The sequence below is a fragment of the Hemicordylus capensis genome, chromosome 1, assembly GCF_027244095.1.
Source record: "Hemicordylus capensis ecotype Gifberg chromosome 1, rHemCap1.1.pri, whole genome shotgun sequence".
NCBI lineage: Eukaryota > Metazoa > Chordata > Lepidosauria > Squamata > Cordylidae > Hemicordylus > Hemicordylus capensis.
In genome coordinates, this window is record NC_069657.1 from 32884332 (window position 1) to 33153319 (window position 268988).

The 268988-nt window shown below is 44.9% G+C and overlaps 1 protein-coding gene, 1 long non-coding RNA gene and 1 other non-coding gene across 9 annotated transcripts; 2 read left to right on the forward strand and 1 right to left on the reverse strand.

Annotated features, from left to right (window-relative positions):
* Nucleotides 1-6660: 6660 nt before the first annotated feature.
* Nucleotides 6661-210732, reverse strand: UNC79 (unc-79 homolog, NALCN channel complex subunit). Of its 7 annotated transcripts, none has more exons than XM_053245847.1 (52): nucleotides 210394-210732; nucleotides 196050-196170; nucleotides 186268-186413; nucleotides 182238-182408; nucleotides 173476-173568; nucleotides 171783-171838; nucleotides 167321-167450; nucleotides 164897-164961; nucleotides 162614-162702; nucleotides 160130-160170; nucleotides 156943-156971; nucleotides 153903-154132; nucleotides 151886-152057; nucleotides 142707-142937; nucleotides 142262-142452; nucleotides 140148-140271; nucleotides 138591-138731; nucleotides 135582-135839; nucleotides 134859-135086; nucleotides 130415-130556; nucleotides 129372-129454; nucleotides 128844-128992; nucleotides 126701-126858; nucleotides 124771-124952; nucleotides 122692-122893; nucleotides 121710-121889; nucleotides 119292-119354; nucleotides 110371-110657; nucleotides 97601-97783; nucleotides 97271-97433; nucleotides 90509-90661; nucleotides 85788-87035; nucleotides 82620-82727; nucleotides 77733-77849; nucleotides 73509-73592; nucleotides 71615-71717; nucleotides 66928-67068; nucleotides 64257-64295; nucleotides 61184-61296; nucleotides 61006-61091; nucleotides 58590-58763; nucleotides 53813-53881; nucleotides 52113-52223; nucleotides 44682-44786; nucleotides 34081-34158; nucleotides 29029-29118; nucleotides 27407-27582; nucleotides 24245-24431; nucleotides 21713-21910; nucleotides 18760-18837; nucleotides 14653-14694; nucleotides 6661-8517 (listed from the first exon to the last, which is right to left on the reverse strand). In XM_053245847.1, exons 1-52 carry the CDS (start codon nucleotides 210413-210415, stop codon nucleotides 8317-8319), a joined length of 8031 nt encoding a protein of 2676 aa, XP_053101822.1. In that variant the 5' UTR covers nucleotides 210416-210732; the 3' UTR covers nucleotides 6661-8316. The 7 variants fall into 7 exon arrangements, with proteins under 7 accessions (XP_053101822.1, XP_053101796.1, XP_053101807.1 ...); XM_053245821.1 differs by having other exon boundaries at nucleotides 90509-90658; nucleotides 186268-186572; XM_053245832.1 differs by having other exon boundaries at nucleotides 21716-21910; nucleotides 186268-186572.
* On the forward strand, nucleotides 8513-19395 carry LOC128323141 (uncharacterized). The gene is made up of 2 exons (XR_008306178.1): nucleotides 8513-9497; nucleotides 17643-19395. It is a non-coding gene; the product is annotated as an uncharacterized LOC128323141 (long non-coding RNA).
* A 56681-nt stretch (nucleotides 210733-267413) lies between the features above and the next one.
* Nucleotides 267414-267481, forward strand: TRNAA-AGC (transfer RNA alanine (anticodon AGC)). Its single transcript has one exon. It is a non-coding gene; the product is annotated as a tRNA-Ala (tRNA).
* The last annotated feature ends 1507 nt before the right edge of the window (nucleotides 267482-268988 follow it).

Genomic DNA, 268988 nt, shown 5'->3' on the forward strand with positions numbered 1-268988 from the left:
CAGAATGGAGCCCTGAGGGACTCCATATAACAGCTCCTGTTTTGAGGAGCAGCTGTCACCAAGCTCCACCATCTGGAATCTACCGGAGAGATAGGAGCGGAACCACTGCAAAGCAGTGCCCCCTATCCTCAACTCCCCCAGGCTATCCAGAAGGATACCATGGTCAATGGTATTGAATGCCACCTAGAGATCTAAAAGAAACAACAGAGTCACACTCCCTCTGTCGATTCCCCGGTAAAGGTCATCCATCAGGCTGACCGAGGCCATCTCAACCCCATAGCCCGCTCTAAAGCCAGTTTGAAATGGGTCTAGATAATCAGTTTTCTCCAAAACACTTTTAATAGACACTTCGGGGGGTGGGGAAGAGAACACACTTACACTTTCCCATCAGCCTTTTCTGTCAGATGGCATACTTATGACTCCTCCCGTCTCCTGATCTCAGCTGGTGGTCACCTGGCTTCATGAACACAAACTCACAACAGTAATAAACAACCATGAAAAATGTAGGTAAAGGGGTTTTTCAGGGGCATTCAGGTTCACCAAAATCACTACTTTCAAAGATTCACTACTGAAATGTGAATCTGGAGAAGAACTGGCTCAGTCTTATTTTGGAATCAGCTACTTTGGGAGGTCTTCCAAATAGAATATAGGTGCCGAGTGAAAATATTATATGCTCCCATGCTTTTCAAGCTGTAAAATTGTTGACCAACATCCAGACTAAGCCTGAGTCAATGTGCCAGGGCTTTTGGGGTGGGGGGACTTGTGTCAATCCCCCCTTACCTTCGTTGCCACTTGTGCTACCCAGAATCATTGTTCCTGTAGGTCCTCCAGTCCTCAGGGACATAGTTTTGTAAGATACAGATGGCTGTAGAGGGAAGAAGAGATCACCAAATATTGCAGTTCCCCCACCGAAAAAAACCTGGCACAATGGAAAATCCTGGCATACTGTATCAGAGCAGGGATTGTCTGGATGTTGGCTGTCATCTTTTATACTGTTGTATTAGTTCAATACTTTGAATGGTGTTTAACTGTTATATGAATTGTATATCACTTTAGGAATTCTCTTTTAGAAAGACAATTGATACATCGTATAGACAGAATGAATGAAATCATTGTTACTTAAGCTTCTAGAGCCCTAACGCTCTACTACGCGGCCAACATGGAATAACATTTCAGCCAGAAATTCTACTTAACCAGCTCCCCATCAAAGCTGACAAACCATGATGGCAAGTTTGATAGATGTAATGGAATGCTAGGTCAATTCTTTCCATGTATAATTCAGCAGCTGGGCAAACAAAACAGTTATGGCTTTTTAATATTTCACTAGCTTCCAAAGAGATACAACAGAACATCTACAATGTTGTTGAGGGTTTTTGTTGTTGTTGTTGTTTTTAACAAACTCCATAAAAATTTCATAGGTCATCTTGTGCTTTTGGCAGGGTTGCTTTTCTGTCAGCTGCCCAGATTTCTTGCAGGAAACCTGAAGAGGTAGGGCAGAGGGCTTGATCCAGCTGATCCCTTGTATGTGTGGTGAGGCATTTGCAGATCTGTGAGGGCAGTTCTAGACTTGCAGGAGGGTTGCTGACAAGTATTGTCCCCAGAGTGTAGAATCCAAGGGAAAGAGTTGTGGTATGCAAGGACAAGGCAGTGGAGTGGAATCAGGAATATTAAGAGTTTAATGACTTTGATAGTATGTACAGAGAGGCAAGTGCAGACTGCTTTTCAGTGCTCTTGCTGCTGGCTGTTTGTTAGCCCCTGCCTCTACTCCAGGACTGGGATACAAGTAACTAAAGCCCCATTCAAAAGCTTGCTTGGATCAAGGAGTGGATTAACAAGGAAGACCACAATGTACAGAGCAAGAATGCAGTGAGGGAGGGAGCCGTCTAACAGAACTTCCTAACTGTACCAGGACACTGTGGAAGTGGCAATGTTTGATGCCCTCCCCTTCCTTCTGTGTCACCCCAAAATATGTCTTAGAGGGTTGTGCTGCAGCAGTGCATCCTTGCGCGGTATTTCAGCCAAGGGGAGAGGATTAGCAAGAAGAAGTTCCCATGTGCATAGAGGAATATATAGAGGAAGGGTGGGGAGGATGCAAAGGGAGGATCATGCCTGTATCATTCATTCCAATAGCAAAGTTAGTGAAGGCATACATAGGAACATAGGAAACTGCCATATACAGAGTCAGACCATTGGTCTATCTAGCTCAGTATTGTCTTCACAGACTGGCAGCAGCTTCTCCAAGGTTGCAGGCAAGAGTCTCTCTCAGCCCTATCTTGGAGAAGCCAGGGAGGGAACTTGGAACCTTCTGCGTTTCCCAGAGCAGCTCCATCCCCTTAAGGGGAATATCTCTCAGTGCTCACACATCAAGTCTCCCATTCATATGCAACCAGGGCAGACCCCAGGGCTATGGGGACAAGTCATGCTTGCTACCACAAGACCAGCTCTCCTCTCCTGCATGCACACCATCATATGAAGCTGCCTTCTGCTAAGTCAGAGCACTGGTCTGTCTAGCTGAGTATTGTCAACACAGACTGGCAGCAACTCTCCAGAGATTCAGGCAGCGGGTCCTTCCCATGCCAGGGATTGAAACTGTATTGAAAAATAGATGCTCTGTCACTGAATTATGCTTCCTTTCTACAGTTGTCCTGCTCTGAACATAAAGTGGCTGCTGCCATCTGTTCAGTTTGCCATTTGTTGGGTTCTGCTCCCTCCTGTCATTGAGTGGGCAACTTGAGGAAAAACTATAGGGTTGTGCGAGCTGTGTGGGTGAGCGAGAATCATGGCCAAGGGACAAGAGAACCGTTGAATGGCGATTGGCAAACTGAGATTACTCTGTGGGAAAGGGGGTGGCGGGCATCTCTGCAACAGTTCAAGCACTAGATGGGAGCTATTTGTTCCACCATCAAGGGAGATTCCTCCGCTCCAGGGCTGGCGGCACTGTTGGTGGGCTAAGCTGGAAATGTGCCCAAGGACCCATACCCATTCAAGGGCCCACCCCCAGAATTGGCCAACACCTATGCAGTGGAGGAACTTCCATTTGAGTTGCATTTGTAGAGATAAGAAAGTTTGGGGTCACATATAAGTATGAAATTGCAGCTGGTGGCTAGTCTCAGACAGACATGCAAACAAGATTGCCACTACTAGAAAGTGAACAGGGTTTGCAACTACATTGATTTTGTTGTGAAGGCCCGCAGCAGCATGGGTGGTGCAGAAACCACCTGCAGGACGCTGCATGGTATGTGGGCCACTGCATACAGCGAGTTATTCAGTCTTCTTGCATAATGACCATTTGGTTCCTCCCTAGCTCCCAGAGCAGCTCTCCATTAGCATGCAGGCAAGGTATTTCACCTGTAGTAGAGGAAGAGCGAGGCCAATTCCATTGCATCTGCTTGGACCCTTGGTCTTTTGGCACCTCCCCTCCCAGAACTGTCTCTATCAGCTACATCCCCACCTAGCTGCATCAAAGGGAGAGGTGGTAACAGAAAGTCCCTCCACTGGCCTGGCTGGGAACTGCCATTTGTTTCCATCCGCAGCCATGCTACCTGCTCAGTATGGTGATGATCTAACATTATGAGGCTCTCCACATGAGCAGTGTGGAGAGCTGGATGGGGTTTAGCGGGGAGAGTGGGCTTGGCCTGCTCTCCCTGCAGATGATCATGGCACTAGCCCTGGGCGGCTGGATCGGCTGCCCACACAATAACTGGTTCCGTCACGGAGCCAGTTGGGACAGCGGGCAGCAGGGGCCACTCAGCCCCCAGAAGTCCCAGAATGCCTCAGATGAGTGTGCGAGACATTTTGGGGAGATCCCCATACTGGGAGGCTTGTTGGAACCTCTCAGTCGGGGGTTTCCTAGTGAGTCACCATGGTGCGGAGCCACGCAGTAGCGACTCACGAGTAGGGAAACAGGGTTAGCTCGCTCCACTAACCTTGTTTAGCAGGGGGGTATTTAGAAGGGTTTGCTGCCGGGAGCTGCGCAGCTCCTGTTGTAGCACACAACTGCTGGAAGGTGGGCTGGGCTCCCTTAGCCCGCATTCCAGTGATTGAGAAAATAGCCTCTATGTGTGTGCTTATTTTCCTCTTTCCTCCCTGTTCCTTTTTTCATTTGATACTAGCCCTATTGATACATTGTTGTATGAGTGTACAGATGTCTGTTCACAGAGACATGTTTCTGTGTGAATGACTGTACCTGCATTCAACTTCGATTGATACAACATCTGCATCCGTTCCTTGAAGATAATGATCTCAGAACTGTGGTGCACTCTCTAGTAACCTCTAAGCTTGATTACTGCAATGCGTTCTACCTTGGACTGCCTTTGTATGCAGTTTGGAAACTTCCGTTGGTCCAAAATGCAGCAGCTAGATTGGTCTCTGGGGTTTCTCGGAGAGACCAAGTTATACATATTTTAAAAGAATTGCATTGGCTACCAATAGGTTTCTAAGCAAAATACAGTGCTGGTAATTACCTTTAAAGCCCTTAACGGCTTAGGACCAGGCTACCTGGGAGAGCGCCTTCTTCTGCATGATCCCCACCGCACATTAAGGTCATCAAGAGAGATCCGGATCCAGATGCCTCCAGCTCATCTGGTGATGACTCAGGAGTGGACCTTCTCTGTAGTTGCTCCTGAGCTGTGGAATGTGCTCCCTATAGATATCTGTGGCCTAACATATTTGTCAGCTTTTAAAAGACGCATTTTTTTAAGCCTGGCTTTTAGTAACCTCTGAATATTTTAATTCTTTTAACTCGTTGTTTTAATAGTTTGTTTAATTGTGTGTTTATTGTATTTATGGTTGTGAGCCACCCAGAGCCTTCAGAGTCAGGTAGTGTGTGAATTAAATTAATAATAATAACTAGTGGGCCTGGGCACAGAGCATCTGCGCCTCTAGTTGGACCCAGCTGTCTCCGCCACTACGCTGGCAAGCCTGGCATTCTGGCTGGCTGGCTGGCCAGCCGACTGGCCATTTCCCCCACCCCCGCCGCCATCCCCCTGGGCCACGCTGTCCCACCGCCACTTCCTCCATGTGGCTGGGCGAGGGCCCACCGTCACCGCTGCTGTCTCACCCCGGCAAGCCAGGGCCAGGCTGTCCCGCCGCTGCCGCATTCTCCTCCCAGCCGGCAGGGCTTCGCCCACAGGCCACCCGCCTCCTCAGGCCAGCGGGGCTTCACCCACTGGCCACCCACCTCCGCCTCCTCGCCATCACCATTATTTCTCTCCGCTTCAGTGCTGGAACTCTTGTGCGCTCTCTGTCAGCCAATCGCCTCCTCCCCCTCTGTCAGCCAATCGCCTCCTTTCTGCCACATGCCCACGCATCCCATCTTGGAGAATTAATTATATAGATTTTAAAAGTGAACCTGGGTGAAGTTTTCTCAAATGCATGGTACATATAGGAAGCATACTACTGTACTTGTGTTCAGTGTAACGTGTGAATAACTGTACCTGTGAACAGTTCTAAACCTGTGTACATTGTACACTAGTTGTATGAGTGCTGAATATGACATGTGAGTAGGGCTACTGTGTCTATTAGACTGTATGCCATTATTTTAAAATGTAAACCAGCTTGAGTGACATCCAAACCTTTGGCTCAGTGGTGTGCCAACATCAGGACCATGAATGAAAGGACTGTTGCATTCATACAAGCATCTTTCTCTCAGTGGAAGGACTGCTTGTGTGAGTACAGCTCTCCTTTAATTTGTAGAAGGAACTTTCAGGATGCCTCCCCTGGAGTGCACTGGCAGAAAGGCAGTATAGAAATGCACTGAGACAGACAGAGATACCAGTCAACTGACATGTGCCTCCAATCACAGGAACATAGGAAGCTGCCTTATACTGAGTCAGGCCATTGGTCCATCTAGCTCAGTGTTGTCTACACTGAATGGCAGTGGTTCTCCAAGGTTACAGGCAGGAGGCTCTCTCAGCTCTACCTGGAGATGCCAGGGAGTGAACCTGGGAACTTCTGCAAGCATAGTGAAGCTCTTTCACCAAGCTATGGCCTTACCCTCAAGGAGAGGAGAACTGGTCTTGTGGTAGCAAGCATGACTTGTCCCCTTAGCTAAGCAGGGTCTGCCCTGGTTGCATATGAATGGGGGACTTGATGTGTGAGCACTGCAAGATATTTCCCTTAGGGGACAGAGCTGCTCTGGGAAGAGCAGAAGGTTCCAAGTTCTCTGCCTGGCATCTCCAAGATAGGGCTGAGAGAGATTCCTGCCTGCAACCTTGGAGAAGCTACTGCCAGTCTGTGTAGACAATACTGAGTGAGATGGACCTATGGTCTGACTCAGTATATGGCAACTTCCTATGTACCCCCTAAGAGAAATATCGTACAGCACTCATATGTGGTCTCCCATCCAAATGCAAGCCAAAGTGGACCCTGCTTAGCAAAAGGGACAATTCATGCTCGCTACCACAAGACCAGCTCTCCTCCTACTGAGCCGCTTTATGTTTCCATTTAATCCACAGACCGACACCCCTACAAGTGGGGAACTCTACAATAGTCCCCTTGTGATCTCCATCCCAGGCAAAAAAATTTACCATGACATCTATCGCTGTTGCAATAAACTGCAATAAACGCTGTTGCAATAAACATAGAAGCAACTATGACAAATCCAATGTGGTATGCCAGCGAGCTTATGTGAAAGAATATAACAACAAATAGTATTAAGAGTGGTATTAAAGAGTTATGCATTTTATAGCATTTTAATATAAAGCTGAAATTTTTACTATATGAGTCAGCATATTACAGCAATAAATACAGATTAATACAGTATATCTCAGTTATGTATACACAAAAAAGCTAAATTTTAATTACAAGTTCTGCTGTCCTTAGGCCCTGATCCAAAGCCCATTGCAAAGCAATGAGGAACTTTTCTGTACATCCCAGTGGATCAGGTCCTTCTCAATGCTATTAAAATTCACTTTTAAAAAATATTTAACATTGCTGTCTATGCCACATTCCTAGAATTTCTATGTATTATATGCAAATCTACAAGCCCAAACCTTTCCCCAGGGAAGCTTCACGTGCACATTCTCCCTAGCCGTAACAGGAATGGGACTCCTTTTAAATCTCACTGTGTACAAGTGTTTAAGAAGGAATAAAATAAAGGCCATTATACATATCATCTAGAGAGGGATACTTCATAGCGTGAGGATTGCAGGAGAATATGCAGCAGTGAAACAGAAGTTAAAGCACTTTATACAACAGTTCCTAAACTGAAAAGACAAGCGAACTGGCACAGTTTATCCATCTAATTTCTAAGTGCACTTTGTAAGGATGCTCCTCGCAAGCAGGGCTGGCTTCAGGTTTCTGCACACCCTCCCCAAGCAAAATAATACCTGCATTGTTCATGCAACTGCAGTCTTTTGGCTGCCTTCTCCCTAGTTCCCCTTGTCCCACCTTGCAAGGGGCACCTGTTAGCTGAGAGGTACATGCCTGGGAGGGGAAAGGAGATGGGAAAAGAGAGGAGTGTCTCTCTCCTTCCTGGTGCTCACTAGGTGGGCCCTCCTAGATCTGTGGGCCCAGGACTAACATACAACCGGCCCACCCACTGGCACAAGCCCATGCTTGAAAGTCGTTGCTATCATTTGGAGCAGAAAAAAAAAGCACCTGCAAGAGTCCTCATTATAGGGTCACTATTTTAGAGTGACAAGATTTATTGCATTGCCAAGTGTGATCTTTAAGACAAAAGGAAATCAAGAGGAAGGCTCCTAAACACCCCCCACTGATTCTGATTTAAAAATAGCAGCATAGGATGCTCACAAGTACACACCACAGGTACGCACAGAACTGTGGCATTTAAAAATATTTTTCAAAAAAACAATAATGGGGGGGGGAAGAGTAATAGTCTTAAAAAATACAGAAACATTTTTGGAAATGAAAATATGTTAACATCTTTCTATGCATGTAGCATAGTAGCTCAGGCCTGACTTGGCAAACTCTTGCTTCAGTTCCATAGATCAGGGGTTCTCAAATTTGAGTCCCCAGATGCTGTTGGATTATAGCTCCCATCATCCCCTGCCAATGGCCATCTGTTGATTCAGGGGGTGATGGGCACTGTAGTTCAACAACATCTGGGGACCTAAGTTTGAGAACTTTTGCTATAGTTTTTAAAGGCCACACCTCACATAAGCAAAACTGTACTTGTGGTTATGAGTGGGCACAATCAGACCACTAGCTTTAGCCTTTTCACCTGTTTCTATTCATCTATGAGACTAAAACATGTAGCTACAGTACTATTTTATGATTTTTAATGGCCTTTTGTCTTATAGCTTTAGCCCTATTATTGCTAGATTAAACTGAAGCTTTTGGAACATCCCACCTCATTCATAAAGGATAAAACTGAGATGCCGCTTCGGATGACTGGATTTCCACTTGAGCCATTTTAAACTGCGTACACTGCAGCCACTTGCGAAGGGCGGAGGAGCTGGTGCTCATCTGAGCCGAGCCCTGCAACATCCTAAGGCTATGGTGGTTCACGTTGGTCTGAATAGCTTGCAGGCGAAGCTGGAGCCCAGCAGATAAATGCTGTTGAAACACGGAAATGTGAACTGTCAAAACTTTTATTTTAGTTACATTTCCCCCTCTCTTTCCATTCTAGTCCTCAAAGCAACTTAGCAACAATTATTTAAAATAAATGTTGTCCTTAAATGACAATATTAAAACCCAGCATAAAAGGCATAACATTCACATACAAAACAACAGGCTAGTTCACACGATCAGTAATTGGGTTGGACAATTGTCCTACCCAAATCTGGGAGCCGTGCACACCCCTGTTTTGCCTGTGTGTTCTCATAAAAATCAAGGTAGGAGGTCAGGGAAGTGATCGTGCGGGAGGCTCCCATGGAGGAGGATAGCTCTGTCCTACACAGTAGCTGTGCCTGGGGCTTTTATACACAGCAGGCAAAGCTCTGGACTAAATGTTGAGAGAAGCCACTTTGAATTACACTCGTGGCATGAAGGAAGCAGCCCCTCCCCTCTGCTCTCAGCTTTTCTTTTGGTGCAGGTTCACATTGCATGCCCCCATGTTTTCCTTCTAGCCAAGGGGGACTCCTTGGGAACACAATGTTGCCTTCAAAACCTCGTGTCCTAGACTGGGAGCATTTGTCTACACTAACAGATTTCTTCCCTTTTTTTCCAACACATGCCTGGTGTTTTAACCAGGAAAAACCTTAAGCAAGCAGACTAATATTGTCCAAAAACTTGAGCAAACACAGAGGTTTTACTTTTGTAACTAGAGCTTAAAAGAGTTTGCTTTCTGCAGCTAGGCAAGCCTGCTCGATTTGCATTTCTAAAGAGATATATCTGCATTCCTAAAGAGTGTTTCCCTCTTATCATTATAATGCTTCTACTTCAGTGCCTCACCCTATTTGCTCTGACTTTTTCAGAAAAACTCACTTAAAACCAGCATCGTAAAACCCGGAAATACATTGAGATAAGCTAGAATTCGGAAGACAAAGCCCGATTTGTGTGTGGAGTGCTTCCAAGAATCTCGAATGGACTTCAGGGTAAGTTTGGCCAGTGTGTGAACTCACACACTCTCTTCCAAAGGAGATTTGCGGTAGCAGCCCTGTGTGGAAACGCTCATCAGGCACAAGGAAAAGCTTCTTACTCAGCAGGAGCCTTGTACACAATCACTTCACCTTGCTTTTTACTTGCAGGGGAGTGCAAAGAGCTCCCAAACCTGGGTAGGATGCTTATCCTACCCAGTTAACGATTGCGTGAACTAGCCTTGTAACTACTGTACGGGGAAACAGTGGCTGACATTCAAATGAACACTATGCTTGCACAAACATGTTGCGCTACTGCAAGGACATTTTAAGCTTGTGTTGGGAGCTTGGATTCCAGACTAGTCCTGAGCTAATGCAACAGGGTGTGCTTATGCAATAAGGTGCACAACCTATGGCATGTCTCCTGCTGTGAAACACCCACATCCTGTTCCACTACCCTTGTCCCACAAGTGCAGTGAGAGTGCAAATTCATTGAGAGCGCAAGAGACTGAGCAACTTCAAGCATTCCCCATGGCTTCACACAGGTATGTGGCTTTCTTGCACAGCTGCAGATTTGTTTGTTGTGCTAGCACAGCGTTACTCTGGAGGTCAGCCAGTAGCAGTAGAAGCAGCAAATTCAGTTCATAAAATAATACTAAATGCCAAGAGATAAATACTGTATAGTCATTTTCGCCTGGTACTCAATAGCCATCAGAGAGAGAATGAGGTGGACAGATCAGCAGAGGAAATTCCACAAATGAGGTGCCACTGCAGAAAAGGTTCTGTCCCTAGAAACCACCCACCTTAGAAGCTGGGGGCATTCAACACCTACATGAGATCAGAATTAATAATCATGGCTGACATGATGGGCGGGGTTATGGAGCCATAATGCTTCAGCTCAGGGCTGCTGCAGCTTTCTAAGCAAGCCCTGATGCTGTTCCAAAGCAGAAGATGCGGAAGCAGCATTTTCACACGTTCCCCCATTCAAGACCTGGGGAGACCTGCAGAAATGCTGCTTCCGCATTTGCTGCTTCTGAACAGCATCAGGGCTTGCTTAGAAGTCCGCAGCAGTTTGGGGGTACAGTGTTATGGCTCCGTAACCCTGAGCATCATGTCTGCCAATAATAATAGTAATATTACACACCCATTAATAGACATGCACCTGGTTGCCAGGGGTGAGTATAAATTTCCCCCAGACAATCAAATAGTGATCTGGAGGCCCTTCTTTGCAGTTCATCTCCAGCATGAATGCTACCCTCTAAAAAGAAAAGATATTAAGGTCGTTCTCACAGCCTTTGAGTGGGGTGGTGAGGGAGTGCCGGGAAAAGCAGGATCAATCTTACCTTCCCCTTGACGTCCTTAGCTCTTCAGTGGGCTGCTTGTGGCTTCCAGCAGCATGGTCTTCTGGAGGCGGGGCAATGCAGTCAAGCCTCCAGATATCCCTTAATGCACCGCGTGAGGAGCGTGGTGCATTGGGGCACTACCCCACAAGCCAGGGGCTTTAGGCACCTGGTTCTGTGTCTGCTCAGGCTGCAGGCAGCCTGAATAGACACACGGCCGGGATCCTAGGTAAAAGGGTGCACTTGTGTCCTTCTACCTAGGTAATAACCCGGGGGGAAACCCTTGGGCTAGCCAGTGACGCAGCACCCAAATGGCCCTGATCCTGGCGCTCCACACGAGCAGCCCTGCCTAGGTACGGTAACTGCAGGGACTCAATGCTTATTCACCCGATGAAGCACAGAATCATCCAGCCCAATTGTGTGATTGTTACTGATGAGCAGAGGTGCAACTAGGTAATTTGGGCGCCGGGACCGCCCAGCCACAAGCCCCTCCTCCCATGCGCAAGCCCAACCCCACCCCAACCCCCGTGCAGTGCGCCATGGTTTTTTTATTAGCCTTTGCACGCCCCGCCAAACCTCTGTGGTTTTAAAAATATATATTATTACCACGGCCGAGGGGTGGCTGCGGGGGGGGGGAGCGGAGCACTCCTTCTCCCCTCCCCCAGCGACAGCAGGGGCCAGAGTGATGCTGGGCCTGTCCGTTTGGGCCAGCGTCCTTTGCCGACTGCGAGGTGTGCCTGCACAGTTGAGATCGTTGCAAGCCCGTGACGTCACAAGCTTGCGATGATCTCTCAACTGCGCAAGCATGCCTCGCAGTTGGCAGAAGACACTGGCCAGAATGGATGGGCCCAGCGTTGCTCCAGCCCATGTTGCCGGGGGAGAGGGGAGAAGGACTGCTCCACTCCCCCCGCAACAGCAGCCACCCCTTGGCCATGGTAGTAGTAGTAGTAGTAGTAGTAGTAGTAGTAGTAGTAGTAGTAATAATAATAATAAAAAAAGCAAGGATGTTTGGCAGAACGGGCACAGGGTGACTGCCAGAGGCCCCCGGCCCCGGCCATTTGGAGGCCCCCCCCCCGGACCTCGAAGGACCGGACCGAGTCCCCAAGGTCCAGGGGTTAGAGCGCCTCTGCTGATGAGTGGAACTTCTTTCTCTAACCAGCCACAAACCTGGGTAGGGCTGCTGGTGTGAACAGCTTCATTGATTGCACATGCTCTGTCCAGCCAGGCATTGTAAACGTTCAGTATGAATGACTGAATCTATCGTTTCAGTTTCTGCCTCTGAAATCTCCTGTTGTTTTACAAACAGCATGGCTACCAAGGCTGCCTTTTCACACCTAATTGAGACGCTACAGAACAGAGAATTAACCGAGTCAGCTGGATTAGCTGTGCTAGTTCAGTTCTGTGAGCTTCTGTTTTCCTTCCCCGGCATGCCCTCAGGCTGAGTCATCTGAAATATCAGTTATTTCTTTGATTCTGATGAAGAAGCTGCAGCTATCTCTCTCTCAGAAGAAAAGGGTGGGCAAAAGGGCTATTTTCTGGAAGCAATTTTATTCTCTGGCTTAGGTGTGTGTGGGCTGAAAATAGTTAGGCTCAGCCCTGAAATGGCTTATGGGGCTGAGCTTTGCCAGCCAGGCCAAATAGAGGAAAGAGGGAGGAGGAGGAAGAGATCCAGCCTTCAACTGCACCGTTTTGGTGTGAACATTTCTTTGAAATAAAGTTGCAATTTAAATTGCAGTTTGATCCTAAGTATGTTTACTTGGAACTAAATCTCACTAAGTTCAGTGGGACTTATTTACAAGCGCACGATTGTAGTCCATGATCTTACACATGTTTACTCTGAAATATGCCTCACTGTGGTGTTTCTGTCACTAAACCTGAAGCTGCAATCCTATGTGCAATTACAGTACTTGGAGGTAAGCCTCACTGGACATACTTCCAAGTAAGCATACCTAAAAATCAGGCTGCAGGAATAAAGTTGGGGAGAAAAAATGATTTCTTAATGTATTTATTTATTTGTCTTTGGCCTTTTGGGGAAGATAATTGCTTCTTTGAAGTTACTTCAAGAACAAAATGCTCAACATGTTTTCTTCTCTAACCCCCTATCAGCTGTGTGGTGTGTCCCCCCCCATAATTTTTAAGGGCATAAACTACTTGATTGCTTTCGGCAAATTTTTTAAACTGCATATACATGGACTGCCTGGATAAAAATAAACAAATAAAAAGTGGGTGGATAGGTTTTGTGGACTGATTTGCAAGAAAAATCTCTGTTCATAGAATCACAGCGTTGGAAGGCCATTGAGTCTAACCTCCTACTGTGAAACGGGACTACCTCATTGCTAATCCACCACTGCCACAAACCAACCCACACAATCAAGGCCACAGGGTGGCATGAGCAGAGAGCAGGTGTGATAGAGAAAGGCACTTGCACAGCCAGAAGAGTTGTACAGGCCGCATCCTAAAGGTAAAGTGTGCCGTCAAGTCGTTATCGACTCCTGGTGCCCACGTGTGATGCCTTTCAGCATCTTCCTATATCGCTGCTGCCCGATACAGGTGTTTCCCATAGTCTGGGAAACATACCAGCAGGGATTCGAACCGGCAACCTTCTGCTTCTTAGTCAAGCATTCCCCTGCTGCGCCACTTAAGGTGACACTGGGCAGCATCCTGCTCACCCCCAAATCAACTGGGATTATCATCATGATTATTAAGAATATTTATATGCCATTTTTCAACCAAAAAACGGTTCTCCAAATGGTTTTCATAAAAATTGATTAAGATTATTCCCCTGGTATCCCAAAAGCACTTGCAGTCTAATAACAAGACAAGCTAGCAGCCACAGAGATGCTGTGCTCATGCTGGATAGGAACAGTTGCTCTCCCTGCCAAAAACAAAACAGCCTCCATTTTACAAAGTGCCTCTTTGCCCAATGAGTAGGGGTTATTGAGCATTCCGGTTGAATGCTGGAAAAAAACCAGAAGGGTTTGGGGCCCCTCCTGTGATGGAGGCATCCCTCTGCTGCCTGTTACACCCTCCCTCTCCCCCAAAGTAAGGCTTTTATTTCTTGGGGCAGGTGGATGGGACGGGGCGGGTGGGGAAGATAGGGAAGGATGGAGCCAAGTTGGGATGCAAGCCCTATTTTGAGTTCAGTCTCACTTAAAGGAGGTTGGACTCAACCTGAAATGGGGTCCAATTTTTCAAACCAGGGAAATTCACATTTTAAACTCCCCCTTTTCTAAGTCTTGCCCCAGCCCTACCAGCCAGCAGCTTCAAATAATTCCTGTGAGCAAACCAAGCTGAGCTGAAAGGAAAAGGCAAAACACTGTGCTCTTTCCCTTCCTCTCAGTCTAAAGTCTGTTTCTGTTAGCTTGTTCACACATGCATGTGCTTCACTTGATGACTACAGTTTTACAATACAGCTACAATATGGCTTGCTTTCATGAATGTACCATAACAGATATAGCACCTCAGTTAGAACCTTTAAAGTCATATTGCATCATCTCAAACAGAATGCTTTTCAATGGAGTGAGTTCACACACTCAATTGCAAGTTGTCCACCAACTGATGCAACTGCATGTGAGAACAAGGCCTAGGATATCTTGGGTGACCAGATTCAAAAAGGAAGATAAAACTGCATCCCATCCTCTAACACACCTACCACCTTGCATATTCCATTTAACATCACAAAAATTAAATCATTTCCATTTAAATTAAAAAAAATCATTTGATGGACTTATGTGGATATGGACAAAAATCTAGTGTGCTTAATTTCCCTAGTGAACATAAAAAAGCAAGAAGTTCAGGGGTGTATCGAGGGGCAGGTAAGAACAAGAACCTACCTTTAGATTTGACTGAATCATTGGCAGCCACATCGGTATCAACTATAAGAAAAAATAAACTCTGTATTATTCTGCTAGGCATGATAATAAAGACTGTATTACAATTGCAATCTTGTTGTTGTTATACTCTCTCAGAAAAGGTATGACTAATGTTCTTAGCCTGAAGAAGGAGCCATGGGATCATGTGGGAGACAGAAGTTGGGTAGGACGTGTGTTCGACCACTCTCGATAATATGTGGGGACATAATGTCCTACCCAGTTCCCAGTGTCCACACAATCACTCTTCCCTCCTCCTACCTTGATCTTTGCATTTACATGATGGCAGATCATGCGTGTGTACAGCTCTCCTCCCTGGCTGGGTGCTCCTCCTACCCTGTTTCGGGTTGTATGAATTGCCCCCTTGAGTATGGTGCTTAACCAAACTTCCACAGTGCATGTTCAGAATATGTCACAATTCGTATTCCTACTCCGATTCCTCATTCCTCCAACAACTCTTGCCTGAAGGTACACTGCCACACATCTGCTAACTGTGGCTCTTTCTGGCATTTGCTAGCTCTAATTCTTTTCATTCATACTGTAGAAGAGCCAAAGAGGTCTGGGAAAGCCAGGTTTTATTTGCAAGCCAGGAGATTCACTTCACAAAGCTGGAGCCCGAAGACATTTTCAATATGTTTGCTGTGCTCTCCAACATTATTGAAATGTATTGTTCTAAATTGTTCCTCCAAATGGCATCAAGATATGCAATCTTCCAATTAAGCTTCTGTGAGCTACCCGCAAAATCTAATCAGTATTGACAGCATTAGATAAAGCACTGTTCAGAGAATGCTAGGTTATTAGCCAGAGCGGATGACATAGCATTTGGCTGTGTTCAGTGGTGGGTCAGCTGCAAAATGCATCTTGTGGACCCTAATTACTGACAGCACTGTTTGGGGAACCCTGGCGCAGTGGGGGAAGTAACTTGCTTAGGGAGCAAGAGTTTGCTGGTTCGAATTCCCGCTGGTATGTTCCCCAGACTATGGGAAACACCTATATTGGGCAGCAGCGATATAGAAAGATGCTCAAAGTCATCATCTCATACTGCACAGGAGATGGCAATGGTAAACCCCTCCTGGATTCTACCAAAGAAAACCACACAGCTCTGTGGGCGCCAGGAGTCGACACTGACTCGATGGCACTTTACCAGTGAAGTACACTGTGGGTGGCTTCACACAGAGTGCAGAACCTACTTCATCCTCGGTTAATCCATGTCCATGATTGTATGAACCCTCCTTGAGGAGGAACCACATGTTCCCTCAGGGAAGGAAACCTAGATGTGTAACAAAGAACTGAAGCTGGCTTGTCACCTCTAGTAATGCTCCACCTTAGGTTTGTGCTACATCTGAATCCATGCTCTTCATGAATCCCTGGTTTTTTGCAAGTGAGCCAACCCCCTTTGCAATTTGGGCCAATGATTGCGAGGCAGATAACATAAGGAAGTCTTGCCAGTCGAAGGGCAAGGCAGTCTGGGATAACATCCTGGGCTTTGCTGAGAGGTGCAGACAGGGGCATACTTCTCACTCAACTTGGCTAATACTGGTGGGTTCTCAGGGAATGCTCCTCAGTCTGAGGATGAAGCCAAAACTGTGTCCTTGGGTCATGGTAGAGGTTGGCTCGGGTTCCTCTAGTTCTCCTGTTAGGGAGGTCCCAGCAGCACATGGTCACTGGGGTCTGGGTCACAGGTTCTTCCCACCCTATTTCATCCCCTGAATGGTCTGCCTTGAGCTCTAACTGGAGCATCCTGGATCTGAGGTCATGCCACCTAATAGCCATGATAGCTAAACGGAACCTTCACATACAGAGGCAGTGTACCTTGCAATCTCAGATGCCGAGAACAAACAACAGAGGAAGGAAATCACTCTTGTGAGCACCCGAAGGCAGTCACAGCCGGACAAAAAAAATACCGGACCAGATGGACCTTGAACTAATCCATCAAGGCTATTCTTATGCCCACAAATTATCTTTGTGAGCATCATCTCTGGCCTGCTTCTGATAATGTAGCACTTAGAGCATATATATAGTCTTCTGAAAGCCATCACATGAGTGTTTTCATGTGGAAATGTTATATAAAGGTTAGTCATCCATGCGACTTCTCCGGAGCTGAGTCTGTGAACAGAACCCAACAGAGATCTAGGAGATGGTTTATAGATACTTCTGTGAAATGTGCCCATTTAACATTTTCATATGGATCATTTGCTCATGTGATTACTTCAAAACGTATATCCAGTCCTTGGATGTTAGGGCACAAATAGGTCTCTTGTTGATTAGTGCCGTGACATAGGCATGCCTGCAGTCACCAGATCTCATGCAATTCTTTTGCCGCTTGTCCTCTCTGAGTGCTGGCATGCATTTCTTCCAAGCAAGACATTTTTGACAAGCATGCTCCTGTACTTGCAGTTTGGCATTATGGTGCCAAAAGGAAGCAAAAAGACATTCTTTTCTGGACATGCCCTAGCTCCATCCCTCATATTTGTATTGGAAAGTGGCCTTGTATTGGAAAGTGGGACATAGCCTTTGGAAATCTTCTTCTTCCCTAAGGGAGAAGAAGTCAGAAGATCCAATTTGGAAGGTTGTAGAAACTAAATAACTTTGCTCTTGTTGCAAGTCTGTTTTCATGTGCTCTGTTGACTGAACTTTCTGCCTGTGTTGTGAAGGCTTTTCCTATGTCATCCAGCAAGAAACTTTGCATCAATCACCTGCAAATGGTTCATCCTTTGTTTACAGAAATGATACAGGATCCTCTTGGGGGAGGGGGGAATGGCTCAAAGGACCTACACCAAAATATTTCTTTATGTTTTCCTCTTGATCCTTTGCCCTTGCCAATAATACTAATAACTACATCCTTTTTGGAAAGGGATATTGCCAAGTTATATAAATGCTTCACTGCATGCTGTTTACCAGCTGCAATCCATTACCAGCACTATTTTTCCTTTTCCTTTTTTTTTGGCTTGAAGGTTATGAGTAAAGAAGAAATTTCAGTCTCGTGTGCTAACTTAAGAACAGGAAAAATTCCATTCCAATCGACCAAAGGCACTTCTGTCTGAACTCCACTTCACTGCATTCAATGGTACACCATTAAATGGTACTCCTGCAAGGCTTGTGGCCAGGGAACCTGTCCGACTGCATTTCCCCATAGTAATCTGCCATGGCCCATAGTCCGGCATCTCAGGCCATGCTAGGGCCCCACCACTAACTGGGATTGGACTGGCAGAGACTTGGAGGCATGGCCTTTTCCATTGTGGCCCCTCAGCTATGGAATGCCATCCCAGAGGAACTTTGCCATGCTTCCTTTCACAGGATCTTCAAAAAGCATTTGAAGACTTACCTTTTTAGAAAGGTGTGTGTGTGTGTGTGTTTTCAATTGCAGCTGGTGACTCCTGTTCCGGGTGGGAGCGGGTAGTAATGATGATGCAATATAACTAAAAAAACAAACTTTTTGCCATGCTGACCATTCAAATGGCCACCACGCATGCACAGAGACCAGCTGAGTAGTGGGGGCAGGGCATCCTCTGCAGGATGCTGGGTCGGCTGCCGCTGGTTCCCTAAGGATACCAGGTGCTGGCAGCAGGTAAGTTCAGTTGTTTTTAAAGTCAGATCTCACCACCTTCACTGCCCTCTCCGCCCACCAAGCAGGCTTCACCGCCACTACTGGTATTTTTGTCTGCTAAACTTTAAAACTTGGTCTTAACTGGGTCCTGTTTTTAGCTAACTTTTAAAACTATATAGGCACTCCCCGACTTACAAACACCTGTCATCCCTCATAGGAACCATATGTGTTTCCGAGTTATGAACTTACAAATGAACTTTTGGAATGCAACCCATTTGTAAGTTGGAGACCCTGTATATGGTTTTATTATTATTGTAAGCCACCCCAAGCAGTATTGTACTGGAGGGGATGGGATATTTTAAATAAATATTCCAGAGTATATTCCCATCCATGGGAGCTGCTTTTCAAGGGGCAATGGACAGCTAAGAGCTGAAAGGTCCAAGGAAATACATGGAACAACACACATAGCCTTTCGGATCCCAGTCATCTTTTAATATACATTTCTCAATATAGGGAAGGCCCACCTTGACAAAAATAGTGGAATTACATTCCTGCAAAGCTTCCATTAAGCTGATCACATGGAGACACACCATCTCTACCATCTGTGTGGGAATGAAAAGAGTTCAAATAAGATACATACCCTGTGCCACACTGTCATTAAAACAACAATCAATGGATGACAGGATTAAGATCAGATTAAATTTTTCAACAAAGAAATGGTCAATATTTACCAGGTTTCCCTTGATATAGCTGTAAGTTACATCCACAAGTTACAACCATGTTCAATGCATTTTACTGGGTCTTTCTAAGTCTTTCTCTACATCCCATCCTGGCCAACTACCATTAATCATGGTGCTGGTTTTTCCCCCTTTTCTTTGTAATTTACTGGATTTGGTCTGAAAATTAATTTGCTACAAAGATAGTATTAATTTCTTACCAAGATTTATTGTTTTGAATCAGCAGTGAGCCATGAATATAAAAATTCTTCACTGTATCTTCAATGAGCTATGGCATGCAAAAGGTTTCTCCAGCCTTTGAGTTGTAAATACAAACCAAGGCAAATATATGGAGAGAGAAAGAACATTTACGGTGCTTTCCTGAGCTGTGCATGGATTTACTGTGATATTACCAATAAAATCCTCTTCCATTTTTCTATCGTATGCTTCATCTTTACTTTGCAAGGACCAGTTAATTAAATTTCAAAACATCCTGGTGAGATGGGATGGTATTGCTATGAATTTTATAGAAGTTACTGCCAATGCAGAGAGCTTAATGGCTCATGCTCAGGGCCATATAAAGATTCATTGCCAAAACTAAGATTAAAGCTCAGACATTCCTCATCCAGTGCTTTGCTGAAGTTGTGATTGAGTTTTCAGGATGAATGGGACTCTTACATACAGAAGTGCTCTTAAATGGGGACGGAAGAGACATACCACCACTTAAAGCAGCTGCATGCTTGCATGCAGAAGGTTCCAAGTTCCCTTCCTGGCATCTCCAGATAGGGCTAAGAGAGACTCCTACCTGTAACCTTGAAGGAGCTGCTGCCAGTCTATATAGACAACACTGAGCTAGATGGACCAATGGTCTGACTCGGTATATGGCAGCTTCCTATGTTCCTATGTAACTTAATGAAACTGGGACTGCCTACTCCCACATGTCCACCACTCCCTGACTCTGTTTCCTGACTTGCAAACCCCAACCTACACTCATGTTTGCATCCATCTGCAAGTCACTATTGAGCCACCTAACCTACCTTACATTGTAATAAGAATGTTCACTGTAGGCACGTACGCCTTATTTTTAAAATATGTAAACCACCTTTCACTTGTAGGTCCCAAGGCAGTTTACAATAAGTGAAAAATATAAAATATACAAATACAAATAGTCCAATATAAAATATCACAGTTAAAAGCAAAACAACACATTTGTTTTGGCCTATTTGGACTGTTTGGCTTATGGCTGCAATAAAAGTAAACAAACAAACAATAGCAACAGGATTAGATCATTACTAAAACATCAGGAAGCAATGAACCTCTGCTATTACTACCCCCAAGGCACTGATTGGGCTTTTGTGCACACATAATCAGTACAAGAGTATAAAAGTACAGAGACCCAGATAAGAATCTGTAGTGAGTGGGAAAGGTGAGGCAGAAGGAGAGAGAGAAGCTTATCTCCCCCTCCTTTGCTTTCTCCACCCCCCACCTCATCTCCCTTAGTAGATCTGTCTGAGAACTGGATCCACAGAGCTGGCTTATGGTGGGATCCAGAGAGGTTGCTCCTCCCACAGCAGCCCACCAGCTGAGCTAGCCCTGTGATCTGCGGAGGCCAAGCAGGTGTGGGGTCACAGAAGGAATGGGCCCCTCTGTTAACTAGCTCCGTGGAGACCTCTTTTGATATGGCTAATGGATCATCTCCTCCACTGCTCAGCCTGTCATGCCTGACCTGGGGAGACATCATGTGCCATATGAGAATGTAGCAGCAGCAGGTTTTTCTGTGGGGATCAGCTTTCACAAGCCTCTTACTTAACCTTTCCTGCAATAAGGCTCCTGGCACATGCTCACTCAGCTCTCCTGCCAGGAAGATTCTGGTGGCTCAGGATATCACAAGTGCTAGCTTGGGGCAGGGACGGCTGGAGATTACCTCCAATATAACTTTTGGTATGCTTTTTGCTCAAAAGAGACTCTAGATAATAAAATTTTAGAGTTGGAAGGTACCTTGGAGATCTTCTAGTCCAATCCCCTACTCATTACAGGAACCAGCCTTGGCATCCCTGAGAGGCTTTAATTATTATTTATTTATTTACATGTATATCCCGCTCTTCCTCCAAGGAGCCCAGAGCAGTGCACTACATACTTGGTTTTCTATACATTTCTGCCAAAAATTTCTTTTCAGGGGCTGACTGACATTTACCGGCCTACTTGATATTTTGCTCTGTGTTTTCCCTGCCTCATTCCATCTACTATTATTTTTTATTATTATTATTTTATTTTTACATTTATATCCCGCTCTTCCTCCAAGGAGCCCAGAGCAGTGTACTACATACTTGAGTTTCTCCTCACAACAACCCTGTGAAGAAGGTGAGGCTGAGAGAGAAGTGAATGGCCCAGAGTCACCCAGCAAGTATCATGGCTGAACGGGGATTTGAACTCGGGTCTCCCTGGTTCTAGTCCAGCACTCTAACCACTACACCAGAGATGGCCATCCAGTCTGTCTGAAAACCTCCAGTGGAGGAAGCCCACAAATGAAAGATGTAAACCCTTCCACTGTCAAACAACTCTTACAGTTATAAAATTCCTCCTAAAGTCCAGCCTAAATCTGCTTCCAGAGAGCTTGGAGAAACGCATAGATGCTTGAAAGTATCTGCCTGCTGCAGATATGTGTTAATAAAGTTCCAGTTTTCCATATTTAAATGGTTCTGCCTATCACTTTGGGCTCAATCTCAATGGCTACTAGCTCTGATCACTGCATCTGACTCACCACCTTGTTATGTGCCATTAGCTGGAGGATACTTGGCGTCACTCGGCTCCAAAACTCCAGAGCTGTAAGAATTGCTGTGAAGCTGAATTCATTCTGGTTTTGGACAGTGGGAGCAACAGCTGCTTGTTCACAATACACCGTCCATAGCTGGGCAAATATAAAGGCATGGAAGAGGGAACACATGTGCAAAACCGAGGTCTGTACAAAGAGAAATGAGAATAAAAAGGTTTCTTTGAAACAGCCTATTATGAGATGCATTCATTCTCCTTCAGAGTACTAGAGCATAAAAATTCCTATTCCAATAACACGCACACCCATCAAAGTAATCCTAATCAAATACGGACCTGTCAAAAATTTCCCTCTGATTTTCTTTCCTGTTAGCATACAGTGAGTGATAGGACAACACATTCGTATTGTAATAGCTCATTTATATTCACAGACTAAAAGGAGGCAGGACTGACAAGTTGAAACCCATGAAAAAATTACAGTGTTGTTTGGAGCAGGGAGAGAAAAATGAAAGGATCGAACTCCTCTGAACAGCGGGCCAGTGCAGCCTCTCTTACTATCACCAGAATCTAAATAGGACTTATAATATCTTTGGGTTAGGGAAACTCCCATAGGGATCCCTAAGATGCCTGGTCTGAACCATGTGTGCATAAGAACCTAAGAAAAGCCCTGCTGGATCAGAGCAAAGGCCCATCCGGTGTGGCATCCTGCCTCGTGCAGTACAAACAAGAGGCATCTGGAAAACCCACAAATGGGGAAAAGAGGGCAACTGCCCCCTCCCTTTGGTGCCCCCTAGTGCCCAGTGTAATTCTTTGGTCAAGTTTGTGATAGATTTCTCCAATTTGGATAAATCTGCAGAATTTTTCGATGGTGTCATACTTTGAGAGGTGGTAGTGATTGTGTAGAGGGGAACTTCCTGAATTATCAATCCTCAGGTCTAGATCTTCCCCAGTTATAGTGATGATTCCAGGTATGCCACCCAACAGGTGATGGACAACAGGACTGGAAAAGGAATGACCGGGAAGGAGCCATGGCTGTCTTATCTTTTACATTAGCAGGAGTTATAATGGGCTATCAGGTGTCTAGGTAATGAGGCAATAACTCTGGGTATCATTTGAAAGTCCTTCTTAGCACATAATGGTGCCAAACATGACAAATCTAGAATGATTATGTAGATGCATACTGAAGAAAATGTTCAAAGATCTAGGCCAGCTACAAGACCAGGAAAATGAAAATCATCCAGAATGAAAAATGAAAATCTTGCCAGCCACTGGCAAGAGAACCAGCAACTGTTGGAAACCTGTTTCTTCCTTCCTTCCTTCCACAACAAAAAAACAAAAAAACTTTGAAGCCATAGCACAACTGACCATTGCTATGTAGTAGAAGTGAAGGACAATCTCTTCTCAGTTACTGGCCAGTCACACCCAAACAAGATCCCAGTGACATATAGTGGGCCACTGTGTGAAACAGGATGCTGGACTAGATGGGCCTTGGGCCTGACCCAGCAGGGCTGTTCTTATGTTCCTAACCTGAACTACAACTACAAGATGTCAGAATCACTGCCAGCAGGCAAAAGGTAATTTAGAGGTGTTCATGGAATATTTAGGACCATTCTGTTTCTTTGGTTTTTTGCCTTTTAAAAATATTGTTCCAAACACAGAGTTTTTGCAACAGGATTAATCAAAAATTGAATGAATAAGTTCAGTGGTATTTGGCTGGCCATTGTACAAAGCTGGATGCTGGACTAGATGAACCTTATATATAGAGCTCTTATATTCTCAAATGAATAACATTTGCATGTATGCCATAAAATATTGATTTTTACTAATTCTATAGAATTCAGCTTGAACTTACACAGCTGAAATTCTGGTCAACGTCTTACACCCATAAAAGCAAAAAAGGCACACCTGCAATGCCAGCAACCCCATTTTTGATGTGCAGGTGCTCACATACATGGGGGGCAAGGATTTTCTCCCTCTCCCTGCAGAAGTGGTACGTGCCACCAAAAAGTAGGTCTCTGAGGGTCATGCAGCCCTCAGGGACCTACTTCCAGGTCACACAGAATGCTTCCAGGGGAGAGGAGGGATTGGCAAAAATCACCCCCTATGTGAGCACCCAAGAAGTAGGGATGGTCACGCTGCATGTACCTTTTTGCATTGGTACAGCATTAGTCAGTACATTGCTAATTAGGCTCAGTCTATATAGCATACTTAGCTGAATATCATACAGTCATAATAATAATAGAGAATACTCTTAATCGCCTGCCAACTGAGCAAAGAGGCACCTTTTAAAAGTGGCGATTCTCTTTATTTAGCAGGGGGAGAGCAATTGGCCCTATCCGTCTCCAGCACAGCATCCCTCCAGTGGCTGTTGCTGGAGTCTATTTTATGGTTCTTTTTTAGATTGTGAGCCCTTTGGGGACAGGGAGCCATTTGTTTGTTTGTTTGTTTGTTTGTTTCTATGTAAACCACTTTGGGAACTTTTGTTGAAAAGCAGTATATACATACATATTTGTTGTATTCTTACCTTGGACTGCTCTGGGAACCCAATCAGGATCACAATAAGGTGATCAGCAACGTGAGAACCTGCATCCAGTGGTATGGGCATGCAAGCCGAAGGAGAATTAGGACAGACAACATTATGTGTCAGTGACCCCAGAAGGAGCCAGGAGAGCAATCGGATATGAGATACACATTCAATGAATTCTTTGGGCCTGTTGGAAAAGACACATAATATATTTGGTTTGTTATTATCTCAAAGGCTTACACAATAGGTTTGCAAAAATGTTGTCTGCTACCTGTAACACATACTGTTTGCACAGGTCAACAAAAGACCAAGTGTTAAGTTCTTAAAGCTAACTAGTGGCTGGAACCTGGCCAGATTCCCATGGGTGGAGACAGAAAATTGTTTTTGGCTTATGCTCTAGCATAAGGCGGAAGACAGATAATTGTTTTTGAGAAATCTGAGAGTGGTTTGAGAAGGTTGTAGCTTCATGTGGTGTACGCAAACGTTTTTTATTGCATTGCCACCTCTAGACAAACAGGTATTGTAGGTTTTTGAAGCAACAGAAAAATCTTTTATTTGAGTCAAAAGTTAGAGACATGTACTGCAAGCCACAACACCATTTTCAAACTGCTTTCAACAATCTGAATAAAAACATTGTCTATCTCCAGCCTAAGAAGGCACATTAATGTGGCTGACATCCAGACTAAGGAAACATTGGTGCAGTATTACTGCTAAAGCACTTCAGAGGGGAGGGGCAATTTTTGCTAATCTTCCCTTCACCCTGAAGCTGATTGTAACCCCAAAAATATGTCCCTGATGGTTGCACAGCCTTAAGGGACATATTTTCAGGAGTCACACTCAACATCAGAGGGAAGGCGCCCCACCCATGGAGCATGTGCTGCATGTTAGCTGCATGAGTGCTTCCTTAGTCTTCATGGTGGCCATTATCTCTGCTTAGCTTGATTTCAGAATTCATTATCAAAAATGGAACTTGTGGGTTCACTGACATTGTTTTGGAGACTCATGGGACCTCTGTTTAAAACTAAGGTCCCCTGTGAGGCCTTCAAGACAATCACTCATATCTGTTGGTCCACTGTATCATATTCAATCATATTTATTCAATCATATATGGCTTTGAACACTTGAAATATGCTGTAGAAATATATAGCCAGGCTCCGAGTAGGAGCGGATCCCAGCCCAAGGGCCGCAAAACCTGCAAGGGCTGTTCCTCAGCTTGCCTACTCTCCTTAAATGGTCAACTTAGAAAACCTACTCCAACCTGCACTCAGCTGCAAAGTGACCAAACATGCAACAATGACAACCTAACAATTAGAGTCAGTGAAAATTGGGGGGGGGGGGGAGGCCACACCAGAACCAATAAGGTGTGACCCAAAAAATTTCTACTTTGCCCCCAAAGGCAATTTCTACTTTGCCCCAAAAGGCAACTGGGTAACCCTCACTGAACAAGGATGGGAGGGTGCTTTCCCCCCAGAGCAACTGAGAATGAACAGAAGGGAGCTGGCTGCTTAAGCAGCTGCTCCTGAGCTCCCATTGGCTGGCACGAGTCAAGTGCCGAGGGAGCCAAAATGGCAGCCTACGTGCCCGTCTCAAGGGCTGGGCGCACGACTCCGTCCCTCGCACTAGCTGCATGCTAGTCCCTGATTTTGAAAACTAATTTTGAAAACTGCGGGGAGCAGTTTTCTAATTAATAATGATAATAATAGTAATAATAATGATGATGCAAGACATGTGCTGGCACAATAAAGGAAAAAAATGATCATTGTTCAGCCAATCGATACATAATCCTCTCTAATAAAACGCTTGGTGTCCGTCTGTGGACGGACACCAAGCGTGTGTCCGTGCCTCCCTGCCTTGTTCTGTGCCTGCGCGAAGCGCAGGCCCAGAACAGGGGAAGGGAGACAAGCTCGCCGGCACCCGGCAGCCATCTTGGGCGGCCAGAAGCGGCCGCCCTGAAGAAGCCGGAGAGGAGGCGGCGGGAAAGTGACCGAGGCGGTGGCTCCGCCGCCGCCTCGGCCAAAATAGATGGAGGCCAGGGGCGGAGCGGAGGCCATGTAACCTTAAAAAAAAATTTACTCCCGCGGCCGACGCCGCCGACCGCCCACCCTCCCTCCCAGCTGCCGAGTCCCCCTTACCCTGGCCGACTGCTGTCGGCCGTACACAGCCCTTAATTTAAGAGGCAGAGAGGAGCTCGCAAGCAGAGCTCCTCTCTGTGCAAAGCCTCTTGCCGAACTGCTGCTTTGGGCGCTTGCGTCCCTTGCGCCCAAAGCGGCAGTTCGGCAAGAGGCTTTGCACAGAGAGGAGCTCTGCTTGCAAGCTCCTCTCTGCCTCTTAAATTGAGGGCTGTGTACGGCCGACAGCAGTCGGCCAGGGTAAGGGGGACTCGGCAGCTGGGAGGGAGGGTGGGCGGTCGGCGGCGTCGGCCGCGGGAGTAAAATTTTTTTTTAAAGTTACATGGCCTCCGCTCCGCCCCCGGTCTCCGTCTCCCCGGCCTGGCGGGGGCAAGTGCCTGGGCCGATTTGGCCCTTAAAGGTGGGGGGGGGGGAACGGCAGAGGGAGGGGGAATGGCGGCGGGGGGCCAGGAGCGCCGTTACTAGCGCCCATTATTCAACGGGCCAAAATTCACTTCTTGTTAATAATTTGTTGCAGGAGATTTAAATGTCTTTCCACAAGGTATCATTTTTGCTCTTATTTCAGGAATATCATAGGTTGTATCAAATGAAAGTTAGTTATGACAGACCCCTTGAAATTAGTGAGACTTAAGTTAGTCACTATTTATTTTACTACATTTCTATACTGCCCTATCCAAAGGCTCTGGGCGGTATAGAAATTTGTCTCATTGACTTCAACAGGGCTCAGTTCTTATTAACTTTCTTTGGTTACAACCCCATATTTTCCTAGCACACAAACCACAACATTTTGTCACAGTAAATATGAAATTTGGCCCCTATACAACCTCCACGGCTAGTGTGTTGATTCTGAGTGTGTGCCCTACTAGGGATGTAATTGGGTGTATATGTTAGGAACATCGATTAGATAGAACTGGTGAACTTATTAGTGATGAACACTATAACTCACTCCCCTCTCCCACACATCTGGCACCTTAAAAGTGGGATACCATTTTAAAATAAAAATCATATTAACTGGTGACCAATAACTTCTTACCCTTGTTGCATTGCAGATGGAGGGTGGTACAGCCAAGGTAAGTAACGCACCACAGCCTTGTTATCTCTGTGATTGCCACGTGAGATTTCCATGGCAGCAATCTGAGCTAAACCAACTTTGAGATGCCCACCAAAAGTGTCCTCATGCAGCGGCTGGGAACACGTTTTCATGTGACTCTGTGGTACAAGGACATTTAGCATACTGAAAAAATTAAAAGGAATGCATCTTAAAGCTATCTGAAATGGGAAAGAATGTGATTGAGTCCAACAGAAGATGCTGCATTCATTCATATTAAAGACTGGTGTCTAGTCTCCTCCACAACAAAGTAGTTGCTCCTGGACTGTGGAATGCACTCTCAGTAGAAATCCGTAACCAGAATTCATTGCTGGTCTTCAGGAGAGCCCTTAAAAGCTATCTGTTTGGCCTGGCCTTCCAGGATTTTTAGTTTGTTATAAATTGTTTTTAATTGCTATAAATGTTCAGCCTGGTTCTCCGGAGATTTTAACTGTTTAAATGTTTTAATTGTTAATTAATTTTAATTGCTTTATTTTGATGTAAACCGCCCTGAGCCATTTTTGGAAGGGCGGTATATCAATCAATCAATCAATCAAATAAATAAAAGGAATTGAATAGTTGGCAGCTACCCCTGAACAAGAGGGGGTTCCCATGCCTTTCCCAGTGGGTGTGATGTGGTGGTAGCAGAGTTAGGGAATGACAGGATCACAACCATGCAGGAGTATGGCTTATGATTGGACAAAAGCACTCAGCACAGACTGATGATGTCTGCAATGCATGTGGGTGTTGCTGACCCCATCTTTCATTGTCTCTGCTGCCTACACACAACATTAACTGGCAAGGGCCTGTTCCCCCCACCCCCATCACTCACTCTTGAGGAGGCACGGAAAGGAGCTCCTAGTTAGCAATCCCACGAACTGCTGACTGGTGAAGCTCTGCAGGGGCTGACAGCCCTGTCTTCAGCATTGCCCCCCACTGCACCTGATGTCAGATGCAGGGGGTAGGGCTAATGCCCAGGAGAGGGTGCGTCTGGACCCTCTCCCATCCTCCCCAGTCAATGTTTCATGGAAATGCTGGCTAAGTGGGCTTCCCCCCGCCTCCAGCACAGCCAGCGTTTCAAGGAAACACTGGCTGGAAAGAAGAGGGGTTCACCTTGAGCTCTCAGCCAGCGAGTGCTTTGTTTGCCATCTGGGTGTGGGAGGGGAAAGGGGGCACCCTGGCCAAAGGTGAGGGGTACCTTAGTGTCCCCCACCCAGACCCTTGGGGCTGGGGGATGGCTGTCCTCCCCTTGCTCCATTGTCTCTATGACCCTGAGAGGGTCTCTCAAAAACAATTTGTGATATAGAACCTGCTGTTCACAGAAAAAAGTCCACACACACAAAAATCTACTGGGCTAGTGCAAGAACTTTACATGATCCAGTTCTTTACTATTCATAATATAACTTTTGCTATCATCCTTATTGTAGGGAGTTACTTTTTTGCCTTCTGATAAAAGAAACTAACTTTTAAAAACAAATCTGTCCTAGAGGTTCTCTCAGTTATACTGATTGCCAGAACTCCATAATGATGCAATAAAATGAGCTGAGGTATCTGAAAGCTATACTCACCTTTAATTTTGTCAAGGTATGCATATCAGCAATAAAATCCAACACTTCCCCAATATATTGCCTCATGCATTCCATTGCTGCTGTTCCACACTAAAACATGGAAGAATGACAGTCAACTTTAATTACTCCCCATCTCACAATGATGAAATGCCAGTTTCCTTCCTCCCCTCATCCTCCACCCCATAATGGCTGTACCCGCTGAATTTGAGTGTTGTTAAGGAACTGAAGTCACATCTTTTTAGAGAGGCTTTTTAATATCTTATCCTCTGCTTTTATCTGGTGGGTTGTTTTTTTTAAGTGTTTAGCTTTTTACTGGTAACTTTTAATTTTAGTTTTAAAACTTGTTATTTTAATTGTGGTTTTAGCCTGGTCTTTTAACATTATTAAGTTTTTATCCTGTATCTATTTTATTAATGCTGTAAGCCACTTCGAGCAGCAGTGAACTGAAGGGACAGGGTATAAATATTTTAAATAAACAAATAATAAATAAAAAACCCTACTCCCTGAAGTCTGCCAGCCCCACAAAGGTCTTACAACCATCCATCTCTCACTGTCAGGCCTAGCAGCATCAGGAGAGTGCTCTTGAATAGAGACTGCAACAGGATAAAGGGGAGAAGAAGACCATCTGAAGTGTGTTGGGCCAGAGTCCTCAAACCTATATTTACACTATACATGTAAACCGGTTTAAAAGTCACTCTCATACCCAGGGAATGTTGCTAGTTTATTTAGGGCCTAAAGTAAAGTTGTGCCATCAAGTCAGCATCAGCTCCTGGCAACCATAGAGCCCTGTGGTTTTCTTTGGTAGAATACAGGAGGGGTTTACCATTGCCATCTCCCACACAGCGTGAGATGATGCCTTTCAGCATCTTCCTACATCACTGCTGCCTGATATACAGTAGGTGTTTCCCATAGTCTGGGACACATACCAGCGGGGATTCGAACCGGCAACTTCTTGCTCCCTAGGCAAGTTACTTCCCCACTGCGCCATTAGGTGGACTAGGGATCCCTAAAAGAATTCTCAACAGCCTCCTCCATCTACACTGCTAAGGATTATTTGGTGAACACCATGACAAACAGATATAAAATTAAAACAGGTTTTTAGTTTCCCTACCTCTGAAAAGCAAGCTTAATTCTACAGGCACAGAATCACTTGCTCCTAAATGCGTTGGCTTACATGACAGGCACTAATCCATCAGTGAGATCTGAACTGCACTGAGGCAAGAAGCCTTCAGAATGGTTGCCTTGCAGGCTTGATACACAGGACAGAGCACAGGGAGGGAGATAGGGAAGTAATTTTTGCTTCTCTCCCCTCCACACGGAAGCGGTGTTCTCTGCTAGAAATATGTCTGTGACAGCGGACAGCACTGCGTAGCTCTCACAGACGTATTTACGAGGCAAGATGGGAGTTTTAGTCCAACAAGATCTGGGGATCAAGTTTCAGAATCCTGATTTTAAGGGAAAGCTACAACATGAGAATGTGCTTGGTCAATTTTGCAGCTTTGACTCTTTTTTTTTGGCTCAGTCATCCAGTTTATCAGCTCTGCAGCCTGATAAAAATTACCCCAATTTGACAAGGGATTGTCCACAAACTCAGGCGGTCTGAACTGAGTTTTACTTGCTGAAATTTGAAGGGCAGGGAGCAGGGGAAAGCTGCTCAAATTTTGTATTTTAGCAGCTGACCCAAGTGTTTCTCATTTCTCTGTGTTAATATAAAATCTACGTGGAGGTGAACTACACCACCTTCTGTCTTCTTCAGTGCTATGCCTGTCAGTTTACTTGACAGGACAACAAACAGTAAAAATAAGGTCGCAGACAGCCCTGTCAGAATGTCCTCCATCTTTCAATGTGTTTGGAGGAAGGATTCCATACACTGCTTCTTTCAAGCTCAGTGATGGATTGATAAATTGTGTGCCACTCTCTTGAATAGTAATGGTTTGATCAGAAGCCGGAAGATTCTTAATTTTTTTAAAAAAATTGCTTCTGTCCATAGCACTAAATATGTTGGTTGCAAACAGAAAAATCTCTTCATTAGGGATGTGCACGGAGCTATTTATTGCAGTTCGGTTCAAATTCAAGCCGAATTCAAACCGAACCACTGGTTCGAGAACCGGTCTGGTCAGACCGACCTCCGGCTCAGTTCAATTGGTCAAACCGAGTCAAACCAGTTCGAGGGCTATGCTTGTAAAAGGGAATCTGGTGAAGATTCCCCTTTACAAGCAAAGGGGTGGGAGAATCCTTTAAAAGGCTTCTAAAGAGCCTCAGTCATCTGACGGTGGCCGGAACACCACTACTAGAAAGCCCCCTGGTGCTCCTCAGCAGCCTGCCTGCACGGCACAGCTCCAACACTGACTGGCCTCTGTGCATGTGCAGTTGATTCCATGTTATATCAACTTAACGCAAGCATATTTCAGCTGAAGAACGGTGCTGATTCTTAGTATCATTTAGACTTAAAGTGTTTAGGATTTCTTTTTCTCTGGAAGATAGAAACCACATACTAGAGTTCTGGGAGGAACTGCAGTCCCCAGGCTGTTTCCCAGCTGCCCTGCATTCATTTCCAGCTTCCCTAGGGTCACTCCCCACCCTTCACACAGATGCTACTGCCATTCCCTGCAGCCACCCAGCCTTCCCTGAACCACTGCTGGGTCAGCATTTAAAGAATCCCCACCCCACCACCACTAAACTCCCCTAGGTAACTGCCCCACAATCAGCTGCCTCCCTGTGGTGCAGGGGAGGGAGTGGCCATGTTTGACCTTCTGATCTGTCCTACACACCCCTACCACATACTATTTGGCATGAAAAAGAGCTACAGAGATAGATGAGGTTTCCACATAGACTAATAAAGAGTCATGAGTAGCATCCACAGGGATGCTTGCAGAGGGATTCTCTGCTGTTGCAGTGCTCTGCAATGTTGTGCTACCACTTGCAGAGGAGGAAACTTCTCAGGGATATACACGAGCCTGTACAAGAGGCTCCAATTATGACTAGTTGTGAGCTAATGCACCATGTTATGCTACTGCTAGCACATCTTCCATAAGCACAAGAACTAGTCTGGAACAGAGGTTACTTTTCTTCAAACAACCTTACACAACATCCATATGACATTAATATCTTATGCAACAGCATAAGACTGGTCTGAATGTCACCGCATGTGATTCTGCAGTGATTAGAGCAGACTGGTGGTGGTGGTGATGCTCTGGCCTCATTCTTCACTGAAAAGAAGTCCATAATACCTTAAAAACTGAAAGGTATAAGCTTTCGTGGACTAGAGCAAATCATCAGATGAAGACTGATGCCCACTGCCTAATCTTTAACTTTATCTAGTTGGTCATCTCTTTGTTTTAAAATTTATATCAAGTGCTCTGACATGATAGACCAGTCTTTTCCAAGGCACTTAGATTCCTATGTTAGAAACTTATTTTCCTTTGCATGCCTTTTATCAGGCCAAAATTAGAGGTAATAATCAGCATCCTCTCCACTTCTGTTCCCCCGTAACTCACTACCAGAGTTCTCTGAGGCTGGGACTCTGCTTACTACTGCCACTTATGATGACTTGCTGCACTGCAGCCGCCTTTGAGTCTCCAGGCCCTACGCGGGCCCACCATGTAAGGTCTGTTATTGGCTTTCCTGTAGACAGGAAGAGTATAGACAGGCAAGGTTCTGTCTGAAACAGCTCTTGCCTCCATTTCAAGGTCTCCTTGCACCTGGTGTGGTTTTTCTTCCTTGCCTGGTCTACTTGGTTGGACCTCTGGTGTGTTCCTGGCTCCTGACTGTGACCCCTAGGGTACCCCTGGCTCTTGGTTCCTGGTCTGGCTTTTGGTCCCCTTATGTCTGCTGTTGCCTGACTCTCCAGTCCTGAGCCCTAGTATCTGCTGCTGGCTTAGCCCTGACACAGCCATGCAAAATGTGTAGCATGGTGCCATCCTACTGAGACTTCCTTAGCCCTGCAAGCAGCAGCCAACAAAGGGGAGTGGGGAAATTCACAATATGATGATGTGATGTCAGGTGTGTTGTGTTACTAATCATTAGAGGGTGGAGATGTAGCTCAGTGGTAGAGCATCGGCTTTGCAGAAGGTCCCAGGTTCAATATCTGGCATCTCCAGGTAGGGGTGGGGAAACCTTCTGTCTTAAATCCTGGAGTGCTGCTGCCAATCAATATAGACAATACTGAGGTAAATGGACCATTAGTCTGTCTCAGTATAAGACAGTATCTTATGTTCCTATGTCCTAAGGAGAGAAGGAGAGAAAATGTAGGGTTGTTGGTTTTGTGAAGGCCATGTTGCAGCTGCAATTTATAGTTCCAGCTGCAGTGGGGATCGTAAACCTATTTTATATGGGTTCTGCATAATATGAATAGAACTGGAAGCAAAAGAATGTCTCATTTTAAAATGCTTAGTTTCTGTATGCAAATTTTGCAACTACTTCAGAGAATGGCTGAGGTGAAAACTGAAGTAAGTAACATTTATTGCTTCAGAAGGGCTTAGGGCTTGTCCAAGCTATTGGTCAAAATGTGTCCCCAAAACCATTTTAGAATTGTGATTTGGAACTGTGATGAAAGGGGCATGATAGTTGAGGGAGGGGTACACAGGGAGTTGCCTTCTGTCAAGTCAGACCATAGGTCCATCTCGCTCAGTATTGTCTACACAGACTGGCAGTGGCTTCTCCAAGGTTGCAGGCAGGAATCTCTCTCAGCCCTATCTTGGAGATGCCAGGGAACGAACATGGAACCTAAATGCTCTTCCCAGAGCGGATCCATCCCCCGAGGGGAATATCTTACAGTGCTCACACTTCTAGTCTCCCTTTCATATGCAACCAGGGCAGACCCTGCTTAGCTAAGGGGACAAGTCATGCTTGCTCCCACAAGACCTGCTCTCTTCCCGTAGCTTTGTTGCAGAAGAAAATAAGAGCATGAAGAATATAGGGATTGCAAAGAACAGCATCCACAAAATGGGGGTGGGATGCTTCATGGTAATATTCACAACTGCTGAGAAGGAGAGGGAGAAAGAGAGAGAAAAATCTGGAGAGCCAAGTAGGTACATTTATTGTGATACTTACTCCCGGCATTGAAGCAATCATCTGCTTCTGCAAGATTGTTGATTCAGCTAGTTTTGTTCCAGCATCTGCACAAACAAACTAATGAGAAATAAAAGATTAACCAATTTTGTGGGGGACCAGAATGCAATAAGCTGGAATTTATTTTATTAAATCAAACTTCTCCTTCTGTAATAATTTTTTTGGACACAAAACTGGGTAAGTTATATTGCAAACAACCAGTATTATCCACCATTACCAATAAGTCAACTAAGCAGATTCTTTAAATAAAAATAAAAAATTACTATATAAGGAATAAGATGTATGTTCACATTTCTGCAGCTGCAGCAAATGTAAAGTAAAAGAATATATTTAATCAAAGTTCATTACATAGGATGAAGTCCTGGTGCCATTATGTCAATTACAGATCTCCAATTGACTTAATGCATACTTTCAATCAAGAGCAAAACATTTACCACCCCCCACCCCTTGTGCATTTCTCTTCTTTTCCATTGAGTCTGCACTATATACAGACAGGTATCTAGAAGCACCACGAAGATGAAAATAGACATTGAGCGCTGGCTCAAGCGATTGTGCTGTTTGAGGCAATGCAAGATGTCACGGGTCATGCCCTTCCTGCTGGCTATGCCCATGCCACCATGGTTAGCATCAGGGTCAGGGGGGCCAGCCTTGCCTTTGTCACCTGCACAACCCTTCCCCATCTTGCAGCTGCCTGGGAGGTCAAGCAGCCTGCATTTTAAAGTTCAAGTCTGCTAGAGGCGGTGGCAGCTAGAAGGAGCTCGTAGCACAGAGAAACTGCCACTTCACTACACTTGTCTTCTCTGTCTCACTCATCTCTGCCCCACACCTTCCACCAAGAGGCTTGAGCCTCTTGGTGGAAGGTGTGGGTGGATGGAGAGAGAAAGCAATCATTGGGCTACTGGAAGTTCCTTCAATACATGGGCTGCTTTACCTTCCGGGCAGCCGGGAGATGAGGAAGGGTGATGCAGGCTAGGAAGACAGGACTGGTCCCAACCCTGATGACAGTGGCAACATCAGGAGTTGTGGCCAGGTCACAAGGTGAGGGGAGTGAAAGAAAGGGTGGCAAGGAGCTGGAAAGTGTCAGCACTGGGTGAGACAATGCCTGTGGGGCTGGGCAGAATGCTCACACTCACTGTCCCAGGGGGCAGGTTCCACCCAAGACCTCGTCTTATGGGTGAGCCACCCCCGATTGCCTGCACCACTGCAGGCATCTAAAACGATAACCAGAACAGAACAAGACTGGTGTCCTGTGGTGTTGCAGAAAAGGACTGGTGCATTACTAGCTAAAACTAGTCAACTGCAATTGTGTGATCCATTGAAAATAATGGGCATAGCACTGCATAACTGTGATTTTGCAATTTTAAATAGTTATGTACCAGCCCTGTTCTCTAACACCACAGGCGTCATTTTAGACACTCGCAGCAACACACATGGTTCAGAAGCACCTACATCAGCCTGTACTGAATGCCAGCCATTATGTCATTTGCCTCAATCCAGAAGACAGGTCTTCTTGTGAATCTGCCATACAGATGATCTACAGACTGCAGTAATACATCTTGTGTCCAAATGCCTATCAGATTATCAGAGTTCTCAGCTCTGACAGCACCGATTGCCTGCGAGGCAGAGAAGGAAAAAGATGCCAGACTCCCTTTCAACAACCCCTCCCTTTCCCCCTTGACAGTCCGGAATAGGTATAAGCATAATCAAAGCTAATACTGCTGATCTGGAAAGGGCGGGTGGGAAGGGGTTACATGAGTGTGCCACATGGATCCTATAACACGGAGAACCATAACAGTAATCACAATTTTCTCTTAACACATCCCTGCCACTGGAAAACGGAGAGTAATAAAAGTGGTTTGATTCTGAAGTTATGATGCTTCCGAGTAGGGATGTGCGAACCAGCTCAATTTCGAGCCACTTCGATATCGAACTGGTCCAGCTCAAGGGCTCACCCTCGAGTTGGACCCAGCCCAGTTCAGACTGAGGTCAAGCCAAACCCACCCAGGCCAGCATGAGGCCAGTTCGGGGGCTCTAGAGATTAAACACTCACCTTTTCCGGGGGGTGCTGCCGCAGCTGCAGAAGGGTGTCTGTCTGGCGGTTCCCCCTTCTCCCGCCAGCCTCCCCTGGTCTCTCCTGGAGTGTTTCAGCCCACTTTGGGGACAGAAGCCCTTGCTGAGGTGGCAGCAGCCATTTTGGAGGCCGCCATGCATGTGCCCTGGCCATTTCCATGGCCAGGTCATGGCCTGGCTATGCAAATGGCCAGCGCGCATGCACAGCGGCCTCCAAAATGGCCACCGTCACCTCAGCAAGGGCCAGAATGGCCTCAAAATGGCCCGGGAGAGACCGAGGGAGGAGGGGGAACTATCAAAGACCCACCCCACAGCCATGGCAGCACCCCCCCGGAGGCGGTGAGCATTAAAAAAACTTTTAGAAAACAACTCTAGGAACCCCAAATCGGCTCAAATTTGAGTCAAGCCGGGAGGCGTTGTTCGGGGTGCCAAAACCAAACAGGCCTTGTTTTGTTCGAGTCCAGTTCAGATTCGAACCAAACCGGGCAATCTGGTTTTGTGCACACCACTTCTCCCAGGCAGTAGGCACTATTGTTTCATGAGTCATGGAAAAATGACTCTCAAGTCTTGTCATTTGAAACTAACACTGCATCCACCATGTAGGAACCAATCTAAGTTCTGACTTTTACTTCAGTTATAGGAATAGATGAGTTACAGGCTAAGTCAGTAGAGAAACTAGTCAGTGGACAAACATCTATTGTCATTAAATATTTTAATTGGTGTGTGTGGGTGTGTGCAGATGCACACATGCTCCTTTTTTGCATCCTTCTAATCCACCACATGCAAGTTATTCAGCTGAATGTGTCTGAAGCCATTTAAGTGTCACAATAAAAGTCATATATCTGTGAAGAGCAGTGACCTCTTCTTTCATCTCATTCTGCCAATACTATCTATGTCCCCTCAGGAACTGGAGTGGGCTCTTGCCACACTTATCACACACAAAAAGACTGAGCAAACTAAACACAGGCGGCACACTCATTGCCAGTGTGGCTCCTATCGCCCCTATCAACCCTCTTGCAAGACACCAAGATGTCACTGACATCAGATTTATTAGCATTTGTATAAAGGAAAGCCACAGAACGAGTAGAGGATCATATGTTTGCTGTGCCTCTTTCTAGCACAGTCTGCTTGCCTGCGATAAAGTGCATGCAAAGGTTTCAGGGGTCGGTGGGTGGGCAGAGGTCCAGGGGGCCAACCTGTGCAGATTTGGGAATGGAGAGAAAGGGTTCTGGCAGGGAGGTTGTAGTCAGGAGATAAAGGCCTAAGCAAAAGGGGGAGGCATAGGAAGGCCTTGATCAGGATTTCCGCCTGAATGATTTATGACCACATGGCATTCTGCCTTCTGCCACCTTAGCATTACTAAACCCTGCTGACAGGAGCATGGGTAGGGAGGCATTATATGGCCTTGATGGGGAAAACTGCCCTAGCATTCATGAGGCGGAGGGTTCCCCCAGAGCAACTATTCCAAATGTCCTTCTTTGACAGGGGGTGTAACCAGAGGGGGTTGACCTCAGGGAAAGAACATATACTTTGCATTCAGAAGGGCCCAGGCTCCATCCCTACAATCCCCATGTCAAAAGATCTTAGAGAACAGGGCTGGGAAAGACCCCCTGGCCACTGCCTGAGATCTTATAGAGGAGCTGCCAACTGTAAGACACAGCGTTGGGCTAAATATGTCCACATGAATAGCCTTCTGGGAGAAACACCTTGCCCCAGTCCTGACCCTATGTATATATGGTGGACTTTTAAAAAAATTACAATTATTCAATGCAATTCAAAGTGGGCAGCTTTAGAACTAAATTTGCTTCTAAAGGACACGCTGTTCACCAAGAGAAAGAATGAGGCCTACAGGAGATCCCTTCACTGTAAGTCAATGACAGAGAAGAATACAAGCACTCCTTAAGTCTCATACAGGTTATAGAGAGATTTTCTTCTTCTGGTCTGGTAAAATCTGATGTTACCAGGCATTTCTTTTGGTGTTTGTGTCACTATCAATCCTGATGGAGATGAGTAATGTGAAAATAATGTGGGTATCAAATGTAATACCTTTGTTATATTCAGCCCCACGTTGCATCTCTCATCAAAACAAAACATTCTTAGCCCCCATATGGCTATCTTTGTCATCTCAAGTGAGAAGTATCTGATCATGAAAGTGATATTTCCACATCCCACTTTGCTCCACTCTCTCCTCACTATGGTGGGCCACTTCCTGTCCTTATATTTACTTCCACTTCCTGCCTCTATATGAACCTCTTGTCCTGCCTAGCAGACTGTCTATTGTAAGGATGGCCAACCTGAGGTTCCACAGCCGTTGGTAGACTACAACCCCCATCATCCTCACCCACAATGTATTACATCTGGGGATGATGGGAGCTGTAGTCCAGCAACAGCTAGGGAACCTCAGGTACTTCAGATACTTCTCCCTGGACTAACGGCATGCAGCTCATGGGCGATGATCCTTGGTTTTCTCCTCCCTGTCCCTATTTTGTTTTCTAGTCTCCCTGGTTCCTCAATCTCCACCGGTCCTCCTACTGTATCTGCTTCTCTTTTTATCCAGGTCTTTTCTACCTGGACTGTCTTTTGAAATTAACCTCAGCCATGCCTCTCCAACCTACAGTCTCACCTTGCTCCTCACTCAGAGCTCCTCACTCAAATAAGCCCAACTCTGCAAATATCCAAATCCCTCTCTGCTCTCTAAGAGGATCTAACCTAACAAGCAGGTGGGTGCAGTGCCCCTCCAGTGCATGGCAGCAGCCATTAGCAATTCCCTTTTCCCATTCCAGCTAGTAGTATCCAAGGAGGTGCTATCACCAAATGCTTCCAAGGTACAGGTCAGGCAGCAATGGTCAGGAGTCAGGACTGTGGGGCTGGATTCAAGATCAGGCCAGATACCAGAGTCGTTGACAAGCAGGATGCTTGAAGGGGTAGCTCTAACACTGGTCTGGAGCAAACTGAGGGTTTAAAAAGTCATGTAGTGTGAGTTGCATGTGAAGCCCCCACTTCCTTGGGAAGCAGGTTGCTTCCAAGGTCATGCTTTATTATGCAGGGGTGCACTCCTGTGACCCCTGGGTTTGGTGTGGCGAGGGAGTGCAGTCCCCTAGGGCAGGGGTTCCCAACCTGTGGTATTCCAAATGTCACTGAACTACAACTCCCATAATCCCCAGTCACAATAAACTGTAGCTAGGGGTGATGGGAGTTGTTGTTCAGCAACATCTGGAGTACCACAGGTTGGGAACTCCAGCTCTAGAGTTTGGGGAAGAGACATCAGAGTCAGAGGATGGAGGCAGCCTCATAAACAGAAGATGGAGGCAGGGTCATCCTTGGGGATCAGCATAATCAGGCAGTTGCCAAGAGCCCGGGGCTCTCAGAAGCCCATGGCCTAGGTGCAGCAGTAGCAGAGTAATTCTTTCACCCGAGAGACATCATCCCCTCTCCCGTCCCATCCCATTCACCAAAGCAAGCCCCACTACTAATCTTAGGGAGAGGCACCCAGATTGAAGAAGGCCCATGGAGGACAGGTTGCTGAGGGCCCCCTGAAAACTGGCCTTGGATGAAGGCCTCATGACCCCTGGGGCTCCTCTTCCCCTGGGGCACCTCTGTGGTAGAAAGCATGACATGTCCCCTTAGCTAAGCAGAGTCTGCCCTGGTTGCATATGAATGGGAGACTAGAAGTGTGAGCACTGTAAGATATTCCCCTCAGGGGATGGAGCCGCTCTGGGAAGGGCAGAAGGTTCCAAGTTCCCTCCCTGGCATCTCCAAGACAGGGCTGGGAGAGAGTCCTGCCTGCAACCTTGGAGAAGCCGCTGCCAGTCTGTGAAGACAATACTGAGCGAGATGGACCTATGATCTGACTCAGTATATGGCAGCTTCCTATGTTCTTGCGGCTGCTTTGCTGTTTGCCTCCTGTGGTGGCTAACCCTCTAAGATTTCAGATCCCTCCTGAAATGGGAGGTGGGGGAGTTGGAGGTCTTGGGCCATTCCAACACCCTCTCATTTTGTATCAGTTTGCCATTCTGGCTTACTGCATCTGAAGCAGAAAACCCCACCCCCTCCTTTGAAAAAATATATAATGTTTTCATTTTAATTAATGAGGATGGATCGGAATCAAATGTACTTGTCAACATCACCTCTTTTCTTAACCCAGTACCTGGCTTCACCGTCACCTGCCGCACCCCACTTCTCCCCTAACGCTGATATAATAATCGTTTTGAGGCAAACCCTGAGCCCTGTGTAATTTAAAACGTCAGCACTACTTTATGCTCTTCTGGCAACTGCTTATTTTCTCTGACTAATGTGCCAGTGCTTATGAGAAACAGCGGCGCCCAGAAACATATGCCTGCACATCGCACCAGGTCCATCAGAGGAAAGAGAGGCTGTCAATCATGTGGAACTGTGCGTGACCCGGGGAGCAAGTCTGCGGAGCGCTGCGTCTCGCCTTGGGCCATCCCGGCCACTTCCATTTCAGCGGCTTGTCATGTCAAAGTGATTAAATGCCAGCGACTGCCAGCCCAGTCACTCTTCAGGGGAAGACAGTGACTGCCAGGCGGCTGTATTCAGAAGCGTGTGTCTCCAGTGTGCGACATCATCTGCTGTGAGCTTCCATTCGCGTTTGGTGCAGCGTGAATCCCTTGAGCCCAATTCAGGGGTTGGTTATGATCAGGGCCAGATTTTTTAAAAAACAAAACAACGAAGAACTTTCACTGGATCAACTTGGGGAGGTCTCTTGGGGATTTTCATACTCTCCTTCTGGGAAGTCTTTCCACGTGGATTTGTCTGCTGAGGAAGACCTGTGTGTTTGCTAGGGAACCCCCAGCTCATTGAAGAAGATGGCAGAGAGCCAGTGTGGTGTAGTGGTTAGAGTGCTGAACTAGGACCGGGGAGACCCGAGTTCAAATCCCCATTCAGCCATGAGACTTGCTGGGTGACTCTGGGCCATTCACTTCTCTCTCAGCCTAACCTACTTCACAGGGTCATTGTGAGGAGAAACTTAAGTATGTAGTACACCGCTCTGGGAGCCTTGGAGGAAGAGTGGGATATAAATGTTTGGGTTTTTTTAAAAAAAGATTCTGGGGTATGTTCTAACATTGAGATAATTTATATGACAGCTAAATTTTGTGTAACTGTCTGTTTGGTCAGACAGTAAGGCTATTCACATGACCAAGAGGTGGGGAGGGTGGGCAGGCGGGGGGGGGGGGCTGCACAGAACTTACCTTCCCCCCAGATGATCTGGGAAATGGTGCTGGGAGCACAGCTAGCGCTCCCAGACAATCCACGCTGCTGTACACAGCACGGATCTCTGGAAGCTGGGATGATGAGTCTCCATATATCTCACAATGCACCGTGCAACGAGCCCAGTGCATTGGGGGATACCCCTGTGCAACAGGCACTCTAGGCACCCATCTCTGTGTCCACTCGGACTGCAAGCAGCCTGAGCACACACGTGACCCTGGCCTCGGCTAAGGGCTGGGGTAAAAAGCTGGTTCAGGTGGGAGGACAGAGCCGGGATCCGCATGGATCCTGGTGCTTCACACACACAGCCTAACCCAGGCTGGGCTGCCCTAGCCTGGGTTGGGCTGCATGTGTGAATACTCTTAGTCTCTATTAACATATGAGTTATAAATAGGAAGGATTTGAGGGCTGATTAGACTAGTGTGGATTAATGTATATATCTAATGAGATGTTATCAACTATATTGATACAGATTGTTTTCTGTTTGGTTAATTATTCTGTATTACTGTTGTGATTACTGGTCATAGACCAAAATAAACTGCATTCACTTGTTTGGTTCAAGTATTCATGATCAGTGGGTGGGTTAGGAAATTATAGGCAACCATGGCTTATTTCATCTAACTATGGTCAGTTTGTATGTCTGAACCCACGCCAGTAAATAAATCGTGGTTTATTTTGGACAGTCACACAGCAATCTGAACTCAAGATTTGAAGTTGATTTGTTTGTCCCAACCATGGTCTCTTACAAGAGTATTCTCAGTTCATATAGAGCTTTCAAACAGCTTATGGGGGTAAATGGCTTGGAATTTGAGGGGTAAGGGCAGAGAGAAAAAGGTAAAGATATAGTGTGCCGTTGAGTCGGTGTCAACTCCTGGCAACCACAGAGCCCTGTGGTTGTCTTTGGTAGAATACAGGAGGAGTTTACCATTGCCATCTCCTGCACAGTATGAGATGATGCCTTTCAGCATCTTCCTATATCACTGCTGCCCGAAATAGGTGTTTCCCATAGTCTGGGAAACATACCAGCGGGGATTCGAACTGGCAACCCCTGGCTTGGTAGTCAAGTCATTTCCCTGCGGCGCCATTATGTGAGCAGAGAAGAAGTTTCCTTCACTTTCCCTTCACTGGCTCACTTTTTTTCCACCATTGTCTGTTTCATGGCAGTTTCTGGCAGCTGCTGTATCCCAAACTCTCCTCACTGCAGCACTAGGTGATGATATAGGATCAGGGTGAGAGGACTTCTGAGCGTGAAAAAATATTGCAGTCTCCAGCAGCTGCTGAGGGGAGTGCTGTTGATGGTAAGCTTGCTCAGCTTCCTCCCTCCCCCCTCAAAAATCACCACAATGACCTCCAGTTTTGGCTCACTTGTTTCATACATCCCCTCTCATGCACAATTGTGTTAGCAATGTTAACAGCTGATCACAGTTCAGTTATAAAAGACATGAAGATGAAGCAAAGGAGATGAAGATGGAGATGGAGATGAAGAAGATGGAGATGACGATGAAGAAGGAGATGAAGATGAAGCAAAGGACATGAAGATGAAGCAAAGTCATGCCCTCAACTCCTGTCTGTGGCTTCCAGCGGCATCTGGTGGGCCACTGTGCAAAACAGGATGCTGGACTAGATGGGCCTTGGGCCTGATCCAGCAGGGCTGTTCTTATGTTCTTATGAAGCATTTAGCAGGAACATTTGGGCCAACATAGATTTTACAATCATATTGCAAACCAATGGTAACAATCCCTTTAAAGCATCATGTCTGAAAATGCCCTTAGTGATGATACATGAATGGAATCTCCTTGTTCAGAGACAGTATACCTTGAAACAGGTATACTGAGGATAATCAACAGAAGATAGTCATCTCCTTCATACCCTACTTGTATGTTCCCAAAGACATCTGGCTGACCCTTTGCAGAAATAGCATTCTGGACTAGATTAACCTTGTTCAGATCTAGTTAAAACAATACATTTTTATTTAATATTGTTCTCTGGCCATGGGAAATTCCGGCTACACACATTACAGGCTCAGTTTTCTTGAGGGAAGAATGTACTGGAAACTGCAATGTGATCGTTTATTTATTTGCATGTGCCCTTAGGTAGTTGGGAAAGGATCACGTTTTTAAAAGCTGGGAAAGCTGTTATCATTTGAACAAACTGGTCTCCTTTTAAAACAGTATTTCCACATACGATCATGGAGGTCTGTGTCTCATTCATTATCATCTAACTTCCACTTCCCAAACTGGAATATGATATGTTTATGAATTACAGATCTGTTGTAATTTGGATAGGGTTACAAGTGGAGTTTTAGTCATATTGTTTTGTCTTTGAGCTGTAATATAATTTGTAAACTCTTTATTCTTGTTTAAAACTGAAAATATAATAAGAAATTAAGAGACAAAAAACTGCAGAGGTAGAGCAGATGCTATGGGGGCATAGGTTTGAATGTGATAGTTCTGCTTTTTAAACTATGCCAACTGGGCGTCTAATGGCGCAGCAGGGAAGTAACTTGCCTAGGAAGCAAGAGGTTGCTGGTTCGAATCCCTGCTGGTATGTTTCCCAGACTATAGGAAACACCTAGATTGGGCAGCAGTGATATAGGAAGATGCTGAAAGGCATCATCTCATACTGTGCAGGAGATGGCAATGGTAAACCCCTCCTGTATTCTACCAAAGACAAGCACAGGGCTCTGTGGTCGCCAGGAGTCGACACTGACTCAACAGTATAACTTTACTTTAACTGGGCAAACAAGCACTTTTTAATGTGTTGGTTCTCAGGAGAGAGCAAATGTTCCTATCCAGTCCCAGAGCAGCATTCCTCCAGTAGCTGCTGCTGCTGTCTACCCTGTGTTTTGGGAACCATAACTTTGCTATGAAAACTGTTTTGAGAACATTTTGTTGAATAGCAAAATTAATAATAATTTTGTCAGCACCAGCATCATTTTATTTATTTATTACATTTATATCCCGCTCTTCCTCTGAGGAGCTTGGAGCAGTGTACATGCTTATTTTTATCCTCACAACAACCCTGTGAGGTAGGTTAGGCTGAGAGATACATGACTGGCCCAGAGTCACCCAGTGAGTTTCATGGTTGCATGGGGATTCAAACTTGGGTATTCCAGGTTCTAGAGCAACACTGCAACCATTACGCTATGCTGGCTCATCATCATCAATGCAAAATACGCTGTGGTGCTTGATAGCACAGGGACCTTTTAAACACTGAGGAATATAAGTTCTAAAACATTCACTGTTATACCTTATCATTATTTTTGAAATGAATGTATACTGTACCTGGACCAAGAGCAGCAGGTTTGTGTCTGGCAAGGGCGATTTTAACTTCAGAGCCTGCAGCAACTCTAAGATTACGCTGCGGGATAAGTAGAACTTATCCCTTTCCTAAAACAAATGTAAACAGATGCGTGTTAGCAGCGCTTCTAATAAATCACCAATACCAACCCTTGCAAACATTTTTTTTTAAAAAATGTTGGATTCGACTGAGAAAATCAACTCAAAACAGAGGTGAAACTAAAAACCTAGCGGTATGTATTTGCCTCACAGAGCACATAAATTCTAGTTCCCTCTGGGTATCCATGAGCTACAACCAGTGGCTTACCCCCTTCTGCATATGTGTATTCGTCTGTCCAAATTCCACAGCTTCTGTCCCCTGTGACAGAGGATTTCTATTGCACATGGGAAGGGGATGAATTATAACATATAGGTTTGTAGCAACGACATCTGCTGCTCCATTCCACTGAGCATTCCGTTCTGATGCAGAGACAAATGGAGGAATGGGAGGGGGCATCCCCCCACTCCCCCCCCCCCCCAATGCTCCATATGTCCCTACAGTTTATTGTTCTGGATTCCTTTTCTTTAAGATGAGAGATAATTCCTCTCATTTCCTGGGAGGGTGGGCAATTGTATGCATGTTCAGTGTAGTTATCAAAAATAGGAATATAGCAAAGACAACCAAAACACAAACCATAAAAAGAAAACCTCTGAAAACAAAGAAGATCTAGAAAAGGCACACACCACTCACATCCATGAAATATTCCATTTATTGTTACAATGAACCAAGCGGTGGGAGGGATGTGGGGCAGGATCAAATTATGCAACTAGAATGAATGGAGATGGAGAGTCAGATATATTTGCACAAATCTATTTGGTTACCACAGTATAATATATTCTGTTCCCAAGAGTCAGCTTTTCTAAAGTTTTTGAGCAATGAATGGGTGAATGCCACAAAGATTTGGGTTTAGATAGCTGTTATGGTCACAGAGCCAGCAAACGTCAACTGTAAGAGAAGCCTAAAGGGCTGAACAGAGTACTAGTAACCAATTTCACTGATTATTCTAACTAAATCCTTCCTACTATTCTCATTTCTGAACTAACACCAGGTTTCACTTATGTTTTTCTTGTCAATCAATGAGATCTAGAAATCTCACTTTCTAGACGTGATGAAAATGAAAGCTGATTTTCTAGATACACTTAATACTATGTAGAATAATATAACCCCATCTACACTGCACACAAATCTTACTATTATCATTCTCTCATTATAGACAAAAGAACACGGATGAAAAAGTAAAAAGCTGATCACATTTTAATTCAAAAGAGCAAAATTTATTTATTTATTTATTTATTTATTTATTTATTTATTTGACATTTTTATACCGCCCAAAACTTACATCTCTGGGTGGTTTACAACAAAATAAAAACAGAAAAAATAAACATTAGTTAAAACAAAAACAAAATTTGATTGATTGATTGATTGATTGTTAAATTTATATACCGCCTTTCATTAAAAACAATCCCAAGGCAGTTTACAAAAGTTAAAGAACATATAATAAAAATGACAGTTAAAAGTATTAAGTTTTAAGTTTAAAACATTACAACAATTAAAAAATTTTAAAACAATATTTTAAAACAGCATTAGTCACATACTCTAAGGTCCTCACAATCACTGGAAAGTGGGCTGGGCTCACAATTAGAGTTAGTCTCATACTGTAAGCCAAGGATCTAACACTCAGTCATATTGAGTAATTTTTTATTTTTTTTGTAAACTCAAATTTTGGATTAGGTCATGCATGAATTTGCTGTTTCCCCACAGAATAAAACTGCCTCCATTAAACCAGCTCAGGGAAATGGACATTCACCCAGGCACGTAGCACTTTCTCACTCCCACAAGTTAAAAAGAAAAAGGGTTTTCGTTTTAGTTGTAGAAAAAGGGTTTTAGCCATATTAAACAAAGTATAAGAAGGAAAATTATGATAAAAAGATTAGGGCCTGGACGCAAAGAACAGGAACACTTGGAGACTAAATATGTGATGAAACCAAAAATATGAGAACAAGTTGCTGAAAATTTCCAATATTTGCACACAGTAGGAGCTACATATGAGGGAGAAAAGCAGAGGACACAATTCTCCCAAATGGAACACTTCTGGGTTTTTTTACTATTTATTTCAGATATGTATACTTGCCTTTCCCCCCACAATGGGCACATAAGACACCTTTCAACAATAAACATCAAAAACATTTCAGTATTAAGGGCAACACATCTGTGAAACAATCCATAGAACAAGCTAAAAATTCAAGTTGTTAAAATCATGGAGAGAACAAACAATAGAGAGAAAACCCTTTACTTGCTTTTGAATGGTTGGCAAGTTTGGCTTTTTTTAAGCCAAACTTTGGCTTATGGCCCATTTGACCCACAAGTATACCCCTTAGGTTCTGGCAACCTAATTTTATTCTTCCTGTGGGCTGGTAGGGAGAGTATTAGTTAGATGGGATGGCATTAGCCTAAACACCTTACTCATAGAAGATGCCGGGCTCACCGCAGCACCTGGAGCAGGGCTGTTGTGAAGATCCTCTCTTTTAAGGACAAAACTAGATGTTACCTTAATAGAGTGCTTGGGATTCCCCACATATTTATCTTTACAAAAAGCAGTGGTGGGATAACCCCAGTCAGGACTGCAGTGTAGGGTTGAACCACTTCCCCCTGTGCTGTCCTCCTATTGATTATCACCCCTTGATGCTGCCACTTGCCCCTCGGCAGGTAGCAGCTTGGGGAGGGCATGATTTTTGAGAAGAACAATGGTGCAGGAGGATCTGCATTGAGGGACCCCATGGTTGCCTTCTGTAAAGAAAAAGTCATGGGTAATCCCAAGTACATGATTAAGCACATCAGGTAACATCTAGTTTGTGTGTGCATACAGGTGTCTGTATACATGTCGATGCTAGTGTGTGAATGACTTTACATGCATTCATTTTAAAACTGGACCTGGGTATGGGCCCCCTCAAATGCAGGGTACACATAGGAAACCTACTACTGTATGTCTGTTTAACATAAGGAGGCTCTCCACATGAGCAGTGTGGAGAGCTGAGGAGGGTCTGGTGGGGAGAGCGGGCACATGAGCACTCTGCCTTCCCTGGGCAGCCAGATTGGCCACCCACACAGTTACCGTCTCCGACACGGAGCTGATTGGGGCAGTGGGGATCGGGCACCGCCTGGCCCCCGGAGGTCCCAGGATGCCCCACATGAGTGCGCAGGGCATTCTAGGGGGACTCCCAACACCAAGAGGCGTGTTGTTGCATCCCAGCTGGGGGTCTCCTTGTGAGTCACTGCAGCGTGGAGCTGTGCCGTGGCAACTCACGATCAGGGAAACGGGGTTAACGGAGTGCTCGCCCTGCTAACCTCGTTTTAGAGAAGGGGGAATTGAGCAGGCTAGTCATCGGGCTCGCCCTCAAGCCCAGTGGTTCTCACAACCGCTGGACAGCGGGCTGAGCTCCCTTAACCCTCTTTCCAGCAGTCGTGAGAATTGCCTCAAAGTGTGCATCACTGTACATGCATACAGATTTAGGGGAAGGACCATAACTCAGTGGAAGAGCATCTGCTTTGTATTCAGGAGCCTCCAGGTTCAATCTCTGGCATCTCCAGGCAGAGCTAAGTAAAATATTTCTCTGCCTGAGACCCTGGGGAGCTGCTCCCGGTCCATGTAGACAGTACTGAGGTAGACAGGCCAATGGTCTGACTCAGGCCACTTCCTGTGTGTGTACACTGTGCAAAGATGGCACATGTGTTGAACATAACGTGTGGATAGGGCTAGTAGGTAGCATGTTTGTGGAAAGCCAAAATGTTTTTGGAGTTAATAGTATTCTACTTCACCTGAGGATCTGGATTTTGCTCATAAGACACCTGCATCAAAATGTTGAAGTGTCTGATGAAGCACCAATATTGCAGTGACAGAGACTTCATTTAGGTCTAAACTTGTCAGTCAGACTCTGAACTGGAGAGTCCAACTTGAGTGGTTGAAAGAGATAAGGAATCCAAAAAGCATCAGTATGTGACTTCAACAGAGGATGACTGAGATGCAAGATACTGAGGTTACAGAGGCACAGAGGAAAAAACTGCTTTCCATCAAGAGAGTAACACACATTGAAAAATGAAGCTGGTATGTGACCTGGAAAAAAATTCAGATAAGGAACTATCAGATTTGTTGGAAGTTAAGGACTTTGTGCTGACTCTTGTCAGCTAGAGGGTCAAGACATTGGTTATCCCTTCTCTACTGCTCTGACACTATCCCTTTGGAATGTTGATTGCTAATCTCAGGGACTTCCTTCCTTCCAGCAACTCACTTCCTCTCTCTCTTCCCTACCTGCCCTTCTACCTTGCAACATGGCAAGCTCCTCTCCCTGCACCATGTGTGCAGAGAAGATGCAGAATCCATCTGCATCCAGCTAGATAGATAGATTAGAGATCCTAACTCCTCACTTTCCTATCTAGAATGGAGTTCCTTAATAAATGCCTTATCTATTGATTTGAAACTATGAATTGGCTCCAAGTTACTTTACTCTCAGCATACACGCATGCCTAACTAAATTCCGCTGTGTTGTGCCTCTGTGCACTCTGCTATAATGAAAAAGGGATTCTCTCACCAAAGAGAATTTCCAGCAAGATTGACATGGGATCCTGACCATGCAGAGACATGAAAAGCTTGGGATAGTCCTGTCACTGGGGACTTGATAAAAACAGTCAACTGATTCTATACAAAGCTGACCTCTAAAATGTGAGATGAGGAGGAGGATAGCAATGGTTATCAGCAACGCAGTGAAGTAACATTCTACAATAGAGCTGCACCTCTGCAGCAAAGAGGACCAGTGAGAGCTATGCAATGACCCATTCACACTTTATTCAGGTGTCATCATGCACATCTGGAGCAGAAAACTGCTCCTGCCAGGAAAGGCTTTGCAGGAAGCCCTCAGTGATGTAGTGGTTAAGAGCACAAACTGGTTCAAATATCACTTCATCCATGAACTCAACAAGTTTACATAGAAAAAGAATAAAGTGGCTCCCTGTCCTCAAAAGGCTCACAATCTAAAAAGAAATGCAAGGGAGATTCCAGCAACAGCAAGTGGAGGGAAGCTGTGCTGGGGTTGGATAGGGTCAGTTGCTCTCTCCCTGATTAATATAAAGAGAATCACCACTTTGAAAGGTGCCTCTTTGCCCAGTTAGCAGGGGTAACTGGGAGACCATCTGATAAACTCATCAGATGGACAATTCTCTCAGTTCCTGTCCCCCAAATCTACAATATGGAAATAATAATCCTAGAGGCCATTCACTCAACCAAAAACTGTGTCCTACCCATGTTTGGGGGTTATGTGTTCTCCCAATTTTAGCTTGTGTGGGTGCAAACAACTAGGTAGGAGGAAAGAGAAGTGATTGTGCAGAATCAAGGTAGGAGGAAAAGCTACGCAGCTTTTCCTCCTACCTTGACTCCACACAATCACTTTGTCCTCCTCCTACCTAGCTGTTTTTATTCACACAACTGAAAACTGGGAGGATACACAGCTCCCAAACCTGGGAAGGACATAAGTTTTTGGTTTTGTGAATGACCTCTTAGCCTAGTTTACAGGGGCCTTGTACAAATTATTGAGATGACTTATTTATTTTTTATCTCCTTTTCAAGAAGCTTAGGACAGTGCACATGTACCCCCCGAGGCCATTTTGTCCTCATAAAAATCCTGTGAGGTGGATCAGGCTGATGGTGGCTGGCCCACAGTAATCTTCATGGCTTTGGTCTCCCTGGTCCTACTTCAACAACTGCTACTATGCAATGGCTCCCAGTGTACTGCAAGCACTTTGAACACTTGCAATACATTATGAAAATGAAATGTTGGCTCTGTTCATCAGCCAGACAATTTTTTTTAACTCATTGAGCTATATTGGTACATTACATTAGATGTTTTTTTCCAGCACATCAGGCATCATTTTTCACTCATCATAGACAAGTAGACTAGTGGATTTTCTGAGCCCTGGCTAAGTAGTCTATTATATCATCCATGCTCAATGGTAATGCTTTTGATTATTAGTATGAATCAGAAGAACTACATCCACAAATCCATATGGATCACAAAATATCTGGTGTAGCAGGATTTCAAAACTGTTATTTTATACAGGTTGAGATCTAGGCTCATGCTGTACAAGTGCAAACATGTCACACTACAGCAAGGATGTTTGTGCTACCCAAGAACATAAGGAAAGCCCTTATTTCTGCTAAGACAGGTGCTTGCATTCCAAACTTATGTTGCATCGGCACAACTGGGTGCACTTGCACTCAACTTGTGGCATGCCTCCTACTGTGAGACTGCTTCCTCAGTCCATATATGCTGCAGGGAATGATGAAAAGCTATCCGCTATCCTTGCTGTGCATACAGACCGAGACCGCAAGAGACTGCGGAACTTTGAACATCCATTCAGCTATGTGATCTTCTTATATGTGTACATCTTTGTTCATTGCATTGGTGCATTAATCTGGATATCAGCCACAGTCTTCTTCACATGGCACTTTGGAAGTATTTCATCCCAGGGCATGTTATATTCTTACTCCAATAACAATTGTCACCATGTTATGCTGCTATTACAGCGGCTGCTTAGCATTTATTTTGTAGGCTGAAAGTAGCCCTGGTAGATTCTTGCTTTCTGTTTGGGAGTTATCACCAGACCCAAGAGGTAAAGCATAATATTTGTACAACCTCTCACAGGGCTGTTGTCAAAGCTTCATCAGGCAAGTTCTGTTCTTTAAAAATTCAACCCAAGAGGATTATGGTGCCCTCAAATAAAGAAATGCATCCTGCCTTCCGACACCCAGATATTACATTTGCTCAGTTTTAGTTCTGCTTGAGGACAGCAATATTGTGCCCTGGGTATTTAAGAGAACGTCTTCTTTGCTATGAACCACACCGCCCATTGAGATCATCTGGAGAGGTTCATCTGCAGTTGCCACCAGCTCGTCTGGTGGCTACAAGGGGATGGGCCTTCTCCATTGCTGCCCTGAGGCTTTGGAACACACTTCCTGCAGAAATAAGAGCCTCCCCATCTCTTACAAATTTTAAAAAGGCAGTCAAGGCTTTTAATTAGATATTGTTTTAATCGTGCTTTTAATAGTTTTAACATTTTAAATTTTAACCGTTGTAATGTTTTAATCTCTTTAGCTGTTGTTTTTATTGTCTTGTTCTGCCCAGAGACTTGTATTTTGGGTGGTATACAAATGTGTTAAATAAAATAAAATTATATGTATATATATATATACACACACACACACAGATAGATAGATAGATATAGATAGATATAGATATATAGATATATCTGTGTGAGAGGCAAAGGTTGACCCCTATTTTCACCTATAAGTAATAGACTTTTTTTAAAAAATCCCATTTTTTAATTACCTTAGTGAACGCTCTGTGGCATAAGCCACATAGTTCTACCAAGTAGGCCAGGGTGAAGATGGCATTCTGAATGACAAAACTAAGCAGTTTTGAAAATGGCTCCAGCAGACTCTGCAAGGAAAGGAAGATGGAAGAGGTGTCAACAAATTGCATATCCTTCAGCAAAATGAACAGTGCTTGGGTTGTGAAATCTTTCATTATAACAAAGGGCTCATTCTCACCACCAAAGTCAGGGTAGGAGCAGCACCCAGCTAGAGTAGAAGAGCTGTGCGTGCTCCCAGTTGGCAGCATTTGCAAAGATCAAGGTAGGAGAAGGGAAAAGGGATCATGTGGGAAGCAGTTGTTGAGAAGGATGGGTGCAGCCAACCCAGATTCTATCCCCAGCATTTTACTGAGGGTGGATGAAAAGCTGTCTGACCCAGCTTGTGGCTTCTACATAACCACTCTCCCTTCTTCCTGCCTTGATATTTGCAAAATCATGAGTGCCAATTGGGAGTGTGGACAGTTCTCCTCCTCTGGCTGGCTGGGTGCTTCTTCTATCCAGGGTCATCAGCCCTAAAACAGCCCTCTTTTTGCACAGAGGCTGCAGAGGCTGCACACCTGCTGAGGCCCGTTTGTCAAGCACGTGGGACAGGGCATTCTCAGTTATTGACCCCAGGCTGTGGAACTCACTCTCAGCTCCCTCTCTCCCAGCCTTTAGGAGGAAAGTGGAGACTACCCTTTTTATTCAGGCTTTTAAACCTTGTTGTTAACTGCCCTGAATGAAGGGTGGTAGATACAGGAGGGCCTCGATATCCATGGATTGTTATCCGCAAATTCGCATATCTGCAGTCAGGTAAAAGACACCCAACCTCAGTATATACGGTGCAGGGACACGTTGACCTCACATATCTGTGGGTTGAGGGTGGCTGGAAATGGCCACAGAGGTCATTTCCAGCCACCATTTTGTGTTTTGCTGCCTCAAAATGGCTCTTTTTTAAAAAAGAGAAGGGGGAAATGGCAATTTTTGACTGATTTGGGGGCATTCCAGGGCACAGCATGACTCAGGAAGAGCAGCAAAACATGGCAGGGAGCTTCTCCCTCCCCTCCTCACATTTCCCCCCCAAATTTGGCAGATTTTTGGCAGTTTTCCCAATGACCAGGAACCTGACCGCCACAATCCCATAGGCCCCAATAACTCAATATTCACGGTTTCCGCATCTGCAGTTGCAGCCAGGAATGGAACCCCTGCGAATATCGAGGTCCTCCTCTAAATAGAAACAAACAACTTTCCAGACATAACTCAAGTAATAGTAGAACATTTTGAACTAGCACAATGTCCTTCCATAAGCGCTTTGTTAGTCAGGAGCTAGCCAATGAAAACACAGGGTTCTCAGTCCAATAAATACTGCTAACAAAATGCTGTTGTCTTTAACAAGAGCAAAACCTGTCCTGACCTCAATACTGAATCGCCAACCTCATGAATGGCAGGATCAAGCTCTCAGTGTTGCTGATTTAAACAAAAATAAAAAACCCACCCCACAAGATATAATTTCCCTCCCATAGTGTGTGTAATCCCTCCCACATATTCACAAATTCAAGGCTCCTATCCTCCTTGGCACAGCACAGTTTCATAATTCTCTTCCTGTTAAGAAAGAAAACTGTAATGCTGAGAAATAGGGAAGGTTTATATAGACAGTCAGACAGATACTGGAGCTTACCCTGGCAGCACTGCTGGTGGGTATCTTCAGCAAGCACATCATTATCCTCAAACTTGAATCTAAAGTACACTGAAGATAAATGGGACAATACAGAAAAAAAGATTAGTGCCTTTCCTTAAATTTTCATGCAGCAATATTAGGCCCCCAACATGCTATAAGGAGGGCTGCATGCATGCAGCAAGCAACTGCAGAAGTACAGAATGTGTAGTTAGTGAGTACAGAACTCAATTTTCTAAGAATCTTAACATCCCCTTTTAAAGCGACTTTCTAGCCCTTACTGTATTTGAAAGTATGTGGATGATACCTGATGAAATCTCAGAAGCAGGACTGACAATTACCCAAGAAAGACTTACTTTTGGACAAGGTGCTGGTAATTATTGGCACAGGGACATAGGATGCTGCCTTATACCAAGTCAGACCATTGGTCCATCTAGTTCAGTAGTGTTTGCACAGATTGGCAGTGGCTTCTCCAAGGTTGCAGGCAGGAGTTTCTCTCAGCCCTATCTTGGAGAAGCCGGGGAGGGAACTTGGAACCTAGATGCTCTTCCCAGAGTGGCTCCATCCCTTCCTTCACTATCAGGGGAATATCTTACAGTTTTCACACATGTGGTCTCCCATTCATATGCAACCAGGGCAGACCCTGCTTACCAAAGGGACAGGCAAGTGACAAACACTAAATTATGAATATACACTAAAGAAAATGACTGCAGTTTGGTAATAGTTTTTTCAATAGTTTTGGCCTGCTTATTTTAAATTCAAAGTAAGTAGCAAACAGAGAGCTTCAAGTGAGCCTAAGGCTCAGCAACCAACAGTCCATGCACCAATTTTCAAGTGTGAACTCCAAAATAAAACAGGGATGTAGCTGAGAAGCATCTATGGCAATGGAATTTGGCAGCCGGGCATTTGGAATGGGGAAAATAAAACTATGGCCCTTCATGTACACACAGAAACACACACATCCCATTACCACTATTTCCTTGTCAAAGTGGCCCTCCAGAACAATGGTGCTGTTTTCCTGGGTGTCTCAAACTGAAAACTGTTGTGTCAGTAAGTGTGCTGTTTGTTTGGCAATGCAAGATAGTGAAGAAGGAAGGAAGCGAATGAAGGAAGAAATGAAGAAATATTTAGAAATTAACGCACTCTTTTTTAAAAATTTTAAACAAAGTAATCCTACATTCTAGAGAGTTCCCTGTTTATTGGGCATGCTGGTTAGATTGCAGCTCCAGCAATTAAACTTTGTGAGCACAATGACGTTTCCCTTTCATCATGGACAAATGTGGTTGCCAACTTGACCCTTTTCATGGAGATTTTGAGAGAGTTCGTAGAGATGATAAAGAGGCTGAAATTGCATCTTAGCAGGGGCGGAGCCACCATTGAGTGAACAGGTTCAATGAACCTGGGCAACCGTGTGCCCCAGACATGTTCCCCGCGTCTGATGTCAGATGGGGGAGCATGGTTTAGCTCCCAAACGGGGCCATGTGGCCCCGTTTGAAAGCTAAACAACACACCCCCTGCATCTGGCATCAGATGTGGGGGGCGTGGCTAACTGTTCCCTGCGTCTGACATCAGATGCTCACGCAGGGGGTAGGGCTAAGGGGGCCACAGCGGCGGGCTGAGCCCAGGCTGCCGCTGGCCTCCCTCCACACCTGCATCTTAGCTGACATTTTGTACTCAGCTGCATCTTAGAAGCTGCATCTTATATGACATTTTGTACTCAGACAGAAAATGCACACATATCTGACAAACATCTTCGGTCAGTCAACAGCTTAGCTATTGTCCAGATAGGTGGCTTTAGTTCTTTTCTAACAGCTTCCCTGGTGCTGTGTCTTCACACATATAGAAACACACAAAATCTGGGCATGGAGAGGACAGCAGCCTAGAAAACTGATGCTGTACTACATGTTAATTCTGCCTGTCCTACTCTTGCTAGAGCACACAAATGCCCAGAACAAAGAGATGAGGCAGCTGTGGTTTCTCCATCCATTTTGCCTTCTGGTCTTCTCACCTGCCCTGTGGGACACCTGGAACCTTGCTCATTACAGAAGATAGCAGAGAGTGGGTTACTGGGAAGGGGCCACAGAAGTCATGGTTGACTCATCTCCCAGTTAAATGGAAGATTTTATAAAAACTATCTAGGTAGGTGGTATAAAAATGAAATAAATGAATGAATAAATAAATAAGAAAGATTTAATGGTGCAGAGGGAATCTCTGAGTTGCAATGTAGCAACCTTAGCAGTAACTCATGCTGATGTAATTCTTATTGTTTCATCAGGATGAGATGGAACTATACTGGCAGACGGTGGCAAAAACTGGCTCACGTGACTAGGCAGGTGTTGTAGTGCTAAATGGACAAGAGTGCAAGAGTCTTACTGAGCCTCCTTTTCAAGAATGTTACTTTCTGGTCAATGCCATCCTAATCTTTGATGCGGGTAGAGTCAAAACAGGCATCTACTTGTGAGGAGGGCACACATATGCTGTGAAATATGTTGGCAGCACTCATTTCTTTTACAAATAAAGTTGTATCTGTGTATTAGTAACCTTTACACCAGTACATTTCAAAAAGAATTTAAGCACTGGAATGCGTCAGACTACACTCTCTGTAAATACCTGTTAAGTATAATCATTTATATCCTGCCTCTCCATTTTATATGAAAATCCTCAAGAAGGATTAATAACATGAGATTAAAAACACTGAAATAAACTATACATCTCTCATTAAAACTAGTGCCTGACAGCCTGCAAATAGTGCTCCAGGACAATGCGCTAGTGCAAAGCTGATTCACTGGTTAGTTGCACTAAGTGGAGCTTGTGTTATCAGATTAGTGTCGTACTAACGCAAACATATTTGCCCTTGTGCAACAAGTGGGCAACCTGTGGCATGTCTCATATGAGTTGGCAGCCATCAGCCTGGATGACTTTAAAAAGAGTTTAGATAAATTCATGGAGGACAAGTCTATCAATGGTTCCTAGTCTGAGGGCTATAGGCTACCTCCAGCCTCAGAGGCAAGATGCCTCTAAATAGTAATTGCAGGGGAGCAACAGCAGGAGAGAGGGCATGCTCTCAGCTCTTACCTGTGGGCTTCTCAGAGGCATCTGTTGGGCCACTGTGGGGGAAAGGATGCTGGACTAGACAGGCCTTGGGCCTGATCCAGTGGGGCTTTTCTTATGTTTTAAAGGGGACTTTTGCATAATAATAAAGAAACCCAGTTCCCAAAATCACCATAATTTAGCGCAGCGTAATCTTCTTGACCCAGCACAACTTTGTTCAGTGTGCAAGCACACCATTAGTCAGGATGTCAGCCAGTGAAACAAAAACTATAAAAGAAAAACTAAAGCAGCAGCAACAGAAATGGCAGATTAAAACTTATCAGAGAAGTATGAAACTAACAGCAGGTGCAAACAGTGGATACGGATACGGCAAATATTTATATACCATTTTTTCAACAAAAGTCCCCAAAGCAGTTTACAAAGATATAAACAAACAAACAAAATGGTTCCCTGTCCCCAAAGGGCTCACAAACTAAAACAAACAAACATAAAATAGACACCAGCAGCAGCGAATAAGACAAGCAGGGAGGTTAAACAACTGCCTGAACAGGGATTTCTTCTCCTGGTGGTGAAAACCCCCACAAAGGGAGCAATGTGTGGAAAGAAGAAGTTCCACAATCTGGGCACAGTCACAGAGGAGACCCTCTCCTGCATTCCAGCCAAGAACTGCACACAGCCAAGAACTGCACACCAGAACTGCCCCGTGATATCGTTGCCTGAAGCAGAACACCAAATGGCATGCCTTCTCTTCCCATTCTTCCCCTCAACATTAAAACAACATCCTCCATTCCTTTCTTCTTTCTCTCCCGTCTCCTCCTTTTTCTGTTACAAAGGGAGGAGGGAAAGCAGTGTGGTGGCATTTTGCCTTCCTTCCTCTGCAGCCCAGCCACCGTGTGGAAATGTTATTGTGATAGGTCCAGCCAGAAGGTGGCACTAGCATTTGCTAGCAGTGATCCTAAATAGGGGCAGAATCCCTCCCTACTTCCTGCCTGTACTTCTTGTTGAACTTGTCTCTTCCTGTAACACAATAAAGAAGTCTTCCCTACAATGGCTGACTTCCTCTGAACTCTCATGACATCTACAGGGGAAGGTGCCAGGTGGGTTGCCATCTCACCTAAAGAACTGGCCCACAATCTGCTAGGGGTGTGCACAGAACCAGGCGGGGGTGGTTCAAAGGTAGGGGGTGCATCTTTAAGGGTGGGGGGAGGGTGCACTTACCCCTCCCTCTGGTCCCCCCCCCCCGCCGGCACGCCGTGTTCTTAAAGTCCATCAGGGCAGTAGCATACCTCCCTGCCACCCTGTTGCCCTCTTTACCAGAAGTAAATGGAAGTATCTGACATGCCTGTGCTCGACAGGCAGGGGCACGCGCCTGTCACACCCACTGCGCATACACGCCCGCCCATGTGCCCGGTGCATCAGATACTTCTGGTTACTTCCAGTAAAGGGGGCGATGGGGCAGCACCAGTTCCATGCACATCCCTACGATCTGCCACCTGAAGAGGCCTGTTTCATCCTGCTTCATCGTGATAGAGCTGTCCTGGCATGCATCTGAGACTGGCACAGCGTGGAGGAGAGCCTTTCCAGCAGAACTTAATTCTTGAGCAGGTTCATAAAGGTCTCAAATCCTGGTCTCAAATCCTTTAAGGTTTTAACAGTCAAAGCCAGTACTTGGCCAAAACACATTTTGATTAGTAAAATAAAATCACTGCTTAGTTTGCATACACCGTACCTTAAGTGGTAAAACACAAGGCAGCTTCGTAAAGAAAGTCTGGAACTGATTACTGATTGTGGTCCAGAGGTTGCTTGGGGAATCCATTGGCAAAGCTTCCATAAATGTAGCAATGTTTTCCAAGCAACGGAGCATTGCGCCCCCTGCTGGTAAATTCTTTTTGTTGTTTAAACCCTAAGAAAAAATTAATACATAAACAACTCAACCAAAAGAATTAAGACAAATTGGAATTATTTGAGAAAATGACAAATTGTAAGGACCATACTAAAAGTGGAATTATCACTTCCTTCTACAAATAAATTATAAAAGGTATTGTTCTTTTGTTCCACTAATAGTGCATATGTTGAGCATCAATGGGAATAAAGGGAAGGAAAATGTTCTGGAGGAGAATTTATAGCTTCCTCCTCTTGGGCGGAAACACTGCATAATCACAACTAGCTCCTACACATCCTTGATCAAGAAAGACTCACAGGGCAGAGGGCAGGATTTTCAGGCAGTCTAGCCAAAGCATCTCACATTTCAAAGATTAACCTCTCACCAAAACCACTGAGACTAAGGAAAGTGCAGGTCATCAACAGGGAAGGAGTTGGTTTTATGCTATGGTAAGAACTCAGGCTGAACTGAATTTTCATGGGTTTTAATTTTCATATCAGCCTTGATGATAGCCCTAAAATGTAAACCTATGTAAAATTACCACCTACGTACTAAAATTTGTAAAATATCAGTGCTTTAAAGTCTTTTTTGGTGTGTGGAGGGAGATTTCCCACTCTTGAAGCCATTAAATTCCTGAGCCAATATAGCAGCACAGGAAGCTGCCTTATACTGAGTCAGATCATTAGCTCAGTATTCTCTACTCTGACTGGCAGTGGATCTCCAAGGTTTGGTGGGAGTCTTTCCCATCTCAACCTAAAGATGCCAGAGATTAAACCTGGGACATTGTGCATGCAAAGCAGATGCTTTACCAATGATCTACGGCCCCATCCCCAACTCCTAAACCTCTTTCACTCAAGGCTGAAGGATCTATGTATTCCTCATCGAGTTATAAAAAAAGTAAGAAGAGTCTTGCTGGATCAGACTGAAGATACAGCACTCCCTTTCCAGTGGCCAACCGGATACTTCCAGGAAGCCTGGACGTAAGGCATGAAGGCAACACTCAATGTTGTTCCCAGCAACTACTGTTCACTGTCACACTGCTTCTGAATCTGGAGGTATGTCTTAGCTATCATGAACCACTTCCAAGAATTTGTCTAGTTCTTTTTAAATGGCTGATATCTAGACTAACAAAGCATGGGTGCTACATGAGACTACTACCGAGTTCCAGACTAAGGCAGCATCAGTGTTCATGTGGGGAGGGATGAATTTCAACAACCTCCAGTTCCTCCAGAAGCACTCTGTGCCGTCTGAAAATAGGTTCCTGAGGGCTGCACAACTTGCATGGACATATTTCTGGGCGGCACGAAGCTCTTCCAGGGGAAGGTCATGACATCAAAATTAACTCTCCCCACCATGCATGTGTGCCGGTGCTGCATTAACTGACAACAGCAGCACCGGTGCTTCTCACACAGCACTCACACTTCGCTAGTCTGGATGTTAGCTAATACCCTCTAAGTTGATCGCTATCACATCTTGCGGCAGTACATTCCATAAAGCAGCTGTGGAGCGAGGCTGGCGGCGGCCCATGTTCAGCCGCCGCCATGGCCCCTGCGCCTGCCCCCACATCTGACGTCAGATGTAAGGGTGTGGTTTCCCACCCAAATGGGGCCATGAGCCCCCATTTGGAAGGCAGGTCAGCCCGTGCTGCGCTGGGCAGCACGGGCCGGAGCAACTCTCCCTGCCTTTAAAGGCAGGGAGAGCTGTTCTGGCCATGCTGCCAATGCAATGCAGGCCGATCTCCCTCCCAAACAGGGCTGCACGGCTCCATTTGGGAGGGAGATCGGCCCGTGTTGTATTGGCAGCGAGGCCAGGAGTGGCTCTCCCTGCCTTTAAAGGCAGGGAGAGTTGCTCCACCCCACGCTGCCAATGCAGCGCGGGCCGATTTCGTTCACAAACAGGGCCGTGCGACCCCATCTGGGAGTGAAATAATGCCCCCGCGTCTGACGTCAGACATGGGGTGTGTGTTGGGGCCGTGAGGCGCGGCCCCTGATGGGTGGTGGCTCGGGTTCTTTGAACCCTTTCGCCCAATGGAGGCTCCGCCCCTGCCATAAACTAATTACATACTGTGTGAAGATGTACTTTCTTTTCTATAATCAAGGAAATTATCCAGCCTTGGAAAGAGGGAGCTGTGCAATCCCTGAGCTATCACTTTTGAGATAACGTGTTTCTCTAGGGCAGGTCCTATTGCAGATTAAAATCAGAGATAATTTTCAAGGGTGCCGAAAAATATGAAAATCAAAAGTGATGTTTGCAGTAAACTAACCTCTAGCAGCTGGCTCAGAGCAGCTATGGAGCTCAGTTCACTGAAATCCATAAGAGAGGTGGCCAGGGTCCGTAAAAAACCTCCATCTGCAAATGACAACATTGGTTTTCAACTAAGTTTCAGCAGCATGAGGGATGATGGAGAGTGGCAGAAGCACATTTTAGGCACTGCACATTACCTTTGATGTTGCTCTGGAACAGCTGGGGAAATATACCATTGGGAGCCAGTTGATGGAAAACGCAGCGGAGAAACTGCTTGGCCACACCTGCTGCGTTCCCTGGGATCATCATGCTGGGGAATGAAGGATGAAAAACAGGAAGAAGAGCGAGGTCATGACTTTGCAAGTATATCCCACGTACAGATAACCAAACAAGACCCCCTTCTATCTATTCAATCAGAATTCTACTATGAATATGCTGTGATATGAAAAAAGGTTAACAGAATTAAAGAGAAAGCAACATTGCTTTGGACGTTCTGAAACAAAATATTTTTTACTTCTAGAAAACTTTTTTAGAAGTCTCAGACTTGATGTTTGGGATTCAAATAATGAAGTAGGTAGTGTTTCCAGTAGGCCAACATTTTTTAATGAGTCTTCCTGGAAAATCCATTCAAAGCACACAAAAATGTAGTCGCTGCTTATTTGTTGCATAGGATCCCAATGCCTTCCCTCAAAGAAAAACTTCTGATTCAAGCACATCACATTTCCTCTGCATGCAGACTGCAACACATTGTTGGGGTGGGGGGAGGATGCTATTCCTTCTCCTGAAAAAGCTTATTGTTATTTGGAGTGAGATTGTACAAGTGGCATAAGCTCCTACTAAGGTTGTGTTCTCACGACCATAGCTGTGGGGCTGGGGGAAAGGCAGGAGCTTATTTGCCTTCCCCCCACATGAACGCCTGCCCACTTGGACTCTGTTATGCTGTGTGCCCACACAGTCAGTGTGGTGATGGAATCCCTAGCTGGGATCAGGAAGAGGAAGTCCTCCCGCACCCAAGTGTGCACCGTGTGAGCAGCGGAGTGGCAATCCGCTATGTGCAGCCACTCCTCCTCACCACTCACTGCCTAAAATGGCGGTGTGCTGGTGGGGGAACCCAGGTACCTGGTAGTGACTGCACACATGGTAAATGGCCAGATAGAGAAGTTGGGCTCCACAGCCAGAGGCGGAAGGCTACTGGTGCTCCAAGACAACATGAGCTGTCTGAACTAACCCAAGGAGCTCGTGTCCTGTGAATAGGGTCTTTGATTAGTGTCCATGCAGGGGTGTAGCCACTAGGGATGTGCACAAATCAATTTTTAAAATTAGATTTGTACCCAAATTGAATCACCCCTGATTTGTTTGGGGTCCAAATCTGCCCCCCCCCCGAATCATCCCAGTTTCAATTTGTACCTGAATTTTCAGAATCTGAATAAGAATTGATTTGGGGCAAAAAAGAGGTTCCAGGGGCAAGAGAGTGGGGTGGGTGGCAGTGCCCAATGGGTGGAAGCTATATTTCAAAGAAATTGGGCAAAGGGGGGATTTTAAAAGAATTTTTGAAGTTCACAGGTCTTTAAGCTTTTCCCCATAGGGAATAATAAAACACCCGGGGGGGGGGCACCAGGGTGGCCTAGAGTGGGTTGTGGTGGGTGGTAGTGCCCAATGGGTGCAAGGAAGGTACCACCCATATTTCAAAGAAATTGTGCAAGGGGGTGTTTTTTTTCTGAAGTTTGTGTGTCTTTAAGCTTTTCCTCTCATAGGGAATAATGGGGATTTCAGCAGCCCCATAACTCCACATGGGGGGCACCAGGGTGGCCCAGAGCAGGTGGTGGTGTAGTGCACATAGGGTGCCAACAAACCCATGGGGCACTGGGTTTTGTTGTTTTCAGTGTCTGAGGTGTTCTGAGAGTTGATTCTCTGGTAGGAAATGAAAGTGGATTCTTGTCATGAGAGTGGATTCTTGACACCCTTGCCATGCTCCGCCCTCAACATCCCCATGATCAGCACTTGTCTGCAAACATGAACACTGAATGTGGGGAAAGTTCCTTTCCGTGACTGAGAACGCTTGGGGGTCAGGGTTCTAAATCTTGGGGAGAAATTCACCCCGCATTCAGCACCTGCTGTCTACAAACAAGTGCTGAGTGCAGAGACATGACCAGGGAGTGTTTCTGCACAGGGGTTATGGCTAGCCTGCTCGCTCTACCCCTTGTGTGTGTCTCATAATGTGTTGATGACAAATCAAGTGATGCATGTGTGAGTTTGCCCCACTGGTGTAGGGAGGGCATAGATGACTTGTGTTCACATTACGGGCTACCCACGCCCCACAAATGTGGTGGTGCACTTCCCACCTTTGTTCCCACCTCTCTTGCCCCTTCTCCTCCCAGCAGTGGTGGCTGTGGGCGGCAACCTCATCCCTGACCCAGCACCCCCAGGTAGGCTGACCTGCCCCCGCTGCACAGCTGGCCGCTGCACATGCATGGCGGTCATTTGAGTGGTCGGCATGCCAGCCAAGTGCCATGTTGACCACTCAGCTGGCTGCCAAACATGCAGGGCATCCAGCTGAGTGGTGGGGCAGGGAAGCCCACCTCTGGCTGTTGGGTCAGGGAAAAGCCTGTCACCGCATGGGATCGGGGGCTGCTGCCGGGGAGAGAAGGGGCAAGCAAGGTGGCCCCACCACAAAAGGAACTGGAGGTGGCCCCAGAGGCAGCTCTACCTCTGGTTTGCCCATACTCTTTAGAGTCCCTTCTCACATTAGTTTTTTGATGCAGGAGTCCTGCATGACTCCTTTCTATACCACTTGGATAATCACTTCCTGTATCGCTTGAGTTGAAGCCACCCAGACCATCTAGATGCACCTACCTCATATCAAGTCAGACCACTGGTCCATCTAGTTTAGGATTGTCTATACTGATCAGCAGTGGCTCTCCAGGGTTTCAGGCAGGCGTCTTTCCCAGACATACCTGGAGATGCCAGGAACAGAACCAAAGGACTTCCTGCATGCATATCTTGTGCTCTGCCACTGATTGTAATCTACATAGATAACCTTTGAAAAATGACTCAGATGAAAAGAGGTGTTATGGTATGACCCAGTCCTGGATCCAAGGTCTCCTGGAATCCAAGAATGTTTTCTCTGTGTGTGTGTTTTTCTAATTCAAAATTACCTCTAGCAAAACAGGAGCTATTTATAACCACATAAAAGAAGGCAGCGTTGAGAGTAGGGAGTAGTGTGCATGGCAGGGCGGAGGGGGGGAGGATCTTGTTTTGATTGGACTGTACCTTTCTGCTTGATTAGAAAAATTGGTGCTTGAAGCCAACCTGTTGGGGGAAAGCCAAAAACAATACATCACATAAAAGCCTTTGAAAAAATTAAATGGTTCAAATGACTGATGCAATTAAATTAAGTAATTGAAGGCTCTCTCATCTGGTGGGAAAATATCCCTCATTTTAGCGAGACCATCTTTTTGTAACAGGTTTTGGTCAGCCTTGCAAAACTGTCAACAATTCTACGCGTTCTTTATAATGACAATGGAAACCCAGGGAACTATTTTTGTTTAATAGCTTCAGATAAAGCATCATGCTCATTAAGGCTGTAAGCCTAAATGCACATATTTTAGAGTGCCCCATGGCATGCTAGCTATGCCCCATCCCTTCTTATCTTTTAATCTGCAGAAAGTGGGGGGGGGGTAGTCACAGTAGTCATGGCTATATAGTGCTATGGCAGAAAGCACATAATCATTCTTTAATGCCCTCAAAACATACCAACTGTGCCACTAAAACAGCCAGCCAGTTGTCCTGTAGCTGCCGTATTTCTAACAGTCTGAGAAAAAGATAGCACACGTTTTGAAAAGCTCTGATATCCTCATGCTCTGAAAGCTGATATCTCACATATTAATGGTTTTTGGTTTCCCACTGGCCCCATTAGTGCTGAATTTATGAGTACCAAAGAAGAGGGATGGACTGGAAGCTGAGTGCCCTCCAGAACTGGATAAACTGGCAGCGGAAAACGGAAGCCTCAGAGTGAATGACCACATAAAGCCTGAACTTGCACAACGTGTCAATGAAGCCACATGTAGCTGTCAGGCATGTCGGTCTAAGGCAGGCTTGCACAACATAAGGCCCCGGGGGCCGGATCCAGCCCACAGGGACTTGTTTGCTGGCCCCAGGGGTGGTTCAAAGTATTGTGGTGCCTGAAGTGAGGTGCAAAATTCCGCCTTGCCCCATGGACCTGGTGGGGGGTCAACCCCCTTTCAAAACTGATCTTTGCACGCGTTGAAAGTTTATGGAGGACAGGGAAGAGGAAAGGTTGCTAGCAGCCCCCTCTTCCCGCCTCATGCTGTGGGTAACTAATAATTGCTTTCATTAATATTTCCATTAAGTAACTAATAATTGCTTTCATTAATATTTCTAATAATTAATTTTAATGTAATCATTAATGTGCAGAAAATTTACCTCGGGCCCTGCATACAAAGTCATGGTTGGTTTCGGCACACCAGGGTATTTGACTTGTGCACCCTAGGTCTAAGGGGAAAACTTCAGGATAACATTGCTAAAGAGCCTCGGACCAATGATTTAACAGGGCAAATAACTGGCGCACAGGTCCACACACACACACCTTGCCACAGAAGTCCAAAGAACATGTTGTGGAAGACATCAGGTGGCTGCCAAAAAGGCCTCCCCGTGTCACATTATCCCGTCTTGCCACAAGGGATTATTTTGCTTACTCGTAACATTACTACTACTCCAACAATGATGATGGATATTTATATACTGCTCTTCAACCAAAGTTCTCAACGCGGTTTACATAGAAAAATAAATAATGCATAAATAAGATGGTCCCCTGCCTCCAAAGGGCTCACAGTCTAAAAACGTAACCACAGGCAGTTACCAGCAACAGCCACTGGAGGGATGCTGTGCTTGGGTTGGATAGGGCCAGTTGCTCTCCCTCTGATAAATATAAGAGAATCGCCACGTTAAAAGGTGTCTCTTTGCTCAGTTAGCAAGGGTGTAACATTGTGATATTATGTGGGTTTGGGCCCGGGGTATCTGAAGGACCGCCTGCTCCCAAGGGTTGCTGCCTGCTTGACAAGGTCATCTGAGGGGGCTCTGCTCCGGGTGCCTATGATGAAGGAGGCTCGTCTGTCGTGCACTCGGGACAGGGCCTTCTCTGTTGCTGCCCCCAGACTTTGGAATGTTCTCCCAGTGACCATTCGCTCCTCGGACTCCATCACAGTTTTTAGAAAGCGTCTTAAATCTTGGCTTTTTACCCAGGCTTTTACATGACTGTTTCTACTGCTGCTTCTATGTGTTTTTACTCATTTATAGTTTTTATGCTTGTATTTTATAGTTTTTAAATTAGATTTGTTTTATATTTTAATCTTAATATTTTAAATGTCATTTTTATTGTATGTTTTTAACTTTTGTAAACCGCCTTGGGGTTGTTTTTAATGAAAGGTGGTATATAAATTCAACAACAATAAATAAATAAATAAATAAAGCAAATGTGTTTCTACATCTTCCTCTCCGGAGCATTAGCTGGTGGGGATGGGTGGGGTTGGGGGTGACAAGGAAACCTGAAGAATGTTGTTTTAGACCTAAGAATGTTGTTTTAGGGCTGAGTGAATGTTTATATTATGGTGAAAAGGGGAAGTTTGGAATATAGGGAGGTTTCCACTGGCATCCCCCTGTTTTCTGTTAAGTGTAGTTTCACCCAGAAAGTTCATCCTGTGCTGTGGAGGTGAGGGTAAAGATAAGGACAGCAACTTCTCTGCTCACATAATTCTTCACCATAACTCTTTAGCCAGATTCAATTTCCTCATTGTTACTCATCCCATACATGTATCTGCACATTCAGTTTTATCAAGGGACAGTTGCAGTTGTCAGTAGGATGAACAAAGCACAGGACCCGAAAGGGAGGGAGAGAGGGAGGGAGAGAAAAAAAGAAAGTTACCTTCCTACAGACTGCATGATATCCAGCAACAAAGGAGCAGCTAGATCTGGGCTAAGGTGAATAAATGTGGAGAGAACCACTATAGCCAGACCTAATGTCTCTTCATCATACTCTTCCAAGATGGCTCCACAATCATGGCACCTTTAATTAAGAACATTATGAAAAAGAGACCTTGGCATTAAAGATCATGTTACATTAATGCAGCAATCTCCCCATCACTGAAAACCTAAGGTACATAGTGAAACCCGCTGCATATTTTACACAGCTAGAGGTCCCTAGCTGTGGTCGCCAGGACTCGACACCAACTTGATGGCACAACTTTATTTTAGAGGTCCCCAACCACAGAAGAGGCTGGCTCGCTGCAGCGCCCTCCCTTCGGCCGGATTAGATGGAAGATACAGGAAAATCTCCTTCTTGGAATGCCCTGCCATGCTGGGCAGGTTGAAACTACTGAGCACGTCTTTCTTCACTGCCTATTTTATAGAGACATCCTCAATACTTTAAGTCTCCCACTACTTACAAGGTTGCCAGGCCACACAGGCCAGTTTGAATCATTGCTAGTCTCTGACTGCAACCCGCCTATAATACATAATCTTGCCAAGTTCTGCACCGCAGCGTGCAAAATTTTCCGGGACCTGACCGCCGACAAGAGTTCATCAGGCCCAACACAGTTCATACCTGTACCAATACCTCTAATCTCCTGCTCCCCAGTCCTACAGTTCTTATCTTAATTTTAACTAAAAATGTAACCCTAATCTTAACTAATTTTATCGTTTTCTATAGACTTTAGTTTACAGCAATACTATGACTTTAATGTTATCACCTTCAAACTGCCTTTGAAAAATACATGGGCTTTTAAAAAACAATATAGCTGTTAATCTCTTCGTTTCTATGTTTTTAACCTTATCACCTTTCAAATTTTTCAAAAGGAACCTGCAAATTGATTCGTGGCACACTTCTAAACAAAAAAACCTAAAAGATACTGGATAGATTACAACATAGATTCTGTTTTCTATGCCCACAGGCAACCACCATCTCCCCCATAATTCCCCTTGGAATGAGACCACAGGGTGGTTCAGATGAACTGTTTGAACAGCAGCAGGTCACGTACAGAGGAGTGAGAGTACACTGCTCCCTTGGAACTTAACAATAATTTCTCATCTCTCCCTGACATGTCTCTGGTTTCATTTCTCCCCCTTTTGAGCCTTCAAAGTTTGTTGAAATTGCTTCTAGGATAATGTTTGGATTAGTTCTGCTCCCAAATCCATGTTGGCGCTTACTTCAGTGGCACTGACTTGGAGTACTGTTCGGCTTTGGCTACTGTGCTAGGAAGCCACCTAATGGTGCAGTGGGGAAATGACTTATCAAGCCAGAGGCTGCCAGTTCGAATGCCCACTGGTATGTTTCCCAGACTATGGGAAACACCTATATCGGGCAGCAGCAATATAGGAAGGTGCTGAAAGGTATCATCTCATACTGCATGGGAGGAGGCAATGGTAAACCCCTCCTGTATTCTACCAAAGACAACCACAGAGCTCTGTGGTCACCAGGAGTCAAAACTGACTCAACGACACACTTTACCTTTACTGTGCTGGAGGCTACCATCCTCCTTTACCTGCATGCAATACCCCTGCCCCTCACTGTTCTGTCCAGTGATGCAACAGCAGGGTGAGGACATCACATGACAGCTTTAAAAGAGGGCAGCCACCAGTGCAGCTGCCCTGTCACTCACTATGGGAATCTGCAAAGGCACTTGGCTAAGGGCCCCCACACCCCGGCACCAGAACTGGTCATGAACGATGGAAGGACGTGTTGCAAAGGACTCCAGCTAGAATTCCTCTTTCAAGAAGTTTTGTTTCAACTCCAAACAACTTGCTTTGGCTACTGAATGACAGTCTGCTCCTGCAATGCCAGGAGATTACTTTGAAACCTGTGACAAAGCTCTGTAATGTCTGATCTTAAGGGACATGTTGGATGCAGGAAAGATGAGGCAGCAGAATATCACAGGCCATACAAAGACAAACAACACTGGGAAACCAGTATACCTTAGCCCAATGGGGAAGCTTGGTTAATTTGATCAGCCACTTGCTAATGTCTCCAACAGATTGCGATATTTAAACTTAATGGGATTGTACAGGCAATTTTCCTCTTCCCTCTCTATAACAGCAGGAGAAAATGCCAGCAAGGTCATGAAAGTCAATCTCATTTAGCCCAGTTTAGTACCTGCTGCCAAAGCTTTTAGAAAACAACCAGACCAACTGGCTGAGGGGAATCTCAACAGCGGGGGGGCGGGGGGAGTCAACCAATACCCTCCTTCTAGTTCCACCAAAGGATCATGCAATAGCCCCCCTTCTCTACTGTTTTATTTATCCCTTTGAGGGGGCTATCTAATGGTTCCAGCACAAAGCCAGAGGATTCCAGGCACATCTCAGCTGGAATCAATGTGTGCCCACTACCCAATTATCATTTCTCTGCAAAGCTGGAATCATAAGAAATAACTACAGCAGCCAACATGACAGGCAGCCCTCTGTCAACGTTATGGACCTGCCAGGGGTGCGGGACAACTTAGAAGGCAGCCACAATGGTATAGGAGGAAGGACTACTATGGAATGACTTAAAACCGCTTCCCAGCAGCCACACTTGGAAACAACTGAAACAGCACTGCACGGGGACCCAGAAGTTGTTTTATGTCACTCTGCAGCAGCCCCATCATGCAATCCTGCCTGCAGATGTTATCAACTACAACTTCCATCATCCCTTACTACTGGCCACTGCTGCTGGGGATGATGGGAGTTGCAGTCCAAAAACAGCTGGAGGCCTGAAGTTGTGCAGTCCTGTGCTACACTGCTAAGGTTGCCTTTCAAGCTGTGCAGCAGACACCAACAGCGGGCCACCCATCATATCATACATTGTCCCAAAGTAGTACAGTTCTAAAAACATATAAGGATATTTGTGTGAAGAATACTCTGAACAATAATCAAAGAAACATATTCTGATTGTTGGGATGCTAACAAATATGAATATGATATATAATCTAAACATCTGCTGTAGTATCAAACCTGGATATTAAACAATCTGTGTAGGAAAACAAATGGGAGCCAATGACTTTCTGCAGTAAGAAAGCCATTCAGAAATTTTATTCAGAGTCTGGGAAACATTAAGAGATTTCTTAATAAATCCTAATTCTACCCTCTCTTATTCCAATTTTGTTCTTAATATTACAAGCAGCAGCCATAAAATAAAAAACAGATTGTTCAAGAATATTAAAATACTATTTTCACTAGTTTCTCTTCCCACCCACCCCTGCTTTTAGGATGCAGTCCACAAGGGACCCACACACACCATTTCTTTTCAGATCTTTTTCCCAGAGAACTTGCAGACTGCCCTTTAAACCTTCCCCAACTCAAGAAGCAATTTTCTATTAAGTTGTTCTTGTCCTTAATCCCTACATTGTTTTTTGATCTCATGTGGGAACATTTAAGGAACAGATTCTGCATTCTTCAGGGCAATCTTTATGGAAGGGAAACTCGGGCGTGTGTGTGGAGGATATCAGATGATTGTGCAGAACAAGCTAACAAGCTCACTCCCCACTCTGAATCTCAACTTTGAAGGTCCAGCTTGTGGTCATTCATTCTCATATGTAAAAATGTTCTTGTTTTGCCTGCATACATGATTGAAAGGTATTGCTGACAGGTGATGGCTTATAAACCAAAGGCTTCACAAACCTTGGGAAGAAGCTCAACTGAGAGCCTAGAAGAAAACTCTGCTTAGGGAGCTGATGGCCTGGAGTGTAACTAAGGGTAATGGATGAAACCTTTGTTCAATTGCAGAACAAAACAAGGAGAAATCACTAGCATGAAACTGCATGTGTGTATGGGTTTTTTTAACATTATTATTGTACTGTTTATTTCAAACTTTTGTAAGCCACCTTGAGGATCACTCAATCATAAGGCGGAGTACACATCTTCTAAATAAATACATATACAAATAATTTTGGACATTCTTTGGAGCAAACTGTCACTGAGCTATGAATTATAGCACCAAACACAGATCTCGTTATGGCGGGAACCAGCAACCGGCAAGGTTGGGCAACTGGTTGGAGCCCATGTCTGATGAGATTAATGAGCTATTCATGACCCAGACTCAGTGCAATCCTGAGGTCACACTCCCAGTTTTGGAGACAGGCAGGAAGGATGGAAATGGAAATGGGAGAAACACACTCACAATGGTGAGAGATTAACTCTTTGTTCAGGGGGGGCATTGTACAAGGGAGAGGGGGATACAGAATAGTATGGCCAGCCCCAGCTCCTGTTTAGTATCATGCTTAAAAGAATTATATTCTTCCTTGGATTTCTTCTAAACTGCAGCCAGAAAATTCAATGTCCTTGCCCACCTCAAAATTAAAATAATCATCACTAATTTGAACCAAAGTCTCGGAAATAATTAAAATATTAATTGAAGTTCTATGTCTCCATCACAGAGAAAAGCCTTTTCATAACTGCCATCTCATATTCCATTGTAAATCAAATCTGACTTACTTTAAAACTCTGAGGAAGTATCCTAAAAATAATTCTGGTTTCATCTCAGTTACAGAGTGATACTGCTGCTGTAGTTGTTTCATGCCAACCCCTACTGATCTCAAATGGCAATTAATTTTTTTTTTTAAATTAAAGGGTAGTATGCTTACTTGTCAGTCATCATAGTAGGCTGGTCATCAGAAAAGTCTTCTGGTGCTGGTACAAACATACTGACTATACTGGGTGCTGATAGCAAGCTGGATTTTGTAGCACCTAGAAAGAAAGAAAGAAAGAAAGAAAGAAAGAAAGAAAGAGAGAGAAAGACCTGTTTTTTTAATAACAAATATTTTTTCTCTGCAGTTTTGAACATGATTCAATAGCTCATATGGATAAATCCAATGTTTTTCGTTGATGTGATTACATTTAATGATATAGAATATTTCTTTTAAAATATTCAGAGATTCACTAGAAATCCTTCGATATTTTAACTGAAGAAGGAGTAAACAGACTGAATGAAGAGTTGAATTAAATAAAGGCTGAAAAAGCCCTTTGAGAGTACCTGTGGCTTTGTTCTTCTGTGATATTCACTATGGAAGTCAAGACACTAAAAGAAGAAATGAAATCAAGACTATCTCTTTGTCTCCATTAGAAATGTGTCCCAGTCCTTTCTGTATGTAGAGGAAGGATGCCTAGGACTGGGCATCCAAAGGTTCTTTCAACCACAGAATGGTTATGTGTTGTTGGATAAAAAACACTTCTCACCTCTGAGGAGGGGTAGGGGCGAAAGGTTTCATTCATCAAGACTGGCAAAAGCTTTTGACTGGATCGAGGAGGTGAAGTGGAGTCTTAGTACTGACTGGCTAAAGTCTATCAAAGATCCAATAGCCCTATAAGAGTAAACTCATAATCAGTATGAAATACTTAAGGACATAGAAAGACTGAAATCACAAGTGGGCCACTATTGCACCAAGACAGTGCCTGTCCTATTTTCAAGACACTAAAAACAAAGGAAAGCCATGTAAACCAGGAAAAGTCAGATTTTTTTTAATTTGGAGGATAAGGAGAATGGGTTATAAAGCTAAGGCTATCTGGAAAGTGCAGAGTGATAGAGAAGTTCTGGACACTAATGTTTGAAGGAAGAAAAAGATTAGTGACCAATGGTGGTTCTTTTTGTGTGGTTTCAATTGCTGCTTTTACATAAGGTCTAATAACTCTTCTTAGAGCAAATGATCTATTATCAAATCACATAATCTTAAATCATAAATTGAGCTGTGATGCTAAAATGAACAAGAGGGGGGATTTCAGGCAGCAATTTTGTGAAGTTTGGGGAGGAATATTTCTTCTCCAAAAAGATCAAAGACTTAATGCTTTCATTGTGCTTTTGAGCTTGGTAAATCCTTGGTCTTCCAAATTCTTTAGCAATGATAACCATCCAGGCTGAAAGCCATGTTAATTTCCTTGCTTGACTAAGCTGTTCCTTTGTGGCATCACTCTGGATATTTTATGCCCAGCCTTCCCTAACAGTAGGTTAGACAACTGATGAAGACTGGTCCATGTTGCAGACCAGCAGATACATGAAGCTGGTGGCTTGTAAACCAGAAAGAGACATTCCAATTACTATAATATAACAAGAATGTTTTTCGTGTGTGCTGCAAAATGAAGGGGCAGCAGGGGGATACAAACGAATCCCTTAAAAGAATTAGAATAGCTATTTGCGCCTTAGAATGTAATTACTGTATTCAAAAACCAGTTTGCTACTCTTTTGAAAAGAAACATTGCACTCTGCTGGAAATCAGAAAGGAAAAACATCTGATAGCTGCAGAAGAAGAATGTTGCGACTTAAGGTGATGGCACAGTGAGCCTTTTACCTCCCCAGTTCTCCCAATTCAAATCTCGCTAAGGGAGATACTGACCATAAGCTTTTCCGATCCCAAGTCCTGAGTAAAATGGGTCAAGAGGTTCAGCTCAGGTTTATCAAAGTGATCACCACAGTAAGTACTAACTGAACACCTTGGTTATGAAGTCTCAGATAAGAAACCAAGGTTGAATGCATACTGAACTAACCTCTTATTCTTAGTGGTGGTCCCTCCAGGTCAGGGTTTAGGCAAACTGAGACATTGCACGGCCTCTTCCCATGCTGTATCTGTTCTGTGGATAAACAAAGAACTTCAGTCCCTCCTAGTGTCCACAAAGAGACAACCACCGATACCACAGGTTCATCACCCAAAAACAAAGACACACACACCACACACACACACACACACACAAAACAGCTAGGAACAAACAGCTAACAAATACAAAGAAGCTAGAAAAAGAACAAGTCTAAAAGATGAGTACACTTCCTAACTAGTCTCTTTCTTTAAGCAGAAAGAGACAGACTTGCAAGCATAAAGACCAGCAATTATTTTGGATCTAAAGTTAATCAGATCTTTAGGTCTTGGCACCATACCAAACTCTAGAGTTTGATCTTCATACTCAACTATGGGAGTGCAAGTGAACAGAGGAATAAGAGAAAACTGCATATCAAGCAGGGACCTTGGGGAATTATTTAGCAAGAAATGGATAATGTAAGGAGCTGCAGTAGAAGGCAATGTCAAATACACAACAAAGAAAGAGCAGAGATGCTCACCACAATAGCACAGGATATTTATATATACACAGATGAATTTGCATTGCAGAAAAGGAGTTCAAGAGCAAACAGACTGAAATGAAAGACAAGGAAAGAAGACCTGCTCTCCGTCAGTCATCTCAACACAATGGAAGAATTTACTTGAAGTGAGGTCAGTTGAAGAAAAATGGTGATGAACACAGCTGAGGACACCCAGAATGGCAAGATGAAGGCACTACAAGGATATAATAAACAGGAGAACTAACATCCCCAAAAGAGGGCTGGCTAAATAACTAGAAGAGGAAAGTTCTTACCAGACATTTCTACTTCATTCTTTGCATATACAAAATGCCTGCTCTTATCAAGTTTACCTCCACCTTGGGGCTCTATTATATCTATTTTGCAAATGGGGATTGTAGTCTGAATATTGGCTTTCCTACAGACACACAGTGAGCATGTCTGAGTAGACATATGAACCCACATCCAGTATTTCATCCACCGGCCCAAAGTGGTTCTAACCGTAAACATCAAATTCAGCAATAGAAACAGCCAAACCACTTGAAGGAAAATATTTCATCAGTGTTATTTTACTGTATATTTCCAAAAGATTATGGGAATTATGTTACAGATTCTTATACATCTATCTACCATATTTGAAAAACGTAGAATTGACAAAACAAGCTATTGTAGTTAGGGAAACTTATGAAATTCTCCCCATTCAAATTTCTCCCTGGATTTGTGGGTTCTGAAATAAGTAACTGTTTCTAGAGAAGCAGCTATGGAGAAGCACTCATCCCAAGACAGTAACTACTACTGTCTGTGGAAAAATAAAACCCTTGAAGCAGTTGAGTTCTAGCATGTAGCAATCAACTATTATTCCATTTGTTTTAGTTCAAAACTTTGTTCTTTGCGGTTAGCCTCAGCTTTCTGTCCTTCCTGTTCATTCACCCTCCCCGCAATCCAGGTTATCAAAGTATATAAGAGCTTGTGTGTGTGTGTTGATGAACACAGCTCCAAAAGGAATCGATGCAATCCTGTGCAAAATTGCATCAAGGGTCCTGACTGAACTGCATTGTATGTCATTGATATGGACAGATGATTAGGCTCATTTTTTAAAAAAATCTAGATTGTGGGAAGGGGATGCACATTAACAGAAAGAACCAACAGTTGTGGCAAGCTGTGCATACACCAGTTCAAAAAATATTTTTGAAATCTCCATGTTAAGTCTGGAAGGAAAGCAGAGCAGAATGCAGGACAGAATGAGTCCATGCAACAATAGCAAAATGAATAGGGAACATCCACTTCTCCCGAATGGTAAAATATGCAAGATAAGGGAACTAATACTCTTCTGTCCTAGAAAAGATGAGTATGGGTGTGTCTGAATTCCCAAAAACATGGAATTCAGTATCAGATTTTGGAGTCCAGGTGGACCAAATCCACCAAATCAGGAGGCTTCACCTAATTTTGCAACAGATCCAGCTGGGTTTAAAATTGTGTGTGCTATGTGTGTTCCTTCCTATTTTGCTAGGCTACACTAGGAATGCACAGAGGCCTTTAGCCCTGGCATGCTCCAGTGAGATCACTCAAGTGCCCCAGGGTCAAGTGAGATATGTACCACCATGGGGAAGGTATCCCCATGTACTAAATAGCTACAGTGCATTTGGTGCCAGAAAACCTGGAAGAAATAACCTGGAAGAAATAATAAGAGTGGTAGAAAAAACTAGGAGAGCTGAAAAATTGGATGTACAGCAAAATAGGTTTGGAAATGTAGCACATGCCAATGACATCATCAGCATGCAACAGGGCCTTGAAAAAAATAAGGTACCTCTAGAATAACAACCCAAATATTGAGCAGACATCTAAAAAAAAATAAAAAAATCCAGGAAATCTAAATAATTTGAAAATTGCAATTGCCAAGGTTGCCCATGCAAAGCAGCAGGGAAATGATTTGATCATAAAGCCAGAGGTTGCCAGTTCGAATCTCCACTGGTAGGTTTCCCAGACTATGGGAAACATGTATATCGGGCAGCAGCAATATAGGAAGATACTGAAAGGCATCATAACATACTGTGTGGGAGATGGCAATGGTAAATCCCTCCTGTATTCTACCAAAGAAAACCACAGGGCTCTGTGGTCACTAGGAATTGAAACCGACCCAACAGCACACTTTACCTTTACTTTAAAGTTGCCCATATCTAAGGATGGGTTATGCAAAACAATGCAGAACTTAAAACTATGGATGGCCAAGAAGATCAGTAAATCAAAATGATTCTGAATTAAGCATATATTTCTGAGTCTCATGTATCAACTAATCTGATGAAAGAAACATTTCCCTTGCTTTCCATCTCTGAAATTCTCCTGGTGCTTCCTGCTTCAGTGCTGAAGTCCCAGAATGCATAATTTTGGAAGATAACTGTGATGAAACATCTGGTGTCTGTAATGTGCCAAAATCTATCATTCTGTAGAATCATCAGTGAAGTGGGTCATACAGAAGAATTTTACGTAAGAAAGAGAGAGGGAGGGGAAATTAACACACAAAGCCAAATTTTTAATAATTGGCTAGCTGGTTAGTAGAGACATACTACATTTATTGATTTTTTAAATTGTAAAACAATGTGTTCTAATATCTTTTCATTTCATTTGTAATGTGTACAAGACAAAGACAAGGACAAAGGACTTAATAAAAAATGTGTACAACACCTTCATGAGACGGCAGACCGCTCAGCCCCATACATGGTCTACCTAAAATTCCTCCAGGTAGGTTGCAACTCCTTGCTGTGAGGGAGTGGGGGTGGGGAGTAAACTAAGCAGTTAAAGGTAAGGAAGAAGCTTAATCAGATGGGAAGGAGGGGTGAAAGTAACCTCTTCCTCTCCTGTCCCATGGGAGTAATTACAGCTGTCTCTGGAAAAATAAAATCCTTGACACATATTAGCTGAGTTGTAACTTTTTGTTTCCAAGGGCCAAATAAGATGTAAGATAAGAGATCCATAGATAGGATCTCTTGCAGTTTAAAAAAAATATTGAACAGTGGCTGCAGATGGGATGGGGGGTGGTTAATTTGGATTAGGAACAGGCACCAGGAAAGAGGGATTTAACATTTTCTCCATGCCATTTTCCTGATAAAGATCCCTACTCTGGAGGCTGCAATTTGTCCTGTGGGGTAAGCATATAGATACTGATATGATACCAAAACGTCCCCTAACCCACAACCACAATTTTCATTGAAGACATTACAATGGGGGAAAGGATTAAAAGTCCCCCCTCATCTGAATTAGTCCCCCCACCAAAAGATCCTATCTGAATATCTCTATCGGGTCTAGCTGCTTCCTCGGGCATTAAGAAAGACAGCTATAAAGTTATGTGGAAGCAGATATAGGCCCCCAGTTTATAGAGTCATACCTCTGCTGAACTACAACAGCATGAATGTCATCAGTCTAAATGACATAGCACAGAGACTCCTGTGGTATTCCAGTGTTACGTAAATGATATGCACAAACTAGCCATTCAAAAAATTAAAATGGTTGCCCTACAAAAATTATCTTTTCATTGTTGACTTGGTATGAAGCCACTCTTCATTTTTCCAGTGAAATATTTTTGTGATACCAAATCAACACAGTGACCAGCCATTGATCAGTCTATGTCTAATCAATGAAGAGGGGTGGGGGAAACATATATTTACCAGTGTCCCATGTGTTGATATTATGGGGAGCACTAGATTGGTGTTCTAGCTGCCTCTTCATTAGCTGGTTCATGGTCAATGCTCCCAGGGAACCCCTTTTCATCTGTCGAAATTGAGCTGCAGGTCAGGAATGAAAGAGGAAGCTTCAGACAATCATGTTATTTTAAATATTATCATAACCACACACCATCATTTTTCCATACTGAGAACTACCTGCTTGCCCACAACTTTTTAATCAAGATAATTTGCTCTATGCAAGAGGATGGTCTGAAGGTCAGTAATCTGTGCTTTCCAAATCCAAGTCCTTAAGTTCAGCCCATGGTCTTCCCAGTTGAAGAATCTCAGTTACAGGGCTGGAGAAACCTTTGCCACCCTACCAGAAAGCTGCTGCCAGTGAGGGTTGAGAGGACTGGACTATGTGATCTGAGGAAGTATAAAGGTAGATCTTTATATAGTCAAACTGCAAGGGAAATTCTACCTCAGTCTACAAGAGAGTCACTGTAATGAAGTGGTTAGAGTGTTGGTCCAGGACCAGGGGGATCTGGGTTCAAATTACCACACAGCTATGTGCCATTAATTATCTCTTAGCCTAACATAAGAAGAGCAAGTAACTCAAGGTCTTTGAGGGTCTAAGGCAAGATGGCAAATGCTACCTTGCCACACACACCCTTGCAGGCTTTAAAGGGGGCACAGGGTGAATAAAAGAGATTACTGGCACTCTCCTCCTCATCCTGCATCCCTTTCAAAGTCTGAAAGGGTCAGATCTGACCTCTGTAGACTTTGAAAGGGGTACAGAGTGAGAAGAAGGAGCTGCTGACTGCTTCCTCCCTGTCCACTGCTACAATAGTAGCAATCTCCACTCTGTGCAACCCTCAGGGACATGTTTTAAGTGGCACAGAGTGCTTCCAGGGGAAGGAGAGGTAATCAAAATTTGCCCCCTCCTCGCTGCACAAGTGCCGGTCCTGCATTAGTCAAAACCACCACCACCACCAGCACTACCAGCACTTCTCATGTAGCACCCGCACTTCATTCGTCCGGATGTTAGTCAACAAGTTAATAATTCCCCCTTTTCAAAATGCTGGTGAGACCATCAAATTAATAAAGAAAAGACAAATCAAAGTTCTTGTGAAGACCGTCTAGACTCTTGTTAAATGTTTAAAAAAACCTCAAATACTAAAAAAAAAGAGTTCAAACACTCTTCAAGTTCGAATTCAGATACCCAAGTTCAAATTTAATATTCTTCAGAGGAGGTTATTAAAAACCGCTTCATTTCACCTCTACTGCAGTTGAAACCACCATGCATGGATACAAAGTTTTCTCTACACTTTAAAGGATTTGGCCCCTGGATGAATGAATGCATCTCAGCCAAGTGTGTATATTAGTTTCATATCTTTAACCGCATCTTTTGGTGAATGTCACATGGAAACCATTTCAGATGTGTTCCAATGCAAAGTGTTGCCCTCTGCTGCACAGAAGACAGATCTCTTCTTTTAATACCCCAGAGCACTTTTTAAATGCTAATTTTATCCATTGACAACACAGCAGTACAGCCTGATTAAATGCTGGAACTGATACAAATTCTGATTCTATTTGATGGAGGTTTCTCGTCTTTTCCTTTTAAAAAATATGGTTCTGCAGTAGCTTTTCACATCAAATTGGGAGTGGGGATAACATAACATAATTTCCATCCTCTCCAGTGTAATAGTTTAAAATAAAAGCCTTATCAAGCTTATCAGACACAGAATTTCCCAATGAAAGAACAGCAATTAAAATTTCAGAGCAGACAATCTTGCTTGGGGTGTAGACTGTCAAAAACATAGGAAATTGGCTCTTCTTAACTTCCTTGTTGGCTTTTATAATGGAAATTAAATCCTCTCTCAGGCACATTCCTCCTTATCAGAGCACTGGTTTTGGTTTTGAGAGTTATCTGATTTCTCAAGGACAACTCTGATTTTAAACATTTGATTTTTGCAGGGTATATTGAAATAGGAGTCATTCATATTGAAAGGAGTCATTAGTACTGAAGGCCCAGCCCAGGTGGTAAAAACACTATGCAGATTGCTGGTTAAATGACTTTTCCCTGAGAGGAGATATATATTAAAAATTTACATAATTGACAACCATACAAAAGATGTATGCATGATATACTAATGCCCAAAGGCCTCCTAAATTATTACGGTCAAAATTCAGATGAATGCCCAGCACACACTATGACAGAGGGGCAATTTTCACCACTCTCCTCTTCCCTCTGAAGCCCATTCTGAGATTCCTGAAAATATGTCTCTGAGGGCCGCACGACCCTCAGGGACATATTATAGAGGCTTCAAGACATATTGTGGGGCTTCAGAGGGAAGGAGAGATCTATGAAAATCGCCACTCCTCTAGTATGCACTGTGTGTTCACTGCACCAGTGCTTTGCTAATCTGGATGATGGTCAACAACTTTAAATTCATTTACTCTAACCCAGGGGTTCCCATCCTGTGGTACTCCAGATGTTGCTATACTACAACTCCCATAATCCCCAGCAACAACTTATTGTGGCTAGGGAGGATGGGCATTGTCGTTCAGCAACATCTGGAGTACCACAGGTTGGGAACCCCTATCTAACCAATAAAAAACAGCTAAGTAAGAAAGTTAAATACGGTCGTGCCTCGCCAACCACGAGAGTTCCGTTCATGGGCAAACTCGCAGTAGACAAGCAATAGGAAAGCATTGGAATCAGGAGGTTAGGGGAATCGAAGTTGTGGAAGGGCCAGAAAACAAGGTAAAAAACAGAAAGAATTGCCCCCTGACCCCCCGAAATGACCCCCTGACCCCTGGAAATTACCCACCCCAAACTCCAAAAAATTGCCCCTGAACTCCTGGAAATCACCCCCTGGCCCCTGAAATTACTCCCCAACCACCCAATCCTTTAAATCGCCAAACCACTGATACTCAGGTCGCAGTTGGCAAGAGCAGTGACAATTTCCCAGTCGAATACTCAAATCTGCAATTGGGAAACCCGCGGTTGGAGAGGGACAACTGTACACACAAAAGCTAATCAATTAAAAATGCACATCTGAAACAATATCCAAATAAGGATTAGATAAAAACCTTCAGTGTTTTATCTATCCTTTAACAGCCTTAAAAAGAAGAGACACACACAAAAAGATTATTCTCATTCCATTTTTTTATTACTGTACTATATAATTAAACTTCACTTTCCCACAAATTGATCTTGACATAATCCTTCGAATGTCTTTTTATAAGAAGTTCATGTTGACATAAGGGCAACATTCCAAACCCTTTCAAGCCAGTTATTAATAGCTGGAGTTGACCGCTTCCCTGAGAATATTTTATACTCACATTCTTTTACTCCATCAATGATTTTTTTTTTAAATCAACTGTGATTCTGATTCTACTGCAATGCTATTTTTGATGGCTATATATGGCCCTGAAAACTTGGATAATTTTATCTTTTCTGCTCCTGGGCATCCAGTTCTTGCTGGTGTGAACTAGGGTCAAGTCAGGTACTGTGGTCTTGAATATGGTCATCATGGACAGCTGGATGCATACAAACTGATCCAGGAAGCTTAGAGTCAAACAACACAGGAAGTGCATGCTTACCATTTCCTTGCTTGATTAAAAAAAAAAAAGCTAGCATCCAGAACACCCCACTCCCCCAACAATGGACCATCAAAGGGCAAAGGGAAGGGACTTGAACCCTAGCCTCTGCTAGGGATCAGGAACATTCCCTTTGTGGTTCCTATTTGTCAAGCAAAAAATAACTCTCACTGGTGCCAATAGGGGCTTTATTCTCTTGAAAAATAGCAACCATGGGGAGGCCCAATCTGGCCTGGGACTGTAGCAGGAGGTAAGGTTAAAGCACCTTTGCCATGAATACAATCCAGCTGCTATTTATTGTAAAGAAAACTAAGCATAAAAGCACTCAGCATACACTTCCAATAACCTGCACTTTGACAATTAGAAAAGGGCTCATGGATAAAGTATATCTAGGGACTGATTCATATTGTAATGGTGGCTGGCCAATACTGCCTTAGATTACTGGTTAATAGTCCAGAATGCTTGGCTGATGGAACCTAATGGGTTGGTTCTTTTACTTCTAGTAAAGGTAGGGGGCAGGTGTAGGGGTTTGTGTGTGAGAGAGAGGGGAGAAGGGAGGGAGGGAGAATATATCAGTAATCTGGAAGAAGAAAAATAATCTGGAAGAAGAAATCTTGTGAGTGGACTGAAGTCAGTTGGAGCAAAATTAGCCTCTAGTGCTCTCTAGATCCAAAGGAAATCAAACCCAGGAAACACCACCCCTGGAACATCTCATTGCTTGAGGAAATGGGGAGCACAGACAATATATTAGAAGATCAATGCAAGTGTCATTTCCTTGAGGATGGGTCCAATTACACAGAGGTAAGGTGTGCAGGAAAATAATGTGGATACTCCCCATGGCAGCATTCTCTTCTTGGCCCTTGATGCTGACATGAGCAAAGGAAAGACCCAAGAGGGGCTGCCCTTGGATGTGCCTGTGGCATCTGTCCATCTGGATCTGACCTAGAGATTCTCCAAGTTGGGTCACCAGATGATGTTGGACTATAACACCCATCATCAAAGGCCATTGTGGCTGGGGATGATGGGAGTTGCAGTCCAACAGCATCTGGGGACCCAACTTTGAGAATCCCTGCCTTATGCTAAAGCCATGTTGCATTCCTACATACTTTGCTATAAGAGACTGCTGGCAACACGCTGGAGCTCATGGAGCGGATTAGTCTGACTGCACACAATGCACATAAACTTTCAGTCGAGTGCAAATTAATGGAGGACGGTAATGCACCAGATGGCAAAACCGAAGTGCAACAGCTGAGTTCCCCTCCTCAATGTCAGGGTGAGACTTACTTGATATGGAAGAGTGGCTACTTGTCTCTGGTACACCTGCTTCAAGTGTTGGAGCAGAAGATGATTCTCTTGGCATTTCAAGAGTTGAAAGTACTTTAGTCGAAGCATCTGCAAAGAGAAATAACGCTTCAACTCAAGACTCTCTCTTTACTTCAGAAATCAGGGAACAATGCTTCATCAATCTCCCTTTCTCTAATATTCCCACTTTTTGTCCACAGCATGCCAGTTGGCCACCTGGCACCATAAGTGGTAGTTTTATGAGAAATGAGAAATTATGCAAGCTCACAGGAGAAGACATTTTTCCAAATCACTCTGAAACTGGATTTGTACATAAGACTGCTGGAGAACCTTCTGGAGTGTATCTTTTCTCTCTCTCTGCCATATACATTAATGTTTGCCATTTGTTTCTACGAGAACAAGAAAAACACTACACTGAGAGACACCATTGCGTTGTGCACAAAAACTACCTTCCACCCCTTTACTAACAGGGATCTATCCCAAAAAGGGGTACAATGCACACTAAACCTCCTCCGGGATCCCTGAAATATACAAGCCCTTTCTCCACATGTGCATCATGTCAGTAGGGGTCGGTGAGGGCAGCACCAGGGGGGTCGCAAGAGGCACCTTTAAAAACAGTGCTCATCATTGTTACAGCAGCATCTGCAAGCCGCCCCAAGCAGTGGCACTCCACCTGGGATCCCGTGCAGGGCGGCAGCACCCCGGCTGGCATCCCTGTGGGGCAGCAGCATGGCCCTGGCCTCTGTGTGTGCACCTCCGCACACGCACAGAGGCCAAGGCCACGGCGTCACCCGGCATGGGATCCCAGACGGCGCTCCACTGCTTGAGGCACCTTGCAGGTGCTGTCGTAATGTTAGTTGAAAGGTTGTGCCATTGAGTCGGTGTCAACTCCTGGTGAGCACAAAGCCATGTGTTTTTCTTGCTAGGATACAGTAGAGGTTTACCATTGCCATCTCCCGTATAGTATGAGATGATGCCTTTCAGCACCTTTCTATATCACTGCTGCCCAATGTAGGAGTTTCCCATATTCTGGGAAACACACCAGCGGGAATTCGAACCAACAGCCTCCTGCTCTCTAGGCAGGTTGCTTCCCCGCTGTGCCATTAGGTGGCTCGTGTAATGTTGCTAAGCATCTGTTAATTTGTTTTTAAAGGCATCTCCCCATCCCCCCAGGGTTGCCATATTCTGGCTTTCCAAATCTGGGTGCCTAACTTGCATATTATGTAAATTGGCTGGAAAACAATTTCTGAACAGAATAGTGACTGCACGTTTTGCTCCGTAACTCCGCTTCTACAAGGACTAGAGCTTAGCTTTAATAAGAAAAAAGAAAGCTGAAATCTTGGAGAATCTGGGTGGGCTAAGCGAGCTGGGTGAGATGCTTAAAATCTGGGTGTAACCCAGAATTTTGTTGGACATGGCAACTCTACCCTGCCCCCGGCACTGCCTTCACCAGTCGCTACTGCATCATGTGTCATAATGCTGAGCATTTTGCATCTATCTATATATCCGTGGTGGCCCATCTGGGTGGGGCAGAGATTGTGTAAAATAAACTACAGGTGTGGCTCATTCCCACTCTTCTCATCTTGCCCTGGCTGCCTCGCTATCCCTTATCTCGCCACCACATTCACCTCAGGTGCATGGGCTAGACATTCACCAGGTTGGGTAATCACCTGAATGACCAGCCCATAGCCTGAGATCAATGTGGTGGCAAGGTGAAGATGAATGAAGCAGTCAGGGTGGAATGAGAAGAGTGGGAATGAGCCGCACTTACGCCTCATTTTCTGCCCCCTGCCCCACCTGGATGTGCCGCCATTGCTATCTATCAATCAAGTTAGTTCCCACTATTCTATCATATCCTACGTTTTGTCACTCTCTAAGCCCTGTGTAGCTGAATGTGTGGTGAAGTTCATTAGTGAAAGCTAGTGATGGATGAACTTTCCTCAACTCACCCCAAATAAAGCCTTCCTCAAAAATATTAGGGGAAAACATGCTCAAGTTTTCTTCAGCATTCTCGAGGAAAGCTCAAAAATACAAAAAGATGAAGCATGTGCCCCCTCCCCTGCTGCCCTGCTTTGAGAAGGGGGAGGAGAGACATGGCAACAGGGAGGGCTCACCAGAGACAAGAGAGGCCCAGCCAACCTCTCTTTAACTTGGAATGATGCTACAGAGCATGCTCAAGATCATCATTTCCTGCTGCAGAGGCGGAATTTGTTCTTTCCTCTGGCTCCCATATTGAACTGGGTGGCAGGGAAAACTCCAATTCCATGCTCCCCAGCAAGAAATGACACTCCTGATTCTAGTTCCAGTTAAGGAGAACTGGAAAGGCTTCTGTTGTCCCTAGCAAGCTCCCCTTGCTGCCTGCCAGTTACCTCTCCCTCTTCTTATAGGCAAGGTTGTTGTTGTTTTTTTCTTCCCATGGGAACTGGTAAGGAGGGCTGGCTAGCACCAAGAGCAAAACCCATTTTGAGCCAGGCCCAGAGCCTCTTCTCACGATTACGGAGAAGGGCTCATGGGCAGGCTGCAGGGAAGGTGAGTTATACTTCCCTTCCCTTCAGACTATCCTGCTTGTGTTGCTGGGCGCGTTCCCTGCGCACCCTGATTACCCACATGGCCAGGCAGCGGGGAGGGTTGGGGGCCGGGATGTGTCATCCCAGCCCCTGGAACTACCAGGATGCACCGTGTGAGTGCATGGTGAATCACGGGGATCTCCCCTCCCCTCCCCCAGGTTCCCCACAGTGTGGTAACAGCGGCTGCAAGCAACCATGGCTGCCACACAATCAAAAAATGAGGTTAAGGGAGCACTCACAACCTCATTTTAAAGGGTGGTTGTTTAGGTGGGTTTGCCGCCATGTTGCCACCGAGATCGGGCTTGATCCCGGCGGTTCACATATGCATGCCAAACCAGGCTGGGCTCCTTTAGCTCAGTTTTGTACGCACATGTGGACAGCCTCCCAGATTCACAGGGATCCTGGCTTGGTCCAGAATAGTGTGAGGCTTTTCAAAATGGATAGGTTTGTATTTCAAACTCTTCCAGTTCTAAATTTATCCCCAGTCACAAGTCAAAGCTGGGAAGAATGATGCAAAAACTTCCCTCTTTTCTTCAAATCCAAAATATAGCTTTCAGGTGGGTAATGCGCAGGTTCTGCTCACCTGTCTCTTTTTGCTCTCCCAGTTTGTCTAAGATGTTGAAGGTTATATCAAGGTATTCTCTCTGGATGGCGCTTACAGCAATCTTCCTCTGCTTCCTCTGCCTAGGAACAATCTGGATCTTGAATTCTGACTCTTCAGCTTCTTCCTCCTGCTTTTGTTCCGCACCTTGTTCCGTATCAGATTCTGCACCGGCATCAGGTTTATCATTTTCAGATTGGTTCTCAAAATCCTCAGGGACCTTAATGAGAACCGTTTTCCCACTTGTACTGGGAAAGGGTCCAAGAGGCTTTATTTCTTCTATGCATAACTCAAAGCTATCATCTATTGACATCTCCGGAAGAGCAAATGACTTCTGCAGCAGATCTCGTTTTTGCTTCAGCGTCAGTGGACTGCCAAAAGAAATCTCCTGAACTTCTGCGGGCTTCACTAACTCACCAACATCCTTTCGATCTTCAGCAGACACCAAGGCGGTTTCTTCTTGTGCAAATGATACAATATGGCTTGCTTCAGAAGATGTTGCGTCTTTGGAGCAATCTTCAATGCTGAATTGCACAAGAGGGGCTATGCTGAGGCTGAGCACAGAGACAGTGGTAGGGCTTGCAGGAGATAGGGGAGCAGTCTTGCCAGAAACGACACCAGCATTCAGTTGGCTTGTGTCTTGAGTTTCTTCTTCATCACTTTCCACTATCCTGAGAGGAGGGAGTGGCTCAAAAACAAGTGAGTCACTGTCAGAATTGGAAACAACTGATTGCTTTTCAGGCCCTGAGGTTGAATCAGAGGACAGGTCTATAAGATCCAAGTCCTCTTTGGGAGGAGGAGATTTTGCTGGGGAATCCACTTTCACCTCATATGGCTCATATGGCTCCATGCAGTTTAGCCTGACTTCTGGTATGACAGGTTTTCGCCTTGTTGGGATTTTTTGTGGGATGGTAGGGGGATCTTCCTTTTCCCCTGTGTCTGCATCTTCTGTCTTTGTAGAGGAATTTTGTCTCGGCCGTCCATAATCGTTCTGCCTCGATGCAGAGTAAGTGGAAATGGCGGGTGGCTTCTCTAAGTCGCAGCGGTCTATGCACGACTTCCGCCGGTGTTCATCTAATGTAAACAATAGGGAGTCTGTATTTCCTATGTCAAGAGATTTTTGTTTCAGAGAGCGCAGTTTCTTCTTCTGAAAGCTTTCTTCTCTCACACAATGCAGGATGCTGTCTTGCAACACACCAGTTTCTCTGTATTCAGCCAGTTCTATTTCACCTGATAGAAAGAGAAAAAGCAAGTACTATTTCACTCAGAGCAGCTTCTCCCCACCTTTTGCAATAATCTCTGGGACAACCTGAAGGGACCATATAACACTGATTTTAAAAGAAATGCACTGGCTACCAATATGTTTGCAACTGGAATACAAAGTGCTAGTCATTACCTATAAAGCCCTGAATGGCTTAGGTCCAGGGTACTTAAGAGTATTTCATCTCCAATGCTTTTAAATACCTACATGAAACCATTGGGAGAGATCATCAGGAAATTTGGTGCAAGGTGCTATCAGTACGCTGTTAACACCCAAATCTATTTCTCCATGTCGGCTTCATCAAGTAATGGCATAACCTCCCTAAATGCCTGCCTGGAGGAGGTAATGGGCTGGATGTGGGATAACAAACTGAAGCTGAATTCAAACAAGGTGGAGGTGCTCAATGTAGCAAGCTGCAGTTCAGGAGATGGGATAGATCTATCGGTTCTAGATGGGGTTACATTCCTACAGCAGGAACAGGTTCACAGTTTGGGAGTACTTCTGGACCCAACTCTTTCTCTGATATCTCAGGTGGAGGCGGTAACCAGGAGTGTTTTTATCACCTTTGGCTGATACGCCAGCTACACCCTTTCCTGGAAGAGCATGACCTTAAGACAGTGGTGCACACGCTGGTAACCTACCTCTCTCTCTCTCTCTCTCTCTCTCTCTCTATATATATATATATATATATATAGTGTGCGTATACACACACACACACACACACACACATATACATATACACACATATCAGGTGGCATAGAAATATGATTAAATTGATGGATAAATAAATAAATAAATAATCATTTCTGCATTGTTACTATTAAGCACTACTGACATATCTGACTAAAAAACTTCCTTTGAATTAAGTTACACTTAAGGAACATGAATAGTTCCATACTAGCTCACAACTGGCCTAAGATGAGACTCTTCAGGGCTAATTTCATGCTATATGAAATTACTATAAAAAAAAAAAAGAGTATGTTGGCAACTGGACTGAAGGCTTACTGAGTCTAGCTCACCACTTCTATGGGTTTTTTCTTTATTATATTTATATCTTATATGTTATTATTTATATTAATAACAAGGTGGCATACAAAGGGTTTCTAGGCAGTCTCCCATCCAGGTACTGACCAGCCTTAGACCTGCTTAGTTTCAACAAATCTGCTATATCATGATTGCTATATCATGCTATATCATGTATATATATTGCTGTATCATGAACACAGGAAGCTGCCTAATACCGAGTCAGACCACTGGTCCATCTAGCTCAGTATTGTCTACACAGACTGGCAGCGGCTTCTCCAAGGTTGCAGGCAGGAATCTCTCTCAGCCCTATCTTGGAGATGCTGCCAGGGAGGAAACTTGGAACCTTCTGCTCTTCCCAGAGCAGCCCCATCCCCTGAGGGGAATATCTTACAGTGCATTCATATGCAAACCAGGGCAGATCCTGCTTAGCAAAGGGGACAATTCATGCTTGCCACAAGACCAGCTCTCTTGTCTTCATCTGTCTTCACACCAGGCACTGAGATCTGTTTACGGAATTCATGTCACAAGGTCACATTAATGCCATTTTCTTCATAAGAAAATATATCAAAAAATTCAAGACACCATATTCATACAACTAGGTATTGAAGCGGGAGTGGGAATCAGCTATATGCTTTTGGCAGAACCTCAGGCAACTAGTCAACTAAATCCAGGGCGCAGATTTAGATGCAGATTCCCATTTCCATCAAAAAATTGGTATATGTCATCTCTGACAGCTTTTAAAAAGTCTTTAAAGACGCACCTGTTCACTCAGGCTTTTAAATTAATATTGTTTTAATGGGTTTTAATGTTATAACCTGATTTTCAGGGTTTTTACGTTGTTCTGACTGTTCTGTTTTATGATGTTTTAATTGTCAATTATTGTTGTTTTACACTGTTTTATCATTTTTGTTTTAATCGTTAACTGATTTTAATGGTTTTGTTTTAATGTAAACCACCCTGAGCCTTTCTGGAAGGGCGGTATAAAAACGGAATAAATAAATAAATAAATAAATAAATAAGTGAGTGAGTGCGATTCAGCAGTGTTCAGATGAGCATTACGATGTGATCTGGGTGCATATCAAAATCTCAGCTGGCATCATGTACAGAATTTTGGCCGACATCCAGAGCAACAGAGTGCTTGCATGAGGATTCTGGCCTAGCACAAAGCTGATGCACTAGCTAGTTCTGCTAAGCATGGCATTTGCACTCCATACTAGTGGTGTGCTATTGCATGCATGTTTGCAGTTCTGCAATAATCATGCAACTGCAATATGCCTCATTTGTTTTAATGGGCACTTTTGCATAAGAGTGTTATAGCGCAATAGCACTCTTGTGCAAGTCCCAAGTCTTTAACACAACTAAGATAACTTCTTGTGCTTTCACAAATTTGCTTGTTCCGCAAGCACACCTTTGCTCTGGATATCAGTCACTGTTTCCATTCACAGATCTACCTTGTTTGATTGGGATAATTACTCAGCCCTGTTTTCAATAATTAGTATAGAATATATGCAGCTTGAATGTACACCTGATTTTTAAATTGTGAAGTAGGTTTTTTTTTGGGGGGGGGGTTACAAAAAAAGAGGGGGGAAGTCTGAGGAGTAGCTCAGCAGCAGTATCAAAATGAATATTTTTATAAGCTGTATCAGCTGTATTATAGAAATTCTGTAATAGATCTACTCAGACAGGACTTCTGGACAGAATATGACCTGCCAAGTTCTTTATAGCATAAGAGGTAGGCACGTCATAGAAATTCTAAACACAGGGCACTAAGAATCATAAACCTCTGCAAAACTCTCAGGATCTATTTCTAAACAATGTCTTAATAGATGAGAAATTGGAGTGTTATACCTTTGGAAATGGTTTAACTCATGGTAGTTTTCTGTAGGGGGGAAGAGAGGCTGTAACCCTGGTCGCAGCAGCAGGCAAAGGAGGAGAGGAGCAAGAGCGGGGGCAGGAAGAGAGAGAATGTGGGTCAGTGTGGAGATGTGGCAGGAGGGGGGGGATGCACAATGGGCAGGAGGAGGAAGAGGGGAGCAAGAGGGGAGGCAGTGCAGTGGCCACAGCAGCAGCGATGGCAGAAAGAGAGTTAGAAAATGCAGGTGGGGCAGAGGGGAGCAAGAGAGAGAGAGACCACCCGCACGAGATGGCCATGAGAGGTGACTGGAGATCCACCAGTGGCCCACAGGCCACACAATGAAGAACAGTGAAATACGGTATACTACCCTTTGTAGTAGTGTATAATACACCCTACTAATCACAATCCTTCTCTTCATGTGTCTTGTAGTACACAATGTAGTGTTTGGAATGCCTGCTCATTTCATCAGAAGTTTAAAAATCAGCCCAAAGAAAAAAGCAAAATCCAGCATGAAGCACATTTGAGTACATTTAAGATTTATCTGATTTTAAAATTGCATACTTCTCTGAGCGTTCATCTCAACTGGCTGGTATTTCACCATTTTGCTGCCCCCAATTCTTTTCAGCCGGGCAAAGAAAGTTTGAGACTCTTTATTGCCTGTTCCAGTGGGTGTGTCGTGAATGTCAGATTCATCAAAGACACTGTCTTCCTCTGCTGAAAACAGGAATAAATCTGTATTATTCTTCAGCATGTATTTATATACACACACACATATAAAAGGTTTGTCAGTCAAAAATTATCAGCCAAAATATATTCATCCCATTTTTTAAAAGGGGGGAAATATTTAAAGTTTGCTAAACCTGTATCACAGCAGTACAACTTAAAAAACACAGGCTGACATCCAGACTAAGTTACTCATCAGTAGTCCCATTGAAATTAATATGACAAGCTAATTATGACCAAGCTGTCCGATTAATTTCAGTGGGACTACTCATGAGTAACTTATTCTGGATGTCAGCCACAGAATATCTCCTCTAGAACACCATGGCCTCTTCTATGGAACTCAACAAGAAACTGACATCCTGTCTAAATTACTTGACGGAAGTCCCACTGAAATTAATCGGACACTTTAGTAATGAGTAACTTGTCCTATTAATTTCAATGGGATTTCTGTCAAATGATTTAGTCAGGATGTCAGTCAATGTTCTTTACTATTGCTTTAAAAAAAAAAAAGGCTGTATCTCTCCCTTCATCCAAGGAGCTAGGGACAACTTTATATTAACCTGATATTAAATAGGTCAGGTTAGGGGCAGCCCAAGACATTTTGCTGTGAGGGGCAAAGGGAAATAGTATCCCCCACCCCATTTGCAGGTGGTTGCTCAGTATTCTCAGGCCATGCTGCTCAGGGTGCAGTGGCAATGCACAAGCACTCTCAGACAAAGCCACCAAGCCAGGCAAGGGTGGAAGGGGCACTCCTAGCTCAGGGTGCGGGAGTCGTGGAGGGAAGACAGGCGCCCCAGAAGGGTGAGGAGGGGAACATGAACAGTGTAGCCCAGTGAGGCAAGGAAGGGCAGTGGCAGTGGATGGCAGGGTGGCCCCTGTGGTGGCGTGGGTCTAGCACTTGCCTGCACTTGCACCTGAGGCGACTGCCCCATCCTGCCTCGTGGAAGGACCACCCTGGGTCATGCAGTGAGAGCGACAGAAGCAAAGTCGCCCAATGAGCTTCATAGCAGAGTGGAGCCACCAACATTCCATCCTCTGCACCACAGCTTCAGCCCTCCAAGCTGTCTTTGCACTACAACTCCCATCATCCCTGCCTATTGGCCACTGTGGCTGGGGATGGCGGGAGTTGTAATCCAGCATCTGCAGGAGGGCTGAAGTTGTGCAGCCCTGCTCTGTACCATGCTGCTTTTCAGCCGTGAAATGTAATTTGAAACTGGCCACATATACAGAAGGTTTCTGCACTTCTCTTCCAAAATCAGCCTGGCTATACCATTTTACAGTAGCTGAAAATACACCCACAAAAAATAAACCTGTAGTGATCTCAGTTAAATATAGTGAAAACTCCATACAAATGCCTATACTGTATAAATCACCTGGTTTTTACAACACATAGGTTCTTTTGGATATCAGCTCCTCAGACTAATGTATGTTCCTGTATTTCAGAGCTTGCACCAGTGTCTAGCCAATCTGAGCATCCACTGAGGGCCTGAATAATGTGAACTATATATGTACCACAAATTTCAAAACACATTCTCAGAATAGGATACAGACAGCACTAATCTCCACCCCACCAAGCCTGCCCAGCAACTCAGGTGGAGAAGCTGCAACCAATGCACTAGTGCCCCCTGAAGTTAGAATGGGGAATTGCTGCGAAAGCACTCAATTCAAGACACCATGACAATTTCTGGCCATTGCAGAAGTTTACAGCAAATCTTTTAATTGCTGTATTCTATTGACTTTAATTTAATTCAATTATTATAAAACCCACTACATGATTTGCCCAGGATGTGTGAATTGAGCTGGTGACGGATGTTCTTTTATTCTTCCTTTTTTTCAAAATAGCAATCACGAAACAGTGTGCAGCAAAGCAGAAAATGTACCGAGTTGGGCAAATGACAGATGAGCCCCCCCGCCAGCCCCCACCACCCAATCTATTTTTACTTATTTTCTTCTGTGTTCTCCTCGGGTAGCCTCTCAGGCAAGTCTTCTGTAGCTTTTATTAAAAGTGACATTAGATCAGCTTGAGGTATGGAGTTTAATATATAGTAAAAGGCAAGTCTCTACTTTACAAAACTTTCGAGAAGTAATGTCAATGAATAATTGAATTCAACTTCACACTTCAGTCTGTAAGACGAACATAAATCAGTACTAGATGTGAGGTTGATCACATGGCTCGGTCCGGTGTGTTTCTATAAACTAAACAGTAGCTGAAGGTGGGACGGTCAGAGAGGGGCTGTGGCATTTGGGTTTCCTTTAGCCCTGTGCTCCCACAATGGTCTGATCTGAATCAGGGGGCCTGTGGCTGTTATTTGCCCCAGAAGGGAAACTCCCATTGATGCCAAAACAAACATTGATGCCAAAACAGGGACAAATGGCATGGTCAACATCATAGTTTGGCCTTAAAATGTTACATATAAGGTGAATGGGGGGGGATGTCTGGGGGGGTGTCTTGCTTGAAATTCCAATGCTCATTAAATATTTCTCCTCTCTGTTAGCTCAAGAACCTTATGAACCGATTGTCTCCATTCTTCATACATAAGGAACTTCATTCCTCTTCTTTATAAAAAACAAGGATCGCCTAATCTTACATAAGCTACATAGGAAGTTGCCTTATACCAAGACAAATCACTGGTCCATCTAGCACAGTATTGGCGACAATGATAGGCAATGGCCCTCCAGGGTTTCAGATGGAGACTTTCCAGCCCCAACTGGAGATGCCATGAATTGAACCTGGAACCTTCTGCATACCTGAGTTACATGCACTGAGTTACAGCCCTTCCCATTACAAACTTAGGAAAATAGAAAGCTGCCTTATACTGAGTCAGACCACTGATCCATCTAACTCAGTATTGACTCCATTGACAGCCAATTGCTCTCCAAGGTTTCAGGAAAGCATTTTTCCCAGACCTACCTGGAGATGCCAGGGATTGAACCTAGGACCTTCTGCATGCAAAGCAGATGCACTGAACTAATGCCCCATTTCAAAAAACTTAATTTTGCTTTCTTGCTTTACAAGTTCTCTCACATTCTTGCTCTCTCTTTCTCTGATTCTTTCTCACAGCTTTCATCAGTAAAAACCTCACTAAAATAATACATAGCATTTCTGTACAACTTGCTTTTTAAAAAGCAAGAATCAACTATATTTATGTGATTTTAAAGCCCCTTTCAGAAATTTTGAAAGGGGCCTTTCTCAATTTTGTTGAACATATAAAACAAACACTCCACTACAAAAGAATATATATAGGTGATGGCTCAGTCTTTCTTTGGCAGTGTATGTATTTATATGTTTAATGAATAACACAAGCCATTTCTATCTTAAGGTCTTATTTAGAAGACACATGCAGATAAAATATACAAAATCATCTGTTTCATCCAATTTTCATTGACATTTTCTGTTTTGGAGAGGTATTCTGTTCCATTTCCCACAAGTTAACTAGGAAAAGACTGGGGGAAAGTGGCTAGTATCTACAAACAAACCTTGAAAAGCTCACAAGTTGTTGTTGTTGTTATTTCAGTTTCTATGCCGCCCTTCCAAAAATGGCTCAGGGCGGTTTACACAGAGAAATAACAAATAAATAAGATGGCTCCCTGTCCCCAAAGGGCTCACATTCTAAAAAGAAACATAAGACACACACCAGCAACAGTCACTGGAAGTACTGTGCTGGGGGTGGATAGGGCCAGTTACTCTCCCCCTGCTCAATAAAGAGAATCACCAAGGTAAAAGGTGCCTCTTTGCCCAGTTAGCAGGGGCAAAGTTAAGTTAAGCTAGAAGGAGAACTGCTGCTTTAAGAGAATACATCAGTGGGTTTTTCATCATGGCCATCATCCAAAAAGCTGTAATGTGCAATGGAATAACTACAATAATGACCTAATTAATCATACATTTGTTCTAAGAACCCATGGGATGCAAGATGTTCTAGCGTTTTGCCAGTGATGTCTTCAAAGCTAGTATTTTCCTTTTACAAAAGAAGGCAAATTATTTCCAAGAAAACCACACCCTGTGAAAGGGGAGATTTGAAGAATGTCTCCTGACATTTATTGTTTTTAAATTAATGCAGCCACAGGGGATTCCACATTTGATATGGAAAAACAGCTTGGTGTGTGTGTGTAATTTTTCATTGGGAAAACAGCTTGCTAGGAAAGGTTCAATCACACCTTCCCCTCACTGTTGTGCTAAAGATGTGCTTAACCCTTTCCTAGCAGGCTGTTTTCCCAATGAAAAAATTATACACACACCAAGCTGTTTTTCCACCCAAGGGGAAAAGACACAAGATCCTGTGGACACATTAAAACCAAAACTGTTGGGAAACACTCCAAATCTCCAAAACTAGGGTCTCTTTTGTTTCATGTTGCAAAAGACAGTAGTTCTTTAAGGGAGGACGCAGCATGAACAGATAATTTCCATAGAGAGAATGTTTCTTCTGATCTATTAAAAATGCTCAGCATCTTCTCTTCAAAGGTACATTTAGACTCTATAAAACATGCACTCTAAATTTCAGCATGTGCTTAATGCTCCTCACTAAATCAGTTGGGTTTTTTAAGTGTTTAATTGGGGCTGGATTGTTCTCCATCTTTTACCTTCAGATGTCCCAAATGCTCAATCTGTTATATACACCCTGAATATATAATGTAGATCCACAAAAGATCTTGGTTGGTTGCAAAGCAGGAAACGGGCTGATGACCATAGCTGCATTCAGTACTGAAGGTCCAATAAGAGGACATTCAGATGCCTCTACGTTTGGAGCCTGAGGTCCAAACGAAGCATTATTTTAAATACATGGGTGAATTATATGCTTGAGATTTGCTGCCTCTTTCTTCCAGCAGGGTGATTTTTAGCAGGAAAATGATGGTGGAGAGGAAAATATTGACCTTAAGCAGAGCATCCTCATTTTCCTCACTGACATCAATGGAGCAGCATTCTCTCCATGGGAGAAGTGGAAAAGATCTCCTTCCTCAAGAAGGCTGACAATCTGTAATTATACCTCTTGAGTACACTCCACACATCCACCCTCAGGACTGGCTAATCCCCTGACTTTCATGCTGTGAGTGCTTGCCACATATACCAGCCAGAGTCATGATGCTGCCAAACAATTGCCCTTTCCTCTGGCTCCCTTTGCTTGTCGTTACTCATTACTACAGTCCTTAAAAGGTAGCACAAAGTTTGACATGGAGGAGCAGGGAGCAGTCAGCTGGAGGAGCCAGGCCCAGGGTCGGTCTCAGCCCCAAGCTCTGACACCTGACTGGAGCTGGAACCGGAGCCTTTCAGCTGAGAGACTCTGCAACTGGAGTCCTCAAAACCAGAGATCCCAGAACTGGCATGCACCAAGCATGAACTGGCTGCTTCCACGCCATGTCTCTTGTGCTCCCTCTGTCCTGCACAACAACAACAACACCACTGGGAACAGACCAGGAGAGACTGAACGGAACAGGCCGGAGGACTACCCCTTTAAATCCCTCTGCTCTCCAGACAAGGAGGCAGAGCCTTGTAGGGATACTCTGAGCTTGGATGTATTTAAGACCTCATTCTATCTCTGGCTTTCGTCAAAACGTGTTGCTCACTAGGACCTATCCAAAGTGCTGCAACCCTGACTGTCTTGCCTTGCCAGCTACTGGTTTCAAGACAGGACATTAGGGGTGTGCACAAAACCGGAAAACCTGGTTCAGTTCAAGAGGAACCAGACTCGAACCAAACTGGGTCTGATCCGGTTCTGCACACATTAGAACCGGGCTCAGGCCAGCTCTAGTCTGAACTGGTTCAGGCCCGGCTCAGAGGCGGGGCAAAAAATAATAATTTGGGGGGTGCGACCAGACTTACTACCATTGTCGGGCTCCGGGGGGGGGTGCTATTGCAGCCATGGGGTGGGATGAGACTCTTGATGCCCCCTCCCCCTCTAGCCTCCAGCTAGTTGTTTCTCTCTGTGGTGGCGACGGACATTTTGGAGGCCACCACACATGCCCAATGGCCATCTGCGTGGCCTGGCCCAGCATGCGCGGTGACCTCCAAAATGGCCGTTGCCACTGCAGAGAGCCCCATAATGGGCTAAAGTAACTGGGGGGGGATTCTGGGGGGAGGATTCGGGGGGGAAGGGACATCAGGAGACACACACACCCATGGCATGCAGCAGCACCCCCCTGGAGCCCAGCAATGGCGGTAAGTCTGCTTTTTTAAAAAACAAACCAACCCCAAAATCAAATTGGCCCTGGACTGGACCAGCAGGTTTGGCTCAACTTTGAGGGTGAGCCCTTGAGCCGGGCCAGTTCAAGTGCAAACCAGCTTGACCTCGAGCTGACTCGCACATCCCCAGAGGACATTATCCTTCATGTTTTTATTGCATTATGTTTAAATATTTTTAAAGTTCTCTTATTTTCTTATATTTGCATGACATGGTTTAAAGTTCATGACATCGTCATTAAAATTTGTTAAGGACGCTGGGGGCCAGATAAAATTGTTCAGGAGACTAGATTCAGTCCATGGGGTGCCAGTTCCACCCCCTCCACTCCCCGCAAAATCTAGCCAGACATTCCAGAATGCATGATTTCATAATCAACGTCACCCAGAGACTCCGTACGCTCACATTCACATCTAACAGTATATGATACCTTTTTCCTTTTCACTGTATCTGCTTATGTTGCTGTTGTCACTGTACAAAGGGCCTGTCGAGGCATGAGGTTTGCAGCTGTGATACTGTGCATTGAGCGTGTTGACTGTTATATGAATGAGATGCAACACAACTTTGCTGATGTCACAGTCTCTGTAAGGATACTGTCCAAAGAAAAGGAAAGAGAGTTCACGTAAAACAAGCGCTGGAGTGAATCCATGTAGTGCCCGCTATGCTCTGGATTACTCATTTTTTACCACTGTCTTCCTACCCAGCATGAAAGCCAAGTTGCTATGGGGAAAGCTCACATAAAAGAAGCACGAGTGCTTACCTTATAAAGGATGACAAGCAATGCCTTCAGCCACATCTGCCGAATGTGGGGCTTAAGGGACCAGAGGGAACAGCGGGGAGGCTGCTGGAAGTAATGTCTGAGCTGAGGACATGTGCAGTACTTCAGCACCTGCGCCACTAAAGGGAGGAGGTGCTTCCCCAGGTTAATATTGTAGTCCATTACCTGAAATTAAATTAAAGTTTGAAAGCTCAGAACACTGACAGAAACAATAGTTCTTTTCAAACATAATATGATGTTTCTTTTGTTATTAATCAAAACAAAAGCCATTTTGCTGAAAGCCATTACATGCTTTTTATTGAAAGCCATTACATGGTTTACATACATTTCTGCCTGGTCTCTCCACCTCCCATACCCACCTTGCCTGCCCTGGGTGTGAGCTCTCCCCGCCCGGAACCTGCCTTCTCCACTTCACACCAGTTGCAGGGGAGTGAGGAAAAAAGAAGCAATAAATGGGAAGAGAAAAGGAGTGAAGGAAGAGAGAGGAAAGGATGGGAGGGTCAGTGTCGACTCCTGGCGACCACAGAGCCATGTGGTTTTCTTGGTAGAATACAGGAGGGGTTTACCATTGCTTCCTCCCACACAATCTGAGATGATGCCTTTCAGCACCTTCCTATATTGCTGCTGCCCTATACAGAGGTTTCCCATAGTCAGGGAAACATACTAGGGGGGATTCAAAGTGACAGCCTCTTGCTCCCTAGGCAAGTTGCTTCCCCATTGCGCCATTAGGTGGGTATATAGGTAGGTTTAAAAAAGGCTTTTATTGTATGTATAGTTCAAAGAAGTTGTCTGAAATTTCTGTTCATTTTGTAAGGTTATGCATTCGACATATGAGTGTATATATACATTGAATATGTTTTGAAGTATGTGTAACCAACAATGTTACTTTGTAAAATTTTAAATTAAAAAATGATTATTTAAAATCAGTTCTTTTAATATTGGTCATAGCCAAGTTCATAGGGACATAGGAAGCTGCAGACTGCTCAGTCAGACCCTTGGTTCATCTTGTTCAGTATAATGTACCCTGACTGGCTTTCCAGGGCTTCAGGCAGGAACTTCTCTCAGCCCAACCTGGAGATGTTGGGGATTGAGCTTGGGACCAGTATTCCCTCTAACAGGGATTCCCAAATGTTGTTGACTACAACTCCCAGAATCCCCAAGCAAAAGCCATTACTGGTGAGGATTCTGGGAATTGTAGTCAACAACATCTGGGAATCCCTGTTAGAGGGAATACTGCCTGGGACTTTCTACATGCTAATCAGATGCTCTACCACTGAGCTACATCCCTTTCCCAAACTGGGATTGGGATGCATGTTGGGGGCCTATTTCAGTTAATGAGTGTTAATGAAATTAAAAGTTGAGTTAGGAACATAGGAAGCTGCCATATACTGAGTCAGACCATTGTCTATCTAGCTCAGTATTGTCTACACAGACTGGCAGCAGCGGCTTCTCCAAGGTTGCAGGCAGGAATCTCTCTCAGCCCTATCTTGGAGAAGCCAGGGAGGGAACTTGGAACCTTCTGCTCTTCCCAGAGCGGCTTCATCCCCTGAGGGGAATATCTTGCAATGCTCACACTTCTAGTCTCCCTTTCATATGCAACCAGGGCAGATCCTGCTTAGCTAAGGGGACAAGTCATGCTTGCTACCATAAGACCAGCTAGCTCTCCTCTCATGAGTTCTCATGATCTAGAACATTTCTGGGGGGATGGTTTGCCATTTTTGTTAGTTGCTTGTATGATGTCAGAACAAGGAGTCATCTTCCATGACACTGTCACTTTGCTACTTGTCACTAAAAAAGTGTCCTGCAGGCAAAAAGCTCCAAAGTTCATTGCTCAAGTTGCTAAGACAAAATATGAATTAGGGTCCCTCAGCAAGTATGTCAGCATGGGCTGGATCTGAGAACATAAGCCTACAAACATGTAATGTGTCAACAAAATTGACACCTGTATATGCACACCAGACGGCAGCTATTCTAAGTACAATATTAAAATTATGAAACACTATCAATCTGTGGCACGTTCCAGGACTAAAATATGAAGAGTTCCTGCTCCAAACAGTTTACTGTCTGATACTAGAGAGGAGTGAAAAGCAATACAGGGAAGAGGCAAGAGTCCAAAGAAAGAACAGGGAACACTACCAATGTTGCCACTAAACCGGTTTGCAGAAGCAGTGAAAAGCAGGCACACAAGTTGTTGTTGTTGCTATTATTATTACTTACTTTTTACACTTCTGCTTTACTATGCAAAAGAGGAACTTGCATCTCTCTCTCACACACACATGTGAGTTCCAAATGCTGAACTCATGCTATCTTACAGGGGGTGGTTGTAAATAAGAACAGATTCCCCCACAGGCCTGGGCCTGGCCAAAGCTTCCCAATGCCCTAGACATCTTGGTGAGCTGCCATCCCCAACATCAACCCTGCAACAGGCAAAGTATGCTACACATACATAGGAACATAGGAAGCTGCCATATACTGTGTATATGGAGAGGAGAGCTGGTCTTGTGGTAGCAAGCATGACTTGTCCCCTTAGCTAAGCAGGGTCTGCCCTGGTTGCATATGAAAGGGAGACTTGAAGTGTGAGCACTGCAAGATATTCCCCTCAGGGGATGGAGCCGCTCCCTGGCTTCTCCAAGATAGGGCTGAGAGAGATTCCTGCCTGCAACCTTGGAGAAGCCACTGCCAGTCTGTGAAGACAATACTGAGCTAGATAGACCAATGGTCTGACTCAGTTATGGCAGCTTCCTATGTTCTTCCTATGTTCCTATGTGTTAGACCATTGGCCTATCTAGCTTAGCATTGTCTTCACAGACTGGCAGCAGCTGCTTCTCCAGGTTGCAGGCAGGAATCTCTCTCAGCCCTATCTTGGAGAAGCCAGGGAGGGAACTTGGAATCTTCTGCTCTTCCCAGAGCGGCTCCATCTTCTGAGAGGAATATCTTACAATGCTCACATTTCTAGTCTCCCATTCATATGCAAACAGGGCAGACGCTGCTTAGCTAAGGAGACAAATCATGCTTGCTACCACAAGACCAGCTCTCCTCTCCATTTTGCTCATTTCCACCCACCCGATTCATTAAGTTAAGTTAAAATTCATTGCCTTGCCTAACTAACTTTTGCCTTCCAGTACCCCCATTTACCCCAAATAAAAACTGTTATATTGCATTTTGGCCTCCTAATCTTTTTCAATTACCAAACTTGCACAAACTTGATACTGAAGCCAAACTGTTCCCTCTAGCCAAGCTAATTCCTCACATTAAGCTAAAAGGGCAATCCTCCCTTCTGCCACTCCGCTGCACTCCAGGGCAGTTCTGGTAACAAGAGATAACTGCTAAGAATACCTCTCTGTGCACGTTTATCAGTCAAACATGTCACATGACAATTAAGAGAGCATCTTGGAGATCATGACGGAACACAGTGATGTAGGTGATCCTATAAGCTGTTTGCAAGGAAAGAAGAAACCAAGTGCTCCAACAAAAGGAATCTCTTTTGCTCTAATTTTAAAGAAGCATGAAAACTATCTCCATATCATAGCCCAAATTTATAAGCAAAGCCAATTTATGAACGATAACCCAGATACTGGAACCCCAAGAGGGTGTTCTCACATGCACCCTAACCCAGGCTAGGGAAGCCCAGCCTCGGTTAGGCTGCACATGAGAAATGCCAGGATCGGGCCTGATCCTGGTGGGGCAACGCTGCCTAGCCCAGCTTTTAAACCCAGCTCTTAGTTGGGGCTAAGGGCTCAAGTGAGCGCTTAACCCGGCAGGCATCCAGGATCATGTCTTCACTGGGGCTACATTTGGCTTCAGTGGACACAGAGACAGGTGCTCTAGAGCAGGGTTTCTCAACGTGTGGGTCCCCAGATGTAATTGGACTTCAACTCCCATAATTCCCAGCCAAAGGCCACTGGGGCTGGGGATTATGGGAGTTGAAGTCCAATAACATCTGGGGACCCACACGTTGAGAAACCCTGCTCTAGGGGGAAGCCCTCAATGCATTGTGCATGTCGAGCAGGGCAATGTGGGATATCCAGAGGCTGGGGTGCATGCTCCCCACCCCACCCCTCGCCTGCCACCCTGCCCACCCAGTCGTGTGAACAACCTCCAAGTGTTTCTCTTCAGAAAATCACACGCTCTTCAACTTGCTTTCAGCATTTAAAGCAGGGGCGTAGCTAGGTGAGAGGGGACCTATGTTCACCCCTCACCCCGGCGGCCCCTCAGAGTGAAGGAGATAATGAAGAAAATGGAGCTGGAAGGCCCTCAGGGGTTGGGGGGCCCGGGTTCTTTGAACCCATCCGCTTAATTATAGCTACACCCCTGATTTACTGTCCATACAAATGTAAACAGATACAAGGCCTCTATAAGGCCTCTTCTTTTGTCTCCCCTGCTCATTCAGTCTTTGAAACCTTTTGTAGTATAAGTATATAATATATGTCTATGCATGATAAGCAAGCTATTAGTATTCCAACTTTTGCTACTTGTTCCCTGTTCTTCAAGAAAGGAAGTTGTTACAATAAAATAATAATAATAATAATAATAATAATAATAATAATAATAATAATAATAGTAGTAGTAGTAGTAGTAGTAGTAGTAGTAGTAGTAATGTGAAGATTTTTAAAGGAAACCAATGCAAGGAGCAGGATAGGCAGATTCTCTATACTGGGAAACAATCCAGCAGATTCACCTACGTCACACCCCTCAAGTAGGTGTAATTTGCCTGATTAGTACAAATTATTTAATTCAACCCTAGTTAATTCAGCCCAGCTAGGGACTAATACTGCACAGCTTTGCCAAATGCTATTCAGGTAGATCACAGTTTCAGCCTCTTTTGAGCACAACTATCCAATACCACCCTCTGGTGGGCCAACATCCCAATGCTATTCAGTGTACGCAATATCTCAGTTCTTGCTTCCCTGCAAAAGCAACAGCAATATCCAAATGTAAGAAAGAAACACTGAAGAAATGCACACTGAACATTAAGGGGCTGATTTAGTCTCCAGCCACATCCTCCTGCCCCTCACTTGCATACTTTATTTTGCATTGGAGCATCCCTTGCCACCCTAGGAACATAGGAAGCTGCCATATATTGAGTCAGACAGTTGGTCCATCTAGCTCAGTATGGTCTATACAGACTGACAGCAGCTTCTCTAAGGTTGCAGGCAGGAATCTCTCTCAGCCCTATCTTGGAGATGCCAGGGGGAAAGTAAATATTTATTTATTTCATTTATACCCTGCTCTTCCTTCGCCAAGCTCTGGCAGTTCACACATGCAGGTTCATAGCTTGCTGGCTGCAAGATCATGGTTTGCATGTGTGAATAGCCCATCCCAGATATAACTCTATAGACAGAACCTTTCATTTCACCTTAAAATGTAATGCTTTTTAATAAAGTCAGTTCACACAGTCAGCTATTTTTCATTGAGTGTGCTGGGAACTCATGTTTAAAGAAATCTAGTGTTATATATACAACTCTGCCCATTTCATAAGGAGAATGACCTGAAAACAGTGGTGCAACCGCTGGTAATCAGAGTTAAGGATCTCTAAGAATCAGCAACTACAGGCCTGTCTCCAACCTTCCATGGCTGGGCAAGGTGATTGAGAAGGTGGTGGCCTCTCAGCTCTAGGTGGTCTTGGAGGAAACTGATTATCTAGACCCATTTCAAATTGGCTATGGGGTGGAGACTGCCTTGATCGGCCTGATGGATGATCTCCAATTGGGAACTGACAGCGGAAATTTGACTCTGCTGGTCCTTTTGGATCTCTCGGTGACTTTTGATACTATTGACCACAGTATCCTTCTGGAACGTCTGAAGGGATTGGGGGTGGGAGGCACTACTTTGCAGTGGTTCTGCTCCTACATCATAGGCAGATTCTAGATAGTGTCTCTTAGAGACTTTTGTTCTTCCAAACGTTCATATGGCTGAGGGCTCCATATTGCCCCCAATGTTGTTTAACATCTACATGAAATCGCTAGGAGAGATCATCGGGAGATTGGGCGGAGGGTGTTATCAATATGCTAATGACATCAAAATCTATTTCTCCATGTCAACATCATTGGGAGAAGGCATAACCTCCCTAAATGTCTGCCTGGAGGCAGTAATGGGCTGGGATGAGGGATATCAAACTGAGGCTGCATCTAGATAAGACGAAGGTACTTAATGTGTGGGGTCAGAACTCGGGAGACGGTTTTGATCTGCCTGTTCTGGATGGGGTCACACTCCACCAGAAGGAACAGGTATGCAGTCTGGGGGTGCTTCTGGATCCAAACCTCTCCCTGGTGTCCCAGGTTAAGGCAATGCCCAGAAGTGCTTTCTATCAGCTTTGGCTGATACGCCAGCTGCGTCCACTTCTTGAGAGGAATGACCTCAGAACGATGATACATCTGCTGGTAACCTCCAGGCTGGACTACTGCAATGCACTTTATGTGGCACTGCCTTTGTATGTAGTCCGGAAACTGCAGCTGGTACAGAATGCAGCAGCCAAGTTGGTCTCTGGGTCATCTAGGAGAGAGCATATTACTCCTGTGTTGAATGAGCTATACTAGCTGCCGATAAGTTTTCGGGCAAAATTCAAGGTGCTGGTTATTACCTATAAAGCCCTAAACAGCTTGGGCCCTGGGTATTTAAGATAACATCTTCTTCAACATGAGCCCCATCGCCTGTTAAGATCATCAGGAGAGGTTCCTCTGCAGTTGCCACCAGCTCGTCTGGCAGCTACTTGGGGACAGGCCATCTCCGTTGCTGCCCCTGGGTTTTAGAATGTGCTCCCTGTTGAAATAAGAGCCTCCCCATCTCTGGCAACCTTTAAAAAGGCACTGAAGACATATTTATTCACCCAGGCTTTTAATTAGATTTATAGTTTTAATACTTTTAATATTAGGTTTTAAATGATTTTAATGTTAATGATTTTTATATTTAAATTATTTTGATTGTTCAGTTGATTTTAATCTTCAAATGATTTTAATTGTAAACCGCCCAGAGATGCAGGTTTTGGGCGGTATAGAAATATGTTTTAAAAATAAATTAAATAATCTCTAGGTTGGACTACTGCAATGTACTCTATGTAGGGTTGCCTTTGTATGTAGTTTGGAAACTTCAGTTAGTTCAAAATGTAGCAGCCAGATTGGTCTCTGGGGTATCCCAGAGAGACCACATTATGTCTGTTCTCAAACAGTTGCACTGGCTGCCAATGTGTTTCCAGGCAAAGTACAAAGTGCTGGTTATTACCTTTAAAGCCCTGAATGGCTTAGGTCCAGATTACCTGAGGGAATGCCTTTCTCTACAAGATCCCCACTGCTTATTGAGAACATTAGAGGGGTCTATCTTTGGGTTGTTGCCCCTAGGTTGCGGTACATGCTCCCCATGGATACAAGAGGATTGTCTTCATTGGAGGCCTTCAGGAGAGCCTTAAAGACCCATCTCTTCAGCCTGGCTTTTAATGATATTTAGTTATTTTAATTATGTATTTTTGATTTTAATGTAAAATATAAACCACCCTGAGCCACCTTTAGAAAGGCAGTAAGTAAATAAGTAAGTAAATAAATAATTCACATAAAAATATATGTATGTGTGGGTTTCAGAGAAGCTTATGTCCATTCCAAATGCTACATAATATATAATGCTTAAGCATATAAGTCTTAATATATAACCCTTTGACAGTCCCCTGATAACTGAGCAAAGAGGAACCTTTTGGAAGTGGTGATTCTCTTTATTTAGAAGGGAAAGAGCAACTGGCCCTATCCATTCCCAGCACAACATCCCTCCAGTGGCTGTGGCTATGATGTTTATCTTATATTTCTTTTTTTGGATTGTGAGACCTTTGGGGACAGGGAGCCATTTGATTTTATTTCTTTATTTATATGTAAACTACTTTGGAAACGTCTGTTGAAAAGTGGTGTATATAAATATTTATCATATTGGTTATAAGGTTCCCAGTGACCTCCCACCCAGGCAGTTTACAAACCTGCTTAGCTTCAGCAGTAGAATGGTATTGTGTGCCTTCAGATTATTCTCTGTTACTTGAGATAAGTGCTAAGATTACTACTGAATATCATTCTTGAAACAACAATGATTCTGAAAATCATTATATATTATGTGGCATTTGGAATGGACAAAGGAAAATGATGAAGGTCACAACTAGACATGACAATGAGAGCTCCTCCTTTTTTGTTGCAAGGGTAGAATTCAATCAAGATTATAGCAGTGGTGGTGGGGAGGTGGTTTATTTCCCCCCTGCACCATTTCCCCCCAAAACATTGTACCCCCAAGCTGTGGATTGCCCTGCAGGGCAAAATATAAGGGTACAATATGAGTGGTGAGACAAGAAAGGAATAACTATTATTATTATTTATTCACACAGTCAGATAGGAGTTATTGACTGGTTTATTTTTATCCAGACATCGAGTCCTTCCCAAGGACATGGGATGGCTGAATTTTATTGTCAATGTTGTTGCTGCTGTTATAGATATCGTCACAGAATATATCCCAGAAAAGTTGCTTTTTGTAATAGGCTGATGGTGATTTCTGTGGCCCCTATGGTGTTGAGGTGCTCTTCAAGGTCTTTTGGAACTGCACCCAGGGTGCCAATTACCACTGGGATTATTTGGGTCTTTTTCTACCACAGCCTTTCAATTTCAATTTGTAGATCTTTGTATTTGGTGATTTTTTTCTATTTCTTTTTCTTCTATTCTGCTATCCCCTGGTATTGCTATGTCAATTATTTTGACTTGTTTTTCTTTCTTCTCGACTACAGTTATATCTGGTGTATTGTGTGGCAGATGTTTGTCTGTTTGTAGTCGGAAGTCCCATAATATTATTGCATCTTCATTTTCGACAACTTTTTCAATTTTATGGTCCCACCAATTTTTGGCTACAGTTATCTTGTATTTTTTGCAGATGTTTGAGTGTATCATCCCTGCTACCTTGTCATGCCTTTCTTTGTAGTCAGTCTGTGCGATCTTTTTACAACAGCTGATTAGGTGGTCCACGGTTTCATCTGCTTCTTTACAAAGGCGGCACTTGCTGTTTGTTGTTGACTTTTCGACTTTTGCTCTTATTGCATTTGTTCTTAGTGCCTGTTCTTGTGCAGCCAGTATTAAACCCTTTGTTTCTTTCTTCAAGCTGCCATTCTTAAGCCATTGCCAGGTCTTGGTGATGTCTGGTTTCCCACTTATATTGTGCAAATATTGACCATGCAGTGGCTTCTTTTTCCATTTTTCTGCTCGCTTCTTGACTTGTTCTTTCTTGTAGGCCTGCTTTCTTTCATTGGTGTTGAATAGTTTCTCGTTATTGACCATTTGAAGTGCATCTTCTTCACTGTCCTTGATATATTCTTCAAGGCCTCTTTTCTCCTCCTCTACTGTTTGATGGACTTGCAGCATTCCTCTTCCACCTGAGCTGCGAGGGAGGTATAGCCTATCGACATCACTGCGGGGGTGCAGAGTATGATTGATGACCATTATTTTCCTGGTCTTACGATCTAGCGTCTCTAGCTCTTCCTGGGTCCAGTCTATTATTCCTGCAGTGTATCTGATAACAGGTATAGCCCAGGTATTTATGGCTTGTATGGTGTTCCCACCATTGAGTTTGGACTTGAGGATTTTTCTGACTCTCCTGATGTATTCACTTCCCATTTTTCTTTTAACTTCAGTATTTGCAATGTTATCAGCCTGGAGAATGCCCAAGTATTTGTAATGTTCTTTCTCTTCCAGGTTCTTGATCTTGCTTCCATTGGCCAGTTCTATTCCTTCTGTTTTTTGTTATTTTCCCTCTGTTCATTATTAATGCAGCACACTTGTCTAGTCCAAACTCCATTGCTATATCGCTACCGAATATACGGACAGTGTTTAGCAGTGATTCAATTTCTGACTAGGACTTTCCATACAACTTCAGATTATCCATCTACAGCAGATGGTTTATTTGACTTGATGTTTTAGATGTTTGGTATCCGAGGCCTGTTTTGTTTAGTATTTGTGAAAGTGGTGTCATGGCAATTACAAACAACAGAGGGGATAGTAGGTCCCCTTGGAAAATGCCTCTTCTAATGCTAACCTGTCCAAGTGTCTCTCCATTGATTGTTAACTGTGGACTCCACATGCTCATTGCTTTTTTAATAAATAAATGTTTTTGCTGAATGTTTTTGCTGACACCAGTTGTTTCTAAACATTTTAGTATCCATATCTGAGGCAATGAATCGAAGGCTTTCTTGTAGTCAATCCATGCAACACTTAGATTGGTTTTTCTTCTCTTGCAATTTTCTAAAATCATTTTGTCAATCAGCAGCTGGTCTTTTGTGCTTCTAGTGTTCGGGCAATTTCCTTTCTGTTCAACTGGAAGCTGTTTGTTAGTTAAAAAGTGTTGCATCACTTCATCTGCTATTATTCCAGTTAATAATTTGAACATGGTTGGCAGGCAGGTGATCGGTCTATAATTACTTGGAACTGCACCTTTTGCTGGGTCTTTCATTATGAGATGAGTTTTCCCAATTGTTAACCATTGTTCAATATCACCTCCTTGCAAAATGTGATTGAACTGTTTTGATAGTTATTTATGAAGGCTTGTTAGGTGTTTAAGCCAAAAGCCATGCAGTTCATTGTCGCCTGGAGCAGTCCAATTTTTAATTTTCTTTGCTCTTTCACTTATTAATTCTGGGGTTATTATTAGATCTTGCATTTGTTGGTTACATTTTTTGACCTCTTTCATCCAGCCTGCTTTTTTATTATAATCTATTGGATTGTCCCATAATTTCCCCCAGAATTGCACTGTTTCTTCTTTATTTGGTATTTCAACATTTCTTGCAGTTTCTCCTTCTATGCTTTGGTAGGAACGTCTCTGATTCGACTGGAATTGGAGATTCTTCCTGTGTTGTGTAATTCTGGCTTCGTATCTGCTAATCTTCTTTGACACTGCTCTTATTTGCTGTTTTATTATTTCTAGGACTTCTCTAATTTTCCTTGAATCTAGGTGGTATTTTTGGATCAGATACTGTTGGGTGTTTTCATTCTTCAGCTTCTTGTCTTTCATATCTTTCAGTTTACTAGCATCTGATCTAAGCCTGGAGATTTTATTTTCTAATCTAATCTTCAATTTAGGTGATGTACTGCTTTCTTTTTTTACAGGTCCACTGATCTTATATCCGAGCTCTTGTGATGTTATTGTTGCTGCACTGTACATTAGTTGGTTTGTTTCTTGCAAAGTATTGGCTGTTATTTCTGCAAGTGCAGTATTTACATCTTTTAATGCCTGAGCAAGTTGTTTTTTGGCAACTGTTTTTAGAGCTGGAAGTCGAACCCTGGTGGTTGTTTGGTTCATGTGCTCAGTTATTTTTTGCTTTAGTTCTTGTTGCTTTTCTGTTAAATGGCATTTGGGTTTTTGAGGTGAAGGCAAAGGGGAGGTTGCCTGGTTTTGATTTTCAAACAGTTCAGCAACAGTGGCATCCTCTATTTCCAACACCTCCTCCACCTGCGCCTGAGCAACTGCTTCAGTTGGTGGTAATTCTTCTTCCATATCTTGAGCCTGTGTTGCTCCTTGCAGTTCTTCCAGCTCAACTCCTGTGAATACTTTATTTCTTATTATGAATCGTCTCTGGTCCGCTAGCCTTTGTTCTGTTATTTCTGTATCTGGATGCTTCTCTTTCCAAATTTGGTACATTCTTTTTAAATAACCTCTTCTAGTTGGACTAGACTTGTAATAGCAGATCATTATTTCCTTGTTGGCATTTTTCGTATATTTATTTTGGTTAAGCGATGTTTCTTCCAGTAACTTTGCTGTCTTCAGCCCTGGTTGCTCAACGGAAGATCCTGAGTCCTGTAGCCCACTTGCCACCAGATGTCCAGGGACTCCAGCACCTGGCGCAGTCCTTGTTGACCCGGGCAACAACCGATCCGGTATATATTTATTAAAATTACGTCTCACCATATTTTTGATGGGAGAGGCGCTCTTTGTCTGGGTCCTCTGGTGAGACCTGTCCAGTATGGTTGGACCTCTGGCATAGCTCTCACCTTCCTCAGAGCACGCAAGCCCCACAACCATGCCAAGGTAGTGCCTCACTGGGGGACTATTATTATTATTATTAACCAAGCCCTGTTCACACATTATGTTCAATCCAAATGCAATCTGTGTACACATGTACAGTGTACACACATACAATATGTGTGCATATACGCATGTACAGTTATTATGCATGTTCAACGAACCTACAGTACAGTAGTACAATTCCAATCTGTACCCAGTTTTTGAGAAGGCCGGTACCCAGATTCACTTCTAAAATGAATGCATGCACAGTCATTCACACAAAAGCATGTACATCTGTACAGATACATGTATGCATATATGATGTAATGCCTGAATAGGGCTCCACTCTCCTTGCATCAGTCCCAAGCAGATTCTACTCCCCACCCCCAGCATGGTTGCCAATAATTTTCTTTTTTAAGCAGGAAAATGTATCACAGATCTTCTGCTGTCACATCCAGTTTGGCTTTAAGGTTAGGCGCACAATCCACAGTCTACAGAGCAGTAGTACTTCCTAACTCCTGCTCACTTCAGTGGGATTGGTAATGCACTAAATGGTGGCTGTATTCCTAAAAACTCTCAAACTGAGACTATGAAAAGCATTTTCTGGAAAATACTGCATGCACTTAATAATGCCTTCCCTCCTACGAAAGAAGGTCTCTGTGTGCCCTGAGGCAAAGACTGAATAAATGGATAGTTTCCACAAAACAGAAATAACATGGAATGTCATATGGAGTATAAATCCAACTCACTTGGGCAATTCCTGCTATAAATGCATTAAAGCACGTTGAAACACGCATTTTTTGAGGTGCAATCATAAAGCATCCTTCCTGTTGATCGTAGCCCAGCAAGACATATAAGTGGCGCTTGACAGTGTTGAAGGCTTTAGCACTGCTGATGTCTGATTCTGCACTACTCTCATCCTTTGCCATAAACTTCATCAGCACAGTAATTAGTTGGTGGACAGTCTGATGGTCAATGCCAGCATCCTCTGGAAGAAGGTCCTTTATGGTGTTATCGTTCTCTGGCGAAGGTTGCCCTGTGTGGCAAAGAAAAGAACTGATTGTATGAGCCATAGATTATGAATGTGATAACCAAGAGGCAGGTTCAAAGCCTGTAGAGTTGGAGAAAGTGCAGAAAAGGGCACCCAAAATGATCAGGAGGTTGGAACATCTTCTTTACAAAAGGTATTTGGGCTTTTAGAATAAAAAATTAAAACCAAGGGGCAAATATGATAGAGTTTTATAAATGTTTTGTAGAGTTTAGAGAAAGAAGGGTTCTCCCCCTCCTCCCTCTCCCATGACATTAAAAGTTGGGGTCACCCAATGAAATTGACTTTGAATAGATCCAGGATACATAAATGAAGTATTTACATATCACGTAATTGATTGATTTATGGAATTTGTTGTCACAGGTTGTGATGATGACCAATAGCCAAGATGGCTTTAAAAGGGATTTAGACACATTAATGGAGTTTAGGGCTATCAACAGCTATTAGCTATGAGAACTAAATAGAACCTCTATGTTCAGAGGCAGTATGCCACTGAATACAATTGCTGGCAAGACAGGGTGGGAGAGAAGGAAGGCATATTGCCTTCATGTTTTGCTTGTGGAGACATTCCACAAGCAAAGAGACAGTTGGGAGACATTCAGTTGGACACTGTGAGAAACATGAAACCACACTAGATGCATCTTCAACCTGATCCAGCAAAGCACTTATGTTCTTACCAACAGCATCTCTTAAAGCCTGGGTTCCCAACCTTCATTCCCCAGATGTTGTTGGACCAAGGGCATTGTGGCTAGGGATGCTGGCAATTGTAGTCCAGCATCTGAGGACTCATGTTTGGAAACCCCTGTCTTAGAGATAATTACCTGATCTTCAAGATGCATGGGTTTTTTGAGAGTGGAGAAAGGTAAGGGAAACTCCAGTTCCCCAACTCATAGGAACATAGGAAGCGGCCTTATACTGAGTCAGACCCATCTAACTCAGAGTTGTCTACACGGACTGGCAGTGGCTCTCCAAGGTTTCAGGGAGGAGTTCCTCTCAGCCTTACCTGGAGATGCTAGGCAGTGAACCTGGGACCTTTTGCATGAAAACAGATGAGCCTAATCCACTAAGAAGAATATCTCACAGCAGAAAGTGTTCACATGTAGTCACCCATCCAAATTCAAACCAAGGCAGATCCTGCTTAGCAAATGGGGGAATTCACCAGTTTTTCTACCATACCCTGAGCTTGGGTGGACAATTATACTGTTTAGGATCCTCCATCAGAGATCAGGCAGGCAAAGTACACTGTGGCATGAGTGGATACATCTTATTTCTAACCATATCCCTCTTCAGATGTGATGAATGAATGAATGAATGAATGAATGAACGAATGATGTGATCAATGGGAGCAGCACTCATGCTTACAGAAGGGAAAGAGGGGAGGAAGTCCTGCCCTACCATTGTCACTCACTGCCTCCTGTGGGGTGCACATGCTTACAGCACCATTTGAAGGGGGAGGAACTGTAAGCATGTTCACCAGTGATGCTGTGAGCTGCAACCTCGATCAGTTGAGGTTGCACTTCATGGAATTTCTGGTGAACATGCTGGTAGCGCCTCCTCCTTCCAACAAACAGTGCTGTAAGCATGTTCGTCAGATGGGAGGGGTGAGTGACAGCAGGGCGGCGGGAGCTCCTTCTCACTTTCCCCACTGTAAGCATGAGCACTGCTCATGCTGGTAACATCTGAAGAAGATGGCTCATGTATCAAAATTCAAGTATTATATGTTTGTCTAGCTCTTTGAAGATACATTGAAAGGTGAGGGATTGGGAAGTGATAAGCTGTACTGCCATATCAAAGTAAATTTGGGGAAGTGGGTGGCAGTGGGAAGGGCTCCAGTGGAACTGGACTGTGCTAAATTCAGTTCAAGGCCTGGGTTATGCTGCCAAATGACGAGAAAGTTCCACACCATAATTTTCTTACCCTGGATCAGGGATTCCCAACCTTGGGTCCCCAGATGTTGTTGGATTACAACTCCCATCATCCCCATCAATGGCCAAAGGCCACTGTGACTGAGGATAGAGTCCAACAGACCCAGATTTGGGAATTCCTGCCCTGGGTTATGTCAACTGCATCCTAGGAGGAGGGGTCTGCTATCAATAATGGCAATTGCTTTGAACATTCTTAAACGCTGTTGCGAAGTATTATTGTTATGAGGATTAAACTGAAAAACAGGTTGCTCACCTGTAACTGATGATCTGGTAGAGATCCGTTGACATCCATAAGTATGGGTTCTGCGCCTGCGCAGAGACCACGCGGTAGCTATGCCACAGCTTGCCGGGGCGTCCAAGCCACGCCCACACACTGGCGCGTGCTATTTAAGGGCTGGCTGGACGCCATCTTCCTCAGTTCTTGGACAACCGCCAATTTGGAGACAACGATCCAAGAGTACAGGTGAGTTCCTTGAAGTTCCAACAAATAGAAGCAAAGATGATGGGTGAGGCTGCACAAGCATACGCAAACCAGATTAGCTCTACTGCAGAGGGGAGGACGGGAGGGTCTTATGGATGTCGATGGATCTCTACCAGATCATCAGTTACAGGTGAGCAACCTGTTTATCTGGAGCGAGATCCGTCGAGATCCATAAGTATGGGTGTTTAGCCAGCTCCAAGAGGAGGAGGGCAGTAGAGGCTATTGTAACACCCTTTTAAGGATACTTCTCCCAAAGCTCGCCTCTGCCGCAGAGCATATATCCAGCGCGTAGTGTTTTACAAAAGGTACTTCTGAGGACCAGGTAGCAGCTTTGCAGATGTCTTTGAAGGAGATTCCGGAGAGGTGTGCGGCCGAGGAAGCGTAGGCGCAAGTTGAGTGGGCCTTGATGGCTTCAGGTGGAGACTTGCCTTGTATGCGGTAAGTGAGTTTGATGAGCTCGACCAACCATGATGATAAGCGTTGGCGGGAGACGTTGGTGCCCTTCTTAGGGCCCTTGTAGGCTACGAACAGGCGGGTCGTGGAGCGAAAGTCTTTTGTTCGATCAAGGTAATATAACAAGGCCCTCCGGATGTCCAAGGCGTGCATGGAGCGTTCCAGTGCGGAGGAGGGAGCTCTGAAGAACGTGGGGAGGATAATATCTTGATTTAGGTGGAAGTCCGAGACCACCTTGGGTAGGAATGTTGGATCTAGTCTCATCAGGACTAGACTAGTCTCATCAAGAGCCCCTGGTGGCGCAGTGGTAAAACTGCCGCCCTGTAACCAGAAGGTTACAAGTTCGATCCTGACCAGGGGCTCGAGGTTGACTCAGCCTTCCATCCTTCCGAGGTCGGTAAAATGAGTACCCAGAATGTTGGGGGCAATATGCTAAATCATTGTAAACCGCTTAGAGAGCTCCGGCTATAGAGCGGTATATAAATGTAAGTGCGATTGCGAATGTAAGTGCGATCAGGACCTTATCTGGGAAGAATCTGGTGTAAGGTGGATCTGTCCGTAATGCAGTAAGCTCGCTTACCCTTCTGACAGTAGTGATGGCCACCAAGAATGCAGTCTTTAAGGAGACCAGCTTCAGAGGGGCCGATGCCATGGGTTCGAAAGGGCGTTCTGTGAGGGATGAGAGTACAAGGGATATGCTCCACGGTTGCACAGGAGTTTTGACAGGTGGGAAAACGTTTGATAGGCCCTTAAGGAATGCCTTGCTCTGTGGGTGAGAGAACAGTGTCTTTCCGTCGCTGCCTGGGTGCTTCGAGGAGAGGGCCGCCAGGTGTACCTTCAAGGACACGTTGGAGAGGCCTTGGGACTTTAGGGAAGTGAGGTACAACAAAACGTCACGAATGGAAGCACGTCTAGGTAGAAAACCTCGTGTTCTAGCATAGATTCAGAATCTGCACCACTTACTATCATAATTTCGCCTGGTGGAAGGCTTACGTTGGTTTAGGAGAATGTTGTCTAATGTCCGATTCGCCAAGCGGTGAGACGGAGGATCTGTACATCTGGATTTAGGACGTTTCCGTTGTCTTGAGACAGCAGGTCTGGAATCTGAGGCAGGTGAGAGTAGCAACCATTCGACAGTCTGAGTACTCGCGGAAACCAGGGCTGTCGGGGCCACCATGGTGTCACCAGTATTCCCGATGTTGGGGTGGACAGTAGTTGGGCAACTATGTGGTTGAGCAGGGGATGGGGAGGGAACATGTATGGTTTTTCTCTCACCCAATCCAGTTGAAAGGCATCCCCTAGGGACAGGGGGTCGTGGCCAACTCTCGAGCAAAAACGGACACACTTGGAGTTCTCGGCCGTCGCGAAGAGATCTATGGTTGGGTATAGCCAATGATGAAATAGGGTAGTGATACAATCCAACCTCAAGGACCATTCGTGGTGGCGTTCCTCAAGGAACACTCGGCTGCTAGGACGTTGTGCAGGCCCTTTATGTGAATCACTAGGGGAGAAATGTGGTGACGGATACACCAATGCCAGAGTTGAGCACTTAGGGCACACAAGCTGCGTGACACTGTACCCCCTTGATGGTTTATGTATGCTAGAGCCGTCGTATTGTCGATTTGAATTTGAACCACTTGGTCCTGGAATAGGGGTAAGAATGCTTGGAGAGCTTGAAAAACAGCTAAGAGTTCCAGGAAATTGATGTGAAGGTGGGTTTGCGTTGAGGACCACTGACCCTGCGCCCGATGACCATCGCAGTGTGCTCCCCAACCTATGAGGGAGGCATCTGTCGTGAGCGATGCTGTGGGAGTTGGTGTTTGGAACAGCACACCACTCAAGAGGTGAGTTGGCGTAGCCCACCACGTCAAAGTGCGGAGGATCTGAGGTGGTAACTCCAGCAGCTTCTCTGGGTTGTCTGTATGAGGATGGAATACTGATAGGAACCATAGCTGGAGCTTTCGGAGCTTCAATCTCGTGAACGGAACTACAGCCGCGCATGATGCCATGAGGCCTAGGAGGCGTTGTATGAGGTGGGCAGGCTGTTTGGGTTGGCCCTGAAATAGGGATATTGATTCCTGAATTGTCAGGAAGCGATCCTGAGGTAGGTATGCCCTTTGAGTAACAGTGTCCAGGACTGCCCCTATGAATTGCAGTCGTTGTAATGGTTCCAAGTTTGATTTCTTCCAATTTACTTGGAGTCCGAGGTCTCAGAGAAGATGGAGCACATACTGGATCTGGGAAAGTAACTGTTTTCTTTCGCCTGAGGCCAGAAGCCAGTCGTCTAGGTATGGGTACACCGCAATGCCCTTGGTTCTGAGGTAAGCAACCACAACAGCCATACATTTTGTAAAGACTCGGGGAGCGGTGCACAGTCCGAATGGCAATACGTTGTATTGGTATACTCGAACTCCTACTGTAAAGCGGAGAAATTTCCTGTGGTTGTCTCTGATGGCGATGTGGAAATAGGCATCTTTCAGATCCAGGGTTGCCAGCCACCGCTCGTCCTGAAGGAGAGGGAGAATCTCTTGCAACCCCATCATTCGAAATTTCCTTACTTTCACATATTTGTTGAGTTGACGGAGATCCATGATGGGACGGAGGCCACCATCCTTTTTTGGGATCTGGAAATAGCGGGAGTAGAATCCTTCCCGCCGTCGTGCCCACGGAATCTGGGTGATGGCACCCTTTTGTAATAGCTCCTGCACCTCGTTCAGTAAGGTTTCCGAGGGAGGAGTGATTTTCATCCCCTTGTAACCTGGCAGTGTCTTGAACTCTATTGCGTAACCTGATGATACAATCTTCAAGACCCACTGGTCCGATGTTATGTTGCGCCATGCAGGGGCATGGCTTGCCAATCTGGTGGTGATGTGTGGCTCTTGAGGTAATGCCCCTGCAGGCAGGGAAGGGGAGTAGGTGGGATTCCGTGGGCTGACCAAAGTTTCAAAGACGCTTCGGGGCGTCAAGGGGCTTAGGCTTTTGGGATTGAGAGTACTTGCCCTTGTTAGCGTAAGAGCGCTTTCCATAGGAGGAGTAGGGCTTTCTGAAATCACGCCGATCTTGTTGGCGGAAGGTAGTGCGTTGTCTGTTTGTGAAGGAGCGATTCTTATAACTGTATGTGGAGGTAGAGGCTGTTGTTGTGAATGTCCTGGCTGTAAATTTCGATTTTTTAAGTTGTTCCATGGTTGTATCTGTGGATTGGCTGAAAAGTCCTGTCCCATCGAAAGCGAGGCCCTCAATCTTATCTCTCATGTCAGTCTGTAGGCCGGTGGAGCGGAGCCAGGCATGACGTAGAAGCATCACCGACGCCGTGAGTGATCGGGATTCGGATTCAGCTAGATGTTTACCGATGCTGAGCTGCTGTCGCGTCAAATCCGCCGACTTATCAAGGGTCTGGTCGAACTTCTTTTTGAAGTCCTCTGGAGACAGAGATTGTAAGTCGATACGGAGGGACTCCCATATGCTGTGTGCATACTTTGCAGTGCACGCTGCATAATTAGCGATTTTGATTGAGAGGCAGGAAGTGGAATAGACTTTCCTGCCTATTATGTCCAATTTTCTGCCTTCCTTTTCAGGTGGGGTTGAATACCGACGACCCGATTTCGAGGTGGCTGCACAATCCACTACAAGGGAATTCGGGAGTGGATGTTTCAAAAGGTAAGTGTTGTCTATGTCTTGAATGCGGTACAAACTTTCAAGGCGTTTACTTGTAGGAGTGGAGGTGTGAAGGTTCTCCCACACGCACTTTGCTGCTCTAGTAATAACCGGGAGCATAGGGAGTGCTATTGGTTGTGATCGTTGTGTCTGCGACATGAAATTGTATACTGGATCATCGATCGCAGCTTGGTTCGAGCAGACATCGAGGCCGAGAGATTCTGCCATGGTCCGTACATGTTTATGATAAGAACGCATCTCCTCACTCGGCGAAACATAGGACAATGGTGGCACATCAGCTGGTGGGTCGATCTCGTCTTCGACATCGGACTCGAAATCCGAAGAGCCATAATGGTCTGATTCCGAGCGTGATGGGGATCGGAGAGGTGCCATCTGTGTATCGGCGGTGACCGTTCGGGGAGAGCGGATGAGACGAGTTTGGGTGCTGATGGAACGAAGTTGAGGAGCCTTCGTTTGTGTGGCTTGTGGTGTTAAGCGGACCCGTGGGGTCTGGGAGGCCTTTGTCGACATCGAAGGTAACTTAGGTATCGATATGGGCTGAACTGGCTTCCAAGATCGTAGCGGGGCATCCTCGTACGGCGCGGGCGGAGACGTGTTGCCCGTACCATCTACTGCGTGGATCATCGCCGATTGGTGAAGGAAACCACAGGAGTGCCATGAAGTACAATTCTGAAGGTGGACCGCGGAGAGCGTAGTATCCGTCGACAAAACCGGGGCATTCGGGTCAGCGGTGGACGCCGGGAACCCGGTAAACGTCGAAGGAGTTGGTGTCGTAGAAGCCGAGTCCAGCATAGAAAGCAGTGTTTGCTCAGCGGAAGCCTTGGCGTCGATAGGTGCTTCAGTGGCGATGTCGACAGTGGAAACTGGGCGGCTTGGTGAGACTGCCGTAGACGCGGAGACTCAAGGTGTGTGTAAGGTCGATGTCGAAGGTCCGGGCTGTATGCTTGGTGAAGCAGGAGCAGAGGAAACCGCTGGTGTTGGCGCTGGTGTGAGCGATCTAGCCCTCGGTAACTGGTAGGACGGCATCGATAGCGGGAGCGAATCGCTCGTCGGGGAAACTGCCGGCTGTGCGGTTGTTTGAGCCATCGACGGAAGCGATGGAGTCTCAGTGAGGTCAACGGTTTTTTGGTGCTTTGTCGGCACCGGAGAGTCCGAGGGTGCGTCTCTATGCTTGGATCTGTGATGTTTGGACGTCAGGTACGTCAAGCGATGTTTCCGTGTCGGCTCCGATGTCGATGTTGAAGGCGGAGCTCTCGACACTGAGACCGCGATCGGGGCTAGGCTTTTGGGGGCCCGCGATCGATGAGCGGTCGACGTCGAGGGAGACGTCATCGACTTCGAAGAGGGCGATTTCTGGGCCGTTGTCGAACGCGTAGGGCTGGTTGATGAGGGGCCCAATACATCGTCATAGATAGCTGCCCTCAGTCGTAGCGCCCGATTTTTGCGAGTTTGTTTTGAAAAAGACAAACAAATTCTGCAAGTGGAGACATTATGTTGCTCTCCCAAGCAAAGAAGACAGAGGTCATGGAGGTCTTTAGAGGGAAGTTTAGCATTACATCCCTCACACCTTTTAAAGGTTTTCTTTTTGTCCAACATGATGGGACGCGCAAGTGGGTAGTCAGGGCCGGTCCGGGTCGGAGAAATGCCAGGGGATACACAGAAGACAGAAAATACATGTCGAAACAATTTACCAGAGAACGTCAGCCAGTCCGAAGTCATACACGAAGAGAATCAGTCTGTTAGGTTAAACTCAGAGGAAGAATCCGACAAGAGGCGGTAGACCAGAGTCTGCACGCGAAGGCGGTTGGAAAAGAACTGAGGAAGATGGCATCCAACCAGCCCTTAAATAGCACGCGCCAGCGTGTGGGCATGGCTTGGACACCCCGGCAAGCTGTGGCATAGCTACCGTGTGGTCTCTGCGCAGGCGCAGAACCCATACTTATGGATCTCGACGGATCTCGCTCCAGATCCTTCAGCTCACACTTTTAATCATCTGAATAGCTGGAAAAAAAGCTTTCCCTCTTGTCCTGCAACCAGCACCACTGGACAAACTGCATGTGTCTGGACAAACTGCATGTAACAAATTACCTTGTGTTTGGTCTGGCGTTCCAAGTGCTGGAGCAGACTGTTCATGTCTGGTCAGTCTTGCAGCTAGAAAACGATAATAACTGTTAATATTAAATTAAAGACAGTATTTCCATATTTATGGAACCTCTAGATCTTCCAACACAACTCTGTATGTCCTCAAGATAGCAGGGCAGGTTCATTCCACAGTCTTTAGCATATCTGTCCTTATCATACTCAACAAATAATAACCTCCAGGGTTAGAGCTGTAATAATGAGGGTCAGTTTTAGGGGCATACCCTCTAAACAAAATTGTGCTTTAGAAGCCTTCCAAATTTTGTCCATTTCTGGCCCATGTCAGTCACAGCTGGTGGCAAATACTACTTGCAAAACAAGGATTTTAAAAAAAAAAAATAACAAAAACAAATTGGTATGAATAACACCGCAAACAAACCAAAATTGATCTCCATTCATACTTTTTCTTACCATTCACTCCCCAGAATATTCATTTTAGAATGAATGGGAACTGACCAAACTGGTCCCATTCACGTTTATTCCAATTCATTCTGAAAATGAATACACACCCATAGTCAGTTTATATGACTGAAAATCAGACTTGACTAGGTAATGAGTTCAGTATGCATTATAGCTGCTTGTGTGCCATATTACTTTTAAGCACTCCAGCATGTAGCCAGGGGTGAATAAATGCATTCACAAACCCAGTGGTAGGCTGCCATATGGTAGAACAGTCAGATGACATTTTGATATCTAACTCCTGCTAATTGAGCAAAGAGGCACATTTTAAAATAGTGATTCTCTTATATTTAGCAAGGAGAGAGCAACTGTCCCTATCCATCCCCAGCATAGCATCCCTCCAATGCTTGTTGCTGGTGTCTATCTTATCTTTTAGACTGTGAGCCCTTTGGGGACATGGAACCATCTTATTTATTTATGATTCTATATAAACTACTTTGAGCACTTTTGTTGAAAAGTGATATAGAAATATTTGTAATAGTAGTATGCATGCATGCATTTATGTATCTGTCAGTAATGAAAGCTATGCACATGAAGCTTTGAAAGTCTATTTGGTCCAAAGCAAACTATTTAATATGTATCTCTTTACCTTTAGTCTTTTATGAAATTGTACCTCATATTAAATTGTATTTAAATTTTACAGTACTGTTAGTCATTGTTTTTTGTATTTGTATTCCAGGCAAACAGGCCTAACGGGACCCAGTTCAGCCCAAAGTGAAGCACCATATACCTTAGATCTAATTGGGCCCAAATCAAAGACACATTGGGCTCAATTGCTTTGGACTGAATAGGCCTTTGAAGCCCCTCTCAACCCCTGTACTTACTAGATGCACCTCACTTTAATCTTTGTTTTTGCAACCAGCAATGAGGGATGAACAGCTGTAGAACACAGCTTCTATTTAAACAGCACTGCTGAAAGGCATTTTTTTTAATTGTTCTCTGCAATCCTGGCAACAGAGAGACCACTCCAGGGAGCAGTGGTCTTTTCAGGGACTATAGCCATTGTAGCAGTCCCCGAAAGGACTACGATTCCCAGAAGCACCATGCCATTCCCATGACTGAAGAGGACCTAAAACAAAAAATCACATCCTGGCAGTCCTTTTGACATAAAAGCCACACTATGCAGCTGCTGCTCTCTCACCACTAGGAACAATAAAAGAAGTTGAGAAAACCTCCCCCAGCTGCCAGTGAGAACAGGGGTTGGAGAACCTTAGGAAGGTCAATGCTTCAACTCCAGACTGAAGCAACCCTTTGAATCAGGGCTAAAGATAATAGACCCGGCCAAAAACCCCATCAAATTTGGGTTTCCTCTAAAGTAGCAAGGCAGACTCCGAATTAAATAGGGGCTGCTTTGCACAGCCCTGGATGTTGCACACTATCTGCATTAGTCTAAAACTGAAACCTGTTCAAAGTAGGGATGTGCCAAAATGTGATTCCGCTTTCCAAATCGTGGCCCCCTTTAAAATTGAAGGCTTTCACAGCCTCTTTAAAGCAAAGGAGAGCAGGTCCGTACCGGCTCCTCCTCCGCTCCTCTCAGCTGTGCCTGTGCACTGATGGGGTGTCTCCCAGCTTCACCAGAGCAGCACCAGCACCCACATGGGTGCTGCACATGCGCAGGCAGCCATTTGTGTGCCGGAGCTGTGCAGAGGCAGCTGGGAGATGCCTCACTGGCACAAGGGCATAACTGGGACTCCAGGATGGCAGCAAGTGGAGGAGGAGAAAGTATAGACCTGCTTTCCTCCGCTTTAAAGGGGCTGTGTAAGCCCTCGGTTTTAAATGGAGGTGCCCATGATTCGGACAGCCGAATCGCAGTTCAGCACATCCCTAGTTCAAAGGTACTGAAGAGGTGAATAATGAAAACTTGAAACGCAGTTCTAAAACAGAGTTGTAATTAAGAGAGTACTCAACGGATTTTGGTTGTTAAGGTTTCTGGAAGAGAAAGTGCCCTCTTGGACTCCACTGGGCCCTTCACACTATCTCGCAAGGAGCGCACACTCTTCTGACGATTCCGAGCAAAACGAGCCCTCTTGATCTTCCACATTGCTGTATCACTTAAGTTGGCAACATTCGTCCGGACAGCTGTGATAGCTTTTCGAACAGGATTAAATGGCAGGTTTCAGTTCACAGCAGGTTCTAGACCAAATCCTACTCAGTGTGCTACACACAAGGGAACCCCACACTTGCATAGCAAATTGTTAAATAAAGTGATATTTCAAACGCATGCTTTGGTCCTCCCATGCGCTCTTAATTGCAAAACATGGATTTCAAATTTCCATTCCATTCCTTCAGTTGCAAGCACAAAGACAAATACAGAATACAAAGCATGCGTCATACAATGCCTGCACAAAAACTACTTAAACTGATAGCAGTGTATCTGTTTCTCCAATTTTTACTTTTATTTTATTTGAGCTGTAAGATCTTAAGGCGAGAAATGTTACTTCATTTGTGCAGCTCCCACAAGGATGTAGCTGTGATACTGGAGGCACCAAAGCCCCATTCAGGCATTATTCTAAAGATGTTATTCTAAGGACTCCCCAGCATCCTAATCACAGAAATGCCCACCATCACCATACTGGTGTTCGCCTCTTCAGACAAACGCTGCGGTAACCATGAGCAGCATGCTGCCGGAGATGAGTGACGGGCTGTGACAGGACTTCCAGCCCTGCTTCTATGCTCATGCTCACTTACAACGGCTTTAGAATAATGACTGAATAGGGCTCAAGTCTTCTGGTGTTGACCAGGTATTACTGGAGCTCCCTACCAATGAGGTATAGAATTTAGTAGACCTTCTTCTGACTGCAAACATGGGGCTTTTTTCAAAGAAAAAAACTAGAATTTCTTAGTTCAGACATTTGAGTCTAGCAATATTAAAAAACCAAATGATGCTTACTTGTTGGGAAGGGGAATTCTTTGTTGCAATCCAGGTGAAGCTGTGCTTCGAGCGAAAGTGTCTCAAATCTATTCACAAAGAATTCCCAGCTCAAAGCCGGAATGTCTTGCTTGAGAAAATGAAGCAGCAAAAGCTTACTAAGAATTGTGGGCCTGTCCTTAACAACCGTATCAAACTGGAAATCAAGGCATAGGCACAGGCCCTAAAGAGGAAGAACAAAAACATGCGGGTGGGGGGAAATATGTAATTATAATTACTCCTGACAACAGAACAAAATCACCATGGACTTTGAGGGATTGGGCCAATTGGTTGAAGCAACAGAAATGGGAATAACTGCGGGCAAACAACAGTAAAGATATTGCTATTACTGCCAACAAAAATATCGATGAGAATATTTTTAATGATAAACTGATTTTGACATTATTTTTTCAGCTCTATTTTCGGGCCGGTTCAGACAACTGCTGAGCAGCCAATTCAATCAGGATGGGATTCTGCCAAAAGCACTCCTGTGTGAAAAAGTTCTGACACACTCTCAGGCAGTGGTGGCGCCAGGGAACAGAGGCCCGGGTTCTGCCCTGTCCCCGGCACCACGTGCACCAGTAGTGCCCCTTGCATGTGACATCATGTGCATATGGACGTGGCCCGATCACTAGAGGGCCCACGTGAGCCCTCCGGAGTTCATTCTCAGCCAGTGTTGGCTGACTGGGTGCATTTATTTCCCTTTCCCTCCCACACTAGAGGGGCGGAAATGTGCAAAAGGGGCATGGCCCAGTCTCCAGAGGCATGCCCCGGGTCTCCAGGGGCGTGGCCTGGTCTCTGCACAAGTCCTCCTGAGCTCATTCCCAGCCAGCGTTTGCTGGTGGGGTGCATTTATTTCCCTTCTTCTCCCTCCAGAGAGCCAATTCTGGCTGGGAATGAACTCTGAAGGACTTGAATGAACTCAGGAGGACTAACCCTTCCATGGGTCGCAGCTGGGTTCTTTGAACCCATTTGCTCAATGCTGGCTCTGCCTCTGCTCTCAGGGTGTCCCTTAATCACATGAGGGGGACATTCATTTGAATTGTCCCACTACACATGCTCCTGAATCCTGTTTATAACACAAGCATGCAACCATGCAAATTTCTTTGGTCAATGGGACAATACTAATTGTATTTATTACAAACCCTTATACCCTGCCTTTCCTCCTCTATAGGCTCCCAAGGTGACTTACAAAAAACAAAACAACATCCAAACTACCACAGCACTTGGTGCTGCTAATGCTGCACAGGCACAACAGAGAAGGGGGAAATTGTGTCAGTCTCCTTTTCCATCTGAAGCTCACTGTTCATCATGTAAATATGTCCCTGAGGGATGCACAACCATCAGGGGCATATTTTCATTATGCACAGTGGGCGTAGGAGGGAAGGGGAGGTTGACAAAAACCATCCTTCCCCTGTAACACCAGTACACCATTAGAGCACCAGGACTGTGTTAGTCTGGATGTTGGTCAATATGTTCAGACTAAGGACTATACATCCAATAAAATGAAGTGGTAGAACCCTGAGGTGGTAAAGTGAACTGTACCACTTCAGGAGGGTACATCTTTTCTTGTTCTCCAGGGGTGTGGCTATAATTGAATGGATGGGTTCAAAGAACCTGGGGGCCCCAGCTCCTGAGGCTCCCTCTTCCCTAGCTACACCCCCTGTTGTTCTCCCATGTATTAGGCTTCCTGCAAGTAAAAAACTAACACATCAAAGGGAAAGGTTCTATCCCAGTCCACATTCTGCTGTGGTAGTTTTCCTAATGCAGAGCATTCTTGCATGTGCTTGAGTCACACTGAGCTGCATATTGAACTGTAATGCCTCACTCTTCATTCATGAAGCAGTACACCTGAACATGCAATGCCTCATTATATGCCAAGATGTAACAGGCATACACATTGCCCATTACATCAGGGCATAGATATGGAACCACTCACAACTACGTCTCTGACATTTCAAGTCTACTGAGAAAGCCAATGCAGGAAAAAATGATGGTTTGGATCCACCATCAGGCCTGTAGAAAGTCTGGATTATGTTTCCTTTCTCGCCAATAGCCTACCTGCAAAGCTGGTCTTTTTATTGTATCTAGTAGCAGTCCAGCTCTTGTGGCCACCGCTGGGTTGACATCCTCCACGGCAGTCAGAAAACAGCAAAAGGCATGTGCCAAGGAATATTTCAGTAAGTGGTTTTTGGTCACTGAGTGAATATCCAGGAACCTGCATAGCACAGCTACTTTCTCCACTGTCGCAGGCAAGTCCCAAGACAAAGAAAAGGAGCATGTTAATTATCACTCACCCAAGATTTGTGATAGTGCAGGGGTAGGCAATGTTGGTTCTCCAGTTGTTGTTGAACTACAGCTCCCAACATCCACCATAAATTGTGGCTGGGGATGGTGGAAGTTGTAGTTCAACAACATCTGGAGAGCCAGTGCTGCCTATCCCTGTGATAAGATGATGGGCTGGTTCAGATTATAGGAACATAGGAAGCTGCCATATACTGAATCAGATCATTGGTCTATCTAGCTCAGTATTGTCTTCACAGACTGGCAGCGGCTTCTCCAAGGTTGCAGGCAGGAATCTCTCTCAGCCCTATCTTGGAGAAGCCAGGGAGGGAACTTGGAACTTTCTGCTCTTCCCAGAGCGGCTCCATCCCCTGAAGGGAATATCTCACAGTGCTCACATTTCTAGTCTCCCATTCATATGCAACCAGGGCAGACCCTGCTTAGCTAAGGGAAGAAGTCATGCTTGCTACCACAAGACCAGCTCTTCTCTCAAGGGGAAGATTATACTTCCCCTGCCCCACACATTTACAAGGGGGAAGTGCCAAGAGCGTGCCTGATGTAACATCTTTCTCAGTGTCCTTTATCATTGCGTGGGGGCAGTTCATCTGAACAGCTGCCCTACACATGATAAAGGATATGCTAGGAGGGCATTGGGGCATATCAGAAAGAAGCCATGACAGGCAAAACTCTCAGCACATCCTCCTTTAAATCATGAAAGCTGGAGAAGTATCATCTGAACCAGCCCTGTCTATGAAAGAGGTTCCAAAATTTCAATATATACTCTTTTTATTTTTTTTAGCCCTGGATGAAAAATGCAACAGGGATATCTTTGTTGCCATAACTAACCTATACTCATCCTACTGCATTTAAAAGCAGAGCTAAGGGCGGATAAAAGTGTTGTCATGGCAGCAAAACACAGCCAGCAACGGGGAACTTGAAATGTGTGGTCTTGGATTTCTAACTTCAATTTACAATTAGTAAAATGGGTGAGTTCACTAATGGTGGATTTGCACTGGTTTATTTTATTATTTATTTATTTATTTAAAATTTCCTGTATACTGCCTTCTCCAAAGACTCTAGGAGGTGAACAACAACAATACCAATAAGAATTTTTTTAAAAAATTAAAGAGCAAAAGCCTGGCGAAACAGGTAGGTCTTAAGAAGGACCTTAAAAGCAACTAAGGAGGGGACTGAACGAATCGGGGGGGGAGGCGTTCCAAAGAAGGGGCAGCCACAGAGAAGGCCCTCATACGCACTACCCAGGCACTAGTGGTTTATTGTTATTTATCATTTACATCACGTTTTAACTGTACACAGTGCTTTAAAATCTCTCCACCCTTGCACTGGCAAAGAAGGCACTCTTTGGACTGGACTGGACTTCCACCTGGTCCTGTTTGGGAGGGAGATCGATCGGCCCCGCTGTGTTGGCAGCAAGACCAGGAGCGGGTCTCCCTGCCTTTAAGGCAGGGAGAGTCATCTCCCTTCCAAACAGGGCCGTGCGGCCCCATTTGGGAGGGAGACCACGCCCTCATGTCTGACATGAGATGTCTGGGCCACGCTCACAACCCCTGATTGGTTCTATGAACCCGTCCCGGGTTCTATGAACCCGTCCTCCAGAGCCCTGATCATCCCATGTTTGTTCCCAGGTTACTTTCCGAAGATGTGTGTGCCCTTATCAGAGCAAACGTCCTAAATGCTAAAGGCATACCTGCTTCAAATCTTATCTTCCAGTCTTTGCTGTTGAAGTTGCTATTGATGATTGTCCAAAAAATATCAGCTCCATGTGGAAGTGACAGAGCATGGAGAAGGAGGGGCACTGCCAGTGAAGAAAGCTGGGAGAACTCAGATTTCACAACTCTCCATAAGCTGAGGAACAAAAGCAAATCAGCTTATAATATCTCTTTTCAGCAACACAAATGGCTGGGCTTACAAAATGGCTACATTACTTTGTACCAGAAATGCATACCCTCCACCTATTTTCCAGGGGCTGTGTCTATTTTCTGCTCCCTGGAAAAAATCACTTTCCCTATTTTGCCTTTATTCTTATATTTTGAGGGATGCTTTGTTAAAATACTGCTTCTGTGAGCAGTGAAAGTAAGTGCATGCACATGAACACTAAAGCACCAGGCCATCCATAGTCTGACATTTCACACACGACAAAGTTGTACGGCATATAGACTGAATTTTTAACATATTGTAGGATTTATTTATTTATTTATTTAAAATATTCATGCTCCGTCCCTCTAGTACACTACTGCTTGCAGCAGCTCATAATAAAATAGATACAATATACAATAAAAGCAATACAATTAACCAAATTAAGTGAACAAGTTAAAAGTCAGGTTAAAAACCACAATCAGTATTAAATTTCAAATTAAAAGTTATTTTATAAGCTAAAAAATGAGAATTATAAAAACAAAGAACTAAAGAACCTACCAGATATAACCACAAAAGGGAATAATTATGCTTTTCTAGTATATCTTTACCAAAAGAATTGGTAAATCCCAACCCTACACCAAACAGTAGGCAGTGAAGAGCCCTCAACAACAGACAGCATGCTGACTAGTATCCATTCATGAAACTACCAGTCAGGATGCTGCCCAGTAATAATGGAGAGGGTGTGGTTCATGATGTGATCCTTGGTACATCAATAGAGATGCTACAGCCATGTCCCTGTTTCCATTCATTGAAATACTGGAGCGTAAGTAATGGAACCTGAACCTCCAAGAAATTCTTTTTGCTCCTTGGAATGCAAGAAGACCAGGTTCTAGTACAATTTGGCCAGCACATCCTGTTTCCAACTGAAACTCAACCATTTGGGCACTAACCAATGCCAGGCATAGAGGGCTCGTCCTGCAGAAGTGCAGAAATAGTCTTCCCCCTATTTGTGTCACAGATAAGGCACCCAAATGGCAGCTTCTTATGAGGATCAAGAAGTGAGTGTTGTTTTGGGGTTGTTGTTTTTTTTTTAATGTCTACATTGGTGGGGAGGGGACCTGTAAGCCATCATGGCTGCTATGCTATATGCTGTGATATAGCCCCCAATGTCTGAGACCTACACCCTCAATGAAGATTCTCTTTAACTTGTGAGCAACAGATTAGAGACCACACATTTATCATTTATCTGCTTCCAAAAACTTTTAACTGAAGGTGCTGGTATTAATTCTCATCCACAGAGCAGAATTAACCTAAACACCCTCGGTTCAGCATTTCTTTTTTATGTATTAAATTTTTATTGATTTTAACAATATTCATTCACAACACATTAAACAAATTATGGACTTCCCTCTCACATCTCCTCGTGAGTCACCAACTGTAGAATTAACCCTTGCTATAATAATAATTCAAAACATAGATTTAAACCTTACAAATGGGTTCAGCATTTCTGGCACTAGATTAATCTTCCCTGCCTGGGATCTACAAGCAACATCCTCTGTCTCTTAACAGTATGAGCTACTGCACTGCAGACAAGAGTGTCAGACAAGAACTGGGAAGATTTGGGTTCAAATCTCCTCAGCCATGGTGACCCTGGGTCAGTTACTCTGTCTTTCAACCTAACCTACCTTATGGTAGGGGTTATTGTGAGGCTAAAATGGCAGAGGGAGAATCATGTATGCCCTCCTGCACTCCTTGGAGAAAGAGTGGGATAGATATATAAGAAATAAAAAGAAATCACTGCTTATTAATAATCTTCAGCTTCAGTCTACAAACCAATTAGCTTTGCAATGTATCCATGGACTTTAAAGTCTTCAGGGAATGGCTACTTGCCACCTTTGACTGTATGGCTGTAGCCTCTAAGCTTGCACCAGCTTTATAAAGCACTGAACCTTCAACTGGCTAAAAGACACTACCTGGCAATCAGCATTTGATCCTGGATATGGGCCAAGAACTGTGGATGGTCCTTTCTTGCAATGTACAAACATTCCCCATGAAGGCAGAGGATTTTCAAGCAGTTCAGCATGTTAAAAAGAATATCTGGCTCTTCAAATCTTGCCATTTCCTGTGCCAAATTGAGAAACAAGAAATCAACAAAGCCCATGACATCCATCTTGAACTGCAAGCAGTGGTGGTAAGCATATAATGACACTTTTGTACTACCATTCTGAGGGGGGAAAGCAGAATCTCATCAGTGAAACACAATTGACAGCAGAACTAGCAAGAGAGGCTCAAAACTGAGTTAAGCCTCATGTACCAAAATGTTCTTTGACGCAATAGAGCTTATCAAGTTGATCAATCAATATGAACCTCAGACTTTATATAATCAATGCCCAGAATCCTGATTCAAAAGCAGTCCATAACAGATGGGAGTAGCCTTATCAAGTGTCCTCTATGCAAAATAACCAAATTCATAAAACCGCAACAAAATGATTAAATGTTACCTGCAATATTGTGTATATGAGTTTCAGTGTCACTGGTAGCTGCTGGTAACAGAATTTCCTCTCAGTGTCATTTTTGATGACAGCTAAAAGTAACACGCAAAGCATTACAAACATTTTGTTTGACAGGAGGGAAGTTTTAAACTCACAACTTCCAAATTTTTAATTCTGGGCCGATTCAGACAATCATATCCCTCTCATGTTTACTGCTACAACCTCATGATAACCTAGTCATCTGAAGCTTTGCGGCTTTCCATGCAAAGATCTTTTCATTATATGCACACAGGTCCTGCCTATGGGAGTAGATCTTGCACCTGATGAAATTATCACCACGTAAGTCAGTTTTGTGAATCAGCTGCACAGGATATACTAATGGAATATCATGTTTGTATTCCTTTAACATAGAAATCCCTGTATCAATGGACACCTTTCAACCCTAAGAAAGGAAACAGTTGCAAAGGGGCAGTTTAGACATCACACAAAACCATAGTTAAATATTGGTTTTGTGTGACATCCCCAAGCCTTGGCAGTGTGCACTGCCCCACTCCCTACCACTGGCATGAACCTCAGAAGAAATCTACTTCTGATTGTGGCTTAAAAAAAAAAAAAGGTCAGTCATGATGTCCAAACCAACCAATCTTGGTTTATTCTAGCCAATTTCCTTAAAATTGTAAATGAAGATCTGAAATCCACCTCAAACTTTGGGTTCAGATCTCAGTTTATTTCAAGGAAGTTGGTTAGAATAAACCAAGATTGGTCAGTTTGGATAACACAACTTAACTTGGTTTGTTTTCAATCACAGTTGAAAGTAGAATTCTTCTGAAGCTCAAGCAGGCATGAGAGGTAGAAATGCGCACCTCTGAAGCTCAGGCACTCCGCATGGAACCAAGATTTAATCATGGTTCTATATGACATCTGAACTGGCCCAAAGAATGTGAACCCCATTCTCAAAGATACTAAACAAACACTCACTTTAGTAAACATCATAAAATCTAGGCACATGTAAACACAACACACTTTCGAAATACGCTCAACCTCCAATCTACCTGTATTTTCCGTTGTCCCTGTGTGATTTCCTGGATTTTCTCCATGCTTTGGTGCCAATTTGCTCTCCTCTTCTGCTTCAGTTCCTATAATAAACTCAGGTCTAGAATACAGAAGACTGTCCTCAAGATTATCTGTAGGTTCCTTTAGAACACAACAAGTGAAATTAGTCTCTTGATATTATAATAATATCCCGCAAATATTTATTTATATTTTATGCTCACCATTCAATACAGTATTCTTAAAGTGGTTGACAATAATAGATTGAAATGACAATAAAAACAACTAAAACAGCATTTCTCAGTGACAGTGATCCAACAGGAGATTTGCAAAAATTGCCCCCCTATGTGATCAGCACTGTGGTACTCAGGAAGGACATGGACACATCTCATTTAACGTGCCCCAAAAAAGCCAATGTACAATCCATTAAACGTCTCAGAAAACAAATGCTATTTTAACCTTGTAGCTGAAAATGTTAAATTCAGCACCAAACATTCTTGATTAAAGTTATGAGATGTGTCCACACTGCTGGAAGTTTCCTGAGTACCACAGTGCTGATCACATAGGGGGGCAATTTTTGCAAATCTCCCCTTTCCCTAAAATGCCTTGTGCCCAGTGTTCCCTCTAACAGGGATTCCCAGATGTTGTTGACTACAACTCCCAGAATCCCCACCAGCAATGGCTTTTGCTTGGGGATTCTGGGAGTTGTAGTCAACAACATCTGGGAATCCCTGTTAGAGAGAGCACTGCTTGTGCCTCATGAATATATGCCCCAGATAGGGATGTGCACGAACAGCTTGGGTGGGGCAGGGGTTGGTTCCTTTTAAAAGCAGGTATGCAGGCTTCTCCACCACCCCACTTTTCCGGGTGCAGTGCTTTCTGTTCAAAAGGTCATACGCAGCTACAGCGCTGCTCCCAGCAGGCTGCGTGTGGCACCAGCACACACATGGCCGCCATGGTCAGCCTGGTGTTGCATGCATGGCGGCCATGTGCATGCTGACACCACACACAGGCTGTTGGAGCAGCGCTGCAGCCACGAATGGCCTTTTGAACCGTGAGCGCCGTACCAGGAAAAGCGGTGGGGTGGCAGAGGAGCAGGTACTGTTTCAAATACCAGGGCTTGAACCAGTTCAGCGCTTCCCTGAGGAGGTACCGAACCAGTTTGGGCACATCCCTAGCCTGAAAGGGCAGCACTTTCAGGGGAAGGGAAGATCAGTGAGGATTCTCCTCACACGCATACATGCTCAGCGCAGCTGGCCCACAGCCTTAGTCAGAATGTCAGCCACCTTCTTCTTAGGCAGCCCAGCCATCTCACCTCAGAAGGTGGAGGCACCCAGAATTGGGCCTCTATTAGTAATAACAAGACATACTCCTCTGGGACATTTACTATTGCTGCTGCTATTTAATTGTTGGTTTTTACATATTCCCAGGCTGAAGATTTGAAAATAAAACTGCTAATGTTATAATGCTTTTGAGATGTGGGTGTTGGAGGCGACTGTTGCGCATCCCACGGACAGCGAACATCACGATCAAGGAAGTTCTTGATCAAGTTAAACCAATAATATCGCTAGAAGCTAAGATTACTAAACAAAGACTGACATGTTTTGGTCAAGTCAGGCGAGCTGATTCACTCGAAAAGACAATCATGCTGGGAATGATCAGCGGAAGAAGGAGACAGGGACAGCCTTGTACTCGGTGACTGGATATTATTAAAAATGACTCTGGAACGACCATGGCGGAATTAAAGGAAGCTGTTCAAGTTAGGACGGCATGGAGTGCATTGATCCCTAGAGTGACTGAGAGTTGGATATGACTGAATGGATAGAAGAAGATATAATGCTCTTCTACAAAACTATGGCGCAGTCACACTTGGAGTACAGTGCATAGTTCTGGTCACCACATCTAAAGAAGGACATTGTAGAAGTGGAAAAGGTTCTACAAGCCAACAACAGCCAACAACCTGGATGGCTTTAAGAGGGGTTTGGATAGCTTCATAGAGGAGAGGTCTATCATCGGCTAATAGTTGGAGGGCTATAGGCCACCTCCATCCTCCAAGGCAGGATGCCTCGGAGTACCAGTTACAAGGGAGTAACAGCAGGCATGCCCTCAACTCCTGCCTGTAGGCTTTCAGCAGCATCTGGTGGGCCACTGTGTGAAACAGGATGCTGGACTAGATGGGCCTTGGGCCTGATCCAGCAGGGCTGTTCTTATGTTCTTAAAAGGTGCAGAAGAGGGCAACCAAGATGATCAGGGGCCTAGAGCACCTTCCTTTTGAAGCAAGATTGCAACACCTGGGGCTTTTTAGTTTAGGAAAAGGACTGTGGGGAGATATGATAGGGGTCTATAAAATCATGCATGGTGTGGAGAAAGTGGATAGGGAGAAATTCTTCTCCCTCTCACATAGCACCAGAACCAGGTTCTAGTTCAGGGGTCATCCCATGAAACTGATTGCCAGGAAATTTAGGACCAACAAACAGAAGTACTTTTTCACACAACACATAATTAACTTGTGGAATTCTCTGCCACAAGATATGGTGACAGTCAACAACCTTTAAGAGGGGTTTGGATAAGTTCATGGAGGAGAGGTCTGTCAATGACTACTACTCAGAAGGCTACAGGCCATCTCCTGCCTCAGAGGCAGGATGTCTCTGAATGCTAGTTGCAGGGAGTAACAGCAGGAGAGGGGGCATGCCCTCAACTCCTGCCTGTAGGCTTCCGGCAGCATCTGGTGGGCCACTGTGCGAAATAGGATGCTGGACTAGATGGTCCTTGGGCATGATCCAGCAGGGCTGTTCTTATGTTCTTAAGATGACTCATGAATATGAGGATACTCTGAAGATGCTGCAATGGCCTTTGGCTGCGGATTATGGGAGTTGTAGTCAACAGCATCCGGAAATCCCTGTTAACAGGGAACACTGATCATGAGGACATCTAACTTGGACCAAAAGACTTGTAAGCCATAAGCCACTGAGAATTACACCTTTGTACCAAGCTTAGTAATTGCAAAAGTAGTATCATTGTCAAGTACTTCAGAAAGATAAAACAACTGTTAAACAATCGACAATCATGCTTATCCACTGTCTGGCAGGGAGCGGGGAATGGCGGGGGGGGGCATTATGAATAATTTTATCTTCCCAAGAATTGCCTCTGAAGAAGAGGACTGCCTTGAAACACATAAGGCAACACTGAACCAATTTTACAAAAGTGTAATTATAAAAACATATTGAGCAAACCTATCAGCACCTTGGGAGTTCTTCCACCTTTTTTTCCCTTCAATTTGTTGGTGCTACATCTTTGTTCTCTCCCTCCCTCCTCTCTTGCTTTGGAGAATTAAATCAAGCTCCCTCCCACTCCCACTTCCTGACTGGTGCTATTAATAACTTCCTGATAGAGCTATGACTGTGCAATCCTGGCAACTACACTGGGGGGAGAGCTGCACATACAGCACCCATTTATTCACCTAGTCAAATGCAAGGTCACTGTGTTAAGGCTGGGAATTTGAGACTCTCCCAAGTGGCAGACAGCTGAACTACAGTAGCTTTGCCAGGCTTGGCGTTCTCAGACCCTGGACTGACATCACCCAGCCAGGCTACAAATTGGATCCTATCAGAACAGAAAAAAGCATAAAAGCTCCCTTTTTGGACTCGGGCTTTGCTCGGCCATGGTGCGGTATGTTTTCTGAACCTGGCTTTGGTTCTGATTTTTGACTTATCTTCTGCTCCTATTTCTTGTTTGTCTGCTCAGCTTGACTCCTGGCTTCAGCTCTGACTTCTGTCTCTTCTTCGGTTCCTGATTCCTGTTGTCTGCTTGGCTTTGACCCTTGGCTTTGATGCTGACTCCTAAATTGCTTCTTGACCTTGGTTACTGGACAATTCTCAGTGTTTCTCCTCTTCTGGGCCCAACTTCAGGACTGACACAGTCCCATTCTGGAAGAAGGCCCATTCTGTGCTTCTTTCCAGTTGTTGCTGAACAACAGACAGGCCTCTTGCCAACTTTGCTCTTCCAATCATGAGCCCTTGAAACGTTGCCCAAGCACTGAATTTCTATTTGACACATTATATAGCAGCATTTTGCATGCTTGCCACTGTGTGTACCTATGTATTTATTTATTTTTGCATTTATATCCTACTCTTCGGTGTACATGATTGTGCTTATCCTCACAACAAATCTGTGAAGTAGATTAGGCTGAAAGACAAGAGATTGGCTCAGAGTCACCCAGTGAATTTCATGACTGAACGGGTATTTGAATTCAGGTCTCCCCAGTCCTAGTCCAGCACTCAAACCACCATGGGAATATATAGATTCCTGCAGAGCTGATAGTACATTGATTGTATAAACATGCCCAATGAGTAACAAGGTCCCAAGACTTCAATGGATTCAAGCAATACATTATTTAGATGCTACATCAGGGCTGAGGGATACCCTTCAACTTCTTTACTTGCTTACCACTAGCCTGATTTCTTCTTTCGGAGCTAGTCTCTCCAGTAGTTCACAAGCCAGCTGATAGCACAAGATACTCGACTGACACAGATTGCATTCAATTGCCTTTTCATCTTTCTGGCAGGTATGAGAGCCACCCCAGGGGGCCTGGAACACATTGTTTATGATGGCAATAATGTCTTTGGAAATGCTGTTCTCTAAGCCCAAGGTAATGCCATCATCTTGTAATTCCATCTGAAAAACAAGTTTTAGGAGAATAATTCATTATTTGATACATAGGTTTTCAGCATAGTACAAGAGACCTATATGCTCACTACTTTGCATATAATAGAGCACTTACCATTGGAAATCATCCACGCATACTTCATTGTCTGAAGTGTCTCTCTGCCATTCCCCATCCACCCCACTGGATAATTAAGAAGAGCAGCCTAATCAAATACCCACATGTCTAAGCTGCAGAAAAGTGCTGAAAACAGTTGCTGATGTGTGAAATTAGAGATGTCAAAATGCCTCCCTCTCTCTCTTTTAATTAACAAACTTAACCCAGAAGAGGAGAATGAGCCTTTTTGTCAACATGCTGATAAGGCCAATTATAGATTAGCACTGCAACAGTAATTCTGACTTTTTATCACTAAGAATAACAGAAACGTGTAAAGCATAAATTCCGATTATTGTGAGTCCTAGTTCTGCCCCAGCTGAAATACCAGAATTCTTCTTTCGCATTGTCACCTGCTTCAAGATGAGGTCAAACATCAGGATGAAACAATTCAAATTCATCTCTTCATCATCACAGTCAAAGTCAATAGTCCTTCCTCCTCCTCCTCCTCCTCCTCCACTACCTCCTCCTCCTCCAGGGTGCCCAAAGTTCTTGAAAGGGCTGCGGAAGGGGCTACGCATGGGGCTGCGAAATGGACTCTGAAATGGACTGGGAAATGGACTCAGTGTGTTGTGCTGAACTCTACGTCCAGGATCAGAGGCAATGCTCACCTGAAGAAGCATAAATGTATTTAAAAAACAAGACCACAGAAGATCAGCTCAAGGCTCTTGCAGGGTGACTGCTATAAAATAAACAAGTGAATTTTGCAAGAGAAACATGGGCAGTACATTTACAGTAGGGTTGCTGATGCTAACTGACCAGGACTGCAACACTTCTCAAAGAAATTTTGCATATTCCTATTCCTGTGCCTCCCACAGCAGGCTACAGAGTGTTTCACTGGAGAGAAGTACCGTTGCCTCCTAGTGATCTAGCTACTATTAAGACTCAGGAGCAGAGACCATTACAAAAAAAGCTGGCAATGCTATTTCAACAATGTTTCCCAAAGACCCTATGTAAGCAAATCTAGCAAAAGGTTTAGAAACTTCTTGACTTGATCTGACAAAACATCCAAGAAATGTTCATGGGTAAAACGCAGAGAAAATTAGATGCACCTAAACCTATGAAAATGAAAGAGACTAATCCTAAGCACACTTACTTGCAAGTAAGGCCCTTTCCAACCCAGCTCTTTTCAGATGATGACCCAACAAAACATGAAGGCAGGTGGGCTGGAATTATATCTGCTGGCCCTGTTCCCAACCTCTGTGTGTTCAGCCAAACTTGTGCACAGAGCCATGTGTATGCAAACTGTATGTGTGCGTGCACTAGGGTTGCCATATTCTAGCTCTCCAAATCCGGGCACCCAAATTTGCATATTGTGTAAATTGTCTTGCAAATAATTTGCATTTTATGTAAATTAACAGATGCACTTTCCAGTTGACTTTTATTTGCTCTGGATATCTACCAACAATAGCTGAGGGAAGTATCTTTGCCTGACTATTTTCCTTGACATATTAACAGCAGCAATAAAAAAATGTACAGTTTTTCACATAAGGCTGCAATTCTGTACACACTTACTTGAGAGAAGATCTGATTGAAACCAACAATGCTTACTTCTAAGTAGGCATGCATAGAATGTACTGGCAAAGTCCTTAAACATTACAATGTACAGCCTGGTAGGCTGGCAGTGATTTACAGAAAAAGCAAGCTATCCTCTCAACTGCCTGATAGAGATCTCCTGCTGATTAAAAAAACAAAAACCCAAAGGCAACATTCCTCAAGGGATTACTGTACTTGTGAAACTCTCCCAGCTAGCCTCCTGCCTTAATCCAAGTCCAGTGACTGGAAGTTTTGATCCACAACTCCACTTCTATAAGGGCTAGAGCTTAGCTTTAAAAAAAAGAAGATGAAAGCTGAAATCTGGGGAATCCAGGTGGGCTAAGCAATCTGGGTGACTTGCTTAAAAACCAAACATTACCTGGAAAATCCGGGGAGATAGCAACACTAGCATGCACTGTCCAAGCAATTTGTATTCTGGATTTTTCCAAATATCAGGTTATGTTGGCAGATCAGGCTCTGTGCACAGGTTGTGATGAACACATTAAGGCTGGGGGCAGGGCTAGCAGCAGGGTTGCTCACTCTGCCTGAAACAATTGCTGGAGACCTTTTTCTAATCGTTTTCATAAGATCAAGCCATTCAAACCTCCTTTATTGCTTTCAATATTCAACAGTCACCTGGAGATGGATGTAGATTCCTGGTCAATGGAAGGCTGGCACCCCTAGCTAGCAGATGGGATTCCAGTCACCTTTTCTCCACATGGTCTTTCACCCAGGGTTATCTATCTATATATTTCTCCTAGGTGTGCCCGGGGAAAATGCGTCCCGGCAGCCCAGCTGATTGGCTGGGCTGTGGAGGCGCCTGATTGGCTGGCACACCCAGGAGGAAGAGAATTGGCTGGCCTGCGCTGGGGGGCCTGGCCTGGCAACCAGTGGTGGCCACAGACTCTAGCGAGCGAGAGAGGCGTGGGGGGGGAAAGGAAACAGAGCGAGCGAGAGAGGTGCTGTGGGGGGGACAGAGCGAGCAAGAGAGCTGTTGTGTGGGGGGAGAGACAGAGCGAGCAAGAGAGGCGCGGGGGGAGACAGAGCGAGCGAGAGAGGTGCTGTGTGGGGGAACAGAGCGAGCGAGAGAGCTGTTGTGTGGGGGGAGAGACAGAGCGAGCGAGAGAGGCGCTGGGGGGACAAAGCGAGCGAGAGAGGTGCGCGGGGGGAGAGACAGCGCGGGCGAGAGAGGCGCGCGGGGGGAGAGACAGCGCGGGCGAGAGAGGCGCGCGGGGAGAGAGACAGCGCGGGCGAGAGAGGCGCGCGGGGGAGAGACAGCGCGGGGGAGAGAGGCGTGCGGGGGAGAGACAGCGCGGGGGAGAGAGGCGTGCGGGGGAGAGACAGCGCGGGGGAGAGAGGCGCTGGGGGGGACAGAGCGAGCAAGAGAGCTGTTGTGTGGGGGGAGAGACAGAGCGAGCGAGAGAGGCGCAGAGGGGGAGAGACAGAACGAGCGAGAGAGGCGCGGGGGAGACAGAGCGAGCGAGACAGGCGCAGGGGGGGACAGAGCGAGCAAGAGAGCTGTTGTGTGGGGGGGGGGACAGAGCAAGTGAGAGAGCTGTGGGAGGACCAGCCAAACGAATTCTCCCAACTAAACCCAAAAAGGAAGTGAACTACCGCACAGATGCTCTGTGCGGGTTCAGCTAGTTGTAGTAAAAGGCTCAAGCCTCATTGAGTTCAACAGAGTATTTCCAAGCAGGTGCGTTTAGTATTACAGTATTAAATACTTAACTATGCACTCAAACTTCAGAGGAGTTCAGACACCACATTTTTACTCGGTTGCACCTGTTTAGTCAAAAGATGGGGAAAGAAAATTGCTAATAAATTACCCTTCGAGCCGCAAGATTTCCAGTTAGTTCGCTGGCTCTTGATTTCTTCTGATTTGCCAGCTCTTTCACAGAATTAACTCCATCAGAAAACATGCTGATTAGCAACTGCAAAGGAACCACAATGTCTAATTCAGATAACACCTGAAAAGAGACAAGGAGTGAGAGAGAGAAAGAAGTCGTCAGAGGCAAGGGCCTAACTACTATTAGGGAAGGGGAGGCAGCTGCCTGGGGGCCCCCATACCTCAAGGGCCCCCCCAAAGGCAAGTCACATGACTATATATTGTGAAGTGTGTGTATCAGCGAGGGGCCCATTTTAAAATTTTGTCTCTGGGCCCACTCCAGCCTTGTTACGCCCCTGGTCAGAGCCATTTGAACAATTATGCTATTTACACACAATAAAGGGCCAAATTATCATCATATACTATTTGGCTCTTACATAGTGCTTTTTCTGTGTTTAAAGTGTTTCACATACATTATATGAGTAATCTTTACACCAAGCCTGTAAGATATGCCATTTTATTTTATTTATTGCATTTACATCCTGTCTTTCTTCCATGGTAAAACTTAAAATAATAGAATAGAATGTTGGAAGGGAGGAGAGCTGGTATTGTGGTAGCAAGCATGAATTGTCCCCTTTGCTAAGCAAGGTCTACCCTGGTTTTCATTTGAATGGGAGACTACATGTGTGAGCACTGTAAAATATTCCCCTTAGGGGAAGGGGCCACTCTGCGAAGAGCATCTGCTTGCTTGCATGCAGAAGGTTCCAAGTTCCCTCCTTGGCAAATCCAAGATAGGGCTGAGAGACACTCCTGCCTGTAACCTGTAACCTGTAGAGCTGCCAGTCTGTGTGGACAATACTGAGCTAGATAGACCAATGGTCTGACTCAGTATATGGCAGCTGCCTATGTTCCTAACCTTGGAGGTCTTCTAGTCCAACCCCCTTTTCAGTGAAGGAATAGAATAATATAGTGTCAGAACCCGAGGTGGTGTACATAATAATCACAGGTAGCCAGCCAACTAGGCACTGACCAGCCCTAGACCTGCTTAGCTTCAGCAAGACTGCCATATCAGACCATCTCCAGAGACTGTATGTATGTATGTATGTATGAATAATATTTTAATACTGCCTGATATGTACATCTCTGGGCGCTGATATGTATTATTCCCATAATATAGACTGAGGAATGGGAACTGGGCTGAAGGATAGCGGCTTGTCTAAAAGCACCTTTTGAGCTTCCAGTTGTTGAGATCTGAAAGAGGTATTTCCTGGCCCATAGCTCACACACTTAGCCTACAACAAGCTTCTGCCCCCCAAAACAGCAGTGGATTTGCAGTCACCTAATCCCTGCGTGTGAAGGTGGACCTTAATACCAGTTAGTACTGACAGTATCTAAAAACCTCATAAGTTAAATATTAACCAGCCGGATTAGCAAGTGTTATAATCCTGTTGATGCATAGATATATACACGGTCAATTATGTCTGGAGAATGTCACGCCTTCAATGCTAAAATGTGCATCCCTATGATGACCTAATCATAGATTTAAGTGTATACTCACATGAAGCCAGAGTAAAGCTTGCTCTTGTACTGAGGAAGGATATCCCGTGAACCGACAGCTTATGAAGCCAAACATCTCCTCCATGGAAAAGGGGAGTGGGCACAGCTCAATGTCAAACATTTTGCTGCAATGCACAAAGACAAAAGTTAGAGCAGCAAGTTTATTTCAGGAGTGTCCTGCAGTACAGAATTATGTACATGAAAAGCCATCATAAAATCTTATCACAAGAATTCATTTCTAATTCTAATCACTGGCATTTAAATTTAAATCCTAAAAGGATATTCTATGCTGTTAAAAATAATCAAATTTTGCACCAAGGCAAGCTGAATTTAGAAATCTATATACAATATACAAATTATGTATGTTTTATTCATATAATATAGTATTTGGGCATTTTATTATGTCAGTTTTAATTATGTAATTAATTATTATTTAATTACAAAAGACATGATCTTTTGTAGACAGAACACATGAAGATGCTTTCATCAGATGCATGAATTAGACAATGCAGGCACTGGATACATAAATGAGGCCTCAGGATTTCCACTTTATATGATTGAATTCAGCTGGTTCCATGGGGATAAATTCCAAAAGAATCACTGTATTAGTGGGCTATAGCAAAAACAACAAAAGGTGTATATAGCATCTGAAAGTCTAGAATATATATGCCATGCATTGGACAATAAAAGTGACAAGTACATGCATGCATGTGAGTGTGTGTGTATACACACAAAAATAACAGAGTCATCCTTGTCACTTTTTAGAATTTCATGTTGTTTTTGCTATACAAAATTAACAAAGCTAGTCTGCAGGAATTATATATTTTTATAAACCAAGGGATTTTTAAAATGGGATTTTATGCTTTCTTAATCCTGTATTTTATTGGCAAACGATCTGGAGCTCTTGATGTTAAAACAAAGCTAAATTAAGACCTTATCTACACATGACACAGAATGAGCTGGTAGACTGTGTTGGTAAAATTATGAATTGTACCAATTCTGAAAACAGAGAGACATCTTTTTGAATATTACTCCATATAAAAAGCTCCCTGCAAGTAGATGGCTAGCACTTCATGCAGAGAGCTACACTAAACCTCTCTCTAAGAAAATTTATTATATGGAGAACTATTCAGAAATGTTAAATCCCCACTGCAGTCTTAAATGGAGCAGATAGGATTTTTACCCAGTCATTCTACAGAAATCAGATCAGTTCAAAATGTGTGGCCCACTGCCCTTTCAAATGACTAGCTCATGAGTCAGTCACCACATAATAGAGTGGTGCTACCTAGACTGGTGAAGGTCTTGATAGATCAGATATAGCTCATGTCCCTGTTCTAAAGAATTCAATTCAAATTTCAAACAGCATCCAGAAGCCTTTGGGGTGTGGGTTTCCCACTTGGACTTGGTCACACGGGTGGGTGGTGGAGCTGGGGCAGGGGGAGAGATGAAAATCTAAGCCAGTTCTGACACTTATTGAAAAGGCAAAGATCATTTTCACTCAGTGACTGACACCCTGCATCAGGCAATGCTGGTGTTTCCAACCCACTGAGGCTATTGAGCACATAGAAGACAGCCCCAGCAGTGTTGCACAAGAGCACATTTGCACAACTACTAAAAGCAGCACGCTTGCACTTGTGCAGCACTACCATTGGAAGCAATGGAAGTTGCATTGCACAAGTGCCTACACATGGTTTCAAGCAGTTGTGCAAGTGCTTGTGCAGCAGCACCGGTGGGCCAGAAATGCCAGTGTTGCCTTGCCCAGTGTGTCAGCCACTGTTGTGATAAACTACTCCCAGTCCCAAAACAAGTGAGTTTTAAAGGTACCGGCTGATATAATGAGGAAAATTACTCAAAGCAGCCCCATTGAAATTAAAAGGACAAGTTAGGCAATGCCTAACATCAATGGGACTAATTAATTTTAATTTCAAGTGGACTATTTTGAGTAGCTTTCCTCATCATGTCAGCCAGTGTATTCATTCTTGGATGTTCCATTTACAAAAGTCATATTTTAGAGGTGGTTCAAAGATGCCACTACCAGATTTCTCCCTGAAATTTGACTCCTATTTGGAGGCCTTCAACAAAAGCTCAGCAAGCTGAAAAGTCCACTCCACCTACCTTAATACTTCCCTGAACTCCTTCAGCTGATTGTCTGGTACTTCAGTTCTGATGGCTTCCAGCCACTCCGGCATTATACAGTCCCAAACAGGTTGGTTTATTACATTGTATGGAATCAAGCACAAGATTCGATTCAGACCCTCCTTTAATTGTGTCACGGTGCTACAGGACTTGTCCCAGTATCCGCCCACCTGAAGGTATTTCCAAGGAAAGGCTTAATTATTCATTCTTCCAAAACAGCCCTACATCTGTATGGCACCAGCAGTCATAAGATATTAATAAATAGTCAACAGTACATTCCCCCACCCACCCACATATCTCAAGAACAGCTTAAATGCTGCAATTCGCACACGGTTGGTAGCTTCCAATATTTGTGTGTCCCATTTTTAATATAACTAGTGCATATAGGAAGTACTGCCAGAGGAAATGTGGTATATATGCTTACCCTTGCAAACTCCATTGGTTTAGGAAGGAGGCACATCACCATGACATCAAACCGAACATCACACACCGTCTTCAGCCACTTGGTGACAAACTGCGGTTTGAGTTTCTCAACCAGGCTGCCAACTTCATCATCCATCATGTATGCTGTGGAATGGAACCACTGGAAGACCATGCTGACAAGTCGAGCCAAGCTCTCTGTGGGGGTGTTCTCACTAGGGGTGCAGAGGCTTACCTGGAAAACATGGTTTGTTCGGATTTTAGAATCAGTGGGCAGCATCTAGACTAAATTACTCCTGAAGTCATTCTACTGAAATTAAGTAGTCATATAGAGTAACTTCTGAGTAGTACTATTAGTAGTAGTAGTACTATTAATGAGTAGTATTAGTGGTACTATTAGTAGTACTGAGTAGTACTATTAGTAGTACTGAGTAGTACTAGTATTAGTAGTACTATTAGTAGTACTGAGTAGTATTAGTAGTACTATTAATAGAACTGAGTAGTACTATTAAGTAACAGTCCGGATGCTGCTTAGTTTTTGATTTTTGGTTTTTGCATAATGGTAATGGGGGGAAGGAGCATGTTATGAGTACGGCTGAGGCTACCTTGAGAACTGGCCATGAGTGGAGATCATGAAAAAGCAATATATTTGGGGAGGTATACAAATATAATAAATAAATAAAGTGATATAAATCTTGGATGCTCTCATAAGTTTACTCTCCTTAAGGAACATAGGCTAAAGAAGAAAGGGGGGGGAGTGCCCATCCCATCTTCACTTTTTGTCCTAGGGCCCACTCTAACTTTGCTACACCCTGGACTACTAGATGATCAACTTACTGTGTGGATACTGTGTAGTTTGTAGGGGTTAAATGCTATGAAATGGTGTGACAAAATATGCTGCAGGAGGTGCACAGCAAGTCACATAACACATGCTTTGCTTGTATAAAGTGATAAGTTTAATGTCTGGTAAGTACTGGCACTGGGGGGAAATGACTTGATTAGCAAGCCAAAGGTTGCTGGTTTGAATCCCTGCTGGTATGCTTCCCAGACAATGTTTCCCAGACTATGGGAAACACCTATATCGGGCAGCAGCGATATAGAAAGATGCTGAAAGGCATCATCTTCATACTGCATGGGAGATGGCAATGATAAACCCCTCCTGTGTTCTACCAAAGACAACTACAGGGCTTTGTGATCGCCAGGAGTAGACACCGACTCGAAGGCACACTTTACTTTACTTATCTCTGGTCAAAGGACACAGCCCCAAATGCATTGCTTCTGATTAGAAGGAAGTATAAGGTTTGCCTGTCTGTTGAGGCCCACATTTTTTCTAAATTCCTCAGACTAGAGGATAAATTCTCTTCATTGTAATGATGTTATACTGGATGTGTATCTCTAAATCTATTCAGTCCTATTTCCAGCTAAAAGTAGGTCTTGCAAAAACATGTATTTACACTAATTGCTTGCCTCTGATCAACAGCAACAAAATGAAATGAAATATCTCCTGTGGATATTAGGAAAGCCATTAGATCTCACTTTTTGAAAAAAACAGGTTGCTTACCTGTAACAGGTGATCTGGTAGTGATCCGTTGAGTCCATAAGTAAATGGGTTCTGCGCCTGCGCAGGCACCTCTCGGGCCGACTAGGTAGCTCCTCGCGACGCCCAACCGCCCACTTGCACGTGCTGCTGCCTGCTATCTATATAGAGCGGTTGGGCGTTTTCCGTTAGTTCTCTGTGCAGACCGCCTCTTCCGTGCAACCTGCCATCAGATGTTACTCCACTCTTCTGCAGCGGGGTTGGTTCTGGGCGGGTCTTATGGACTCAACGGATCACTACCAGATCACCTGTTACAGGTAAGCAACCTGTTTATCTGGATCGTGATCCGTTGAGCCCATAAGTAAATGGGTGAGTAGTAAGCTAGACCCCCATGGTGGTGGGTGCAGAAGGTCGCCCGCTAAGGCAACACCCTCTTCAAGACAGCTCGCCCATACTCCGCCTGGCGCGCCATGCGCAAGTCCACTGCATAGTGTTTAATAAAAGGCTGCTGGGATGACCACGTAGCAGCCAAGCAGATGTCGTCCATCTTAATGCCTGAAAGGTGAGCAGCAGAAGCTGAGTATGCTCTAGTAGAGTGCGCCCGTATAGTTTTGGGCGGTGCCACCCCCTGCAGCTTATATGTCAGCAGGATGAGTTCTACCAACCAGTGTGCTAAACGCTGCCGAGACACTGCCTGCCCCTTAAACTTTCCTTTATAGGCCACAAATAATTTATTTGTCTTTCTATACTGTCTAGTCACTTTCATATAGAACAATAAGGACCTACGCACATCTAACGCGTGCAGTGCCTTCTCTAGAGCCGTATGTGGGTCCTTAAAAAAAGTTGGTAGGACTATTTCTTGATTTAAATGGAAGTCCGTAACTATCTTTGTTCGGAAGCTTGGGTCTAGTCTCATCACAACTTTATGTGGGTAGAATTGGGTATAAGGCTTATCCACTCTCAAAGCCGTCAATTCACCCACCCTTTTGGCCGTGGTTATAGCTATCAGAAAAGCAGTTTTAAGCGTTAACAATCTAAGGCTAGTACAATGTAGTGGTTCAAAAGGTCCCTCCATCAATGCAGATAGAACCAACGATAGACTCCACTGCTCTAAAGGTTTGCGTAACGGAGGATACAGATTATTTAGTCCCTTCATGAACCGTTTGCATTCAGGATGGGTAAACACCGTTTTCCCATCCCAACCAGGAAGTTTTGAAGACAGTGCCGCCAGATGCACCTTCAGCGAAACGTTTGCAAGGCCTTTTACCTTCAGACTTGTCAGATAAAGCAAAACCTGACGCACTGATGCACGGCGTGCAACAAACTTATTTGCCCTTGCAAACATTACAAATCTTTTCCATTTACAGAAGTAGCTGCGTCTCGTTGATTTCCGCCTACTGTTTAACAGGATGGATTTCAAAAGGTTATTCTCCATGCTGTCAGCCTTAGTGTCTGGATTTCTGGGTGCAGTACCATGCCTCCCGATCTCTGGAGAAGATCTGGCACTGGTGGAAGACGGAAATGGTTCCCTCTGCATATGCGGAGCAGCAGAGCAAACCAAGCCTGACGTGGCCACCAAGGGGCTATTAGAATGCAGTTTGACCTGTCCCTCAAGATCTGTGCTAACACCCGATTGAGGAGTGGCATTGGTGGAAACAGGTAAAGTAGCCCCTTGCTCCAATTGTACTGAAATGCGTCTCCTAGAGACCCTACACCCACTCCCGCACGAGAGCAGTATCTCCTGCATTTCCTGTTCTCCTCCGTGGCAAACACATCCACAGATGGTGTCCCCCAGCGGTCGAAAACTTGTCTGACACACTCCTGTCTGATTTCCCACTCGTGTCTCTGGCTGGTTTGAGTGCTTCGACTCAAAGCATCCGCTAGTTGGTTGTCTATGCCTCGAATGTGTATCGCCATCGGATAAATGGCATGCATGATGCACCATTCCCACAATTTTCTCGACAAGGTGCAAAGCGTCGGTGAAACCGTCCCCCCTTGTTTGTTCAGGTAGGCTATAGCTGTAGTGTTGTCCAGGTGGACCTGCACAACAGAGCCTCGCAGTTGAGGTTCGAAGGCTTTTAGAGCCAAAAACACAGCCAACAGTTCCAGGTAGTTGATGTGCCTCTGGGCTTGTTGAGGTGTCCACTGTCCCTGAACGCAATCGGGGCCGCAGTGCGCTCCCCACCCCAGCAGCGAAGCATCGGTCGTGACCCACGCTGTTGGAAGCAGAGGACGGAAAGGTACCCCCCCTAAGAGGTTTCCCTCGATTAACCACCATTGTAGGGAAACTAGTACCTTCCTGGAAAGGTGCAGTAGCATGTTCTGGCTGTCTATATTGGGTCGGAAATGGTCCAGGTAGCAACGCTGCAGGGGCCTCAACCGAAGCCTTGTGTAACGAACAGTTGTGTTGCACGAGGCCATCAAGCCTAAAAGTCTCTGTACCTTTCTTGCTCTTTGAACGGGATTGGCCAGGAATTGTTCCACCAGAGACTTTATCTGAATGTATCTGTCGCGTGGTAGGAATGCTCGACGTTGCTCCAAGTCCAAAACAGCACCTATGAAGCTCAGCTGCTTCCTGGGAATTAAATTTGTCTTTTTCCAATTTACGTTGAGACCTAAGTCCTGGAGAAGTTCGAGCATCACTTGTATCTGTGTCTCCAGTAGTTTCCTGTCTTTGCCCACCAGGAGCCAATCGTCTAGATATGGATAGATCACCAGGCCCTGAGTTCGAAGGTGCGCAATTATTACTGCTACTACTTTGGTGAAAACTCTCGGAGCAGTTGACAATCCGAAAGGTAGAACCGTGTACTGATATACTACTTCCCCCACAGTAAATCGAAGGTACTTTCTGTGGTCTTCCTGGATGCCCACATGGAAATATGCGTCCTTCAAATCTAACGTTGCCGCCCACTCCTCCTGATCTAGGAAGGGTAGAATCTCCTGCAACGTTGTCATCCTGAACTTTCGGGCCCAGACAAAGTTGTTCAGTCTCCTCAAGTCCATGATCGCCCGGATTCCGCCATCCCTCTTGGGAATTTGAAAGTAGCGGGAGTAGAACCCGGACAACCTTCTCGCCCACTGCACTGGAACAATTGCACCTTTGTCCAACAATACCTGTATCTCCTCCTCGAGTACTGAGGTCGACCTTGTGAAACGTAGGCCAGAGAACGGTGGAAGAGTGATGAACTCTATTGCATAACCCGTCTCCACAATCCTCAACACCCACTGATCTGATGTTATGTTGTGCCATGCTAAAGCATGGCTTGCCAGTCTGATGGTTGAGTTGGCAACTACAGGGCCGATGACATTGGTCCTGGCAATTGGTATTAAATGCAGTGGGCTGGCACAGCAATCAAAAGGACTGCTTCGCACCCTCCTTGTTATTCCTAGAGCTTTGATTTTTGTTTTTGTTGGCGTTGTTGTTTCCAAAACCCCTAGGCCGCTGATAGGGCCTATTTTGTCTTCTGAAATCCCTCTTGTCTTGGAATCGATATGACCTTTGCTTATTGTAGCTGAATGTACGAGGGCCAGCTGCCGTGGTTGGTACCATAAAGGTCTTGGCCGTAAACCTCGACTTTTTTAATGTCTCCATGGTCGCATCTGTGCTTTCATGGAAGAGTCCCTTTCCATCAAAGGCCAGATTTTCTACTCTGTCCTTCATATCCAGCTGGAGAGAAGTTGCGCGCAGCCAAGCATGACGCCTCATTGTGACAGCAGTCACCATGGCCCTTGACTCTGTCTCCGCCAAATGTTTAAACGTACTTAGCTGTTGCTTCGTCACAGATGTTGTTTTCTCAAATACTTCATGGAGCTTTATTTGCAGCTGCTCTGGAGACATTGAAGTAGAATCATGAAGTAAGTTGTCCCACATCAGATGGGTGTACCGAGCCATACAGGCTGCATAATTAGCAATCCTGATAGCCAGGCTCGATGTGGCATATATTCTCCTCCCTAAAACATCTATTTTTCTCCCTTCCTTGTCTGCTGGCGTTGTATGGCGGCGGCTGCCCTTTGATGTTGATGCACAATCCACCACCATAGAGTTTGGGTCCGGATGGTGTATCAGGTATTTCTCCTCTCCTTCATGGACCCTATATAAGTTCTCGATACGTTTAGACGTAGGATTTGCTGTCTGGACACTGTCCCAAGCTGTCTTAGCTGCCTTTGCGATGGCAGGGATTATTGGTAGGGAGACTGGGTGAGACGACTTGGATTGGAACATCATGTTGTACACCGGGTCAGTAGACTCTGTTTCGGGGAGTTGCAGGTCCAAACCCAATGCTTCAGCCATTTCTCTAATCAGGGAATGGTACGCCTTGAGTTCCTCTGTAGGGGATCTTGAAAGACGTGGTGGGACCTCAGAAGAAGGCTCCACTTGTCGACTGCCTTGATCAGAATCTGAGTATTCTGATTCCAAGTCCTGGTGTGTTGAAGCAGGAGACGAACCCCTGGACGATGGGCTTGGCGGGGGTGGGGTGCTTTTTCTTTTGCGTTTTCCAGCAGGTTTCTCTTGCAAAGGTAGCGTAGCCTGGGGTTGTGTTTCTAAAGGTGCAGCTGCTCTCTCTATAGGCTGTTGCGGCTGCATAGCCTTCCATCTCAGGTAGTCTGCGTAATCGTGTGGCAAGGAATGTCTAAAACCACAAGTGTGTGCGGGCTGCGTGGCAGGGTTGCGTATGCTCCCATCAGCTATACCCGCCAATGGCTGCACCACCGCCAGTGGTGATTGGAGTAAGCTCTCAGCTGCTGCCCTAGGAGAAAGAGATGGGGTCTTAGGTGGCAGGAGCCCTTCATTCTCTTCCTCTCCATCATCCTCTCTATCCAACCCCCCACTCAGGAAACCATGAAAAGTGGATTCCGCTGGGGTATTTGGGCCAGACTCCATCAAACTTCTAAGGGCAGAAGTCGCACTACGGTCTGAACGCTGGCCACTCAATTGCTGCGGTGTTGATGGCGATTGTTGTGGGGTACGAGCAGGTGACAGGGAACGGTGTCTTTGAAACTGAGAATGCTCTCTCGGTATCGAGGTAAGTTTCGATGTCGAGGATTCACGGCTCTTTACTGCTTTCGACGTCGAGGACTTCGATTTCGACGACTTCGATGTCGACGACTTCGATGCCGACATTGATGCCGAGGACTTCGATGTCGAGGGATCAATTACCCGCTCTCTGCTCGATGTCGAGGGCTTCGGCACCGATGATCTCGATGTCGAAGGAGGGGTCGATGCTGACAGACCTCTCCTGCTCCCCTCTGCTGGGCTAGATGTACGAGGTTCCGCACTCCACTCAATTTCCGAGCCCTGCGCCGATGAAGGCGATGGGGTCGTATGTTTGCGATTCTCTCCCGCCCCAGTCTCTGGCGCGTCTTGCCGGCACCTCTTCTCACGGCGTCTTTGGTCACTAGAGGAGACCTCCAATGGCCTCTTAAAAGCAGGATCAGTGGACACGGTTTTAGACTGCATAGAAGCAGCTCCGTGTCCCTCCGCACCTAATGCCGCTTTCGATGTCGAAGGCGCTTCTGGGCGAGGGGTAGAAGGGCGCAGCGCGTCCTCATATAACGCCGCCCTCAGACGCAGTGCCCGGTTCGTCCTGGTTTGTTTAGAGAAGGCACAACAGATCTTACAGGCAGCCGTATTGTGTTCTTCTCCCAGGCATATGAGGCAGAGGTCGTGGTGATCAGTGGAGGGTAATTTAGCCCTACACTTCTCGCAACGCTTAAAGGTAGTCTTCGTTTCCATTTTCCGTTTCCAGTCCGGTTCATACACAAAATATCCGTCCAATCTTTCGTCAAAGTTATACCGCTAAGAAGTTATCACATCCAAAGTACAGTCCAGAGTCAAAATTACCAGAAAAAACAGTCCTAAAGTATGCCTAAGCACTAGTAAACACAATAGTTTCTGCTACCGAGGAGCCCAAACGAGGTCTGAACGCTGTGGCGGTCAAACAGAAACTAACGGAAAACGCCCAACCGCTCTATATAGATAGCAGGCAGCAGCACGTGCAAGTGGGCGGTTGGGCGTCGCGAGGAGCTACCTAGTCGGCCCGAGAGGTGCCTGCGCAGGCGCAGAACCCATTTACTTATGGGCTCAACGGATCACGATCCAGATCATGAAGGTTTCTTTGCCCTGCTCTGTCATTTAAAGAATCCCCAAGTGGATGTAAATGGTATTTAATTTATTTATTATCTGGGATGAAGTATCAGCAGCAACTGGGAATAGATACATATTAGATTTGATTGTGGCTGACAGAGGTTGCTTCTGTGTATATACGTGTTTCTGATGCGTGGACACACATATATATAATTTTTAAAAATGAACCAGACCATTGGCCTTTCTATATTAGGCCCAGCCCAAGGCCAGCCGGAACCTGAGGCAGCTGGTCAGGCTGCCCCTATCCGTCCATCCTCAATTCCCCTCAAAAGCCCAGCCAATCTTTTTCTCTCTCCTTAGCATGGAAAGTGCACTACGGAGCAATTCCCAGTGCTGCTCACACTCTCCTTGGCCTCCTTCCCAGCGTCTAATTTCTCCACTTTGCCTGTCTGCAGGGGGCGGGGAATGGAGCATCAGGAAATGTGAGCGGAAGAAGATGACAAATATTTTATATACCGCTTTTCAACAAAAGTTCCCAAAGCAGTTTTTCATAGAAACAAACAAACAAAAAACCCCAAAAAAATGGCCCCCTGTCCCCAAAGAGCTCCCGATCTAAAAAAAGAAACATAAGATAGACAACAGCAACAACAGCCACTGGAGGGAAGCTGTGCTGGGGATGGACAGGAACAGTTGCTCTCCCGCTGCTCAATAAAGAGAATCACCACTTTAAAGGGGTACCATTCTGTTCAGTTAGCAGGGGAGTTTACTCGTTACTCTGTTCCTCGTCCCCTTATCTCCCTGAAGGCAATAAGGGAGATATTGCCTTCCTGAAGAGGAAATATGTCACTGATGTGGGAAGTTTTGCCCTCTTGTGCAACAACACAAATGAATAAGTATAGAAGGACTGGGGCACTGCGTGCCTCAGTCCTGTCCCACAGTCTTTCAACGTACTCTGTTTGTCAGGATGTCAGACGCTGTTTTCTGGAATATCAACTTCCTGCTATTCTCTCACTGTTTTAGCACTTTAAATCTGAAATTGAAGGTCAATTCTGAGTTTCTGATGCTAGCACGAGCCAAAATTAGCCAATGTTTCATGAATCTTGATTGCTGACCTCTCTAATCCCACATGTATGTCCCTACAACTTATAAAACTAGGGCTGCAAAACTGTGCCCATGTACTAGGAGTATGCCTCATTTAACACAGCACAGTGGGATTTGTAAGCATGCATAGGACTGAGATGTTAAAGGCTGGGTACAGATGGCAGCTTTTCAATGACAGAGCTGTCAACGTCAATGGTACACATGTTCATTTTTTCTGTCCTACTACGGACTTCAGCCAAACAGATATTTTCAGTTTTATAATGTTTCCATTTCCTGCAAAACCTATTTGACAAGGGACTCTCTGAAAAACACTACCATCTCTACACAGTCAAAGTTTGTCATTTATGTGAATCTCTAGTCTATCAAGCTCCCCAGTACATTGTGGAAAGCTCTGTAGAATCCCATGAAAAAGAAGAGGAGGAAGAGGAAGAAGAAAACTAAAAGAGCAAAACTCACTCACCAAGAACCAGATTCCAAACTGGCTCAAAAGGCGCTGGTCATGCTTGTCATCATCTTTGTTATCAAAATCCGTGTTATCCAAAGAATGATGTGAAGAAGAGAGGCCCAATTGCCTCCTGCGGTTGAGTTCATATTCCCTTTGCTCAGCATGGAACTCAGCCTCTTTCAATAAGCTAGAAAATGCAAACATCATTAAGAGCCCTTAATCCATGCCCTTAAACCAATGTCCAATAGAGGGCTGTATACAAGAGCTACCATTTATATTGATATTCCTTGCTCCTTGCTGTTTATAAATGAGTGCAAACTGTACAAACCCACTTGTTGTGTTACTACCCATGAATTGCTTTGTGAAGAAAGCTACTTAATGGTTATATTTAAGAACTGTGAATTGCGCTGTATCCAGGTCACTCTTTACGTCTTGCTGGTCATTCCAACCGTCAAACCCAAGAGTGAAACTGACCTTCGAGATGGTCAGAAACATCAATTGATGCAGAATGCAACTACCCAATTGCATTGGTTGTAAGTGAGCATAACTATTTTACACCTATTCTGAAACAACTGCGCCCCTTATCAGTTCCTTTTCTGGCCCAATTCAAGATGTTAGTTTAACTTACAAACCCATTAGTGCCCTGATCCTGATTATCGGAGGGAGATTTGTTTCTCATGTCAATCTCCCCAAGTTTTGAGATCAGTCAATGAGGTCCCGCTGAAAGTGCCATGTCATGTGGATGCTAGATTAGCTTTCACAGAAGCAGGCCCTTCTCTGTAGAGATCCTGAAACTCTGGAATGCCTCCCTAGCAGTGTTCTCTCTCATTTTTTTCACCTGTGTGCGGAATGAGTTTGGTTCTGGGTGGCAGTATCAAGGCAGTGTGTGTGCACATGCATTCAAAGTGGGCCTCCCTGATTCAACCTGAGCGGAAACTAAAATTAATTGAGCCACCATCAAAAAACAAGGAGTGCGTGCACACATGCACACCTTAGAGCAGGCCTGCTCAACTTAGGCCCCCCAGCTGTTTTTGGACTACAACTCCCATAAGCCCCAGCCACAGGGGCTAATAGCCAGGATTATGGGAGTTGTAGGCCAACATCTGCAGGAGGGCCGAAGTTGAGCCTTAGAGGGAACACTGCTTCCCAGGATATACATTTATTCTCACTACTGTCATTTTTCCAGAAGCAGGTGAAGATATTTCTATTTGCCATGCCTTTGGGAACTCAGCTATTTTAAAATGTTTTCTGCTGTTGTGCTGTCTTGGTTTGTTTGTTTGTTTGTTTGTTTGTTCCTTTGCTCTTTTTATTTGATTTGCAAAATTTCTATTTTTATTATTTTGTTATATGTTATAAAGAGTCGTACAAGAGAGAAATTAAAGTGATGATCATAATCCCCTGCTAACTTGGCAAAGAGGCACCTTTATCACATGGCGATTCTCTTTATTTAGCAGGCGGGGAGTAACTGGCCCTATCCACCCCCAGCACAGTACCTCCAGTGACTGTTGCTGGTATCTACCTTGTGTATTAATTTATTTTTTAGATTGCGAACCTTTTTGGGACAGGGATCCATCTTAATTATTTATTATTTCTCTGTGTAAACTGCTTTGGAAACTTTTGTTGAAAAGCAGTATATAAATATTTGTTGTTGCTGCTGTTGCTGCTGATCCTTGCTTAGGTGACCAAGCATGAGATCTGACTGAAGTGAATTTCTGTAGGTAATTTTTTTTATGGCAGTTTGAAACAGAATATTTTATTTATATAAAATATTTATATACCACTTTTCAACTATAGTGGTTGTCAAAGCTATTAATATTAATAATAATAATAATAATGGCCAACACTTACCGACTAACAAATCACTGGTACAGCAACAGGAGAGGGGCAATTTTCATCAATCTACTTATTACTCAGCTAAAATCACAGTTTTTTACTCTATGTCCGTAATGTGATTTCCATGCATATGTGGACCAAGGGGTCAGGGAGAGCACTGAATTTGGCCCTGTGCATCCATTTGTCTGGTGTAGGTTACCTGATGACAGCTTCCACAGTACAAACAAGCTCTTCAGCCCCACACTCTCGAGTATTGATAGGGGGAGGTGATGTTTGGTAAAGATGCGTCTCGGCTGTTGCCCCAACTTCACTACTGTGATGGTTCGAGTGGCATCGTTTGCAGTAGCGCACTGGCCTGTTCCCATGGCGACCACAGCAGCCAGCAGAAAAACATGTGACTACAGCCCTCCTCACATGCGAGCTACAGTTCTGGAAACAAATATATGTAATTAAGCCACTGGGGGAGCCTGAAAGCAAGACTCAGGAAAAAGCTAACTTTCAAAGAATTAAAAATTCATTCATTCATTCGGAATCTGCTGCAATGCAGATGCTACAGGTTCAGATCTGGGCCTACATGATGCTGAGTAATTACTCCTCAGTTCAGCCAAGGATCAACAATTAAAAGCCAAAGTTCTGTATTTGTGTGCATGCTGCTCCTTTTGTTTGGCCTCTCTATATGACAAAAGAACAGGGCTGTGGAACAAAATGGATCTTGTTCCAGAAAATTTGAATCTTCTGCTCTGCCCCTGTCCCTTACCCCCACACCTTTATCCCATGCCTAAATGCCACCTTGTTTGTCCTTTAAGAAGAGGGAGATACCACAACAGAACAGTCACTATCTCTCAGCCTAACTTACCTCTCTCAAGGTTGTTGAGGGGGAAAATGGACAGGGGAAGAACGATAAATGCTACCCTGAGCTCATCGGAACAGGCTCTCTCAAACCTGGGTCCAATGTTCCCTCTAGTTTTTTTTCATCTGTGAGCAGAATGAGTTTTGTTCTGGGGGCGGGGTATCAAGGTAGTGGGTGCACATGTAGATTCAGAATGGGGCCTTCCTGATTCAATCTGAGCGGGATCTAAAATCAACTGAGCAAACATCAAAAAAACTTGTGTGCACTTGCACATTTGCATACCATAGAGGGAATACTGCCTGGGTCCCCAGATGTTGTTGGTCTACAACGGCCATTATGGCTGGGGATGGTGGGAGCTGTAGTCCAGTAACATCTGGGGACCCAAGTCTGAGAACCCCTGCATTAAAAGAATGGCAGTATAAAAATAAATAAATAGTAATAAAGACTCCTATTGGAGCAAATTTAAGCAGATTGTTCTTCTTCAAGGGATATCTACTATAAATACAACTTTATAAGCATACTAGTAATTTTAAGCCCGTTATAATAACGGGTGCTAGGTGTTGTTTTTTTAATTTATTCCTTCTTCCTTTCTCTTGCCCTTTTTTGGGGGGGATGCTTTCAATTTGCCAACAGCCATTTTTAGAACATAGAGATTAAGCCGTGCCATATTTCACACTAAAATCCATTTTGATAAAATACTGCTTACCTATCGCAGTTTTCTTGTCAGATCAAGATTGGCAGACAGAACACCTAACCCCAACTGTTGCATATTAAGAAATATTTATTAAGCAGACAGATAGATTCATAATACTGGGGCAGCGATGTTCTGTGAAAAGCAACAGTACTTTCCTCCGAGTAAACTTGCACAAACTGCAAACTTAAAAAGAGGAAGTGCTACACTCGGTTGGAGAACGTACCTGCATTATTAAAGTGCTGCAAATAAAATCCGCTTATTAACATGCCACATTCTGCGGTGATTGTTGTTTTAAATGATCAATATTGAGACGGCAACTTCTGTGTTGAGCAACCGCCCGCCCTCCCAGCTGCCGAGACCTCTTCTGCCCGGGACCATGTAGAGAAGGAGAGAGGAGCTCACATGCAGAGCTCCTCACTCCTTAAAGCCTCTTCACGTACTGCCGCTTTGGCCGAAAAGGACGCCTATTGCGTTCTTTTCGGCCAAAGCGCCAATACAGGAAGAGACTTTAAGGAGTGAGGAGCTCTGAGTGAGCTCCCCTCCAGTCCTCTCGGCCGCCGCCAGTGGGGCCAGGCTTCTCGGCAGCGGCGGCCGCCAGCGGGGCCAGTGTTCTTGGCGGCGGCTCGGCCTCCGCCAGCGGGGCCAGGCTTCTCAGCGGCGGCTCGGGCGTCACCAGCGGGGCCAGGCTTCTCGGCCTCCGCCAGTGGGGCCAGGCTTCTCGGCGGCGGCTCAGCTGTCGCCAGCGGGGCCAGGCTTCTCAGCCACCGCCAGCGGGGCCAGTCCTCTCGGCCGCCGCCAGCGGGGCCAGTCTTCTCGGCGGCGGCCACCGCCAGCGGGGCCAGGCTTCTCGGCCACCGCCAGCGGGGCCAGTCCTCTCGGCCGCCGCCAGCGGGGCCAGTCTTCTCGGCGGCGGCCACCGCCAGCGGGGCCAGGCTTCTCGGCCACCGCCAGCGGGGCCAGTCCTCTCGGCCGCCGCCAGCGGGGCCAGTCTTCTCGGCGGCGGCCACCGCCAGCGGGGCCAGGCTTCTCGGCCACCACCAGCGGGGCCAGTCCTCTCGGCCGCCGCCAGCGGGGCCAGTCTTTTCGGCCACCGCCAGTGGGGCCAGTCTTCTCGGCGCGGCGGTGGCCGCCGCCAGTGAGGCCAGTCCTTCCTGCCGCCGCCGCTGCCTCTCCCTGCTCAGATACAACATGGCCACCCGTGTCTGGGCAGCCGTATCTTTTTGGCAGTTCTGCGCACGTGCTCCGCGCATGCGCAGAACTGCCCAAAAAGACACGGGCAGCACGGCCGCACACCTAACCATTTTATGGTATAGGATTGGAGAGCGGCGGGGGGGGGGGATTCCCCCGGCACATGAAGTTTTGCTGGGCCTTCAATTATCCTTGTAATCGCCATTCGTTTCAACATGTGATAAAGTAAACTTTTGTGGATATCCCTTTTGCTGAATTGTGTAAGGTGAAATTGACAGCAACAGAAGAGCACTTCAAATTATATGTCGAATATCAACACCCAACAACCAGAAGCACAATGTCCACATGTTTCAGCAACATTCAACAATTTCTGCTGCTAAAGAACCGTAATTTCAACAGATACAGTGAAAGAGACAATGGGAAATTTTGCAGAGCACATGACAATGAGATGAAGCTACAGACAAAAATGCTGAGAGATGCCCCGCCATACATATGGAAGAGTCTTACCTTCTTTTGACATATGGCAGAAATTTCAGCTGTAAGGGGAAGGTAAACGGAACAGCAAAACTGTTAAGATCACTCCTCTACCGTAGGTGGTATATTGGATGGGATGAACTGGGACTGTTAAAAAGTACTAGAGAAAATGTACTTTACTGGGATGGGGGTGATGGTATCTGAATGCTGGATCTTACTCAGCATGATATAATAAAGGTTTCATCCTGTGCTAAAAACAAAGACAAGCCATACTGAGTCTTTGTAAAATGAGGCATGTCTTGTAGTTAAAAACATGCCAACCATTCCCATTTGCAGAGGAATGGTGAAAGACACAGGAGTGGCCAACATCAGGAGCAGCAACAGTTTGCTCTCTATCCAGGTTCAGAGGCCAACACCAAATAAGTCTTTAGAGGAATATGGGGAAAGGTATATCCAGGAGATAACAGCAGACATACAGGACTGGAAGACTTGAAAGAGAGTGAAGAACTTCAGGAATAATAATGCCACATTTTGTTTTGAGGCAGAATCCAGAAATGAATTGGCCGGCCCACCTGTGGTGGAACTCCTCTGGCCTTGGTGTTTACCAGAATCTAGTCAGGTTTCACTACAAGAAACACATAGATGGAATACTAGCTTAACTCCAGGGGTGAACCAAGACTTTTGGGAGCCTGAGGTGGGGGCACTTAGGTCAGCACAAAGGGAACGTTCACTTTGGCTTGCTGGATTTGAAAAGGAGGAGGGGTAAAGTAAGAGATGGGAAAATGGAGGAGAAGAGAGTGGCAGACCAGAGCAGGGGTTCCTAAACTGTGGTCCTCCAGATCTTGCTGAATTACAACTCCCATCATCCCCAGCCACATGAAATTGTGCCTGGGGAAGATGGGAGTTGTATTTCAAGAACATCTGGAGGACCACAGGTTGGGAACCCCTGGACTAGAGCAGGGATTCTGAACATTGGGTCCCCAGATGTCCCATAATAACCAGCCCCAGTGGCCTTTGGTTGGAGATTATGGGACCTGAAGTCCAATATGATCTGGGGACCCAACGTTGGGAACCTCTGGGCTAGGGTGTTTCCCCTCTCCTCCCTAACCCTCTCCTCAATAATTCCATTCCCATGCTATCTCTTCTTCCTTTGCAAATTAAGCATGTGGGCGGGCAGGGGGCAGGCTCAGAGCGGCTCTTCACATTGGAGGAGGCAGGTGAAGCAGCAGCAGGACAGTTTCAGTGGCAGAAAGAGCAGAGGGCAGCAGCAGCCACCACCTCCCAATATTCTGCTGCCTGAAGCAACTACCTCAGTTTGCCTTATTACAAGGCCTAGCCCTGCCTAACTCAACAATGAAATCAAAAACCCCCTCAAGAGTAAGGATAATAGTGCCTCAAAAGGGGAGGTGAGAGAGCGACACCCCCTCTATCACACAAGCTGGAACCACCTGCAGTTTGGCTCTTCCCCTCTCAGAACAATATCTATCTATCTATCTATCTATCTATCTATCTATCTATCTATCTATCTATCTATCTATCTATCTATCACCACCTAGAGAATGGGAAGGGCACCTAATTTCCCGCCCGCAATAATAAGGGTTTAATGCGGTGGCCATTAGACATGAATGTTCCATATATCTCCTGTCCTTTTGTATCATTGTAAACCATTATTTTATATTGTGAACTACTGAGTGTATTACAGAAAGGTAGTTTGTAAATACAGTGAATACAAAAGATAAACATTTATTAACACATACAGTATGAAAACAGAACTGGCAACACAACCAATGACATTATATGAGTTTGTTAAAACTCAGTGTTTAACAGCACAGTTAAACATGTTGCTTCCCAGAAGTAACCACAAACATGTTCAGACTGTATTCACTGAAAGAGTTTTAATTCTCAGTTCTAACTCTCCTGATTACATTGGAAGCTTTTAGGAACCAGAGCTTGCTTGGCAATATTAAGAAAATACATGCAGTAAAAATCCTTCAAAGCCTCTGGAAAGGTTTTAGTACCAAAATGGCATCTCTAAACAAGGTGAACAAAATAAACCATGCCCTGAACCCAAGGTCTAAAGTAGCGTTCAGACTGCAGTTTATTTCAAGCACTTTCATTTGAATAAGCCAGGATCATTCAGATTGGTCATCACAACTGCTCCTGACGCATTTCTAACCACAATCAGAGGCAGAATTCTTCCAAATCATGCATGGACGGGGAGTGGGGAATCGCACACAAAGCCAAAGTTTAATCTTGGCTCTGCATGACATTTCAACCGATCCTTTGTCTTAAATGGCTTAAAGTTTTGGGCTAGTTCAGACCAGTGCTCCCTCTAACAGGGAATCCCAGATGTCATTGACTACAACTCCCATAATTCCCAGCCAACGCCAACACAGCTGGGGGTGCTGGGAGTTGTAGTCAACAACATCTGGAATTCCCTGTTAGAGGAATGTTGGTTCAGACGTCATGCAGAACCTCAGTTAGCTCTGGGGGCTATCTGAAGTGACATCCAGGCTCTGCATGACATCCTTGGGCTTCAGAAATGCGTGCTTCCCCCTCCCAACCCCACTGAGTGTCTATTTCCTATTTAGGTTTAAATAAGCAGAGATTGGTTGTGTCCTCCAAACCGAAGCGTCTCGGCTCATCCCAACCTAATTACTTCAGATAATCCGAGATCGGTAACTCACTTCAGTCCTTGGGTACATTGCTCAGGTTATCTGAAGCAAGTAGGTTAGAACAAGCCAAGATTGGTTACTTTGGAAGAGATGACCAATCTTCAAAGGTTTAAACCTATACAGGAGGAAGATGCTCACACAGGAATGGGAGGGGGAAAGCGTGCACTCCCAAAGCCTCTAGACAACATGCAGAAACCAACTTTATCCGAGATTTCGTGTGATGTCTGAAGCAGCCCATTGTATCGTTTGGCCCTAAATCACTCTATATTCAAAGGCCTGGCAGAAACACAACCTCTGTAGATGGATACTTCGGACACACTGGAGACTTCAATTTTTTAATTTGTGTATTTCGAATAGCACAAAATAGCAGTTCTCTTGCAGCAGTCTAATGCACTCTGAAACACAGTTTGGGGACAACTGCTGTAGGGGGTTGGGTTGAATGACCTTTGAGCACCCTTATAATCCCACAATTCTATGATTCTATAAACATCCCTATGACCATATAGTCAACATTATCTTCTATCCAACTTTAAATTAAATCTTACCTTGTGGCAAAAGAACATCAATCAACCATTCACTGTGATCCCTTAAAAGGAAAAAAAAGAATCAGAGTAGTCTGTGATGGGTCTGGGAGTTTTTTCTTCCAAATGAAACAGCTGTGTTCTAAATTTACAGAGTGGGATCTTCAGTATGATTATGAAAAGCTCATATATATATATTTATTTTTTAAAAAATTTAAAAAATGGATTGTTTTAATTGCCCTCTTTGTCACATTGCACATTACCATTCTGCTGATGTGGAGCCTGCCACGTCCTAAGTTTTGCAGGTTACGCTGAAAGATCTAATTTAGAAGATGAAGAAATACAGAGCATTCTGACTACCTCTAGATGGCAAAAGATGAAAGCCAAACACAAAAAGAGAATGGAAAGTTCCAGTATCAAACACACCATCCCTGTTTAAAAGCTAGGCCTCCTACCTAGCAAATTTAATTATTTTTGCTGCAGGTTTAAATCAAAGATGACTTCAACATCAAGGTGACTTCTATAAAATTAAATTACTTCTTTCCTGCAAATGGTGTCACTGTTATTTGGAAGCAGTTATAAAGCTAAAACTGAAAATCAGGAGTCAGTCTAAGTTTCACTTCTGAAGCACACACGTAAAGAGGAGAGCCAACGTGGTGTAGTGGTTAGAGTGCTGGACTGGGACCAGGAGATGCAAGTTCAAATCCTCATTCTGTCATGAAATGCCCTGGGAGGTTCTGGGCCAGTCACTTATCTCTCAGTCGAACCTACTACACAGGGTTGTTGTGAGCATGGGTGTAGCTCTAACTGAGCGGATAGGTTCAAAGAACCTGCCCCCCCCCAGCTCCACCCTTCTCTATTTTCTTCATTATCTCCCTCACTCTGAGAGGCCGCCGGGAAGAGGGGTGAACACGGGCCCCCTCTCCCCTAGCTACACCCCTGTTTGTGAGGATAAACATAACCATGTACCCCACCCTGGGCTCCTTGGAAGAAGAGTGGAATATAAATGTAAGAATAAACAAACAAACTGCAGGGATGCAACTGGGACTTGTATGCAACTCCCCCAATCCTTCTACATGTGCTGTGTTGCACAAGTGGGTGAAATGTCCCCACTCTGCCTGCAATCCAGATGCAATCTGGAAAATAAGAAATATGTTGCTGACTCTCAGTGAAACCTTTCCTCTCTTCCAGTTTGCTTCCGGAGCACAGGGAGCGTAAGGATGTTCCGCACACTTGGACAGCAGCGGTTGTATAGAAAGACGGCAGGGGGCGGGTTGCACATAAGCTCTAGTCACATCCCCAGAGTCCCTCTTTACCCACACACTTCAGGAGTCAGATGCCAACCACTGAACCTGCATTCATTTCCCCTAAATCCTAGATGAACCCCTGTCAATTGCTGGATTCTGAAACTAAATTAAGTCAAAACTGGAGTAAAAACTGAAGCCGTGATGCATTTTAGAATATGTAGATCCCACCTACGGCAAGCCTGGGTGGAAGTGATACTGCTAGTTATTATATAATCAAAAATGTTCCCTTCTAAATATCTTGTGCAGGAAAATAAGAGTGTCACCATAATAAGATAACTCATTGCTTGCCTTTAATGGCTGATAAGTGAAAAGGAAAAATATTGTCTTCTGCTAAAGCTTAAATGTTACACCCTAGTCCTGTAGAACCAGTGTTGGGCAGTGGCTTGAAGTGTAAAGTTTTTATGTGGGAGTCACAAGTTCAAATCCACACACAGTCTTGAAACACATCGAGGCGATTCTCACGGCCTCTGGAAAGCGGGCTAAGGGAGCCCAGCCAGCTTCCCAGCAGTTGTGTGCTGCAATGGAAGCCACACAGCTCCTGGAAGCAAACCCCTCTAAATACTCCCCCCCACCATTAAACGAGGTGAGTGGAGCAAGCACTCACTAACCCCATTTCCTTGATCATGAGTCACCACAGCGCGGCTCCGTGCCACAACAACTCATGAGGAGACACCCAACCGAGAGGCTTAAACAAGCCTCCCGGCACAGGGGTCTCCCCAGAATACCCCACTCACTCGCGTGGGGCATGCTGGGACTTCCAGGGGCCAGGGGGCACCTGATCCTCACCGCCCCAACCGGCTCTGTGGCAGAGCCAGTTATCGTGTGGGCAGCCAATCCGGCCGCCCAGGGCTAGAGGCATGATCGTCTGCAGGGAGAGCGGGCCCAAGCCCTCTCTCCCCACCAAACCCTCCTTGGTTCTCTAAACGGCTCGGTTGGAGAGCCTTGCTGACTGGCCTTGGGGAAGTCTCTATTCTCTCCTGATGTACCTCACAGGGTTGTTGTAAGGATAAAATAGGGCAATCTTATCTATGCTACCGTGAGCCCCTTGGGATTTCTGTGTCGCAGAATCTAACTAACTATTCAGTTGCGGGGAGGGGGGGAGCTATTTTTTCCTTAATTAGTTCCATGTATGTACATAACTTTTGGGAGAAATTATTTTTAAATTTAGTATTAGTATGATTGCCTCTCTTGGTCTACCCACCCTGCAATCCTCTGGCTGCATTCTTCACAAAGGTAGAGAGGGGGTGGTTTATCACCCAAAGCCACAGACAAGGAAGGATCTATGCACATCTGAAACACACAGGAAGGACAGAATCAGTTTCTCTTCAAAAGGGTGCCCCAGTCAATGAATCCCCTGCACCTGAAAACTCAAATTGTGGTTAGCAGCTGATCCTCTCCACTGATACAATATCACTTGTGTTTATGGGCTTCGGTCTTCCTCAGGGGTTACAACTTGCTTTCTCAGTGATTGGAAGGGGTAATTAATTACAGTGACCGAGAGGAACTGAAAGTTTGTTTGGAGTATAGCTACTGGTAGGGGTGTGCATGATCCGGCAGATGGCCAGTTTGGTGGCAGGGGGGTTACCTTTAAGCAGGAGGGAGGGTACTCTTACCGCCCCACACCATGTACCCTCTTGTCACCCCAGTCTGATGCTGACCAGGGTGGCAAAAGGGTACGCTGGTGCCCTATGCCAGCGATTTTTGGCACAGTGCCAGCAGGGGGAATGTGGCGGTGGAGAGGGGAAGTACCCTCCCTCCTGTTTAAAGGTAACCTGCCATCACCTCTGAACCAGCTGAACCACCAGACCGGTTCAGAGATCTGGAAAAGGGCCTCTGAACCAGTACGTGCATATCCCTAGCTACCGGCACTGCACTGATTTCAGGGAAAGAAGGCCATGTAATCATGTCTAATGGACCAGCTTTGGTTGGTAAGAATGCATTGAGCTGTGCTGAGCCCTCTGTGGCAGGGGTTCCAAATCATGGGTTCCCAGATGTTGTTGGACTATAACTCATCACCCCAGCCACAGTGGCTTTTGGTACACTTCTTATCAGTGTCTTGCATTTCAGGGGCCTGTACCCAGGTTCACCTCTTAAAAGAACACAGGTATGAGTGTACAAATATCTGAACACAGGTACAACATAATGTCTGAATAGGGCTATCCACATAGGAGGAGCCTGACAGTTAATGAGCTATCTGAGTGTTAAACCTCTTGTGTTTACCACAAGGAGGGAAAACGAAAACTGAGATCAACACAGGATTTACTTCCCATGGGGAGGCTCACTTCGGGCCAGTTCTCACAATCAAAGCAATGTGCATTTACCAGCAAATCCCAGATTGCTGAGCCATGCAGGCTCAAATGGAATATGTTGTGTGAGCGGCAAAAAAACCCTAATCACAGATTCACACTGCAACTGACCAAGATTAATGATCCTGATCTCAGATTAATGATCCTGATTAAATATTGCTTGGTTGCAATGGAAATCAGGAATCAAAAGGGTTTTTGCACTCACTCCACAGGCTCCCTGGGAGCACAGAAAGTGGATATCGCTTTGATTGTGAGGCTCTTTGAATGGCTTCTATCTGAAGTTCAATGTACAGATTAACACTTGTGTAGCAACCCAATTGTATAGTTAAAGGACAGGTAACAATGACCATCCAGTTCATGTGAGCTGTGGCTGGGAACAGGTGAAAAGTAAACAGGCAGGAAAATCCTATATAGGAAAATCAATCTGGGCTACTTTCTCTTAGCCATGCCTGGCTTCTGATGTGGTCTTCTAGAACACAGATTCTCAACATGGGGTCCCCAGATGTCATTGGACTTCAACTCCCATAATCCCAGCCCCAATGCCCTTTGGTTGGGGATTATGGGAGTTGGTCCAACAACATCTGGGGACCCAACATTGAGAATCCCTGCTCTAGAAGGTACATGTATTCCAGTGTGAGCAAGGAAGGGGGAGGAAATATTTCTCTGTGTGCAGAAGTCTTGGGGAGCTTTCAAGATCAAAGGGTGGACTGTGACAAAATTTCCTGGATCATGAGCAATGTCTAACAAACTAAAGACTTGGAATTAGCCCCATTGAGGATGGGGCTGTGGCTCAATGTAAGAGCATCTGCTTTGTACGCAGAAGGTTCCATGTTCAATCTTTGGCATCTTCAAGTAATGCTGGGAAGTCTGAAACCCTGGAGTGCTGCTGCCAGTCTAAACAGACAATACTGGATCAACGGTCTGACTAAGTATAAGGCAGCTTCCTAGGTACTGAAAGAATGAGATCACTATAGGGGTTGCTGTGGATTTTGGGTTACATTTGGTAGTGCTGTGGTAAGGGCTATGGTTTCTAGACAAGAGAACAACCCAAGGCATAGCCTTCCTTTCAGTTTCTAACTCAGAAGGAGGGATAGTCCCACTATTCCTGGGACTGCTGGAACATAATTAGAGTGGTTCTTCAGTGGGCAAATTCTAAGGCGTGCAAAAGTGTTCATTACCTTCACTGCTGGCTTGTTAATGGCATTATGGCATTCAATGTGTTGGCAGTGTATGGGATTCCATGCTGAAAAACAAAACCACCACTGATAAACACACAAATAAATGAAAAGCTAAATGTGGGTTAGATATAGAACTGACCATCAGTATCCATTGTCTGAGTCACAGTGGCAAATATCTGGTCTCAGGCTCCAGTTCTGATCTTAAACATTCAGAATTGTTTTAATCTCTAGTTCTGCTGCTAGCCCAGCTCTGACAAATATGGAGCTGCAGCTTGGCAAGAATATGTCTGCCCTGCATGCTGGATTCAGGTTCAATGCCCAGTAACTCCATTTCAAGACTCTCAGGCAACCGGAAGGAAAGAACTCTGCCCGAGAACCTAGTGAGCCAGTGATGAAAGTGAATGAGATCAGCCATCAGTATAAAACATCTCCTCATATTCTAAATATGGAAATTCTTGTTTTGATTGATTATCCAGAGGTGCAATTCTGCATAATTGTTTTTTTAAAAAAACTGTGGCTGACATCCAGACTAATGCTGTGCTAGTGCTGCTAACACTGTGACGGCAAAATGTGAAGGGGCAATTTTAGTCCATTTCCCCTTCCCACTGAAGCCCACTGTGCCTCCCAAAAAGGTTGCATGATCTTCAGGACATATTATCAGGAGGCACAGTGAGCTTCAAAGGAAAGGGGAAAACCACAAAAATTGCGCCTCCCTCATAGCACCAACGTAGCATTAGAGCACTAGCACTGAAATTAGTCTGGGTGTCAGCTAGTATATTATACGAGGATGATAGTATTCATCACCTGACATCTGCAGCATCAAGTAGTTACTTGCATGAGTAAAAGAGCTGCAACAGAGTAAATATAGACATAATATAAAAATAGAACTCATGGTGGGTCGCTCAGCCATGGTATGTGCCCGGCATCCTTACATGTTATTTATGGTTTATTCATTAAAATATTTATATCCCATCCTTCTGGTACAATACTGCTCAGGGTGGCTCACAGATACAATAAAACAATAAGCTGAGCCCAAAAGCAAGCCAAATGCCAATTCAGTTTTGCACCCTGCCCACCCTGTGCTTCAGGTGGGTTGTGCACTTTTGAAAAAATGTAGAACAGGGCAAATATTGATTGTATTAATTAAAAAAAACAAACCTGAAATACAAAAGTTCTCCAGGGATTTGGAGGAAGTTTATTGATGACATCACTGGCACCAGCCAGTCAGCACTGTCCATAGTCAATGTATACCACAGTGGTTCCCAAACTGGGAGCCTCCAGATGTTGCTGAACTACAGCTCCCATCATCCCCAGCCACTGCAAACTCACAGAGCCATTTTTTTCCCCAGAACTCAAATCTGGAGGTGAAAGGTCCATTTGTATTGAATGCATCTGCCATTGCTCTAAAAATGTACCATATATCTTCACCAACAGATCAAAATCACCCATAGAACTTCTGTGTCACCTCACACCATGCTTTGCAATGATGCCACTTCACAGTCAGCTGTGAGACATCTGGTGCCATCAAGTGATGAGATAAATCAAGAGATCTATCTACATGCATGTGTAAATCAGTCCTAAAGAGAAAATGAGTAAGTGGTACATTGAATCCAAGAAAATATATGTTACTTACCCTTCACTAATCCAAACAAAAATGTTGTCACCTCACTATGAAAATATTCGAGGAGAATTAGCACAGTGGCAGAATGACAGGTTCTGTGACTGACACACTGCAGACCTCAGAAGTTTCATTATAGAATCATAGAATTAGAAGGCGCCCAATGGATCACCTAGTCCAACCCTCTGCCCTAAGAGAGGATCTCCAGTACCTTAATCATCCTGACAAATACGCGACTGCCACCAAAGAAGGAAATTCCACACCTTCCCTTTGCAGCCTCTTCCAATGCTGAACTCCTTTATCATTAAGAAACTGTCACCATCTTTGTTGCTTTTTTAAAAATTCATTATTTGGGCTCATTAACCCAGAACCACACTTCTTTGTATAAGAACTTACGATATAATGCTTTGAGAACATTGTACACAATCATTTGAATATACCATTGCTCCAAAAAACATCCATCCATACAGCATTTTTGATAACTTTCTGCCAGAAATTAGTGACTGACTTCCAGAGTAACACTGCACTGATGTGCCAACATTTTCTATTGCGTGAGGGAGGAGGGGCAATTTTTGAAAATCTCTCCTTCCCTCTACAGTCACCTGTGCTTCTTGAAGCTATGTCCCTGAAGGTCCCCAAACCCTCAGGGACACTGTTTCCCTTCCCTGCAGAGGGAAGGGAAGATCATCAAAAATCACCCCACCCGCCAATTGGATAACAGAAAATGCTAGCATGTTGGTGAAGCATTAGTTTGGATGTCAGCCAGCATCTGGCACTTACATACAGCTTGGTTGTGCCTCATTTACCTGTGTACTGCAATCCTCGATACTCGCTTATTGCCCCGGGAGGTTTTAAGTTGGGCCAGTAATGGAAAAGCATTTGTACTGCAGGTGGTTTTACTTGAGAAGGTCCATATGCTATTACATACAGTAAGTCCTAAGGGAGGAAAAGAGAGAGCGAGAGCAGCATTTTATGTGTTCAGCATTCACAGGCTCAGCTAGGTGTGCACATCAGCACAGAGAAAATGTTTTCAGTGATCTTCTCACTTTTTGCTTTAAACATTGAGTTTAAGCCTTCTCCTTTATGTATTATATTGGGTCTTCCAAGCCAGACGACTGACCTTAATTCTAGACATAAAGCTGCCTTAATAGCTGGATATCTAGAGCTGCCTTAATATCTAAACGGCTAGTTTCACGGAAATAGAAATTGAAAATTACTCCCTCCCAGCTCTGAGGACTGGCATATGGACCTAGAGGCTTTGGCAGCTAATAAGAAAATTTACTTCCAGAAATCTGAAAGTATCTCGAAATACTTTCTAGACTTTTTCTGGTAACTGAAAAGTTATTAATTCTTCTTGTCTTTCACTTGTCTGTATAGAGCTAGCATGGTGTAGTGGTTAGAGTACTGGACTAGGAACGGGGAGACCCGAGTTCAAATTCCCATTCAGCCATGATACTTGCTGGGTGACTCTGGGCCAGTCACTTCTTTCTCAGCCTAACCTACTTCACAGGGTTGTTATGAGGAGAAACCTAAGTATGCTCTGGGCTCTGGGCTCCTTGGAGGAAGAGTGGATATAAAATGTAAAAATAATAATAATAGATAACTTTCAACCAGTGTGTTATTTATTTTATTTATGTATCCAATATATGTGGTTTATTCTATCCCTTCCTTCCTTTTCTTTCTTTCCTTCTCCTTCCCCCTGGCCCCACCCTTCTCTTTCTTTACTTACATACTTTCCAGAACTACTGAAACAGCAATATGACATGGGGGAGGTTATATTCGGAATTTGAAATAGGGAACATGTTAAGTGAAAACAAGATAATTACATCCATTGTTTGTTCATCACATTTATTGCAATAAAATGTAAATAACACATAAAGTTTGCACTTCTGAAGGCTTTGACAAATGTGGCCTCAGAAAATCTTATTCCACTGATAGCCAGTGGGCTGGTTAGAACAACCCTGATGGATCAGGCCCAAGGACCATCTAGTCCAGCATCCTGTTTCACACAGTGGCCCACCAGATGCCGCTGGAAGCCACAGGCAGGAGTTGAGGGCATGCCCTCTCTCCTGCTGTTACTCTGCTGCAACTGGTACTCAGAGGCATTCTGCCTCTGAGGCTGCAGGTGGCCTATAGCCCTCAGATTAGTAGCTATTGATAGGCCTATCCTCCATGAAGTTATTCAAACCCCTCTTAAAGCCATCCAGGTTCTTGGCTGACACCACATCTTGTGGCAGAGAATTCCACAAGTTGATCATGCGTTGTATGAAAAAGTACTTCCGTTTGATGGTACTAAATTTCCTGGCAATCAATTTCATGGGATGACCCCTGGTCCTAGTGTTATGTGAGAGGGAGAAGAATTTCTCTCTACCCACCTTCTCCACTCTATGCATGATTTTATAGACCTCTATCATGTCTCCGCACAGTCGTCTTTTTTCTAAACTAAAAAGCCCCAGGTGTTGTAGTCTTGCCTCATAAGAAAGGTGCTCTAGGCCCCTGATCATCTTGGTTGCCCTCTTCTGTACCTTTTCCAGTTCTACAATGTCCTTTTTTAGATGTGGTGACCAGAATTGTACACGGTACTCCAAGTGTGGCTGCACCACAGTTTTGTATAAGGGCATTATAATATTAGCAGTTTTATTTTCAATCCCCTTCCTAATGATTCCAAGCATGGACTTGGCCTTTTTCACCGCTGCCGCACACTGAGTCAACACTCAACGAGCTATCCACCACGACCCCAAGATCCCTCTCCTGGTCAGTCACCAACAGCTGAGATCCCATCAGCGTATAAGTTAGGGGTTTTCGTCCCAATGTACATCACTTTACACTTGCCAACATTGAACCGTATTTGCCATTTTGTCATCTACTCACCCAGTTTGGAGAGATCCTTTGGAGCGTCTCACAATCTGTTTTGGATTTCACCACCCTAAATAGTTTGAGATCATCTGCAAATTTGGCCACTTACTCAAACTTCCAGATCATTTATGAATAAATTAAAAAGCACCGGTCCCAGAACAGATCCCTGGGGGACCCCACTTCTTACTTCCTCCCTTGTGAAAACTCTCCATTTATACCTATGCTCTGTTTCCTATCCTTCAACCAGTTAGCAATCCCGCACATGTACTTGTCCCCTTATCCCATGACTGCTAAGTTTTCTCAGGAGTCTTTGATGAGGAACTTTGTAGAAAGCTTTGTCAAAAGGCTCAGATGATGGACCGGGATAATGTTGGAGCCATGGCAAGAACATGCCTGCCCTGATGTCACTAAAGGAGTTTAAACAGGAATTTGTAGCACATACAGAGCAACAATTCCAATGAACATCCCTCATGTGATTAAAAGAACACGTCAGTAAGTCCTTTAATGATGACGGGACAGGTATGCTCTCTCCACAGCCCTGACGTTATCCCATGAAGAGCTCCATGTTCATCTGATCTGGCCTATTGAGAAACAGTGTGATATAGTGCTGGATTTAGACCAGTTGCTGGACTTAGACTGGAAAAACTTGGGTTCCAATCTCAGCTCAGATATGAAGCTCACTGGCTGACCTTTGGCCTAAATTACCTTACAGAGCTGTTGTGAGGATAAAAGTGGCAAGATGAACATGTACAGCAAACTGGGGAAAGGGTGGGGTTACAATAAATAAAGTACAGCACTTGGGAATTCTGGGGGGAAAGAATGAGGAGAGAATTAAGTAAGCCTCCTTGAAATCTCACGTATTGGGAGACAAATGATGACCCAATATGAGCAAACTAGAAAGGGACATCTGGAGGCAGAACAATCCAGGCTATAGAGAAGAATGGCTCCTGTTACCGTGGCAATGCACCCTTGGTGCACCAGAGTGAGAATCTGAATCAGGCTCAGGCTCAGAATCTGAGGGATGAGTTAAATCTCCCTGTGCTGGATGGGGTTACATGCCCCGGGAAGGAGCAGGTTTGCAGTTTAGGAGTACTACTGGACCCAGGCCTCACCCTGGTATCTCAGGTGGAGGCCATGGCCAGGAGTGCTTTCTAACAGCTTCGGCTGATTCGACAGATACATCCATTCCTTGAAAATCAAAACAGTAGTGCACCAGCTGGTAACCTCCAGGCTTGACTACTGCAATGCCCTCTATGTGGGGTCCGGAAACTTCAGTTAGTTCAAAATGCGGCAGCCAGATTGGTCTCCGGGGCAACTCAGAGAGACCATATTATGCCTGTTTTGAAACAGTTGCACTGGCTGCCGATATGTTTCCGGGCAAAATACAAAGTGCTGGTTATTACCTTTAAAGCCCGAAACGGCTTAGGTCCAGGTTACCTTAGAGAGTGCCTTCCTCTGCATGACCCCCACCACATGTTAAAGTCATCTGAGGAGGTCCATCTCCAGTTACCACCGGTACGTCTGGTGGCAACTCAGAGGTGGACCTTCTCTGTAGCCGCTCCTGGGCTGTGGAATGCACTCCCTGCAGAAATCCATAATTTGAACTCTTTATTGACCTTCAGGAGAACCCTTATCTGTTTGGCCTGGCCTTCCAGGATTTTTAAATTGTTGTAAGGGGTTTTTAATGTACTGGATTTTTTTAGGGTTTTTAAATTGTTTTTAACTGATTGTTTTATGGTATTTTAGGATTTTTGTTTTTGTTGTTGACTGATTTTGACTGTTTTTGTTTTGTTTGTAAACCGCCCTGGGCCAAATTGGGAGGGGCGGTATAAAAATGCAATCAATCAATCAATCAATCAATGTGGAATTTTGTTGAGGTCAGGGGGTGTGGCTTGGTTAGGAAAAGGGGCTTACCAAAGCAGGGCTGTGCTGTCCATAACTGCATGAACTGTCATCAAATTAAAGTTCTATAATATGTATGTTCAATGGTGCAAACATCCAGGGATACATAAGCACTAGAAGTTGGGTCTGATTATGGGCACTTGGATTGCTACAGTTATCAGGAAATCAGTTCCTTCCCTCTATATGACTCCTAAAATAAAATCTCACCATCTCCAAAATTTACACCTGTATGTGTCTCAGATTATTTGTGTATGATTGCCCTTAAAGAAATCATCAATTCTATTTCTTCTCCTATTTCCACTCCTGGAACCAGAATCAAAGAGAAGGGCCTAACATACAAGAGCACAAATTCATATTGCAAGAAAATATTGGTATGCTTCTCAGACTTCAGGAAAAGGAACAGACGTGGAAATTGTTCCAACAGCTTTGAATTAAAGTGAACTGAATCTTAAAGTGACCTAAATCCTAAAATAAACCACAGTTTCATAATATATTTGATCACAAACTTACTTTCCATACTTCTTGTTTGTACTTCATAAGGCATTCCAGTAACTGACAATGATAAACTGAGAGAGAAAAGACAAATTGAGGCTTTCCATTTCAAATACACTAGCAAGGAACAGATATATTTTGCAGCATATCTATTGTCTTAATCTGTATCTTTCTAGCAGTTCGAATCCTACATGGCAAATGGGTAGCAATAGCATTTTATGGTTTGGATTATCAGCATCCTGTACATGGACTCAAGAAGCCAATTCAAATGTCCCTCAAGGGTACAAGGTACAGTCTTCATGGGCCTATATTTTGTCTCAAAAACAGTGGGGAGATTGCATGTATGAATGCACTTGCATGTTGCAGTCTTCCTGTATGCAGAAACGTCTGGCATGTGCAAGGCTAATATGAACATAAGAATATAAGAACAGCCCTGCTGGATCAGACCCAAGGCCTATCTAATCCAACATCCTATTCCACACAATGGCCCACCAGATGCCTCTGGGAAGCCCACAGGCAAGAGCTGAGAGCATGCCGTCTCTCCTGCTGTTGCTCTCCACTGCAACTGGTATTCAAATTCTCAAATCGGGCCCCCAGTTGTTGTTGGGCTATAACTCCTATCATCCCTGGCCACTAGGCCTTGTGATGGATGATGGGAGTTGTAGTCCAGCATCTGGGGACCCAAGTTTGAAAAACACCATTCTAATGAATGCACATAGGCCAGGGGTGGGGCAGACTGCCACCATGAGACTATCCCTCCATTCACATTCAATTCTAGATGTATTGGTGGATAAATAATATATATTTTAAACAGCTTAGGAAGACACCCTTTAAGACTTGGCTAGCTCATCTCTATATAATTTGGAAGCATTTGGTGCTGGCCACTAAACTAGGCTTGATACGTCTTTATCATCAACAGCGGATGCTTTTACCAGCATAGCAACGTTATGATGAAGAAAGCTTCACATTCTGACCTTTGCTAGCTATGGAACTGTTCATAGGAAGGAGCTTTCGTCCAATGAAAAAAATGACAGCTATATGCTGTCCAGTATAACAGATCTCGATTCATCTGGTCACATGCTGTCTAAGTCATGTCTAAGCACCATTGAAGTCAACTGAAACATTGGTCAGGAATAACTTGAGTCCCACTGATTTCAATGGGATTTAGTCATGACTACCTTAGTCCATATGTGAACCATCATGTTCCCATCTTGCTAACTGAAAACTATTTTTGAGGCTGTACAAGGCATAATTTCCCCTACTATAAAGAGAAATCACTAAGAGTCTTTTAAAGTGCAGCATATGAGGCAATCAACACATTTCTATCTAAATTTAAATTTAAATGCAAACCAGTGTTCTTTAATTATCACAAAAGCAATAGTGATATACACTGACACTGTTCCATTTACTGGTGTTAAAACAGAATTTACAGAACTGGTTCACAGTCTCTAAGGTACCTTTGTGACACTGTGAAATCCATTATCACCAAAATAGATGCTTCAGGCACCAGGCTCAGAAATCATAAAAGGACTATTTTTAATTCCTTTTCAAAATAAGAACACAGTAAGAAGCATTAAGAACTCAGTGAGAAGCGTTTCATGCAATGTCAGCTTTCACACAGCTATGCTAAAAAACATTTGCAACCTGCTTTTACGTAACATTTCCCGGAAGACAGACTGATGAACAAACAGCCAGAAATATAGATACGTACCAGGATTAGATGTATACTGCATTGCAATCATTAGCATTGAAGACGCAGACAAATTAACATGAGCGGGCACCCCTTCTCTTCTCGATGAGCCCACTTCAAAGAAAACAAGCAAAATATTAGCAGCTAGAAATACACATTGGAGTTGATTTCCATTACATTTTAACCTTATTAACAGATTTGTACAAGTTTGTTTTTAGACTTTGGTTCTGGAACAGATGTAATTGGGCCCCTGAAGAAGACCTGGAACAGGTCAAAATGTGTTTGATGAAGAACTTACTATCATCATAAAAGATTTCTTCAAATGTAGAGTGTACATTAAGATGGGCTGCCCAGAGAAAAAAGTACTAGCGTGCCAAATTTGCATGTTTGCACATATGGATGCTACATTACTCTGGTATTTTGGCCCAAATGGAGGTCTGCTTTCTCCCTGAATTCAAGCACTTGTCTCTGAATCAGTTTCATTCAGATTCAAAGCTGAGAGTAAAAAATGGAGGGCAGGCTGTCTGGTAACAGTACCATTCATCCACTACAAGCACTACAATCCTGGAAGGCTCTTAATAAATAAAGTCCAGGATGCATGTCACACACACATACACACCCCAAAAGTGATCTCATGCTATCCCTCTCCAATACTTCAGAAGTCAATTTTTTTTTCATTTCACTTACGCCACCCTATCATAGTATATACTGTCAACCAACAAGCCAACTCTGTCCTAGATGGTAGCCCATGATTCCCTCTGTTTCACATTTTGTAATCTGGCTAATGAAGACACAGAGGTACATGGCTGGTGAAAACTGGATGGCAGGATTCTTCAGATTGCCCAACCTGTTCTTGCTTGGTCATGTTGAGTAGTTCACAGGTTTACATTAATGGGGTTCCTGCAAATAAAACTGTAAATATTTCCAAACCGCAGAATATTCAGTAATTTCTATAAAGGAGCAGCATCTGCCCTCACATAGGAGGAAAAAGAAGAGCCAACGGAAGTGAAGCAATATACTAGCCTCATTTCCCCCTAATAAGGGAAATATTGGCTTTAAAGCCAATTATTTTAAGCCACTCTGCTTTACAATCTTTTAAATGATAGAATTGTAGGGTGTATGCAGTAAGGCAAATTAGCAAGAAACTGAAGAGAGTCTAGCCCTGTTCATGCATTATGTTCATCACACATATAACCTACGAACAGTGACCAAAATTCTGATGAACACTGAACTTCTGCAAGAACATTGCGCTTGTGCAAGGCTGTTGCACTAGCTAGTTGCACTCAATCTAGTGTTTGTATTGTAGACTAGCGTTGCACTTGCACAACACGTGTGTGCTTGCACAACAAGGGATGCAACCTGTAGCATGCCCCATATGTTTTTTTCAGGTAACTTTTACACAATAACACAATTACAAAATCCCCTTGATATGGAACATCTATGCACATACACTATTTTCTTGTGGTAGTGCAACTTTGCTGTGCAACTGCAACATTAGTTAGGATGTTGGTCAGATCAGTGCATACATAGAGTTATTCACATGTTACGTTGAATGCTCATACAACAGTATACTTCCTATTCTGCACCAAAAACATTTTGACCTATTCTGTTAATAAGCTAAAAATACAAATTAACTCAATATTCTCAATATTTACATAAGATATATTCTTAATAATAAACTTCAACCAAGATAAAGTTAATATCATAACTGCAGATTACATTGATACACCTATTACACCTGTTATGGATGTATCCATGCATCCTGTAATTGTGATATTAACTTACTAGAGAGAGAGATAGTGATAGTGAATGCCTGGTATTGAGGGTAAAATATTGATTGATTGATTGATTGATTGATTGATTGATTGACTGAGTGTCATCAAGTCAGTGTCAACCTGTAAATTATTAGGTGAAGTTTATTATTAAGAATATATTTTATGAATTCATTGAGAATATTGAGTTAATTTCTATTATATTTCTCTAAAATATTTCTATCCTTCCCCTCCTGCTGCTCCTACATTGTGCCTCCCCCTTCCAATCACAAACCTCAGATTCCTCAATTTTCAACCAATGAAGCTTTTTCATTAATATGATCCCATGCGGGGGGAAATGTATTAAATAGCCAAATATCATGCTTCTGTTGTTATAAGATGTGGTCATAACTTGTCTCATATAATACTCCCTAATCATCAGCAGAGCAATATTTACAGTGGAAAAGACAGGTCTTATATGCTGTGATCCAAGCACAATACTAATACTAATACTACTACCAATAATAATAATCCCCCAGTGAGCCACTACCTTGACATGGTTGTGGGGCTTGTGTGCTCTGAGGAAGGTGAGAGCTATGCCAGAGGTCCAACCATACTGGACAGGTCTCACCAGAGGAGCCAGACAAAGAGTGCCTCTCCCATCAACAATATGGTGAGACGTAACTTTAATAAATCTATACCGGATCGGTCGTCGCCCGGGTCAACAAGGACCGCGCCAGGTGCTATAGTCCCTGGACATCTGGTGGCAAGTGGGCAACAGGGCTCAGGATCTTCAGCTGAGCAACCAGGGCTGAAGACAGCAAAGTTACTGGAAGAAATGTCGCTTAACCGAAAAAAATATACGAAAAATGCCAACAAGGAAATAATGATCTACTATTACAAATCTAGTCCAACTAGAAGAGGTTATTTTAAAAGAATGTACCAAATTTGGAAAGAGGAGCATCCAGATACAGAAATAACAGAACAAAGGCTAGCAGACCAGAGAAGATTCATTATAAGAAATAAAGTATTCACAGGAGTTGAGCTGGAAGAACTGCAAAGAGCAACACAGGCTCAAGATATGGAAGAAGAATTGCCACCAACTGAAGCAGTTGCTCAGGCGCAGGTGGAGAAGGATGCCACTGTTGCTGAACTGTTTCAAAATCAAAACCAGGCAACCACCCCTTTGCCTTCACCTCAAAAACCCAAATGCCGTTTAACAGAAAAGCAGCAAGAACTAAACCAAAAAATAACTGAGCACATGAACCAAACAACCACCAGGGTTCGACTTCCAGCCCTAAAAATAGTTGTCAAAAAACAACTTACTCAGGCATTAAAAGATGTCAATGCTGCACTTGCAGAAATATCAATCAATAATTTGCAAGAAACAAACCAACTAACGTACAGTGCAGCAACAATAACAACACAAGAGCTCGGATATAAGATCAGTGGACCTGTAAAAAAAGAAAGTAGTACATCACCTAAATGGAAGATTAGATTAGAAAATAAAATCTCCAGGCTTAGATCAGATGCTAGTAAGTTGAAAGATATGAAAGACAAGAAGCTGAAGAATGAAAACACCCAACAGTATCTGATCCAAAAATACCGCCTAGATTCAAGGAAAATTAGAGAAGTCCTGGAAATAATAAAGCAGCAAATAAGAGCAGTGTCAAAGAAGATTAGCAGATATGAAGCCAGAATTACACAACACAGGAAGAATCTCCAATTCCAGTTGAATCACAGATGTTTTTACCAAAGTATAGAAGGAGAAACTGCAAGAAACCTAGAAACACCAAATAAAGAAGAAACAGTGCAATTCTGGGGGAAATTATGGGACAATCCAATAGATTATAATAAAAAAGCAGGCTGGATGAAAGAGGTCAAAAAATGTAACCAACAAATGCAAGATCTAATAATAACAACCCCAGAATTAATAAGTGAAAGAGCAAAGAAAATTAAAAATTGGACTGCGCCAGGCGACGATGAACTGCATGGCTTTTGGCTTAAACACCTAACAAGCCTTCATAAACAACTATCAAAACAGTTCAATCACATTTTGCAAGGAGGTGATGTTGAACAATGGCTAACAACTGGGAAAACTCATCTCATCATGAAAAACCCAGCAAAAAGTGCAGTTCCAAGTAACTATAGACCGATAACCTGCCTGCTAACCATGTTCAAATTATTAACTGGAATAATAGCAGACGAAGTGATGCAGCACTTATTAACTAACAAACAGCTTCCAGTTGAACAGAAAGGAAATTGCCCGAACACCAGAGGCACAAAAGACCAGCTGCTGATTGACAAAAGGATTTTAGAAAACTGCAAGAGAAGAAAAACAAATCTAAGTGTTTCATGGACTGACTACAAGAAAGCCTTCGATTCATTGCCTCACACATGGATACTAAAATGTTTAGAAACAACTGGTGTCAGCAAAAACATTCAGATATTTATTTTAAAAAGCAATGAGCATGTGGAGTACACAGTTAACGATCAATGGCGAGACACTTGAACAGGTTAGCATTAGAAGAGGCATTTTCCAAGGGGACTCACTATCCCCTCTGTTGTTTGTAATCGCCATGACCCCACTTTCACAAATACTAAACAAAACAGGCCTTGGATACCAAACATCTAAAACATCAAGTCAAATCAACCATCTGCTGTACATGGATGATCTGAAGTTGTATGGAAAGTCCCAATAAGAAATTGAATCACTGCTAAACACTGTCCGTATATTCAGTAGCGATATAGCAATGGAGTTTGGACTAGACAAGTGTGCTGCATTAATAATGAACAGAGGGAAAATAACAAAAACAGAAGGAATAGAACTGCCCAATGGAAGCAAGATCAAGAACCTGGAAGAGAAAGAACATTACAAATACTTGGGCATTCTCCAGGCTGATAACATTGCACACGCTGAAGTTAAAAGAAAAATGGGAAGTGAATACATCAGGAGAGTTAGAAAAATCATCAAGTCCAAACTCAATGGTGGGAACACCATACAAGCCATAAACACCTGGGCTATACCTGTTATCAGATACACTGCAGGAATAATAGACAGGACCCAGGGAGAACTAGAGACGCTGGATCGTAAGACCAGGAAAATCATGACCATCAATCATGCTTTGCACCCCCGCAGTGATGTCGATAGGCTATACCTCCCTCGCAGCTCAGGTGGAAGAGGAATGCTGCAAGTCCATCAAACAGTAGAGGAGGAGAAAAGAGGCCTTGAAGAATATATCAAGGACAGTGAAGAAGATGCACTTCAAATGGTCAATAACGCAAAACTATTCAACACCAATGAAAGAAAGCAGGCCTACAAGAAAGAACAAGTCAAGAACCGAGCAGAAAAAAGGAAAAATAAGCCCCTGCATGGTCAATATTTGCACAATATAAGTGGAAAATCAGACATCACCAAGACCTGGCAATGTCTTAACAATGGTTACTTGAAGAAAGAAACAGAGGGTTTAATACTGGCTGCGTAAGAACAGGCACTAAGAACAAATGCAATAAGAGCCAAGTCAGAAAATCCACAACAAACAGCAAGTGCCGTCTTTGTAAAGAAGCACATGAAACTGTGGACCACCTAATCAGGTGTTGTAAAAAGATCGCACAGACTGACTAAAAACAAAGGCATGACAAGGTAGCAGGGATGATACACTGGAACATCTGCAAAAAATACAAGCTACCTGTAGCCAAACATTGGTGTGACCATAAAATTGAAAAAGTTGAAGAAAATGAAGATGTAAAAATATTATGGGACTTCTGACTACAAACAGACAAACATCTGCCACACAATACACCAGATATAACTGTGGTCAAGAAGAAAGAAAAACAAGTCAAAATAATCGACATAGCAATACCAGGGGATAGCAGAATAGAAGAAAAAGAAATAGAAAAAATCACCAAATACAAAGATCTACAAATTGAAATTGAAAGGCTGTGGCAGAAAAAGACCAAAATAATCCCAGTGGTAATTGGCGCCCTGGGTGCAGTTCCAAAAGACCTTGAAGAGCACCTCAACACCATAGGGGTCACAGAAATCACCATCAGCCAATTACAAAAAGCAGCTTTACTGGGAACAGCTTATATTCTGCGATGATATCTAAAACAATTGACAATAAAATTCAGCCATCCCAGGTCCTTGGGAAGGACTCGCTGTCTGGATAAAACAAACCAGTCAATAACACCTGTCTGACTGTGTAAACAATAAATAATAATAATAATTTGATCTCTATACCACCCTTCCAAAAATGGCTCAGAGCGGTTTACATAGAGAAATAATAAATAAATAAGATGGATCCCTGTCCCCAAAGGGCTCTCAATCTAAAAGAAACATAAGATACACACCAGTAACAGTCACTGGAGGTACTGTGCTGGCGGTGGAAAGGGCCAGTTACTATCCCCCTGCTAAATATAGAGAATCACCACGGTAGCATTCTATTTTAATGCTTTTTTCTAACTTATGTATTGTATGCACTACTGAAGCTTAGACTATGATTAAGAAGGAGTTTTTCCTGTTATTTAACACTGATCTGAATGAGAAACACACATTATTAGAGATAGTGTAGTCAAGTTTGAGTACTGGTGTAGTGTAGCTGTTAGAGAGAAAGAGGTGCAACTGGGACTCCTTCTGGCCTCCAAGGGCTTCCCATCTGGCCCCCAGAATAGCCCTTAATTGCAGAAACATCCCCCTTCTATGCACATCAGCTGGTTTACTTTGACTTGGAATAAGTGGCTGAAGAGGAGGTCTCTGCCCAAGTTTCTGTACTTTAACCTGGGAAGAAAGGGCTAAAACACTATATTGTATTGATGTGTTTGTAGACTTTAGTTCTGGAACTGAATAAGACCTGAAATTGGCTGAAATGCAGACAGTAAATAATTTACTTTTTTGTACTTATTTTGGAAACTTCTAATTTGCTATTTCAATATTTGTTTATTGTATGCATTATCTGAATATTTATTTATGATGATGTATGGGTTTTTAGGCTGTTTTAATTTGGCTATACTTGCAAAGTATAGACCAGTTCCCAACCTTGGACCCCCAGACATTGTTAGACTAGAACTCCCATCATCCTCAGTGGAGCAGCCAAAGGCCACTGTGACTAGGGATGATGGGAGTTCTAGTCCAACAACATCTGGGGACTCAAGTTTGGAAACCCCTGGTCAAGGGAATAAGCAACAGCTCACAGCAAATGTGATGTCTGAGGAGGGATGTGAAGAGGGGAGAGAGTGAGAGATTGAGAAATAGATGATATCACAGTGGTGTTCTGGTGAGGGTTCCAGGCATAAGGAAAAGCAAGGATAATAGATTTATTTATTTAGTGTATTTGATACTGCCAAAAAACTGTGTGTCTCCAGGGAGTTTACACATAATTCAAATACAGAGTCATAAATTAAAACATCTAAAACAATTAAAATGCAGGCATTAAAATTAACTAAAAGCCTGGTTAAACAGGTGCATCTTCAGAATCTTTAAAAAGCTGTCAATGATAGAGATCTAATTCCAAGTGCATGCCAAAGCCTTGGGGCAGCTACAGAAAAGGCTTGGCTCTAGGTCACCACCAGAGGAGCTGGTGGCAACCACAGAGAGACCCCCTCCCCAAACAATCTGAGTGGGAAACCTTTCCATGAAAAGAAAATACCCTGGGCCCAAGTCATTCAGGGTTTTTGTGATTTCAGTATTTGTTATTGTACATTGTTATTTAATTGATGTAAATAATATCCAATTTTGCTTATTCTAAGCTGAGAATGGTTTGAAAGCATGCCCTAGGATTGAGCCCAGGCTCGAATTAAACCCCTGCACACGCCTAAGAAAATGAATATGGTACCCTCTGCTTATGAAAATTAAAATTCTAAACATATGGGCTCCCAGTGAACATAAGAACATAAGAACAGCCCTGCTGGATCAGGCCCAAGGCCCATCTAGTCCACCATCCTGTTTCACACCATCCTGTTTCACAGCCTACGAGATGCTGCTGGAAGCCTACAGGCAGGAGTTGAGGGCATGCCCTCTCTCCTGCTGTTATTCCCCTATAAAATACTCAGAGAAAACACCCAATGCACTTTTCAGCAGAAATTATCATATAATATATGATATTCAAAGATAAGTGGGAAGAAAAGAAAGCACTCCTTTTTGTCATTGTGTGACTGCACATGAGTTAACTTGCTTTGGAAAATAGTACATGAGCAGAAATGGAGAAATGAGGCAGGGCCAAGAGTTTATAGAAAGCTTATTACACAGCGGGGAAGTAAATTGCCTAGGGAGCAAGAGGTTGCTGGTTTGAATCCCCACTGATATGTTTCCCAGACTATGGGAAACACCTCTATCAGGCAGCAGCCATATAAGAAGATGCTGAAAGGCATCATCTCATACTGCATGGGAGATGGCAATGGTAAACCTCTTCTGTATTCTACCAAAGACAACCACATGGCTCTGTGGTCACCAGGAGTTGACACTCACTCAACGGCACAACTTTTTATTATGCTATTAGTGTTTTCACACTGGGTTTCTAGGTACCCTTTTCGGAATGTTCTTCTCCACAGAAGTGTATCACATATTAACAGCAAACCAGGCCAATCCACAGATACATGGGAGCTTCATGCAAAAGTTTCTTGCGCTCATGGAGAGCCTGAAGCAGTGGGATGTCCACAGAGAAGCCCACAACATCAAAGTCAGTTGGGAACCCTTGACATGTATTATTAAGGCAAGAGCATTCTTCATTTTCCCAAGATGATCCATTCACAAAACTGGGCCTAGAATGTACATATTGCTGTATTTCCACACATATTTTGTTCTTGATACAAACCTTGGCATTATATTCTATTTGTTTTGGAGATGAAGGAGTACTGTATCACAGTTTTAAACTCTATACTTTGTATTCTTGAGCAGATAAGAATAAGAATTTTTTTTTATTTTTACAGACTAATTAATCATATGCATTCACATCCCTAGTAGAAAATCCTCAATTATCTCACCAAAGCTGAAGTGCCTGCACTTCTGTCTCACATATGTAATCAGAATGTACTTACATATAGCCATGGGCAAGAAAGATGTGCTGAGATACTCTATGATATCTTTGTGCAGAAATGGTGGAAACGTGGCTAATGTGGAAATCATTGTATATGGTAAAGTACTCAAGATGTCATCATTGAGAAAAGGCAGCAAACAAGTGGTTGTGTAAAAAATTGACTGTCCAAGATCTGTCAAAGGCACAAAAACAATCAATATGAATGTTGGGTTATAATCAAAAAAATGAGAAGGCATTCTATTTTGATATCCTTTTGAGATAGATTCCATCTAGGTCAATGACAGCCAAAGGAATGGGGGTTTGTTGCTTTTTGAGGGGAGAAAAGATGATAAGGTAAGCTTAAAGTAGAAATCATTCCAGATAATACTCAGTCTATCAGCCTGGTCACCTGGGATGACATTCGGTCAATGCTAGGCAGACAGAGTCACTTTGGATGTTACCATCACCCAACCCCTGGGCCTTCTCTTGCAGCCAGTGCTGATGGTATCCAGCTAGACTAGAAGAGACTAAGGAAAAGGAGGTGGCAGTGGGCTGATGCCTCCCTTTGCTGCTGTCCGATTGGGGTTTGAGGAAACTAACTGAGCTGGGGGAGGGGAATGAAGGAAAGATTAAGAGAGTGGGCTAGTCCAGTGATCTTCACTATTTTTAAAGTGGGGGCCACAGATGCCGAGAGGGCTTGTTCCACAAAGGGAGGGAGGGAGGGAGGGGCAGTGGCCCTGGCTACAGTGGTAGAAAGGGGAGCAAAAGAGAGAGAGGGTGTGCAAGTGCAGTGGTGGCCACGGATGGGCGGGGGGGGGGGAGAAAGCATTCACAGATTAGGAGCAGTGTTCCCTCTAACAGGGATTCCCAGATGTTGTTGACTACAACTCCCATAATTCCCAAGCAAAAGTGATTGCAGCTGGAGATTCTGGGAGTTCTAGTCAACAACAACTGGGAATCTCTGTTAGAGGGAACATTGGTTAGGAGGAGGAGGGGAGCAAGAGAGAGAGAGTGCAGGCCAATGCAGTGGCAGCAGCGGTGAGAGAGAGAGAGAGAGAGAGAGAAAGCACAAGTGGGGCAGGGGGAGGTGAAGAGGAGCAAGAGAAAGAAAGTGCAGGCTAGTGCAGTGGTGGTGACAGGTAGGAGAAAGAGAGAAAGCACACAGAGGCCAGGAGGAGGGGAGCAAGAGAGAGAGCGCGCGCACAGAATGGCCAAGGCAAGGAGACTACAGGCAGTGCAGCGGTGGGGGGAAGGCAAGCCAGGGGCCAGCACTAGGGTCTGTGCAGGCCACCAGTGGCCTGTAGGCCATGCAGTGAAGTCTACTGGCCTACATGCAGTGGCCTAGTCCTAGACATATGGGAAGAGGAGAACCAGAATGAGTAGAAGAGAATGAGGAAGAAGGAAACTTCTTCCTCATTCTCTTCCACAATCCAAGTTGAAATAAAAGTTGCCAAATTTCAACAAAGTAAAGCACATATAAATTCCATTAATTTTAATTCGGGTCCTAGTTTAACTGAAATCAACAGGACTTGAAATTGCTTATCTTTGGCTGGATCACACCCAAACTTCACAGCAAAATTAATTTACCATCAATTCTTTACAAAACCTCTTCCTACTGCTGACTAACAATCAAACTGTGATCTGGGTAATCCCAAAGAGAGTCTGATAGTGCAATCCTATGCTTGTCTACACAGAAGTAAATCCTTCTTTGTTCAGTGGGGATTATTCCCAGGTAAGTGTGTGTAAGATTTCAGCCTGAATATAGCAGTTTTATTGATTACTGCTGTGATTTTGTTAGCTATTAAATAGTCCTTAAAAAGAAAAACATGAACCTGCAACTTCAGTAAATATAACCACAGCATACAAAACTTACAGTGGGAAATTGTATTTCTATCAATTTCACAAATATCTGAGCATCACAACTGTTGATATTTCACTATATTTAAAACATTTTAAATACTGTTCTTATTTGTACAGTATTCTAACAGTTACTTGGAGTTTGGATACTCATGCTACAGCTTCATTCTCTTGAAGAATATTGTCAGAATGACTAAAATTGGTGGATGATCAGATTGTTTTCTTTTACCTTACAATGCAAAGCTATTTGGATTGACAGAGTATTGGATTTGAGTCTTGAGTTCAAATCCCAGTCACAAAACCTTTGGGTTGTCTCTGGTAAGTCACAATCTTTCAGTCCAACCTACCTCACAGGACTGTTGTGGGGCTAAAATAGGGTAACCACCTCAGTCAACCGAGGAAGGAATATAATTAGAAGCTGCTTCAAGTAAATTATTTGGCTTATTGATCAGTTTTTTGAAGCATCCCTTCTTGAAAACAACTATATCTGAGCATATGAAGCTGCCTTATACTGAGTTGAATTACCAATCCATCTAACCCAAGACTGTCTACTCCTACCGGCAACAGCTCTCCAAAGTCTAGGGCAGAGGTCTCTCTCAGCCCTGTTGCCTGGAGAGACTTGTTGTGTGAGCACTGTAAGATATTCCCCTGAGGGGATAGAGTCGCTCTGGGAAGAGCATCTAGGTTCCAAGTTCCCTCCCTGGCATCTCCAAGATAGGGCTGAGAGAGATTCCTGCCTGCAACCTTGGAGAAGCTGCTGCCAGTCTGTGAAGACAATACTGAGCTAGTCAGACCAGTGGTCTGACTCAGTATATAGCAGCTTCCTATGTTCCTATGTTTCTGTTCCTATATTGGGGATTGAACTGGGATGTTCCGTACATAAAGCTTGACCACTGAGCTATGGTCTGTTGAAGAAGTGCAACTAAGGCAACTCAGGAGAGTGAGGTGCTGATATCCAGACCGGCTGATGTTCAGACTGGGAATTCCACGTATTCTATCTGATCCCTCTGAGCTTTTGCTCTTATATTCCTTGCCCCGCCCCACCACTATCCTAGCTATGAAGCCAATGAGAAAGGGAGGCTCTTGACACAATGCAGGTAAGCTAGAGATAAGAATGGTTGTGGCTCTAAGCTGAAAGGGAAACATGGCAACATTTGAAGTAGAAGGGTGGTTGGAACTTCTTAACAAAGGGTTGATTCACACATACGTATTTGCAACTTCAAGTGATGGCTTGCATGTGTGAAATGAGCCTTTGTCGGTCAAAACCTCAGAGAACTCTCTTCCACCTCAGACACTCGAGCTAGTCACCAGGTGTGGAGAATTCAACTTATATTAAATAATTCGTGAAGCAACCTGCCCCCTCCCAAATGCCCTGAGAAGCTGAAAGAAAGGGATAATGAGACAGGAGCTCTGGGGTATTAGGGCAGGGCCCTGACCCCACAACATGAGTGAACTTGAGGGTCATATCAGGTAGACACCTACAAGGGCTCCATTCCTATTGCACTTTGAACGAAGTTGATATGCAAATTCAGATGTACACATTTTTTAGTACATTAAGCCTGTGACTGACCCTCGGTCTCCAAATGTTCAGAATATGCCAAATTTATATCAATCCCAATGTAAGCCTATGTTAACATTTTTCATATTTATACAAGTCTAGCAGAGATACCTACATTATATATTTGTATAGTAGATCAATAGTATAGATTGGGGTTTCCAACCTTGGGGTTCCCAAATGTTGCTGGACTGCAACTCCCATCATCCCCAGACACAATGGTTAATTTTGACTGAGGATTATGGGAGCTGTAGAACAACTATAGTCAATTGTGGCTAGGGATCAGTGTTCCCTCTAACAGGGAGTCAGATGTTTTTGACTACAACTCCCATAATCCCCAAGCAAAAACCACTGCAGCTGGGGATTCTGGGAGCTGTAGTCAACAACATATGGGAATCCCTGTTAGAGGGAACACTGTTCGGGATTATGGGAATTGCAGTCCAATAACATCTGGGGTCCTGAGCCTGAGAAGCCCTGATATAGACAGATAGTGGATAATGCAGTATCTTTAGTATAAACACAAGATACCAACTTGAGATCTATATCAATTTAGGCCCATCTTTTTCATATTTATGCAGGCTGTTCTCAACACAATGCCCCAGGTGTCAAGTTGACTGCAAAGATTCAAAGGTTCACTTACCATGTTGACCATGTTGTAGCAAAGGTACTAGATCCAGCAGAGTCACCAATGTCACGTATAGTCCTTGATAGTCCAATGATGGGTAGTCTGATAACTGAGCATCACGACTTTGCTGGCCGCGTTCAGTGGGAGCATCTCGCAGGACGCTGTAAAGGAGGGAGCGAGTAACAGTAGGGTTGATGGAACTGACCTGTGGTCTTAGAGATGGGGTGAGTGGGAATGGCACAGGAAAAAGACACATGGTCATGGGCACTGTCAAATTGGAGGCATCTTGATTCTCCTTCTTCCCTGTGCGGGACAAAATGCTGTTGGGGGGACAAAGAAAAAAAAGAGACAACAAAGACACAAAGAACAGCACATTACATTGAAATGACACTATAAAACAAATAATAAAACTCCAGATACATCCCACATGAGATGCAATCTCTACCAATACTAGTGCATCTTGCAAAATCTAGCAACCATTCACTTCCATGCTTGGGAGAAATACAATTCAGAATTGCTACTTGCGGGGAAATTTCCATTGCATCTCATGTGTTATCTGGTTCATAAGGAGCAAAAATATAAAAATGCATGTTTCAGTGGCACACCCATGTTTCACAGTGCAGCAAAATTGGATGCAATTTGTTATGGAAGAAGCGGGGGGGGGGACCACAACTGCAGTGTCAAATTGTCGGAAATTTTGATATTTCAAAAACAATCTTGGGAAAACATTTTTAACGTCATCACTGGAAACCAAGAAGAAAATACTTGCAAAAAATAGGTGTGACACTTGCAGAAACATGTTTTAGCAAAGAATAAACATGTGCGTTTGTTAAGAGAACCTTAAAAATCACATGTTTATTGCATCAAAATAATGTCTGTATGTATTTCATGATACTGTTTCATGACATTCTGTCAGTATCATCTGAGATAATGAGATTTCAACAGGCACATGGATTTAGAAATAATATAATATTTCTAAAATGTTAGCTAAACTACGTTTGGAAAAGCTTTAAAATAATATATAGTTGATGGGCTGCAGCATATGTTTGTGAGCTAATGAGAATGGTAGTTGTGTGTGCTTTTTAATTTGGGGGAAGGAAACATTTTATTTTGGAAATACAAACACTCTTTTCTTAAGTGGTTAATTTTGAAATCTAAAGGTTAAGCAAGCATTACCCATTATATAACCGCATATCAGATAGGGTAATTATACATTGCTAATGCTACTTACGTTGTTATTGAACCAACTCACTACAGACTAAAGGAGAAATAATTTAAAATAATTAAAAGGCTTAGCAGGAATCAAAATGAAAAACTGATCAGATTGCTATGCCTTCTGAATAGCTTTGCAAGCAGATTATTCCAGTTTTCTGAAATGATTATTTAATATTTTGCTGATGCAAAATTGTAGGGCACCATTAAGCACCTCCAGAGCTCACTGATTTCAGTGGGGAAAGTACAGCACAACCCTATACATGTTTTCTTGAATATAATTGTACATTCAAGTAAAATCACATTCAAGTATTTAATTGTATTCAACAAGGTTTAATCCCAGGTAAGCATGGATAGGACTGCAGTCTTAAGTATGTGAATAATTTATCTCCCAGTGAAATCAGAAGGGCCCCAAAATGCTTAACTTTGGCTGGATTATGCTTATTGCTTTCCCCCCTAAGTTTATAACACATGGATTACTTATTAGAGAGTTAGCTATAAACGTATATTGGCCAACCCATTGTGCGGCATCACGTGGGCACATCCAGCATTGCAGGAGTTGCTTCATGCTTTTAACACTTGCTCAATCACTGCAAATTGTGCAAACACAGCTGTATGATAATCCAGTCTTTGGAAATAATGGCCAAATAATCATGCAACTGTCTTCCCTCAATTTCTGGTGAATGTGCAGGTGTTATGAACACACAGCAGTTTCCGCAGTGCCAGAAATGCCCACAGCATGCTGCACAGTATGCCGGCCACCATATTTGAAATGTATCCAACCATATGAATGTGTGTGTGCACGTGGTGTGCATGGAAAAGGCACTGTGAAAGTCTAGCACATTAATCTGACTCTCTTTGAACAAATCTGTACGGTTAATCTTCTACCAAGTTGACTTCACTGGGAAGAATGCTGTCAAATCTGAATGGTTTTTAAATCACTGGTCTTATTACTTTGACTTCTTGACGTCTTGTCTTGCAAATGAATAAGCGAAGGCTCAGCTTAACTTACAGGAACATACCAAAAGACATCAAGTGGGGCTGTTGGCACTGAGAATGTTGCAGGCTGACTTAAACAGCTGCAGGACAAGGGCTTATTTCTGCGCCGCAATTAGCAATTGTTGGCTTACGTAAAGACAGAACAGGCATTTGATCAGTCCAAGGTGCTGATGTCTTCCAGAGTAAAGATCAGGGTAAGCAACCTTGGCTGTCCAGCCATTGATTGTTGAACTACAACTCTATTGTGGCTGGGGATGATGGAAGTTGCAGTTCAACAACAGCTGAAGAGTCAAGGGTGGCTACCCCTGGTAAAAACAATGGGTGCCATTCACTCGATGCTGCAACTCCCAATGAAGCAAACAGAGGCTGCATAGCAGAGCACAGAGGTTTGCATCCATTATCATATACCCAACTTTTGAAATGCTTCCTGTTTTCTTATGGTGCCTCGCATCCTTTTCTAATTTTGTTTCTGTTTTTGCAAACCTGTGTCGAGGTATACAGTGGCAACCACCATGACAGCATTTAAGGAAGCAAACCAACCAATCAATCAACCCCCTAAAAATGACTACCACAATCGTGACTATAATCTTAAGGGTTCAGAAGACAGATTGGTTTTTAATTCAATTGATTGCTCCGTGCTGTCCTTTTCAGCTTGCTTTGCTATGAATCTTCATTCTGTCCCTCTCCAGTGTTATCCACTCGCTCCTCATTTGGCAGCAAATAATAACATTGATCAGCTATTGCTTTCAAAAAATGTAAAGCATTCAATGCCAATTTATTGCTCAAGGTTGTCTGCTTCAATATCAAAATGAAGCCCCCAAGATACTACACATCCCAGCATGCAATGTTATTTTATCTTCTAGCACAAGCAACAAACTTGTTACTCAAAATCCTAAAGGACCAGGGGTTTGAGGGTTAACTTTGTGTCTGGCACTGTGTTTTTTTAGTAAGTTAAATGAGTTCTATTTAAAGTATTTCTATTTGCCAACTCAAGTCATCCAGTTTACAAAGCCTAGGGAGGTGAAGGATAGATCTTGCAAAGGTGAGAAAGGGCCTCAACCAATAGTGGAAAATTCCCACAGTTGCAGAAAAATAGTGGGGGTAAAAGCAACCCCCCTCTTCTCCCAAGCCCTTGCCCATAATTAAAGGATCTGCAGAAAGTACAGTGTGTTTGGCTATTGTTCTCTATTATTGTTGTCCCAAACAATAAAAAACTGGGGGAGGGAAGGAGAAAGAGAGAAAGAGGAGTAAGGGAAAAAGAAAAAGACTCAATATGTTTGTGATAGAGAGGTGGGTGTGTGCGTGGGTGTATGTGTTATTGTTCACCTCTCTCATTAATCTGATCCAGTAATGCCATGCCTTAAATACCGGGTTCTGTCCACCCCCAGATCCAAAATACCCTTCTGTAACTAAGCAAAGCATGTGAAACCGAAATCAGGTATTTTAAATAAGAGAGAAGGTATCGTGCAGGTGTATTGGGCTGCAGTCTTAAGCATAAGACAGCATTTGAAGGAGCAAGAGACCTTTGAATGGCTGAGGTCCGTGGAGCTGAAGGCCTGTTATTTCCCTTGTGGTGATACCTAGATTGTAAGCCTCTCAGGGCAAGGATCTGTCCTCTCATTCTCGTAAAACATCATGTGCATGGATGCACTAAATAGAAGAATTAAAAGTTTATGTGTTTTTCTGGGCAAGATACATGCATGCAATGAATAAGTAGTATAGCATGTGTCTATATGTGTGTGAGTCCATTTGTATATGCTTGTCTTTCAGGTGTGGAATGGGTGTGCGGTGTGGTGTGTGTGTGTGTGTGTGTGTGTGTGTGTAAGCAAGAGAGAGTCTACCTGCACCTTGCACCAACTGAAATTTCTTGTGAAACTCCACTGGTGATACTAAATTCCTTATAAATCCAGGAGCACTCAAAAAATTGAGCTCCAGGGATGGATAACACGGGGAAGTCCACCAATTCAACGTAAGACACTCCTGACATCCTTATAATGTGTTTCTTTGTGATATGCTTCTACATGACATGCACTTTGTCCGGTGCTTCTTCATGATAAGCACTGTGTGATTTTTCACGGTGTGATTTTTCTTCCTTGTTAGAAATGCCCCTTTTAAAGTTTCTAATTAAGGCTGCAATGCTTAGTCAATTCATCAGTTAGATTAATCAGTTCACTCTTGTTTTAACTGATGCCGCTCTGAGGGCTAAGAACCATTTCTATCCAAACTAAAGTACTGCATGCTGGGACTTGTAGCAGGTTAGGTTGCACATCTCCAAACGGACTGGTCATGAAAACACACTGTCAGTGTTGGTCTCTGAAAATCTCAAGGGAAGTGTGTGGAGTCCAGTTTCCAAGCTATACACATTTTCCAGAGGCGATTCTGCTTGAAATGTTTCAGGAGTACTTGCAACCTTCACTAGAGTGACCGGATAAATAAAGAGGACACAGCTCCTTTTATCTTTAACAACACTTGTGCCTATAGCAGAATAATCCACCCCTTCATGATAATTTACACTGCTCCAAATTTCCTCTGTCCTCCTTTGGTATCTGGTAACCCTAAAGACCATGGAATGTGACCATGGAATGTGAGGATCTCTGCATGTGCACTGTCTTCTTATCACGGCTCCCTGTCCCACCTGAAAGGCCATCCCTGAAGTTCAGACAACCTTCAGGAACATCCTTTGATGCAGTGCAAAAGGGTACATTTTTAAAAGAGAGAGAAAAAGAGAAACCTGTGCAAGCTCCATCACATGCAAAAGGTCCTCAAGGACTCTGTGGATCCTGCCTTATATCCTGACGAGCAGCTAATCTCCATAATGTCGAATAGCAGCATATCTATACGTTAGACATATATCATTTTATCCAGGAAGATAAGAACCCCTTCTCTCTCTGGGGCATTTGTTAAATGTGTGGTTAAGTTAGGGGGTGGGGGGGAGGCTGGAAATGAGCAATGCATGAAAACTAAATTCATGCTCAATGCAGAGAAATGCTTTTGCCCAAAGATAAACTTAAGGAGGAACTCAATGAATCAATGTGTTATGCGCTGTGTGGTGATTTTTATGTGATGTTTTGCTTGTCAAAAAAATAAATGCAAATTCTTTACTTTCCCCCCAACTAAAACCACTTCAGCCCAATTCCCATTTCCAAATTTGATACACCCTCAAGATGTCTGCAAATCAAAGGGTCATGTTCTTGTTCATCCCTGACGTGACTAACAGGAAGCCAATTGAGTTGTGAATATAAATGCAAACCAAATCAAGTTTGTCATAAAACTTCCAAAAGCATAGCATTAATCCAATGGGTATTCATATGTTTCAAATTTCCATTCCATCCATCTTTGTTTGTGGACTAGTTGGGTGGGCTTTATCTGAACAATTCTGTCATTCAATGTGCTGCTGTGTCTATGCAGTATTTTTCCCATCAACGTCTTAACTAGAAAAGAATCTAGGCCTCTTTCAACAAGTTAAAACAGCTCTAGAATGTCTAAGGCCGCAGTCTTATGCACAATGACTTGGAAGTAAGTCCTAGTGAATTCAGTAGGGCTTACTTCCAAGTAAATATACACAAGATCATGCTGTATGACAGTCTGAGTCAATCTTTTAACTTTGTGTCAATCTTTTCAGTGACTTCAATGAACATTAGTTAGGTATAGCATCGTTTTCTCTTAACCCTTTCCTAACCTAAGGTTTAATTTTATGCACTCTTACTTGTGAGTAAGCCACATGGAGCTCAGTGGGACATACTTCCAAGTAAACATGCGTATGATTGTGCTGCATACCTCCAGTGGTACCACACTAGTGATACTAGCAACAGATGAGGCCATAATATAAGAAGTAGGAAGACCAGAAAGCTGTTTAGCAATATAGTTCAACAGGCCATGGATCTTCTGATACAAACTGAGGTTGTGCCCATTTGAGTGCACAATGAGAAGAGCTTAGTTTTTAGCATTAAAAGAGTTTTCAGCATTCTCTTATAATCAGCCACTCTTTTATGGTGTTGAAAGGAGTCCATGCTAAGATCCAAGATAAGACTTCAAATTGTCTAATTCAAGGGGGCTCTGATCAGTACGAGTGAAAGCCATTCAGATCTAAGTCCAGGTTTAAGGTGAAAGTGCAATCCACTGAGCACTCATTCTGAACAAATCTCACTGCAATTAAAGAGACAACTCCCACCTCACGGGCAACTTAGAACTAGACATGTGCCCGAAACATTTCGGAGGCCATTATGAAGGCCTCCGAAACATTTTGGGACTGGGAGCGGTTTCGGCATTTCGGTGCCGGTGGGGGTAGCGCTTTAAGGGTTGGGGAGGGTGTACTCACCCCTCCCGCTGCATTTCCCCCGCCGGCGCGTTGTTTTTTTAAAGCCTCCTCGGGGCGGCAGCATTCCTCCCTGCTACCCCGTTTGCCCCGAAGGCTGGAAGTGGCCGGAAGTCGTGAGTGCACGTGCGCCTGTTGCGTGCGCGTGTGCCCCCTTCTGCCATGCGCGCGCGTGCACGACGGGCACACGCGCACTCGCGACTTCTGGCCACTTCCGGCTGACGGGGCAAACGGGGCGGCAGGGAGGAATGCTGCCGCCCCGAGGGGGCTTAAAAAAAACAACGCACCAGCTGGGAAAATGTGGCGGGAGGGGTGAGTACACCCTCCCCCGCCCTTAAAATGCTACCCCCACCGGCGCCGAAGATTTCCATGCACATCCCTACTTAGACGGCTCTGCACAACCTTTGTTCATCTCAATGGGGCTTCCATAAAATCAGTACTCAATGGGCTCCTTTTGCACTCTAAACCTGGAGCATCTAGAGACCTGGAACATTTCTAAGATGTTCAGATCCTGTATTTTGGTTAGTTCATTTAACACAAAATAGAGTGAAGGCTTCAAACACTCAGTCCTCAAATAGTGTTGAGGAACAGGATTTTGGTTTAGGCCCATATCTAGCAAGTAATGGCACACGAGGACAATGGATCAGAATGCACCATAAGAAATAACCCCCTTTCATATTATGTTGGGTGCATGGAAGCCACTACAGCGCATCCCTTCCCGAGCTGCTAGGGAAATGTGAGAGGCCCTCAGCCACATGGTAGGAAGAGCCAGTGCCCAGATTCTAGCTAGAGGACTGATGCTAGAATGGAGAGGAGTACAAGTGCTAGTTCCTCCCACATAAGACTGGGCTCCTCCTATATAGGACACAGCTCCTCATTTTGGCAGTGTGGGAAGGAGCCTTGCTGGAGTGGCCTACACACTACCAACACAGTCGGAGAAGCAGGCAGTTTTTGTATATTACACAGTGTTTGCTCCTTGTCTGTTCCTTGAGGCAATGTTAGGATTAAGTTGTTCAAACCATTTCCAGAGAGCAGGAAAAGAACTGCTAAGAGTTTAAATAACAGGTTCGAATTATACACTATGGAAAACTGTAAGAGTTCAGCAATCTAGTCATTGGGGAGACTGTGAATTTGCCTTCCTTGGTCATTTTAAGAAAATATTTGGTGAGGATATGCTGGAGCTACTTTAGGAGTAGGATATTTGTTTGAGGATAGAGGATTAGAGTAGATTGCCGACCAATTAGCCTTACATTTCTATTATTCTATGATAATGTCCTTCAAAGCTGACTCCATGGTTTCCCAAGCACATATTTGCACATATGCAAGTTAATCAGGAAATGCAATGCTTAAATTGCAATGCTTAAATAAGGCCCACAATATATATCCCAGCATTAGAGAAAATGTGCTTGGGAAAATAATTTTGTTTGTTTGTTTGTTTGTTTAGAATATTTCTATACCTCCCTAAGCTTGCAACTCTGGGCAGTTTACAATTAAAATCATTTAAAACATCAACTCAATTAACAATTAAAATCATTTAAACACTGAAAACATTTAAAACCCAATATTTAAAATAGTAAAACTATAAATCTAATTAAAAGCCTGGGTGAATAAATGTGTCTTCAGTGCCTTTTTAAAAGTTGCCAGTGATGGGGAGGCTCTTATTTCAATAGGGAGCGCATTCCAAAGTCCAGGGGCAGCAACGGAGAAGACCCATTGCTATTCATATATGTGCTATTTATATATGCCATTGATACTTAAAGGAAATATCATGGAAATTTTCTAACCGTTAGGGCAAAATGATTCAGCAGTTTCAATGAAAGAACAATTTACACTTTTAATGGCATTCCAACAAATTATTGGTCTAACTTATAATTTTTCACATATTAAAAAGAGAAAAGGTAAGGCCTCCCACACTGCATTTTATCCGTCCCTTCTTACAGCATAGATGTATCAGAATCCTACATTCCCCAATAGACAAAGCAGGGTGAGTGATCAATGAGGATTGCCAGCTGACCTGCATTTAACAGTAGCCTGATCTGCAGAAATCAGCAGTTGAAGTTTTTCATGGCAAGCAGATAATCATTATCACCTGCTTAAGTGAGCAGCTCAAGCTGTTGCTAGCACAGGGACAGATAAAAAATTGGCAATCCTATGGACATCATCACCATAATTGGCAATGCCAAGTATCTCCATAGATGGGTCCTAGAAACCCAAATAATTTGAGCCAGCAGAATGCCTTCTTTGAGGATGCCATCTTACAGCTATGGTATTTCAGGGGTTCTCAAACATCGGTCCCCAGATGTTGATGGACTTCAGCTCCAATAATTCCCTACTGAAGGCCACTGTGGCTGGGGGTTATGGGAGCTGAAGTCCAACCACATCTGAGGAGCCAAGATGAAAACCCCTGAGCTATTTAGAAATCAAGCTTATTGCATATTTATTTGTATATCTTCCTACAGATGGGACTAAACCATATCCTGAGTACAGAAGAGCCTAGAGATTGGATCCAAACTTTTGCTTCATTCTTTAAAAGTACATGAAGTGAAAGAGGCAGCTCAAAAATCAGCAGTATCAGGACTGTTGCCCTTCATGGACTCCTCTCTCCTGGCATAACGGTCTGAACAAAAATTCAGATTTGAAGACTAACCAAATAGTTGGACAGCTTTGATTTTAATTTGGATGCTCAGGCAGCCTTTTAGAAAAAGAGTAACTACTGTAGGTTCTCTAGTCTCAGGTTTGGCACACAGGTGGCTTCCACTGAACTCTTAGCAGACCCTCAGGCCAGCTGCCATCCAGATTTGTTTCAGAATTGGACAGTAAGCACCTCAGCTAGGCCAACTTGCAGCCTGGTTGACACATGCAGCAGAATGAGAAGGTAATATGGACTGAACCACTTCAGACTGCAAGCCACAATCGCAGTTCTGAATGCTTCCCTATCTTAGTAACTCCCTAGAAATAAACTTTTTCTCTGAAGTGCTAACTTTCAACTGATAGGGAGGGGTTTGTTTTTTAGGTCGGGGAAGTAATCAAAAGAATTAGACCTCACCTGTAGTCTAAAGTGGTACAAACCATTCTGTCACCCTCTCTGCCATTCTGCGGCATGTGTAGAGTCAGCCTGGGAAAAGGCTACCAGTGGTTAATGCCAGGTTTTATACTTCATTGAGCTTTGACCCTTCTGGCAGAACACCGTTCCATTCTTCAGTAAGCTATTCATATACATTGCTTAACCAATATCTTTGTTTTTAGTTTGAGGGCATAATTCAAAGCTTACCTTAATAGTGTCTGAGAAAAGTATTTCAGGGTATTTGCAATGTCAGTTCCAGAGGGGACGGGGTAAATGTTGTGAAGAACACGATTATGGTATTCTTGCAAGTACCGGATCTTGGAAGCAACTGGATTTTGTGTTGAAGAGGAGAAAAAAATGGGAGGAAAAATAAAGAGCCTCTTAGTTAAATGCATGTCATTAAGAAATCATACAGGCTTTCTACATTATGGCCACCATGGATCAAAGCATATGTGATCCCAGAGACAATAAGCAGCATTTCTCCCTCAGGTTTGTTTGTTGGTAAATTTTATTCATAACTTAACTTTTTATCAACAAAATAAAAACGTATAATGAGTAAACTTTGCAAGTTTCACTCATCTATTACATTCCATAAGGAGACAGTTTTCATCAGAGACTTGAATGAGGTCATTCACACAATCAAAAACTGTGTTCTACCTGAGTTTGGGAGCTGCGTGTGCTCCCAATTTTTGGTTATGTGGCAGCAAGGTTAGAAGAAAACCTGGGGAGAAGTGATTGTGTGGAAGCAAGGCAGGAGGAAAAACTACCCAGCTTTTCCTCCTACCTTGCTTCTACACAAAAACTTCTACCCAGGTTTTCCTCTAACTAGGGATGTGCACGAACCGGTCCGGAGGCCATGTTGGAGGCCGCCGAACCGGTTCGGAACCGGGCCAGTCCGACGGTCCGGCACTGAGGGGGGTCGAACTTTAAGGGCGGGGGGGTTGTACTTCCCCCTCCCGCTGCTCTTCCCCCTCCGGTGCTGTATTTAGAAGTGAAGTTTTGGGGACGGCAGCATTCCTCCCTGCCGCCCCTGCCTCCATTGTTGCCAGGAAGTAGTGTAACTAGCAGCATGCATGCGCCCGTCACGGCGCGCGCATGCCGCATACATCACACGCAGCATGCGTGTGACGTATGCAAGGCACGCGCACATGGCGGCGACGGGCGCGCGCGTGCCGTGATGAGCACATGCGTGTTGCTATTTACACTACTTCCTGGCAACGACGGGGGCAGGGGCAGCAGGGAGGAACGCTGCTGCCCCCCAAACTTCACTTCTAAATACAGCGCCGGAGGGAAGAAGAGTGGCAGGAAGCGTAAGTACTACTCCCCCACCCTTAAAGTTCGACCCCCCTCAGTGCCGGACCGCGCCTCCGTGGTTCCGTGCACACCACTACCTCTAACCTTGCTTCCACAAAACCAAAAATTGAGATCACACACAACAACAACAAATAAACAAACAAAATGGGTAGAACACAGTTTTTGGTTGTGTGAATGACCTCAATATAGATTGATCTTTGGGTGATCAACAAGCAATACCAATACATGGAAATTATGAAATATATGTACAGCTTAAAGGTTCTGGTCTAGTATCTGTATCTTTTCAAGAATCTGTGAAATTCATAAAGGTCACCTATTTCTCCAAGAAGGAGAAATACATTTTTAAAAAACTTTTGTATACACTAGCCGACATGATGAGGAAAATTACTCAAAATAGTCCCACTGAAATTAAAAGTCAGGCAATGTCTAAGGTGTCTATTTCATTCCAATGTGTAATTCAGTAATTACTGAGTAATAAATTGAGTAATTTTCCTCATGTCAGCCAGAATTTCAAGATTATATTTCATTTAATCTTAGCTGAAATGTTGTCAAGCACCATAATCTCCCAGGTCCCCCCCCCCCACCAAAAAAAACCCATTCTGATACAGATGGAGGTGTGTTTTGTTTTTGTCTATCCAACACCAATTTTAGCAGCTACTAGAAGAAAAGATATCACTACCAAACATAAAGAAAAAGAGAAGATGTCCAATGCGGGGGGGGCAGGGGGAGTAGACACAAAATATTGGAGGGGGGACATTATAGAAAAGGCTCATCCTGGAGTGCTTGAAACAAAATCTCTTAGAAACGAAAAACACAGAAATCACTTGTATATCTGCACCAAAGGCCTATGGGGGCGGGGGGAGAGCAACAGCAATAAATTTCATGCTAGGTTGCTTTTCTAAGAAAATTGTCCTATGGTTTTTTAAAAAACCAAATAGCAGCTGCAGATGTGGGGACTGCCGAGCAATAAGATTGAAACTATGGAACTGGGGGGTTAAGCATTTCCCCCTGGGCCCTTTTTTTCAATTAAAATCACCCTGCTTCCCAAAGTCACTATTTGCTCTGAGGGGGAAACATGGCATGTACCTGATTACAGACCTCCTATAGCTCTATTCAGACATTAAGTTGTATGAGTGTACAGATGTCTGTACATTTGTACACATTTTCATGTGAATGACTCTAATTGTATCCTCAGGCACAGTTAAACCCATAGAAGTCAATGGGCATATAAACCCATCTAACTGGATTGAAGCCATAATCTAATAAAAATTCAACATGAAAGCAGTTGCCAACTAGTTCTGACAAATCTTCAATGATAAATGTTTTATTCATTTTTCTTTCTGACAATATTCGTACTATGTGAAGAAAAATAAAAGTGATGTAACAAACACAATTCCTTGCTTAATAATACTTTGCATTTATATAGCACTTCTGAAAGACCCCTGCTAGAGGTACCTAAATGGCCCTATTAAGCCCTAGCAAAGCATCCCTTCTGTAGCTATTAATGATGTCTGCCTTGTGTTTCTTTTTGGATTGTGGGTTCTTTGGGAACAAGGTACCTTGTCCTTATTTTTTTTTCTACGTAAATTGCTTTGCAAACTTTTTGCTGAAAAGTGATATATAAAGTAGAAGTAGTAGCAGCAGCAGCAGAGTGGTCAGATCAGACTACATACATTATCTTGTAATCCTTACAACAATCCTGTAAGGTAGGCCAATATTATCACTGCCTACCTTATATAAATTTTTATTTATATTTATATAAATATATAAATGTATATGAATTTAACAATAAATAACAATAAATAAATCATTACCATACTGCAGATGTTAAGGGCCGTGGCCAAGAAAAGGCAGCTTGCCTAAGCCACCTAGTGAGTTCATCGCAGTGGTGATATTCAAATCAGACACTTTTTGAGTCATAGCACAGCCTCTCACCCACCACATTGTTGCCAGCTTTATAAGCCTCATGTGAAAGCAAGTGAAATGATATTTTTGGCATGCTTCCCGCATTCAATAATGCTATCACATTTTTCCTTTACCATTCTTTGTACCATCTCATCCCTTTACCATAAAGGTTGGTGTGTACAACATTGGGTTGTATCCAAGCCCTGTCTTCCATTTGCACAGCTTTGCAATAACACAAGAGGAGGAGCATGTTGTGTTTTTTTAAAATTATTCTCCATTTCATCTCCAGTCCTTCATGCTACATTCCACCCTGTTTCTGAGAATCCCTCAACCCTTAGTAGCAGAGCTCCAGGGGGTGCAAGAGGCTTGATTGAGAAAGGGGATCCACAAAAATTGTGGGCCCTCTCTTATACATTCTCAAGATAGTGTGGGGGGGGGAGTGTTTGAATACAGCACACTACTAGTATAACAGATAGTGAGCAGTCTTTGACTAAACAGTGCACAAACTGAATAACTGAAGAGAACAAAATTTGATTCTAGGTCCTGAACTGAGCTTGGATTAAACTTGCTGACTGCTGACAGTGTATCTAAGAGCTGGTTCAGATATAAAGCAGAATCACAGAAAAGTTCAATGTGATATACCCAAGGAAATGGGAGGGGGGAAAGTACTCCTCCCCTCCCATGCACTCACTAGATCAGTCATGACGTCTGAACTGACCAAACTCAGCTTATTCTAACCTACTTACGTGAAATAAACCACAATGTGTATCCAATATCTGAAGTGAGTTATGGATTGCCGCTTGTTTCAGGTAGGTAGGTTAGAATAAACTGAAATTGATTGATTTAATTTGGACATCACAATCAATCTTGGTTGACTGTAAATCAGAAGTAGATGTTTATTCTAATTCAGAAGTAGTTGTTTGCAAAAGCATGGGACATGGGGAACACACACTTCTGAGCTTCAGGGAGAAGAAATGATCTTGTGGCAGCAAGCATGAATTATCCTCTTTGCTAAGCAGGGTCCACCCTGGTTTGCATTTTTATGGGAGACTATATGTGAGCACTGTAGGGGATGAGAGGGTCCCCCTTAGAGGATGAGAGGCTGCTCTGGGAAGCTCAAGCAGAAGGTTCCAAGTTCCCTCCCTGGCATCTCCAGGTAGGGCTGGGAAAGGCTCCTGCCTGTAACCTTGGAGAAGCCACAGTATTGAGCTAGATGGTCTGATGGTATAAAGCAAGCAGCTTCCTATGTGCCTATGGACATGCACAGAACCAAGCTTAACCATGGTTCCACATTACATCTAAACCAGCTCAGTATCTGGATTTTCAGGTGTTTTTCATAGAAGCTAAATAAACAGAACAAAGCTGGAAAAACATATTGCTAGTAGCAGATTGTGAGCTATCTGTGACAAAGCGGAAAACTGTATTGAGTCACTGGAGATGAGAACATTGTAGTATGAGCATAATACAGTCCCAGGGCATGGTCTGAAGTTAAGCTGAACCTAAGCTGAACCTAAGCAGATCTGGACTGATCAGTGCCTCAACTGGTGATCATCTAGGGCCCAGGGGCCTCCATGTATGCTGCCTTGAGTTCCATGATGGAAGAAGAGTGGGATATAAATGAAATAAACACATTTTGTTTGCTGCATGGGAAGGCTATGCATACATTGTTTGTACAAAGCAAACCATTATTTCTGGCTTGAGGCGAGTAAATTCTTTTTGGTGGACAGCTGCTGTATATACAACCAGGCCTTCAAAGGCCCAATAATTCTCTGTAGGTAAAGGCCTTGATTCAACACAGAGGTAATCATACTGAATCTCATTGATTTCAAGAGCTTAGGTTTGTGTAACTATAATGGATTGTGGCCAGAAAGTTTGGCCTCTCTAGACTAAACAGTCTTAAACAGCCCTTTAAACACTATCAGTTGCAGGCCTTTAAATTATAGTAGGAGCATTGTGGAATAAACTTATGGAATGTACCTCTCACTTTGATTGTGTACTTAGGCTGCTAACTGGGTCATATAGAAATGACCATATTTCTCCAGTGCTCAAAGAACTTCACTGACTACCAGACTGCTGTTAACCATTAAAGTCCTAAATCGCTTAGACCAGAAGTTCCCAAACTTGGGTCCCCAGATGTTGTTGGACAACAGCTCCCATCATCCCCAGCCACACTGACATACAACTCTCATCATTCCCAGCTAGGGATGTGTATGGAACTGGCCAGCCCGGTTCGGTTCGAATCCAGACTGGATTCGAGCCACCCCCGGGTGGCTTGGTTCAGCTCAAATGAGTCCGGCCACAGTCCGGTCCAGCCGTTGAGCCAGCTCAACGGCTCAGTGGCCATACTTAAAGGGGAATCTGGCAAGCTTTCCCCTTTACAATGAAATGGCTGCTGGGGAGGGCAAGGGGAAAGATCTCCCTTTTACCTCAAAGAACACACCCCTACAGGGTGGAATGGGGGCAGTGGCAGCCACAGCGGCTGCAGATGGGAGCAGCAAGGGCAGTGAGAGGTCCTTCCAGTTATCCTCCTGCCTCCCAAATGACAGTGCGTGCCAGTCTACTGCCCTTTGGGGGGCCCTCTGCCCACTCGTGTGTGCGGAGAAAGGCCCCAAATGGGATGCAGACTGGCCCGTGCTGCCATTTGAGAGGCAGGAGGGGAGCTGGAAGGAGCCCTCAACGCCACCTCTGCCATACCCGGGATGATGGAGGCAGCAGAGAGGGCTCCTTCCAGCTCCCCTCCTGCCTCCCAAATGACAGCATGGGCCAGTCTGCATCCCATTTTGGGCCTTTCTCCACACGTGCGCATGTGCAGAGAGGCCCATAACAGGCTGCAGACCGGCCAACGTTGTCATTTGGGAGGCAGGAGGGGAGCTGGAAGGAGTTCTCACCATTCCCAAACCGTAGCCGCTGCCACCACCCCCATCCTGCCACACAGCAGTGTATTTTGGTCCTTGGAAGGAAAAGGGGGAACCTTCACCTCGCCCCACCCTACCCTCCCTGCAGCCATGTATTTTGTAAGGTAAAAGGGGGAACTTTCCCCTTGACCAACCCCCTCCAGCAGCCCTTTACTTGCCAGATTCCCCTTTACAGGTATGGCCCTTGAACCGGCCAGGGGGGCTTGGCTCAGCTTGCCACCAGAGCAACCCACCCACCCACCCCGCCACAGTTTGGCTTGAGGGTGAGCTTGAGCCCAGCTGGCTCGACGGCGAATCGGCTCAAGGGCGAGCCAGTTCGCACATACCTATCCGCAGCCACATTGTCCTTTGGTTAGTAGGTGATCTTAAGGACCACCTGCCCCCATACAAACCTGCTTGGTTGTTAAGATCATTAGAGCCCAGTTCCGGGTGCACATACCTTCATAGGTGAGGTGGGTGGCTACCAAAAAAAGGTGGGGGTAGCATCCTCAGTTGTTCTTCAGCTAGAACAGGAGTCCTTAATTGAGAACAGGAGTACTTGCCTTGGAGTATTATTTTAAAATATCTATATATCACGTTTAAACAAAACAAAAGTCCTCAGAGTGATTTATATAGCAAAAGAAAATGGAAGATGTGTCCTTGTCCCAAAAGGGCTCACAATCTTAAAAGTAGTAAAAACTCTTGCTCCAGACTAAGAACAGCTGTGGATGCTGGGGTCTTTTTGGTCATGGCACCTCATCTGTGGAACTCCTTGCCTTTTTCTGTTTTCCTGGTGCCCAATGTGATGCTGTTATGGCACCAGGCTGTTTCCCTTTCCTGGGCTTTTAGTAGTTCTTGATGGTTGTACTGCTGCTGTGAAGCTGTTGTTTTTACTGTTACTGTTATTGATTTTTGTTTTTAAGGAATGTTGTCAGTCACCTTAACATTTTCTGTTGAAAAGTGCGATGGAAATAAAAGGTTTTAGATAAATACATATGAAATTGTAACGGCTGGTGAAGAACTGATTGGTTAATAATTGTTTGTGTGTTTATATGTTGTTTGGTCTGGGGATTAGTTGAGTTAAAGAATGGCCAGTATTACCAGGTTCTTAGATTGACAGGAGGAGTTCTACAGGTATCAAGAGGTGTGCTGTAGAGTCTCAGACTGAAGGACAAAACACTGTAATAGGTTGTACTTTGAACAGTGTATTTCTTGGAAAGCACCATTGTTTGTTTTATTTTTCTTTGTGAAACAATAAATCCTCTTTATTTTAAAATATTTGAACATTCTCAATTGGAGTAATACCCCATGCCTACTACCCCGCTATCATGGGCAATAGATATGATCAGAGAGGATTGCTGAAGATAAGTGGTGGCCGTGGATATAGGAACTGTCACATGGCCTATGCAATAATATGGACTGAGAATAAGTAACAAGGAACAGTAGAGGGAGTGGTGGTTTCCTTAGTTCAAAATGTTTACAGGCAGAGTTTCCAAAGAAATCAGTTCTTTCCCCCAGATTCTTTCCGGTTAACATGTGCCAGCAAGTGGCAAAGACGACTGTGACTCACACACAATCTGCCTCTATTTTTTCCCCATAAGAGTCAATGAGTTGTTTATTGCTGAGAAATTCATGGTTCAGCTACAAACAGAACTCCATACAAGAATTATCTGGATCCCAGAAGGGTGCAGTTAATCAAGAAGAAGAATATAAATTTACTGTTGATTAACAAAACAGATACATAATGGGCAAGATGTTTCAGCTTCCACCTTCTTCAGCAAAGAAGATTAATTAATTATCTTGCCAATTATATTTGTTTTGTCAATCAACTATATCTAGCTATCCATCTATATACACATACTGTATGTGTGTGTGTGTGTGTGTGTGTGTGCATGTGTGTGCATGTGTGTGTACACACACACACACACACTTATATGAGCGAGAATGCTGTCACCAAACTTTGCAATTACCAAGCTCATAATACAAATGTATCAAAGTCATAATGCTCAGCTCTCCTCTTCATCGAGCACCATGTCTTCCAAAAGTACAAGTGCAGGCAGTAGTCTGCAAACTGTGTGACTAGCCCACATGACCAAGCCGCCTTTTGTTTGGTGAGTGCCCCCTTTATTTGAGTCAATTGTCTCCATTTGTTTCTCGTAAACACTCTATGGGCTCCCGCTCTTCTGTCCTTCTTAAGCTCTCTCTCATTCCTGGGTGTTCTTGTTTCTTAGACGGCAGCTGGATTTCTAAGCAACTTGCCACCATGGCTCATCCTAGGAAATCGGGGCAGGGCTATAAGGTACATGCATGTGGCACTATCACAACACATGCACCAACATTATGAGTTGAGAGGGGACTCTTGAAAAACAGGGGAGTGTTTTTCAAAAGGTTTACTGCCAACGCTCGTAATTGCAGAGTAGGCGCTCAGTCCCAGCTCCTTTTCATCCAGCCCTAAAGTTTCAAGAGTTATGCATAGGAACATAGGAAGCTGCCATATATTACTGAGTCAGAGCATTGGTCCATCTAGCCCAGTATTGTCTTCACAGACTGGCAGCAGCGGCTTCTCCAAGGTTGCAGGCAGGAATCTCTCTCAGCCCTGTCTTGCAGATGCTGCCAGGGAGGGAACTTGGAAGCTTCTGCTCTGCCCAGAGCGGCTCCATCCCCTGAGGGGAATATCTGACAGTGCTCACACGTCAAGTCTCCCATTCAAATGCAACCAGGGCAGACCCTGCTTAGCTAAGGAGACAAGTCGTGCTTGCTACCACAAGACCAGCTCTCCTCTCTGCATCCCTGAAGAATGCAGGGCTCTTCAGTTCTGTGTCAATGCTACAGATGTGGGCTAAGGCATGTTTCCTGTTAAGTCTTATTGTGGTTATCTAAACCTCCAGTGTTTCCATAAAGCTGGGGGGTAGTGAGGAAATCTCCTCAAAACTTGCCCACCACCACTGGAGCGGGCAGTACTTCATAACACCAAGAGACTAACTCTGTCAAACTCCTTTCCCTTTGTTGGGCTTCCCTGGGGAGGCGAGCTCACCTCCATCGACCAGCACCGCTTCCTGACATAGTGGGGCCACCATGGGAGACAGCGAGGAGACTGGCAGCATGGCCGCCTGTTCCAGGTTCCTGGGAGGGGGCAGACAGGAGCAGCAATGGAAGGCAGAGCAGTCTCGGGTTGTCCTGTGAGAGTCAGAAGTCTTGCAAGTCTGGATTTCAGGCTCTCATGAGATTTGTCAGGGCCTATATATGGCTGATAATGAGATGGGGCCAAAGGACAAGGTGGACTGAGGTAGCTCTCAGACAAGCGACTGGGCAGTCATGAGGAGCAGGAAGAGAGATGGGGCCCTTGGTGACAAACAACCGCCTGGCTCCCAGGACAAACCTCCATGCTTCTCTATGCTTTAGAGGATCTAAAAATTCTCTTTATTTAGTGGGGGGGGGGATAAATGGCCCTATCTACCCCCAGCACAGTGCCTCCAGTGACTGTTGCTGGTGTCTATCTTGTGTTTCTTTTCAGATTGTGAGCCCTGTGGGGACAGGATGCCATCTTATTTATTTGTTGTTTCTCTGTGTAAACTGCCCTGAGCCATTTTTGGAAGGGCAGTATAGAAATCGAATAAATACAATAAAATAAATAAATAAATGGTGCTGCTGAGAGAGAGACCAGGAAAGAGAGTCCTGGGCACCCTTGACTGGGAGGGAGGACCCATACCCTTCAGAAACAGAACAGGGTTACCTGACTGGCGAGGGAACCACAGAGTTTCAGCATTTTCTTCTGTCGAGATGATTAGACAGCTTTCCCCCACAAAAGCAGAAGGGGTGACTGTCTTGGAGGCGTATTTTTCAAGCTGAAAGTTTCCCCGCTCTTTTTACTGAAGTCCTCCTTCCCCCACCCCACTCCCAGCCACTGAGTTCCATTAGCTCCGCCCACCTGCTTAACTGAGCTCAGGAACATTTTATCCCATTGATTAATATGAGGGCAGTTGAAACCTTCAGGTTCTGAAGGTACTGACAACGGTCTGTCAGCCTCACTCACAGAACTATTATTTCCAAGGTCCGCTGAGGAAAAGAATTGGATTCTAAACATGTTTATACTGTAGATAGATCCTAAGAGTTGCAGACTTAACAGAAGAAAGTGTTCTATTTGTGTTAGATAACACTGCTTTCCAAAAGGAATGAAAAAAGAGAATTATACACATTTTGATTATCATTCCTTGCATGACATTTTCAGACACCATTTTCTCAAGCCTGGAACTCCACACCTTTAGAACTTGGCCCAAAGCCAAGACCTGAACATCTTCCAGAACACATGTAAGAGACATGTTGCCAAAAATAAATGAGTTGGTTTCAACCCTAACTAATATAAGTCCTATTCAGAAATTATGTTGTATGAGTGTACAGATCTGTACTCATAGGTACGTGTTTTTGTGTGATTGACTGTACCTGCATTCATTTTAAAGGTGAACCTGGGACAGGGCCATCCAATGCAGGGTACAGATAGAAATTGTACTGCTGTACATAATGTGTGAATGACTGTACCTATCCACATTGTACACTCATACAAGTTTTGAACATAATGTGTGAACTGGATGATTTGCTAATATGTCTACAAATACTACATTTTCAGTGGTCTTTATCAATGCGATTTCTTGACTTGATCTTTTGGAGAAAACAAAAGGAGGCGCTTCACACAATTGGTGTGAAGCAACAGAGGGGGTTCTGCAGGGAGAACAGGCATAGCCCGCTCTCTCCGCAGATGAGCAGCCACTTGTAGCTGGGCGGCCAGATCGGCTGCCCACATGACTGCCAGCTCCGTCACAGCCGGCAGGGGTGGCGGGGATCAGATGCTGCATGGCCCCCAGAAGTTCCAGGATGCCCCACACGAGCACGCGGGGCATCCTGGAGAGACCTCTGAACCTGGGAGGCCACTTGCAGCCTCCAGGCGAGGGTCTCCTCATGTGTCACCATGGCATGGAGCCGTGCCATGGCGGCACACGATCAGAAAACCCAGGTTAGCAGAGCACTCGCTCCACTAACCTGGGCTAAGGGGAGGGCTACTTTGGTGGGCTAGCCACCAGAGAACCACCAGGCTCAACCACGAGCCCGCTGGTTCTCACGATGGGGAAAAACCGGGCTGGGCTTCTCCAGAGGAGAGCTGGTCTTGTGGAAGCAAGCATGACTTGTCCCCTTAGCTAAGCAGGGTCTGCCCTGGTTACATATGAATGGGAGACTTGATGTGGGAGCACCCTCAGAGGATGGAGCTGCTCTGGAAAGAGCAGTGGGTTCCAAGTTCCCTCCCTGACTTCTCCAAGATAGGGCTGAGAGAGAGTCCTGCCTGCAACCTTGGAGAAGCCACTGCTGCCAGTCTGTGAAGACAATACTGAGCTGGATAGACCAATGGTCTTACTCAGTTTATGGCAGCTTCCTATGTTCCTAGATTCCCCCATCATGAGAATAGCCTCAAGGTCAAATCAAAGTGCAATGCTATGTTTTAAGGCTCTGCAAATTCCAGTCCAGGCCTTCATGAACTGAGGCAATGCAGCACACAAATATCACTTTCCCATATTGCTGAACCAGTTGCTGTAACCCCAGATGCACTGTCAAGTCCTGGGTACCACATCATCACAGAAAACAAGTCATGTGAATTTTCCACATAATGAGTCATGACCTGGTTTTCAGAAATGCTGAGCACCTACATCTGTGGGAGTCACCAGATGCCAGGCAATGAATGGGAATCAACTTACTTTCACTTAAATGGCAAAACAGGAATTGAGGCATCCACATCTAGGATGGTTTTGCAGTGCAGTCCACTAATTCTGCTGGGTTCTCCTTTGCTGGCATTTCTGAGTTAGCTCTACAAATTAAGGGAGGTGAGCTGGTCTTGTGGTAGCAAGCATGAATTGTCCCCTTTGCTGAGCAGGGTCTACTCTGGTTTGCATTTGAATGAGAGACTACATGTGAGTACTGTAAGAAATTCCGCTTAGGAGATGGGGCTGCTCTGGGAAGAGCAGAAGTTTCCAAATTCCCTCCCTGGCACCTCCAAAATAGGGCTGAGAGAGATTCCTGCCTGTAAACTTGGAAAAGCCATTGCCAGTGGGTGTAGACAATACTGAGCTAGATGGGCCTATGGACTGACTTGACAGAAGGCAGCTTCCTATCTTCCTATGAATAGTTATTTGGTTTGCAGATAAGACAGTTTTCAGTCAATTAACTGGCTGCAGGGTCCTATCAAGAGCTTTATTACTGCTCAAGCCTTCTGCAATCCCTCTCCCATCACCTCTGAGCTGTGATGTTAATGCAGATCCTCCTATATGATAGCAGCCTGAATGGAAAGATACCTCTGTGGGTCGCTCTCTGCCACCAACCCTCTCAGACCGTGACTTGTGCAAGAGCCCTGTGTTAGGACAGTTGGAACAGGAATCTAAAGCTGGTGCAAATGATATGTCCACTTAAATGAAATGTAATTGGTATCAATGAACCTCTAGTCAACCTGACATTCATTTGGTTAAGTTCCACTGGTGCAGCATGGTTTGGTAACACTTCTGGGAAATGACAATACTATTAGAGTGAAAGAAGGAAGTAAATCCCTTTGTTTCCTTTTGGAAAAAGTAGAGGAAGGAAAGAACATTAGCACAGTGTCCTTGATCTCTGGTAGATAACCTGCAAGCAACATACAGTTAGTTCAGTGATACATGTTTACTCCAGAAATTTTTCTTTGATCAAGAGAATGATTCAGTTACCCAGACTCAAACACATCCTTCCCACAGGATGTGGGAGGGATGTATCTCCTCCCACATTGTTTCAAGAAAAGACATTTTGTTTGCATTTATTTTAATTATTGTTACTATTTCTCTTGTTTCATTGTACACCACTTTGGGTATTTTTAAAAAAGAAAAGCAGCTACACATCTTAAACAAAGAAACAAATGGGGGCAAGTATTCTTAAGAACATAAGAACAGCCTTGCTGGATCAGGCCCAAGGCCAATCTAATCCAGCATCCCATTTCTCACAGTGGCCCACCAGAGGCCTCTGAGAAGCCCACAGGCAAGCGATGAAGGCATGCCCTCTCTCCTGCTGTTGCTCCCTGCATCTCATATTCAGAGGCATCCTGCCTGTGAGCCTGAGGATAGCCTGTAGTTATCAAGACTAGTAGCCATTATTCTATCTACTAGGATAGGACAAAATGCCTTGGCTTTATACTGTCCTTCAGGGAAACGGACTTTGGTTGGACTTCAGAGAAGTCAGTCTAAACAATGAAACAAATCAGCACATGAGAGTGATTCCTTTTTCAGGCTCAACCACAATCTGCCCAAAATCGCTCTGTAAGATTTCAGAAGAAAGAGACATTGGTACAAGATCTCGGACCTTGGGGCAGGCATTTATCTACATCAGGGGTTCTTAACCTTGGGTCCCAAGAAGGGCCCTAACCTTGAGTCCTTTGGGTCATTGTGGCTGGCGATGATGGGGACCCAAAGCTGGGAGCCCTGATTTACAGTGTAGCTATTGAAACCCCTGCAACTTGCCATTCTGTTACTCCATTTCCTTCTATCCTGATCAACCTACAGAAATAGTCAGCTGTCTCTGCTTAGCCATGACTTGATAGGGTGCCTTAGAAACAACTAGCTTGTATTGATTTGACCAATCCCTCCCTTCCTCGTCTAATCCCATCTCCATTTTCCCAAGCATATAAATAATAATTCCCAGCAACTTGCAAAGCCATTGGCTCTGAAAAAGCAACAACAGAATGGGTGTAGGAAGGAGGCAAGCGACTGCTCTTATGGAAGATTCCTACATATTGTATTTTTAATCTATCCTGTACATTACAATATGGTAATGAAAATAATCCCTTCCCGTGTGAAGATTTCCAGGACTGAGCAATTGAATCAAATCGAGCTAGGTCCAATAGAGAGGCAGACAGATAGATAGATAGGAGTTTAAGGCCTACAGTCCTCTGCTACTCTTTATTTCATACACTGGGGTAATAATACTCTTTATTATTTCATATACAAATAATCATTTTTTAAAAAAATAAAGGGATTCAAATATTATATAATCCTCAAAGTGAATATGCTTTTCATATGACCAGTGATACTGAGAGAGAAAGGAGAGCGAGAGAGAGAGCGCGCAATTGGCAATGTGCAAAGAGAAGGTCGCAGAATCCCCACAAAGATCCTCAAAATCAAGTGCTTAAAACTGCAGCGCTCCCAGATCGCCAGGATCTCGGCCCGCCCATCTGCTATCGCACCGCATGGCAGCCGAGGTGCTCCTTTGCCGCATCCAGCACCACGGACAGTGCCGGCGCCTTCCTCCTCCCCACCAGCAGCAGCGGCACGCGCGCGCCAGGGTTTCTCCCGCCCTTCCCCAGCGAGCGGCAGCTTCTCCTCCTTTGTCCCCCACCAAGGAAGGAGGCAGGCTCCGTCTCGCCCTGGTCTGCTACTTACACTGCTCCGCTTTGGTGGACATGATGGGGTCCGGGTGGAAGCGTGCGGTCCCAATAATGACGGCGTTTGGGCTCCTCGGCTCAGCGGGGATCAGCGGCGAGCTCCTGCTGTTGCGGTGAAGGGACCCCCCTGGCCGAGTTGCAGCCCTCCCCCTCCTCCGCCTCTACCATTGCTGTCAGCTGCAAAGCCACCTCTGCGAGGAGAAAAGGGAAGCCCCGAGGAGGTGGGGGGGCTGCAGCAAAGCCAACGGCGCGTGGCTGCCCGTGGACTCCGGCGATCAAGGGGGAAGACCACCTCGAGCAGCCACCGTGTTGTCAATCGTGGGCCCCGCTGCGTGGCCAAAATGAGCTCGTCCAGAGAAGACGGGAGGGAGCGGCGGGCTGTTCCACTCATGACGATGGGTGCCTGAGCGCGACCCGCCTTTTAAAGGGAAAGACGCTTTTCCTCCACCTGAAGCCTAGCAGGAAGAGAAAGGGAGAAAGGTGCCCGCCAGAGGAGTCCTCGTTTCTGAATGGGAAGGAGTAAGATGACAAACGGCGCATTCAGGTGCAAGCCTTATGCATGCTTACTTGGGAGGAGGACCCATTGAACTCACCGGGTCTGACTTCCGAGTAAGCATGGCCAGTAGGCTCGGGCGTCAATATTCCTCCCTCTCTTGTTATTGAAGTTGTCTCTTTGCACAGAGGCTCGAAGAAAAGGGTGGAGTTTAACGGGAGCAAAGGATGGAAGAACACGGAATGGGTTAAAATATTTAGCCAGAGCCTTTTGTATTTGGAAAAGAAATGAGGCCCGAGAAGATGGGAAGGAGAGAAATCTCTGGTTGATCTCTACATTCAGTAGGGATGTGCACGGAACCGGTTCAGAGGCCCTTTATGGTCCTCCAGACTGGTTCGAAGAACCGAAGAACCTGCAGTTCCACCTGTTCGAAGGCAGCAGGGGTCTCCCATTAAGAGCAGTGGGTGGGTGCACTTACCCCTCACACCGCTTTTCCCTTCTGGACTAGGGCAACGGGGTGGCAGGGCTTTTTTTAAAAACTGGCACCAGCGGGGGGGGGGGAGTGGCGGGAGGGGTAAGTGCACCCTCCCCTCACTCTTAAAGGGAGACCTCCGCCGCCTTTGAACCGCCCAGCCATGGTTCCGTGCACATCCCTAATACTCAGCCAGGTTATTATATTTTATTAGTTATATTTATACCCCACTTTTGAGCCAAGACATGATTGAAGTGTATAAAATTATGCATGGAGTGGAGAGGGTAGACAGAGAGAAGTTTTTCTTCCTCTCTCACAACACTCGAACCAGAGGTCACCCCATGAAATTGAAGGTTGGGAAATTTAGGACTGACAAGAGGAAGTACTTTTTCACACAGTGCTTAATTAATCTATGGAATTCCTTGCCATGGGATGTGGTGATGGCCACCAGCTTGGATGGCTTTAAAAGGATCTCACACAGATTCATGGAGGACAGGTCTATCAATGGCTACTAGTCTCATGGCTGTGGGCCACCTCCAGCCTCAGAGGCACGATGCCTCTCAATACCAGTTGCAGGGGAGCAACAGCAGGAGAGAGGGCATGCACATACCTCTTGCCTGTGGGCTCCTCAGAGGCATCTGATGGGCCTCTGTGTGAAACAGGATGCTGGCCTAAATGAGCCTTGTTCCTGAACCAGCAGGACTGTTCTTATGTTCTTATGTTCTAAGATTGATTCCCAAGGAGAATTGTGCACACCAAGAAACAATTATAATAGGGATACTTGAGGACTTCAAGGTAGTTGCCTGAAACATTATCGTTGATGATAAAAGTTCTATAAGGCTTACAAAATAGAATGTATTAGTTTTGTTACATTTTTCATCCTGCCATTCCTCTAAGCAGCTCAGGGAAGTGTGCATGCCTTCCCCACACCCAACTCATTTGATCCTTGAACAAGTTGGTGTAGATTATACTCAGAAATAGTGACTGACCCAAGATGTACTTCAGCTGTATGAAAACTTAACTAAGGCCCAATTCTCAGATACAATTGCAGAGGCAGCTTTGCTTTTCTTTCTTTCTTTTTTAAGAGAGTTTTCTGACCACTTGTAATAACAAACACAGACATTTTTTAAAAGGAGGACTATGGAACATGCTAAGGAGGTAAAAAGCAGGAGAAAATAAAAAGGTGGGAAATGTACAGGCAGGGAGAGGTCATTATTTAGTGATAGAGTACATGCTAAAGGTCCTAGCTTTAATCCTTGAAATCTACAGACAGGACTGAAACTCTGAAGAGCCGCTGCCAGTTGGGTGTAAACAGTACTGAGCTTGAAGGACTAATTGCCTGACTCAGCATAAGACTGATTATCATACTACTATTACTACTACTACTACTACTACTACTACTACTACTATACTACTACTACAACATGTATACCACTTTTTTCCAACAACATTTCCAAAGCGGTTTACATAGATAGAGATGGTTCCTTGTCCCCAAAGTGCTCACAACTTTAAAAAAGAAACATAAGAGAGACACCAGCAACAGCCACTGGAGGGGTGTTGTGTTGGGGATAGATAGGGCCCGGCCAGTTGCTCTCCCCTGCTCACCACTTTGAAAGGTGCCTTTTGCTCAGTTAGCAGGTCAGCATTCTAATGACTGATGCTCAGATCTATACTCAGTGTAGTGGATGGGGTGGGAGAAGGAATGTAGCAGGCAAGGCAGTAAATATTTTTTTGTTTAATTGTCTTTATATATATCGCCCCATATAAAATCTCTTGGCTGTTTACAATTAAAACCTAACGATTAGAACCCAAAATCATATGAAATAAATTAAAATAACCATCAATAAAACTTTAAAACATTATGAATGAAAAGCCTGATAAAATAGGTGTGCTTTCAAAAGTCATTTTAAAAACAGCCAGAGAGGGTGAGGTTCTGATTTCATTTGGGAATGTGTTTCAGAGCCCTGGGGCAACACCAGAGAAGGCCTGATTTTCGGGTCGCCACCAAATGAGCCAGTGGTAACTAACCACAACCAGGCCTCCTCTGATTATCTTAATAGGTGGCAGGGTTCATGAAGATATGAAATTATGCATACTTAAGAGCCATTCTGTACATTAGGCAAATTCTGCACTGTAAAGTGTGCTGTCAAGACGATTTCGACTCCTGGCGCCCACAGAGCCCTGTGGTTTTCTTTGGTAGAATACAGGAGGGGTTTACTATTTCCTCCTCCCGCACAGTCTGAGATTATGCCTTTCAGCATCTTCCTATATCTCTGCTGCCCAATATATGTGTTTCCCATAGTCTGGGAAACATACCAGCAGGGATTCGAACCAGCAACCTTCTGCTTGTTAGTCAAGCATTTCCCCGCTGTGCCACTTAAGGTGACCAAATTCTCCACTATATTACTCCAAATTGCAGATATAGTTTAAGATTCCCTTGTGTAAAAAGCCTCCCTGCTTGTAAATTAGCAGATCACTGAGGAAGGCTTGGCATAATCTTCTCCCTCTTGTGCGAATTCTACAAGCAGGGAGTTTATTGTATATGTGAGTGAGCATTTAAAAATGCAATACTTCACCGATAGTCTGAAGTGGTACAGCCCAAGATACGTTATCTTCTTCTACCCCTTCATTGTGCCTAACTTATGGAATGTCTCTAAATTCCAGTAAACCATTATAGGTGGCTGCCTCAAGTCCCATTGGGTGGTGATTACCATTTACCACCAAGTAAGTGTATATAAGATTGAAGCCTTAAGCACACAATTATGCACTTCCATGCCAAACTCACTGGAGTGTGTCTCAGGCAGAGAGCATTGACGCAGATTGGCCCGGGATGCAGGTCTCAGCCATGTGGCGTGGAACGCAGAGTGACCTGGAACATGGGTCCCGGTTATGTGGGGGGGAACGCAGACTCGCCTGGGATGTGGTCAGACAGGCCCAAGCGGCTGGCAGCTCTGAACCTGGAACGCAGCTGGACTTGGGGCGATGTGCCTCAATGGAGTGGCTCAGCCGGTGGGCAGTGTAGTTGCCAACGGCCCCCAATGCTACACAGATTCCTGGAGGAAAGTTCCGGCGCTGGATACCCTGTTTTACACCCGGGGGTGGGGGGGGGAATCACCTAGCTAGCCAGTTTGGGCTCTCACTTTCACAGCAGGCCATGCGCAACCTTGGGGTGGGCCTATCTCGGGCCCGGGTCTCATCATAATTTGGTCTGACATCACACAGTGGAGAGGGTGTTCACAAGCAATGCGGGGTTGACAGGGCCTGGCAAGGGGGTCAAGGGGGTTGTGGCCCACTTTCTTGCATCTTGTTCTCTCAGCCTGCCCTCTACTGGGGGAAGGGGTTCATCTTTCGGCCACAGGCATGAGGCTTCTCATCAATGATTTGCGGCTGGGATTGGCATTAGTTCTATAGGTTTGGTGGAGTGCGTGGGGCGTTAAGCTAGGCTAATGCCCGCTATGGCAGGTACAGTGCGGAGGGAAAGAACAGCTTAAAATGGGTGATGCGCCTTAGGTAAGCATTTGGCTTCAAGAAGGAGGAGGGGATCCCTTGAGACTTGACAGATCAGGGATGCTGCTGAGCCCTCCTTCTCTGTAAAGTGACACCCTCCTGTATGGCTGTGCAGTGTTGGAGGGGTGTCGTTAGTACCAGACACCTGACCTAGGTCAGCTAGGATGGACGGTTCCCTCTTTGGAGTAATGGAGCCTCCCGGAGCCAAGGTGCTATCGTCATTTGCCTCTAAGTCAAGGCAGTCATTTTGTGGCCGGCTTTCCAGGAACCGCACTGTGGTGGGTAGAGCGCCAATCCCAGCTGAGTACCATGCCAGCACTCAAAGAATTATGTCTCAATAAACATGGCCAATTTCACCAAAGAATCATGTGTCCGTGTCTCCTTGGGTCTGGGCGCAAGCTGTTCAAAAAAATCATGAAATAACAAGTCAGCCAGCCCAGTCTGGATTAGACTAATATCTCTCAGGTTCACAAGAATCCTTCTCTCTTATATTACTAGCTTTCCATGTACAGGTGGCCTTATACATGGGGAAGCATTCCACATGCCTCCCCTGCACTTGCAGTCTGAAATAGCACCTTGCAGGAAAACTGTACCACCACACATTCTTTTGGCACATTTGAATGATGTCTGAGATGGACAGCCGAGCTGTAGGCACCCGAGCTGTAGACAGCTGAGCTGTATCAAGCAGGAACCAGGTGACTGCACTATGAGTTAAGCTGTGAGCCTTTGTTGCCCTTCCTGTTGAAGAGAGCCAATAGCTAGCTCAGGTGGGTGGAGTCAATGCAGTACCTGGGAACCGTTTACTGCCCAAGTCAATGATCTTCACCATTTTTCAAGCAGGGGGCACTTAGGCAAAACAAACCCAACAACAACAACCCAAACCCTTCAGTGTGAGAGCCATTTCCCACTTGGTTGACCTCCACACAGTACTGTGCTTTTCTCAATGCTGGGAGGGCACTTCAAAAGAGACCTTTCATAAGAGCTCTAAGGGGAAAGTTCTGGGAAGGGCCGCACTTCCCAGCACTCCATGCACACCTTCCATGATGGTGCAGAGGCTCAAGAGGACTCTGTTTCCCTTAAAGTTCCCCCACAGTTCCCTCTGGCACTGGGCAAGGCACCGATGGCAAGGCACCCGTCACTGGTGGGAACAGTCAACTCTGCATGGTGCCAGGGGGACTGAGTAGAGTGTCCAGCCTTGGCCAAAGCCACAAACCCAATAAACAGTCAGAGAGCTGCACCTAGAGTTGATTGGAGTCACCACTGACTCCCAGACCTTAACAATGAAGAACCTTGGTCTAAGTGCACAGATATGTGAGTTCCTGGTTCTGGTCCCAAAACCTCCTGACAACAGCTTTCAAAAACAACATAGTTCATCGCTGAGAGACCTGGCCTACTATATGCGCACTGCCTACCAGAACCACAATAACAGGAATGCCAGGGTTGTCCTTGGAGAGCCCTGGCAGAGAGTAAGGCCTGTGGCAAACCAGCCAATGCCAGGGCCCCTTCCAGTTAATTTTCATGGGGGGTAAAAGAGTGGGGCCTGGGGTAGTTGTCCTGCTTGCCCTGACCTAAGAACACCCCTGAGGAATGCCCTCCTTTGGGTTGTCAGGCATGTACAATCAATGCCCATCCCCATAATGTCCTCAAGAAAAAGCAACCTCGGATCCTGTGAGGTGGAATTACTAGATGAACCAAAACCAGAGGGGGGGGATCCTCAAGATATTTTTAAAAATTCTTTTATTGACCCAGTACATTTTGGATTTGTAATCCTTTGTCAGAGGTGATCAACAGACATTGTTCTCACAGAAAACTACCTTATTGCAATAAAAAAGAGTTTTCTGTGAGAAATGCGAGTCTTGATAATCCTTATAGAGGATTCCAAATCTAAAACACATTGGACCAATACAAGAATATTTTTAGACATTTTATTATTTTCTCAATTTTGGCTTGTTTTGGGATTTCTCCACTTTGTTGTTTGCCTAGAAATTGTTAGATTGTCAGATGCATGCTCCATTCTTGTGCACTAGAAAAGCAGTATCAGAACAGCTTCTTAGGAACATCTCAAGGGGAAGGGAGGGGAGTGAATACATCCCGAGGAAACTTGGAACAAAATGCAAACAAAATCCAGCTAGGACCCTAAGACAGATCACATATCTGCAGAAACATGAAAGTGACAGAAAACAGGTTACTCTGATGTCGCAGCAGGGCATTCTAACATCAACATGTATTAGATGCAGGAACACTGAGTGCTGGGAATGAAATTTCTCAAGTTTCCTCAGTGCTGAGAAGAGGTCATTGTTTTCCAGTTTCTTCCCATTCACTTTGTTTAGTTAAGTCTTCAGTGAACTCCTACAGAACCTTTGCAATCTCACTGGAGATTAGTATCTTTCCCATCTGTGTGCAAGCAAATAAGATGGAAAATAAAAACTTTAATTAGGTAGATGATCCTGAGCAATAAATATGAAATACTGTGGTTTTAGTGCAGCTAGCTGTATCAAAATTCAGTCTGTATCCCATTTTAGGTGCCTTCATTAAAATGCCAAACATTTTCCTTCATGCAGGTGGTGTATAATAGCTAATACCTACAAGTCAAAGGTCATTAAGCAAGCAAACACCTTTATCTAGCAAATTATGCAAAATCCTTACATATTCAAAGAGCGTATTTGCAGAAATATTAAATGCAAGTTAATAAAGTATGTAGCCTCCAAATGCAGCAAATTTTAAAGAATTCCTTCTTTAATTTGGCCTCATAAGATATTTTCAGAAATGCTTGGGACAGCTCATTAAATGAAAAAAAAAATAAATCATGACTCATGCCTGCCTGAAATGATGAGACTTTCCTAATGCTAATTTAGCAAAGTATATCTAACATATCTGTGAAACCAGTCTGCCTCTGGCAAGAAAATTTGCTACTGACTTAATTTTCCACTCCCTTGGCCCAAGAGACTGAAGAGTGTTGGATTTTCCCACCCTCTCAATCAGATTTTCATGGGGGCTGAAGAAGCTTAAGAGTTAGTTGAACCATAAGAACTTTTGATTTCACTATTTTTGAAGGAGAATATTTTCTAAGCCTAAATCCTTTAATACCCTGATTTGGGTCAGTTTCTGGTAAATCAATGCATGATTTTTCAAAGCGTAAACAGAAGGGAATTCCTTATATCCCCTGTACTAAATCTCAATGCTCAACTAGGGTGAAAATCAGAATCTGTGAAAACACCTCCAACTGCAATTAAGCATATGCCCACACACTAAGAAAAAGTGTCCCCACTGTGATGAGCTTCCTGAGCTCCACAGTGCCTAATGTGCAAAGGGGGCAATTTTTGCCCATCTCTCCCTCCCCCAGAAGTGCCCTGCACCACTCAACAATATGTCCCTGCAGGGATGCTTCTTCCTGGTGTGTAGGTGCAGAGATATTGGCAACTATTATTGTTAAAAATATTTTCCCCCAGTTATAAATAAACAGTTAAATAAACAAGTTCTCGAAGTGATTTACATAGCAAAAGGTATGAGAAAATGGTCTTGCAGGACTTATGATTAAACATACATACATACATGAAACCAGCCAGCAACAGCCATTAAAGGTAAAGTGTGCCATCAAGTCGATTTTGACTCCTGGCGTCCACAGAGCCCTGTGGTTTTCTTTGGTAGAATACAGGAAGAATTTACCATTGCCTCTTCCTGTGCAGTATGAGATTATGCCTTTCAGCATCTTCCTATATCGCTGCTGCCTAATATAGTACCAGTTATGCTGGGTTAAATAGGGACTGTTGCTCTCCCCATGCTAAATCTAAGAGAACCACAAATTTAAAAGATGCTCTTTGCCTAATTATTAGGGGGTTCACCCTATTAGCTTTGCCTCTTTTCTCTATTTTCTTCACCATTGTTGAAATTTTGGATGCTTCCACACCAGGGAAAGGGGGAAATCCTTTCATCTGAATTTGCCATTATATTCCTTCTCACTTTTTACAGAATACCCATGTGACGTTGATGCAAATGGCTAACTTCCACGGTATTCTATATTCTCGACCTATGCTCACCAATTTGTGGGTGATTTCCCCCACTAATAAATGCAGGTCTAGCCTGTCCAGCACAGAATGGACTAAAGAAGACAAGTGAAGAATTGGTGAAGTCTTGTGAGGGATGAGCCAGTCTCTAGCCAAGGGGAGGTGGGGATTTTGGATCTCTTGCCTAGGGGTCGATGTGCAAACCTCTTATCTAAGGGATGGCAGTGCAAATTCTTGCCTAACAGCCAGGGCAGACCTTTGATGAGGCAAGGTGAGGTGGTCACCTCAGGTGGCAGATTACTGGGGCATCAGCGAGACTGGAAGATGTCCTTGTGCCCCCTACTTTTAAAAAAGAAGAGGGAGGAGGATACAAGAAGACTGAAATTTGGCATCCTGCTTTAGGTACACAGAGAACTTTGAGCTGCTACTGCTAACAGCCTACATAAACCTGAGGCCACTAATGAGGAATGACACAGCTCCTCTTCCCATGCCCATGTCAAAGAACACCATAACACCACTGCTATATCAACAAAAATATGCATCAGATTCTTTTATTTCTGCTTACATTTCAGACATCCAATGACTCCAACTTGCAAAAGGAGTCCCCAGTTAAAAATAAACATCCATATCCATAGTTTTTTCATCTCTTGCCATCCCCACTCCTCAAGTTTACATCTGTTGTTTACTTGGTAATAAGCAGACAGTCTCATTCCTCACCATCACTTTGAGAAAAGATAAATACAGATGTAAACTTGAGGAGTGGTAATGGCAAGAGATGAAAATTAAACTGCTTCCTGTATGAGCTAGGGTAAAAGATATTAAAATGTATCTGTTTGGACTTACTGATTGCCTAAGCAATTAGGCATGTCCATGCACTTGCACATGAATGTGTATGAATGGTCCCTTTGACCTCAAGGGATTATGGTTCACATGTCTCAACTCATGCGCGACCATCCTGGCAAGATCAGTGCTTTGTATTGTTTTTACTGTGTCTTATCAAAACCTCTTTGGTTCTGTCTGAGGAGGGCTGGTTTGGTTTGCTGTCTGTATTTAGGAATTCAGGCTTCAGTTTAAAAGAGAATGAAGTATTTGGGAACCTCCCCATGGATCTAGTAAGTCAGTAGCAGTGAGAAAGCTATCTATACTAGTTTTCTGCTAAAACATCAATTATAAGCTGGACAGTTCAACATAAGGAGGTCATTCACATAATAAAAAACTGGGTTCTGCATGGGTTTGGGAGCTCCCAATTTTTGGTTATATGGCAGCAAGGTTAGAGGAAAACCTGGGTAGAAGTGATTGTGTGGAAGCAAGGTAGGAGGAAAAGCTGGGTAGTTTTTCCTCCTAGCTTTCTTCCACACTATTACTTCTACCCAGGTTTCCCTCTTACCTTGCTTCCGCACAACCAAAAATTGGGAGCACACACAGTTCCCAAACCCAGGTAGAACACAGTTTTCGATTGTGTGAATGACTTATAGGTCTGTGCAGATACCCTACGAAGACTTGAGTCATGTGAACAGGATTGAAGGAGCCACCATGGTGGAAGAGCTGTGCTTGCTCCCGAATTGCAATCATGTGAACTCAAAAAGCAAGGTAGGAGGCAGGGATTGATCATTGTGGAAGACGGGAGCTTGGTAGGATGAATGCACCCTACCCATATTCCGTCTGTGATTTTACCAAGGGTAGATGAAAAGCCATCCTACCTAGCTTGTGTCTCCCACACAATCACTCTCCCCACCTCCTATCTTGCTTTTTGTGTTCACCCAACTGCAGCTGAACAATTAGAGCCTGGGGAAAGCACACATGCATCCGCTCCCTTTCTCTTCTGCAGTGGCAGGGCGGGAGGGGGGTCACCAGAAGCTGGTGTAGCTCTTTTTGTTTGGAGGACACAATACTGCGGCTCTACTGGCAACTGTGCAGGGCTTGGTAAGGGCTACATTTCCCCTCCTCCCTTCTGAATGGAAGCACTGTTTTATAAAGCATTGGATTTACCATCTCTGGACATCGCGGCGGAGAGGAGAAAGAGGCAAGCAGGTTGCTCCACCTCCTTGCATCTGATGTCAGATACAGGGGGCTTGGCTTGGGGCGCTGGGGCCCCCTTCCTGCTCTTTGTCCCCTGGCCCCAGAGAAGCTCACGACCCCCCTGCACACAGCTCTCCTATCCTGCCTGGTGGCTCCTCCAACCCTGTTTCAGGTCATGTGAAACATACACCCGAACATGGCATCACATTTCAACAAACCCTTTGCCACAAATGGTCACAAGCTGGATGCCTGGTCCACCCTCTTTTATGCATGACCATGAATGAGGCTTATCCTCACCTCCATTGGGTTAGGTTGGAATTCTCATTTCAGAGATGGAAAATGGACGCTGTCCTTTAAATCCATGGCTGCAATGGATGTGAGCCCAAGTGTGGCAGAAGTATTGCTACAACTGGCTGGTGCCATTGGCTATACTGGAAACGTTTTCCAAGATTTTTATTTAATATTTTTAAACATAACACAAAACATACAAGAAAACAATACAGATTATAACATCCACATAGTAAATAATTTCACCTTTGGAAGAAATACCTTAACACAGACATCCTGAATTTGAAAAACAAATAATAAAAGCATTGCATATAAAGTTCAATCATTAGTACCTTATGATGTAACTTTAGAATGGTATACTATAAAAATTACTTTAAGCTCTCTTGGCCTGGTATAATTATTCCTACATTTATCTAAATAATTTTTAAATAATAACTAGCTTTCTAAAAAGAAACCTCTATATTTGGGGTGCATAGAAACCTTTAATTGAGTTGATAGTTTTCCTTGGATAAACAAATCCCATATTCTCTCAAACCCGTATGGTGATATTATATTACATTATTCTCCTATTATCTTGCTGATGGTGTGTGAGACGTTCATGTGTTAATAATAAAAATAAAAATTTAAAATATTTCACCTTCCCTTCACTTGCATGCTAGGGCAAGATTTTAAGTTCAAGCCCGCCGGCCACCACTACCCTCAATCACCAGGACCATCTCAGCCATCAGGGTCACTGGAGACAGCGTCTGGCATCCTGACTAATCCTGCACTTGTACAATGAATAAAGTTGCATTGATGCAAGAAGATCACAGCCTTGCGCTAAATCACAGGGATTCTCTGAATTGCGCTCTTGTGCAAAAGTGCCCTGAAATACATATGAGGCATGCCACAGCTTTGTGCACCTCGCTGCACAAGCGAAAAGATGTTTGCACCAGAGCAACACTAATCTGGAATGCAAACTCCAGACTTAGCGCAAACTAGCTAGTGCAACAGCCTTCCGCTAACGCAATGACCTCGTGCAAGCGCAGTGTTAGAATGTCCGCCAGCCGAAATAGCCTTGTGAGTAGGGCTATCTGGCTACTTCCCAGATTCCAAGTTTTAAAAAGTCAGGAAAGTCAGCAATGTGGTCATGATAGTGTGGCAAACAAGGCCATATACCAAAAATTATGCTTTAGTACAGGGTTTCTTAACCTTGGGCCCCCAGATGTTGTTGGACTACAACTCCCATCATCCTCAGCCACAAAAGCCATGTCTGGGGATGATGGGAGTTGTAGTGCAACAATATCTGGGGGCCCAAGGTTAAGAAACCCTGCTTTAGTATAAACAGACAGGTGGACACTATCCCTTCAGTTCTGGGAGGTTTAAAGTCAGGCTCCCAATAGCCAGGAACAATAGTCGTAGATGGCTAGAAGCTTGCTGGCTTATCCTTCTCTCTCCTCTACCTTGAAATGAGCCCCTGCTGGAGTGAAGTAAACACAGTTGATGGAAACGGGATGCAATTCTGTGGGATGTACAACTAAAGTTCTCGTATTTAATTACTACAGAGCTAATGGCTCAGAGAATTCCACGTCTGCCAACAATCCTCCATCTTCAGCGCTGGGCAGCTAATACTGACCTATCTTACAGTGTCAGTTACATAGTTAATAATCTTACAGGGTTGGTCAATTACAGAGATAATGTATGTGGAAAGCTTTAATCATTTCAAATGTATCATTAAAAAATACTACGGTAGCTAATGTTATTAACATTGCCTTAGTAAAGGTAAAGTGTGCCATCGAGTCGGTGTCAACTCCTGGAGACCACAGAGCCTGATATAGGTGTTTCCCATAGTCTGGGAAAACATACCAGTGGGGATTCGAACTGGCAACTTCCAGCTCGGTAGTCAAGTCATTTCTCTGCTGCACCATTAGCTGGTTTACAAGTCCTGCAATGTAACCCAGGCCCAGCAACGCCACTAAGGGGCTTGCACACATGCAGTGACCCTGCTGCACAGAGGGCAGGACCAGTATTGCTGACTCCTTCACGACTGCATATCCATTATTCCCAGTGGAAGTAGCGCACAACACGTGATCACACAAGAGCCAACAGTACTGATATTGCCTTCCTGCACAGCAGCATCATTGCATGTGTTGGAGCCTGCAGTGTCCTACCCAGGTTTGGGAGTTGTGCACACTCCCGATTTTCACTTGTGTGGAAGCACACAACTAGGTAGGAGGAGGGGAAAGTGATTGTGTTGGAGACAGAAGCTGGGTAGGACAGCTTTTCCTCCTACTTTGGTAAAATGCTGGGTATGAAAGCTGGGTTGGACAACACTGTCCTACCCATCTCCTGTCTCCCACACCATTCATTCATTCATTCATTCATTCATTCATTGTTCAACTTATATACCACCTTTCATAAAACTTATCCCAAGGCAGTTTACAAATGTGAATACAATAAAATTCCATAAAATCACATTAAAATGTTACAATCAATTAAGTCCATAAAAACATAGAACACCAAAAGCTCCACAATTACTTCTCCTTCCTCCCAGCTAATTGTTTGCTTCCACACAACCCAAAATTGGGAGCGTGCACAGCTCCCAACCCTGGGTAGGACACTTCTCCTACCCAGTTTTCCATTGTGTGAACAGCCTCAATGAGTATTTGTCTATAGTGATTATGTTTTCATGCAGTAACAACAAGGTACAGATGTAGAAACTGGAAATTCTCATTCTGCTTGTAGCTGAAAAGACTTCAAGGTGACATCGTTCCTGGGTTGTTGACCGCTTAAATGAATCTGACGCTCCACACATACTGAACACAGACGAATGTCTTCTACCTCATTCTATAGCTTGAAAAATGGGACAGGAACCATCCGGCTGGTCCAAGAATACCCAATGAAAACATGGTAAAGGCAACGATTGTTTCCTAAGTCAAGGAAAAGAAGGTCAAATAAGGCAAAGCAAAACTGGAAGACTGCCAGAAGGAAGGATCTTTTTGCTGGCAGAAGCGTACAGTGCTACTGAACTCTTAACACGGCAGTCACAATAATTGTGATAGATGTTAAAGCCTCAACCAAAGACGATTATTACACAAATCCAGAAACAAACAGTCACTCGCTGTAGTAGTTCACGTCAACTGAGAAATACAGTGTGATCTAGTTCTTTTAGGTCACCACAGGCTAAAAACAGAAAAAGTACTTCCCAAGCTTCCCGAGGTCTTAATGGCTTTACTGTGTTTTTGCAAATACAGTGAATTTGAGAGCACGCTGCTGCAGCTGTTCATTTATTAAGCCTCTGCAGAAATATATCCTTTGGCTTGAAATCCCATGGAGCTCACAACCCAGAACTCGCTGTGCATTCCAGTGCACAAGCAGAGCTCCTGTCCAAGCAGGCTCCCCATTTATTTAAATGGAGCAGGGAGCTTCATAGGTGCACATCCTTCTGTGCTTGGAACCATCCCCACTATTGGAAAAGACTCTTAAAAGGTTGTACCTGATGAAGAAATAGATGGAATGAAGTAATGTATTAACCCAGAGAATGGTCTGATAGCATATGGCAGAGGTTTCCAGATGTTGTTAGACTACAACTCCCATCATTTCCAGCCCCAATGTCCTTTGTGGCTATGGATGATGGGAGTTATAATCCAATAACATCTGGGAACCCAAGGCTGGAAACCCCTGTTAAAGAGAGCTGGGAGTGGGCATTATACCTGAGCAATATCTGGATGGGGGGTCTCTTGGAAGTTATATTAAGAGGAGGAAGAGGAGGAGCAGCAGCAGTAGCAGCAGTAGCAGTAGCAGCAGCATTTAGAATATTTATATACAACTTTTCAACATACTTCTCAAAGAGAACTTCTCCATTACATAGCAGGAGTGATAGATGGTTCCCCACCCCAAAGGGGCTCACAGTCTAAAAAGAAAAACAAAGGAGGCTTTGGTGTCCCTCTGGAAAGGACACTAAATGATGATGATGATGATGATGATGATGATGATGATGATGATAAATTACTATATTTATATTCCGCTTTTCAACAGAAATTATCAAAATGGTTTACATAGTAAATTAGGATGGTTCCCTGTCTTGATGTGTGAGCACTGTAAGATATTCCCCTTAGGGGATGGAGCCACTCTGGGAAGAGCATCTAGGTTCCAAGTTCCCTCCCTGGCATCTCCAAGATAGGGCTGAGAGAGATTCCTGTCTGCAACTTTGGAGAAGCCGCTGCCGGTCTGTAAAGACAATACTGAGTTAGATGGACCTATGGTCTGACTCAGTATATGGAAGCTTCCTATGTCCCCATGTCCCCATGTCCTCAAAAGACTCATAGTCTAAAAACAAACATAAGGTAGACACACCACTAACAGTCATTGGAGGGATACTGTGCTGTGCTTAGGTAGGGCCAGTTGCTTTCCCCGAGACCAAATACAAGAGAATCGCCACTTTAAAAGCCTCTTTGCTTATTTAGCAAGGACATTTAGCTCTTTAACCAGGATCACTGATTGTGTAAACCCAGCCTAAGAAGCTATTCACACGGGCAGCCAAGCCCAGGATTGAGCCTGATTCCGGCGCTGCCTCAAGCCAAAGCCCACGAATTTACCCCAGATTTTAACCTTGGTTTAAGGGCGCGAGTACATGCTTAACCCCAGGTTCAGAGTCGTGTGTGTGCGGGCTGCCAGCAGCCCATGCACACACAGAGCCAGGTGGCCAGAGCGCCTGGCTGAGGGAATTTCCCTCAATGCACCTCACTCATTGAGGCTGCCGGAGGACTTCCTCCTCCAGCTCCCTGCTTTGCCGCTCGCCGTGGCACTGCTCATGTGCCGCGGCAAGTGGCAGAGCAACCTGGGGAGGGTTGACAGTATGTGGGGAGTCAGGCAAGAACGCACCTCCCCACCAGGTCTCCCGCCGTCCGCATTTTTCGGTCATGTACACAACTGAATTGTCTTTTTTCTTTTTTACAAAACCTGGAATTTTATTTTATTAATATTTCATTATATTAATTAACTGTATGCCTTATTAGGCTACCTGCACTCATGTTCTCGCTGCAATGATTCCCTGTGCCTCGTGGCCCTTAGGCTCCCTTATCACAAAAGGTCTAGCTATGCATCTGAGACTTTGCCTTATTTGGAAAAGAACAGATTGCAAAGAGCTATTGACTGGGCATGATAATTCATATAGGGAAAAGAATGAGGCCTCAGACAGTGGCTGACATACTGCTCAGCATCCCATGGATGTTGTCAGCACTGCAGGAGCTGGTGCAGGCTTGTACATATAGGAAGCTGCTTTATACCAAATCAGACCATTGGTCCATCTAGCTCAGTATTGTCTATGCAGACTGGCAACGGCTTCTCCAAAGTTTCAGGCAGGAATCTCTCTCAGACTTATCTGGAGATGCCCAGGAGTGAACTTGGAACTTTCTGCATGCAAGCATGGAGCTGCTCTTCCCAGAGCAGCCCCATCCCCTAAGGGGACACAGCTCACATATGTAGTCTCCCATTCAAATGCAAACCAGGGCAGACCCAAGGGGAAAGTTCACGCTTGCTACAAGACCAACACTCCTCCTACATCTGCATGCATAGTAGATGTTCTTCTACTGGAAATAAGAGCACTGTTGAGTGAACACTGGAACTGTGTGGACGCAGTTGGTTGATGGTACGGCCATTTGAAGTAATGGCCACACCATTGCACAACTGCATTTGTGCAATTCCAGCAGCAGTGCTTTTGTGTAACTGTGTGAGCACTGCTGTCACGAGAAAGCAGTAGCTCTTGCAGTGTGAGACAGTGCGCAATATGTCAGCCATTGACTTGCCTTCCCCACGAAAGAAACTAAATGGTGAAGGTGAGTGAGGAGATCAGTAAGAAGGTTTCCAAAAGGAAGCAACTCACCATTGGTCCCACTTTGCCTTTGGCTGGCTTGCCATGGATGAGACGGCCATTTCTGCTTGCCGTCCTGAAAAACAGCAGCTGAGAATAGAGCCAGAGTCTGCGGTGTGCAATGAGGGCCAACATTCACGAGAGCAAGAAGAACTTGATCCACAGTTCCTGTCTAGTTGGCAACTCCAGTTGGGATAAGAAGGGTGCTCTTGAGTAACAATCTATTCTTCCCTCCAGAAGCAAGAAGTCTGTGAACTCCAGCAAAGTTCAATCCGTTCAAAATTCATGCATATATGCCGCTTCTACATAAGACACCATTCATTAGGGAGCTCAAGGCTCCTATGCTGCAGCTGTGTGTGTTTATTGTGTCCGTCTATCCTTCTGCTCTCTCCAAAGGGAAGAGAGACCTCTGGATCAGTTACCTCCCTCCCACAAGCTTATTTAATCATGTAAGCTGCTGTGCCCAAGGGAAAGGAGGGGCCAGCCCCTGTTGCTGAGGGAGATTTAGACCAGGAAGGCAGAATAAATTCAATTAGAGTTTGCATATGTGATTGAGTGTGTAAATGTAAGTGATTGAGTGTGTGAGTGCAAGGGAGATTTAGCCCAGGAAGGCAGAATCAACTCACATACCTATAATCTCATAAACTAATCTCCACATACATATATACACATACATGTTTGTTTCCTCAGAACAAGGAGCTTGGCCACAATTTTGATACCCAGATCCTCGACTCCCCTCCCCAAGCACTCTCAGCCTCAGCAAACCCCAGCCACATCTGGGATCCCAAGATCTAGTTACCCAAACTGTTTGCAAAACACACCAGTCGTAGCAAATAGCTCTCAGTTTGAGCAGAGTATCCTATTTTGGCTCTTCCAAATTAACTTTCTCCCACCTCTCATTAGAATACAGACATTGAAACATTTGTAGCAGTCACTTAATCCCTCTCTGGAAAGAGAGATTCTGTTTTTCAGAGAGATTTTAAATGAAGAGATTGAAAAGAGAGAATGTGTTCCCCGGTGCATTCAATTTTATTTATTTTATTGTAATACTTTTCAGCTTTAAAAAACCCTCACAAAGCAACATCTTTCAAAAGAGCCATCTTGCTCTGAGGGGGAGGAGAGAAGAAAGAAGCAACACAGCCCAAAGAGCTCAGCATGTGATGATCTAAACTTGTGGCTTGGTGTATGGTTTTTTATTGCAGCTTTTATGTAAACCGCTTTGGGAGGTCTGCCTGAAAAGCAGTATATAAATGCCATAAACAAACAAACAAACAAACAAACAAACAAGGCAAATATTTTAAACAAAGAATAATAGAAGTGATAAGCAGAATCCAAAAGCAAGAGGCAGAGCAAAACATCAATTTTATTAAAACACACTAAAAAGCCTGGGCGAATAAAAAGGCATTCCTTGAGGCTGAAAAAGAAAGCAGAGTTGGCACCAGGTGAGCCTCTCTGAGAGCATTCCAGAAGATTCTGGAGCATTCTGAGGAGAGCATTCCAAAGACAAGAGGCCATTCCAAGGACAAGGGTGTCCACTGAGGATCTCAATACCTTTGCAGGTTGTGTGGGGGTAGGTAGTCCATGAGGCGCCTTGATTTCAAACTGCATAGGGATTAAAGATTCAAATCAGCACCCTGGACTGGGCCCAGGAATTGACTGGGAAATAGTGTAGTTGTTTTAAATATGGACATAGCAAGGTTGGAGTGGGTCCTAGGACAAAAAGTGACAATGGTCCTCTGCCCCCCCCACACATACAAACGCGCCTTCTTCTTCAGAGAGGCATGATGGGAGGGCAAAGAACAAGCTGCCACCCCTCCCTCAGGGGCCCAGGGGCTGTTGCCCCCCACCCCACCCCACCCTTACTTTGCACAGTTGTAGCTATGCCCCTGGTTTTAAAAATGGTGATATATGTTCCATATACCTGGTCCTAGTAAGCAGCTTTGCTGCCACGTTTTGTACCAAACAAAGTTTCCACACTGTCTTCAAGGGCAGCCTCTCTACTTGCATATAAGGATATAACAAGCCTGAATGGGATTTACCAGCATGTGGATGACTAGGCTATCTCTGTGTAGGACTGGTTGTGGCTGGCACATTAGTTAGTTAGTTAGTTAGTTAGTTAGTTTGTTTGTTTGTTTTATAAACCGCCCCATCCAAAGGCTCTGAGCAGTGTACAACCAATTTTAAAAGACATAAAAACACACGCCATTTAAGACACAGTTCAAAAACAATTTTAAAACGTTTAAAACCAATTAAAATACTTGAAAAACAGTTTAAAAACCGTGGAGGGCCAGTCTAAACAAATAAGTTTTTAGGGCTCTCTTAAAGGCCAACAGCGAGCCTAAACTGTGGATATCTGCCGGGAGTGCATTCCATAGGCCAGGAGCAGCTACGAAAAGGCCCAGTTCCGAGTCGCCACCAGATGTATTGGTGGTAACTGGAGACGGACATCTCCAGATGACCTCAACATGCGATGGGGATCATACAGAAGAAGGCGCTCTCTAAGGTAGCCCGGACCCAAGCCGTTCAGAGCTTTAAAGGTAATAACCAGCACTTCATATTTTGCCCAGAAACATATTGGCAGCCAGTGCAACTGGTTTAAAACAGGCATAATATGGTCTGTCCAGGTTACTCCAGAGCCCAGTCTGGCTGCCGCATTTTGAACTAACTGAAGTTTCTGAACTACATACAAAGGCAGCCCCACGTAGAATGCATTGCAACAGTCGAGCCTGGAGGTTACCAGCTGATGCACCACTGTTTTGAGATTGTTCTCTTCAAGGAATGGATGCAGCTGTTGAATCAGCTGAAGGTGATAGAAAGCGCTCCTGGCCATAGCCTCCACCTGAGATACCAGGGTGAGGCCTGAATCCAAGAACACTCCCAAGCTGCATACCTGTTCCTTCTGTGGGAGGGTAACCTCATCCAGCACAAGAAGATCTAACTCATCCCTTAAATTCCGATTCCCCACAATGAGCACCTCTGTCTTGCTTGGGTTCAGCTTCAATTTGTCATCCCTCATCCAGCCCATTACTGCCCATAGGCAGGCATTTAGGGAGTGAATGCCATTTCATGATGATGATGATGATGATGATGATGATGATGATCATGATCATGATCATGATCATGATCATGATGATGATGATGATGATAAAGAGAAATAGATTTGGGTGTCATCAGCATACTGATAACACTCTGCACCAAATCTCCTGATGACCTCACCCAGTGGTTTCATGTAAATGTTAAAAAGCATCAGTGACAGAATGGAGCCCTGAGGGACACCATATAATAGCCCCCATTTGAAGAGGAACAGTCACCAAGCTTCACCCTCTGGAATCTGCCTGAAAGATAGGAGCAGAACCACTGCAAAGCAGTGCCTCCTATCCTCAACTCCCCAGGCGATCCAGAAGGATACCATGGAGTCAATGGAATCAAATGCCGCCGAGAGATCCAAAAGAACCAACAGAGTCACACTCCCTCTGTCAATTCCCTGGTAAAGGTCATCCATCAGGCTAACCAGGGTGGACTCAGCCCCATAGCCTGCTCTAAAGCCAGTTTGAAATGGGTCTAGATAATTGGTTTCCTCCAAAACCGCCTGGAGCTGGTTAGCCACCACTCTCTCAATCACCTTGCCCAACCATGGAAGACTGGAGACTGGTCTATAACTATCCATCTCTGAGGGATCTAGGGAAGGCTAAGACATGGTCTAATCATTGACTCCTTCAAACAAGGAGGCATCCTACCCTCCCTCAGCGACGAGTTAATGATATCAACTAGGCCACCAACTAGTGAAATCAGCCTCAGCTAGTGAAAAGTGCTTCATCTCACAAGGTCAGATGGGCCTCCAGAGAGAGGGTAAGATCTAATGGTACCCCCAGACTGCAGACCTAATCCAAAACTAGGGATGTGCATAAAACCGGTTCTCCCGGTTCGGTTCGGGTCCGAACCAGGTCCGGACCGGACCGGGGAGGTTCGGTTTTGGTTTTGCCGGACCACCCCCCGGTCCGGTTCGGTTTCGAACCGGTTCGGATCTGAACCGAACCGGTTCGGATCACAAAAAGTGGCTGGTTTTGAAGGGGACATTGTGTTCTACCTGCCACCCAAATTTCAAGTCGATTGGACCTTCCTCTGATTTTTTACAATTTTTTTTAAAAAAATTAATTCTTGCCCATAACTCACAATGTGGAGCCCTTAGGGGCAAAAAAGCTGGGGTGGGTGGTAGCCACCCATGGGTGTCCTCCACCCCAAAAATCCCAAGGCAATTGGTTGCTCCTAGTATTATTGGTGAATTTTTGAAGAAAATTTTTTTTCCATTGGCTAGAATGGGGGTTTGGGGCTGCCCCAGACCCGCCTCTGTGGGGTGGCAGCACCCCCAAAGTGGGTCCGGGGCCATGGCAAAAATGCCCTCAGTCCCTCCCTGCAATCCCCGTAGAGATAGGAGTGATGGTTCTGTTGTTTTTCTGAGGTGTTCTGAGTGTAGATTCTATGATAGCTAATGAGATTTCCAATGAGACACCATGAATCCACTCTCATTTGCTATCACAGAATCCACACTCACTCAGAACACCTCAGAAAAACAACAGAACCATCACTCCTATCTCTACGGGGATTGCTGGGAGGGACTGAGGGCATTTTTGCCATGGCCCCGGACCCACTTTGGCGGTGCTGCCACCCCACAGAGGCAGGTCTGGGGCAGCCCCAAACCCCCATTCTAGCCAATGGAAAAAAAAAATTTCTTCAAAAATTCACCAATAATACTAGGAGCAACCCAACAATTGCCACCCCATCTTTTTGGCCCCTCTCTCTGGGCGCCCTAACACGTAACACCTAGTCAGTCCATCTTAATGCCTACCTACTACCACCACTCCTATCCAAGCAAGTAAGAGGAGGACACTCAGAGAGACAACACCCACTCTCTGATCTAACAAAAAGGCCACTGCTGTGCTGCCTGCCAGCACAGCAGCAGCAGCGGAGCAGCACACTAAGCACAAGAGCAGCACACACAGAGAAGAAGCAGGAGGCGGAGCAGCAGAGCAGCAGACCTGCCGCTCTGCATGATGGGTGATGTGACGCCCAAAGAAACCACCGCCTCACTCAGTGCCTGCCACTGACTAGGCCCGACAGACAGAAGCCAGCCAACCTGCTCTGCTCTGCTCTGATGCTCCCCATGGATGATGCACACACACCCTACATCTGCATCCAAATTACCAGACCAGACCAAGTGCACAGAGTCAGCACAGGCCAGCAGCCACCAGCCCAGCAACAGCAACAGCTACTACTGCTGCCACCACAACCAGTGTTGCCGCTACAATAACATTCCCAGTCCAGTCACGCATGCCACAGCCTGAGCCTAGCACACAGCCAACAGCTGCTGCCAGCCAGTGCCTGGCAAGCCCAGCCAACATGAGGAGGAGAGAGCTAAGTAGACGGCACACGCACATCACCAACCCATCACGACGGCGCAACTGCAAGGGGAGAGGGCACAATTACAGGCAGGAGGAGGAGGAGGAGGAGGAGGAGGCGAGGCAATCCTAGCACAGATTTGAAAGTTTAAAATCCACCAGGACATCTTCTAGAATCTAGACTTCTGTTTTTTCTACCACCAGCTGTAGTGTCTAGTTAGTCAGTGTGCTGTGCAGCTGAGCTGAGCTGAGCTGAGCTGCGTGTGAGGAAGGGTGATTGTAGCTAGTTCTTTAGTTTCAGCAGACTGAGCATTGAGCATGGGCAGTGGCCTTGGGAAGCAACACAATTACACGACACTCACCTGCTGCTGCTGGTTCTAGAAGTTGCCTCTTCTCGTCTTTTCACCTCTTCGTGTGTGTGTGTGTGTGTGTGTGTGTGTGTGTGTGTGTGTGTGCAGTGAGTGCATGCCTTTTGCCTTGCTGGAAAGAAATGCTTCTCTGGTCCACCACCACATATCTGCTCAAGGACACAGAGGCCCAAGGCAGAGGTGGTGGCACCAGTGTGAGTGCACGTGTGCTGGTGGTGTTTGCCACCACAGGTGTTTTGTGTGTGTATGTGTGCGCTGCTAGCTAGGAGGGGGGAGGGAGGCAGGGAGGGAGGCAGGGAGGCAGGGGGGAGGAAAGGGGAGGGGGAGATGGATGTAGAGGGGATTGAAGGGGGGAGGGTCCGGCTCAGAGTTGGTCAGCCACATATTTGTGCACACACGTGCTCACGTGTGTGCTTCGGTGGGAGAGACCAGACTCTCATCATCTGCCAGACCGGGGTTGGGGGCAGGTGAGGCGGTGGTGGGCTGGAAGGGAGGGAGGATGGAAGGTGGTGAAGAGGAAGGGGAGAGGATGAGAGGGGAAGGATGGAGGGAGGCATGGGGGGGAGGAAAAAAAACATGTAGACAGACACACACCACACTACACACAGAAAGCATCCACACACAGAGACAGTGCTAGGCATCCATTCACACAGACAGACAGACAGACACACAACAGGAAGAGACAGACTGCGCCTGCACCACACACACACACACAGACCCAATTCCCCCCCTGCACAGTTATCAATCAATATGTTGTGTTGGCAGCCAGTTCATTGCTATTCTGATGGTTTTGGGTTTTTTGCCATCAGCCAACATCAACAGTGACCACAATCAAGATGAACATAAGATGATAATAATTCATTCGTTTCATTTGAAAAAATCACCCAATCATTTTCTCCATGTAAACCAAGCCCCCCACACATGATTTCTGGTAACATTTTCAATAAAATCAATTCATTTGGCATTCATCATTTTGTTCTCCCTCTGTCACCTTTTTTTCTTTCTTTTGCATAATTTTGAGGCTTGATTTTGACATGGGGTTTTTAAAGAAAAAATTATTTACATGTTTATTTACATACAGTATTTACATATCTACACTGCATTTTAGAACGTATACCCGCCGCTGCCGCTAAGTCTAGTACTCCGTGGGCTGTGCTACTTTGGGGGGGTGTGCCGTGCCCACGCCAGGTCCCCAATTGCTGACAGGTGGATAGATAAAGGGCCTGTGCTGGTCAGCATTGGGTTTCTTTTTAGGTGGGCGTGGGCATTGTAAACATCTGGCCAGTCGCAGCACTACAACTACTACTACAACTGCATCTCTGTGTGGGCACACTACACGCTGCGACTGGCTGGCACGGCTCAGCATCTGTCACGTCAGCTCAGCTAGAGGTGGAAGGGGGGAGGGTAGGGATAAGCACACAGGTCGAGCCAGGCAGGTGACCAACCATGGGGCAACCCACGGTAATCACTCGCCCGGCTCAAACTCCAGCTTGGGGTAGCCCAACAGGGGTAGGTTCACCTTAAGGAAGACCAGCTGCTCCACCAGACCAGGGTCCAAGCGGGAGCGAGAGGGTGTCACCACGTCCCCGGCACGTGAAAACACCCGCTCGCTCTGGACACTGGTTGGGGGGCAGGAGAGGAGGCGCACAGCCACCGCCGCCAGGTCCGGCCAGACTTGGCAGCGGCTCGCCCAGAACTGTGCGCAGTCCACGCCGGCTCCCTCCACAGGCTCCTCCAAGTACTGCGCAACGCATTGCTCAGCACTGGAGGGGGGCCTGGCAGGTCGAGCCTCCCGCATACCAGGCATGGCGCCATAGCAGAACCGCTGAAACCACTGGGCGGATCTCGAGTCGGTAGCAAATGGCTGCTGCGATGGCGCCGCCTGGGATGCTGCGCTGCTGGACTGGGAAGAGGGAGGGGAAGGGGAAGCTGACGCCGCTGGCCGCCCATGCTGCTGCTGGGTGCGGGTTGGGCCGCGAGGGCTGCCCCCGCACCACTACCAACACCCTGGTCTCTGCGGGCCCTAGCGGCCTCCTCCTCCCTAACCTTCTCGACCAGGATGCCCTTCCACCTGGGCAAGTCGTCGGCACTCACGGCATTGCCCTTGAGGGCTGGGTGACAGAGACAAGCGAGGACATACTCCTCCCTGTCTCCCAGCACATCAACGAGCCGCTTGTCAACCCCAGACCTCAGCTTCCCAGCCAGAGCACGACCCTCTGGCGTGGTCAGAGAGATATGGAGTCCACCCATCAGCTTCTCGAGACCAACAGCTGTGGGCAGCGCCTGGCTCAAGGGAGTGGTGTCGCCACACAAGCCCTTCGTGGCAAGCTGGAAGGGCTCGAGTGCCGACACCGCCTCGGACATCTGCTTCCACTCTGCGTTCGAGAAGTCGCAGACATCCAAGGACTCGTCCCTCGCCAGGGCGACAAGGGCTCTCTCCTGCTCCAACAGGCGCTGGAACAGGAGGAAGGTGGAGTTCCACCGCGTCTCCACATCCGTAGGGATGAGATGGCGAGGAAGGCCAAGGTCATCCTGCTTCTGGCGAAGCAGTCTCCTGGACTTCTCGCTGCGGTGGAAGTGGGCGGCCAGCTTGCGGGACTTATCCACAAGCGTGGCCGTGGCAGCAACAGCAGCTGCGATGGGGCGGGCCCCCTTCTCCTGGGACGCCTTCAGCTCCTTAAGGCCAAGGGCGTCCCTGACGGTCAGATGGAGCGTGTGTGCCATACACCGTATGTTCACACAGTCCATGACTGTCTCGACAGCGGCGGTAACGTTGGCTCCATTGTCGGTGACAATGAAGCCGCGGGAGAGGTGTGGACACCCGCCAATCCACTCCTCTATCTGGCGGTCGAGTACGGCCGCCACCTCCTCCGCGGTGTGCCTCGTGTCCATCGTCTCCACGTGCAGGACGGCCCACCTGTGCCGTAGTGCAGCAGGAGCCGCGCCGGACCCGGAAGCATCGCCCGCGGAGGTCCCCTCACTCTCCGGTCCCCACCAGTGGGCAGTGAGGGCCAGGAAAGAAGCGTGCATCCCACTGACACTGGTCCAGCGGTCAGTCGTGAAATGCACGCTTGTCCTGGCCGGAGCTGCACGCAGCTCGGCCGACACGAGCTCCCTGCACCGGCGGTACAGGGAGGGGACCACGTTCCGGCTGAACGTGGTCCTTGAGGGGATGACATATTCGGGAGCCAGGTATTGGAGAATCCGGCGGAAGCCGTTGTTCTCGACCACCTGAAACGGCTGGTCATCGGTGGAAATCATCTCCCCTATGAGGCGGGTGAGGTGATGATGGTCCACGCGAACAATACGCTGGCTGCCCGAGGACTGCGTCCACCGCTGGACGGGCAGTGTAGCCTGCCTGCTGGCTGGCACACTGCCGCTGCCCGCCCTAGTGGCAGATGCACAAGGCGCACTAGCGCTGCCAGCCTGTCCCCTGAGACCTGGGTGGTGACGCTCTAGGTGTCTCCACATAGGCGTCGTACCCAGGTGCGCAGGGTCCCTTCCACGGCTGACAAGCATCCTGCAGTGGACACAGCGGGCGTGGAATGGGTCATCTTGAGGGACCTCAAAATGCACCCATGCACCACTGCCCTTGGCCTCCTGCGCCCTGGGCGCCGTCCTAGGCCGTTTCTCGCAGGGTGGCTGCAGTCCTAGGGGGGGGGGGCGGCCGCCGCTGCCTGCCCACTGCTGCCACCCAACCCGCCCCTTCCGCCCTCCACAGCGGAGGAAGGGCCCGGCTGAACTGGCATCGGAGAGGCAGGCCTCTCCTCCACCACCTCGCCAGACCGCTCCCCACCAGAGTGTCGGGCTTCACGAGGGGGGGCCCCACTGAGCGGCGAAAGGATAGGGGGAAGGGGCCCCAGAGGGAGGGAGAACCTGGCTGCATCGCTGCCAGCCGCACGGTCCTCACCGCCCTCTACCTGCTCTTCCAACTCCACAGTCTCCTCCACCTCAACAACTGGCGGTAGCTCAGCAGCACCTGGTGCCGCCGGCGAGAAGGGACCCGCCACAGCCCTAACGGTGCCTCTGCCTCTGCCGCGATTGGCGGCAGCAGGCGTGGGGAACTGAATCCTGCGCACCAAAGATGGGGCCGGAGCAAAGAATTCTCCAATGGGGAGAACTGGGGTGTCCTCAGGCTCCCCGCGTCCTCTCCCTCCCCGTGCCGCAGGCACACCCCGCACCTGGCCTCTCCCACCTCTGCCTGCCAGCCTTGAGCGAGCCCTGCCCGCCACACGGCGCTCAGACATGCTGCTAGGTCAGAAGGAGGGAGACTTTAGGAGGAAGGCCAGACAGGGTCAAAAAAATAATTTGGAGGGGCTTAGGGGCCAAAAAAAAGGCAGCTGATTTGGAGGAGGCGGGGGGGAAGTTCGTTTTCAAAAAAGGAAGCCAATTGGGGGGAAAGGAAGACTTTTTGATATGGGGGGGGGAAGCCAATCGAAGTGAGGGGGAGGGTGTCCTTTTTGAATTTGGGAGTCAACCACCAAGCCAATTGGGGAGATGGGTCTGGGAGGTTTTTTTTTAGAAAAATAGGGGGTTAAAGGGTGGAACCCCGGTGTGGGAGGGTGGCACGGGCAGTTGGGTGGAGTAGTTGTGGTGTGGGTGGCAAGTTTTTAACTTTTTTTGGGGGGGAAAGTGGATGGGGGGAGGGCACAGCACCTACCGGGGGTGGGGGAGGGATGCAGTCAACGCTTGGGAACCTGCAGATCAAAGGAGGAAACCCTTATTTAGTGAACTGGAACACAAAGTGTGGGTTCTGGGGGGTGGTTCTCAAGTAATGCTCCTGTGGGGGGAGCATCAAACTCAATGCAGCCTATTTAGTGACTCTAAATTGCACACAACCAAAACCAGAACCCAGTCACACCAACACAGAGGTTGAACCCACCCACTCTGTGACTCTGCCTGCCCAATGCCATGGCAAGCAAGCAGCAGCAAACACTTGATGGCAGCCTCATGGATTGAACATCATGATCATCATCATACGTGTGTATTGGCCCAGCATGTAGTGGCAGCATCAGAGCCCAGCCAGGACCCCACTCAGACTGCCCCAGAGGCAAGGAAGCACTCTGGCATGGCATGGGCCCAGCATGTAGTGGCAGCATCAGAGCCCAGCCAGGACCCCACTCAGACTGCCCCAGAGGCAAGGAAGCACTCTGGCATGGCATGGGCCCAGCATGTAGTGGCAGCATCAGAGCCCAGCCAGGACCCCACTCAGACTGCCCCAGAGGCAAGGAAGCACTCTGGCATGGCATGGGCCCAGCATGTAGTGGCAGCATCGCATCAGAACCCTGGACCCCACTCAGACTGCCCCAGAGGCAAGGAAGCACTCTGGAAGGCACCTGTTCAAAAACCACCTGCAAGACGCATGCAATGCAACGCAACACACAGCAGCAATTTCTTTACTGGGCATGGGCATGAAGACACAAGTTTTACAACAGTACATCTCCTCTCCAAGGTTCCCTCCCTCCTCCCCACACCCAAATGCATTTCAGAATAGGGGTGTCCCTATTTAAAACCGCCAGCTAGGGAGAGAAAGGGGCAACAAAAGGTGCACAATCGCACACGCACTAACCCCTCTTCTTCCGGTCCTTCTCCTGCCGCTCACTGCTGGTCACGGATTCGCCGCCGCCAGCCAGCCACCCTGGGCTGAGACACAGCAGGGCGGCCGCACGAGGCACACAGGCAACCGGGGTAGTTCAACAACGATGGAGGGGCAGAAGTGAGGAGACAACACTATTTGTGTCGCTCAACTCACCCCCAAGCAGAGACAAAATCAACCAAAAACTATAAAAAGAAAAAAAAAACCGATGGCAGCCGCCAGGTGGGTAGGCTACTGTGTGCGGCTGCAGCTGTGGGAGAGGAGGTGGAAAGTGAAGGGGAGCAGAGAGAGAAAAGACTAAGAGAGAGAGAAAAGAGAGGGGGGGCAGGGACAAAGAGAAAGAGAGGAGAGAGAGAGAAAAGAAAGAGAGAGAGAGGAGAAAGAGAGATGATAGAGAGAAAGAGGAGAGAGGAGAAGCGCAGCGCAGCAGGGAGGGGGGATTCAGGTGTGGGGGGAGGACACAGCAGTAGCAGCGGTCCAAAGAGGTGGGGGGAGCAGAGAGGGTGTGTGTGGTTGGGGGCTAGTGTGTGGCAGGGGGCCTGGGGTAAGTGGAGAGAGTCGGGGGCAAGGAGAAAAAGAGGTGGGGTGGGGGGAGCAGAGAGGGTGTGTGTGGTTGGGGGCTAGTGTGTGACAGGGGGCCTGGGGTAAGTGGAGAGAGTCAGGGGCAAGGAGAAAAAGAGGTGGGGTGGGGGGAGCAGAGAGGGTGTGTGTGGTTGGGGGCTAGTGTGTGGCAGGGGGCCTGGGGTAAGTGGAGAGAGTCAGGGGCAAGGAGAAAAAGAGGTGGGGTGGGGGGAGCAGAGAGGGTGTGTGTGGTTGGGGGCTAGTGTGTGGCAGGGGGCCTGGGGTAAGTGGAGAGAGTCGGGGGCAAGGAGAAAAAGAGGTGGGGTGGGGGGAGCAGAGAGGGTGTGTGTGGTTGGGGGCTAGTGTGTGGCAGGGGGCCTGGGGTAAGTGGAGAGAGTCGGGGGCAAGGAGAAAAAGAGGTGGGGTGGGGGGAGCAGAGAGGGTGTGTGTGGTTGGGGGCTAGTGTGTGGCAGGGGGCCTGGGGTAAGTGGAGAGAGTCAGGGGCAAGGAGAAAAAGAGGTGGGGTGGGGGGAGCAGAGAGGGTGTGTGTGGTTGGGGGCTAGTGTGTGGCAGGGGGCCTGGGGTAAGTGGAGAGAGTCAGGGGCAAGGAGAAAAAGAGGTGGGGTGGGGGGAGCAGAGAGGGTGTGTGTGGTTGGGGGCTAGTGTGTGGCAGGGGGCCTGGGGTAAGTGGAGAGAGTCAGGGGCAAGGAGAAAAAAGGGTTGCGGTGGGGGGAGCAGAGAGGGTGTGTGTGGTTGGGGGCTAGTGTGTGGCAGAGGGGTGTTGGGGGGAAGGGGAGGGGGCAACAACAAACAGCAAAGGAGAAACTGGAACAACTCGGGCAGCAGCAGCGATTAGGCTGGATGGGGTGGTTGGGGGAGGAGCTGGGCCTGGGCTAGGGTCTGGGAGGAGGGAGGGTGGGGGGGCAGGCGGGGGGGAGGAGGAGGAGGAGGGTAGCAAAATATATAAAGCAATATATATCAAGAGAACACAAGCCAGAAGTTTAAAAAAAAAATGAAAAGAAAGACTCTAACCAGCAGAAAAAACTTGGGCGTGGGGGTGTGGGGAGGGGGAACCAAACACAGACTCTGAGGGGGGCCACTAAGTGAACAGAGACAATGAAACCACAATTGCTGCAAATTAATAATAGCAAATGAATAAGTGGAACCAAGCAAAGAAAACTGGACTCTGTTTGGCAGCAGCAAACTTGGGAGAAGGCTGGATGGGGTGGGGTTGGGGTGGGGTGTGGTTGGACTTGGAGGGGCAAGTTGGGAGCAGGGAACCAAAACTGATTATATGGGACAACAAGAAACAACAACAGAATCCTCTGGGGGTGGGGGGGAGGGATTCAGGGAACCAACTCGCAGGGCAGCAGCAGTCAGCAGAAACAAACAAAATGGTACAATTTAAGCAAAACCAGCAAGCAATATATAAATGAAACCAATGCAATGCAATGTGAAAATCAAAAAGTTGGACAAAAACAAGGCAGGACAAAGAGCAATAATTAATGGAAGAAGTTTTAAAGCAATGAGGATGCAGTGGGTGGGAGTGGGGGAGGGGGAGGGTAGGCCCAAAGGATGAGAAGGGAAAGGGGGGAGGGGGGGAGGGGGGGAGAAAAGCAGACAGACAAGGAACAGGGAAAATTGGGGGAAATTAAGAAGAAAGTAAAGTGAAGTAACACACAGTATACAGACAAGAGACAGACAGAGAGAGGAGACACACAGAGAGTCACAAAGGGCAGGTGGACAAAGGATTAGACAGAGCACACACAGAGAGACACAGGACACAGTCAGGACTCACAGAGACACCAGAGCAGCCAGCAAAGGGCAAGCAGGTCTCAGAGATGATCCCACAACTGCAGCCAAGAGAAGTTTCCAGAGAAGAGGCTTGGGTTTATATAGGTTTGAAATTCCCTCCTTTGGGAGCCCCCACCTTTGCACTCCCCCCACGGCCAACAGGGTGCCAGCTCTCAACAGTGCAACAGCCAAGCAGCCTACCAGACCAAAGGACTCATTCTGGCCAATCAAGGATCAATAGCGCAGCCAATACAATGCCTGGAAATAGCATCACAAAATGGATGCAAGGAGGAGCAAAAGTTTCGGGAAGGAGACACAAAATGGAGGACACACTTGGAACTTTAAAGAGACACTCAGAGACTCAATTTCATTCCCGAACCGGTTCGGGAAACCCGAGCCGGTTCGGTACCGAACCGGCTCGAATTCGGTCCGGCTCGGTCCCGGAAGGGCCCGATTCGGTCCGGGATCGAGCCGCCGGATCCGGACCGGTTCGGGATGAACCGGTCCGGATCCGGACCGAACCGCACATCCCTATCCAAAACAGGTTACATGCCCTATATGTGAAATTCCTGCACAGGGAGGCACCAAGCCCATAGTGCAGTGTCTTTGAAGCAACAGGTGAAGACCTTTTTCTTTGCCCAGGCTGCTCAGCATGTTGCCTAACCTCCTTTCTGCACAGCTTCCCCCTTCTCAGATTTACCATACTTTGCAGTACTATAATGGCTAGACTGGGGGATGTTTTGAAAATGCCATTTAGTGAATGTGCAGGACAGCTTCTTTCTGCTATTTTCCCCACACACATCTGTAAAATCTGAGCTTTCAAGTCATACAGGAATTCAAGGTATTCAGAGTTTGGCAAACCCTTAAAATAATGACATGCAGGTCAGTGGAGAGCTGACTCCTAGAGATGAGAGCTGGTCTTGTGGTAGCAAGCATGACTTGTCCCCTTAGCTAAGCAGGGTTCACCCTGGTTGCATATGAATGGGAGACTAGAAGTGTGAACACGGTAAGATATTCCCCTTAGGGGATGGAGCCACTCTGAGAAGAGCAGAAGGTTCAGAGTTCCCTCCCTGGCTTCTCCAAGATAGGGCTGAGAGAGATTCCTGCCTGCAACCTTGGAGAAGCCACTGCCAGTCTGTGTAGACAATGCTAAGCTAGATGGACCAATGGTCTGACTTGGTATATGGCAGCTTCCTGTGTTCCTATGTTCTTATGTTCCTATGTTCAGTGGGGAGCAGGGTGAGAGGAGAATTGGTATATTGATTGGATGGTTATTGACAGCAGATTAAAGCAGCCAAACACAGTGATTTGGTTCACACAACCATTCAAATCTAGTTTTAATGTTGGTTACTGAGTGAGATTGTGTGAACACATCACACAGAGAACAATTTGTTATGGGGCAGCTAACAAATAAAGTTGTGTATTATTGTTATTGTTATTGTTATTGTTAACACATGCCAAGGTTGTTTGTTTATCATATGTTTATACCGCCTGATATGTACATCTCTAGGTGGTATACAAAATTTAAAACACGATATAAAACAGAGTAAAAATAGTTAAAATTTCACAAAATACAATAAAAAATAATATAAATTTAAAACAAATTAAACAATTTAAAATTAATTTCAGTTAAATGCCTGAGAAAACAGGTGCATCTTGAAGGTCTTCCTATAAGCAAACAGAGAAGGAGATGCTCTTATTTCAGCAAAGTCCTGGGGCAGCCACAGAGAAGGCCCAGTCCCAAGTTGCCACCAAACAAGCCAGTGGTAACTGTAACTGTACCTCCCCAGAAGATCATTATAGGTGACAGGGATCATGACAAAGTAGGTGCACTCTTAAATACCCTGGGCCCTAGCCTTTAAGGGTTTCATAGATAATAACAACACTTTGTATTTAACATGGAAACATAACAGCAGCATGTATAGTTCTTTTAATATCTGTGTTATATGGTCCCTTCAGGTTGTCCCATAGTCCAGTCTGGCTGCCACATTCTATACCAATTGAAGTTTCTGGACCACGTATAATGGCAGGCCAATGTGGAGTGAATTACAGTAGTCAAGGCTGGAGGTTACCAGCATATGCACACTGTTTTAAAGTCATTTTCCTCCAGAAATGGATGTAGCTCAGGATCAGCCAAAGCTGATATAAAGCGCTCCTGGTCACTGCCTCTATCACTGCAAGATAGAGTTTGCAACCCAGGAGCACTCCCAGGCTATGTAACAGATATTTCAGGGGGAATGTCACTGCATCCAGAACAGGCAGACCTAAACTATTTTTTGGGTCCCGGCCCCCCATAGTCAGTACCTCCATTTTATTTGGATACAACTTCAGTTTCTTATTCCTCATCCAGCCCATTACTACCTCCAGGCAGGCATTTAGGGAAGTTATATCATTTCCTGATGGTTGATATGGAGAAATAGATCTAGGTATCATCAGTATATTGATAACACCCTGCACCAAACCTCCAGATGATCTCTTCCAGCGGTTTCATTTAGTTTTAAAAAGCATTAGAAACATTATGGAGCCTTGTGAAACAGTATGGAGCCAAGTTCTCATTTTGCAGAGCAGCAGTCTCCAAGCGACACCATCTAGAATCTACTCGAGAGGTAGGAATGGAACCACTGTAAAAAATGCCACCCAATGTCACCCTCTTCAGACGATTCAGAAGAATACCATGGTTGAAGGTACCAAAAGCCACCAAAAGGAACAGCAGAGCCACACCCCTTTGTCAATAGCCAATTGGAGATCATCCATCAGGTCGACCAAGGCAGTCTCAACCCGAGATGGCCTGAGATGAATCTGAGATTCCAGCGTTCGTGTGAGTTCACACAAACATGCTAATGTTGATAACCCACACTAAGCCTAGTTTAGAATGACTGTGAACCAGGTAAGTACATTAATTAGACTTTGAGAACTGGGAGGCCCAGCCAAAGCAGAGTTGGCAAAGGACTAAGATTTGCTCTTACTGAGCTACTTGGTGAGCAGAGGGAAGGAGTTACTTCAGCTACTGTCAGATGTTCTATGGTCACTCAGTGTCCATGATAGAACAGTGGAGGCCAGTACCTCCAGAGAGTGGGAGTACTATGAGTCCTTATCCAATGCTTAGACATTCCTATCATTGTTCCTTGACCACCCCCACTGAATGCTCTTCTTCCTGGCTCTGCCCAGCTCCTCTCAGGGCAAACCCTTTGGTACTCCATCCTGTTGTGGCACTGGTGCCTCAGGTCCCAATTGCCATCTTGAAAACTGTGATGGCTCTCACACTAGAGGGCAAACAGGCTTCAGAAAGATGGGAAGAGAACCCTCAAGCACCCCTCCACCTACCAGGGAGAAGGAATGCTCAGCTCCTCACTGGGACCCCATACAGGCTGCCACCCTCTGTCTCCACTGGCCTCCACATCACTGACCGAGGCCTCATTATATATCACCCTGCAGCACAGGCAGTCAGCTGCCTCCATTCCTCACCCCTTCCCTGCCCTCCATTCAGGGCCTCCATCACTCCCACTGACAGCCACTGAGCGGGCTGCTCTCCAGGGCCCCACCCCATCTCCTCACGCCATCATGCAGGGACGATACAGAGGGGCGGGGACTACCTTTTCCTGGCTGCAGTCAGGTGACAGCCCATCTCTGACCCAGAGATGAGGTGGCCTGTCTCCATGCTTCCTCACCCTCCCCAGCCTTCAAGAATGGGCACCACTGGTTCCGTGCGGGGCCAGAGGGACAGCCCACTAAAGACAGAAAAAAATCTGCATTAACTTGAATATGCATTTAAGAGTTGAACATGCGTTTTTGTGGGAGTTCTTTGGTCCTCCGGATGGAAGGCTGATGTGCTCTGCAGCTTATGAAAGAATTATCTACGGGAACGGAAGTATTTGTTATGATTATTATTAAAAATTATTTACATGTTTCAACAAAGGACTCAATGAAGGAGGAAGAGGAGGGGAGAGGAGGAGAACAACAACAACAACGACCCCAGTGATGGGGTTGAATAAGGACAATTGCTTTTCTTCTGCTAAATATAAGAAAACCACCACTTTAAAAGGGCTGGGTTCAGACGTAACATCAAACCAGAGTAAAATGGGGCAGAGATTGGAACTCCAGTATGTCCGAATGTGTGAAACCATAGTTTGGGGCCAAAAGCAGCCTGCGGTTTGCCTCGCCAAACTCCAATTTGAACCTTCGGTTGGCAGTAAAGTTCAAACTCCAATTTGAACCTTTGGTTGTCACCAAGTTCTCTGATTTGGCTGCTGAAGGGTTACATCTGAACCCAGGAACCACCATAACTGCGGGTTTCCTGCTGATTTTGAAACTGCAATCATAGAGGAGGAGGTGCAGACACACCCAGGATCGCACCTGCTCCATGCCTGCGGCGCTTCTCACTGACCACCTCTCTGAGCACCAGCCCCGCCCCTGTCACCTATTCAGTTATCGAGTTGCCCAGCAACAGGGATGACGCCACATCCCATCTCAGGCTTGTCAGCCTGTCAAGTGACACAGCCACACAGGGGCATTTCCTATTCCCACTCTGTCCCTTGCTCCCCCCCCCTGACTTGGAAAGCAGGAGGGAAAGGGGACAGGATGATAGGGTGGTCACTGAGTGCTGAGCTCCTCAATAAGGAAGCAACAGTGATGTATGTTCACAAGCACAAAGACTCCAGGTAGCGACATAAGCAGGGCACCCCATCACAGTGCCAGGAGGGGAACATTTGGCAGGGTTCCTGGGTTCAGGTTTAAGAGGTAGCCCCAAGTAGGGATTCTCTAGAAGCTCCTCAGTAACCTGGCCCTCTCATGAGAGGACTAGGCCACTGGCAGCAAGCTGCCAGTGCAGCTAGCATTCAGTTTGGTCTGCATGAACTACTTTGCCAGGGTGATCCCTTGCAAGAACATCCTAGGTCATGGCATGACAGAGCCCCCAGGATCCTTTGCCCTCCCAAATCTACAATCCCCTCCTAGGAGGTCATCATGTTCCTTTCCTTATTCCAAGTAATAGGGAAATAGTGCCCCCACATCATGCTTATGTGGGACTATGTGGGTTCAGGGCTTTTGGGGGGGCAGCAGTGCCATCACTGTCAGAAGAGGCACTGGCATGGCATGGCATGGCATTTAAAGGTATTTAAATGCCCTTTCCATGCTGAGGGCAGACAGAGCACTCCTAAAATGCACCATCACGCTCAGCATGCTCCCTTCAAGATTGTGGCCAGTTGCGGCCACTTCACTGATATGGTGATGCTTTGCTCACAGTCTGTCCATGGAGCTTGTTGGGATAGGCCTTGGCGGCCAGGCAGCAGCAAATAACTCTACTCTCCTGGAACTGGAGGTTGGTGGACTGCGGTGTGACAAACGTCTGCAGTGTGATTTACAGTTTAAAATTGAAACCGCGGGTTCACCAACCTCCAGTTTTGTGTTATGTCTGAACCCAGTCAATGTGTCTCTTATTTCCCCAGTTAGCAGGGGTAGCACGTGGAACACTGACCGGAACACACCAGAAATTCTCTGTCTCAGAAGTAAAAATGAAGCTGTTTCAACTATTGTCCAAAGTCATACAAACAGCTTTGTTTGTATCACAAACAAAGGCAAGAATCATTTATTCAGCTGCTTTGTAAATAAAACAGGCTTGATTTTTTCTCCCTGCTTAATAAAAATGTGTGTCATTCATGACTTGTGGCTCTCTAGCGCCTGGAGCATTGAGTCCTCTGATGCACTTTCAGTTCACTTGCGCCATGGTGGTGGGCCATCTGGTGGGCCACTGTGTGAAACAGGATGCTGGACTAGATGGGCCTTGGGCCTGATCCAGCAGGGCTGTTATTATGTTCTTATGTTCATGCACACAGAAGGAAAGGGCAAGTTGATATAAACCTTGGCTGGATTACCAAGGTCCAGCAGGAGCTTTGTCCACAATTTCCTCCCGTTGTTATGGCAAGAATGCTGGGAATGGTGACCTCTTTGCTTAACTGTGACTCAAGAAACATATTCTCAGGGCTCAATGTTCCTGTCATTGATGCATGTTGACATGAACCTTCAGACATTTTGATGCAGTAGTAGACAGCTATATTAAGAAGAGACAGAACTCCCCACTCTCATATAACATTTTCATATAACTCTGTGTGTTGTGTGCATGCGTACATTCAAGTGCATTTGTGTGTGCATGTGCACCTGGGTACTTCTTGCTTATTATGTTCCCCATTATTGTTGGGTACAAGGGTCCTTCCAGATGCTGAATATATTCCAACATCAGCACAATTTGCAATGTGGGGAAAACACAATGAATCCACACTAGGGAGGCTGTGTTGTATTTTTAGTGCCATCTGCTGGCAACCTGTAACAACTGTGAAAGAAACATAGGAAACATAGGAAGCTGCCATAAACTGAGTCAGATCATAGGTCCATCTAGCTCAGTATTGTCTACACAGACTGGCAGCAAACAGCTTCTCCCAGACTGCAGGCAGAAATCTCTCTTAGCCCTATCTTGGAGATGCCAGGGAGGGAACTTGGAACCTTCTGCTCTTCCCAGAGTGGCTTCATCCCCTGAGGGAAATATCTTACAGTGCTCACATGTCTAGTCTCCCATTCATATGTAACCAGGGCAGACCCTGCTCAACTAACGGGACAAGTCATGCTTGTTGCCACAAGCCCAGCTCTCATCTCCAAGAGAACAACTTTGTTCAGGGCTGCATTCTCATAATCACAAGGATCCTGATTTAAAGTCAATCAGGATCAGCAAACCTCACAGAGCTGATTGTGAGAATACAAAATTTCAGGGCAATCCTGGTTAAGCCATTCTGGTTAACCAGCATTTATCCAGGACAGATATCTAACCTGGTTAGATGCTGGTTAACTGGAGCAGAATTCTGCGTTCTCATAATCAGAATTCGGCATTCTCACAGTCAGCTTCACAGGACACTCTCTGATCCTGATTAACTTTTTAGCTAGGATCCTTGTGATTGTGAGAACATATGCCAAGTTGAATAAAAGGAGTATGAATAGACACTGCAGACTGACAGAGATTGCCAGCAGATGGCACTAAGAATATAACATAGATTGCTTAATTTGGATTCACTTGGTGTTTTGAATGGTAAATTTGTGCTGGTGTCAAAATTGATCAGTGTTTGGAAGAACTGTAAGCTTCATGATGGAGCTTGTTTCTGTGAACAAGCTCCGTGATGTGGCACTTGCCTCTTCAGACAACCGTATCGTATGAGTAGAGTGTACAGCAATGTGAGGCTTTTCAGGGCAGTGCCAGGGCAGGACTTAATGGTGTGCTCTTTGGATGCTGTTTACAGAGTCAGTGTCCCTTTGGGCGGGGGGACATCTGAAGAGAGCCTTTAAGGAACCACAAAGTTCTTTGTTGCTGTAACAGACTAATACCGCTCCCCTTCTGGAACTAAGTGTGTATGTTTCAGGACTCTTTTGAAATATTTTAAACATCAGCCAGAACAGTGATCATCACTATTTTCAAGAGGGCGGCCACTTTGGCAGGTGTGGTGGGGGAGCCTTCAGTGTAGCAACGATCGATTGCTGACCTCCATGCAGTGCTGCACTTTGGGGGCCTCTTTAAGGGAAGCAGAGTCTTGTCAAGCCCCAGTGCCATCTCTGAATGCACACATGGAGCAGTTACATGCCTTCAACCAAGTCAGACCATTGCCATCCAGCTCAGTATCATCTACACTGACGGGCAGTGGCAGCTCTCCAGGGTTTCAGGCAGGAGTCTTCCCCAGCCCTACCTGGAGATGCCAGGGACGGATGCCAAGGGGCTTCTGCATGCAAGCAAATGTTATGGCCCCATCCTCTCAGGGGAATATCTTACAGCAGACAGTGCTCATATGACATTGCCCATCCAAATGCAAACCAATGTGAACCCTGCTTAGCAGAGGAAACCACTTATGCTTGCTACTGGAAGACTGGCTCTCCACAGTTGCCAAGAGTCCACCCTCTCCCACTTATGTCATTATACCAGTCATTATACTTGGAAGTGCGGGCCTTCCAAGATGGTGCTTGGGCTCTGTTTCTCTTAAAGGAGTTCCCCTGGCACTGGACAATGCACAGCTCTGTGTGGTGGGAACAGTCACTACTGTTGTCTCTGCATGATGCCGGTGGAGCTGTGAAGAGTCCTCAACTAGAGCTTTTCACAGACCTAAAAAAAAAAAAATAGTCAGGGAGCCACATTTAGGGTTGATGGGAGCCATCACTGGCTCCCAGCCTTGCAATGAAGAACATTGAACTAGAACCTTAATTATAAGTGTTGTGAACTGAAACAATGCAATTGTTCCCCTGGCTGCAGGCCAACAATAAGGGAGCTAGAAATGGTTTGAGAGAGTCTTCATTTTCCATTGGATACGCATGTTTCTTTGACACATGACTCATGTGTCAAATTGGGTTTGCAGATGTGACCATGGCATGAACGCACACATTGCAAGCAGCAATCCCTCTCACAAGCTCAACTCACTGGGGGGAAGTTTTTTATTCTAAGTTTGCCAACTGAATAAAAATTGGCACTAAGTTATGACCTTTATCTATAATTTGACTGGCAGAAACCAGAAGGTGGAGCTTTTCACAGGATGGAGATAAACTTTAAAACCTGATAATCAGCATATCAAGCTGCTGTTAAAGGCACAGCTACTACTGCAACCCATTGATAACCCTGCCTGTCTCTAGTTTAACTAATTTTTACAGTACAAATCCCAGAATGCAAACATATCCATCCATTGCAAACAGCACCACCTGGTGATCCCTGAAGAGGTTTGCTTGAAGAATTTGTCCTCTCTAAAGCCATCTCATGATGTTAACCCTCATTTATACAAGTGGTAGATAAGAAAGAAATTGGAAGCTAACAAAATTGTAAGAAAAACTATAAAAGCAGGCAAGATGTAAAGGCCACGAGGACATAATGTTATGTTGCATAGTGAGATATTTTTAATTGTTTTATTTCTAAAATAAAATGAAAATGAAATTGTTTTATTTCTAAAATAAAATATTTCATTTGTTGGGATTTCTTACTCTGCAAAACACAACAGGTTACACCATACTGAATCCCAAAATTCAGATTATTTCAGCAACATTAACATTGTGGCCTGGCTAACCTAAAACCCGCGTAACCACTGTAAGAACATAACATAATAACTGCCCTTCTGGATCAGGCCCAAGGCCTATCTAGTCCAGCATCCTTTACAGCGGTCCATCAGATGCCTCCAGGAAGTCCACAGGCAAGAGCTGAGGGCATGCCTTCTCTCTGCTGCTGCGCCCCTGCAACTGGTATTCAGAGGCATCCTGCCTCTGAGTCTGGAACCTACAGCCACCAAACTAATAGCCACTGATAGACCTGTCCTCCACAAATTTGTCTATAACGCCATCTAAGCTGGTGGCCATCATCACATCCCGTAGCAGAGAATTCCATAGACTAATTAAGTGCTGTGTGAAAAAGTGATTTCTTTTGTCAGTCCCAAATTTCTTGGCAGTCAGTTTCATGGGATGACCCATAGTTCTAGTGTTGAGGAAAATTTCTCTCTATCTACTTTCTCCACACCATACATAATTGTATAGGCCTCTATATGTCTCCCTTTATTTGTCTCTTTTCTAAACTGAAAAGCCCCAGATGTTGTATCCTTGCCTCACAAGGAAGGTGCTCTCTGCCCCTGATCATCTTGATTGTCCAATTCTGCACCTTCTCCAGTCGTACAATGTCCCTTTTGAAATACGGTGACCAATTTAAGCCTTGCTGTTGAAAGGAAAAGAAGCCCAAACAAGATCTTAATAGAAGTGCTCCTTAAAGACCCTCCGTTTTATAGTGAACTTCCAGAGAAGGAAACCCACAATTATAGGACAGTCACAATATATGCTTCTCCATGTGCAGATTTGGTGCACAAACAATATAGTCTGGGGGAGGCACTCTGATTGATCTTAGAGAGCAAGAGCTGAAATGAATTGTGGTGGATTAAAGCCTTTGTCTCAGAGCAAGCTCATATGAGGGAAAGAAATGCTGAATCAACCCTGCTTGAGCTGCTTGGTTAGGCTTCTCCTAAAACTATTCTATATTTCCAGTAGGTTTAAAATGCTGCCGCCACCACCCCTATTATCGACAAAGCTTGAACCTTCCTGGGCTTGAGGTGGAATCCCAGAGGAAACTCTCTTTTGCTCTTGGGCAAGTACAAAAATCTTCCACGTGCAAGCCTGCCCGTGGTGAGAAAACTGATAGGTTCTGACTGTTTGAGGATGCGATTGCACCAGAGGAATCCCCCTTCGCCCCCACTTTTCCTGAGTTAAAAACCAACTCGGAGAGGCTTGTAAAAAGGAAAGAACTAAAAAAAAGTTTTGTTCAATTATTACAGACTGCTTCTGTCTGAGGCTTTCTCAGCTTTTAAATACAATTAAAAATACTTAGTAGGTTACAAAAATAGGTTGTCTTAATGCACATTTAAATGTTTATAGATTCTTTTGCAACATCCTATGTAGGATGGGAGTAAGCTAGTATTTCTTATCTTAATTACGTTACAGGTAAACAATAATAGAACAGTATCAGGAATATGCAAAAGGACACACCAAAGAAATATAAGTTTCTAATGTAAAGTCTGACTAAACATCCTTTCCCCTAAATTAATCTTCCCGAAGCCATAGCCCAGGCTTCCTTTCCTTTAACTCACCAAACTCCAGATGAGAATTCAAGCTTTCTGCCCTCCTATCTTTCAAGGATCTGCAGAGTCATTCATCTGCAGCCAATTACCATGGCCACATGTCCTCCTGTGCACCTCCTGCCTATCTTCTTCCTCTAACAAAGACCTCTCTTCTTCCTGGCAACAGCTTTCTAGGTCCCACCTACCCAGGAAAGGTCCCACCTACCCACCTACCCAGGCTCGTGAACGTGCCTGTGGAGGGGGGGCAGCGGGCAGCTTCTTTAAGGTAAACAGAGCCGGTGCTCCATACCACCCAGCAGCCCCCGCAGCGGGGAATCACCTCCGCCACTCACCTGGCTCCCGCGGAGGTGAGCCCCCGCCAGTGGCCAGGTGAGTGGCAGAGGCGATGCTCCACTGCGGGGGCTGCTGGGCGGCACAGAGCACCGGCTCCGTTTACCTTAAAGAAGCTGCCCGCCACCTCCCCCCCCCCGCAGGTGCGTTCACGAGCCGTGCCTGCACCTACCTGGTGTGCTGATTCGCTGAACCCTGGAGTTTACCAGCCTGTAAGTCAAGACGGGGTTAACTCTTTATGGGAGTCTGATCACTACATGAATATTCCCTGAAATGTATGTTCTAAAACTCACTTTAGTGCAGATGATGGGAATAAGGGGTTGGGGAGAAGCAGGGGAGAAGCAGATGGTGGGGTGCCAGTTCTCCTTGCTAATGCTCCCTCAGACTGTCTTCTGATCGGATTCATTTCAGAGCCCAGTTGGGGGTGGGGGGTGGAATCAATTATAGGAATATAGAAAGCTCTTGTATACCGAGTCAGACCACTGGTACACCTGGCTTAGTATTATCTACACCAGGGGTTCGCAACCTTTGGGACCCCAGATGTTGCTGAACTACAACTCGCATCATTCCCTCATCTACACTGACTGCAGCAGCTCTCCAAGGTTTTGGGCAGGAGTCTATTTATAGCTGCTTGCCTGGTAAATACAAAGCAACTTTATGTTTGTTTAATAAGCTTTATTCATAAAATTTCTCCTTCTCCTCTCCCTCCCTTTTCTTTCTGACTCCACCCGCACCACCCACCCACTCTCTACAGGATCTCCACTGGGACAAACTTCTAATCAACAAAACATAAAGGACTGCTAGATAGAATACAACAGACTCTTTCCCAGCCCTTCTTGGAGAGACCAGGGATTGACTGTTTGCATATAAAGCAGATGCTCTTCTACTGAGCTACAGCCCCATCCCCACTCTGCTTGAGGACATTTGTAGGGGGCGTTGGCATCAATAGACAGAGAACATCCTCCCACCCATCAAGTTACTGCTGCAATTGCCCTGCCCCTTTGTTAGCACTGCAAGTTAAACATGAGTTTGGGAACCATGTGTTTCCATTGTAACATCTAGTACCATCCTAGCATTTGGCATGTTTAAGAAAGTACACTTGTTATGTGAAAGAGCAAGCCCCTTCCCATGAGCAGTGAGAAGGGCTCCAGGCAGGCTGTGGGGAAGGTAATCCTACCTACCCCACAGACGATCTTCTCCCCTTCCCTGGGCTGGTGGATCACCTGCCCAGACGACCAGTGGCTGCTCCCAGCAGCTGTGAGGGCCGCTGTGCTGGGGCATCCCAGCGTGTGTGTCCCCCCCCCCCGAGATCCTATAATGCACCGCACAAGTGTGTGGTGCATTATGGGGATACCACTCCCCTCCCCGAGTGTGTCAGCCACAGCTGCATACCAGGAGAGAAAGTTACAAGAGTTACAAGAAAGTTACAAGAGTTACATTTATTTGTTTGTTTGTTTGTTTGTTTGTTTGTTTGTTTGTTTAATACCTTTCCCAAAACACAAGTTCTCTTGGGGGTTTACAAAACAATAAAAACAGCCAATAAAAGATTAAAGCATTTCAACAATTAAAATTAAAAAGTAAAAACTATTAAAACACAATTAAAACAGTCTCTCATTAAAAGCCTGGGTGAACAAATGTGTCTTGACTGCCCTTTTAAAAGCTGTAAGAGATGGGGAGGCTCTTATTTCAGCAGGATGTGTGTTCCAAAGCCTCAGGGCAGCAACGGAGAAGGCCAGTCCCCGAGTAGCCACCAGACGAGCCGGTGGCAACTGCAGACGAACCTCTCCCGATGATCTCAATGGGCGGTGTGGTTCATAGCAAAGAAGACGTTCTCTTAAATGTTGAGTGTGCCCCCCCGCAAAAAACCTTTGGAACCTTCATTTCAAAATGTGTATTTCTCTTATCTCCAAAACAGATACCTCAGCTTACATAGCCCCGTTCAGACATTGAGGCTCTCCACACAAGCAGTGTGGAGAGCTTAACCGGGCTCTGCAGGGAGAGCGGGCTTAGTCCACTCTCCCCACAGATGAGCAGGGAGCTCGCCCTGGGCACCCGGATGGGCTGCCCACATGTAGCCGGTAAGGGCAGCCGGGATTGGGGACTGCCTAGCCCCCAGAGTCCGAGAACACCCTGCGTGAGTGCATGGCGCATTCTGGAGCCTCCCGGTTGGAGGTATCCTTGTGAGTTGCCACGGCGCGGAGCTGCGCCATGGCAACTCATGATCGCCAAAATGGGGTTAGCAGAGCACTCACTCCACTAACCTCATTTAAGTGGGGGGGGAATTTAGTGGGCTAATTGCCGGGAGCCGCATGGCTCCCAGCAGTTCCCACGACTGCAGGAAAGTGAGCTAGCTCCTTTAACCTGCTTTCCTGCAGTTGTGACAATAGCCTCATTATGTTGTACCTGAGTTCAGATGTCTGTATATAGGTACTGTACATGTTTTTGTGTGAATGACTGTACCTGTATACCTGGGTACAGGCCCCCTGAAATACAGGCTACAAATAGGAAGTGTACTGCTATACCTGTGTTTAGCATGACGTGTATATAAGTGTATCTGCATATAGGTCTGTACCTGTGAACACTGTACACGGGTTGTATAAGTGTTGAACATGACATGTGAACAGGGCTTTTATCTTCCAGAAAATTCTAAATTATCACCTTTTTCAGAATTTCAGAGCTCCATGCACATTAATAAAGTAGTTAGTTCTGTTACCAGTACCAATGGCAGTAGCCAAATAGAACCCTTTGGTCCAAAGGGGCAGAAATTCAGCATTAGAGTACATTTTTTTACATCTAAAGGGTCCCAGGTAGGGATATGCTCAAACCGTGGTTTGAGCAGTGGTTCAAGCCCTGGATGGGATCAGGGAGCGGGAGCATTAAGAAAGTGGGGAGCAGGTCTTTACCTGCTCTCTGTGCCCCATGCAGCTTCCTGCTGGGGTGGTGCTTGGTCCAAGTCCCCACGTGGTGCCAGCATGCACATGGTGTCTATGCATGCATAGGCTCCATTTGTCAGCATGGTGTTGCTGACCATGCACATGGCACCCGTGCATGTGTGTATACCAGGTGTATGCTGGTGCCACACAGGGGTACTTGGGCCAAGTGCCACCACCGCAGGAAGCTGCATAGTTCAGGAAGCTGTATGGGGCAGCAGAGAAGAGGTAAGGACTTGTTGCCCTCTTTCTTAAAGCTCCCACTCCCTGATTCCAACCAGGGCTCGAATCACAGTTTGAGCACATCCTTAGTACCAGATTCAATCCTTTTCATTTCATTTAAAAGGATTTTAGAAAGCTGCTGCCGGTCATGTTAATTAATACTAGAGAAGGTATACAGTGTTGAGAAAAGGTTTGTGAACCCCATAGGATGGTCTGTATGTTAGCACAATTCTAATTCAAAACATGATTAAATCCTAAGGTAAACCCTGATGAGAGCAAAAGGCAACCCCACTCAAAAACAACTCAGGCAAAAAGGGTGTTTGTTTGTTCGTTTTAGAATATTTCTATATGCCCAAAACTTACGTCTCTGGGTGGTTTACAATTAAAATCATTTAAAACATCTAAACATTTAAAACCCAGTATTAAAAATGTTAAAACTATGAATCTAATTAAAAGCCTGGGTGAATAAATGTTTCTTCAGTGCCTTTTTAAAAGTTGCCAGAGATGGGGAGGCTCTTATCTCAAAAGGGTGTGCATTTCAAAGTCCAGGGGTAGCAATGGAGAATGCCCATCCCCGAATAGAAGCCAGACGAGTTGGCGGCAACCGCAGACAAACCTCTCCAGACTATTATGAATATTCGCCCAACAGAAAGATTCAACAGTAAAATGCTTGCATGAAAAAGTATTCTTTCAGTAACTGGTGGCACCTCTTGAGCAGCAATAACTGCAACTAAACATTCCCTGTACAGTAACTGGTGATCAGTCTCTCACATAGGCTTGGAGGAATCTTGGCCCACTTTTCCATACAAAACTGTTTCAGCTCTGTGACATTATAGGGATTCCTTGCATGAACAGCTTTCTTTCTTCTTCTTTTTTTAAAAAAGAAGGCTCCTGGTGCACAACACTATCCTGATTTTGTGCCGTTTCCAGTGTGAAAAGCAGGCACGGAGCCAGCCAAACGGCGGCCTGGGTCCAGCCCTGCTCGGCGACCCCCTCTACATATGGCCATATGTGTGATGTCACACACACGGGGGTGTGGCTCAGGCTCCAGAGGAGCCCAGAGTGAAGCGAACTACCCCCTCCCAAGCCCAGGCCGCCGAGACTCTGGGCGAACTCTCCTGCACTTGTTTCAGGCAGTGCCAGCTGCCCGATAGAACGTTTTCCCCTTTCTCTCCCTCTCTGGAGAAAATGTCCTATCGGGCAGCTAACGCTGCCCGAAATGACAAACTGAGAGCTCACTCAAGCTCTCAGCAGCCCAGACCACGGCCCTTTGCGTGTGACGTCACGTGCAAAGGGGGCGTGGCCTGGGCTGCCTGATAGGATGTTTTCCCCTTGCTCTCCCTCCAGAGAGAGAGAGAAAGGGAAAAGCATCCTATCAGGCAGTTGGCGCTGCCGGAAATTACTAGCAGAGAGTTCACCTGGGCTCTCGTCAGCCCAGGTGTGGGAGTGGAGAGTTCTCTCTGGGCTCTTCTGGAGCCCGAGCCATGGGGCTTCAGTGGCCTTTTTCATTAGCGGCCCGGGTTCTTTGAACCCATTGGCCCAATGGTGGCTCCACACCTGGTGAAAAGATTTCAAAATGAGCAAATCTGATTATACTTTTCACCAAAAACTGGTCCATGCAATTAAAAAGGATGCTCCAGGAGTGTGCCTGTCCCAGTATTTTCCTCAGATATCCTGACATCCTCCCAGCACATTCCTTTATTGAGTTGTGGGTCTTTTATTCACCCCTCCCTCACCCCCACAAACAGGTGGACCCCATTATCTGCGGGGGTTCCATTCCCACCTATTTCCATGGGTAACAAAACCACAGATAACAGGGCATTATGTCACCTATTCCAGTTGGTGTCAATTGGGGGTGAGTGTTCTGTGCCCTGGCCCCATTCTTATGGGATTCCACAGAGCTCGGTCCTTGCTCCCATTCTCTTTAACATCTACATGAAGCTGCTGGGCTTGGTCATCCATCGGTTTGGGATAAGTTTTCATCAATATGCTGATGATACTCAGCTTTATATCTTTACCCCTGGCCAAACAGGTGATGCCGTCCATGTGCTGGCACAGTGCCTAGAGGCTGTCAGGACCTGGATGGGCCAAAACAAGCTCAAGCTCAATCCCTCCAAGACGAGTTGCTCTTGTTCAGTTTGCGATCTGGCCAATTGCCGTGTGTGAGTTTATCTCTTGATATGGTTGTGCTTCCCTTGAGAGAGATGGTTTGTGACCTGGGGGTCCTCCGGGACTCACAGCTCCTAATTGAGCAGCAGGTGGAGGCCATGGCCAGGGGTGCCTTTGCCCGGCTTTGGCTGGTTTGCCAGTTATGGCCTTTCCAGGCCATGGCAACAGTAACTAAGGATGTGCAAACCAGTCCAAATTTGAACCAGTTCGAATTCGGACCAGGGTGGTTCGAAGGTTTGAATTTGAACCGAACCAGCCATCAGGTTCGAGCTGCAGGTTCGAATTCAAACCGAACCAGGGGGTGGTTCGATTCAAACTGGTTCTATCTGGTTCTAACCAGTTCAGACATCCAAAAATTGGTATGATGGTAGCTGGCACCCAGGGGTACCTGCCACCAAAACCCCAAAGCAATTGGACACTCGTACGATTTTTTTAAATGAATTTTTGAAAATTATTTTAATTTTTTATCATAGGGTATAATGGGACTCAAACTAGGCCATTATACCTTATTGTGGAGCACCCATGGGTGCCAACAACCACCCCAAACCTGAAGCAATCGGACAGTCCTACAATTTTTAATGAATATTTGAAATATTTTTAATTATTTTTCTCATAGAATATAATGGGACCCGAACCAGTCCATATCCCCTATTGTGGAGCACCTAGGGGCATAAAAGCGGGGTGGGTGGTAGACAGACACCACCCACAAAAACCCAAAGGCAATTGGACACTCCTCTGATTATTGGTGAATTGTTAAAGTATTTTTGAATTCCTCATAGGGAATAATTAGGATTGCAGCAAATGTATAGCTTCACGTTGGGGGGAAAGGGGTATCGTAGAGCGGAGTGTGGTGGGTGGTAGTTCCTAGGGTGGGCAAGGAAGCTATCAGAATTATTTGAAAGGAATTGGGCAAAGAGCTGATTTTTAAATGATTTTTGAAGTTTACGCGTCTTTAAGGTTTTTCTCCATAAAGAAGCATGGAGGTGTCAGCAAATGTATAGCTTCACGTCGGGGGCAAAGGGGTGGCCTAGAGCAGAGTGTGGTGGATAGTAGTGCCCAAGGGGGGCCAGGAAGCTATCAGAATTATTTGAAAGGAATTGGGCAAAGGGCTGATTTTTAAGTGATTTTTGAAGTTTATGTGTCTTTAAGGTTAGCAATGAGAGTGGATTCATAGTTTGTCATTGAAAATCTTATATGCTACCAAAGAATCTACACTCAGAACACTTCAGAAACAACAAAACCCAGTACCCCATGGTTTAGCAACCCATGGGGGTGGTTGGCACCCTCTTTGCACTAGACCACCACTCACTCTGGGCCACCCCAGGACCCCACAAGTGGCTTTAAGGTTTTTCTCCATAGGGAAGAATGGAGGCTTCAGCAGCCCCATAACTCCACTCGGGGGGTGCTGGGGTGGCCCAGAGCGAGGGTGCACTTAAAATGGTCAATAACGCAAAACTATTCAACACCAATGAAACAAAGCAGGCCTACAAAAAAGAACAAGTCGAAAACCAAGCAGAAAAATGGAAAAATAAGCCCCTGCATGGTCAATATTTGCACAATATAAGTGGAAAATCAGACACCACCAAGACCTGGCAATGGCTTAAGAATGGTTGCTTGAAGAAAGAAACAGAGGGTTTAATACTGGCTGTGCAAGAACAGGCACTAAGAACAAATGCAATAAGAGCAAAAGTAGAAAAATCCACAACAAACAGCAAGTGCCGCCTTTGTAAAGAAGCAGATGAAACCGTGGATCACCTAATCAGCTGTTGTAAAAAGATCGCACAGACTGACTACAAACAAAGGCATGACAAGGTAGCAGGGATGATACACTGGAACATCTGCAAAAAATACAAGCTACCTGTAGCCAAAGATTGGTGGGACCATAAAATTGGAAAAGTTGAAGAAAATGAAGATGTAAAAATATTATGGGACTTCTGACTACAAACAGACAAACATCTGCCACACAATACACCAGATATAACTGCAGCCGAGAAGAAAGAAAAACAAGTAAAAATAATCGACATAGCAATACCAGGGGATAGCAGAATAGAAGAAAAAGAAATAGAAAAAATCACCAAATACAAAGATCTACAAATTGAAATTGAAAGGCTGTGGCAGAAAAAGACCCAAATAATCCCAGTGGTAATTGGCGCCCTGGGTGCAGTTCCAAAAGACCTTGAAGAGCACCTCAACACCATAGGGGCCACCGAAATCAGCATCAGCCAATTACAAAAAGCAACTTTACTGGGAACAGCCTATATTTTGCGACGATATCTATAATAACCAACAGTATTGATGATAAAATTCAGCCATCCCAGGTCCTTGGGAAGGACTCGCTGTCTGGATAAAACAAACCAGTCAATAACACCTGTCTGACTGTGTAAACAAGAAATAATAATGTTGTTATTTTAAAGGAAGGTCATTTTCAGGCACCTCAAAACTGTGGATACCCAATAATTAACTCTTTTAAAACCTTTTACCCCCAGCATATAATGAGGTTGGGTTTCAATTGCCTGAACCCAGACGTCGGAGCCGCGTATGGCGAGGTTTGCCTGTATACATAATAAAGGAACACACTGGGAAGATTGCAGGATGTCCAGGGAAAAGTCAGGACGGGTGCACTCCTAGCATATCTCCCTTCTAAATCATATGAGCTGGTTCCAGGGTAAAAAACATTGTCTAAACCAGCCCAAAGTGCGAATAACTGAACATGCGTATGAATGTTCATTGGAGAAGAGAGCTGGTCTTGTGGTAGCAAGCATGACTTGTCCCCATAGCTAAGCAGGGTCTGCCCTGGTTGCATATGAATGGGAGACTAGATGTGTGAACACTACAAGATATTCCCCTCAGGGGATGGAGCCACACTGGGAAGAGCAGAAAGTTCCAAGTTCCCTCCCTGGCTTCTCCAAGATAGGGAGGAGAGAGATTCCTGCCTGCAACCTTGAAGAAGCCTCTGCCAACCTGTGAAGACTACTGAGCTAGATAGACCAATGGTCTGACTCAGTATATGGCAGCTATGTAGGTTCCTATCTGTCTGTGTGTGAATAAGGCTGTAGTCACTTATTTCATTTGTGGCCTGGTGTAATGTGGCAGAGTGATGAGGTGGTAGTGGGAGAGCTGGTCTTGTAGCAAGCATGACTTGTCCCCTTAGCTAAGCAGGGTCTGCCCTGGTTGCATATGAATGGGAGACTTGATGTGTGAGCACTGTAAGATATTCCCCTTAGGGGATGGAGCTGCTCTGAGAAGAGCAAAAGGTTCCAAGTTCCCTCTCTGGCTTCTCCAAGATAGGACAAGATTTGTTTTTTTAAAAAAATAGGACAAGATTTTTTTATTGAACCAACAAACTACCAAAGCATACAGTATGTTCTCCAAGATAGGGCTGAGAGAGATTCCTGCCTGCAACCTTGGAGAAGCCGCTGCCAGTCTGTGAAGACAATACTGAGCCAAATAGACAAATGGTCTGACTCAGTATACGGCAGCTTCCTATGTTCCTAAGTAGTATGGGCTACACTACTTCAGACTGCAGGTGGAGAACACATTTTTGAATATCCCACTGTGTGAACGTCTGAAGAGGTACAATCCATTAACTCACCTTATTCACCTGTGTATGTAGACTTGGCTGTGGAACGACAGACAACATTTTATGAAGTAAGCCTGTGGTAGCTATTTTAACTGCCATGGGCTTTATTTAGGTGATTGTAAATCAGCCATTCTAACTATTTCTCACATAATGATGCAAAATTAGCTGGCCCATCTTCTCCAAGTATATCTTTCACTCATCAAAAGCGAACACCGATCACTGTTTTTGAAGTCCTCATCTAAAACCTCTCCTTACTTCCATCGATTTTCAGCTAAACTGCAACTGTGCCAAGATTTCCTCAGCTAACTGCTTCTGCACCCTGGGGTGTGATTCATCAAGTCCTGCTGGCCCAAATTAATTTAAATTGATTCCAGAATTTGGTTGGCCTTCGCTTCCTAATGCATTTGTTCATCTTGTAGAGATCATGGGCAATCTCTCTTTGTAAGGATTCAGAGCATGATCTAAAGGTTTTAAAATGAGTTTTCATTCAACCACCTATACAGTCATTGATCACTCTAAATCATATTTTTAAAGTGCACACAGTAAGGTCACATCCTGCTATTTGTGAGATGAATAGAGCCATCTGAATAATCCAAATTTCTTTGCGAATAAGTCTTTTGTTCCGGTGGCTCACCGCACAAGGTCAGGGGCACTCCAATGTGAGAAAAACACACTGATTGAAAAAGTCATGTGCTGGGCTTGAAAATAGTATTGCTTTGAAAAGAAAGGAGAGATTCACGAGTACCTTGTGAAACTAAAAACTGAAGGTTCAAATTGGAGTTTGGCAAGGGAAACCACAGGCCGCTTTTGCTGCAAAACCATGGTTTCATACATTTGGACGTACACGATTTCCAACCTTTGCCCCATTCAACTCCAGTTTGCTGTTATGTGCGAATATGATTCCTGAAAGAGGAACACACTCATCCATATTGAAATAAGGATTACAAAGGATGAAGCTTATTAAACAACAGGAAACCTTCTGTTACTCATTTTGAAATCTGTGTTAGATTTCCATTCTTCTTTTCAGAATGGTGCTTCTGTTTCTGCTTTGCATTGTTTTTTTAATTAGGAACTTGGGCATCGCACCTAATTTTCATATCCTGACAGCAAATGGCATTAAATTATCACATAGAGTACAACAGGAAATCATAGTTACCAATTAACTCAAGATAGATGAGACTGGGGCAGGGGGAGAGGATGAAAGAGAAAGGGAGCGGGAAAAGTGTTTTGATCAAACCCTATTGAAAGGTTAGATTTAATATGTAAGTAACAGAGACCAGATTAAAGAGACTACTTAAGCTTTAGGTACAAATAATTACTTTGCAGCCAACTACATAATTTAGGGAGGTTGCATTCTCGATTTGTTTGGTAAATAAAACTGAGACAGATAACTGGAAATATGGTGCTTCATCATTTAGGATTTCCTCACATAGGGCTGGCTGCGGTTCAGCTCCAACTACAGTTTAAAGAACAATCTATTCCAGGATGAATGGACCAGCTAACTGAGCAAAGAGGCATGTTTGAAAGTGTTGATTCTCTTATATTTAGCAAAGGGAGAGCAACTGTTCCTATCCAACGCAGAACAGCATCCCTCCAGGGGCTGCTGCTGATGTTTACCTTATGCTTCTTTTATTAGACTGTGAACACTTTGGGGACAGGGAACCATCCTAATGATTAATTGACTGACTGACTGACTGATTGATTGATTTGTATCAATGCAAACCATTCTGAGAATCCTTGCTGAAAAGCTGTATATAAATATTCATAGCAGTAGTACTAATAGTTGTTGCTGTTTCTGATTACTGATGTTAAAGTTGGTTTATCTGCCTAAAAGCACATATGGCATATTTATTTGTTATTATTATTTATTAGTATTAATTAATTAATTGATATTTATTTATTTATTTATATTTGCATGACAAGCATGACATGATCCTATCCATATTTACCTGATCCTATCCATATTTACTCACAGAGTTCAGTGCAGCTCACTCTCAGAAAAGAGTGAATATTACTGCAATGTTAACCAGTTTTTAGTAGCTGTTCCTTCTCACAGAACTCTGGGAATTGTCAGGGGAGGCGAGGGCGCTCTTATCTACAGGAAATTCTCAACAAACTCACAAAACTACATGATGTGATTTTACCTCATGACTGGTGGGCTGCTCTGATCCATCAATCATTCAGTGGACTAACACAACTCTTCTCCACATGGAGAGGCATCACAAGACAAAATAAGCTCTTTCCAGCTGTCATAATGAATAAGCAAGGTGGATGATTTCAGCCATTCCCTTGCTTCTACAAACAGTGTTCTCTGTCCTTGGCTGCACTGGAAGTTTACTACTTTCTGCAAAAACTTCTGTAATGGAGCTGATGCCAAACTGAGTAAGAATTTCCCATAATTCATACTTAAGAGAGCACCTTGTTTGCCATGAACCCTGTCATCTATTGAGATCATCTGGAGAGATCTGGTTACGGTTATGGTTGTCACCGGTTCATTTGGTGGCGACTCAGGACCAGGCCTTCTCTGTGGCTGCCCCAAAGCTTTGGAATATGCTCCCTGTCAAAATAAATGCATCTCCAATTCTCCATCTCTGTTTGCTTTTAGGAAGACCCTAAAGGCACACCTGTCCTCTCAGACTTTTAACTGAAATTAATTTTAAACTGTTTGTTTTTATCCCATGAATTTTTAAAAACTTTTTTATTCTGTAAGATTGTTTAGTTTGTACTCTGTTTTATATTTGTTGTTTTGGGTTGTGTACAACCCCGCCTAGAGATACACATATGAAGCGGTATATAAATATGACAAACCAAAAAACAAATAAGTCTGAAAGCCTACAAAGGATTTCAGCTCAGAAACTGACTTTGAAGGTGCCTCCACAAAGGTATTTTCCTTTTCCTGTACTAGACTGTGAGCCTTTTTGGGAAAAGGAATAATCTTCTCATACTTTATGCTGTACAAACTGCTTTGAGAACTCTTTGCTGAAAAATGGTACACATGTTGTTGTTATTGCTGTTGTTGTTGTTGTTGTTGTTATTATTATTATTATTATATTTATACTCAGTCTACTGGATGTTATTGACTTGATTTGGTACTTTAATTATAGAGCACTTTCCAAGGGTCTAGGATAACTAAAGAAAAATTAAAGATAGCGTTTTAGTATTTATGCTGTCCCGAGTAGCGTGGCCTGAAAGCCAGTGTGGTGTAGTGGTTAGAGTGCTGGACTAGGACCGGGGAGACCCGAGTTCAAATCCCCATTCAGCCATGAAACTAGCTGGGTGACTATGGGCCAGTCACTTCTCTCTCAGCCTAACCTACTTCACAGGGTTGTTGTGAAAGAGAAACTCAAGTATGTCGTACACCGCTCTGGGCTCCTTGGAGGAAGAGCGGGATATAAATGTAAAAATAATAATAATAATAATAGTAGTAGTAGTAGTAGTTGATGTGTTGTAATTTTAATGCCCAAGGTGTCGAGATGGTGTTCAGGTTCTTTTGGTACTGCACCAAGGGCACCAACAACTATTGGCACCACTATTGTTTTCTTTTTCCAGAGCGGCTCAATTTCAATCTGAAGGTCCTTGTATTTAGTTATTTTCTCCAATTGTTTTTCATCGACTCGTCTATCCCCTGGGATCGCAATATCAGTTATCAGAACCCGATTCTTTTTTATGACTGTCAGATCAGGTGTATTGTGTGCTAAATGCCTATAATTTTGTATTTAAAAATCCCAAAGGATTTTTGCCTCTTCATTTTCTGTGACCTTCTCAATCAGATGATTCCACCAATTCTTGCTTGCTGACAATTTGTAATTCTTGCAAAAGTTCCAGTGGATCATCACAGCAACTTTGTTGTGTCTTTCCTTCCAATCAGTCTGCACGATTTTCTTACAACAACATACAAGGTGCTCAGTCGTGTCATCTGCTTCCTTGCATAATCGACACTGACTGTATTTCTGGGTCTTATCAATTTTTGCTTTTATAAAGCTATTATTATTATTATTATTATTATTATTATTATTAAAATTATTTCTATAAAATATTTTATATATTATTTATATATATTATTTATATATTATTATTATTATTATTATTATTATTATTATTATTATTATTATTATTATTAGCCTGCTTCATCAATTGTATGTGCCAGGTGCACAACCTCAGCAGCCTGAAAAATACATTTCTTCTTCTTAAGATACATACCTGAAGACAATGGTTTTGTTGGTACTTATGGTAGCCTAAGAGTTAATCTCCTGCTGTGCTGGAGATCTAGTGGGCTGTTGGGCCCCCAGGCCTCTGCTAGACTCCAGCATTGGGCACTTATCCTTGCAGCTTATCAATATTCCCTCATGGACCAGCCAGGACCGACTATTTCACACGCTGAGCCACCGACCATTGCCTGGCCAGCCTGCAGATGGACAAGAAGTGATCCTTTTACTTCGGCAGTTAGAATCTGCCCTTATCAGATCACAACAAATGCCAAGATCCAGTATTAGCACAGGTTTGTCAGCTGGCTTTAAATGGTTGACTTACTTGACGAGGAGGAGTGAACTGAGCATTGAAGATGGAGAAATTGTGTGGGATACGTGGGTTGTTGTACCTCCTCAAGGTCGAGCCTTCTTATTGGAGCAGCTCTGTGAAACACACACCCCCTGGAATGAGCTTCATGAAGGCCAAAGCTTGAAGCTCGAAGCTACATATGGTGGCCCAAAATGGATGCTACCATGGAAGACTTTGGAATGTGCTCCCTGCTGAAATAAGAGCCTCCTCAACTCTAACAGCTTTTAATAAACCTTTAAAGTCATATTTATTCATCCAAGCTTTTAACTATAATTGTGGTTTTAAATTGTTATAATGCTTTAATTTTTGTTTTAATTTGTTTTATGTTGTTGTAAACTGCCCAGAGATGTAAGTTTGGGGCAGTGCACAAATAAAATAAAATAAAATAATAAACAGTGAAATCCTGCTCAGTCTGTCAAGAACTCAGAGCAGCAGCACCTGATGCCCCTTTATGCCCCTGGGAATGGCTAGGTCAACCCCGGGCGAGACTCCATATTGATTATGCAGGCCCATTCATGGGGACTATGCTATTGGTGCTAGTAGAAGCACACTCCAAGTGGATGGAAGTTCTCCCAGTTAGGGCAGGTACTTCATTGGCTACCACTGAAAATTTGCGTAAGTTGTTCCAGACCCCTGGGCTTCCACACACTATCATGTTGGATACTGCTTCAGTATCCATCTGTGAGGAGTTCAGTGCGTTGCTTTCTGCTAATGGAATCAGATAGACCACTTCTGCACCCTACCATCCCTCCACTAATGGGTTGGTGGAAAGGGCAGTACAAACCGTAAAGGTTGCCCTTAAAAAGACTGCTGGCATGATTTTGCAGACCCGAATCTCCTGATTCCTGGCCATGTATTGGGCAACACCACAAACCACCACTGGTAGATCTCCAGCAGAAATGATGTTTGGCAGACCTATCTGCACCCTTGCTGAGGCCTGATGTATGCAGCCGGGTTTGTCAGAAGCAGGAATCCATGAAACACAACCATGACAACAGCCATCCTACTCTGTACCTACGTCCAGGGGACCCTGTCTGGGTCAAAGACTTTTCTGGGCAGTCAAAGTGGCTGCCTGGGTCCCTGGTAGCACAAACAGGACCAATTTTGTATGCAGTCAAAGTGGAGGGAATGGTCATGTGACACTATGTGGATCACCTGCTATAACAGACAGAAAGTCGGGAGGCTACAGGAGTGCCTTGGTCATCTGAGCATCCAAAGACCAGGGCACTAAGTGAGGAAATGTGTGCTTCTGGTCTGGATTAGAGTCTCCTAAGAACAGCTCAACTGCTTGGGCTCCAGTTTGTGATTCAGAGTTTGCTGGCTCAGTTGTTGTTTCCCGGAGTGTAGCTCCTGAATCCATTCAGCCTGTGAGTATTCCTAAAGTCCCTCTAAGACTCCTTCGCCCCATCAGTTTACACAACTTCAGAGACACCCTGTGAAGCTGGGAATCCAACACTCTAACCACTACCTAGTAACTCTAACCACTCTGTACACTACCATCTAATTTTGACACAAAAACAGCAGCAGTCCATTGTATTATTATTGTTATTGTTAATATAATTTTAAAATACTAAAAATGGGAGAAACAAGACAGTGGGGGAATTAACCATTAACCAACAATTAACCATTATCAGTTCACTTTTACAGTTGCTGATAATCAAATTTCTTACAAAAATATATATTCCTATCTGGTGGTAGTATAATATCTGGAATAGTGTTTCAGTCATTGATAAATGGCAACTATCCTTGAACCTATATTCAGTCCTATCCTCGAATCCTCGATCTAATTATTGGTTCTTTTTGTAACGCTTTGCATAATGTATTGGGACTTTAAAATACATGGTTTGGCATCTGGGTCAGCAAGTTACTCTGTTTAGAGGCCGTCTCTGAATAGCTTTGGATGCTTTTCAAGAGCTACTTCCGCCTTGTGTGAGTTGTTGTAACTAAAATTTGCTCAATTCAGCTTTAGCAATTTTATCCAATTCCGACCTGTTGACAAAGGATTTTGCTGCTACTGGATGTAAGCAGAACTTCTGGTACTTAACCAACTGGCTGTTATTTTGTTACTTTATCACTGGCTAATGGATGAAGATACTTCATGAATGTTTTGCTAAGGACTTTAGATGATCGTAGATGGACTTTGTCCTTGAGGAGGCAGCTATTAACAAGACACACATTCCACCTTCCGGCAAAGACCCGGGGAAAGGCGTAGAATAACTCCATCCGCCTTTTGCTCACTTCCCCTGCCAGGTAGGGCTGTAGCTCAGTGGTAGAGCATTTGCTTAGCATGCAGAAGGTCCCAGGTTCAATCCCTGGCATCTGGTGGAAGAGGAGGTAATTGAAATCTCCCTCATTGCACAACTGCCAGTGTTGTGGTAGTACTAGTCAAAACCAACGCTGGCAGCAGCACTTCTAATATAGCACCGTGCTTTGTTAGTCTGGATGTCGGCCACCTTTTCAAAGCATGGCTGCAGGGGGGATCTCTTGTGCTGCACTGTAGAGATTTCCCTCTCTCTTTGTTCAGTGTCTTCCTCAACCTACATTGGATATGGACATCTAGTAACCGAGTGCAAGGTGTCTTCAACTTTTGGACCTGAGGCCAATTCTGGAAAGTTTCCTACTGATTCTTCCCACAAATTTATGGAGGCAGACCCGGGATTGACAACAATTTTGGCAATTCTCTGAAATTCTTCTTCTCTTAGTATTATATTATATATGGAAAAGTCCATTAAAATATACACATTTGGACTTCTGACATTAAGCCTAGGTATTACTCTGCTATACAGCAGCCAAAATATAAGACTTGCCAGGCAGGTTGGGGGAGATAGAACTAGCTGTGAGGCACATTCCTGCTGCTGTAGGAAGAATTATTGATCAATCTCCCAGCAGCCTCTTCATGTATTCTTTTGTATGGACTGCTGGAGGCTGATTAGGACTGGATAGGAAAACTGGCTTTAGTTTTATCTTCACTTCAGTAGGATAGGGATAAGATGCAATTCCTGATTCCATGGCTCTGGCTATTTGCTCCTGTCTTCTGCTTACCACTGTTCTGCTTACAACTGCTAGTTTAAACATCATTGGTCATTGTTCTCAAGATTTTGACTACCTTGGTTGAAAGGATCACCACACACATCCTTCCTGTTTCCTTGGCTCAACACTCTGGTTTGGTGTCCAAGCGCTTGAACCTCAAATTATGAAAACACTAACCTATATTGCATTTGACGGAGGCATAGTTTAAGTCAGTGTTTCTCAACCACCGGTCCCTGGACCGCTGCCGGTCCCCGAAGGCTTGAGTGCTGGTCCCTGACTGGGAGTCAACCCCCCCCAAACTGAAATCAAGGCACTCACTTCCTCAATTTTGCACATGGCACGGAAGAGGAAGAGTATCACGGAGGCATGGGACCCTTCTTGTGCCTTGCCTCCATGTGCTGCTGAGATCTTCCTACAGCTATCTTATTCCCTATCTTTACAGCTTCAAACTGTATGCGGTGCGGGGGCATGGAGGAAAAAGTATGTCAGTGGGCACCACTTGAAGGGCTGCTGGTTCTTGCATGCTCATTATTTGCAGCCAAAGGTTGGTTGATTGAAACCCAGCTGCCTGTTGTGGTCAAGGCGCCTTGAGAGGGAACGCTGTTTCCCTCTTGCATCAGTGGGGCTTGCTTGTATGTTGTTTTCATTGGCCCCATGTAGCTTTTGAATTTTTCTAATGGCCCAACATACCCTCTCCACTGAGTAATCAGAAGCACCTCCACCCCCACCCCGCACATACTGAAGACATACTGGAGACAAATTTGTTCACCCAGGCTTTTAGATTCAGGGGTTCTCAACCTT

Excerpts from the sequence above, each read along its gene's own strand:
- UNC79 (XM_053245811.1), bottom strand. The coding sequence starts at position 210,415 with ATGTCCACCAAAGCGGAGCAGT. Across the intron at positions 138,732-140,147 it reads AAGCTTTACTCTGGCTTCAT|GTGTTATCTGAATTAGACAT; the intron begins GTGAGTATACAC and ends GTCTCTTTTCAG. Across the intron at positions 126,859-128,843 it reads GATCAAATGCTGATTGCCAG|CTTATGGAGAGTTGTGAAAT; the intron begins GTAGTGTCTTTT and ends TTTGTTCCTCAG.